Below are 222,584 nucleotides of genomic sequence, written 5' to 3' on the forward strand. Positions count from 1 at the left end.
TGGGGGGCACTGGGGAGGCAGGAGCCCTATAGCGCCATAGGGGCCTATAGGGGCTGGGAGGGGCACTCCCGGGGGGGGTGTATGGACCTTATGGGGTGCAGCCTTTTTTGGGGGGGTACAGGGGTCCCTATGGGGTGCAGCCCAGTTTGGGGGGCTCCAGGGCCCCTCCAGACCCTCTCCATGGGGTGCAATTCCCTTTTGGGGGGTCCAGGGCCCCTGTTAAGCGTGGGACCCCTATGGGGTGCAGCCCCTTTTTTGGGGGGGTACAGGGGTCCCTATGGGGTGCAGCCCCTTTTGGGGGGCTCCAGGGCCCCTCCAGACCCTCTCCATGGGGTTCAACTCCCTTTGGGGGTGTCCAGGACCCCCCTATCCCCCTCCATTCCCCCCAAATCCCCCAGAGGGTCGGTGGATTTTTAGGGGGGGGGGGTCTCCGGGGGTCCCCGGTTCGAGTCCCGACGCCGCTGGAGGACCCAGCGTCTCTATGGTCGGGGGGGGCCGGAGCGGCCGGAGCGGTCCCGCGGGCGCCGCTCTGGCACCACTTCCGGCGCCACTTCCGGCGTCTCTGTGGCGGCGGCGGCGGCGGTGGCGGGAGCGGGTCGGGCGCGTGTGGGAGCGGTGAGGAGGTGGCGCGAATTTGGGGGATTTTTGGGGGGTTTTGAGGGGTTTTTGGGGGTTTTGGAGGGTGGGGGAGGAATGAAGGAGGAGATTTGAGGGGTCTGTAGGGATGGAGCGGGCGGCGGGGGGAGGTGGGGGAGTTGAGGGGAGTGAGGGGAAATTTGAGGGGTCTGTGAGGGGGAGATGGGGAGGACTGAGGGGGGAGGTTTGGGGGGTCCGTTTGGGTTGTTCTGAGGGGGGATTTGGGGGGAATTGAGGGGAAAATGGGGGGAGCTGAGGGGGGAGGTTTGGGGGGTCCCTTTGGGGTGCTCTGAGGGGGGATTTGGGGGGAATTGAGGGGAAAATGGGAGTGAGCTGAGGGGGGAGGTTTGGGGGGTCCCTTTGGGGTGCTCTGAGGGGGGATTTGGGGGGAATTGAGGGGAAAATGGGGGGAGTGAGGGGGGAGGTTTGGGGGGTCCCTTTGGGGTGTTCTGAGGGGAGATTTTGGGGGGAATTGAGGGGAAAATGGGGGGAGGTTTGGGGGGTCCCTTTGGGGTGTTCTGAGGGGGGATTTTGGGGGGAATTGAGGGGAAAATGGGGGGAGGTTTGGGGGGTCCCTTTGGGGTGTTCTGAGGGGGGATTTGGGGGGAATTGAGGGGAAAATGGGGGGAGTGAGGGGGGAGGTTTGGGGGGTCCCTTTGGGGTGTTCTGAGGGGGGATTTGGGGGGAATTGAGGGGAAAATGGGGGGAGGTTTGGGGGGTCCATTTGGGGTGTTCTGAGGGGGGATTTTGGGGGGAATTGAGGGGAAAATGGGGTGTTCAGAGGGGGGAGGTTTGGGGGGTCCCTTTGGGGTGTTCTGAGGGGAGATTTTGGGGGGAATTGAGGGGAAAATGGGGGGAGCTGAGGGGGGAGGTTTGGGGGGTCCCTTTGGGGTGTTCTGAGGGGGGATTTGGGGGGAATTGAGGGGAAAATGGGGGGAGTTTTGGGGGGTCCCTTTGGGGTGTTCTGAGGGGGGATTTGGGGGGAATTGAGGTGGGGAAGTTTGGGGGGTCCTGTGAGAGGCTCAGGGGGTCCTTTGGGGGCTCCATGAGGAGGAGAACGTGAGCTTGGGGGAGGTTTTGGGGGGGATTTTTGTGCGGCTTCCGTTGCGTTCCCCCATTTTTTGGGCTGATTCCTCCTTTTTTTTTTTTAACGCCCGTCTCTCCCTTCTTCCTTTTTTTTCCCCCTTTTTCTTCGTCTTTTAATTCTCTCTTTTCTTATTTCTTTTTCCCTCGCAGCCCCGCCCTGCCCACCCACCCACCCCCTCCACCCAGGAGGGATTTTGGGGTGTTTATTTAGGGTTTTTTTGAGGTCGAGGGGGGGCCATGTACGCCGTGTACAAGCAAACCCACCCTCCCACGGGGCTGGAATTTTCCCTTTATTGCCACTTTTTCTCGGCGGCCGAGCGGAACCTGGTGGTGGCCGGCACCTCCCAGCTCTTCGTCTACCGCCTCAACCACGACACCGAGGTGACCCCCCAAAAAAAAACCCCAAAAACACCCCCCAATCCCCCCAATCCTCGGGGTTTTGGGGCGGCTTCCAGCGATTGCATCGGTTTCTCTTGCAGGCGGCGGGGAAAGGCGACAGGAATGGGGGTGAGTGAGCTCTTTTTTGGGGGGGTTCAGTCATTTTGGGGTGATTGGGATTTCTTCTCTTTTTGGGGGGGGGGGTTCTTCAGTTTCTGGTGTGGTTTTGGGGGTGATTTTCCATTTTTAGGGTGATTTTTTTCTGCTTTTGGGGTGATTTTTTCTCCTTTTTGGGGTGATTTTCCATTTTTTGGGGTGATTTTTTTTCTCCTTTTTGGGGTGATTTTCCGTTTTTGGGGTGATTTTTTCTCCCTTTTTGGGGTGATTTTCCATGTTGGGGGTGATTTTTTTCTCCTTTTTGGGGTGATTTTCCATTTTTGGGGTGATTTTTTTCTCCCTTTTTGGGGTGATATTTTTTCCTTTTTGGGGTGATTTTCCATTTTCTGGGGTGATTTTCCATGTTGGAGGTGATTTTTTCTCCTTTTTGGGGTGATTTTCCATGTTGGGGGTGATTTTTTCTCCTTTTTGGGGTGATTTTCCATGTTGGGGGTGATTTTTTTCTCCCTTTTTGGGGTGATTTTCCATTTTCTGGGGTGATTTTCCATGTTGGGGGTGATTTTTTCTCCTTTTTGGGGTGATTTTCCATTTTTGGGGTGATTTTTTCTCCCTTTTTGGGGTGATTTTCCATGTTGGGGGTGATTTTTTCTCCTTTTTGGGGTGATTTTCCATTTTTGGGGTGATTTTTTTCTCCCTTTTTGGGGTGATTTTCCATGTTGGGGGTGATTTTTTCTCCTTTTTGGGGTGATTTTCGATTTTTTGGGGTGATTTTTTCTCCCTTTTTGGGGTGATTTTCCATTTTCTGGGGTGATTTTCCATGTTGGGGGTGATTTTTTCTCCTTTTTGGGGTGATTTTCCATTTTTTGGGGTGATTTTTTTCTCCTTTTTGGGGTGATTTTCCATTTTTTGGGGTGATTTTTTTCTCCCTTTTCAGGGTGATTTTCTCCCTTTTTGGGGTGATTTTTTTCTCCTTTTTGGGGTGATTTTCCATTTTTTGGGGTGATTTTTTTTCTCCTTTTTGGGGTGATTTTCCATTTTTGGGGTGATTTTTTCTCCCTTTTTGGGGTGATTTTCCATGTTGGGGGTGATTTTTTCTCCTTTTTGGGGTGATTTTCCATTTTTGGGGTGATTTTTTCTCCCTTTTTGGGGTGATTTTCCATGTTGGGGGTGATTTTTTCTCCTTTTTGGGGTGATTTTCGATTTTTTGGGGTGATTTTTTCTCCCTTTTTGGGGTGATTTTCCATTTTCTGGGGTGATTTTCCATGTTGGGGGTGATTTTTTCTCCTTTTTGGGGTGATTTTCCATTTTTTGGGGTGATTTTTTTCTCCTTTTTGGGGTGATTTTCGATTTTTTGGGTGATTTTTTTCTCCCTTTTCAGGGTGATTTTCTCCCTTTTTGGGGTGATTTTCCATTTTTTGGGTGATTTTTTGTCCCTTTTTGGGGTGATTTTCCATTTTCTGGGGTGATTTTCCATGTTGGGGGTGATTTTTTCTCCCTTTTTGGGGTGATTTTCCATTTTTGGGGTGATTTTTTCTCCCTTTTTGGGGTGATTTTCCATTTTCTGGGGTGATTTTCCATTTTGGGGGTGATTTTTTCTCCTTTTTGGGGTGATTTTCCATTTTTGGGGTGATTTTTTCTCCCTTTTTGGGGGTGATTTTTTCTCCCTTTTTGGGGTGATTTTCCATTTTGGGGGTGATTTTTTCTCCCTTTTTGGGGTGATTTTCTCCTTTTTGGGGTGATTTTCTCCCTTTTTGGGTGATTTTCTCCTTTTTGGGGTGATTTTCTCCCTTTTTGGGGTGATTTTCTCCCTTTTTGGGGTGATTTTCTCCCTTTTTGGGGTGACTTTCTCCTTTTTGGGGTGACTTTCTCCTTTTTGGGGTGATTTTCTCCCTTTTTGTGGTGATTTTCTCCCCTTTTTGGGGTGATTTTCTCCCTTTTTGGGGTGATTTTCTCCCTTTTTGGGGTGATTTTTTTCTTTTTGGGGTGATTTTCTCCCATTTTTGGGGTGATTTTCTCCTTTTTGTGGTGATTCCCTCCATTTTTGGGGTGATTTTCTCTTTTTGGTGATTTTCTCCCTTTTTTGGGGCAGTTCTTTGCTGTTTGGGGTGGTTTTCCCCCATTTTTTGGGCTGGTTTTCTCCTTTTCTTGGCAATTCCCTCCCTTTTTGGGGTGCTTTTTTCTCTTTTTGGTGATTTCCCCCCTTTTTTGGGGCGATTCTCCATTTTTTGTGGCGATTTCCTCCCTTTTTATGGTGCTTTTTTTCCTTTGTGTGGTAATTCCCTCCCTTTTTGGGTTGACTTTCTCTTTTTTGTGATTTTCTCCCTTTTTTGCGGTGATTCTCTGTTTATTGGGGTGATTTCATCCCTTTTTGGGGTGATTTTCTCTCATTCTTTTGTGATTTTCCTCCTTTTTTTGGGGGTGCTTCTCTGGTTTTTGGGGTGATTTTTTCTCTTTTTTGTGATTTCCCCCCTTTTTTGGGGCGATTCTCCATTTTCTGGGGTGATTTTCTCCCTTTTTCGGGGGATTTTTTTCTCCTTTTTGGGGTGATTTTCCATTTTTGGGGTGATTTTTTCTCCCTTTTCAGGGTGATTTTCTCCCTTTTTGGGGTGATATTTTTCTCCTTTTTGGGGTGATTTTCCATTTTTGGGGTGATTTTTTCTCCTTTTTGGGGTGATTTTCTCCCTTTTTCGGGTGATTTTTTTCTCCCTTTTTGGGGGTGATTTTTTCTCCCTTTTTGGGGTGATTTTGTCCCTTTTTCGGGTGATTTTCTCCCATTTTTGGGGTGATTTTGTCCTTTTTTGGGGTGATTTTCTCCTTTTTGTGGTGGTTTCCTCCATTTTTGGGGTGATTTTGTCTTTTTGGTGATTTTCTCCCTTTTTTGGGGCAGTTCTTTGCTGTTTGGGGTGGTTTTCCCCCATTTTTTGGGCTGGTTTTCTCCTTTTTTTGGCAATTCCCTCCCTTTTTGGGGTGCTTTTTTCTCTTTTTGGTGATTTCCCCCCTTTTTTGGGGCGATTCTCCATTTTTTGTGGCGATTTCCTCCCTTTTTATGGTGCTTTTTTTCCTTTGTGTGGTAATTTCCTCCCTTTTTGGGTTGACTTTCTCTTTTTTGTGATTTTCTCCCTTTTTTGCGGTGATTCTCTGTTTATTGGGGTGATTTCATCCCTTTCTGGGGTGATTTTCTCTCATTCTTTTGTGATTTTCCTCCTTTTTTTGGGGGTGCTTCTCTGGTTTTTGGGGTGATTTTTTTCTCTTTTTTGTGATTTCCCCCCTTTTTTGGGGCGATTCTCCATTTTCTGGGGTGATTTCTCCCCTTTTTCTGGTATTTTCCCCCCTTTTTGGGCTGATCCCCCTTTTCCCACTTCCCCCCTCATTCCCACCCTTTGCGTGGGGGGGGTCCCCACCTTATCCATGTCCCCCCCAAACCCCTCAGGGGGGGTCTCAACCCCAATTTTGGGGTCACACTGAATGATACCAGGGTGGGACCCCCCCCAAGTAATTTGGGGTGGGTTGAGGGGGGGGGGGGGCAGGACAAGGATCAGGAACGAGCAGGAAAATCCAAATCCACGGAATCCCCCCCGATTCGGGGCCTTCCCAATCTCAAGGTGGGGGTTGGGGGGGGTTCCCACTTTTACAGGGCTCTGGGAACGCCCCTCCCCCTAAAAAAAAAAACCCCAAAACCCCCCAAATTTTCTCCTGCAGAGGGCAAAGGGCAGCGGGAGAAGCTGGAGCTGGTGGCCTCGTTCTCGTTTTTTGGGAATGTCATGTCCATGGCCAGCGTGCAGCTGGCCGGAGCCAAGAGGGACGCGCTGCTGCTCAGCTTCAAGGATGCCAAGGTGGGGCTAAAAAACCCCAAAATCCCAAAAAAAACCCCAAAATCCCACCTTTGGGGAAGGGAGGGACACCTCAAAAAACACAAAAAACCCAAAAATCCTGAATTTGGGGGTGGGAGGGCACCTCAAAAAACACAAAAAACCCAAAAATCCTGAATTTGGGGGTGGGAGGGCACCCCAAAAAACCCCCCAAAAAAGCCCAAAAACCCCACATTTGGGGGTGGGGGACACCCCAAAAAATCCCCAAAAACCCCGAATTTGGGGGTGGGAGGGGGCACCCCAAAAAAGCCCAAAAACCCCCAAATTTGGGGGTGGGGAGGGCACCCCAAAAAAGCCCAAAAACCCCCAAATTTGGGGGTGGGGGACACCCCAAAAAAGCCCAAAAACCCCCAAATTTGGGGGTGGGGGACACCCCAAAAAAACCCCAAAAACCCCGAATTTGGGGGTGGGGGACACCCCAAAAAAGCCCCAAAACCCCAAATTTGGGGGTGGGAGGGGGCACCCCAGAAAAACCCCAAAAACCCCGAATTTGGGGGTGGGGGGGCACCCCAAGAAAAAACCCCAAAACCCCGAATTTGGGGGTGGGGGGGATACCCCAAAAAACCCAAAACCCCCAAATTTGGGGCTTGGGGGGGCACCCCAAAAACCCCGAATTTGGGGGTGGGGGGGACACCCCAAAAACCCCCCAAAAAAGCCCAAAACCCCACATTTGGAGGTTGGGGGGGCACCCCAAAAAAGCCCAAAAACCCCCAAATTTGGGGGTGGGGGGATACCCCAAAAATCCCAAAAAACCCAAAACCCCCAAATTTGGGGCTTGGGGGGGGCACCCCAAAAACCCCGAATTTGGGGGTGGGGGGGACACCCCAAAAAACCCCCAAGAAAGCCCAAAACCCCCTGAATTTGGGGTTGGGGGGGGCACCCCAAAAAAGCCCCAAACCCCCAAATTTGGGGGTGGGGGACACCCCAAAAAATCCCCCAAAAACTCCACATTTGGGGGTGGGAGGGGGCCCCCCAAAAAAACCCAAAAAACCCCACATTTGGGGGTGGGGGACACCCCAAAAAATCCCCCAAAAACTCCACATTTGGGGGTGGGAGGGGGCACCCCAAAAAAACCCCAAAAACCCCGAATTTGGGGGTGGGGGACACCCCAAAAAATCCCCCAAAAACTCCACATTTGGGGGTGGGAGGGGGCACCCCAAAAAAACCCCAAAAACCCCGAATTTGAGGGTAGGGGGGCACCCCAAAAAAAAACCCCAAAAACCCCGAATTTGGGGGTGGGGGGGATACCCCAAAAAACCCAAAACCCCCAAATTTGGGGCTTGGGGGGGCACCCCAAAAACCCCGAATTTGGGGGTAGGGGGGGACACCCCAAAAACCCCCCAAAAAAGCCCAAAAACCCCACATTTGGAGGTTGGGGGGGCACCCCAAAAAAGCCCAAAAACCCCCAAATTTGGGGGTGGGGGGATACCCCAAAAATCCCAAAAAACCCAATACCCCCAAATTTGGGGGTGGGAGGGGGCACCCCAGAAAAACCCCAAAAACCTCGAATTTGAGGGTGGGGGGGCACCCCAAGAAAAAACCCCAAAACCCCGAATTTGGGGGTGGGGGGGACACCCCAAAAAACCCCCAAAAAAGCCCAAAACCCCCTGAATTTGGGGGTGGGGGGGGACACCCCAAAAACCCCCCAAAAAAGCCCAAAAACCCCACATTTGGAGGTGGGGAGGGCACCCCAAAAAAGCCGAAAAACCCCCAAATTTGGGGGTGGGGGGACACCCCAAAAAATCCCCAAAACCCCCAAATTTGGGGGTGGGAGGGGGCACCCCAGAAAAACCCCAAAAACCCCGAATTTGAGGGTGGGGGGGCACCCCAAGAAAAAACCCCAAAACCCCGAATTTGGGGGTGGGGGACACCCCAAAAAATCCCCAAAACCCCCAAATTTGGGGGTGGGAGGGGGCACCCCAGAAAAACCCCAAAAACCCCGAATTTGAGGGTGGGGGGGCACCCCAAGAAAAAACCCCAAAACCCCGGATTTGGGGGTGGGGGGGATACCCCAAAAAACCCAAAACCCCCAAATTTGGGGCTTGGGGGGGCACCCCAAAAACCCCGAATTTGGGGGTGGGGGGGACACCCCAAAAAAACCCCAAAAAAGCCCAAAAACCCCACATTTGGAGGTAGGGGGGGGCACCTCAAAAAAGCCCAAAAACCCCCAAATTTGGGGGTGGGGGGATACCCCAAAAATCCCAAAAAACCCAAAACCCCCAAATTTGGGGCTTGGGGGGGCGCACCCCAAAAACCCCGAATTTGGGGGTGGGGGGGACACCCCAAAAAACCCCCAAAAAAGCCCAAAACCCCCTGAATTTGGGGGTGGGGGGGACACCCCAAATCCCCCCAAAAAAGCCCAAAAACCCCACATTTGGAGGTGGGGAGGGCACCCCAAAAAAGCCGAAAAACCCCCAAATTTGGGGGTGGGGGGCACCCCAAAAAATCCCCCAAAAACTCCACATTTGGGGGTGGGAGGGGGCACCCCAAAAAAACCCCAAAAACCTCGCATTTGGGGGTGGGGGACACCCCAAAAAATCCCCCAAAAACTCCACATTTGGGGGTGGGAGGGGGCACCCCAAAAAAACCCCAAAAACCCCGAATTTGAGGGTAGGGGGGCACCCCAAAAAAAAACCCCAAAAACCCCGAATTTGGGGGTGGGGGGGATACCCCAAAAAACCCAAAACCCCCAAATTTGGGGCTTGGGGGGGCACCCCAAAAACCCCGAATTTGGGGGTAGGGGGGGACACCCCAAAAACCCCCCAAAAAAGCCCAAAACCCCAAATTTGGAGGTGGGGGGGGCACCCCAAAAAAGCCCCAAACCCCCAAATTTGGGGGTGGGGGACACCCCAAAAAATTCCCCAAAACCCCACATTTGAGGCTTGGGGGGGGCACCCCAAAAACCCCCCAAAAAAGCCCAAAAACCCCACATTTGGAGGTAGGGGGGGCACCCCAAAAAAGCCCAAAAAACCCCAAATTTGGAGGTAGGGGGGGCACCCCAAAAAAGCCCAAAAACCCCCAAATTTGGGGGTGGGGGACACCCCAAAAAAGCCCAAAAACCCCCAAATTTGGGGGTGGGGGACACCCCAAAAAATCCCCCAAAACCCCACATTTGGGGGTGGGAGGGGGCACCCCAAAAAAAACCCCAAAAACCCCGAATTTGGGGGTGGGAGGGGACACCTCAAAAACCCCAAAAACCCCCAAATTTGGGGGTGGGGGGGGCACCCTAAAAACCCCGAATTTGGGGGTGGGGGGGACACCCCAAAAAACCCCCAAAAAAGCCCAAAAACCCCACATTTGGAGGTGGGGAGGGCACCCCAAAAAAGCCCAAAAACCCCCAAATTTGGGGGTGGGGGACACCCCAAAAAAACCCCAAAAACCCCGAATTTGGGGCTTGGGGGGCACCCCAAGAAAAAACCCCAAAACCCCGAATTTGGGGGTGGGGGGGATACCCCAAAAAACCCAAAACCCCCAAATTTGGGGCTTGGGGGGGCACCCCAAAAACCCCGAATTTGGGGGTGGGGGGGACACCCCAAAAAACCCCCCAAAAAAGCCCAAAAACCCCCAAATTTGGGGGTGGGGGACACCCCAAAAAAGCCCAAAAACCCCCAAATTTGGGGGTGGGGGACACCCCAAAAAAACCCCAAAACCCCCAAATTTGGGGGTAGGAGGGAGGAGGGGCAGCTCCCGTGGGAGCTTTGGGGGGGCTCACCCCAAAACCCTCTTGGGGGTGTCCTTAATTACTTTGGGGTGTCCTTAATTACTTTGGGGTGTCATTAATGATTTTGGGGCGTCATTAATGATTTTTGGGGTGTTGTTAATGATTTTGGGGGGGGAGGGTAATGATTTTTGGGGGGTTTTTAATGATTTTGGGGGGGTGTCACTCATTTTTGGGGTCCCTGGTCCCTTTGGGATCTGCTGCTCCTTGGATTTGGGGGGGGGCTCAGGTGGGGTTGGGGCACCCCAAAACCCCCCCTGGGGGGTGTCGTTAATTATTTAGGGTGTCATTAATTATTTGGGGGTGTTGTTCATGATTTTTGGGTGCTGTTGATAATTTTGGGGTGCCATTGTTAATTCTGGAGTCCCATTGATAATTCTGGAGTCCCATTGATAATTTTGGGGTCCCGTTGATAATTCTGGGGTCCCGTTGATAATTTTGGGGTCGTGTTGTTAATTTTGGGGTCCCATTGATAATTTTGGGGTCCCGTTGATAATTTTGGGGTCCTGTTGTTAATTCTGGAGTCCCATTGATAAATTTCGAGTCCCGTTGATAATTTTGGGGTCCCGTTGTTAATTTTGGGGTTCTGTTGATAATTTTGGGGTGCCATTGATAACTTTGGGGTCTTATTGATAATTTTGGGGTCCTGTTGAAAATTTCGAGGTCCCGTTGATAATTTTGGGGTCCCATTGATAATTTCGGGATGCTGTTGACAATTTTGGGGTGCCATTGATAACTTTGGGGTTCTGTTGATAATTTCAGGATGCTGTTGATAATTTTGGGGTGCCATTGCTAATTCTGGGGTCCCGTTGATAATTCTGGGGTCCAGTTGATAATTTTGGGGTCTTATTGATAATTTTGGGGTCCCATTGGTAATTTCGGGATGCTGTTGATAATTTTGGGGTGCCATTGATAACTTTGGGGTTCTGTTGATAATTTTGGGGTGCCGTTGATAATTTTGGGGTGCCATTGATAATTTTGGGGTGCCATTGATAATTTTGGGGTCTTATTGATAACTTCGGGGTGCCTTTGATAATTTTGGGGTCCCATTGATAATTTCGGGGTCCCATTGATAATTTTGGGGTCCCATTGTTAATTCCGGAGTCCCGTTGATAATTTTGGGGTCCCGTTGATAATTTTGGGGTCCCGTTGTTAATTCTGGAGTCCCATTGATAATTTTGGGGTCCCATTGATAATTTTGGGGTTCTGTTGATAATTTTGGGGTCCCATTGCTAATTCTGGGGTCCCGTTGATAATTTTGGGGTCCCGTTGATAATTTTGGGGTCTCATTGGTAATTTCAGGATGCTGTTGATAATTTTGGTGTGCCATTGATAACTTTGGGGTGCCGTTGATAATTTCGGGGTGCCGTTGATAATTTCGGGGTGCCATTGATAATTTTGGGGTCCCATTGATAATTTCGGGGTGCTGTTGATAACTTTGGGGTGCCATTGATAATTTTGGAGTCACTTGGATGATTTTGGGGTCTTATTGATAATTTTGGGGTCCCATTGATAATTTCGGGGTCCCGTTGTTAATTTCGGGGTTCTGTTGGTAACTTTGGGATCCCATTGATAATTTTGGGGTCCCATTGATATTCTTGGGGTCCTGTTGGTAATTCCGGCGTCCCGTTGCTAATTTTGGGGTGCCATTGGTAATTTTGGGATGCCGTTGATAATTTTGGGGTCCCATTGGTACCTCCGGGGTCCCGTTGCTGATTTTGGGGTCCCGTTGCTGATTCCGGGGTCCCCTTGCTGATTTTGGGGTCCCGTTGATAATTCCGGGGTCCCCTTGCTGATTTTGGGGTCCCCTTGCTGATTTTGGGGTCCCCTTGCTGATTTTGGGGTGTCCTTGTCCCCCCAGCTCTCGGTGGTGGAGTACGACCCTGGCACCCACGACCTCAAGACGCTCTCCCTGCACTACTTCGAGGAGCCGGAGCTGCGGGTGAGGCTCTGCCGGCACCCCAAATCCTCTGGGATCCCCTGGGATGGATTTTGGGGTTCCCTCTGATCCCAGGATCACCCCAAATCCCCTGTTTTTCAACCAGGATGGATTTTGGGGTTCCTAGGATGGATTTTGGGGTTTCCCAGCCCCCAGGATCACCCCAAATCCCCGTTTTTTCCCTCAGGATGATTTTAGGGGTTCCCCAGGATGGATTTTGGGGTTCCCCTGTCCCCAGAATTACCCCAAATTCCCATGTTTTTCCCCCAGGATGGATTTTGGGGTTCCCTCAGCTCTGGGGTCTCTCCCTGCACCCCAAATCCCCGTTTTTTCCCTCAGGGTGGATTTAGGGGTTCCCAGGATGGATTTTGGGGTTCCCAGGATGGATTTTGGGGTTCCCAGGATGGATTTCAGGATTCCCCTGGGATGGATTTTGGGGTTCCCTCAGCTCTGGGGTCTCTCCCAACACCCCAAATCCCCGTTTTTTCCCCCAGGATGAATTTTGGGGTTCCCCAGGATGGATTTAGGGGTTCCCCAGCCCCCAGGATCACCCCAAATCCCCATTTTTTCCCTCAGGATGAATTTAGGGGTTCCCAGGATGGATTTTGGGGTTCCCAGGATGGATTTCAGGATTCCCCTGGGATGGATTTTGGGGTTCCCTCAGCTCTGGGCTCTCTCTCTGCACCCCAAATCCCCGTTTTTCCCCCCAGGATGGATTTTGGGGTTTCCCAGGATGAATTTTGGGGTTCCCAGGATGGATTTTGGGGTTTCCCAGCCCCCAGGATCACCCCAAATCCCCGTTTTTTCCCTCAGGATGAATTTAGGCGTTCCCAGGATGGATTTTGGGGTTCCCAGGATGGATTTTGGGGTTCCCCAGCCCCCAGGATCACCCCAAATCCCCGTTTTTTCCCTCAGGATGAATTTAGGGTTCCCCAGGATGGATTTTGGGGTTCCCAGGATGGATTTCAGGATTCCCCTGGGATGGATTTTGGGGTTCCCTCAGCTCTGGGCTCTCTCCCTGCACCCCAAATCCCCGTTTTTTCCCCCAGGATGAATTTAGGGGTTTCCCAGGATGGATTTTGGGGTTTCCCAGGATGGATTTTGGGGTTCCCAGGATGGATTTTGGGGTTCCCAGGATGGATTTCAGGATTCCCCTGGGATGAATTTTGGGGTTCCCTCAGCTCTGGGGTCTCTCCCAACACCCCAAATCCCCGTTTTTTCCCCCAGGATGGATTTTAGGGTTCCCAGGATGAATTTAGGGGTTCCCAGGATGAATTTTGGGGATCCCCGGGATGGATTTTGGGGTTCCCCAGGATGGATTTAGGGGTTCCCAGGATGGATTTTGGGGTTCCCCAGCCCCCAGGATCACCCCAAATCCCCGTTTTTTCCCCCAGGATGAATTTAGGGGTTCCCAGGATGAATTTTGGGGATCCCCGGGATGGATTTTGGGGATCCCCGGGATGGATTTTGGGGTTCCCCAGGATGGATTTAGGGGTTCCCAGGATGGATTTTGGGGCTCCCCAGCCCCCAGGATCACCCCAAATCCCCGTTTTTTCCCTCAGGATGGATTTAGGCGTTCCCAGGATGGATTTTGGGGTTCCCCAGCCCCCAGGATCACCCCAAATCCCCGTTTTTTCCCTCAGGATGAATTTTGGGGTTCCCAGGATGGATTTTGGGGTTTCCCAGGATGGGTTTAGGGGTTCCCCAGGATGAATTTAGGGGGTCCTCAGGATGGATTTTGGGGTCCCCAGGATGAATTTTGGGGCTCCCCAGCCCCCAGGATCACCCCAAATCCCCGTTTTTTCCCTCAGGATGGATTTTAGGCGTTCCCAGGATGAATTTCGGGGTTCCCCAGCCCCCAGGATCACCCCAAATCCCCGTTTTTTTCCCTCAGGATGGATTTTAGGCATTCCCAGGATGGATTTCGGGGCTCCCCAGCCCCCAGGATCACCCCAAATCCCCGTTTTTTCTCTCAGGATGGATTTTAGGCATTCCCAGGATGGATTTTAGGGTTCCCCAGCCCCCAGAATCACCCCAAATCCCCGTTTTTTTCCCTCAGGATGGATTTTAGGCATTCCCAGGATGGATTTCGGGGTTCCCCATCCCCCAGAATCACCCCAAATCCCCGTTTTTTCCCCCAAGATGAATTTAGGGGTTCCCAGGATGGATTTCGGGGCTCCCCAGCCCTCAGAATCACCCCAAATCCCCGTTTTTTTCCCCCAGGATGAATTTAGGCATTCCCAGGATGGATTTTAGGGTTCCCCATCCCCCAGGATCACCCCAAATCCCCGTTTTTTCCCTCAGGATGGATTTTAGGCGTTCCCAGGATGGATTTTAGGGTTCCCCATCCCTCAGAATCACCCCAAATCCCCGTTTTTTCCCTCAGGATGGATTTTAGGCTTTCCCAGGATGAATTTTGGGGTTCCCCATCCCCCAGAATCACCCCAAATCCCCGTTTTTTTCCCTCAGGATGGATTTTAGGCATTCCCAGGATGGATTTCGGGGTTCCCCATCCCCCAGAATCACCCCAAATCCCCGTTTTTTCCCCCAGGATGGATTTAGGGGTTCCCCAGGATGGATTTTGGGGTTCCCCATCCCCCAGGATCACCCCAAATCCCCGTTTTTTCCCCCAAGATGAATTTAGGGGTTCCCAGGATGAATTTCGGGGTTCCCCAGCCCTCAGAATCACCCCAAATCCCCGTTTTTTCCCTCAGGATGGATTTAGGGGTTCCCAGGATGGATTTTGGGGTTCCCAGGATGGATTTCAGGATTCCCCTGGGATGGATTTTGGGGTTCCCTCAGCTCTGGGCTCTCTCTCTGCACCCCAAATCCCCGTTTTTCCCCCCAGGATGGATTTTGGGGTTCCCCAGGATGGATTTTGGGGTTCCCAGGATGGATTTCAGGATTCCCCTGGGATGGATTTAGGGGTTCCCTCAGCTCTGGGCTCTCTCCCTGCACCCCAAATCCCCGTTTTTCCCCCCAGGATGGATTTTGGGGTTCCCCAGGATGGATTTTGGGGTTCCCCAGCCCCCAGGATCACCCCAAATCCCCGTTTTTTCCCCCAGGATGGATTTTGGGGTTCCCAGGATGGATTTTGGGGTTCCCAGGATGGATTTCAGGATTCTCCTGGGATGGATTTTGGGGTTCCCTCAGCTCTGGGCTCTCTCCCTGCACCCCAAATCCCCGTTTTTTCCCCCAGGATGAATTTAGGGGTTTCCCAGGATGGATTTTGGGGTTCCCAGGATGGATTTCAGGATTCCCCTGGGATGGATTTTGGGGTTCCCTCAGCTCTGGGCTCTCTCTCTGCACCCCAAATCCCCGTTTTTCCCCCCAGGATGGATTTTGGGGTTCCCCAGGATGGATTTTGGGGTTCCCAGGATGGATTTTGGGGTTCCCCAGCCCCCAGGATCACCCCAAATCCCCGTTTTTTCCCCCAGGATGAATTTAGGGTTCCCCAGGATGGATTTAGGGGTTCCCAGGATGAATTTAGGGGGTCCTCAGGATGGATTTTGGGGTCCCCAGGATGAATTTTGGGGCTCCCCAGCCCCCATGATCACCCCAAATCCCCGTTTTTTCCCCCAGGATGAATTTAGGCATTCCCAGGATGGATTTTAGGGTTCCCCAGCCCCCATGATCACCCCAAATCCCCGTTTTTTCCCCCAAGATGAATTTAGGGGTTCCCAGGATGAATTTCGGGGTTCCCCAGCCCTCAGAATCACCCCAAATCCCCGTTTTTTCCCTCAGGATGAATTTAGGGGTTCCCAGGATGGATTTAGGGGTTCCCAGGATGGATTTTGGGGTTCCCCAGGATGGATTTTGGGGTTCCCAGGATGGATTTCAGGATTCCCCCAGGATGGATTTTGGGGTTCCCTCAGCTCTGGGCTCTCTCCCAACACCCCAAATCCCCGTTTTTCCCCCAGGATGGATTTTAGGGTTCCCCAGGAGGGATTTAGGGGTTCCCAGGATGAATTTTGGGGATCCCCAGGATGGATTTAGGGGTTCCCAGGATGGATTTCGGGGTTCCCCAGCCCCCCGGATCACCCCAAATCCCCGTTTTTTCCCTCAGGATGAATTTAGGGGTTCCCAGGATGGATTTTGGGGTTCCCAGGATGGATTTCAGGATTCCCCAGGATGGATTTTGGGGTTCCCCTGTCCCCAGAATTACCCCAAATTCCCGTGTTTTTCCCCCAGGATGGATTTTGGGGTTCCCCAGCCCCCAGGATCACCCCAAATCCCCGTTTTTTCCCTCAGGATGAATTTAGGGGTTCCCAGGATGGATTTTGGGGTTCCCAGGATGGATTTCAGGATTCCCCTGGGATGGATTTTGGGGTTCCCTCAGCTCTGGGCTCTCTCCCAACACCCCAAATCCCCGTTTTTTCCCCCAGGATGAATTTAGGGGTTTCCCAGGATGGATTTTGGGGTTCCCAGGATGGATTTCAGGATTCCCCTGGGATGGATTTTGGGGTTCCCTCAGCTCTGGGCTCTCTCCCAACACCCCAAATCCCCGTTTTTTCCCTCAGGATGGATTTAGGGGTTCCCAGGATGAATTTTGGGGTTCCCCAGCCCCCAGGATCACCCCAAATCCCCGTTTTTTCCCCCAGGATGGATTTTGGGGTTCCCAGGATGGATTTTGGGGTTTCCCAGGATGGATTTTGGGGTTCCCAGGATGAATTTAGGCATTCCCAGGATGAATTTTAGGGTTCCCCATCCCTCAGAATCACCCCAAATCCCCGTTTTTTCCCTCAGGATGGATTTTAGGCGTTCCCAGGATGAATTTCGGAGTTCCCCAGCCCTCAGAATCACCCCAAATCCCCGTTTTTTCCCCCAGGATGGCTTTGTTCAGAACGTGCACACGCCGCGGGTGCGGGTGGACCCCGACGGGCGCTGCGCGGTGATGCTGATCTACGGCACGCGCCTGGTGGTGCTGCCCTTCCGCCGCGACTCGCTGGCCGACGAGCACGAGGGGCTGGTGGGAGAGGGGTGAGACACCCCGAAAACCCCTCTGCAGGGCTGGGGAACCCCCCTGAGCCCCCCTGAGCCCCCCCAAATCCGCCCTGAACCACCCCTGAACCCCCTGAGACCCCCCAAATCTGCCCTGAACCCCCCCTGATCCCCCCTGAACCCCCCAAACCCCCCCCGAACCCCCCTGAGCCCCCCCAAATCCGCCCTGAACCACCCCCCAAACCCCCCTGAACCCCCCAACCCCCCCTGAGACCCCCCCTGAGCCCCCCTGAGCCCCCCCAAATCTGCCCTGAACCACCCCTGATCCCCCCTGAACCCCCCAAACCCCCCCCGAACCCCCCTGAGCCCCCCCAAATCCGCCCTGAACCACCCCCCAAACCCCCCTGAACCCCCCAACCCCCCCTGAGCCCCCCCCAGACCCCCCCTGAGCCCCCCTGAGCCCCCCCTGAACCCCCCTTGAGCCCCCCCTGAGCCCCCCTGAGCCCCCCCTGAGCCCCCCTGAGCCCCCCTGAACCTCCCAAACCCCCCTTGAGCCCCCCCTGAGCTCCCCCTGAGCCCCCCCTGAACCTCTCTGAGACCTCCCCGACCCCCCCAAACCACCCCTGAACCCCCCAAATCCCGCCCCGACCCCCCCAAAACCCCCCCTGAGACCCCCCTGAACCCCCCAAACCCCCCCTGACCCTCCCCAAACCCCCCTTGAGCCCCCCCCTGAGCCCCCCCTGAGCCCCCCCCGAACCCCCCCGAACCCCCCCGAGCCCCCCCGAGCCCGCCAAACCCCCCCTGAGCCCCCCTTGAGCCCCCTGAGCCCCCCCTGAACCCCCCAAACCCCCCCCGACCCCCCCAAAACCCCCCTTGAGCCCCCCCCGACCCCCCCAAACCCCCCCTGAACCCCCCAAACCCCGCCCCGACCCCCCCAAAACCCCCCCTGAGACCCCCCCGAGCCCCCCAAACCCCGCCCCGACCTCCCCTGAGCCCCCCCTGAACCCCCCAAACCCCCCCGACCCCCCCAAAACCCCCCTGAGCCCCCCCTGCGCCCCCCCAGAGCCCCCCTGAACCCCTCTGAGACCTCCCCGACCCCCCCAAACCACCCCTGAACCCCCCAAACCCCCCTTGAGCCCCCCCTGAACCCCTCCTGAACCCCCCCTGAACCCCCCTGAGCCCCCCCCGACCCGCCCCGAGCCCCCCAAACCCCGCCCCGACCCCCCCTGAGCCCCCCCTGAACCCCCCAAACCCCCCCCGAACCCCCCAAACCCCCCTTGACCCCCCCAAAACCCCCCCTGAGACCCCCCCTGAACCCCCCAAACCCCCCCGACCCCCCCCAAACCCCCCTTGAGCCCCCCTGAGCCCCACCAGACCCCCCCTGAGCCCCCCAAACCCCCCCCGACCCCCCCCAAACCCCCCTTGAGCCCCCCCCTGAACCCCCCCTGAGCCCCCCCCGACCCCCCCCAGACCCCCCCAAACCCCGCCCCAACCCCCCCTGAGCCCCCCCTGAACCCCCCAAACCCCCCCTGAGCCCCCCAAACCCCCCCTGAGCCCCCCCAATTCCCGCAGGCAGAAGTCGAGTTTCCTGCCCAGCTACATCATCGACGTGCGGGAGCTGGACGAGAAACTGCTCAACATCATCGACATGCAGTTCCTGCATGGCTACTACGAGCCCACGCTGCTCATCCTCTTCGAGCCCAACCAGACCTGGCCCGGGTCCGTTTGGGGTTTTGAGGGGTTTTTGGGGAGTTTTTGGGGCATTTTAGGGAGTTTTGTGGAGTTTTTGGGGCGTTTTAGGGAGTTTTTGTTGGGTTTTGGGGCTCCCAGCCCCTGTAGTTCCTGCATGGCTACTACGAGCCCACGCTGCTCATCCTCTTGGAGCCCAACCAGACCTGGCCCGGGTCCGTTTGGGGTTTTGAGGGGTTTTTGGGGAGTTTTTGGGGCATTTTAGGGAGTTTTGTGGAGTTTTTGGGGCGTTTTAGGGAGTTTTTGTTGGGTTTTGGGGCTCCCAGCCCCTGCAGTTCCTGCATGGCTACTACGAGCCCACGCTGCTCATCCTCTTGGAGCCCAACCAGACCTGGCCCGGGTCCGTTTGGGGTTTTGAGGGGTTTTTGGGGAGTTTTTGGGGCATTTTAGGGAGTTTTGTGGAGTTTTTGGGGCGTTTTAGGGAGTTTTTGTTGGGTTTTGGGGCTCCCAGCCCCTGCAGTTCCTGCATGGCTACTACGAGCCCACGCTGCTCATCCTCTTGGAGCCCAACCAGACCTGGCCCGGGTCCGTTTGGGGTTTTGAGGGGTTTTTGGGGAGTTTTTGGGGCATTTTAGGGAGTTTTGTGGAGTTTTTGGGGCGTTTTAGGGAGTTTTTGTTGGGTTTTGGGGCTCCCAGCCCCTGCAGTTCCTGCATGGCTACTACGAGCCCACGCTGCTCATCCTCTTGGAGCCCAACCAGACCTGGCCCGGGTCCGTTTGGGGTTTTGAGGGGTTTTTGGGGAGTTTTTGGGGCGTTTTAGGGAGTTTTGTGGAGTTTTTGGGGCGTTTTAGGGAGTTTTTGTTGGGTTTTGGGGCTCCCAGCCCCTGCAGTTCCTGCATGGCTACTACGAGCCCACGCTGCTCATCCTCTTGGAGCCCAACCAGACCTGGCCCGGGTCCGTTTGGGGTTTTGAGGGGTTTTTGGGGAGTTTTTGGGGCATTTTAGGGAGTTTTGTGGAGTTTTTGGGGCGTTTTAGGGAGTTTTTGTTGGGTTTTGGGGCTCCCAGCCCCTGCAGTTCCTGCATGGCTACTACGAGCCCACGCTGCTCATCCTCTTGGAGCCCAACCAGACCTGGCCCGGGTCCGTTTGGGGTTTTGAGGGGTTTTTGGGGAGTTTTTGGGGCATTTTAGGGAGTTTTGTGGAGTTTTTGGGGCGTTTTAGGGAGTTTTTGTTGGGTTTTGGGGCTCCCAGCCCCTGCAGTTCCTGCATGGCTACTACGAGCCCACGCTGCTCATCCTCTTGGAGCCCAACCAGACCTGGCCCGGGTCCGTTTGGGGTTTTGAGGGGTTTTTGGGGAGTTTTTGGGGCATTTTAGGGAGTTTTGTGGAGTTTTTGGGGCGTTTTAGGGAGTTTTTGTTGGGTTTTGGGGCTCCCAGCCCCTGCAGTTCCTGCATGGCTACTACGAGCCCACGCTGCTCATCCTCTTGGAGCCCAACCAGACCTGGCCCGGGTCCGTTTGGGGTTTTGAGGGGTTTTTGGGGAGTTTTTGGGGCATTTTAGGGAGTTTTGTGGAGTTTTTGGGGCGTTTTAGGGAGTTTTTGTTGGGTTTTGGGGCTCCCAGCCCCTGCAGTTCCTGCATGGCTACTACGAGCCCACGCTGCTCATCCTCTTGGAGCCCAACCAGACCTGGCCCGGGTCCGTTTGGGGTTTTGAGGGGTTTTTGGGGAGTTTTTGGGGCATTTTAGGGAGTTTTGTGGAGTTTTTGGGGCGTTTTAGGGAGTTTTTGTTGGGTTTTGGGGCTCCCAGCCCCTGCAGTTCCTGCATGGCTACTACGAGCCCACGCTGCTCATCCTCTTGGAGCCCAACCAGACCTGGCCCGGGTCCGTTTGGGGTTTTGAGGGGTTTTTGGGGAGTTTTTGGGGCATTTTAGGGAGTTTTGTGGAGTTTTTGGGGCGTTTTAGGGAGTTTTTGTTGGGTTTTGGGGCTCCCAGCCCCTGCAGTTCCTGCATGGCTACTACGAGCCCACGCTGCTCATCCTCTTGGAGCCCAACCAGACCTGGCCCGGGTCCGTTTGGGGTTTTGAGGGGTTTTTGGGGAGTTTTTGGGGCATTTTAGGGAGTTTTGTGGAGTTTTTGGGGCGTTTTAGGGAGTTTTTGTTGGGTTTTGGGGCTCCCAGCCCCTGCAGTTCCTGCATGGCTACTACGAGCCCACGCTGCTCATCCTCTTCGAGCCCAACCAGACCTGGCCCGGGTCCGTTTGGGGTTTTGAGGGGTTTTTGGGGAGTTTTTGGGGCATTTTAGGGAGTTTTGTGGAGTTTTTGGGGCGTTTCAGGGAGTTTTTGTTGGGTTTTGGGGCTCCCAGCCCCTGCAGTTCCTGCATGGCTACTACGAGCCCACGCTGCTCATCCTCTTCGAGCCCAACCAGACCTGGCCCGGGTCCGTTTGGGGTTTTGAGGGGTTTTTGGGGAGTTTTTGGGGCATTTTAGGGAGTTTTGTGGAGTTTTTGGGGCGTTTTAGGGAGTTTTTGTTGGGTTTTGGGGCTCCCAGCCCCTGCAGTTCCTGCATGGCTACTACGAGCCCACGCTGCTCATCCTCTTCGAGCCCAACCAGACCTGGCCCGGGTCCGTTTGGGGTTTTGAGGGGTTTTTGGGGAGTTTTTGGGGCATTTTAGGGAGTTTTGTGGAGTTTTTGGGGCGTTTTAGGGAGTTTTTGTTGGGTTTTGGGGCTCCCAGCCCCTGCAGTTCCTGCATGGCTACTACGAGCCCACGCTGCTCATCCTCTTCGAGCCCAACCAGACCTGGCCCGGGTCCATTTTGGGGGTTCCCAGCAGGGACTGGAGGCTCCCAGTCCATCGGGGTCACTGCTGGGTTTGGGGGTTCCAATGACCTTGGGGGGGACACAAGGGACAGGCCAGGGGGTCACTGCTGGGTTTGGGGGTGGCACTGCCTGGGCAGGGGGTGGCACTGGGGACACCTCGCCTTGGAGACCCCCAATGCCAAGAGATGAGCCCTGGGGGGGTCAGTTGGTCACCTCGGGGGACATTGGGGTGGCCCCAAAGGGGTGACAGGGCTGGGGGGGGTCAGGGTCAGTCGGTCACCCCAGGTGACACTGGGGTGACATTGGGGTGTCCCCACAGGCGGGTGGCAGTGCCACAGGACACGTGTGGGGGTCAGGGTCACTCTGTGCCCCCCAGGTGACATTGGGGTGACCCTGGGGTGTCCCCACAGGCGGGTGGCAGTGCCACAGGACACGTGTGGGGGTCAGGGTCACTCTGTGCCCCCCAGGTGACACTGGGGTGACATTGGGGTGTCCCCACAGGCGGGTGGCAGTGCCACAGGACACGTGTGGGGGTCAGGGTCACTCTGTGCCCCCCAGGTGACATTGGGGTGACATTGGGGTGTCCCCACAGGCGGGTGGCAGTGCCACAGGACACGTGTGTGGGTCAGGGTCACTCTGTGCCCCCCAGGTGACATTGGGGTGACATTGGGGTGTCCCCACAGGCGGGTGGCAGTGCCACAGGATACGTGTGGGGGTCAGGGTCAGTCGGTCACCCCAGGTGACATTGGGGTGACATTGGGGTGTCCCCACAGGCGGGTGGCAGTGCCACAGGACACGTGTGGGGGTCAGGGTCACTCTGTGCCCCCCAGGTGACACTGGGGTGACATTGGGGTGTCCCCACAGGCGGGTGGCAGTGCCACAGGACACGTGTGGGGGTCAGGGTCACTCTGTGCCCCCCAGGTGACACTGGGGTGTCCCCACAGGCGGGTGGCAGTGCGACAGGACACGTGTGGGGGTCAGGGTCACTCTGTGCCCCCCAGGTGACATTGGGGTGTCCCCACAGGCGGGTGGCAGTGCGACAGGACACGTGCAGCATCGTGGCCATCTCGCTGAACATCCTGCAGCGCGTCCACCCGGTCATCTGGTCACTGAGCTCGCTGCCCTTCGACTGCACCCAGGCCCTGCCCGTCCCCAAACCCATCGGTCAGTGACGGGGACAGGGGGGACACAGGGGTGGGGACAATGGCACAGGGACGCTGATGGGGACAGGGACACAGGGACAGGGACACAGGGACAGTGACAATGGCACAGTGACACTGGTGAGGGCAGGGACACGGTGACAGGGACAGGGACAGGGACATAGTGACAGGGTCCCTGCCTGTCCCCAAACCCATCAGTCAGTGACGGTGGCAGGGACACAGGGACAGGGACACAGGGACAGTGATAATGGCACAGTGACAGGGACGGGGACACAGTGACAGTGGCACAGTGACACTGACACAGTGACAATGGCACAGTGACACAGGGACAGGGACACAGGGACAGTGGCACAGTGACACTGACGGGGACAGGGACACAGGGACAGTGACAATGGCACAGTGGCATTGATAGGGACACAGGGGCAGGGACACAGGGACAATGAGAGTGGCACAGTGACACTGGCGGGGATAGGGACACAGGGACAGTGACAATGGCACAGTGACAATGGCACAATGACAGTGACAGGGACAGGGACACAGGGACAATGGCACAGTGACACTGGCGGGGATAGGGACACAGGGACAGTGACAATGGCACAGTGACAATGGCACAGTGGCACAGTGACACTGGTGGGGACAGGGACACAGGGACAGTGACAATGGCACAGTGACAATGGCACAGTGACACTGACGGGGACAGGGACACAGGGACAGGGACACAGGGACAGTGACACTGATGGGGACAGGGACACAGGGACAGGGACACAGTGACACTGACAGGGACACAATGACAATGTCACAGTGACAGTGACACGGTGACACAGGGACAGGGACACAGGGACAGGGACAATGGCACAGTGACACTGACAGGGACAGGGACAATGGTACAGTGACAGTGACACGGTGACACTGACAGGGACACAGGGACAGGGACACACTGACAGGGACAATGGCACAGTGGCACTGATGGGGACAGGGACACAGGGACAGTGACAATGGCACAGTGACAGTGACATGGTGACACTGACAGGGACAGTGACAATGGCACAGTGACAGTGACACAGTGACACTGACAGGGACAATGGCACAGTGCCAGTGACACGGTGACACTGACAGGGACACGGGGACAGGGACACACTGACAGGGACAATGGCACAGTGGCACTGACGGGGACAGGGACACAGGGACAGTGACAATGGCACAGTGACAGTGACACTGACAGGGACAGGGACACAGGGACAGGGACACAGTGACAGGGACACAGGGACAGTGACAATGGCACAGTGCCAGTGACACGGTGACACTGACAGGGACACACTGACAGGGACACACTGACAGGGACAATGGCACAGTGGCACTGACGGGGACAGGGACACAGGGACAGGGACAGGGACAATGGCACAGTGGCACTGACGGGGACAGGGACACAGGGACAGTGACACAGGGACAGTGACAATGGCACAGTGACAGTGACATGGTGACACTGACAGGGACAGTGACAATGGCACAGTGACAGTGATACAGTGACACTGACAGGGACAATGGCACAGGGACAGTGACACGGTGACACTGACAGGGACACGGGGACAGGGACACACTGACAGGGACAATGGCACAGTGGCACTGACGGGGACAGGGACACAGGGACAGGGACACAGGGACAGTGACAATAGCACAGTGACACAGTGACACTGACAGGGACAATGGCACAGTGGCACTGACGGGGACAGGGACACAGGGACAGGGACACACAGGGACAATGGCACAGTGACAGTGACACGGTGACACTGACAGGGACACAGGGACAGGGACACACAGGGACAATGGCACAGGGACACTGGTGGGGACAGGGACACAGGGACAGCGACAATAGCACAGTGACAGTGACATGGTGACACTGACAGGGACAGTGACAATGGCACAGTGACACGGTGACACTGACAGGGACACAGGGACAGGGACACACAGGGACAATGGCACAGTGACACTGGTGGGGACAGGGACACAGGGACAGTGACAATGGCACAGTGACAGTGACACGGTGACACTGACAGGGACACAGGGACAGGGACACACAGGGACAATGGCACAGTGACACTGGTGGGGACAGGGACACAGGGACAGTGACAATGGCACAGTGACAGTGACACGGTGACACTGACAGGGACACAGGGACAGGGACACACAGGGACAATGGCACAGTGACACTGGTGGGGACAGGGACACAGGGACAGTGACAATGGCACAGTGACAGTGACATGGTGACACTGACAGGGACAGTGACAATGGCACAGTGACACGGTGACACTGACAGGGATAATGGCACAGTGGCACTGACGGGGACAGGGACAGGGACACAGACAGGGGTCCCTGGTGGGTGACAGGGGCAGGGTAGGGACAGCGGTGGTGACAGTGAGGTGATGATGGTGGTGGTGGTGGTGATGGTGACAATGACAGTGACATTTTCTTTGTGCCGGGGGTGTGGTGGTGGTGACAATGACGCTGTTCTTATCCCGGGGGGTGGTGGCAGTACGGTGACAATGACAATGTCCCCATGGCCCCAGTGTTCCCAGGAGGCGTAGTGATGGTGACAGGGTGATGGTGGCAGTGACACTGTCCCCTGTCTGCAGGCGGTGTGGTGATGGTGACGGGGTGATGGTGACAGGGTGATGGTGACGGGGTGGTGGTGATGGTGACGGTGTGATGGTGATGGTGTGATGGTGACAGTGTGATGGTGACGGTGACAGTGTCCCCTGTCTGCAGGCGGTGTGGTGATGGTGACAGTGTGATGGTGATGGTGTGATGGTGACATTGTGATGGTGACGGTGACGGTGTGATGGTGGGATGGTGACAGTGTGATGGTGACGGTGGTGGTGTGATGATGTGATGGTGACAGTGTGATGGTGACGGTGACACTGTGATGGTGACGGTGACACTGCTGGTGACGGTGTGATGGTGATGGTGTGTTGATGACACTGTGATGGTAACGGTGACACTGCTGGTGACGGTGACGCTGTCCCCTGTCCGCAGGCGGCGTGGTGATGGTGATGGTGTGTTGATGACAGTGTGATGGTGATGGTGACGGTGTGGTGGTGACGGTGACACTGATGGTGACGGTGTGATGGTGACGGTGACACTGTGATGGTGACGGTGACGCTGTCCCCTGTCCGCAGGCAGCGTGGTGATGGTGTGTTGATGACAGGGTGATGGTGATGGTGACGGTGTGATGGTGACGGTGACACTGTGATGGTGACAGTGACAGTGTGATGGTGGGATGGTGACGGTGTGACGGTGTGATGGTGACAGTGTGATGGTGACGGTGACACTGCTGGTGATGGTGTGATGGTGATGGTGTGTTGATGACACTGTGATGGTGACGGTGACACTGATGGTGACAGTGTGATGGTGACGGTGACAGTGTGATGGTGGGATGGTGACAGTGTGATGGTGACGGTGACACTGTGATGGTGACGGTGACAGTGTGATGGTGGGATGGTGACGGTGTGACGGTGTGATGGTGACAGTGTGATGGTGACGGTGACACTGCTGGTGACAGTGTGATGGTGATGGTGTGTTGATGACACTGATGGTGACGGTGACACTGATGGTGACGGTGTGATGGTGACGGTGACGGTGTGATGGTGACGGTGACGCTGTCCCCTGTCCGCAGGCAGCGTGGTGATGGTGTGTTGATGACAGTGTGATGGTGATGGTGACGGTGTGATGGTGACGGTGATACTGATGGTGACGGTGTGATGGTGACGGTGTGATGGTGACGGTGACACTGTGATGGTGACAGTGACAGTGTGATGGTGGGATGGTGATGGTGTGACGGTGTGATGGTGACAGTGTGATGGTGACGGTGACACTGCTGGTGACGGTGTGATGGTGACGGTGACCCTGTGATGGTGACGGTGACACTGATGGTGACGGTGTGATGGTGACGGTGACACTGGGATGGTGACGGTGACACTGCTGGTGACGGTGTGATGGTGATGGTGTGTTGATGACACTGTGATGGTGACGGTGACACTGATGGTGACGGTGTGATGGTGACGGTGACCCTGTGATGGTGACGGTGACACTGCTGGTGACGGTGACGCTGTCCCCTGTCCGCAGGCGGCGTGGTGATGGTGTGTTGATGACAGTGTGATGGTGACGGTGACACTGTGATGGTGACGGTGACGGTGTGATGGTGACAGTGTGATGGTGACGGTGACACTGATGTGACGGTGTGATGGTGATGGTGTGTTGATGACACTGCGATGGTGACGGTGACACTGTGATGGTGACAGTGACAGTGTGATGGTGGGATGGTGACGGTGTGACGGTGTGATGGTGACAGTGTGATGGTGACGGTGACACTGCTGGTGATGGTGTGATGGTGACGGTGACACTGCTGGTGACATTGTGATGGTGCTGGTGACAGTGTGATGGTGACGGTGACCCTGTGATGGTGACGGTGACACTGCTGGTGACGGTGTGATGGTGATGGTGTGTTGATGACACTGTGATGGTGACGGTGACACTGCTGGTGACGGTGTGATGGTGATGGTGTGTTGATGACCCTGTGATGGTGACGGTGACACTGCTGGTGACGGTGTGATGGTGACGGTGACCCTGTGATGGTGACGGTGACACTGCTGGTGACGGTGTGATGGTGACGGTGACACTGCTGGTGACATTGTGATGGTGCTGGTGACAGTGTGATGGTGACGGTGACCCTGTGATGGTGACGGTGACACTGCTGGTGACGGTGTGATGGTGATGGTGTGTTGATGACACTGTGATGGTGACGGTGACACTGCTGGTGACGGTGTGATGGTGATGGTGTGTTGATGACCCTGTGATGGTGACGGTGACACTGCTGGTGACGGTGTGATGGTGACGGTGACCCTGTGATGGTGACGGTGACACTGCTGGTGACGGTGACGCTGTCCCCTGTCCGCAGGCGGCGTGGTGATCTTCGCCGTGAACTCGCTGCTGTACCTGAACCAGAGCGTGCCCCCGTACGGGGTGGCCCTCAACAGCCTCACCTGCGGCACCACCGTCTTCCCGCTGCGTGAGGGACCGCGGCCTTCCTCCCCCTCCTCCTCCTCGTCCTGGTCTTCATCTTCCTCCTCTTCGTCCCACTTCATCCTCCTGTCCTTGTCAGCCACGTCTTCGGCCTCACCCTCGTCGTCCTCGTCGTCGTCTTCCTCACCATCCCCGTCTGCGTCCCCCATCATCGCCCTTGTCTTCACCTTCGTCATCCTCATCTTCCTCCTCCTCATTCTCGTCCTCGTCTTCCTCCTCCTCGTTCTCATCCTCGTCTTCCTCCTCCTCGTTCTCATCCTCGTCTTCCTCCTCGTTCTCATCCTCGTCTTCCTCCTCCTCGTTCTCATCCTCGTCTTCCTCCTCCTCGTTCTCATCCTCGTCTTCCTCCTCCTTGTTCTCATCCTCCTCCTCCTCCTCACCTTTCTCATCGTCTTCCTCGTCTTCTTTTTCTTCCTCCGTCCTCCGTCGCCCTCATCTCCGTGCCCTCCTCCTGCTCTTCCTCCTCCTCTTCCTCCTCTTCATCCTCCTTCTTCTCCTTCTCTTCCTCCTCCTCCGTCCTCTTCGCTCTCATCTTTCTCATCCCTCTCTGTGCCCTCCTCCTCTTCCTCCTCCTCTTCCTCATTCTGTTTCCTTCTCTTTTTCATTTTTGTTTTTCTTTTCTCCTCCTCCATTTCCTCCTTCTCTTCTTCCTTCTCCTTCACTCCCTCCTCTTCCTCTTCTTCCTCCTCCTCCTTTCCTCTCTTTTTCCTCCTCTTCATCCTCCTCCTCTTCCTCCTTTTCTTCCTCCTCCTCTTTTTCTTCCTCTGTCTTCCTCCTCCTCTTTTGCTCTCCTTGTCCTTTGTTATCCTGTCTCGTCCCTGCCATGTCCCCATCCCTGTCCCTGTCCCCATCCCCATATCTGTCCCTGCCCTGTCCTCTGTCCCCATCCCTGTCCCCTGTCCCTGTCCCTGTTTCCGGCTCTGACCTGTCCCCATCCCCAGCTGTGACTGTCCCTGTCCCCTGTCCCCATCCCCGTCCCTGTCCCTGTCCCCATCCCCATCTCTGACCCCATCCCCATCCCTGTCCCCTGTCCCCTGTCCCTGCCCTGTCCCCAACCTCGACTGTGACCATCCCCATCCCTGTCCCCCGTCTCTGCCTTGTCCTTTGTCCCCATCCCTGTCCCCATCCCTATCTCTGACCGTCCCCGTCCCCGTCCCTGTCCCTGTCTCCATCCCCATCTCGGACCATCCCCGTCCCCTGTCCCCATCCCTGTCCCCTGTCCCCTGTCCCCATCCCTGTCCCCGTCCCCATCCCCGTCCCTGTCCCTGTCCCCATCCCCATCTCTGACCCCATCCCCATCCCTGTCCCTGTCCCCTGTCCCTGCCCTGTCCCCAACATCGACTGTGACCATCCCCATCCCTGTCCCCCGTCTCTGCCTTGTCCTTTGTCCCCATCCCTGTCCCCGTCCCCATCTCTGACCGTCCCCGTCCCTGTCCCCTGTCCCGATCTCTGACCATCCCCCTCCCTGTCCCTGTCCCCATCCCTGTCCCTGTCCCTGTCCCCATCCCCATCTCTGACCGTCCCTGTCCCCCTGTCCTCGTCTCTGTCCTTGTCTCTGTCCCCGTCCCTGTCCCCTGTCCCCATCCCTGTCCCCATCCCTGTCCCCTGTCCCCTGTCCCCATCCCTGTCCCCTGTCCCCATCCCTGTCCCCATCCCTGTCCCCATCCCTGTCCCCATCCCTGTCCCCTGTCCCCTGTCCCCATCCCTGTCCCCTGTCCCCATCCCTGTCCCCATCCCTGTCCCCGTCCCCATCCCCGTCCCTGTTCCTGTCCCCATCCCCATCTCTGACCGTCCCCATCCCTGTCCCCATCCCCGTCCCCTGTCCCCATCCCTGTCCCCGTCCCTATCTCTGACCGTCCCCGTCCCCGTCCCTGTCCCTGTCCCCATCCCTATCTCTGACCCCATCCCCATCCCTGTCCCTGTCCCCTGTCCCTGCCCTGTCCCCAACCTCGACTGTGACCATCCCCATCCCTGTCCCCCGTCTCTGCCTTGTCCTTTGTCCCCATCCCTGTCCCCGTCCCCATCTCTGACCGTCCCCGTCCCTGTCCCCATCCCCGTCCCTGTCCCTGTCCCGATCTCTGACCATCCCCCTCCCTGTCCCTGTCCCCATCCCTGTCCCCTGTCCCCATCCCCATCTCTGACCATCCCCGTCCCCCTGTCCTCGTCTCTGTCCTCGTCTCTGTCCCCGTCCCTGTCCCCTGTCCCCATCCCTGTCCCCATCCCTGTCCCCTGTCCCCATCCCTGTCCCCATCCCTGTCCCCGTCCCCATCCCCGTCCCTGTTCCTGTCCCCATCCCCATCTCTGACCCCATCCCCATCCCTGTCCCCTGTCCCCATCCCCGTCCCCATCCCTGTCCCCTGTCCCCATCCCCATCCCCGTCCCCATCCCCATCCCTGTCCCCATCCCCATCCCCATCCCCATCCCTGTCCCCGTCCCTGTCCCCTGTCCCTGTCCTGATCTCTGACCATCCCCGTCCCCTGTCCCCATCCCCGTCCCCTGTCCCCATCCCTGTCCCCGTCCCCATCTCTGACCATCCCCGTCCCCCTGTCCTCGTCTCTGTCCCCGTCTCTGTCCCCGTCCCTGTCCCCCGTCCCCATCCCCGTCCCCATCCCCGTCCCCATCCCTGTCCCCATCCCTGTCCCCATCCCCATCCCCGTCCCTGTTCCTGTCCCCATCCCCATCTCTGACCGTCCCCATCCCCATCCCTGTCCCCTGTCCCCATCCCCGTCCCTGTTCCTGTCCCCATCCCCATCTCTGACCGTCCCCATCCCCATCCCTGTCCCCTGTCCCCATCCCCGTCCCTGTTCCTGTCCCCATCCCCATCTCTGACCGTCCCCATCCCCATCCCTGTCCCCATCCCCATCCCCATCCCCATCCCTGTCCCCATCCCTGTCCCCATCCCCGTCCCCATCTCTGACCGTCCCCGTCCCTGTCCCCAGGGATCCAGGAGGGCGTGAGGATGACCTTGGACTGTGCCCAGGCCACCTTCATCTCCTACGACAAGATGGTCATCTCGCTCAAGGGGGGTGAGATGTGAGTCCGGGGGGGTCTGGGAGGGGTCTCCAGGGATTTTGGGGGGCTCCCCAAGGATTTTGGGGTGTCCTGTCACCCCCCCCGAGGTGCCACCCCCCTGTCCCAGCCGTGTCCTGGTGCTGATCAGGGACGGGATGAGCTCTGTCCCCTCCTTCCACTGGGACAAGGGGGTGTTCCCATGGATTTTGGGGTGTTCCCATGGATTTTGGGGCGGTTCCCAGGGATTTTGGGGGTATTCCCAGGGATTTTGGGGGTCTCCATGGATTTTGGGGTGGTTCCCAGGGATTTTGGGGTGGTTCCCAGGGATTTTGGGGCAGTTCCCAGGGATTTTTGGGGTGTTCTGAGGGTCCCGTGTCCCCCTTTGTGCCCCAGCCGTGTCCTGGTGCCGATCAGGGACGGGATGAGCTCTGTCCCCTCCTTCCACTGGGACAAGGGGGGATTCCCATGGATTTTGGGGTGGTTCCCATGGATTTTGGGGGTCTCCATGGATTTTGGGGTGTTCCCATGGATTTTGGGGGTATTCCCAGGGATTTTGGGGTGTTCTGAGGGTCCCTTGCCCCCTTTGTGCCCCAGCCGTGTCCTGGTGCCGATCAGGGACGGGATGAGCTCTGTCCCCTCCTTCCACTGGGACAAGGGGGGGTTCCCATGGATTTTGGGGGTCTCCATGGATTTTGGGGCAGTTCCCATGGATTTTGGGGGTGTTTCCATGGATTTTGGGGGTATTCCCAGGGATTTTGGGGTGTTCTGAGGGTCCCTTGCCCCCTTTGTGCCCCAGCCGTGTCCTGGTGCCGATCAGGGACGGGATGAGCTCTGTCCCCTCCTTCCACTGGACAAGGGGTTCTCCATGGATTTTGGGGTGGTTCCCATGGATTTTGGGGTGGTTCCCATGGATTTTGGGGATGTTCCCAGGGATTTTGAGGTATTCCCAGGGATTTTGGGGTGTTCTGAGTGTCCCTTGCCCCCTTTGTGCCCCAGCCGTGTCCTGGTGCTGATCAGGGACGGGATGAGCTCTGTCCCCTCCTTCCACTGGGACAAGGGGGGATTCCCATGGATTTTGGGGGTCTCCAGGGATTTTGGGGTGTTCCCATGGATTTTGGGGTGGTTCCCATGGATTTTGGGGTGTTCCCATGGATTTTGGGGTGGTTCCCAGGGATTTTGGGGCAGTTCCCAGGGTTTTTTGGGGTGTTCTGAGGGTCCCGTGTCCCCCTTTGTGCCCCAGCCGTGTCCTGGTGCCGATCAGGGACGGGATGAGCTCTGTGCCCTCCTTCCACTGGGACAAGGGGGGGTTCCCATGGATTTTGGGGGGCTCCATGGATTTTGGGGCAGTTCCCAGGGATTTTGGGGGTATTCCCAGGGATTTTGGGGCAGTTCCCATGGATTTTGGGGTGTTCTGAGGGTCCCTTGCCCCCTTTGTGCCCCAGCCGTGTCCTGGTGCTGATCAGGGACGGGATGAGCTCTGTCCCCTCCTTCCACTGGACAAGGGGGGGTTCCCATGGATTTTGGGGGTCTCCATGGATTTTGGGGTGGTTCCCATGGATTTTGGGGTGTTCCCATGGATTTTGGGGCGGTTCCCAGGGATTTTGGGGTGTTCTGAGGGTCCCTTGCCCCCTTTGTGCCCCAGCCGTGTCCTGGTGCCGATCAGGGACGGGATGAGCTCTGTCCCCTCCTTCCACTGGGACAAGGGGGGGTTCCCATGGATTTTGGGGTGTTCCCATGGATTTTGGGGGTGTTCCCATGGATTTTGGGGCGGTTCCCATGGATTTTGGGGGTATTCCCATTGATTTTGGGGTGTCCTGAGGGTCCCTTGCCTCCTTTGTGTCCCAGCTACGTGCTGACGCTGATCACGGACGGGATGCGCTCCGTGCGCTCCTTCCACTTCGACAAAGCGGCCGCCTCCGTGCTCACCACCTGCGTAAGGATCTGGGGCACCTTGGGGACACCCTGGGGCACCCTGGGGACACCCTGGGGACACCTTGGGACACCCTGGGGCCACCCTGGGGACATCCTGGGGCACCCTGGGACACCCTGGGGCACCCTGGGACACCCTGGGACACCTTGGGGACACCCTGGGGCACCCTGGGGACATCCTGGGGCACCCTGGGACACCCTGGGGCACCCTGGGACACCCTGGGACATCCTGGGGCACCCTGGGGACACCTTGGGGACACCCTGGGACACCTTGGGGACACCCTGGGGCACCCTGGGACACCCTGGGGACACCCTGGGACATCCTGGGGCACCCTGGGGACACCCTGGGACACCTTGGGGACACCCTGGGACACCCTGGGGACACCCTGGGACACCTTGGGGACACCCTGGGGCACCCTGGGGACATCCTGGGGCACCCTGGGACACCTTGGGACACCCTGGGACAGCCTGGGGGCACCCTGGGGACACCTTGGGGACACCCTGGGACACCCTGGGACATCCTGGGACACCTTGGGACACCCTGGGACAGCCTGGGACACCCTGGGGCACCCTGGGGACACCTTGGGGACACCTTGGGACACCCTGGGACACCTTGGGGACACCCTGGGACACCCTGGGGAAACCCTGGGGACACCCTGGGACACCTTGGGGACACCCTGGGACACCCTGGGGCACCCTGGGGACACCTTGGGACACCCTGGGGCACCCTGGGACACCCTGGGGACACCCTGGGACATCCTGGGGACACCTTGGGGACACCTTGGGGACACCTGTGCCCCCCTGTGCCCAGATGGTGCCCCTGGAGCCGGGCTATCTCTTCCTGGGGTCCCGCCTGGGCAACTCGCTGCTGCTCAGGTACACGGAGAAGCTGCAGGAGCCCCCGGCCGGGGGGGCCAAGGAGGGGCCTGACAGGCAGGTGAGCCCCAAAATCATCCTGAGGGAGCCCAAAAATCACCTGGGGGAGCCTGAAATCCACCTGGGGGAGCCCGAAATCCACCTGGGGGAGCCTGAAATGAACCTGGGGGAGCCCGAAATGAACCTGGGGGAGCCCGAAATGAACCTGGGGAGCCCAAAATGAACGTGGGGAGCCCAAAATCCACCTGGGGGAGCCTGAAATGAACCTGGGGAGCCCGAAATGAACCTGGGAAGCCCAAAATCCACCTGAGGGAGCCCAAAATCCACCTGGGGGAGCCTGAAATGAACCTGGGGAGCCTGAAATGAACCTGGGGGAGCCTGAAATGAACCTGGGGAACCCGAAATGAACCTGGGGGAGCCTGAAATGAACCTGGGGAGCCCAAAATCCACCTGGGGGAGCCCAAAATGAACCTGGGGGAGCCCAAAATGAACCTGGGGAGCCTGAAATGAACCTGGGGAGCCCAAAATCCACCTGGGGGAGCCGAAATGAACCTGGGGTGCCCGAAATCCACCTGGGGGAGCCTGAAATGAACCTGGGGAGCCCAAAATCCACCTGGGGGAGCCTGAAATGAACCTGGGGAACCCGAAATGAACCTGGGGGAGCCTGAAATGAACCTGGGGGAGCCCAAAATTCACCTGGGGAACCCCGAAATGAAGCTGGGGAGCCCAAAATTCACCTGGGGAACCCCGAAATGAACCTGGGGAGCCCAAAATCCACCTGGGGGAGCCCAAAATCCACCTGGGGGAGCCCGAAATGAACCTGGGGAGCCCCAAAATTCACCTGGGGAGCCCCAAAATGAACCTGGGGAGCCCAAAATTCACCTGGGGAGCCCAAAATCCACCTGGGGGAGCCCAAAATGAACGTGGGGAGCCCCAAAATGAACCTGGGGAGCCCCAAATCCACCTGGGGGAGCCCGAAATTCACCTGGGGAGCCCAAAATCCACCTGGGGAGCCTGAAATGAACCTGGGGAGCCCAAAATGAACCTGGGGTGCCCAAAATCCACCTGGGGAGCCCAAAATCCACCTGGGGGAGCCCAAAATGAACTTGGGGAGCCCAAAATCCACCTGGGGAGCCCAAAATCCACCTGGGGGAGCCCAAAATGAACGTGGGGGAGCCTGAAATGAACCTGGGGAGCCCAAAATCCACCTGGGGGAGCCCAAAATCCACCTGGGGGAGCCCAAAATGAACCTGGGGGAGCCTGAAATGAACCTGGGGAGCCCAAAATGAACCTGGGGGAGCCCAAAATCCACCTGGGGGAGCCCGAAATGAACTTGGGGAGCCCAAAATCCACCTGGGGAACCTGAAATTCACCTGGGGAGCCCCGAAATGAACCTGGGGAGCCCCAAATCCCCTCTCAGGGACCCCAAATCCTCTTGAGGACCCTCAATCCTCTCACAGGGACCCCTAAATCCACCTGGGGAGCCCCAAAACGAACCTGGGGGGCCCAAAATCCACCTGGGGACCCCAAATCCCCTCCCAGGGATCCCAAACCCTCCTGGGGACCCAAAATCCCACCCTGGGGACCCCAAAATCCTCTCCCAGGGACCCCAAAATCCCTCCCCAGGACCCCCAAATCCCACCCTGGGGACCCCAAATTCCTCCCAGGGACCCCCAACCCTCCCAGGGACCCCAAAATCCCCTCCAGGGGACCCCAAACCCTTGAGGGGACCCCAAAATTTCTCCCCGGGACCCCAAATCCTCCTGGGACCCCAAATCCCCTCCCAGGGACCCCAAATCCCCTCCAGGGGACCCCAAATCCCTCCCGGGGACCCCAAAATTCCACCCTGGGGACCCCAAAATCCTTTACCAGGGACCCCAAACCCTTCCTGGGACCCCAAATCCCCTCCTGGAGACCCCAAAATCCCCTCCAGGGGACCCCAAATCCTCTCCCAGGGACCCCAAACCCTCCTGGGGACCCCAAAATCCCTCCCAGGGATCTCCAAATCCCCTCCAGGGGACCCCAAATCCCCTCCCGGGGACCCCAAACCCTTGAGGGGACCCCAAAATTTCTACCCGGGACCCCAAACCCTCCTGGGACCCCAAATACTCTCCCAGGGACCCCAAATCCTCCTGGGGACCCCAAATCCCCTCCCAGGGACCTCAAAATCCCCTCCTGGGGACCCCAAATCCCTCCCTGGGACCCCAAACCCTTCCTGGGACCCCAAACCCTCCTGGGGACCCCAAATCCCCTCCCGGGGACCCCAAACCTTTCGGGGCACCCCAAACCCTCCCTGTGCCCCCCAGGAGGAGCCGCCGGTGAAGAAGAAGCGCTCGGAGCCCTCGGGGCCGTGGGCAGGTGGGTGACAGTGGGTGACAGTGGGTGACAGTGGGTGACAGTGGGTGACAGTGGGTGTCAGTGTCAGTGGGTGTCAGTGGGTGTCAGTGGGTGACAGTGGGTGACAGTGGGTGTCAGTGGGTGTCAGTGTCAGTGGGTGTCAGTGGGTGTCAGTGGGTGACAGTGGGTGACAGTGGGTGTCAGTGTCAGTGGGTGTCAGTGGGTGTCAGTGGGTGTCAGTGGGTGACAGTGTCAGTGGGTGTCAGTGGGTGTCAGTGGGTGACAGTGGGTGACAGTGGGTGTCAGTGGGTGTCAGTGGGTGACAGTGGGTGACAGTGTCAGTGTCAGTGGGTGACAGTGTCAGTGGGTGTCAGTGGGTGACAGTGTTAGTGGGTGTCAGTGGGTGTCAGTGGGTGTCAGTGTCAGTGTCAGTGGGTGACAGTGGGTGACAGTGGGTGACAGTGGGTGACAGTGGGTGACAGTGACAGTGTCAGTGGGTGTCAGTGGGTGACAGTGGGTGACAGTGTCAGTGGGTGTCAGTGGGTGTCAGTGGGTGACAGTGGGTGACAGTGGGTGTCAGTGGGTGTCAGTGGGTGACAGTGGGTGACAGTGACAGTGTCAGTGGGTGTCAGTGGGTGTCAGTGGGTGACAGTGGGTGACAGTGACAGTGTCAGTGGGTGTCAGTGGGTGACAGTGGGTGACAGTGTCAGTGGGTGTCAGTGGGTGTCAGTGTCAGTGTCAGTGGGTGACAGTGTCAGTGGGTGTCAGTGGGTGTCAGTGTCAGTGTCAGTGGGTGTCAGTGGGTGTCAGTGGGTGACAGTGTCAGTGTCAGTGGGTGTCAGTGGGTGTCAGTGGGTGACAGTGGGTGACAGTGTCAGTGTCAGTGGGTGTCAGTGGGTGACAGTGGGTGTCAGTGGGTGTCAGTGGGTGACAGTGGGTGTCAGTGTCAGTGGGTGTCAGTGGGTGTCAGTGTCAGTGGGTGTCAGTGGGTGACAGTGGGTGTCAGTGGGTGACAGTGTCAGTGGGTGTCAGTGGGTGTCAGTGGGTGTCAGTGGGTGACAGTGGGTGTCAGTGGGTGTCCGTGTCAGTGGGTGTCAGTGGGTGTCAGTGTCAGTGTCAGTGTCAGTGGGTGACAGTGGGTGTCAGTGTCAGTGGGTGTCAGTGGGTGTCAGTGGGTGACAGTGGGTGTCAGTGGGTGTCAGTGTCAGTGTCAGTGGGTGACAGTGGGTGTCAGTGGGTGTCAGTGGGTGTCAGTGTCAGTGGGTGTCAGTGGGTGTCAGTGGGTGTCAGTGTCAGTGTCAGTGGGTGTCAGTGGGTGTCAGTGGGTGTCAGTGTCAGTGGGTGACAGTGGGTGTCAGTGGGTGACAGTGTCAGTGTCAGTGGGTGTCAGTGGGTGTCAGTGGGTGACAGTGTCAGTGGGTGACAGTGGGTGACAGTGGGTGTCAGTGTCAGTGGGTGACAGTGACAGTGTCAGTGGGTGTCAGTGGGTGTCAGTGTCAGTGGGTGTCAGTGGGTGTCAGTGGGTGTCAGTGGGTGTCAGTGTCAGTGTCAGTGGGTGTCAGTGGGTGACAGTGGGTGTCAGTGGGTGACAGTGGGTGTCAGTGGGTGTCAGTGGGTGTCAGTGTCAGTGTCAGTGGGTGTCAGTGGGTGACAGTGGGTGTCAGTGGGTGACAGTGGGTGACAGTGGGTGTCAGTGGGTGTCAGTGTCAGTGGGTGTCAGTGGGTGTCAGTGTCAGTGGGTGTCAGTGGGTGACAGTGGGTGACAGTGGGTGTCAGTGGGTGTCAGTGGGTGACAGTGGGTGTCAGTGGGTGTCAGTGGGTGTCAGTGGGTGACAGTGGGTGACAGTGGGTGACAGTGTCAGTGTCAGTGGGTGTCAGTGTCAGTGGGTGTCAGTGGGTGTCAGTGTCAGTGTCAGTGTCAGTGGGTGACAGTGGGTGACAGTGGGTGACAGTGGGTGTCAGTGTCAGTGTCAGTGGGTGTCAGTGGGTGTCAGTGGGTGTCAGTGGGTGTCAGTGTCAGTGGGTGTCAGTGGGTGTCAGTGTCAGTGACAGTGGGTGTCAGTGGGTGACAGTGGGTGTCAGTGGGTGTCAGTGGGTGTCAGTGGGTGTCAGTGTCAGTGGGTGTCAGTGGGTGACAGTGGGTGACAGTGGGTGTCAGTGTCAGTGGGTGTCAGTGGGTGTCAGTGGGTGTCAGTGGGTGACAGTGGGTGTCAGTGGGTGACAGTGTCAGTGGGTGTCAGTGGGTGTCAGTGGGTGTCAGTGGGTGACAGTGTCAGTGGGTGTCAGTGGGTGTCAGTGGGTGACAGTGGGTGTCAGTGGGTGACAGTGGGTGTCAGTGGGTGACAGTGGGTGTCAGTGGGTGTCCGTGTCAGTGGGTGTCAGTGGGTGTCAGTGTCAGTGTCAGTGTCAGTGGGTGTCAGTGTCAGTGGGTGTCAGTGGGTGACAGTGGGTGTCAGTGTCAGTGTCAGTGGGTGTCAGTGGGTGTCAGTGGGTGACAGTGGGTGACAGTGGGTGTCAGTGGGTGTCAGTGTCAGTGGGTGACAGTGGGTGACAGTGGGTGACAGTGGGTGACAGTGGGTGACAGTGTCAGTGTCAGTGTCAGTGTCAGTGGGTGTCAGTGGGTGACAGTGGGTGACAGTGGGTGACAGTGTCAGTGTCAGTGTCAGTGTCAGTGGGTGTCAGTGGGTGTCAGTGGGTGTCAGTGGGTGTCAGTGTCAGTGGGTGTCAGTGTCAGTGGGTTTCAGTGGGTGTCAGTGTCAGTGTCAGTGTCAGTGGGTGACAGTGGGTGACAGTGGGTGACAGTGGGTGTCAGTGTCAGTGTCAGTGTCAGTGGGTGTCAGTGGGTGTCAGTGGGTGACAGTGGGTGTCAGTGGGTGTCAGTGGGTGACAGTGGGTGTCAGTGGGTGACAGTGGGTGTCAGTGTCAGTGTCAGTGTCAGTGGGTGACAGTGGGTGTCAGTGTCAGTGGGTGTCAGTGGGTGTCAGTGGGTGTCAGTGTCAGTGGGTGTCAGTGGGTGTCAGTGGGTGTCAGTGGGTGACAGTGTCAGTGGGTGTCAGTGGGTGACAGTGGGTGTCAGTGTCAGTGTCAGTGTCAGTGGGTGTCAGTGGGTGTCAGTGGGTGACAGTGGGTGTCAGTGGGTGACAGTGTCAGTGGGTGTCAGTGGGTGACAGTGGGTGTCAGTGTCAGTGTCAGTGGGTGTCAGTGGGTGTCAGTGGGTGTCAGTGGGTGACAGTGTCAGTGTCAGTGGGTGTCAGTGGGTGACAGTGGGTGTCAGTGTCAGTGTCAGTGTCAGTGTCAGTGGGTGACAGTGGGTGTCAGTGGGTGACAGTGGGTGACAGTGGGTGTCAGTGTCAGTGTCAGTGGGTGTCAGTGTCAGTGTCAGTGGGTGACAGTGGGTGACAGTGTCAGTGGGTGTCAGTGGGTGTCAGTGGGTGACAGTGGGTGTCAGTGGGTGACAGTGGGTGACAGCGTCAGTGGGTGTCAGTGGGTGACAGTGGGTGACAGTGGGTGACAGTGGGTGTCAGTGGGTGACAGTGGGTGACAGTGGGTGTCAGTGGGTGACAGTGGGTGACAGTGTCAGTGTCAGTGGGTGTCAGTGTCAGTGTCAGTGTCAGTGGGTGTCAGTGTCAGTGACAGTGTCAGTGGGTGACAGTGGGTGACAGTGGGTGACAGTGGGTGTCAGTGGGTGACAGTGGGTGTCAGTGGGTGACTGTGGGTGACAGTGGGTGACAGTGGGTGTCAGTGGGTGACAGTGGGTGACAGTGTCAGTGTCAGTGGGTGTCAGTGTCAGTGTCAGTGGGTGTCAGTGGGTGACAGTGGGTGACAGTGTCAGTGTCAGTGTCAGTGGGTGTCAGTGGGTGTCAGTGGGTGACAGTGGGTGACAGTGGGTGACAGTGGGTGACAGTGGGTGTCAGTGGGTGACAGTGGGTGTCAGTGGGTGTCAGTGGGTGTCAGTGTCAGTGTCAGTGGGTGACAGTGGGTGACAGTGGGTGTCAGTGTCAGTGTCAGTGGGTGACAGTGGGTGACAGTGGGTGACAGTGGGTGACAGTGGGTGTCAGTGGGTGACAGTGGGTGTCAGTGGGTGTCAGTGGGTGTCAGTGTCAGTGGGTGACAGTGGGTGACAGTGGGTGTCAGTGGGTGACAGTGGGTGTCAGTGGGTGTCAGTGGGTGTCAGTGTCAGTGTCAGTGGGTGACAGTGGGTGACAGTGGGTGTCAGTGGGTGACAGTGGGTGTCAGTGGGTGTCAGTGGGTGTCAGTGTCAGTGTCAGTGGGTGACAGTGGGTGACAGTGGGTGTCAGTGTCAGTGGGTGTCAGTGGGTGTCAGTGTCAGTGGGTGTCAGTGTCAGTGGGTGTCAGTGTCAGTGTCAGTGTCAGTGTCAGTGGGTGTCAGTGGGTGTCAGTGGGTGTCAGTGTCAGTGTCAGTGGGTGACAGTGGGTGACAGTGGGTGTCAGTGTCAGTGGGTGACAGTGGGTGTCAGTGTCAGTGGGTGTCAGTGGGTGTCAGTGTCAGTGGGTGTCAGTGTCAGTGGGTGTCAGTGGGTGTCAGTGGGTGTCAGTGTCAGTGTCAGTGTCAGTGGGTGTCAGTGGGTGACAGTGGGTGTCAGTGGGTGTCAGTGGGTGTCAGTGTCAGTGTCAGTGGGTGACAGTGGGTGACAGTGGGTGTCAGTGGGTGTCAGTGTCAGTGTCAGTGGGTGACAGTGGGTGACAGTGGGTGTCAGTGGGTGTCAGTGTCAGTGTCAGTGTCAGTGGGTGACAGTGGGTGACAGTGGGTGACAGTGTCAGTGTCAGTGTCAGTGGGTGTCAGTGTCAGTGGGTGACAGTGGGTGACAGTGTCAGTGACAGTGTCAGTGGGTGTCAGTGGGTGTCAGTGGGTGTCAGTGGGTGACAGTGGGTGTCAGTGTCAGTGTCAGTGTCAGTGGGTGTCAGTGGGTGTCAGTGGGTGACAGTGGGTGACAGTGTCAGTGGGTGTCAGTGGGTGTCAGTGGGTGACAGTGGGTGACAGTGGGTGTCAGTGTCAGTGACAGTGTCAGTGGGTGACAGTGGGTGTCCCTTGGTGTCCCTGGGGTGTCCCTGAGTGTCCCTGGGGTGTCCCTGGGCTGTCCCTGGGGTGTCCCTGGGTGTCCCTGGGTGTCACTGGGGTGTCCCTGGGTGTCCCTGGGTGTCTCTGGGTGTCCCTGGGGTGTCCCTGGGGTGTCCCTGGGTGTCCCTGGGTGTCACTGGCTGTCCCTGGGGTGTCCCTGGGTGTCCCTGGGTGTCACTGGGTGTCACTGGGTGTCACTGGGTGTCCCTGGGGTGTCCCTGGGGTGTCCCTGGGTGTCCCTGGGTGTCCCTGGGCTGTCCCTGGGTGTCACTGGGTGTCACTGGGTGACAGGAGCGCCCCTGTCCCGCAGGGGGGAAGCCGCAGGCTCAGGACGAGGTGGACGAGATCGAGGTGTACGGGAGCGAGGCCGCCTCGGGCACCCAGCTGGCCACCTACTCCTTCGAGGTACGGTCCCATGGGTGTCCCCTGGGTGTCCCTGGCTGTCCCTGGGTGTCCCCTGGGTGTCACCTCTGGGTCCCCGTCCGTGTCCCCAGGTGTGCGACAGCATCCTCAACATCGGGCCCTGCGCCAACGCCGCCATGGGGGAGCCGGCCTTCCTGTCTGAGGAGGTGAGGGACCCCAAAAACCCCCAAATCCACCCCAAAACCCACCCCAAACACGGCCTTCCTGTCTGAGGACGTGAGGGACCCCAAAAACCCCCAAATCCACCTCAAAAACCCCCAGATCCACCCCAAAACCCACCCCAAACACGGCCTTCCTGTCCGAGGAGGTGAGGGACCCCAAAAACCCCAAAATCCACCCCAAAATCCACCCCAAAACCCACCCCAAACACGGCCTTCCTGTCTGAGGAGGTGAGGGACCCCAAAAACCCCCAAATCCACCCCAAAAACCCCCAAATCCACCCCAAACACGGCCTTCCTGTTTGAGGAGGTGAGGGACCCCAAAAACCCCCAAATCCACCCCAAAAACCCCCAAATCCATCCCAAAATCCACCCCAAAACCCACCCCGAACACGGCCTTCCTGTCTGAGGACGTGAGGGACCCCAAAAACCCCCAAATCCACCTCAAAAACCCCCAAATCCACCCCAAAACCCACCCCAAACACGGCCTTTCTGTCCGAGGAGGTGAGGGACCCCAAAAACCCCCAAATCCACCCCAAAATCCACCCCAAAACCCACCCCAAACAAGGCCTTCCTGTCCGAGGAGGTGAGGGACCCCAAAAACCCCCAAATCCACCCCAAAACCCCCCAAATCCACCCCAAAACCCCCCAAATCCACCCCAAAAACCCCCGTGTCTCCCACAGTTCCAGAACAGCCCCGAGCCCGACCTGGAGATCGTCCTGTGCTCGGGGTACGGCAAGAACGGGGCGCTCACCGTGCTGCAGGTACCCCAAAAACACCCCAAAATACCCCAAAAACCCCAAAAACACCCCAAAATACCCCAAAAACACCCCAAAATATCCCAAAAACACCCCAAACACACCCCAAACACCCCAAAACCACCCCAAACCCTCCCTGTGCTCGGGGTACGGCAAGAACGGGGCGCTCACCGTGCTGCAGGTACCCCAAAAACACCCCAAAATACCCCAAAAACCCCAAAAACACCCCAAAATACCCCAAAAACACCCCAAAATATCCCAAAAACACCCCAAACACACCCCAAACACCCCAAAACCACCCCAAACCCTCCCTGTGCTCGGGGTACGGCAAGAACGGGGCGCTCACCGTGCTGCAGGTACCCCAAAAACACCCCAAAATACCCCAAAAACCCCAAAACCACCCCAAAATACCCCAAAAACACCCCAAAATATCCCAAAAACACCCCAAACACACCCCAAACACCCCAAAACCACCCCAAACCCTCCCTGTGCTCGGGGTACGGCAAGAACGGGGCGCTCACCGTGCTGCAGGTACCCCAAAAACACCCCAAAATACCCCAAAATCACCCCAAAATACCCCAAAATACCCCAAATACCCCAAACACACCCCAAAATACCCCAAAACCACCCCAAACCCTCCCTGTGCTTGGGGTACGGCAAGAACGGGGCGCTCACCGTGCTGCAGGTACCCCAAAAACACCCCAAACACCCCAAACACCCCAAAAACACCCCAAAATACCCCAAAACCACCCCAAAACCACCCCAAACCCCCCAAAAACACCCCAGAACACCCCAAAATCACCCCAAAACCACCCCAAAATACCCCAAAACCACCCCAAAATACCCCAAAAACACCCCAAACACACCCCTAATACACCCCAAAATCACCCCAAACACCCCAAAAACACCCCAAAACCACCCCAAACACACCCCAAAATACCCCAAATACCCCAAATGCCTCAAAACCACCCCAAAACCACCCCAAACCCTCCCTGTGCTCGGGGTACGGCAAGAACGAGGCGCTCACCGTGCTGCAGGTACCCCAAAAACACCCCAAACACCCCAAACACCCCAAAAACACCCCAAAATACCCCAAAACCACCCCAAAACCACCCCAAACCCCCCAAAAACACCCCAGAACACCCCAAAATCACCCCAAAACCACCCCAAAATACCCCAAAACCACCCCAAAATACCCCAAAAACACCCCAAACACACCCCTAATACACCCCAAAATCACCCCAAAATACCCCAAAAACACCCCAAAACCACCCCAAAAACCCCAAAAACACCCCAAACACACCCCAAAATACCCCAAATACCCCAAAATACCCCAAAACCACCCCAAACCCTCCCTGTGCTCGGGGTACGGCAAGAACGGGGCGCTCACCGTGCTGCAGGTACCCCAAAAACACCCCAAAATACCCCAAAATCACCCCAAAACACCCCAAAACCACCCCAAAATACCCCAAAACCACCCCAAATACCCCAAACACACCCCAAAATATCCCAAAAACACCCCAAACACCCCAAAATCACCCCAAATACCCCAAACACACCCCAAACATGCCAAAACCACCCTAAAACCATCCCAAAATCACCCCAAAAACACCCTAAACACCCCAAAAATCCCCCCAAATCCCCCCCCCCCAACATCCCAAAACCACCCTGGAGCACCCCAAACACCCCAAAACCACCCCAAACACCCAAAACCACCGCAAAATACCCCAAAACCACCCCAAACACCCAAAACCACCCCAAAATACCCCAAAACCACTGCAAACACCCCAAAACCACCCCAAAGCCACATCAAACACCCCAAAATACCCCCCAAAACCATCCCGGAACACCCCAAAGACCCCCTGAACCCCAAACCCCCTGAACCCCAAACTCCCTGAATCCCAAATGCTCCCAAAACCCCAAACTCCCGGAACCCCAAAACCTCTCTGAACCCCAAACCCCGGAATCCAAAACCTCCTGAACCCCAAACTCCCCTGAACCCCAAATGTTCCCAAACCCCCCTAAACCCCCTGAACCCCAAATTCCCCTGAACCCCAAATTCCCCTGAACCCCAAACCCCTGAACCCCAAAAGCCCCCAAACCCCCCTGAACCCCAAATTCTCCTGAACCCCAAACCCCCCCCGAACCCCAAAGCCCCCCGAACCCCAAACTCCCTGAACCCCAAATTCCCCTGAACCCCAAACCCCTGAACCCCAAATTCCCCTGAACCCCAAATGCTCCCTGAACCCCAAACCCCGGAATCCAAAACCTCCTGAACCCCAAACCACCCTGAACCCCAAATGCTCCCAAACCCCCCTAAACCCCCTGAACCCCAAATTCCCCTGAACCCCAAATTCCCCTGAACCCAAATTCTCCCAAACCCCAAATCCCCCTGGACCCCAAAACACCCCCTGAACCCCAAACACCCTGAACCCCAAACACCTCTGAACCCAAATTCTCCCAAACCCCAAATCCTCTGAACCCCAAAACTCCCCGAACCCCAAATTCCCCTGAACCCCAAACCCCTGAACCCCAAACCTCTCTGAACCCCAAACCCCTGAACCCCAAAAGCCCCCAAACCCCCCTGAACCCCAAATTCTCCTGAACCCCAAACCCCCCCTGAACCCCAAAGCCCCCCAAACCCCAAACTCCCTGAACCCCAAACCCCTGAACCCCAAACCCCTGAACCCCAAACCCCGGAATCCAAAACCTCCTGAACCCCAAACCACCCTGAATCCCAAACCACCCTGAACCCCAAATTCTCCCGAACCCCAAACCCCCTGAACCCACCTGGACCCCAAACACCGTGAACCCCAAACCCTTTGAACCCCAAACTCCCCTGAACCCCAAACCCCTGAACCCCAAAACCTCCTGAACCCCAAATTGCCCTGAACCCCAAATGCTCCCAAACCCCCCTAAACCCCCTGAACCCCAAATTCCCCTGAACCCAAATTCTCCCAAACCCCAAATCCCCCTGGACCCCAAAACACCCCCTGAACCCCAAACCCCCTGAACCCCAAACCTCTCTGAACCCAAATTCTCCCAAACCCCAAACCCCCTGAACCCCAAACTCCCTGAATCCCAAATGCTCCCAAAACCCCAAACCCTCTGAACCCCAAACCCTCTGAACCCCAAAACTCCCCAAACCCCAAATTCCCCCGAACCCCAAACCCCTGAACCCCAAAAGCCCCCAAACCCCCCTGAACCCCAAATTCTCCTGAACCCCAAACCCCCCCCGAACCCCAAAGCCCCCCAAACCCCAAACTCCCTGAACCCCAAATTCCCCTGAACCCCAAACACCTCTGAACCCAAATTCTCCCAAACCCCCTGGACCCCAAAACCCCCCTGAATCCCAAATTCCCCTGAACCCCAAACCCCGGAATCCAAAACCTCCTGAACCCCAAACTCCCCTGAACCCCAAATGCTCCCAAACCCCCCTAAACCCCCTGAACCCCAAATTCCCCTGAACCCAAATTCTCCCAAACCCCAAATCCCCCTGGACCCCAAAACACCCCCTGAACCCCAAACACCCTGAACCCCAAACACCTCTGAACCCAAATTCTCCCAAACCCCAAATCCTCTGAACCCCAAAACTCCCCTGAACCCCAAAACTCCCCGAACCCCAAATTCCCCTGAACCCCAAAACTCCCTGAACCCCAAATTCCCCTGAACCCCAAACACCTCTGAACCCCAAACACCTCTGAACCCCAAATTCCCCTGAACCCCAAACCCCTGAACCCCAAACCCCTCTGAACCCAAATTCTCCCAAACCCCAAACCTCTCTGAACCCCAAAACTCCCCTGAACCCCAAAAGCCCCCAAACCCCCTGAACCCCAAATTCCCCTTAACCCCAAACCCCCCCCGAACCCCAAAGCCCCCCGAACCCCAAAGCCCCCCAAACCCCAAACTCCCTGAACCCCAAATTCCCCTGAACCCCAAACCCCTCTGAACCCAAATTCTCCCAAACCCCCTGGACCCCAAAACCCCCCTGAATCCCAAATTCCCCTGAACCCCAAATGCTCCCAAACCCCCCTAAACCCCCTGAACCCCAAATTCCCCTGAACCCCAAAGCCCCCCAAACCCCAAACTCCCTGAACCCCAAATTCCCCTGAACCCCAACCCCCCTGAACCCAAATTCTCCCAAATCCCAAATCCCCCTGGACCCCAAAACACCCCCTGAACCCCAAACACCCTGAACCCCAAACACCTCTGAACCCCAAATGCTCCCAAACCCCAAACCCCTGAACCCAAATTCTCCCAAACCCCTGAACCCCAAATTCCCCTGAACCCCAAACCCCTGAACCCCAAACCCCCCTGAACCCCAAAATCCCCTGAACCCCAAACACCTCTGAACCCCAAATTCCCCTGAACCCCAAACCCCTGAACCCCAAACCCCTCTGAACCCAAATTCTCCCAAACCCCAAACCTCTCTGAACCCCAAATTCCCCTGAACCCCAAACCCCTCTGAACCCAAATTCTCCCTAACCCCCTGGACCCCAAAACCCCCCTGAATCCCAAATTCCCCTGAACCCCAAACCCCCCGAACCCCAAACCCCTGAACCCCAAATTCCCCTGAACCCCAAATTCCCCTGAACCCCAAACCCCTGAACCCCAAACACCCCTGAACCCCAAACCCCTGAACCCCAAACCCCAAATGCCGTGAACCCTAAAACCTCCCGAACCCAAATTCTCCCAAACCCCTCTGACCCCCAAATCCCCCTGAACCCCAAACCCCCCCCCCTCGAACCCCAAAGCCCCCCAAACCCCCCCAAACCCCTCTGCCCGTACCCCAAAAACCCCAAAATGCCCCGAAGGCCCCGCACCGCCCCAAACCCCCCGCGGGAGCTTCCCGGGGGGTCGATCCCGGTGCCAGAGCAGGGCTGGGAACGAACCAGGGCGGCCCCAAAGGCTGGGCCCCGCCTGTACCCCCCAGGGACACCCCAAAATCTATGGGGCACCCCAAAATCTATGGGGCAGCACCCCAAAATCTATGGGGCACCCCAAAATCTATGGGGCAGCACCCCACAGACCTGCTTGTACCCCCCAGGGACACCCCAAAATCTATGGGGCACCCCAAAATCTATGGGGCAGCACCCCAAAATCTATGGGGCACCCCAAAATCTATGGGGCAGCACCCCACAGACCCGCCTGTACCCCCCCAGGGACACCCCAAAATCTATGGGGCACCCTAAAATCTATGGGGCAGCACCCCAAAATCTATGGGGCAGCACCCCACAGACCAGCCTGTACCCCCCAGGGACACCCCAAAATCTATGGGGCAGCACCCCACAGACTGGCCTGTACCCCCCAGGGACACCCCAAAATCTATGGGGCAGCACCCCAAAATCTATGGGGCACCCCAAAATCTATGGGGCAGCACCCCACAGACCCGCCTGTACCCCCCAGGGACACCCCAAAATCTATGGGGCACCCCAAAATCTATGGGGCAGCACCCCACAGACCGGCCTGTACCCCCCAGGGACACCCCAAAATCTATGGGGCACCCCAAAATCTATGGGGCAGCACCCCACAGACCCGCCTGTACCCCCCCAGGGACACCCCAAAATCTATGGGGCAGCACCCCAAAATCTATGGGGCAGCACCCCACAGACCTGCTTGTACCCCCCAGGGACACCCCAAAATCTATGGGGCAGCACCCCACAGACCCGCCTGTACCCCCCCAGGGACACCCCAAAATCTATGGGGCAGCACCCCAAAATCTATGGGGCACCCCAAAATCTATGGGGCAGCACCCCAAAATCTATGGGGCGGCAACCCACAGACCCGCCTGTACCCCCCAGGGACACCCCAAAATCTATGGGGCACCCCAAAATCTATGGGGCAGCACCCCAAAATCTATGGGGCGGCACCCCAAAATCTATGGGGCGGCACCCCACAGACCCGCCTGTACCCCCCAGGGACATCCCAAAATCTATGGGGCACCCCAAAATCTATGGGGCAGCACCCCAAAATCTATGGGGCAGCACCCCACAGACCCACCTGTGCCCCCCACGGACACCCCAAAATCTATGGGGCACCCCAAAATCTATGGGGCAGCACCCCAAAATCTATGGGGCACCCCAAAATCTATGGGGCAGCACCCCACAGACCCGCCTGTGCCCCCCAGGGACACCCCAAAATCTATGGGGCAGCACCCCACAGACCGGCCTGTACCCCCCAGGGACACCCCAAAATCTATGGGGCACCCCAAAATCTATGGGGCAGCACCCCACAGACCCGCCTGTACCCCCCAGGGACACCCCAAAATCTATGGGGCACCCCAAAATCTATGGGGCAGCACCCCAAAATCTATGGGGCAGCACCCCACAGACCCGCCTGTACCCCCCAGGGACACCCCAAAATCTATGGGGCAGCACCCCAAAATCTATGGGGCAGCACCCCAAAATCTATGGGGCAGCACCCCACAGACCCGCCTGTACCCCCCCAGGGACACCCCAAAATCTATGGGGCAGCACCCCACAGACCGGCCTGTACCCCCCAGGGACACCCCAAAATCTATGGGGCACCCCAAAATCTATGGGGCAGCACCCCACAGACCCGCCTGTACCCCCCAGGGACACCCCAAAATCTATGGGGCACCCCAAAATCTATGGGGCAGCACCCCACAGACCCGCCTGTACCCCCCCAGGGACACCCCAAAATCTATGGGGCACCCCAAAATCTATGGGGCAGCACCCCAAAATCTATGGGGCAGCACCCCACAGACCCGCCTGTACCCCCCCAGGGACACCCCAAAATCTATGGGACACCCCAAAATCTATGGGGCAGCACCCCACAGACCGGCCTGTACCCCCCACGGACACCCCAAAATCTATGGGGCAGCACCCCACAGACTGGCCTGTACCCCCCAGGGACACCCCAAAATCTATGGGGCAGCACCCCAAAATCTATGGGGCACCCCAAAATCTATGGGGCAGCACCCCACAGACCCGCCTGTACCCCCCAGGGACACCCCAAAATCTATGGGGCACCCCAAAATCTATGGGGCAGCACCCCAAAATCTATGGGGCAGCACCCCACAGACCCGCCTGTACCCCCCAGGGGCACCCCAAAATCTATGGGGTAGCACCCCAAAATCTATGGGGCAGCACCCCACAGACCCGCATGTACCCCCCAGGGGCACCCCAAAATCTATGGGGCACCCCAAAATCTATGGGGCAGCACCCCACAGACCGGCCTGTACCCCCCAGGGACACCCCAAAATCTATGGGGCAGCACCCCAAAATCTATGGGGCAGCACCCCACAGACCCGCCTGTACCCCCCAGGGACACCCCAAAATCTATGGGGCAGCACCCCGCAGACCCGCCTGTGCCCCCCACGGACACCCCAAAATCTATGGGGCACCCCAAAATCTATGGGGCAGCACCCCACAGACCCGCCTGTACCCCCCACGGACACCCCAAAATCTATGGGGCAGCACCCCAAAATCTATGGGGCAGCACCCCACAGACCCGCCTGTACCCCCCAGGGACACCCCAAAATCTATGGGGCAGCACCCCGCAGACCCGCCTGTGCCCCCCACGGACACCCCAAAATCTATGGGGCACCCCAAAATCTATGGGGCAGCACCCCGCAGACCCGCCTGTGCCCCCCACGGACACCCCAAAATCTATGGGGCACCCCAAAATCTATGGGGCAGCACCCCAAAATCTATGGGGCAGCACCCCACAGACCCGCCTGTACCCCCCAGGGACACCCCAAAATCTACAGAGCACCCCAAAATCTATGGGGCAGCACCCCAAAATCTATGGGGCACCCCAAAATCTATGGGGCAGCACCCCACAGACTGGCCTGTACCCCCCAGGGACACCCCAAAATCTATGGGGCAGCACCCCAAAATCTATGGGGCAGCACCCCACAGATCCATCTGTAAACTGTCCCCTGTTGTCTTTCCCTGTTCCTTGTCCCTGACCCCTGACCCCATCCCTGACCACTGACCGCTGTCCCTGGCCACTGTCCCCATCTCTCTGGCCACTGTCCCCTGTCCCCATCCCTGTGCCCCCCCTGTGACCGCTGTCCCCTGTCCCCATCCCCCCCTGTGACCACTGACCCCGTCCCTGTTCCCCCCTCTGACCACTGACCCCGTCCGTGTCCCCATCCCTGTCCCCTGACCACTGACCGCTGTCCCCGTCCCTGTCCCCATCCCTGACCACTGACCACTGACCACTGTCCCCATCCCCATCCCTGTCCCCATCCCTGTCCCCTGACCACTGTCCCCATCCCTGTCCCTGTCCCCATCCCTGTCCCCTGACCACTGACTGCTGTCCCCATCCCTGTCCCCGTCCCTGTCCCCTGACCGCTGACCGCTGTCCCCGTCCCTGTCCCCAGCGCAGCATCCGGCCGCAGGTGGTCACCACGTTCGAGCTGCCCGGCTGTTACGACATGTGGACGGTCACCGCGCCCCCCCCGCGGGAGCAGGTGTGTCCCCCGTGTCCCCCCGTGGTGCCGTGTCCCCTTCCCTGTGTCACCCTCCCTGTGTCCCCTGTGTCCCCGTGTCACCCTCCCTGTGTCCCCGTGTCCCCGTGTCACCTTCCCTGTGTCCCCCTCCCTGTGTCCCCCTGTGTCCCCGTGTCACCCTCCCTGTGTCCCCTTCCCTGTGTCCCCTGTGTCCCTTGTGTCCCCTGTGTCCCCATGTCACCCTCCCTGTGTCCCCCTGTGTCCCCATGTCACCCTCCCTGTGTCCCCTGTGTCCCCGTGTCCCCCTCCCTGTGTCCCCGTGTCCCCGTGTCACCTTCCCTGTGTCCCCTGTGTCCCTGTGTCACCCTCCCTGTGTCCCCGTGTCACCCTCCCTGTGTCCCCTGTGTCCCCGTGTCACCTTCCCTGTGTCCCCTGTGTCCCCGTGTTACCCTCCCTGTGTCCCCTGTGTCCCCGTGTCACCTTCCCCGTGTCCCTGTGTCCCCCTGTGTCCCCGTATCACCCTCCCTGTGTCCCCGTGTCACCCTTCCTGTGTCCCCGTGTCACCTTCCCTGTGTCCCCGTGTCACCCTCCCTGTGTCCCCTGTGTCCCCCTGTGTCCCCCTGTGTCCCCGTGTCACCCTCCCTGTGTCCCCCTGTGTCCCCCCATCCTCCTGTCCCCATGTCCCCCTATGTCCCCCTGTCCCCCTGTCCTTGTGTCCCCATGTCCCCCCACCCCCGTGTCCCCTATTCCTGTGTCCCTGTCTCCCCTCCCCCTACCCCCCCATGTCCTCCTGTCCTCGTGTCCCCACCGAGGCTCTGTCCCCACAGCCGGAGGTGGCCCCGGGGGCCAGCGCGGAGCCCGAGGCGGCCGCGGCTCCGGAAGGTTCCGAGGAGGACGGGGAACGTCACGGCTTCCTCATCCTGAGCAGGGAGGACTCCACCATGGTGAGGGACAGTGGGGACATCATGGGGACATCACAGGGACATCATGGGGACATCATGGGGACAGGGGTTCCTCATCCTGAGCAGGGAGGACTCCACCATGGTGAGGGACAGTGGGGACATCACGGGGACATCACGGGGACATCATGGGGACAGGGGTTCCTCATCCTGAGCAGGGAGGACTCCACCATGGTGAGGGGACATTGGGGACATCATGGGGACATCATGGGGACATCATGGGGACATCCCAGGGACAGGGGTTCCTCATCCTGAGCCGGGGGGGTTTCACCATGGTGAGGGACATTGGGGACATCATGGGGACATTGGGACATCCCAGGGACAGGGGTTCCTCATCCTGAGCAGGCTGGGTTTCACCATGGTGAGGGGACAGTGGGGACATCATGGGGACATCACAGGGACATCCCAGGGACAGGTGGATGACATGGGGACATCATGGGGACGTGGGGACATCACGGGGACAGGGGTTCCTCATCCTGAGCAGGGTGGGTTTCACCATGGTGAGGGGACAGTGGGGACATCACGGGGACATCATGGGGACATCACGGGGACATCACGGGGACATCACGGGGACAGGGGTTCCTCATCCTGAGCAGGGAGGACTCCACCATGGTGAGGGGACATTGGGGACATCATGGGGACATCACTAGGACATCATGGGGACAGGGGTTCCTCATCCTGAGCAGGGAGGGTTTCACCATGGTGAGGGGACATGGGGACATCCCAGGGACATCATGAGGACATCCCAGGGACATCCTGGGGACACGGGGACATCCCAGGGACAGATGGATGACATGGGGACATCATGGGGACGTGGGGACATCCCAGGGACAGGGGTTCCTCATCCTGAGCAGGGTGGGTTTCACCATGGTGAGGGGACGTGGGGACATCCCAGGGACATCACAGGGACATCATGGGGACATCACGGGGACATCCCAGGGACAGGGGTTCCTCATCCTGAGCCGGGAGGACTCCACCATGGTGAGGGACATTGGGGACATCACGGGGACATCATGGGGACATCATGGGGACATCACGGGGACAGGGGTTCCTCATCCTGAGCAGGGAGGACTCCACCATGGTGGGGGACATTGGGGACATCATGGGGACATCACGGGGACATCCCAGGGACAGGTGGATGTCATGGGGACATCATGGGGACGTGGGGACATCCCAGGGACAGGGGTTCCTCATCCTGAGCAGGGAGGGTTTCACCATGGTGAGGGGACGTGGGGACATCCTGGGGACATCACAGGGACATCATGGGGACATCACGGGGACAGGGGTTCCTCATCCTGAGCAGGGAGGACTCCACCATGGTGAGGGACAGTGGGGACATCATGGGGACATCACAGGGACATCATGGGGACATCATGGGGACAGGGGTTCCTCATCCTGAGCAGGGAGGACTCCACCATGGTGAGGGGACATTGGGGACATCATGGGGACATCATGGGGACATCACGGGGACAGGGGTTCCTCATCCTGAGCAGGGAGGACTCCACCATGGTGAGGCACAGTGGGGACATCATGGGGACATCACGGGGACATGGGGACATCACGGGGACATCATGGGGACAGGGGTTCCTCATCCTGAGCAGGGTGGGTTTCACCATGGTGAGGGGACATGGGGACATCCCAGGGACATCATGAGGACATCCCAGGGACATCCTGGGGACACGGGGACATCGTAGGGTCATCATGGGGACATCCCAGGGACATCCCAGGGACATCCTGGGGACACGGGGACATCGTAGGGTCATCATGGGGACATCATGGGGACATCCCGGGGACGGTGACACGGCCGTGGGGGCTCCCCTGGGTGCCACATCCGGGCTCAATCCCACGTCCCCACGTCCCTCTGCGGGGACAGCGCCCGCGTTCCGGGGGCTCCCCGTGGGGTGCCACGTCCTGGTGACGTCCCCCGATGTCCCCCGATGTCCCCTGATGTCCCCTGATGTCCCCTGATGTCCCCAGATCCTGCAGACGGGGCAGGAGATCCTGGAGCTGGACACGAGCGGCTTCGCCACGCAGGGCCCGACCGTGTTCGCCGGCAACCTGGGCCAGGGCCAGTTCATCGTGCAGGTGTCCCCGCTGGGGCTGCGGCTGCTGCAGGGCGGTGAGTGGCACTGGGGGCACACCTGGGCACACCTGGGCACACCTGGGACACACCTGGGCACACCTGGGGCACACCTGGGGCACACCTGGGGCACACCTGGGGACAGGGACACACCTGGGGCACACCTGGGACACACCTGGGGCACACCTGGGACACACCTGGGCACACCTGGGCACACCTGGGGCACACCTGGAGCACACCTGGGGACACACCTGGGCACACCTGGGCCAGGGCCAGTTCATCGTGCAGGTGTCCCCGCTGGGGCTGCGGCTGCTGCAGGGCGGTGAGTGGCACTGGGGGCACACCTGGGACACACCTGGGACACACCTGGGGCACACCTGGGGCACACCTGGGGACACCTGGGCACACCTGGGCACACCTGGGGCACACCTGGGGCACACCTGGGCCAGGGCCAGTTCATCGTGCAGGTGTCCCCGCTGGGGCTGCAGCTGCTGCAGGGCGGTGAGTGGCACTGGGGGCACACCTGGGCACACCTGGGACACACCTGGGACACACCTGGGGCACACCTGGGCCAGGGCCAGTTCATCGTGCAGGTGTCCCCGCTGGGGCTGCGGCTGCTGCAGGGCGGTGAGTGGCACTGGGGGCACACCTGGGCACACCTGGGCACACCTGGGACACACCTGGGCACACCTGGGCACACCTGGGGCACCCTTGGGCACAGGGACACCTGGGGACACAGCTGGGGACACACCTCGGGGCTGGGGCACACCTGGGCGCACCTGGGACAGGGACACCCCTGGGGACACACCTGGGCACACCTGGGGCACACCTGGGCACACCTGGGGCACCCTTGGGCACAGGGACACCTGGGGACACAGCTGGGGACACACCTCGGGGCTGGGGCACACCTGGGCGCACCTGGGACAGGGACACCCCTGGGGACACACCTGGGCACACCTGGGCACACCTGGGCACACCTGGGGCACCCTTGGGCACAGGGACACCTGGGGACACAGCTGGGGACACACCTCGGGGCTGGGGCACACCTGGGCGCACCTGGGACAGGGACACCCCTGGGGACACACCTGGGCACACCTGGGGCACACCTGGGCACACCTGGGGCACCCTTGGGCACAGGGACACCTGGGGACACAGCTGGGGACACACCTCGGGGCTGGGGCACACCTGGGCGCACCTGGGACAGGGACACCCCTGGGGACACACCTGGGCACACCTGGGGCACACCTGGGCACACCTGGGGCACCCTTGGGCACAGGGACACCTGGGGACACAGCTGGGGACACACCTCGGGGCTGGGGCACACCTGGGCGCACCTGGGACAGGGACACCCCTGGGGACACACCTGGGCACACCTGGGCACACCTGGGGCACCCCTGGGACAGGGACACCCCTGGGGCACCCCGGGGCCAGCTGGGGTGACATCAAGGGGTCACACTGGGGCCCAGGTGTGTCCCAGGTGTGACATGAAGGGGGTGGCACTGTCAGGTGACGCCGACGGGTGACACTGACGGGTGACACCGCTGGGTGACACTGACGGGTGACACTGGCGGGTGACACTGGCGGGTGACACTGGCGGGTGACACTGACGGGTGACACTGACAGGTGACACGGGTGACACCGACGGGTGACACCGACGGGTGACACTGGCGGGTGACACTGATGGGTGACACCGATGGGTGACACTGACGGGTGACACTGACGGGTGACACTGACAGGTGACGCCGACGGGTGACACTGACGGGTGACACTGACAGGTGACACTGACGGGTGACACTGACGGGTGACACCGCTGGGTGGTTCTGGGGGCAGGGAGTGACAGTGAGGTGACATCAGCGGGTGACACTGGGGGGGGGGGTGACACAGGGGGGTGCCCAGCGGTGAAGGGACAGTGAGGTGACACTGGGGGTCACACAGGGGTCACAGAGGTGACACGGAGGTGACACAGGGGTGACAGAGGTGACACGGGGGTGACACGGGGGTGACACAGGGGTGACAGAGGTGACACGGAGGTGGCACCGGGGTGGCACGGGGGTCACAGAGGTGACACGGGGGTGACACAGGGGTGACAGAGGTGACACGGGGTGGCACGGGGGTGACATGGGGGGGGCACGGGGGTCACAGAGGTGACACGGGGGTGGGACGGGGGTGACACAGGGGTGACAGAGGTGACACGGAGGTGGCACCGGGGTGGCACGGGGGTCACAGAGGTGACACGGGGTGGCACGGGGGTGACACAAGGGTGGCACAGGGGTCACAGGGGTGACACAGGGGTGACACAGGGGTGGCACGGGGGTGACACAGGGGGGGCACGGGGGTGACACAGGGGTCACAGAGGTGACACAGGGGTGGCATGGGGGTGACACAGGGGTCACAGAGGGGTGACACGGGGGTGGCACCGGAGTGACACAGGGGTGACACGGGGGTCACAGAGGTAACACGGGGGGGCACGGGGGTGACACAGGGTCACAGAGGTGACACGGGGGTGGCATGGGGGTGACACAGGGGTGACACAGGGGTGACACATGGGTGGCACGGGGGTGACACAGGGTCACAGAAGTGGCACGGGGGTGACACAGGGGTGACACGGGGGGGCACGGGGTGATACTGGGGGTCACGCAGGGGTCACAGGGGTGACACGGGGGTGGCACGGGGGTGTCCCAGGGGTGACACAGGGGTGCGACACCGCTGTCCCCCCCCAGTGACGCAGCTGCACTTTGTCCCCTGGAGCTGGGGTGACACCGGGTGACACAGGGTGACACAGGGGTGTGACAGTGCCGTTTGTCCCCATGGACCTGGGGTGGCACAGGGGTGACACACGGGGTCACACAGGGGTCACACACGGGTCACACAGGGGTCACACGGGGTGACACAGGGGTCACACAGGGGTCACACAGGGGTCACACGGGTGAAACGGGTCACACAGGTGACACAGGGGGTCACACAGGGGTCACACAGGTGACACAGGGGGTCACACAGGGGGTCACACAGGTGACACAGGGGTCACACAGGGGTGACACACGGGGTCACACAGGGGTCACACAGGGGGTCACACAGGTGACACAGGGGTCACACAGGGGTGACACACGGGGTCACACAGGGGTCACACAGGGGGTCACACAGGTGACACAGGGGTCACACAGGGGTCACACAGGGGTCACACAGGGGTCACATAGGTGAAACAGGGGTCACACAGGGGTGACACACGGGGTCACACACGGGGTCACACAGGGGTCACACAGGGGTGACACAGGGGTCACACAGGGGTGACACACGGGGTGACACAGGGGTGGCACAGGGGTCACACAGGGGTGGCACAGGGGTCACACACGGGGTCACACAGGGGTGGCACAGGGGTCACACACGGGGTCACACAGGGGTGGCACAGGGGTCACACAGGGGTGGCACAGGGGTCACACAGGGGTCACACGGGTCACACAGGGGTGACACAGGGGGTGACACAGGGGTGACACAGGAGTCACACGGGTGACACAGCAGGGTGACACAGGGGTCACACGGGGGTGACACAGCGGGGTGACAGGTCACACAGGGGTCACACAGGGGTCACACAGGGGTCACACAGGGGTCACACGGGTGAAACAGGGGTCACCCAGGGGTGGCACAGGGGTCACCCAGGGGTCACACAGGGGTGACAGGTCACACAGGGGTCACACAGGGGTTACATGGGTGAAACAGGGGTCACACAGGGGTGGCACAGGGGTCACACAGGGGTCACACAGGGGGTGGCACAGGGGTCACCCAGGGGTCACACAGGTGAAACAGGGGTCACACAGGGGTCACACAGGGGTCACACACAGGGTCACACAGGGGTCACACAGGGATGACACAAGGGTCACACAGGGGTCACAGGGGTCACACAGGGGTCACACGGGTGACACAGGGGTCACACAGGGGTGGCACAGGGGTCACACAGGGGTGACACAGGGGGTCACACAGGGATGACACAAGGGTCACACAGGGGTCACAGGGGTGACACAGGGGGTCACACAGGGGTGACACAGGGGTCACACACGGGGTCACACGGGTGGCACAGGGGTCACACAGGGGTCACACAGGGGGTCACACAGGGGTCACACAGGGGTCACACGGGTGGCACAGGGGTCACCCAGGGGTGGCACAGGGGTCACCCAGGGGTCACCCAGGGGTGTGACACCGCTGTCCCCCCGCAGTGACGCAGCTGCACTTCGTGCCCGTGGACCTGGGCTCGCCCATCGTGCACTGCGCCGTGGCCGATCCCTTCGGGGTCCTGCTCAGCGCCGACGGCCACCTGGCCACCTTCACCCTCAAGGGGGACACCTACGGCGGCCGCGCCCCGCGCCTGGCGCTGCTGCGGCCCCCCGTGTCACACGTGAGTGTCACCCGTGTCCCCAAACCCCCCCAGTGTCCCCAAACCATCCCTGACCCCGCCTGGCGCCATCATTGTCACCTCCAGTGTCACCTGTCAGTGTCACCCGTGTCCCCAAACCGTCCCCAGTGTCCCCAAACCGTCCCTGACCCCGCCTGGCGCCATCATTGTCACCTCCAGTGTCACCCGTCAGTGTCACCCGTCAGTGTCACCCGTGTCCCCAACCCCGCCTGGCGCCATCATTGTCACCTCCAGTGTCACCCGTCAGTGTCACCCGTGTCCCCAAACCCCCCCAGTGTCCCCAAACCGTCCCCAGTGTCCCCAAACCATCCCTGACCCCGCCTGGCGCCATCATTGTCACCTTCAGTGTCACCCGTCAGTGTCACCCGTGTCCCCAAACCCCCCCCAGTGTCCCCAAACCGTCCCTGACCCCACCTGGCGCCATCATTGTCACCTCCAGTGTCACCTGTCAGTGTCACCCGTGTCCCCAAACCGTCCCCAGTGTCCCCAAACCGTCCCTGACCCCGCCTGGCGCCATCATTGTCACCTCCAGTGTCACCCGTCAGTGTCACCCGTCAGTGTCACCCGTGTCCCCAAACCGTCCCCAGTGTCCCCAAACCGTCCCTGACCCCGCCTGGCGCCATCATTGTCACCTCCAGTGTCACCCGTCAGTGTCACCCGTGTCCCCAAACCCCCCCAGTGTCCCCAAACCGTCCCCAGTGTCCCCAAACCGTCCCTGACCCCGCCTGGTGCCATCATTGTCACCTTCAGTGTCACCCGTCAGTGTCACCCGTGTCCCCAAACCCCCCCAGTGTCCCCAAACCGTCCCCAGTGTCCCCAAACCGTCCCCGACCCCGCCTGGCGCCATCATTGTCACCTTCAGTGTCACCCGTCAGTGTCACCCGTGTCCCCAAACCCCCCCCAGTGTCCCCAAACCGTCCCTGACCCCGCGTGGCGCCATCATTGTCACCTCCAGTGTCACCCGTCAGTGTCACCCGTCAGTGTCACCCGTCAGTGTCACCCGTGTCCCCAAACCGTCCCCAGTGTCCCCAAACCGTCCCTGACCCCGCCTGGCGCCATCATTGTCACCTCCAGTGTCACCCGTCAGTGTCACCCGTCAGTGTCACCCGTCAGTGTCACCCGTGTCCCCAAACCGTCCCCAGTGTCCCCAAACCATCCCCGACCCCGCCTGGCGCCATCATTGTCACCTCCAGTGTCACCCGTCAGTGTCACCCGTCAGTGTCACCCGTGTCCCCAAACCGTCCCCAGTGTCCCCAAACCATCCCTGACCCCGCCTGGCGCCATCATTGTCACCTCCAGTGTCACCTGTCAGTGTCACCCGTGTCCCCAAACCATCCCCGACCCCGCCTGGCGCCATCATTGTCACCTCCAGTGTCACCCGTCAGTGTCACCCGTGTCCCCAAACCCCCCCCAGTGTCCCCAAACCATCCCCGACCCTGCCTGGCGCTGCCGTGGCCACCTGTGTCACATGTCAATGTCCCCAATGTCCCCAAATGTCCCCAATGTCCCAAAATGTCCCCAAAATGTCCCCAAAATGTCCCAAATGTCCCCAATGTTCCCAATGTCCCCAAATGTCCCCAATGTCCCCAAAATGTCCCCAAAATGTCCCCCAATGTCCCCAGTGTCCCCAAATGTCCCCAAATGTCCCCAATGTTCCCAAATGTCTCCGATGTCCCCAAATGTTCCCAGTGTCCCCAAATGTCCCCAAATGTCCCCAAATGTCCCCAATGTCCCCAATGTCCCCCTGGCCCCAATCCCGGGTGATGGCGCTGTGCCTGTGCCGGGACATTTCCGGAATGTCCCCAAATGTCCCCAAATGTCCCCAATGTCCCCCCGGCAGCAATCCCGGGTGACGGCGCTGTGCCTGTACCGGGACGTGTCCCCAAATGTCCCCAAATGTCCCCAAATGTCCCCAAAATGTCCCCAAATGTCCCCAAAAGTCCCCAAAATGTCCTCCCGGCAGCAATCCCGGGTGACGGCGCTGTGCCTGTACCGGGACGTGTCCCCAAATGTCCCCAAATGTTCCCAATGTCCCCAAAATGTCCCCAAAAATGTCCCCAATGTCCCAAATGTCCCCAATGTCCCCAATGTCCCCAAATGTCCCCAAATGTCCCCAATGTCCCCAATGTCCCCAATGTCCCCAAATGTCCCCAAATGTCCCCAGTGTCCCCAAATGTCCCCAAATGTTCCCAATGTCCCCAATGTCCCCAAATGTCCCCGATGTCCCCAAATGTCCCCAAATGTCCCCAAATACCCCCAATGTCCCCAAATGTCCCCAAATACCCCCAATGTCCCCAAATGTCCCCAATGTCCTCCCAGCACCAATCCCGGGTGACGGCGCTGTGCCTGTACCGGGACGTTTCCGGAATGTCCCCAAATGTCCCCAAATGTTCCCAAATGTCCCCAATGTCCCCCCGGCAGCAATCCCGGGTGACGGCGCTGTGCCTGTACCGGGACGTGTCCCCAAATGTCCCCAAATGTCCCCAAATGTCCCCAGTGTCCCCAAATGTCCCCAATGTCCCCAAAATGTCCCCAAATGTCCCCAAATGTCCCAAATGTCCCCAATGTCCCCAGTGTCCCCAAATGTCCCCAATGTCCCCAAATGTCCCCAAATGTCCCAAATGTCCCCAATGTCCCCAGTGTCCCCAAATGTCCCCAATGTCCCCCTGGCAGCAATCCCGGGTGACGGCGCTGTGCCTGTACCGGGACGTGTCCCCAAATGTCCCCAAATGTCCCCAAATGTCCCCAAATGTCCCCAATGTCCCCAGTGTCCCCAATGTCCCCAATGTCCCAAATGTCCCCAAATGTCCCCAAAATGTCCCCAATGTCCCCAAAATGTCCCCAAATGTCCCCAATGTCCCCATGGCAGCAATCCCGGGTGACGGCGCTGTGCCTGTACCGGGACGTGTCCCCAAATGTCCCCAAATGTTCCCAAATGTCCCCAAATGTCCCCAATGTCCCCAAATGTCCCCAAAATGTCCCCAATGTCCCCAAATGTTCCCAATGTCCCCAATGTCCCCAAAATGTCCCCAAAATGTCCCCAATGTTCCCAAATGTTCCCAATGTCCCCAATGTCCCCAAATGTCCCCAAATGTCCCCAAAATGTCCCCAAATGTCCCCAAAATGTCCCCAAAATGTCCCCCAATGTCCCCGGTGTCCCCAAATGTCCCCAAATGTCCCCAAATGTCCCCAGTGTCCCCAAATGTTCCCAATCTCCCCAAATGTCCCCAGTGTCCCCAAATGTCCCCAAAATGTCCCCAAATGTCCCCAAATGTCCCCAAATGTCCCCAATGTCCCCCCGGCAGCAATCCCGGGTGACGGTGCTGTGCCTGTACCGGGACGTTTCCGGAATGTCCCCAAATGTCCCCAATGTCCCCAAATGTCCCCAAAATGTCCTCCCGGCAGCAATCCCGGGTGACGGCGCTGTGCCTGTACCGGGACGTGTCCCCAAATGTCCCCAAATGTCCCCAAATGTTCCCAATGTCCCCAAAATGTCCCCAAAAATGTCCCCAATGTCCCAAATGTCCCCAATGTCCCCAAATGTCCCCAATGCCCCCAAATGTCCCCAAATGTCCCCAATGTCCCCAAAATGTCCCCAAAATGTCCCCAAATGTCCCCATGGCAGCAATCCCGGGTGACGGCGCTGTGCCTGTACCGGGACGTTTCCGGAATGTCCCCAAATGTCCCCAAATGTCCCCAATGTCCCCAGTGTCCCCAAATGTCCCCAAATGTCCCCAAATGTCCCCAATGTCCCCACGGCAGCAATCCCGGGTGACGGCGCTGTGCCTGTACCGGGACATTTCCGGAATGTCCCCAAATGTCCCCAATGTCCCCAAATGTCCCCAAATGTCCCCAATGTCCCCATGGCAGCAATCCCGGGTGACGGCGCTGTGCCTGTACCGGGACATTTCCGGAATGTCCCCAAATGTCCCCAAAATGTCCCCAATGTCCCCAAATGTCCCCAATGTCCCCAAATGTCCCCAAATGTCCCCAGTGTCCCCCTGGCACCAATCCCGGGTGACGGCGCTGTGCCTGTGCCGGGACATTTCCGGAATGTCCCCAAATGTCCCCAAAATGTCCCCAATGTCCCCAAATGTCCCCAATGTCCCCAAATGTCCCCAAATGTCCCCAATGTCCCCATGGCAGCAATCCCGGGTGACGGCGCTGTGCCTGTACCGGGACGTTTCCGGAATGTCCCCAAATGTCCCCAAATGTCCCCAAATGTCCCCATGGCAGCAATCCCGGGTGACGGCGCTGTGCCTGTACCGGGACGTTTCCGGAATGTCCCCAAATGTCCCCAAATGTCCCCAATGTCCCCAAATGTCCCCAAAATGTCCTCCCGGCAGCAATCCCGGGTGACGGCGCTGTGCCTGTACCGGGACGTGTCCCCAAATGTCCCCAATGTCCCCAAATGTCCCCAAAATGTCCCCAAATGTCCCCAAATGTCCCCAAAATGTCCCCAAATGTCCCCAATGTCCCCAAATGTCCCCAAAATGTCCCCAAAATGTCCCCAAAATGTCCCCAATGTCCCCAAATGTTCCCAATGTCCCCAATGTCCCCAATGTCCCCAAATGTCCCCAGTGTCCCCAAATGTCCCCAAATGTCCCCAATGTCTCCAAATGTCCCCAAAATGTCCCCAAATGTCCCCAAAATGTCCCTAAATGTCCCCAAATGTCCCCAATGTCCCCCTGGCAGCAATCCCGGGTGACGGCGCTGTGCCTGTACCGGGACGTTTCCGGAATGTCCCCAAATGTCCCCAAATGTCCCCAAAAGTCCCCAATGTCCCCAGTGTCCCCAAAATGTCCCCAATGTCCCAAATGTCCCCAAATGTCCCCAAAATGTCCCCAATGTCCCCAAAATGTCCCCAAAATGTCCCCAAATGTCCCCATGGCAGCAATCCCGGGTGACGGCGCTGTGCCTGTACCGGGACGTTTCCGGAATGTCCCCAAATGTCCCCAAATGTCCCCAAATGTCCCTAAATGTCCCCAAAATGTCCCCCAATGTCCCCAGTGTCCCCAAATGTCCCCAAATGTCCCCAAATGTCCCCAAATGTCCTCCCGGCAGCAATCCCGGGTGACAGCGCTGTGCCTGTACCGGGACGTGTCCCCAAATGTCCCCAAATGTCCCCAATGTCCCAGATGTCCCCAATGTCCTCAGTGTCCCCAAAATGTCCCCAATGTCCCCAATGTCCCCAGTTTCCCCAATGTCCCCAATGTCCCCGATGTCCCCAAATGTCCCCAGTGTCCCCAAATGTCCCCAAAATGTCCCCAATGTCCCCAAATGTCCCCAAAATGTCCCTAAATGTCCCCAATGTCCCCATGGCAGCAATCCCGGGTGACAGCGCTGTGCCTGTACCGGGACGTGTCCCCAAATGTCCCCAGTGTCCCCAAATGTCCCCAAATGTCCCCAAATGTCCCCAATGCCCCCAAATGTCCCCAAAATGTCCCCAAATGTCCCCATATGTCCCCAAATGTCCCCAAATGTCCCCAATGTCCCCATGGCAGCAATCCCGGGTGACAGCGCTGTGCCTGTACCGGGACGTTTCCGGAATGTCCCCAAATGTCCCCAATGTCCCCAAATGTCCCCAAATGTCCCCATGGCAGCAATCCCGGGTGACAGCGCTGTGCCTGTACCGGGACGTTTCCGGAATGTCCCCAAATGTCCCCAAATGTCCCCAATGTCCCCAAATGTCCCCAATGTCCCCCTGGCAGCAATCCCGGGTGACAGCGCTGTGCCTGTACCGGGACGTTTCCGGAATGTCCCCAAATGTCCCCAATGTCCCCAAATGTCCCCAATGTCCCCCTGGCAGCAATCCCGGGTGACAGCGCTGTGCCTGTACCGGGACGTTTCCGGAATGTCCCCAAATGTCCCCAAATGTCCCCAATGTCCCCAAATGTCCCCAATGTCCCCATGGCAGCAATCCCGGGTGACAGCGCTGTGCCTGTACCGGGACGTTTCCGGAATGTCCCCAAATGTCCCCAATGTCCCCAAATGTCCCCAAATGTCCCCATGGCAGCAATCCCGGGTGACAGCGCTGTGCCTGTACCGGGACGTTTCCGGAATGTCCCCAAATGTCCCCAATGTCCCCAAATGTCCCCAAATGTCCCCATGGCAGCAATCCCGGGTGACAGCGCTGTGCCTGTACCGGGACGTTTCCGGAATGTCCCCAAATGTCCCCAAATGTCCCCAATGTCCCCAAATGTCCCCAATGTCCCCCTGGCAGCAATCCCGGGTGACAGCGCTGTGCCTGTACCGGGACGTTTCCGGAATGTCCCCAAATGTCCCCAAATGTCCCCAATGTCCCCAAATGTCCCCAATGTCCCCCTGGCAGCAATCCCGGGTGACAGCGCTGTGCCTGTACCGGGACGTTTCCGGAATGTCCCCAAATGTCCCCAATGTCCCCAAATGTCCCCAAATGTCCCCATGGCAGCAATCCCGGGTGACAGCGCTGTGCCTGTACCGGGACGTTTCCGGAATGTCCCCAAATGTCCCCAATGTCCCCAAATGTCCCCAAATGTCCCCATGGCAGCAATCCCGGGTGACGGCGCTGTGCCTGTACCGGGACGTTTCCGGAATGTTCACCACCGAGAGCCGCGTCCCCCGCGAGGAGCCCCCGCCCCGCCCCCACGCCGAGGCCGAGACCCTCATCCAGGACCTCAGGTGGGTGACAAAAGTGTCCCCAAATTGTCCCCAAACGGCCCCAGATTGTCCCCAAGGTGGCCCCAATCTCCAGCTGCTCCCTGGAGTGTCCCCCAGCTGTTTCCCACCCTCCCAGATTGGCCCTGGGGTGTCCCCAAGGTGTCCCCAGGGTGTCCTTGAGGTATCCCCAAGGTGTCCCCAGGGTGTCCCCAGGGTGTCCTCGAGGTGTCCCCAAGGTGTCCCCAGGGTGTCCTCAAGGTGTCCCCAGGGTGTCCCTGAGGTGTCCCCAGCCCCCTAAAGGTGTCACCCACCTCTCCAGGGTGTCCCCAAGGTGTCCCCAGGGTGTCCTTGAGGTATCCCCAGGGTGTCCCCAAGGTGTCCTCAAGGTGTCCCCAGGGTGTCCTTGAGGTATCCCCAGGGTGTCCTCAAGGTGTCCCCAGCCCCCTAAAGGTGTCACCCACCTCTCCAAGGTGTCCCCAAGGTGTCCTCAAGGTGTCCCCAAGGTGTCCCCAGGGTGTCCCTGAGGTGTCCCCAGCCCCCTAAAGGTGTCACCCACCTCTCCAGGGTGTCCCCAAGGTGTCCCCAGGGTGTCCCCAGGGTGTCCTCAAGGTGTCCCCAGGGTGTCCCCAGGGTGTCCCCAAGGTGTCCCCAGGGTGTCCCCAAGGTGTCCCCAGCCCCCTAAAGGTGTCACCCACCTCTCCAGGGTGTCCCCAAGGTGTCCCCAGGGTGTCCCCAGGGTGTCCTCAAGGTGTCCCCAGGGTGTCCCCAGGGTGTCCCCAAGGTGTCCCCAGCCCCCTAAAGGTGTCACCCACCTCTCCAGGTGTGTCCCCAGGGTGTCCTCAAGGTGTCCCCAGGGTGTCCCCAAGGTGTCCCCAGGGTGTCCCTGAGGTGTCCCCAGCCCCCTAAAGGTGTCACCCACCTCTCCAGGGTGTCCCCAAGGTGTCCCCAGGGTGTCCCCAGGGTGTCCCCAAGGTGTCCCCAGGGTGTCCCCAGGGTGTCCCCAAGGTGTCCCCAGCCCCCTAAAGGTGTCACCCACCTCTCCAGGGTGTCCCCAGGGTGTCCCCAAGGTGTCCCCAGGGTGTCCCTGAGGTGTCCCCAGGGTGTCCCCAAGGTGTCCCCAGGGTGTCCCTGAGGTGTCCCCAGCCCCCTAAAGGTGTCACCCACCTCTCCAGGGTGTCCCCAAGGTGTCCCCAGGGTGTCCTTGAGGTATCCCCAGGGTGTCCCCAAGGTATCCCCAGGGTGTCCCCAAGGTGTCCCCAGGGTGTCCCCAGGGTGTCCTCAAGGTGTCCCCAGCCCCCTAAAGGTGTCACCCACCTCTCCAAGGTGTCCTCAAGGTGTCCCTAGGGTGTCCCCAAGGTGTCCCCAGGGTGTCCCTGAGGTGTCCCCAGCCCCCTAAAGGTGTCACCCACCTCTCCAGGGTGTCCCCACGGTGTCCCCAGGGTGTCCCCAGGGTGTCCCCAAGGTGTCCCCAGCCCCCTAAAGGTGTCACCCACCTCTCCAGGTGTGTCCCCAGGGTGTCCTCAAGGTGTCCCCAGGAGTGTCCCCAGGTGTGTCCCTGTCCCAGGTGTGTCCCCAGGTGTCCTCAGGATGCCCCAGAGGTGTCCTAGGGGTGTCCCAGATGCATCCCAGGTGTATCCCATGGGTGTCCCAGGTGTCTCCCATGGGTGCCCCAGGTGTGTCCCAGGTGTCTCATGGGTGTCCCAGGTGTGTCCCAGGTGTCCCATGGGTGCCCCAGGTGTCCCATTCCCGCTATTCCCGCAGCGATTCCGTGGATGACGAGGAGGAGCTGCTCTCTGGGGGGTGGGGGTGTTCCAGGGGTGCCCCAGGTGTGTCCCAGGTGTCCCATGGGTGTCCCAGGTGTCCCAGGGGTGCCCCAGGTGTATCCCAGGTGTCTCCCATAGGTGCCCCAGGTGTCCCAGGGGTGCCCCAGGTGTATCCCATGGGTGCCCCAGGTGTCCCAGGTGTGTCCCAGGGGTGCCCCAGGTGTGTCCCAGGTGTCCCAGGTGTATCCCAGGTGTCCCAGGTGTCCCAGGTGTATCCCAGGTGTCTCCTATAGGTGCCCCAGGTGTCCCAGGTGTCCCAGGTGTATCCCAGGTGTATCCCAGGTGTCCCATGGGTGCCCCAGGTGTATCCCAGGTGTCCCAGGTGTCCCAGGTGTATCCCAGGTGTCTCCTATAGGTGCCCCAGGTGTCCCAGGTGCCCCAGGTGTATCCCATGGGTGTCCCAGGTGTCCCAGGTGTCCCAGGTGTATCCCATGGGTGTCCCAGGTGTCCCAGGTGTCCCAGGTGTATCCCATGGGTGTCCCAGGTGTCCCAGGTGTATCCCAGGTGTATCCCATGGGTGCCCCAGGTGTCCCAGGTGTATCCCATGGGTGCCCCAGGTGTATCCCAGGTGTATCCCATGGGTGCCCCAGGTGTCCCAGGTGTCTCCCATGGGTGCCCCAGGTGTCCCATGGGTGCCCCAGGTGTCCCATTCCCGCTATTCCCGCAGCGATTCCGTGGATGATGAGGAGGAGCTGCTCTCTGGGGGGTGGGGGTGTCCCATGGGTGCCCCAGGTGTGTCCCAGGTGTCCCATGGGTGCCCCAGGTGTGTCCCATGGGTGTCCCAGGTGCCCCAGGGGTGCCCCAGGTGTATCCCATGGGTGCCCCAGGTGTGTCCCAGGTGTCTCCCATAGGTGCCCCAGGTGCCCCAGGGGTGCCCCAGGTGTATCCCATGGGTGCCCCAGGTGTCCCAGGTGTGTCCCAGGTGTATCCCATGGGTGCCCCAGGTGTATCCCAGGTGTATCCCATGGGTGCCCCAGGTGTCCCAGGTATGTCCCAGGTGTCTCCCAGGGGTGTCCCAGGTGTATCCCATGGGTGCCCCAGGTGTCCCAGGTGTATCCCAGGTGTCTCATGGGTGCCCCAGGTGTGTCCCATGGGTGTCCCAGGTGTCCCATGGGTGCCCCAGGTGTCCCATTCCCGCTATTCCCGCAGCGATTCCGTGGATGATGAGGAGGAGATGCTCTACGGGGGGTGGGGGTGTCCCATGGGTGCCCCAGGTGTGTCCCAGGTGTATCCCATGGGTGCCCCAGGTGTCCCAGGTGTATCCCAGGTGTCCCATGGGTGCCCCAGGTGTCCCAGGTGTATCCCAGGTGTATCCCATGGGTGCCCCAGGTGTGTCCCATGGGTGTCCCAGGTGTCCCAGGGGTGCCCCAGGTGTATCCCAGGTGTATCCCAGGTGTATCCCAGGTGTATCCCATGGGTGCCCCAGGTGTCCCAGGTGTATCCCAGGTGTATCCCATGGGTGCCCCAGGTGTCCCAGGTGTATCCCAGGTGTATCCCAGGTGCCCCAGGTGTCCCAGGTGTATCCCAGGTGTATCCCATGGGTGCCCCAGGTGTATCCCAGGTGTATCCCATGGGTGCCCCAGGTGTCCCAGGTATGTCCCAGGTGTCTCCCAGGGGTGTCCCAGGTGTCCCAGGTGTATCCCAGGTGTCTCATGGGTGTCCCAGGTGTCTCATGGGTGCCCCAGGTGTCCCATGGGTGCCCCAGGTGTCCCAGGTGTCCCATGGGTGTCCCAGGTGTCCCATGGGTGCCCCAGGTGTCCCATTCCCGCTGTTCCCGCAGCGATTCCGTGGATGATGAGGAGGAGCTGCTCTCTGGGGGGTGGGGGTGTCCCATGGGTGCCCCAGGTGTATCCCATGGGTGCCCCAGGTGTGCCCCAGGTGTGCCCCAGGTGTGCCCCAGGTGTCCCAGGTGTGTCCCATGGGTGTCCCAGGTGTATCCCAGGTGTGCCCCAGGTGTGCCCCAGGTGCCCCAGGTGTGCCCCAGGTGTGTCCCATGGGTGCCCCAGGTGTATCCCAGGTGTATCCCATGGGTGCCCCAGGTGTCCCAGGTGTATCCCAGGTGTATCCCATGGGTGCCCCAGGTGTCCCAGGTATGTCCCAGGTGTCTCCCAGGGGTGCCCCAGGTGTCCCAGGTGTATCCCAGGTGTCTCATGGGTGCCCCAGGTGTCCCAGGTGTATCCCAGGTGTCCCATGGGTGCCCCAGGTGTCCCATTCCCGCTATTCCCGCAGCGATTCCGTGGATGATGAGGAGGAGCTGCTCTGTGGGGGGTGGGGGTGTCCCATGGGTGCCCCAGGTGTGCCCCAGGTGTATCCCATGGGTGCCCCAGGTGTCCCGTGGGTGCCCCAGGTGTCCCATGGGTGCCCCAGGTGTCCCAGGGGTGCCCCAGGTGTCTCCCATGGGTGTCCCAGGTGTATCCCATGGGTGCCCCAGGTGTCCCATGGGTGCCCCAGGTGTATCCCATGGGTGCCCCAGGTGTCCCATTCCCGCTCTTCCCGCAGCGATTCCGTGGATGATGAGGAGGAGATGCTCTACGGGGACTCGGGGGGCTCGGGCCGCTCCCCCCCCAAGGAGGAGCCGCGGCGCCCGGGACCCCCCGAGCGGGAGCCGCCCCCGCACAGCCCCGAGCCCTCGCACTGGTGCGTGCTGGCCCGCGAGAACGGCAACATGGAGGTACTGGGAGCACTGGGAGGGCGCTGGGAGCGCTGGGAGGGCGCTGGGAGGGGACTGGGAGGGTACTGGGAGCGCTGGGAGGGGGCTGGGAGCGCTGGGAGGGCGCTGGGAGCACTGGGAGGGGGCTGGGAGCGCTGGGAGGGGACTGGGAGGGTGCTGGGAGGGCACTGGGAGCACTGGGAGGGTGCTGGGAGGGGACTGGGAGCACTGGGAGGGGGCTGGGAGCGCTGGGAGGGGACTGGGAGCACTGGGAGGGCGCTGGGAGTGCTGGGAGGGCGCTGGGAGGGGACTGGGAGGGTACTGGGAGCGCTGGGAGGGGGCTGGGAGCGCTGGCAGGGGGCTGGGAGCACTGGGAGGGGACTGGGAGGGTACTGGGAGCGCTGGGAGGGCACTGGGAGCACTGGGAGGGTGCTGGGAGGGGACTGGGAGCGCTGGGAGGGTGCTGGGATGGTACTGGGAGCGCTGGGAGGGTGCTGGGAGGGGACTGGGAGCGCTGGGAGGGTACTGGGAGCGCTGGGAGGGGACTGGGAGGGTACTGGGAGCGCTGGGAGGGCGCTGGGAGGGGACTGGGAGGGTACTGGGAGCACTGGGAGGGCGCTGGGAGCGCTGGGAGGGCGCTGGGAGCACTGGGAGGGGACTGGGAGGGACTGGGAGCGCTGGGAGGGTGCTGGGAGGGTACTGGGAGCGCTGGGAGGGTGCTGGGAGCACTGGGAGGGGACTGGGAGGGACTGGGAGCGCTGGGAGGGCGCTGGGAGCACTGGGAGGGGACTGGGAGGGACTGGGAGCGCTGGGAGGGTGCTGGGAGGGGACTGGGAGCACTGGGAGGGTACTGGGAGCGCTGGGAGGGGACTGGGAGGGTACTGGGAGCGCTGGGAGGGCGTTGGGAGCACTGGGAGGGTACTGGGAGCACTGGTAGCACTGGGAGGGTACTGGGAGCACTGGGATGGCACTGGGAGCACTGGGATGGCGCTGGGAGCACTGGGAGGGCACTGGGAGCACTGGGATGGCGCTGGGAGCACTGGGAGGGCACTGGGAGGGCATTGGGAGGGTACTGGGAGCACTGGGAGGGCACTGGGATGGCACTGGGAGCACTGAGATGGTGCTGGGAATACTGGGAGGGTACTGGGAGCACTGGGATGGCACTGGGGGCACTGGGAGGGGGCACTGGGCGGGGCAGTGGGAGCACTGAGAGGGCACTGGGATGGTACTGGGAGCACTGGGAGGGTACTGGGATGGCACTGGGAGCACTGGGAGCACTGGGAGGGTACTGGGAGCACTGGGATGGTGCTGGGAGCACTGGGAGGGTACTGGGATGGCACTGGGAGCACTGGGAGGGTACTGGGAGCACTGGGAGGGTGCTCGGTTCCCGGTTTTCCGCAGGAATTCCCATTCCCCGATTTTCCATTCCCCATTCCCATTTTTCCACGGAAATCCCCAGCCCCACTCTCATTTTTCCATGGGAATTCCCACGTTTCCCATTTTTCCCATTCTTCCCATTTTTCCCATTTTCCCCATTTTTCCCATTTTCCCTGTTTTTCCCGTTCCCATTCCCCTTTTCCCATGGAAATTCCCATTCCCACCTTCCCCACGTTTCCCATTTTTCCCATTCCCACTCCCATTTTTCCATGGAAATTCCCACATTTCCCGTTCCCATTTCTCATTCCCCGTTCCCATTTTTCCCACAGGAATTCCCATTTTCCCACTCCCATTTTTCCCATTCCCATTCCCATTTTTCCGTGGCAATTCCCACGTTTCCCATTCCCATTTTTCCCATTTTTCCCATTCCCATTCTTGTTTTCCCATGGGAAATTCCCTCATTTTCTGCTCCCATTTTTCCATGGGAATTCCCACGTTTCCTATTCCCATTTTTCCCATTTTTTCCCATTTTTCCCATTTTTCCCATTTTTCCCGTTCCTGCTCCTATTTTTCCATGGGAATTCCCACGTTTCTTATTCCCATTTTTCCCTTTTTCCCTGTTTTTCCCATTCCCATTTTTCCCACGTTTCCCATGTTTCCCATTTTTCCCATGTTTCCCATTCCCATTTTTCCCGTTCCTGCTCCTATTTTTCCATGGGAATTCCCACGTTTCCCATTTTTCCCATTTTTCCCATGTTTCCCATTTTTCCCTTTTTCCCTGTTTTTCCCGTTCCCATTCCCCTTTTTCCATGGAAATTCCCATTTTTCCCATTTTTCCCGTGTTTCCCATTCCCATTTTTCCCATTCCCGCTCCTATTTTTCCATGGGAATTCCTACGTTTCCTGTTCCCATTTTTCCCATGTTTCCCATTTTTCCCTTTTTCCCATTTTTCCCTTTTTCCCATTTTTCCCATTTTTCCCATTTTCCCCATTTTTCCCATTCCCCTTTTTCCATGGAAATTCCCATTTCCACGTTTCCCTTTTTTCCCATTCATTCCCATTTTTCCATGGAAATTCCCATTCCCATTTTTCCCATTTTTCCCTTTTTCCCATTTTTCCCATTTTTCCCATTCCCCTTTTTCCATGGAAATTCCCATTCCCACGTTTCCCACGTTTCCCATTTTTCCCATTCCCATTTTTCCATGGAAATTCCCACGTTTCCCATTCCCATTTTTCCCATGTTTCCCATGTTTCCCATTTTTCCCTTTTTCCCATTTTTCCCATTTTTCCCATTTTTCCCATTCCCCTTTTTCCATGGAAATTCCCATTCCCACCTTCCCCACGTTTCCCATTTTTCCCATTCCCACTCCCATTTTTCCATGGGAATTCCCACGTTTCCCATTTTTCCCATTTTTCCCATGTTTCCCATGTTTCCCATTCCCATTTTTCCTGTTCCCGCTCCTATTTTTCCATGGGAATTCCCATTTTTCCCATTTTTCCCATGTTTCCCGTTTTTCATTTTTTCCCTGATTTTCCCGTTCCCATTCCCCTTTTTCCATGGAAATTCCCATTTCCACGTTTCCCATTTTTCCCATTCATTCCCATTTTTCCATGGAAATTCCCATTCCCATTTTTCCCATGTTTCCCATTTTTCCCTTTTTCCCATTTTTCCCATTTTTCCCATTCCCATTTTTCCCGTTCCCGCTCCTATTTTTCCATGGAAATTCCCCCGTTTCCCATTCCCATTTTTCCCATTTTTCCCATTTTCCCTGTTTTTCCCGTTCCCATTCCCCTTTTTCCATGGGAATTCCCATTTTTCCCTTTTTTCCCATTTTTCCCATGTTTCCCATTCCCATTTTTCCTGTTCCCGCTCCTATTTTTCCATGGGAATTCCCATTTTTCCCATTTTTCCCATTTTTCCCATGTTTCCCGTTTTTCCCTTTTTCCCTGTTTTTCCCGTTCCCATTCCCCTTTTTCCATGGAAATTCCCATTTTTCCCATTTTCCCCATTTTTCCCATGTTTCCCATTTTTCCCATTTTTCCCATTTTTCCCATTTTCCCTGTTTTTCCCCTTCCCATTCCCCTTTTTCTATGGAAATTCCCATTTCCACGTTTCCCATTTTTCCCATTTTTCCCATTCCCCTCTCCCCATTCCCCATGGGAATTCCCATTTCCCCATTCCCATTCTTCCCATTTCCCCATTTCCGTTTTTCCCATTTTTCCCATTTTTCCCCTTTCCCATCCCCATTCCCATTTCTCCCATTTCTCCCATTTTTCCCGTTCCCATTCCCCTTTTCCCATGGGAATTCCCATTCCCCATTCCCATTTTTCCCATTTCCCCATTCCCCACTTCCCATTCCCCATTGGAAATTCCCATTTTTCCCATTTCCCATTTCCCATTCTCATTTCCCCATTCCCATTTTTCCCACTTTTCCCATTTCTCCCATGTTTCCCATTTTTCCCGTTCCCATTCCCCTTTTCCCATGGGAATTCCCATTTCCCATCCCCGTTTTTCCCATTTCCCATTTTCCCACTCCCAATTCCACATGGAAATTCCCATTTTTCCCGTTTTTCCCATTCCCCATTCCCATTTCTCCCATTCCCGTTTTTCCCATTCCCGTTTTTCCCATTTCCCCATTTCCCCATTTTCCCCATTTTCGCATTCCCCACTCCCCATTCCCTTTCCCATTTTTCCCATTTTTCCCATTTTTCCCATTTTTCCCATTTCCTATTTCCCATTCCCGTTTTTCCTATTTCCCATTTTCCCCATTTCTCCCTTTTTTCTCATCTTTCCCATTTCCCATTTCTCCCATGTTTCCCATTTTTCCCGTTCCCATTCCCCTTTCCACATTCCCATTCTCATTTTTCCCGTTTTTCCCCCATTTCCCCATTTTCTCCCATTTTCCCCATTTCTCCCATTTATCCCATCTTTCCCATTTTCCCCATTTTTCCCATTTCTCATTCCCCATTTCCCCATTTCTCCCATTTTCCCCATTTCTCCCATTTTCCCCATTTCTCCCATTTCCCATTTCCCCATTTCCCCATTTTCCCCATTTTTCCCATTTCTCCCATTTCTCATTCCCAATTTCCCCATTTCTCCAATTTCTCCCATTTTCCCCATTTCTCCCATCTTTCCCATTTTCCCCATTTTCTCCATTTCTCCCATTTCTCATTCCCCATTCCCCATTCTTCATTTCCCCATTCCCCATTTCACCCATTTCTCCCGTTTTCCCATTTCTCCCATTTTCCCCATTTCCCCATTTCCCCATTTTCCCCATTTTCCCATTTCCCATTTCTCCCATTTCCCCCATCTTTCCCATTTTCCCCATTTCTCCCATTTCTCCCATCTTTCCCAATTTCCCCATTTCTCCAATTTCTCCCATTTTCCCCATTTCTCCCATCTTTCCCATCTTTCCCATTTTTCTCATTTCTCCCATTTTCCCCATTTTTCCCATTTCTCATTCCCCATTTCTCCCATTTCTCCCATTTTCCCCATTTCTCCCATCTTTCCCATCTTTCCCATTTCTCCCATTTCTCCCATTTCTCCCATCTTTCCCATTTTCCCCATTTTCCCCATTTTTCCCATTTCTCATTCCCCATTTCCCCATTTCTCCCATTTTCCCCATTTCTCCCATTTTCCCCATTTCTCCCATCTTTCCCATCTTTCCCATTTCTCCCATTTCTCCCATTTCCCCATTTCCCCATTTTCCCCATTCCCCCATTTCTCCCATCTTTCCCATTTTCCCCATTTTCCCCATTTTCCCCATTTCTCCCATTTCTCATTCCCAATTTCCCCATTTCTCCCATTTTCCCCATTTTCCCCATCTTTCCCATCTTTCCCATCTTTCCCATCTTTCCCATCTTTCCCAGCTTTCCCGTTTTTCTCATTTTCCCCATTTTCTCCATTTCTCCCATTTCTCATTCCCCATTCCCCATTTCCCCATTTTCCCCATTCCCCATTCCCCATTTCCCATTTTCCCCATTTTTCCCATTTCCCCGTTCTTTCTCCCCAGATCTACGCCGTTCCCGAGTGGCGCCGGGTGTTCCTGGTGAAGAATTTCTCGGTGGGCCAGCGGGTGCTGGTGGATTCCTCCTTCGGGCAGCCGCCGGCGGAGCCGCGCAAGGACGAGCGCGGCGAGCGCGAGCAGCCGCCGGTGCGGGAGCTGCTGCTGGTGGGGCTGGGCCGGCGCCAGAGCCGCCCGCTGCTGCTGGTGAGAGCCAAACTGGGAGCACTGGGATGGACTGGGAGCAGTGGGAGCGGGGCTGGGCCGGCGCCAGAGCCGCCCGCTGCTGCTGGTGAGAGCCAAACTGGGAGCACTGGGATGGACTGGGAGCAGTGGGAGCGGGGCTGGGCCGGCGCCAGAGCCGCCCGCTGCTGCTGGTGAGAGTTAAACTGGGAGCACTGGGATGGACTGGGAGCAGTGGGAGCGGGGCTGGGCCGGCGCCAGAGCCGCCCGCTGCTGCTGGTGAGAGCCAAACTGGGAGCACTGGGATGGACTGGGAGCAGTGGGAGCGGGGCTGGGCCGGCGCCAGAGCCGCCCGCTGCTGCTGGTGAGAGCCAAACTGGGAGCACTGGGATGGACTGGGAGCAGTGGGAGCGGGGCTGGGCCGGCGCCAGAGCCGCCCGCTGCTGCTGGTGAGAGCCAAACTGGGAGCACTGGGATGGACTGGGAGCAGTGGGAGCGGGGCTGGGCCGGCGCCAGAGCCGCCCGCTGCTGCTGGTGAGAGTTAAACTGGGAGCACTGGGATGGACTGGGAGCAGTGGGAGCGGGGCTGGGCCGGCGCCAGAGCCGCCCGCTGCTGCTGGTGAGAGCCAAACTGGGAGCACTGGGATGGACTGGGAGCAGTGGGAGCGGGGCTGGGCCGGCGCCAGAGCCGCCCGCTGCTGCTGGTGAGAGCCAAACTGGGAGCACTGGGATGGACTGGGAGCAGTGGGAGTGGGGCTGGGCCGGCGCCAGAGCCGCCCGCTGCTGCTGGTGAGAGTCAAACTGGGAGCACTGGGATGGACTGGGAGCAGTGGGAGTGGGGCTGGGAGCACTGGGATGGACTGGGAGCAGTGGGAGTGGGGCTGGGAGCACTGGGATGGACTGGGAGCAGTGGGAGCGGGGCTGGGCCGGCGCCAGAGCCGCCCGCTGCTGCTGGTGAGAGTTAAACTGGGAGCACTGGGATGGACTGGGAGCAGTGGGATGGACTGGGAGCAGTGGGAGCGGGGCTGGGCCGGCGCCAGAGCCGCCCGCTGCTGCTGGTGAGAGTCAAACTGGGAGCACTGGGATGGACTGGGAGCAGTGGGAGTGGGGCTGGGCCGGCGCCAGAGCCGCCCGCTGCTGCTGGTGAGAGTCAAACTGGGAGCACTGGGATGGACTGGGAGCAGTGGGAGCGGGACTGGGCCGGCGCCAGAGCCGCCTGCTGCTGCTGGTGAGAGTTAAACTGGGAGCACTGGGATGGACTGGGAGCAGTGGGATGGACTGGGAGCACTGGGATGGAATGGGAGCAGTGGGAGTGGGACTGGGAGCACTGGGATGGACTGGGAGCAGTGGGAGCGGGGCTGGGCCGGCGCCAGAGCCGCCTGCTGCTGCTGGTGAGAGTCAAACTGGGAGCACTGGGATGGACTGGGAGCAGTGGGAGCGGGGCTGGGCCGGCGCCAGAGCCGCCCGCTGCTGCTGGTGAGAGTTAAACTGGGAGCACTGGGATGGACTGGGAGCAGTGGGAGCGGGGCTGGGCCGGCGCCAGAGCCGCCCGCTGCTGCTGGTGAGAGCCAAACTGGGAGCACTGGGATGGACTGGGAGCAGTGGGATGGACTGGGAGCAGTGGGAGCGGGGCTGGGCCGGCGCCAGAGCCGCCCGCTGCTGCTGGTGAGAGTTAAACTGGGAGCACTGGGATGGACTGGGAGCAGTGGGAGCGGGGCTGGGCCGGCGCCAGAGCCGCCTGCTGCTGCTGGTGAGAGCCAAACTGGGGGCACTGGGATGGACTGGGAGCAGTGGGAGCGGGGCTGGGCCGGCGCCAGAGCCGCCCGCTGCTGCTGGTGAGGGTTAAACTGGGAGCACTGGGATGGACTGGGAGCAGTGGGAGTGGGGCTGGGCCGGCGCCAGAGCCGCCCGCTGCTGCTGGTGAGAGTTAAACTGGGAGCACTGGGATGGACTGGGAGCAGTGGGATGGACTGGGAGCAGTGGGAGCGGGGCTGGGCCGGCGCCAGAGCCGCCCGCTGCTGCTGGTGAGGGTTAAACTGGGAGCACTGGGATGGACTGGGAGCAGTGGGAGTGGGGCTGGGCCGGCGCCAGAGCCGCCCGCTGCTGCTGGTGAGAGCCAAACTGGGAGCACTGGGATGGACTGGGAGCAGTGGGATGGACTGGGAGCAGTGGGATGGACTGGGAGCAGTGGGAGTGGGACTGGGAGCACTGGGATGGACTGGGAGCAGTGGGAGCGGGGCTGGGCCGGCGCCAGAGCCGCCCGCTGCTGCTGGTGAGGGTTAAACTGGGAGCACTGGGATGGACTGGGAGCAGTGGGAGCGGGGCTGGGCCGGCGCCAGAGCCGCCCGCTGCTGCTGGTGAGAGCCAAACTGGGAGCACTGGGATGGACTGGGAGCAGTGGGAGCGGGGCTGGGCCGGCGCCAGAGCCGCCCGCTGCTGCTGGTGAGAGTCAAACTGGGAGCACTGGGATGGACTGGGAGCAGTGGGAGCGGGGCTGGGCCGGCGCCAGAGCCGCCCGGTGCTGCTGGTGAGAGTCAAACTGGGAGCACTGGGATGGACTGGGAGCAGTGGGAGTGGGGCTGGGCCGGCGCCAGAGCCGCCTGCTGCTGCTGGTGAGGGTTAAACTGGGAGCACTGGGATGGACTGGGAGCAGTGGGAGCGGGGCTGGGCCGGCGCCAGAGCCGCCCGCTGCTGCTGGTGAGAGTTAAACTGGGAGCACTGGGATGGACTGGGAGCAGTGGGATGGACTGGGAGCAGTGGGAGTGGGGCTGGGCCGGCGCCAGAGCCGCCCGCTGCTGCTGGTGAGAGCCAAACTGGGAGCACTGGGATGGACTGGGAGCACTGGGATGGACTGGGAGCAGTGGGATGGAATGGGAGCAGTGGGAGTGGGACTGGGAGCACTGGGATGGACTGGGAGCAGTGGGAGCGGGGCTGGGCCGGCGCCAGAGCCGCCCGCTGCTGCTGGTGAGAGTCAAACTGGGAGCACTGGGATGGACTGGGAGCAGTGGGAGCGGGGCTGGGCCGGCGCCAGAGCCGCCCGCTGCTGCTGGTGAGAGTTAAACTGGGGGCACTGGGATGGACTGGGAGCACTGGGATGGACTGGGAGCAGTGGGAGCGGGGCTGGGCCGGCGCCAGAGCCTCCCGCTGCTGCTGGTGAGAGTCAAACTGGGAGCACTGGGATGGACTGGGAGCAGTGGGAGCGGGGCTGGGCCGGCGCCAGAGCCGTCCGCTGCTGCTGGTGAGAGTTAAACTGGGAGCACTGGGATGGACTGGGAGCACTGGGATGGACTGGGAGCAGTGGGAGAGGGGCTGGGCCGGCGCCAGAGCCGCCCGCTGCTGCTGGTGAGAGTCAAACTGGGAGCAGTGGGATGGACTGGGAGCAGTGGGAGCGGGGCTGGGCCGGCGCCAGAGCCGCCCGCTGCTGCTGGTGAGAGTCGAACTGGGAGCACTGGGATGGACTGGGAGCAGTGGGAGAGGGGCTGGGCCGGCGCCAGAGCCGCCTGCTGCTGCTGGTGAGAGTCAAACTGGGAGCACTGGGATGGACTGGGAGCACTGGGATGGACTGGGAGCAGTGGGAGCGGGGCTGGGCCGGCGCCAGAGCCGCCCGCTGCTGCTGGTGAGAGCCAAACTGGGAGCACTGGGATGGACTGGGAGCAGTGGGAGCGGGGCTGGGCCGGCGCCAGAGCCGCCCGCTGCTGCTGGAGAGAGTTAAACTGGGAGCAGTGGGATGGACTGGGAGCACTGGGATGGACTGGGAGCAGTGGGAGCGGGGCTGGGCCGGCGCCAGAGCCGCCCGCTGCTGCTGGTGAGAGCCAAACTGGGAGCACTGGGATGGACTGGGAGCAGTGGGAGTGGGACTGGGAGCACTGGGATGGACTGGGACCACTGGGATGGACTGGGAGCACTGGGATGGACTGGGAGCAGTGGGATGGACTGGGAGCAGTGGGAGCGGGGCTGGGCCGGCGCCAGAGCCGCCCGCTGCTGCTGGTGAGAGTCAAACTGGGAGCACTGGGATGGACTGGGAGCACTGGGATGGACTGGGAGCAGTGGGAGCGGGGCTGGGCCGGCGCCAGAGCCGCCCGCTGCTGCTGGTGAGAGTTAAACTGGGAGCACTGGGATGGACTGGGAGCAGTGGGAGCGGGGCTGGGCCGGCGCCAGAGCCGCCCGCTGCTGCTGGTGAGAGTCAAACTGGGAGCACTGGGATGGACTGGGAGCACTGGGATGGACTGGGAGCAGTGGGATGGACTGGGAGCACTGGTACATACTGGGAGCACTGGGATGGACTGGGAGCACTGGTACATACTGGGAGCACTGGGATGGACTGGGAGCACTGGGACGGACTGGGAGCACTGGGATGGACTGGGAGCACTGGGATGGACTGGGAGCAGTGGGAGCGGGGCTGGGCCGGCACCAGAGCCGCCTGCTGCTGCTGGTGAGAGTTAAACTGGGAGCACTGGGATGGACTGGGAGCACTGGGATGGACTGGGAGCAGTGGGAGTGGGGCTGGGCCGGCGCCAGAGCCACCCGCTGCTGCTGGTGAGAGTCAAACTGGGAGCACTGGGATGGACTGGGAGCAGTGGGAGCGGGGCTGGGCCGGCGCCAGAGCCGCCCGGTGCTGCTGGTGAGAGTCAAACTGGGAGCACTGGGATGGACTGGGAGCACTGGGATGGACTGGGAGCAGTGGGAGCGGGGCTGGGCCGGCGCCAGAGCCGCCCGGTGCTGCTGGTGAGAGTTAAACTGGGAGCACTGGGATGGACTGGGAGCAGTGGGATGGACTGGGAGCACTGGGATGGACTGGGAGCACTGGGATGGACTGGGAGCAGTGGGAGCGGGGCTGGGCCGGCGCCAGAGCCGCCCGCTGCTGCTGGTGAGAGTCAAACTGGGAGCACTGGGATGGACTGGGAGCAGTGGGAGCGGGGCTGGGCCGGCGCCAGAGCCGCCCGCTGCTGCTGGTGAGAGTCAAACTGGGAGCACTGGGATGGACTGGGAGCAGTGGGAGCGGGGCTGGGCCGGCGCCAGAGCCGCCCGCTGCTGCTGGTGAGGGTTAAACTGGGAGCACTGGGATGGACTGGGAGCACTGGGATGGACTGGGAGCAGTGGGAGCGGGGCTGGGCCGGCGCCAGAGCCGCCCGCTGCTGCTGGTGAGAGTTAAACTGGGAGCACTGGGATGGACTGGGAGCAGTGGGAGTGGGGCTGGGCCGGCGCCAGAGCCGCCCGCTGCTGCTGGTGAGAGTTAAACTGGGAGCACTGGGATGGACTGGGAGCACTGGGATGGACTGGGAGCAGTGGGAGCGGGGCTGGGCCGGCGCCAGAGCCGCCCGCTGCTGCTGGTGAGAGCCAAACTGGGAGCACTGGGATGGACTGGGAGCAGTGGGAGTGGGACTGGGAGCACTGGGATGGACTGGGACCACTGGGATGGACTGGGAGCAGTGGGATGGACTGGGAGCAGTGGGAGCGGGGCTGGGCCGGCGCCAGAGCCGCCCGCTGCTGCTGGTGAGAGTCAAACTGGGAGCACTGGGATGGACTGGGAGCACTGGGATGGACTGGGAGCAGTGGGATGGAATGGGAGCAGTGGGAGTGGGACTGGGAGCACTGGGATGGACTGGGAGCAGTGGGAGCGGGGCTGGGCCGGCGCCAGAGCCGCCCGCTGCTGCTGGTGAGAGTCAAACTGGGAGCACTGGGATGGACTGGGAGCAGTGGGAGCGGGGCTGGGCCGGCGCCAGAGCCGCCCGCTGCTGCTGGTGAGAGTTAAACTGGGAGCACTGGGATGGACTGGGAGCACTGGGATGGACTGGGAGCAGTGGGAGCGGGGCTGGGCCGGCGCCAGAGCCTCCCGCTGCTGCTGGTGAGAGTCAAACTGGGAGCACTGGGATGGACTGGGAGCAGTGGGAGCGGGGCTGGGCCGGCGCCAGAGCCGCCCGCTGCTGCTGGTGAGAGTTAAACTGGGAGCACTGGGATGGACTGGGAGCACTGGGATGGACTGGGAGCAGTGGGAGCGGGGCTGGGCCGGCGCCAGAGCCGCCCGCTGCTGCTGGTGAGAGTCAAACTGGGAGCACTGGGATGGACTGGGAGCAGTGGGAGCGGGACTGGGAGCACTGGGATGGACTGGGAGCAGTGGGAGCGGGGCTGGGCCGGCGCCAGAGCCGCCCGCTGCTGCTGGTGAGAGCCAAACTGGGAGCACTGGGATGGACTGGGAGCAGTGGGAGCGGGGCTGGGCCGGCGCCAGAGCCGCCCGCTGCTGCTGGTGAGAGTTAAACTGGGAGCACTGGGATGGACTGGGAGCAGTGGGAGCGGGGCTGGGCCGGCGCCAGAGCCGCCCGCTGCTGCTGGTGAGAGTTAAACTGGGAGCACTGGGATGGACTGGGAGCAGTGGGAGAGGGGCTGGGCCGGCGCCAGAGCCGCCCGCTGCTGCTGGTGAGAGTCAAACTGGGAGCACTGGGATGGACTGGGAGCAGTGGGAGCGGGGCTGGGCCGGCGCCAGAGCCGCCCGCTGCTGCTGGTGAGAGTTAAACTGGGAGCACTGGGATGGACTGGGAGCAGTGGGAGCGGGGCTGGGCCGGCGCCAGAGCCGCCCGCTGCTGTTGGTGAGAGTCAAACTGGGAGCACTGGGATGGACTGGGAGCACTGGGATGGACTGGGAGCACTGGGATGGACTGGGAGCAGTGGGAGCGGGGCTGGGCCGGCGCCAGAGCCGCCCGCTGCTGCTGGTGAGAGCCAAACTGGGAGCACTGGGATGGACTGGGAGCAGTGGGAGCGGGGCTGGGCCGGCACCAGAGCCGCCCGCTGCTGCTGGTGAGGGTTAAACTGGGAGCACTGGGATGGACTGGGAGCAGTGGGAGCGGGGCTGGCCCAGCGCCAGAGCCGCCCGCTGCTGCTGGTATGAGTTAAACTGGGAGCACTGGGATGGACTGGGAGCAGTGGGAGCGGGGCTGGGCCGGCGCCAGAGCCGCCCGCTGCTGCTGGTGAGAGTTAAACTGGGAGCACTGGGATGGACTGGGAGCAGTGGGAGCGGGGCTGGGCCGGCGCCAGAGCCGCCCGCTGCTGCTGGTGAGAGTTAAACTGGGAGCACTGGGATGGACTGGGAGCAGTGGGATGGACTGGGAGCAGTGGGAGTGGGGCTGGGCCGGCGCCAGAGCCGCCCGCTGCTGCTGGTGAGAGCCAAACTGGGAGCACTGGGATGGACTGGGAGCAGTGGGAGTGGGGCTGGGCCGGCGCCAGAGCCGCCCGCTGCTGCTGGTGAGAGTTAAACTGGGAGCACTGGGATGGACTGGGAGCACTGGGATGGACTGGGAGCAGTGGGAGAGGGGCTGGGCCGGCGCCAGAGCCGCCCGCTGCTGCTGGTGAGAGCCAAACTGGGAGCACTGGGATGGACTGGGAGCAGTGGGAGTGGGGCTGGGCCGGCGCCAGAGCCGCCCGCTGCTGCTGGTGAGAGTTAAACTGGGAGCACTGGGATGGACTGGGAGCACTGGGATGGACTGGGAGCAGTGGGAGTGGGGCTGGGCCGGCGCCAGAGCCGCCCGCTGCTGCTGGTGAGAGCCAAACTGGGAGCACTGGGATGGACTGGGAGCACTGGGATGGACTGGGAGCAGTGGGAGCGGGGCTGGGCCGGCGCCAGAGCCGCCCGCTGCTGCTGGTGAGAGTCAAACTGGGAGCACTGGGATGGACTGGGAGCAGTGGGAGCGGGGCTGGGCTGGTGCCAGAGCCGCCCGCTGCTGCTGGTGAGAGTCAAACTGGGAGCACTGGGATGGACTGGGAGCACTGGGATGGACTGGGAGCAGTGGGAGCGGGGCTGGGCCGGCGCCAGAGCCGCCCGCTGCTGCTGGTGAGAGTCAAACTGGGAGCACTGGGATGGACTGGGATGGACTGGGAGCAGTGGGAGCGGGGCTGGGCCGGCGCCAGAGCCGCCTGCTGCTGCTGGTGAGAGTTAAACTGGGAGCACTGGGATGGACTGGGAGCAGTGGGAGCGGGGCTGGGCCGGCGCCAGAGCCGCCCGCTGCTGCTGGTGAGAGCCAAACTGGGAGCACTGGGATGGACTGGGAGCACTGGGATGGATTGGGAGCACTGGTACATACTGGGAGCAGTGGGAGTGGTACTTGGAGCGTACTGGGAGCACTGGGAGTTTACTGGTGGATTTTGGGGTTCCCCGGTGGATTTTTGGGGTTCCCCGGTGGATTTTGGGGTGCCCTGACCCATTTTCGGGGCTCCCAGGTGCACGTGGAGCAGGAGCTGCTCCTCTACGAGGGGCTTGGATGGGTTTGGGGGTTCCCAGGTGGATTTTTGGGGTTCCCCGGTGGATTTTGGGGTGCCCTGACCCCATTTTTGGGGTTCCCCGGTGGATTTTGGGGTGCCCTGACCCCATTTTTGGGGTTCCCCGGTGGATTTTGGGGTGCCCTGACCCATTTTCGGGGCTCCCAGGTGCACGTGGAGCAGGAGCTGCTCCTCCACGAGGGGCTTGGATGGGTTTGGGGGTTCCCAGGTGGATTTTGGGGTTCCCAGGTGGATTTTGGGGTGCCCTGACCCCGTTTTTGGGGTTCCCCAGTGGATTTTGGGGTGCCCTGACCCCGTTTTTGGGGTTCCCCGGTGGATTTTGGGGTGCCCTGACTCCATTTTTGGGGTTCCCTGGTGGATTTTGGGGTGCCCTGACCCCGTTTTTGGGGTTCCCCGGTGGATTTTGGGGTGCCCTGACCCATTTTCGGGGCTCCCAGGTGCACGTGGAGCAGGAGCTGCTCCTCTACGAGGGGCTTGGATGGGTTTGGGGGTTCCCCGGTGGATTTTGGGGTTCCCCGGTGGATTTTTGGGGTTCCACGGTGGATTTTGGGGTGCCCTGACCCCGTTTTTGGGGTTCCCCGGTGGATTTTGGGGTGCCCTGACCCCGTTTTTGGGGTTCCCCGGTGGATTTTGGGGTGCCCTGACCCATTTTCGGGGGGCTCCCAGGTGCACGTGGAGCAGGAGCTGCTCCTCTACGAGGGGCTTGGATGGGTTTGGGGGTTCCCAGGTGGATTTTGGGGTTCCCAGGTGGATTTTGGGGTGCCCTGACCCCGTTTTTGGGGTTCCCCGGTGGATTTTGGGGTGCCCTGACCCCGTTTTTGGGGTTCCCCGGTGGATTTTGGGGTGCCCTGACCCATTTTCGGGGCTCCCAGGTGCACGTGGAGCAGGAGCTGCTCCTCTACGAGGGGCTTGGATGGGTTTGGGGGTTCCAGGGAGTCCCAGGTGGATTTTGGGGCTCCCCGGTGGATTTTGGGGTGCCCTGACCCCGTTTTTGGGGTTCCCCGGTGGATTTTGGGGTGCCCTGACCCATTTTCGGGGCTCCCAGGTGCACGTGGAGCAGGAGCTGCTCCTCTATGAGGGGCTTGGATGGGTTTGGGGGTTCCCAGGTGGATTTTGGGGTTCCCAGGTGGATTTTGGGGTGCCCTGACCCCATTTTTGGGGTTCCCCGGTGGATTTTGGGGTGCCCTGACCCATTTTCGGGGCTCCCAGGTGCACGTGGAGCAGGAGCTGCTCCTCTATGAGGGGCTTGGATGGGTTTGGGGGTTCCCAGGTGGATTTTGGGGTTCCCCGGTGGATTTTTGGGGTTCCCCGGTGGATTTTGGGGTGCCCTGACCCCGTTTTTGGGGTTCCCCGGTGGATTTTGGGGTGCCCTGACCCCATTTTTGGGGTTCCCCGGTGGATTTTGGGGTGCCCTGACCCATTTTCGGGGCTCCCAGGTGCACGTGGAGCAGGAGCTGCTCCTCTACGAGGCCTTCGCCCACGACTCCCAGCTGGGCCAGAGCAACCTCAAGGTCCGGTTCCGCAAGGTGAGGAAGGCTCCGGGTGGGGGGGTCCTGGGGAAGGGGTGGGGGGGGTCCCGCACCCCCAAACCCCATTTTTGGGGTTCCCCCCCTGACCCCCTTTGGCCTTTCCCCCCCCAGGTGCCCCACGGCATCAATTTCCGCGAGAAGAAGCCGAAGCCGTCGCGGAAGAAGCCGGAGGGGCCGGGGGGGGCAGCCCCGGGTGGGACCCCCGGGGGGGCCGCGGGTGGGACCCCCGAGGAGCCGGGGGGGCCCCGGGGTCGCGTGGCCCGGTTCCGGCCCTTCCAGGACATCTACGGCTACTCCGGGGTGAGCCGGGACCCCCACGCTGGGCAGGGGAGGGGACCCCGAATCTGGGGGGGGGGGGACCCCGAATTTGGGCGGGGGGGGCCCCGAATTTGGGGGGGTCCAAAATCTGGACAGGGGACCCCAAATCGGGGCAGGGGGGGTGCCCAAATCTGGGGGGGGGGACCCCGAGTCTGGGCAGGGGGGACCCCGAATTTGTGGGGAGGGGGGACCCCGAATCTGGGGGGGGGGACCCCGAATTTGGGCAGGGGGGACCCCGAATTTGGGCAGGGGGACCCCGAATTTGTGGGGAGGGGGGACCCCGAATTTGGGCAGGGGGGACCCTGAATAGGGGCAGGGGGGACCCCGAATTTGTGGGCAGGGGGGACCCTGAATCTGGGGGGCGGGGACCCCGAATTTGTGGGGAGGGGGGACCCCGAATTTGTGGGGGGGACCCCGAATTTGGGCAGGGGGGACCCCGAATTTGTGGGGAGGGGGGACCCCGAATTTGAGCAGGGGGACCCCGAATTTGTGGGGAGGGGGGACCCCGAATCTGGGCAGGGGGGACCCCGAATTTGTGGGGAGGGGGGACCCCGAATCTGGGGGGGGGGGGACCCCGAATTTGGGCAGGGGGGACCCCGAATCTGGGGGGGGGGACCCCGAATTTGGGCAGGGGGGACCCCGAATTTGGGCAGGGGGACCGTGAATCTGGGCGGGGGGGGCCCCGAATTTGGGGGGGTCCAAAATCTGGACAGGGGACCCCAAATCGGGGCAGGGGGGGTGCCCAAATCTGGGGGGGGGGACCCTGAATCTCGGGGCAGGGGGGACCCCGAATTTGTGGGGAGGGGGGACCCCGAATCTGGGGGGGGGGACCCCGAATTTGGGCGGGGGGGACCCCGAATTTGGGCAGGGGGACCGTGAATCTGGGCAGGGAGGGACCCCGAATTTGGGCAGGGGGGACCCCAAATCGGGGGGGGGGACCCCGAATTTGGGCAGGGGGGACCCCGAATTTGGGCAGGGGGACCGTGAATCTGGGCAGGGGGGACCCCGAATTTGTGGGGAGGGGGGACCCCGAATTTGGGCAGCGGGGGGGACCCCGAATTTGGGCAGGGGGGACCCCGAATTTGTGGGGAGGGGGGACCCTGAATCTGGGCAGGGGGGACCCCGAATTTGGGCAGGGAGGGACCCCGAATTTGGGCAGGGGGGACCCCGAATCTGCGGGGGGGGACCCCGAATTTGGGCAGGGGGGACCCCGAATTTGGGCAGGGAGGGACCCCGAATCTGGGCAGGGGGGACCCCGAATTTGGGCAGGGGGACCGTGAATCTGGGCAGGGGGGACCCCGAATTTGTGGGGAGGGGGACCCCGAATCTGGGGGGGGGGGGACCCCGAATTTGGGCAGGGGGGACCCCAAATCTGGGGGGGGTGACCTCTGTCACTGGGGGGGCACTGGGGGAGCAGGAGGGGCCCCAATTTGGGGAGGGGGAGGGACTGGGAGAGCAGGGGGTGCCCCAATTTGGGGGGGGGGGAGCACTGGGGGACACCCCAAATCCAGGGGGGGTCCTGGGGGGGTCTCGAGTTGGTGCCCACCCCCCCCTTCCCCCCAATTTCTGGGTGTCCCTCACCTGTCCCAGGTGTTCACCTGCGGCCCCTCCCCGCACTGGGTGCTGCTCACGGGGTCTCTGGGTGCCCCTGTCCCCATTCCTGGGTGCCCCATTCCCGGGGCTCTCTGGGTGTCCCCAGGTGTCCCTCACCTGTCCCTCACCTGTCCCAGGTGTTCACCTGCGGCCTCTCCCCGCACTGGGTGCTGCTCACGGGGTCTCTGGGTGCCCCTGTCCCCATTCCTGGGTGCCCCATTCCCGGGGGTCTCTGGGTGCCCCTCACCTGTCCCTCACCTGTCCCCATTCCTGGGTGTCCCCAGGTGTCCCTCACCTGTCCCAGGTGTTCACCTGTGGCCCCTCCCCGCACTGGGTGCTGCTCACCGGCCGGGGGGCCCTGGGTGTCCCTGTCCCGGGGGTCTCTGGGTGCCCCATTCCCGGGGGTCTCTGGGTGTCCCTCACCTGTCCCTCACCTGTCCCAGGTGTTCACCTGCGGCCCCTCCCCGCACTGGGTGCTGCTCACGGGGTCTCTGGGTGCCCCTGTCCCCATTCCTGGGTGCCCCATTCCCGGGGGTCTCTGGGTGTCCCCAGGTGTCCCTCACCTGTCCCTCACCTGTCCCAGGTGTTCACCTGTGGCCCCTCCCCGCACTGGGTGCTGCTGACCGGCCGGGGGGCGCTGGGTGTCCCTGTCCCAGGGGTCTCTGGGTGCCCCATTCCCGGGGGTCTCTGGGTGCCCCTCACCTGTCCCTCACCTGTCCCTCACCTGTCCCAGGTGTTCACCTGCGGCCTCTCCCCGCACTGGGTGCTGCTCACGGGGTCTTTGGGTGCCCCTGTCCCCATTCCTGGGTGCCCCATTCCCGGGGGTCTCTGGGTGTCCCCAGGTGTCCCTCACCTGTCCCTCACCTGTCCCAGGTGTTCACCTGCGGCCCCTCCCCGCACTGGGTGCTGCTCACGGGGTCTCTGGGTGCCCCTGTCCCCATTCCTGGGTGTCCCATTCCCAGGGGTCTCTGGGTGTCCCTCACCTGTCCCAGGTGTTCACCTGCGGCCTCTCCCCGCACTGGGTGCTGCTCACGGGGTCTCTGGGTGCCCCTGTCCCCATTCCTGGGTGTCCCATTCCCGGGGGTCTCTGGGTGCCCTGTCCTGGGTGTCCCCGGGTGTCCCTCACCTGTCCCTCACCTGTCCCCATTCCCGGGGGTCTCTGGGTGTCCCTCACCTGTCCCAGGTGTTCACCTGTGGCCCCTCCCCGCACTGGGTGCTGCTGACGGGCCGGGGGGCGCTGGGTGCCCCATTCCCGGGGGTCTCTGGGTGTCCCATTCCTGGGTGTCCCCAGGTGTCCCTCACCTGTCCCTCACCTGTCCCAGGTGTTCATCTGCGGCCTCTCCCCGCACTGGGTGCTGCTCACGGGGTCTCTGGGTGCCCCTGTCCCCATTCCTGGGTGCCCCATTCCCGGGGGTCTCTGGGTGCCCCTCACCTGTCCCTCACCTGTCCCTCACCTGTCCCAGGTGTTCATCTGCGGCCCCTCCCCGCACTGGGTGCTGCTCACGGGCCGGGGGGCGCTGCGGCTGCACCCGATGGGCATCGACGGCCCCGTGGAGTCCTTCGCGCCCTTCCACAACGTCAACTGCCCCAAGGGCTTCCTGTACTTCAACCGCCAGGTGAGCGCACCTGGGCACACCTGGGCACACCTGGGGGGGCACCTGAACTGCCCCAAGGGCTTCCTGTACTTCAACCGCCAGGTGAGCGCACCTGGGCACACCTGGGCACAGCTGGGGGGGCACCTGAACTGCCCCAAGGGCTTCCTGTACTTCAACCGCCAGGTGAGCACACCTGGGCACACCTGGGCACACCTGGGGGGGCACCTGAACTGCCCCAAGGGCTTTCCATACTTCAACCGCCAGGTGAGCACACCTGGGCACAGCTGGGCACAGCTGGGGGCACCTGAACTGCCCCAAGGGCTTCCTGTACTTCAACCGCCAGGTGAGCACACCTGGGCACACCTGGGCACACCTGGGGGCACCTGGGCACAGCTGGGGGGGCACCTGAACCGCCCCAAGGGCTTTCCGTACTTCAACCAACAGGTGAGCGCACCTGGGCACACCTGGGGGCACCTGGGCACACCTGGGCACACCTGGGGGGGCACCTGAACTGCCCCAAGGGCTTTCCATACTTCAACCGCCAGGTGAGCGCACCTGGGCACACCTGGGCACACCTGGGCACACCTGGGGGGGCACCTGAACTGCCCCAAGGGCTTCCTGTACTTCAGCTGCCAGGTGAGCGCACCTGGGCACACCTGGGCACACCTGGGGGGGCACCTGGGCACACCTGGGGGGCACCTGAACCGCCCCAAGGGCTTCCTGTACTTTAACCGCCAGGTGAGTGCACCTGGGCACACCTGGGCACACCTGGGGGGCACCTGGGCACAGCTGGGGGGGCACCTGAACCACCCCAAGGGCTTCCTGTACTTCAGCTGCCAGGTGAGCACACCTGGGCACACCTGGGCACACCTGGGGGCACCTGGGCACAGCTGGGGGGCACCTGAACCGCCCCAAGGGCTTTCCGTACTTCAGCTGCCAGGTGAGCGCACCTGGGCACACCTGGGGGCACCTGGGGGCACCTGGGCACACCTGGGGGGGCACCTGAACCGCCCCAAGGGCTTCCTGTACTTCAGCTGCCAGGTGAGCGCACCTGGGCACACCTGGGCACACCTGGGGGCACCTGGGCACAGCTGGGGGGGCACCTGAACTGCCCCAAGGGCTTTCCGTACTTCAACCACCAGGTGAGCGCACCTGGGCACACCTGGGGGCACCTGGGCACACCTGGGCACAGCTGGGGGGGCACCTGAACTGCCCCAAGGGCTTCCTGTACTTCAACCGCCAGGTGAGTGTACCTGGGCACACCTGGGCACACCTGGGGGGGCACCTGAACTGCCCCAAGGGCTTTCCATACTTCAACCGCCAGGTGAGCGCACCTGGGCACACCTGGGCACACCTGGGCACACCTGGGGGGGCACCTGAACTGCCCCAAGGGCTTCCTGTACTTCAACCGCCAGGTGAGCGCACCTGGGCACACCTGGGCACACCTGGGGGCACCTGGGCACACCTGGGGGGGCACCTGAACCGCCCCAAGGGCTTCCTGTACTTCAGCTGCCAGGTGAGCACACCTGGGCACACCTGGGCACACCTGGGGGGGCACCTGAACCGCCCCAAGGGCTTCCTGTACTTTAACCGCCAGGTGAGCGCACCTGGGCACACCTGGGCACAGCTGGGGGCACCTGGGCACACCTGGGGGGCACCTGAACCGCCCCAAGGGCTTCCTGTACTTCAACCGCCAGGTGAGCGCACCTGGGCACACCTGGGCACACCTGGGGGGCACCTGAACCGCCCCAAGGGCTTCCTGTACTTCAACCGTCAGGTGAGCGCACCTGGGCACACCTGGGCACACCTGGGCACACCTGGGGGGGCACCTGAACCACCCCAAGGGCTTTCCGTACTTCAACCGCCAGGTGAGCGCACCTGGGCACACCTGGGCACACCTGGGGGGGCACCTGAACTGCCCCAAGGGCTTTCCATACTTCAACCGCCAGGTGAGCGCACCTGGGCACACCTGGGCACACCTGGGGGGGCACCTGAACCGCCCCAAGGGCTTCCTGTCCTTCAGCTGCCAGGTGAGCGCACCTGGGCACACCTGGGCACAGCTGGGGGGGCACCTGAACCACCCCAAGGGCTTTCCGTACTTCAACCGCCAGGTGAGCGCACCTGGGCACACCTGGGCACACCTGGGGGCACCTGGGCACACCTGGGGGCACCTGGGCACACCTGGGGGGCACCTGAACCGCCCCAAGGGCTTCCTGTACTTCAACCGCCAGGTGAGCGCACCTGGGCACACCTGGGCACACCTGGGCACAGCTGGGGGGCACCTGGGCACACCTGCGGGGTCCCTGACCCATTTTTGGGGTATTTTGGGGGTCCCCGAAGTGTTTTTGGGGGTCCCTGACCCATTTTTGGGGTCCCTGACCCATTTTTGGGGAATTTGGGGGTAATTTGAGGGAGTTTCAGGTGATGCTGAGCATCATGGAGGGGGTCCGAGATTTTTGGGGGTCCCTGACCCAGTTTTGGTTCATTTTGGGGTCCCTGACCCAGTTTTGGTTCATTTTGGGGTCCCTGACCTTGTTTTTGGGGTTTCTCTCCTGTTTTGGGGGATCTCGGAGCCATTTTGGGACATTTCGGAGGATTTTGGGGATTTTTGGGGTGTTTCAGGCAGAGCTCAGGCTCAGGGTGTTTTGGGGATCCCTGACCCATTTTGGGGTAATTTTGGGGGCATTCGGGGGGATTTTGGGGTAATTTTGGGACTTTTTGGGGTCATTTTGGGGTGCTAAGGGGTAATTTTGGGACATTTTGCTGTGTTTTGGGGTCATTTGGGGGTGATTTTGGGACATTTTGGGGGATTTTCAGGGTGTTTCATGGGGAGCTGAGGCTCAGGGAGTTTTGGGGGATCCTTGAGGCATTTTGGGGTAATTTTGGGACATTTTGGGACTTTTTGGGGGGGTTCAGAGCGAGCCAAGTCTCAGGGGGTTTTTGGGGGGTCCATGACTCATTTTTGGGGTCATTTCGGGCTGTTTTGGGGTCAGGGCGAGCTCAGGATCAGCGTGCTGCCCGCGTACCTGTCCTGCAACGATCCTGACTCATTTTTGGGGTCATTTTGGGCTGTTTTGGGGTCAGGGCGAGCTCAGGATCAGCGTGCTGCCCGCGTACCTGTCCCGCAACGATCCTGACTCATTTTTGGGGTCATTTTGGGCTGTTTTGGGGTCAGGGCGAGCTCAGGATCAGCGTGCTGCCCGCGTACCTGTCCTCTGACGATCCTGACTCATTTTTGGGGTCATTTTGGGCTGTTTTGGGGTCAGGGCGAGCTCAGGATCAGCGTGCTGCCCGCGTACCTGTCCTCCAACGATCCTGACTCATTTTTGGGGTCATTTTGGGCTGTTTTGGGGTCAGGGCGAGCTCAGGATCAGCGTGCTGCCCGCGTACCTGTCCCGCAACGATCCTGACTCATTTTTGGGGTCATTTTGGGCTGTTTTGGGGTCAGGGCGAGCTCAGGATCAGCGTGCTGCCCGCGTACCTGTCCTCTGACGATCCTGACTCATTTTTGGGGTCATTTTGGGCTGTTTTGGGGTCAGGGCGAGCTCAGGATCAGCGTGCTGCCCGCGTACCTGTCCTCTGACGATCCTGACTCATTTTTGGGGTCATTTTGGGCTGTTTTGGGGTCAGGGCGAGCTCAGGATCAGCGTGCTGCCCGCGTACCTGTCCTGCAACGATCCTGACTCATTTTTGGGGTCATTTTGGGCTGTTTTGGGGTCAGGGCGAGCTCAGGATCAGCGTGCTGCCCGCGTACCTGTCCTCTGACGATCCTGACTCATTTTTGGGGTCATTTTGGGCTGTTTTGGGGTCAGGGCGAGCTCAGGATCAGCGTGCTGCCCGCGTACCTGTCCTGCAACGATCCTGACTCATTTTTGGGGTCATTTTGGGCTGTTTTGGGGTCAGGGCGAGCTCAGGATCAGCGTGCTGCCCCCGTACCTGTCCCACAACGATCCTGACTCATTTTTGGGGTCATTTTGGGCTGTTTTGGGGTCAGGGCGAGCTCAGGATCAGCGTGCTGCCCGCGTACCTGTCCTCTGACGATCCTGACTCATTTTTGGGGTCATTTTGGGCTGTTTTGGGGTCAGGGCGAGCTCAGGATCAGCGTGCTGCCCGCGTACCTGTCCCGCAACGATCCTGACTCATTTTTGGGGTCATTTTGGGCTGTTTTGGGGTCAGGGCGAGCTCAGGATCAGCGTGCTGCCCGCGTACCTGTCCTCCAACGATCCTGACTCATTTTTGGGGTCATTTTGGGCTGTTTTGGGGTCAGGGCGAGCTCAGGATCAGCGTGCTGCCCGCGTACCTGTCCTCTGACGATCCTGACTCATTTTTGGGGTCATTTTGGGCTGTTTTGGGGTCAGGGCGAGCTCAGGATCAGCGTGCTGCCCGCGTACCTGTCGTACGACGCGCCCTGGCCGGTGCGGAAGATCCCCCTGCGCTGCACCGCCCACTACGTGGCCTACCACGTGGAGTCCAAGGTGGGCACACCTGGGGGCACCTGGGCACACCTGAGAGCATGTGGGCGCACCTGGGCACACCTGGGGATACCCAGGACACACCTGGGGACACCCAGGACACACCTGGGCACACCTGGGGGCACCTGGGGATACCTGGGGACACACCTGGGCACACCTGGGATACACCTGGGCACACCTGAGAGCATGTGGGCACACCTGGGGACACACCTGGGGATACCTGGGCACACCTGGGCACACCTGGGGACACACCTGGGGATACCTGGGATACACCTGGGGATATATGGGGCACACCTGGGCACACCTGGGGATACACCTGGGCACACCTGAGAGCATGTGGGCACACCTGGGGACACACCTGGGGATACCTGGGGCACACCTGGGCACACCCAGAACACACCTGGGCACACCCAGGACACACCAGAGCACACCTGGGGTTACCTGGGATACACCTGGGGGCACCTGGGCACACCTGGGGATATCTGGGGCACACCTGGGCACACCTGGGATACACCTGGGCACACCTGAGAGCATGTGGGCACACCTGGGGACACACCTGGGGATACCTGGGCACACCTGGGGATATCTGGGCACACCTGGGGATATCTGGGGCACACCTGGGGGTACACCTGGGCACACCTGGGAGCATGTGGGCACACCTGGGGATATCTGGGGCACACCTGGGCACACCCAGAACACACCTGGGGACACCTTGAGGACACCTGGAACACACCTGGGCACACCCAGGACACACCAGAGCACACCTGGGGATACCTGGGATACACCTGGGGGCACCTGGGCACACCTGGGGATATCTGGGGCACACCTGGGATACACCTGGGCACACCTGAGAGCATGTGGGCACACCTGGGGACACACCTGGGGTTACCTGGGCACATCTGGGCACACCTGGGGATATCTGGGCACACCTGGGGATATCTGGGGCACACCTGGGGGTACACCTGGGCACACCTGGGAGCATGTGGGCACACCTGGGGATATCTGGGGCACACCTGGGCACACCCAGAACACACCTGGGGACACCTTGAGGACACCTGGAACACACCTGGGCACACCCAGGACACACCAGAGCACACCTGGGGATACCTGGGATACACCTGGGGGCACCTGGGCACACCTGGGGATATCTGGGGCACACCTGGGATACACCTGGGATACACCTGGGCACACCTGAGAGCATGTGGGCACACCTGGGGACACACCTGGGGATACCTGGGCACATCTGGGCACACCTGGGGATATCTGGGGCTACCTGGGGGCACCTGGGCACACCTGGGGATATCTGGGGCACACCTGGGCACACCCAGAACATACCCAGGGCACACCTGGGCACACCCCGGGGCCCCTCCTGCTCTTCCTCACCTTCCTCGTTCCTTCCTCTTCCTCCTCTTCCTCCTCCTTTTCCTCTTCTCCTTCCTCTTCTCCTTTCCCTCCTTCCTCTTCTTCCTCTTCCTCCTTCTCCTCTTCCTCCCTCTCCTTCCTCCTCCTCCTCCTCCCCCTCCTGTTTTTCCTCCTTTTCTCCTGATTTTCTCTTTTTTCTTCCTCCTTCCTCTTCTTCCTTCTCTTCCTCCTTCCTCCTCTTCTTCCTTTTTTCCTCCTCCTCCTCTTTTTCTTCCTCTTCTTCCTCTGCCCCTTTGTCCTCCTCCTCCTTCCTCTTCCTCCTCCTTTTTCTCCTCCTCTTTCTCCTCTTCTTTCTGTTTCCTCCTCTTCCTCCTCTTCTTCCTCCTCGCTCTCCTCCCTTTTGTTTCTCTCCTTCCTCTTCTCCTTTTCCTCCTTCCTCTTCCTCCTCTTCCTCCTTCTCCTTCCTCCTCCTCCTCCTCCCCCTTTCCTCCTTTTCTCCTGATTTTCCTTCCTCCTCTTCCTCCTCTTCCTCCTCTTCCTCCTCTTCCTCCTCTTCCTCTTCCTCCCCTCCTTTTTCTCTTCTTCCTTCTCCTTTTTTCCTCTTCCTCGTCTTCCTCGCTTTTCCTCTGCTCCTTTTTCCTTCTCCTCCATCGTTTTCCTTTTTCTTCGTCCTGTTCTTCTTTTTTTCCTTTTTTTTTTTGAGTTTTTCTCACTTTATTCCCCTCTTTTTCCCTCTCAGTTCCTCCTTCCTCTTCCTCCTTTCCATTCTTCCTCTTCCTTCCTCCTCCTCCTTTCTCTTCCTCCTCCTCCTCCTTCCTCTTCCTCCTCTTTCTCACCGGGGGGACCCTGGGTGGGATCTGGGGGGGCTCCAGGGGCGTCCCAGGGGGTGTTGGGGGTCCTGGGGGGGTCCCAGGGGATCTTGGGGATCCTGAGGGGGGTCCTGGGGGGTCCCAGAGGATGTTGGGGGTCCTGGGGGGGTCCCAGGGGATCTTGGGGATCCTGAGGGGGGTCCTGGGGGGTCCCAGAGGATGTTGGGGGTCCTGGGGGGGTCCCAGGGGATCTTGGGGATCCTGAGGGGGGTCCTGGGGGGGTCCCAGGGGATGTTGGGGGTTCTGGGGGGATCCTGAGGGTGGTCCTGGGGGGGTCCCAGAGGATGTTGGGGGTTCTGGGGGTTCCTGGGGGGGTCCCAGGGGATGTTGGGGGTCCCTGGGGGGGTCCCAGGGGATGTTGGGAGGTCCTGGGGGATATTGGGGGTCCTGGGGGGGTCCCAGGGGATGTTGGGGGTCCTGGGGGGGTCCCAGGGGATGGTGGGGGGTCCCTGGGGGGGTCCCAGGGGATGTTGGGAGGTCCTGGGGGGGTCTGTGTGGTGTCACCCCCCCCCCAATCCCGTGTTGCCCCCCAGGTGTACGCGGTGGCCACGAGCTCCCCCCACCCCTGCACGCGCATCCCCCGCATGACGGGCGAGGAGAAGGAGTTCGAGAGCATCGAGCGCGGTGAGGGGGGGGACACCCCAGGGACACCCCAGGGACACCCCAGGGACACCCAGGGACACCCCAGGGACACCCAGGGACACCCAGGGACACCCAGGGACACCCCAGGGACACCCAGGGACACCCCAGGGACACCCAGGGACACCCAGGGACACCCAGGGACACCCCAGGAACACCCAGGGACAGCCAGGGACACCCCTGGGACACCCCAGGGACACCCAGGGACAGCCAGGGACACCCCAGGGACACCCCAGGGACACCCAGGGACACCCCAGGGACACCCAGGGACACCCAGGGACACCCCAGGGACACCCAGGGACAGCCAGGGACACCCCTGGGACACCCCAGGGACAGCCCAGGGACACCCAGGGACACCCAGGGACACCCCTGGGACACCCAGGGACACCAAGGGACACTCAGGGACACCCCAGGGACACCCAGGGACACCCCAGGGACACTCAGGGACACCCCAGGGACACCCCAGGGACGGCCAGGGACACCCAGGGACACCCCAGGGACACCCCAGGGACGGCCAGGGACACCCAGGGACACCCCAGGGACAGCCAGGGACACCCCAGGGACACCCCAGGGACACCCCTGGGACACCCAGGGACACCAAGGGACACCCAGGGACACCCCAGGGACAGCCAGGGACACCCAGGGACACTCAGGGACACCCAGGGACAGCCCAGGGACAGCCAGGGACACCCCAGGGACACCCAGGGACACCCCAGGGACACCCCAGGGACACCCAGGGACACCCAGGGACACCCCAGGGACACCCAGGGACACCCCAGGGACACCCAGGGACACCCAGGGACACCCCAGGGACAGCCAGGGACACCCAGGGACACTCAGGGACACCCAGGGACAGCCCAGGGACACCCAGGGACACCCCAGGGACACCCCAGGGACACCCAGGGACACCCAGGGACACCCCAGGGACACCCAGGGACACCCAGGGACACCCCAGGGACACCCCAGGAACACCCAGGGACACCCAGGGACACCCAGGGACACCCCAGGGACACCCCAGGGACACCCAGGGACAGCCAGGGACACCCCTGGGACACCCCAGGGACACCCAGGGACAGCCAGGGACACCCCAGGGACACCCAGGGACACCCAGGGACACCCCAGGGACACCCAGGGACAGCCAGGGACACCCCTGGGACACCCCAGGGACAGCCCAGGGACACCCAGGGACACCCAGGGACACCCCTGGGACACCCAGGGACACCAAGGGACACTCAGGGACACCCCAGGGACACCCAGGGACACCCCAGGGACACCCCAGGGACACCCCAGGAACACCCAGGGACACCCAGGGACACCCCAGGGACGGCCAGGGACACCCAGGGACACCCCAGGGACAGCCAGGGACACCCCAGGGACACCCCAGGGACACCCCTGGGACACCCAGGGACACCAAGGGACACCCAGGGACACCCCAGGGACAGCCAGGGACACCCAGGGACACTCAGGGACACCCAGGGACAGCCCAGGGACAGCCAGGGACACCCCAGGGACACCCAGGGACACCCCAGGGACACCCCAGGGACACCCAGGGACACCCAGGGACAGCCCAGGGACACCCAGGGACACCCCAGGGACACCAAGGGACACCAAGGGACACCCAGGGACACCCCAGGGACACTCAGGGACACCCCAGGGACACCCAGGGACACTCAGGGACAGCCAGGGACACCCAGGGACACCAAGGGACACCCCATTCCCAGTGCCCCCCCAGTGCCCCCCATTCCCGGTGCCCCCCCAGTGCCCCCCATTCCCAGTGCCCCCCATTCCCAGTGCTCCCCATTCCCAGTGCCCCCCCAGTGCCCCCCATTCCCGGTGCCCCCCCCATTCCCACTGCCCCCCCAGTGCCCCCCATTCCCAGTGCCCCCCATTCCCAGTGCCCCCCCAGTGCCCCCCATTCCTGGTGCCCCCCTGACCCTGTGCCCCCCATCCCTGGTGCCCCCCTGACCCTGTGCCCCCCGTGTGCCCCCCCAGACGAGCGCTACGTCCCCCCCCAGCAGGAGGCCTTCAGCATCCAGCTCATCTCCCCGGTCAGCTGGGAGGCCATTCCCAACACCAGGTGAGACCCCAAAAACATCCCCGGGAACCCCAAAATATCCCCGGGAACCTCGAAATATCCCCGGGAAACCCCAAAATATCCCTGGGAACCCCAAAATATCCCTGGGAACCCAAAATATCCCTGGGAACCCCAAAATATCCCTGGGAACCCAAAATATCCCCGGGAAACCCCAAAATATCCCCAGGAACCTCGAAATATCCCTGGGGAACCCCAAAATATCACTGGGAACCCCAAAATATCCCTGGGAACCCAAAATATCGCTGGGAGCCCAAAATATCCCCAGGAAACCCCAAAATATCCCTGGGGAACCCAAAATATCAGTGGGGACCCGAGAATATTTCCAGGAATCCCAAATAACTCGGGAACCCCAAATTCCTTCTGGGAAACCCAAAATATCCCCGGGAACCTCGAAATATCCCTGAGGACCCCCAAAATATCCCTGGGACCCCAAAATATCCGTGGGAACCCCAAAATATCCCTGGGAACCCCAAAATGTAAGTGGGGACCCCAAAATATCCCTGGGGAACCCAGAATATCCCTGGGGACCCCAAAATATCCCTGGGGACCCCAAAATATCCCGGGAACCCCCAAAATCCTCCTGGGAACCCCAAAATATCCCCAGGAACCCTAAAATTTCCCCGGGAACCCCAAATCCCAAACCCCCTGACCACACTTGTGCCCACCTGAGCTCACCTGTGCCCACCTGTGCCCCCCATGCCCACCTGTGCCCACCTGTGCCCCGTTCTCACCTGTGCCCCCCATGCCCACCTGTGCCCACCTGTGCCCCTCTCAGGATGGCGCTGGAGCAGTGGGCACACGTCACCTGCATGAAGGGACGTGTCCTTGGGGCATCACCTATGCCCCCCATGCCCACCTGTGCCCCCCATGCCCACCTGAGCTCACCTGTGCCCCCCATGCCCACCTGTGCCCACCTGTGCCCCTCTCAGGATCGCGCTGGAGGAATGGGAGCACGTCACCTGCATGAAGGGACGTGTCCTTGGGGCATCACCTGTGCCCCCCATGCCCACCTGAGCTCACCTGTGCCCCCCATGCCCACCTGTGCCCACCTGTGCCCCTCTCAGGATCGCGCTGGAGGAGTGGGAGCACGTCACCTGCATGAAGGGACGTGTCCTTGGGGCATCACCTGTGCCCACCTGAGCTCACCTGTGCCCCCCATGCCCACCTGTGCCCACCTGTGCCCCTCTCAGGATCGCGCTGGAGCAGCGGGCACACGTCACCTGCATGAAGGGACGTGTCCTTGGGGCATCACCTGTGCCCCCCATGCCCACCTGTGCCCCCCATGCCCACCTGAGCTCACCTGTGCCCCCCATGCCCACCTGTGCCCCTTTGAGCTCACCTGTGCCCACCTGTGCCCCTCTCAAGATGGCGCTGGAGCAGTGGGCACACGTCACCTGCATGAAGGGACGTGTCCTTGGGGCATCACCTATGCCCCCATGCTCACCTGTGCCCACCTGAGCTCACCTGTGCCCACCTGTGCCCCCCATGCCCACCTGTGCCCACCTGTGCCCCTCTCAGGATCGCGCTGGAGGAGTGGGAGCACGTCACCTGCATGAAGACGGTGTCGCTGCGCTCCGAGGAGACGGTGTCGGGCCTCAAGGGCTACGTGGCCGTGGGCACCTGCCTGATGCAGGGCGAGGAGGTCACCTGCCGGGGCCGGGTATGGCACACCTGGGCACACCTGGGGTACCTGGGCACACCTGGGGGTACCTGGGTACACCTAGGGATACCTTGGGGGGGACCTGGGCACACCTGGGGGTACCTGGGAACACCTGGGGATACCTGGGGGGGACACCTGGGGGCACATGGGCACACCTGGGGATACCTGGAGGATACCTGGGCACACCTGGGGGTACCTAGGCACGGCTAGGGGGCACCTGGGCACAGCTGGGGGTACCTGGGGGTTCTGAAGGTGCTCAGGGGATGCTGGGGACAGCACGGGGGGGTCTGGGGTGACACCTGGGGGATGCCAGGACACACCTGGGGGGTGCCAGGACTCACCTGGATGGTGCCAGGACTCACCTGGAGGGTGCCAGGGCACACCTGGAGGGTGCCAGGACACACCTGGGCTCTCTCAGGGCACACCTGGATGGTGCCAGGACTCACCTGGGCAGTGCCAGGGCACACCTGGAGGGTACCAGGACTCACCTGGGGGGTGCCAGGGCACACCTGGAGGGTACCAGGACTCACCTGGATGGTGCCAGGACTCACCTGGAGGGTGCCAGGACACACCTGGGGGGTGCCAGGACACACCTGGGGGGTGCCAGGACACACCTGGGCTCTCTCAGGGCACACCTGGATGGTGCCAGGACTCACCTGGGCAGTGCCAGGGCACACCTGGAGGGTACCAGGACTCACCTGGGGGGTGCCAGGACTCACCTGGAGGGTACCAGGACTCACCTGGGGGGTGCCAGGGCACACCTGGAGGGTACCAGGACTCACCTGGATGGTGCCAGGACTCACCTGGAGGGTACCAGGACTCACCTGGGGGGTGCCAGGACACACCTGGGGGGTGCCAGGACACACCTGGGCTCTCTCAGGACACACCTGGATGGTGCCAGGACTCACCTGGAGGGTACCAGGACTCACCTGGGGGGTGCCAGGACACACCTGGATGGTGCCAGGACACACCTGGGCTCTCTCAGGGCACACTTGGGGGGTGCCCGGGCACACCTGTGGGCATGACCCCCTGACCCCCGTGCCCAGATCCTGATCCTGGACGTGATCGAGGTGGTGCCCGAGCCGGGGCAGCCGCTGACCAAGAACAAGTTCAAGGTGCTCTACGAGAAGGAGCAGAAGGGACCCGTGACCGCCCTGTGCCACTGCCACGGCTACCTGGTGTCTGCCATCGGCCAGAAGGTACTGCGGGCACCTGGGGGGCACCTGGGCACACCTGGGTACACCTGGGCACACCTGGGTACACACCTGAGTACACCTGGGTACACCTGGGCACACCTGGGCACACACCTGAGTACACCTGGGTACACACCAGTGACCGCCCTGTGCCACTGCCACGGCTACCTGGTGTCTGCCATCGGCCAGAAGGTACTGCGGGCACCTGGGGGGCACCTGGGTACACCTGGGTACACCTGGGCACACCTGGGTACACCTGGGTACACACCTGAGTACACCTGGGTACACCGGGGCACACCTGGGTACACACCTGGGTACACCTGGGTACACACCAGTGACCGCCCTGTGCCACTGCCACGGCTACCTGGTGTCTGCCATCGGCCAGAAGGTACTGCGGGCACCTGGGGGGCACCTCCACGGTGACCTCGGGGTGTCCCTGTCCCTGCTCAGATCTTCCTGTGGAGCCTGGTGGTCAATGAGTCAACGTTGGTGGCCACCCAACGTTGGTTGGGTTGGGTTTGATGACTCATGGGGCCACCAAGGGGGTGTCCAGGGCCACCATGGTGACCTCGAGGTGTCCTTGTCCCCATGAGATCCTCCTGGGGATCCTGAGGGTCAATGAGTCAATGTTGGTGGCCACTCAACCTTGGTTGAGTTCAATTTGGTGGCCCAAGGAGCCACCAAGGGGGTGTCAGGAGCCACCACGGTGACCTCGAGGTGTCCCTGTCCCTGCTCAGATCTTCCTGTGGAGCCTGGTGGTCAATGAGTCAACATTGGTGGCCACTCAGTGTTGGTTGTGTTGGGTTTGATGACCCATGGGGCCACCAAGGGGGTGTCCAGGGCCACCATGGTGACCTCGAGGTGTCCTTGTCCCCATGAGATCCTCCTGGGGATCCTGAGGGTCAATGAGTCAATGTTGGTGGCCACCCAACGTTGGTTGAGTTCAATTTGGTGGCCCAAGGAGCCACCAAGGGGGTGTCAGGAGCCACCACGGTGACCTCGAGGTGTCCCTGTCCCTGCTCAGATCTTCCTGTGGAGCCTGAAGGACAACGAGTCAACGTTGGTGGCCACTCAATGTTGGTTGGGTTCGGTTCCATGACCCAAGGGGCCACCAAGGGTGTGTCCAGGGCCACCATGGTGACCTCGGGGTGTCCCTGTCCCTGCTCAGATCTTCCTGTGGAGCCTGAGGGTCAATGAGTCAACGTTGGTGGCCACCCAACGTTGGTTGTGTTGGGTTTGATGACTCATGGGGCCACCAAGGGTGTGTCCAGGGCCACCACGGTGACCTCGGGGTGTCCCTGTCCCTGCTCAGATCTTCCTGTGGAGCCTGAGGGTCAATGAGTCAACATTGGTGGCCACCCAACTTTGGTTGGGTTGGGTTTGATGACCCATGGGGCCACCAAGGGTGTGTCCAGGGCCACCACGGTGACCTCGAGGTGTCCCTGTCCCTGCTCAGATCTTCCTGTGGAGCCTGAAGGACAACGAGTCAATGTTGGTGGCCACCCAATGTTGGTTGGGTTTGATGACCCATGGGGCCACCAAGGGTGTGTCAAGGGCCACCATGGTGACCTCGGGGTGTCCCTGTCCCTGCTCAGATCTTCCTGTGGAGCCTGCTGGTCAATGAGTCAACATTGGTGGCCACTCAACATTGGTTGGGTTTGATGACCCATGGGGCCACCAAGGGTGTGTCCAGGGCCACCATGGTGACCTCGAGGTGTCCTTGTCCCCATGAGATCCTCCTGGGGATCCTGAGGGTCAATGAGTCAACGTTGGTGGCCACTCAACCTTGGTTGAGTTCAATTTGGTGACCCAAGGAGCCACCAAGGGTGTGTCAGGAGCCACCACGGTGACCTCGAGGTGTCCCTGTCCCTGCTCAGATCTTCCTGTGGAGCCTGGTGGTCAATGAGTCAACGTTGGTGGCCACTCAACGTTGGTTGTGTTGGGTTTGATGACCCATGGGGCCACCAAGGGGGTGTCCAGGGCCACCATGGTGACCTCGAGGTGTCCTTGTCCCCATGAGATCCTCCTGGGGATCCTGAGGGTCAATGAGTCAATGTTGGTGGCCACCCAACGTTGGTTGTGTTGGGTTTGATGACCCATGGGGCCACCAAGGGGGTGTCCAGGGCCACCATGGTGACCTTGGGGTGTCCCTGTCCCTGCTCAGATCTTCTTGTGGAGCCTGGTGGTCAATGAGTCAACGTTGGTGGCCACTCAATGTTGGTTGGGTTTGATGACCCATGGGGCCACCAAGGGTGTGTCCAGGGCCACCATGGTGACCTCGGGGTGTCCCTGTCCCTGCTCAGATCTTCCTGTGGAGCCTGGTGGTCAATGAGTCAATGTTGGTGGCCACTCAGTGTTGGTTGGGTTCGGTTCTATGACCCAAGGGGCCACCAAGGGTGTGTCAAGGGCCACCATGGTGACCTCGAGGTGTCCTTGTGCCCATGAGATCCTCCTGGGGATCCTGAGGGTCAATGAGTCAATGTTGGTGGCCACTCAACCTTGGTTGAGTTCAATTTGGTGGCCCAAGGAGCCACCAAGGGGGTGTCAGGAGCCACCACGGTGACCTCGAGGTGTCCCTGTCCCTGCTCAGATCTTCCTGTGGAGCCTGGTGGTCAATGAGTCAACGTTGGTGGCCACTCAGTGTTGGTTGGGTTCGGTTCCATGACCCAATGGGCCACCAAGGGTGTGTCCAGGGCCACCACGGTGACCTCGGGGTGTCCCTGTCCCTGCTCAGATCTTCCTGTGGAGCCTGAAGGACAACGTGTCAACGTTGGTGGCCACCCAACGTTGGTTGGGTTTGATGACCCAAGGGGCCACCAAGGGTGTGTCCAGGGCCACCACGGTGACCTCGAGGTGTCCCTGTCCCCGCTCAGATCTTCCTGTGGAGCCTGGTGGTCAATGAGTCAACATTGGTGGCCACTCAATGTTGGTTGTGTTGGGTTTGATGACCCAAGGGGCCACCAAGGGGGTGTCCAGGGCCACCATGGTGACCTCGGGGTGTCCCTGTCCTCGCTCAGATCTTCCTGTGGAGCCTGAAGGACAACGAGTCAACATTGGTGGCCACCCAATGTTGGTTGGGTTTGATGACCCATGGGGCCACCAAGGGTGTGTCAAGGGCCACCATGGTGACCTCGGGGTGTCCCTGTCCCTGCTCAGATCTTCCTGTGGAGCCTGAAGGACAACGAGCTGACGGGCATGGCCTTCATCGACACGCAGCTCTACATCCACCAGATGATCAGCGTCAAGAGCTTCATCCTGGCCGCCGACCTCATGAAGAGCATCTCGCTGCTGCGCTACCAGGAGGAGAGCAAGACCCTGTCCCTCGTCAGCCGGGTGAGCCACCGGGCCACCTAACCGGCCACTGGGGCCACCAAACCTCTCCTATAGGGTTACTGGGCTGCCAAAGCGCCCATGGGGCCACCAAACCTCTCCCATGGGGTTACTGGGCCACCAAGCTGCCCACAGGGCCACCAAACCTCTCCTGTGGGGTTACTGGGCCACCAAACTGGCGACTGGGCCACCAAACCGCTCCCATGGGGTTACTGGGCCACTGAACTGCCCACAGGGCCACCAAACCGCTCCCATGGGGTTACTGGGCCACCGAACTGCCCACAGGGCCACCAAACCACTCCTGTGGGGTTATCGGGCCACTGAACTGCCCACGGGGCCACCAAACCCCTCCCATGGGGTTACCGGGCCACTGAACTGCCCACAGGGCCACCAAACCGCTCCCATGGGGTTACTGGGCCACCGAACCGCCCACAGGGCCACCAAACCGCTCCCATGGGGTTACTGGGCCACCGAACCGCCCACAGGGCCACCAAACCCCTCCCATGGGGTTACTGGGCCACCGAACTGCCCACAGGGCCACCAAACCTCTCCTGTGGGGTTACTGGGCCACCAAACTGGCGACTGGGCCACCAAACCTCTCCTATAGGGTTACTGGGCCACCAAGCTGCCCACAGGGCCACCAAACCGCTCCCATGGGGTTACTGGGCCACTGAACTGCCCACAGGGCCACCAAACCGCTCCCATGGGGTTACTGGGCCACCGAACCGCCCCCAGGGCCACCAAACCGCTCCCATGGGGTTACTGGGCCACTGAACTGCCCACAGGGCCACCAAACCTCTCCTATGGGGTTACTGGGCCACCGAACCGCCCACGGGGCCACCAAACCCCTCCCATGGGGCTACCAGGCCACCAAACGACCCATGGGACCATTGGGCCACAAGACCCCTCCCATGGGGCCACCAGGCCACTAAACCCCCCCCCAGGGCCACCAAACCCCTCCCATGGGGCCACCTGGGGTTCACAGGGGACACCTGAAGGTCCTGAGGGTCACAGGGGACACCCAGGGATCCCGAGGGACTCGCAGGTGACACCTGAGGGTCTTGGGGGACATCCAAGGGTTGGGGTCTTGGGGGTCTTGGGGAGCTCCAAGGGGGTCTGAGGGGACACCTGAGGGACACCTGAGGGTCCTGGAGGACACCTGAGGGTCTTTGGAGACACCTGAAGGTCCTGGAGGACACCCAGGGGTGTTTGGGGACATTTGGGGGGGTCTTTGAGGGACACCTGAGGGTCCTGAGGAACACCTGAAGGTCTTGGGGACACTCAAGGGTCACAGGAGACACCTGAAGGTCCTGGAGGACACCCAGGGGTGTTTGGGGACATTTGGGGGGTCTTTGAGGGACACCTGAGGGTCCTGAGGGACACCTGAGGGTCCTGAGGGACACCTGAAGGTCTTGGGGACACTCAAGGGTCACAGGAGACACCTGAAGGTCCTGGAGGACACCCAGGGGTGTTTGGGGACATTTGGGGGTCTTTGAGGGACACCTGAGGGTCCTGAGGGACACCTGAAGGTCCTGGAGGACACCCAGGGGTGTTTGGGGACATTTGGGGGGTCTTTGAGGGACACCTGAGGGTCCTGAGGAACACCTGAAGGTCCTGGAGGACACCCAGGGGTCACAGGAGACACCTGAAGCTCCTGAGGGACACCTGAGAGTCTTGGGGACACCCAGGGGTGTTTGGGGACATTTGGGGGGGTCTTTGGGGGACACCTGAGGGTCCTGAGGGACATCTGAAGGTCCCGGAGAACACTTGAGGGTCACAGGAGACACCTGAGCAACACCTGAAGGTCCTGGAGAACCTTCACAGCTCACAGGAGACACCTGAAGGTCTTGGGGACACCCAGGGGTCTTTGGGGACATTTGGGGGGTCTTTGAGGGACACCTGAGGGTCCTGAGGGACACCTGAAGGTCTTGGGGACACCCAGGGCTCCCAGGAGACACCTGAGGGACACCTGAAGGTCCTGGAGGACACCCAGGGGTCACAGGAGACACCTGAGGGTCTTGGGGACACCCAGGGGTGTTTGGGGACATTTGGGGGGTATTCGGGAGACACCTGAGGGTCCTGAGGGACACCTGAAGGTCTTGGGGACACTCAAGGGTCACAGGAGACACCTGAAGGTCCTGGAGGACACCCAGGGGTGTTTGGGGAAATTTGGGGGTCTTCAAGGGACACCTGAGGGACACCTGAAGGTCTTGGGGACACCCAGGGCTCCCAGGAGACACCTGAGGGACACCTGAAGGTCCTGGAGGACACCCAGGGGTCACAGGAGACACCTGAGGGTCTTGGGGACACCCAGGGGTGTTTGGGGACATTTGGGGGGTCTTTGGGGGACACCTGAGGGTCCTGAGGAACACCTGAAGGTCTTGGGGACACTCAAGGGTCACAGGAGACACCTGAAGGTCCAGGAGGACACCCAGGGGTGTTTGGGGACATTTGGGGGTCTTCGAGGGACACCTGAGGGACACCTGAAGGTCTTGGGGACACCCAGGGGTCTTTGGAGACACCCGAGGGTCTTGGGGACACCCAGGGGTCTTGGGGGACATTTGGGGGTCTTTAGAGGACACCTGAGGGTCTTGGGGACATTTGGGGGGGTCTTTGAGGGACACCTGAGGGTCCTGGAGGACACCCAAGGGTCACAGGGGACCCCTGAGGGTCACAGGAGACACCTGAAGGTCTTGGGGACACCCAGGGATCTTTGGGAACATTTGGGGGGTCTTTGAGGGTCACCTGAAGGTCCTGAGGGACATCTGAAGGTCCTGGAGGACACCCAGGGATCTTTGGGAACATTTGGGGGGTCTTTGAGGGACACCTGAAGGTCCTGAGGGACACCTGAAGGTCCTGGAGGACACCCAGGGGGTCTTCAGGGACATTTGGGGGAGGTCTTCGAGGGACACCTGAGGGACACTCGGAGGGTTTTGGGGGGCACTCGGGGTTCACTTGGGGGGGGGTCGGGGCACGGCCGGGTGCCACCCGCAGCACTGGGACGGTGCCCGTGACAGGAGTGTCCCCGGCAGGACGCGAAGCCGCTGGAGGTTTACAGCGTGGACTTCATGGTGGACGGCACCCAGCTCGGCTTCCTGGGTACGGACGGGGCCCGCGGCGGCGGCGGCGCGGGACGGGGAACGTTTGGGTTGGGTCGGGTCGAAATTTGGGGAGTTTGGGTTGAGTTCAGGTGAGTTTTGGGTGGGTTTGGGTTGAGTTTGGATGAATCCGTTGGGTTTGGGTTGGATTTCGGTGGATTTGGGATGAATCAGTTGGGTTTGGGTTGAGTTCAGGTGAGTTTTGGGTGGCTTTGGTTGAGTTTGGGTGGGTTTGGGTTGAGTTCGGTTGAGTCAGTTGGGTTTGGGTTGAGTTCAGGTGAGTTTTGGGTGGATTTGGGATGAGTTTGGGTGGGTTTGGGTGGGTTTGGGTTGAGTTTGGTTGAGTCAGTTGGGTTTGGGTTGAGTTCAGGTGAGTTTTGGGTGGATTTGGGATGAGTTTGGGTGGGTTTGGGTGGGTTTGGGTTGAGTTTGGTTGAGTCAGTTGGGTTTGGGTTGAGTTCAGGTGAGTTTTGGGTGGATTTGGGATGAGTTTGGGTTGAGTTTGGGTGGGTTTGGGTTGAGTTTGGATGAATCAGTTGGGTTTGGGTTGAGTTCAGATGAGTTTTGGGTGGATTTGGGTTGAGTTTGGGTAGGTTTTGGATGGGTTTGGGTTGAGTTTGGTTGAGTCAGTTGGATTTGGGTTGAGTTCAGGTGAGTTTTGGGTGGCTTTGGTTGAGTTTGGGTTGAATTTGGGTGGGTTTGGATTGAGTTTGGATGAATCAGTTGGGTTTGGGTTGAGTTCAGGTGAGTTTTGGGTGGATTTGGGATGAGTTTGGGTTGAATTTGGGTGGGTTTGGGTTGAGTTCGGTTGAATCAGTTGGGTTTGGGTTGAGCTCAGGTGAGTTTTGGGTGGATTTGGGTTGAGTTTGGGTAGGTTTTGGATGGGTTTGGGTTGAGTTCGGTTGAGTCAGTTGGGTTTGGGTTGAGTTCAGTTGTGTCCGGTTGAAATTCCTTGACTTCGGGTTGAGTTCAGGTGAGTTTTGGGTGGATTTGGTTGAGTTTGGATGAATCAGTTGGGTTTGGGTTGAGTGCAGGTGAGTTTTGGGTGGATTTGGGATGAGTTTGGATGAATCAGTTGGGTTTGGGTTGAGTTCAGGTGAGTTTTGGGTGGATTTGGGATGAGTTTGGGTAGGTTTTGGATGGGTTTGGGTTGAGTTTGGTTGAGTCAGTTGGGTTTGGGTTGAGTTCAGGTGAGTTTTGGGTTGGATTTGGGATGAGTTTTGGTAGGTTTTGGATGGGTTTGGGTTGAGTTCGGTTGAATCAGTTGGGTTTGGGTTGAGTTCAGGTGAGATTTGGGATGAGTTTTGGTAGGTTTTGGATGGGTTTGGGTTGAGTTTGGTTGAGTCAGTTGGGTTTGGGTTGAGTTCAGGTGAGTTTTGGGTGGATTTGGGATGAGTTTGGGTAGGTTTTGGATGGGTTTGGGTTGAGTTTGGTTGAGTCAGTTGGGTTTGGGTTGAGTTCAGGTGAGTTTTGGGTGGCTTTGGTTGAGTTTGGGTTGGATTTGGATGGGTTTGGGTTGAGTTTGGTTGAGTCAGTTGGGTTTGGGTTGAGTTCAGGTGAGCTTTGGGTGGCTTTGGTTGAGTTTGGATGAATCAGTTGGGTTTGGGTTGAGTTCAGGTGAGTTTTGGGTGGATTTGGGATGAGTTTGGGTAGGTTTTGGATGGGTTTGGGTTGAGTTTGGTTGAGTCAGTTGGGTTTGGGTTGAGTTCAGTTGGGTCTGGTTGAAATTCCTTGACTTCGGGTTGAGTCCAGGTGAGTTTTGGGTGGCTTTGGTTGAGTTTGGATGAATCAGTTGGGTTTGGGTTGAGTTCAGGTGAGTTTTGGGTGGATTTGGGATGAGTTTGGGTTGAGTTTGGGTGGGTTTGGGTTGAGTTTGGTTGAGTTTGGGTTGAGTTCAGGTGAGTTTTGGGTGGGATTGGGTTGGATTTGGGTGGGTTTGGGATGAGTTTGGTTGAGTGTTGGGTTTGGGTTGAGTTCAGTTGGGTCTGGTTGAAATTCCTTGACTTCGGGTTGAGTTCAGGTGAGTTTTGGGTGGCTTTGGTTGAGTTTGGGTGGGTTTGGGTTGAGTTTGGTTGAGTCAGTTGCGTTTGGGTTGAGTTCAGGTGAGCTTTGGGTGGCTTTGGTTGAGTTTGGATGAATCAGTTGGGTTTGGGTTGAGTTCAGGTGAGTTTTGGGTGGATTTGGGATGAGTTTGGGTAGGTTTTGGATGGGTTTGGGTTGAGTTTGGTTGAGTGTTGGGTTTGGGTTGAGTTCAGGTGAGTTTTGGGTGGGATTGGGTTGGATTTGGGTGGATTTTGGATGAATCAGTTGGGTTTGGGTTGAGTCCAGGTGACTTTGGCTGAGTTTGGATGAATTCAGTTGAGTTTGGGTGAATTTGGGGTGGGTTGGGTTGAGTTTCGGTTGGATGTGGATGGGTTTGGGTTGGATTTGGGTTGAGTTTGGTTGAGTCAGTTGGGTTTGGGTTGAGTTCAGTTGGGTTTGGATGAAATTCCTTGACTTTGGGTTGGTTTGGGTTGAGTCCAGTTGAGTTTTGGGTGGGATTGGGTTGGATTTGGGTGGATTTGGGATGCATCAGTTGGCTTTGGGTTGAGTTCAGTTGGCTTTGGGTTGAGTTCAGTTGGCTTTGGGTTGAGTTCAGTCGGGTTTGGGTTGAGTCCAGGTGACTTTGGCTGAATTTCGGTTGAGTTCAGGCTGACCTTTGGGTGAATTTGGGTGGATTTGGGTTGATTTTGGTGCCTCCCCATGATTTTTCTGCCATCCCCGCAGTGTCTGACCGTGACCGGAACCTGCTGGTGTACATGTACCTGCCGGAAGGTGAGCGGGGCGGGGCCAGGTGACCCCTGCTGACCCCTGCTGACCCCAGGTGACCCCGTGGTGACCCCGTGGTGACCCCGTGGTGTCCCTCCAGCCAAGGAATCGTTCGGGGGGCTGCGGCTGCTGCGCCGCGCCGACTTCCACGTGGGCGCCCACGTCAACACCTTCTGGCGCACGCCGTGCCGGGGGCACCCCGAGGGGCCCAACCGCCGCTCCAGCACCTGGGAGAACAAGCACATCACCTGGTTCGGTGAGGAGGGGACACACCTGGACACATCTGGGGACACCTGGGGACACCTGGGGACACATCTGGGGACACCTGGGGACACACCTGGGCACACATCTGGGGACACATCTGGGGCTGGGTGGGGCCAGGAGAACAAGGGTGGGATTTGGGGTGTGGGGATTTGGGGTGTGGGGATTTGGGGTGTGGAGATTTGGGGTGTGGGGATTTGGGGTGCTGGGATTTGGGGTGCTGGGATTTGGGGTGTGGGGATTTGGGGTGTGGGGATTTGGGGGTGGGGATTTGGGGTGCTGGGATTTGGGGTGTGGGGATTTGGGGTGGAATTCGGGGTGCCAGGACTCAGGGTGGGATTTGGGGTGCGGGGATTTGGGGTGTGGAGATTTGGGGTGCTGGGATTTGGGGTGTGGAGATTTGGGATGTGGGGATTTGGGGGATGGGGATTTGGGGGATGGGGATTTGGGGGATGGGGATTTGGGGTGCTGGGATTTGGGATGTGGGGATTTGGGGTGTGGAGATTTGGGATGTGGGGATTTGGGGTGTGGGGATTTGGGTGATGGGGATTTGGGGTGTGGGGATTTGGGGTGTGGGGATTTGGGGTGTGGAGATTTGGGGTGCGGGGATTTGGGGTGCTGGGATTTGGGGTGCTGGGATTTGGGGTGTGGGGATTTGGGGTGTGGGGATTTGGGGTGTGGAGATTTGGGGTGTGGGGATTTGGGGTGTGGGGATTTGGGGTGTGGAGATTTGGGGTGTGGGGATTTGGGGTGCTGGGATTTGGGGTGCTGGGATTTGGGGTGTGGGGATTTGGGGTGTGGGGATTTGGGGTGTGGAGATTTGGGGTGCTGGGACTTGGGGTGTGGAGATTTGGGGTGTGGGGATTTGGGGTGCTGGGATTTGGGGTGCTGGGATTTGGGGTGTGGGGATTTGGGGTGTGGGGATTTGGGGTGTGGAGATTTGGGGTGTGGGGATTTGGGGTGTGGGGATTTGGGGTGTGGGGATTTGGGGTGTGGAGATTTGGGGTGCTGGGATTTGGGGTGTGGGGATTTGGGGTGTGGAGATTTGGGGTGTGGGGATTTGGGGTGTGGGGATTTGGGGGTGCTGGGATTTGGGGTGCTGGGATTTGGGGTGTGGGGATTTGGGGTGTGGGGATTTGGGGTGGAATTCGGGTGCTGGGATTTGGGGTGTGGGGATTTGGGGTGTGGGGATTTGGGGTGTGGAGATTTGGGGTGTGGGGATTTGGGGTGCTGGGATTTGGGGTGTGGAGATTTGGGGTGTGGAGATTTGGGGGGTGGGGATTTGGGGGTGCTGGGATTTGGGGTGCGGGGATTTGGGGTGTGGGGATTTGGGGTGGAATTCGGGGTGCTGGGATTTGGGGTGTGGGGATTTGGGGTGTGGGGATTTGGGGTGGAATTCGGGGTGCCAGGACTCAGGGTGGGATTTGGGGTGTGGAGATTTGGGGTGTGGGGATTTGGGGTGCGGGGATTTGGGGTGCTGGGATTTGGGGTGTGGGGATTTGGGGGTGGGGATTTGGGGGTGCTGGGATTTGGGGTGCTGGGATTTGGGGTGTGGGGATTTGGGGTGTGGAGATTTGGGGTGTGGGGATTTGGGGTGTGGAGATTTGGGGTGGAATTCGGGGTGCCAGGACTCAGGGTGGGATTTGGGGTGTGGAGATTTGGGGTGTGGAGATTTGGGGTGCTGGGCTTTGGGGTGTGGGGATTTGGGGTGCTGGGATTTGGGGTGTGGGGATTTGGGGGGTGGGGATTTGGGGTGTGGAGATTTGGGGTGTGGGGATTTGGGGTGCTGGGATTTGGGGTGGAATTCGGGGTGCCAGGACTCAGGGTGGGATTTGGGGTGTGGGGATTTGGGGTGTGGAGATTTGGGGTGTGGGGATTTGGGGTGTGGGGATTTGGGGTGTGGAGATTTGGGGTGTGGAGATTTGGGGTGCTGGGATTTGGGGTGTGGGGATTTGGGGTGCGGGGATTTGGGGGGTGGGGATTTGGGGTGTGGGGATTTGGGGGGTGGGGATTTGGGGTGTGGAGATTTGGGGGTGCTGGGATTTGGGGTGTGGGGATTTGGGGTGTGGGGATTTGGGGTGTGGGGATTTGGGGTGTGGGGATTTGGGAGATGGGGATTTGGGGTGTGGGGATTTGGGGTGTGGGGATTTGGGGTGCTGGGATTTGGGGTGTGGGGATTTGGGGTGTGGGGATTTGGGGTGTGGGGATTTGGGGTGTGGAGATTTGGGGTGGAATTCGGGGTGCCAGGACTCAGGGTGGGATTTGGGGTGCTGGGATTTGGGGTGTGGAGATTTGGGGTGTGGGGATTTGGGGTGGAATTTGGGGTGCCAGGACTCAGGGTGGAATTTGGGGTGCCAGGATTTGGGGTGGAATTTGAGGTACTGGGATTCAGGGTGGGATTTGGGGTGCCGGGATTTGGGGTGCTGGGATTCAGGGTGGGATTTGGGGTGCCGGGATTTGGGGTGCTGGGATTCAGGGTGGGATTTGGGGTGCGGGGATTTGGGGGTGGAATTCGGGGCTGGAATTAGGGTGCCGGGATTGGGGGTGGAATTTGGGGTGCTGGGATTTGGGGAGGGATTTGGGGTGCTGGGATTCAGGCTGGGATTCTGGGTGGAATTCAGGGGTGCCAGGATTTGGGGTGCCGAGATTTGGGGTGCTAGGATTTGGGCTGGGATTCGGGGTGGAATTTGGGGTGCCGGGATTTGGGGTGGAATTCAGGGTGTTGGGATTTGGGGTGCCGGGATTTGGGGTGGAATTCGGTGTGCCAGGATTTCGGGGTGCCAGGATTTCGGGGCACCAGGATTTCGGGGTGCCGGGATTTCAGGGTGGAATTTCGGGTGCCGGCATTTTGGGGTGCCGGGATTTCGGGGTGCTGGGATTTCGGGGCGCCGGGATTTCAGGGTGGAATTTGGGGTGCCGGCATTTCGGGGCGCTGGGATTTCGGGGTGCTGGGATTTCGGGGTGGAATTTGGGGTGCCGGCATTTCGGGGCGCTGGGATTTCGGGGCGCTGGCATTTCGGGGTGCTGGGATTTCGGGGTGCTGGGATTTCGGGGTGCCAGGATTTCAGGGTGGAATTTGGGGTGCCGGCATTTCGGGGTGCTGGGATTTCGGGGTGCCGGCATTTCGGGGTGCCGGCATTTCGGGGCGCCCTGACCGCGCCGTCCCCGCAGCGACGCTGGACGGGGGCCTGGGGCTGCTGCTGCCGATGCAGGAGAAAACCTACAGGAGGCTGCTGATGCTGCAGAACGCGCTCAGCTCCGCCCTGCCCCACCTGGCCGGGCTCAACCCCCGGGCGTTCAGGTAATGGCACACCTGGGCACACCTGGGCACACCTGGGCACACGTGGGATACACCTGGGCACACCTGGGCACACCCAGGACACACCTGGGATACACCTGGGATACACCTGGGCACACCTGGGCACACCCAGGACACACCTGGGCACACCTGTCACACCTGGTGGGGCTCAACCCCCAGGCATTTAGGTACCATCAGCTGTCCCTCACCTGTCCCTCACCTGTCCCACACCTGTCCCACACCTGTCCCACACCTGTCCCTCACCTGTCCCACACCTGTCCCTCACCTGTCCCTCACCTGTCCCACACCTGTCCCACACCTGTCCCACCCCTGTCCCTCACCTGTCCCACACCTGTCCCACACCTGTCCCCTCACCTGTCCCTCACCTGTCCCTCACCTGTCCCACACCTGTCCCACACCTGTCCCACACCTGTCCCCTCACCTGTCCCTCACCTGTCCCTCACCTGTCCCACACCTGTCCCTCACCTGTCCCACACCTGTCCCCTCACCTGTCCCACACCTGTCCCACACCTGTCCCACACCTGTCCCACACCTGTCCCTCACCTGTCCCACACCTGTCCCACACCTGCCCCTCACCTGTCCCACACCTGTCCCTCACCTGTCCCTCACCTGTCCCACACCTGTCCCACACCTGTCCCTCACCTGTCCCACCCCTGTCCCTCACCTGTCCCACACCTGTCCCTCACCTGTCCCTCACCTGTCCCTCACCTGTCCCCCGTCCCACCTGTGCCCGCAGGCTGCTGCAGTCGGAGCGGCGGCTGCTCCAGAACGCCGTGCGGAACGTGCTGGACGGGGAACTGCTGGGCAGGTTCCTGTACCTGAGCGCCATGGAGCGCGGCGAGCTGGCCAAGAAGATCGGCACCACGCCCGACATCGTGAGTGGCACCGCCACGGGCACGGGGGAGGGACGGGGTGGGACAGGTGAGGGACTGGGACAGGTGAGGGACAGGTGAGGGACAGGTGTGGGACAGGGGAGCTGGCCAAGATCGGCACCACGCCCGACATCGTGAGTGGCACCGCCATGGGCACGGGGGAGGGACAGGGTGGGACAGGGGTGGGACAGGTGAGGGACAGGTGTGGGACAGGGGTGGGACAGGTGAGGGACAGGGGTGGGACAGGTGAGGGGACAGGTGAGGGACAGGTGAGCTGGCCAAGAAGATCGGCACCACGCCCGACATCGTGAGTGGCACCGCCATGGGCACGGGGGAGGGACGGGGTGGGACAGGTGAGGGGACAGGTGAGGGACAGGTGAGCTGGCCAAGAAGATCGGCACCACGCCCGACATCGTGAGTGGCACCGCCACGGGCACGGGGGAGGGACGGGGTGGGACAGGTGAGGGACAGGTGTGGGACAGGTGAGGGGACAGGTGAGGGACAGGTGAGGGACAGGTGTGGGACAGGGGTGGGACAGGTGAGGGACAGGGGTGGGACAGGTGAGGGACAGGTGAGGGACAGGTGAGCTGGCCAAGAAGATCGGCACCACGCCCGACATCGTGAGTGGCACCGCCACGGGCACGGGGGAGGGACGGGGTGGGACAGGTGAGGGACAGGGGTGGGACAGGTGAGGTTGGGACAGGTGTGGGACAGGGGTGGGACAGGTGAGGTTGGGACAGGTGTGGGACAGGTGAGGGACAGGTGTGGGACAGGTGAGGGACAGGTGAGGGACAGGTGTGGGACTGGGACAGGTGTGGGACAGGTGAGGTTGGGGACAGGTGTGGGACAGGTGAGGGACAGGTGTGGGACTGGGACAGGTGTGGGACAGGTGTGGGACTGGGACAGGTGTGGGACAGGTGAGGTTGGGACAGGTGTGGGACAGGGGTGGGACAGGTGTGGGACAGGTGAGGGACAGGTGTGGGACAGGTGTGGTTGGGACAGGGGTGGGACAGGGGTGGGACAGGTGTGGTTGGGGACAGGTGTGGTTGGGACGGGTGAGGGACAGGTGAGGGACAGGTGTGGGACAGGTGTGGGACAGGTGTGGTTGGGGACGGGTGTGGGACAGGTGTGGGACAGGTGTGGGACAGGTGTGGGACAGGTGTGGTTGGGGACAGGTGAGCCCCTGACCCCCCTCCCACCCCACAGATCCTGGACGACCTCCTGGAGATCGACCGAGTCACCGCCCACTTCTGAGAGACCCCAAAACGCCCCAAAACGGCCCCAAAACGCCCCCGTTTGTAATAAAACACAACCCTCAGCTCCGCTTTTTGGGGTTTATTTGGGGGATTTTGGGGTTCACAGTGGCTTTTGCGGGGTTCACAGTGGCTTTTGGGGGGTTCACAGTGGTTTTTGGGGGGATATTGGGGCATTTTTGGTGTCTTTCAGGTGCTTTTCGGGTGCTTTTTGGTGGTTTCGGGTGTTGCCCTTTTGGGGCGGTTTGGGGTTTTTTGGTGCTTTTGGGGTTTGGTTTTCAGGTGGGTTCTGGGGTGGTTTCCAGCTGTTTCCAGCTGTTTCTCAGGTGGGTTTCGGGTATTTTGGGGCGCTTTCGGCTGTTTCCAGGTGTTCTTTCTGTGTTCCCATCCGCTCTGGGGTATCCTCCGAGCGTTTCCCGGGTGTTTCCAGCTGTGTTCCAGCTGTTTCTGCCTCTTTTTTGGGTGCTTTTCCGTGTTTCCGGCTGGGTTTTGGGGTGATTTGGGGCTGTTTTGGGGTTTCCAGCTGTTTCCAGCTGTTTCCCGGGTGTTTCCCGCTGGTTTTCAGGTGTTTTTCAGTGTTTCCAGCTGGTTTTTGGGGTCTTTTGGGACATTTTGGGGTGTTTCCTGCTGGTTTTCGGGTGGTTTTTCAGTGTTTCTGGCTGGTTTTTGGGATGTTTTGGGGCGTTTTTGGCAGTTTTGGAGTTTCCAGCTGTTTTTCAGATGTTTCTTGCTGGTTTTCAGGTGTTTTTCTGTGTTTCCGGTTGGTTTTTGGGGTATTTTGGGGCGGTTTTGGCAGTTTTGGGGTTTCCAGCTGGTTTTCAGGTGTTTTTCAGATGCTTTCAGGTGTTTTCGCTGTTTCTGGCTGATTTTTGGGGTGTTTCAGGTGTTTCCCGCTGGTTTCCGGATGTTTTCAGTGCTTTTTTAGTGTTTCTGGCTGGTTTTGGGGCGTTTTTTGCACTTTTGGGGTTTCCAGCTGTTCTCCAGCTGTTTCCCGGGTGGTTTTTCAGTGTTTCCAGCTGGGTTTTGGGGTATTTTGGGGTGGTTTTTGCGGTTTTGGGGTTTCCAGCTGTTTCCCGGGTGTTTCCTGCTGTTTTTCGGGTGTTGTTTCAGCTTGTCCAGCTGGATTTTGGGGTATTTTGAGGTGGTTTCCAGCTGTTCTCCAGCTGTTTCCCGGGTGTTTCCAGCTGTTTCCCAGGTGGTTTTTCAGTGTTTCCAGCTGGTTTTTGGGGGGTTTTGAGGCGGTTTTCAGCAGTTTTGGTGTTTCCAGCTGTTCTCCAGCTGTTTCCCGGGTGTTTCTGGCTGTTTCCCGGGTGGTTTTTCAATGTTTCCAGCTGGTTTTTGGGGGGTTTTGAGGCGGTTTTCAGCAGTTTTGGTGTTTCCAGCTGTTCTCCAGCTGTTTCCCGGGTGGTTTTTCAATGTTTCCAGCTGGTTTTTTGGGTGTTTTGAGGCGGTTTTCAGCAGTTTTGGGGTTTCCAGCTGTTTCCCGGGTGGTTTTTCAGTGTTTCTGGCTGGTTTTTTGGGTGTTTTGAGGCGGTTTTCAGCAGTTTCGGCGTTTCCAGCTGTTCTCCAGCTGTTCCCCGGGTGTTTCCGGCTGTGTCCCGGGTGTCGTTTCCGTGTTTCCGGCTGGTTTTTGGGGCTGTTTTTGGGGCGTTTCCGGCCGTTTCGGGGTGTCTGGCGCCCCCCTCAGGCGCGCAGCAGCTGCTGCAGGTGCTCCCCGAGCGGCAGCGCCCCCCAGCGGCTCAGCAGCCGCAGCGCCGCCGCCGCCAAACGGAACCGGAACCACTCGAGCCTGGGGGGGCGGGACGGGGGAGGGGTCACAGCTGGGGAGGGGGCACAGCTGGGGGAGGGGGCACAGCTGGGGGGAGGGGGCACAGCTGGGGGGAGGGGGCACAGCTGGGGAGGGGGCACAGCTGGGGGGAGGGGGCACAGCTGGGGAGGGGTCACAGCTGGGGAGGGGGCACAGCTGGGGAGGGGTCACAGCTGGGGAGGGGGCACAGCTGGGGAGGGGGCACAGCTGGGGAGGGGGCACAGCTGGGGGGAGGGGGCACAGCTGGGGAGGGGGCACAGCTGGGGGGAGGGGGCACAGCTGGGGGAGGGGGCACAGCTGGGGGGAGGGGGCACAGCTGGGGGAGGGGGCACAGCTGGGGAGGGGGCACAGCTGGGGGGAGGGGTCACAGGTGGGGAGGGGGCACAGCTGGGGAGGGGTCACAGCTGGGGGGAGGGGGCACAGCTGGGGAGGGGGCACAGATGGGGAGGGGGCACAGCTGGGGGAGGGGGCACAGCTGGGGGAGGGGGCACAGCTGGGGAGGGGGCACAGCTGGGGGGAGGGGGCACAGCTGGGGGAGGGGTCACAGCTGGGGAGGGGTCACAGCTGGGGGGAGGGGGCACAGCTGGGGGAGGGGGCACAGCTGGGGAGGGGGCACAGCTGGGGAGGGTCACAGGTGGGGAGGGGGCACAGCTGGGGGAGGGGTCACAGCTGGGGGGAGGGGTCACAGCTGGGGAGGGGTCACAGCTGGGGGGGAGGGGGGTCACACACCTAAGGGCCCCCCACCTGCGCCCCTCCCCCACCTGCGCCCCTCCCCCCCACCTGACCCCTCCCCCACCTGACCCCTCCCCCCGTGCCCCCCCGCCCCTCCCCCCGTTACCTGAGCGCCACCTCGAAGCGCAGCCGCTCCCAGCCCAGGCGCAGCCGCTGCCGCAGGGACCCCCCGGGACCCCCCCTCAGGCGGCTCCAGCTGCGCACGGCGCTGTGGGGGAGGGGCGGCTCAGCGGGGGGGCACCTGGGCACCCCCACCGGGGCCACCTGGGCACCCAAACCCCACCCAGGGCTCACCTGGGCAACCAAACCCCACCCAGGGCTCACCTGGGCACCCCCACCGGGCACCTGGGCACCCAAATCCCACCCAGGGTTCACCTGGGCACCCAAACCCCACCCAGGGCTCACCTGGGCACCCCCACCGGGCACCTGGGCACCCCCGGGGCTCACCTGGGCACCCCCACCGGGCACCTGGGCAACCCCATGGGGCACCTGGGCACCCAATCCCCCTCTCAGGGCTCACCTGGGCACCCCCACCGGGCACCTGGGCACCCCCGGGGCTCACCTGGGCACCCCCACCGGGCACCTGGGCACCCAAATCCCACCCAGGGCTCACCTGGGCACCCCCACGGGGCCACCTGGGCACCCAAACCCCACCCAGGGCTCACCTGGGCACCCCCACCGGGGCCACTTGGGCACCCAAACCCCCACCCCAGGGCTCACCTGGGATACCTGGGGCACACCTGGGGCACACGTGGTACAGCTGTGACACACACACTCACACCTGGCACACACCTGGCACACACCTGGCACACACCTGGCACACACCTGGCACAGCTGGCACCGTCTCACCTGCGTGCCATCAGCCCGTAGCGGTCAGCGGGTGCCCCCAGGGCGCCGTGGACGCTGCGCACGGTGTTGATGTTGCGGAACACCAGCAGCACGGGCACACCTGGCACACACCTGGCACACACCCGGCACACACCTGGCACAGCTGGCACCGTCTCACCTGCGTGCCATCAGCCCGTAGCGGTCAGCGGGTGCCCCCAGGGCGCCGTGGACGCTGCGCACGGTGTTGATGTTGCGGAACACCAGCAGCACGGGCACACCTGGCACACACCTGGCACACACCTGGCACACACCTGGCACAGCTGGCACCGTCTCACCTGCGTGCCATCAGCCCGTAGCGGTCAGCGGGTGCCCCCAGGGCGCCGTGGACGCTGCGCACGGTGTTGATGTTGCGGAACACCAGCAGCATGGGCCGCGGCAGCGCCCGCAGCACGCGCACGATGTGCGGGAAGCGCTGCGCCGCCATCGCCCGCATGTAGCCGCGCTCCTCCGGGCTCAGGTGCCCCTCAGGTGCCCCCTGCAGGTGCCCTCGCCGTGCCACGTTCGGGCAAGCCCCGCCAGGCTCCAGGAGCCGCGAGTCGCGGCCCAGAGGCCGCTGCATCAGCATCTCCGAGAAGAGGAAATAGTCTGAGGGGGGGGGGGGAGGGGGGTTAGGGGGTGGGGGCTTCGCGGGTGCCACCGCAGGTGCCCCCCCACCTGTACCCCAGGTACCCCCCAGGTGCCCCTCAGGTGCCCCTCAGGTACCCCCACAGGTGCCCCTCAGATACCCCCACAGGTGCCCCCACAGGTGCCCCGCAGGTGCCCCTCAGGTACCCCCACAGGTACCCCCACAGGTGCCCCACAGGTACCCCCACAGGTGCCCCCACAGGTGCCCCGCAGGTGCCCCCACACCTGTACCCCAGGTACCTCTCCAGGTGCCCCACAGGTACCGCCACACCTGTACCCCAGGTACCCCCACAGGTGCCCCTCAGGTACCCCCACAGGTGCCCCTCAGGTGCCCCTCAGGTACCCCCACAGGTGCCCCTCAGGTGCCCCCACAGGTGCCCCACAGGTGCCCCCACACCTGTGCCCCAGGTACCCCCTCAGGTGCCCCCACAGGTGCCCCCACAGGTGCCCCTCAGGTACCCCCACAGGTGCCCCACAGGTGCCCCACAGGTACCGCCACACCTGTACCCCAGGTACCCCCCAAGTACCCCTCAGATACCCCTCAGGTACCCCCACAGGTACCCCCACAGGTACCCCCCCCGGTACCCCCCCCGGTACCCCCACAGGTGCCCCCACAGGTGCCCCGCAGGTGCCCCCTCAGGTGCCCCCTTAGGTGCCCCCTCAGGTACCCCCCAGACACCCCTCAGGTACCACCACAGGAACCCCCCCAGGTGCCCCCCAGGTGCCCCCCAGGTACCCCCCCAGGTACCCCATTTTTGGGCTCCCTTTTCCCATTTTCGGGCTCCCTCCCCCCATTTTTGGGCTCCCTCTCCTCATTTTGGGCTCCCTACCCCAATTTTGGGCTCCCTCTCCCCTTTTTTGGGCTCCCTCTCCCCATTTTTGGGCTCCCTCTCCCCATTTTCGGGCTCCCTCTCCCCATTTCAGGCTCCCTCCCCCATTTTTGGGCTCCCTCTCCCCATTTTCGGGCTCCCTCTCCCCATTTTTGGGTTCCCTCTTCCATTTTTGGGCTCCCTCCCTCCATTTTTGGGGCTCCTCTCCCCATTTTGGGCTCCCTCTCCCCATTTTCGGGCTCCCTCCCCCCATTTTTGGGCTCCCTCTCCTCATTTTGGGCTCCCTACCCCAATTTTGGGCTCCCTCTCCCCATTTTTGGGCTCCTTCCCTGCATTTTTGGCTCCCTCTCCCCATTTTTTGGGCTCCCTCTCCCCATTTTCGGGCTCCTCCCCCCATTTTGGGCTCCCTCCTCCGATTTTCGGGCTCCCTTTTCCCCCATTTTTGGGCTCCTCTCCCCATTTTTGGGCTCCCTCTCCCCATTTTGGGCTCCCTCCCCCCATTTTCGGGCTCCCTCTCCCCATTTTGGGCTCCCTCCCCCCATTTTTGGGCTCCTCCCCCCATTTTCGGGCTCCCTCTCCCCATTTTGGGCTCCCTCTCCCCATTTTCGGGCTCCCTCCCCCATTTTCGGGCTCCCTCCCCCATTTTCGTGACCCCTCCCCCCATTTTGGGCTCCCTCTCCCCATTTTCGGGCTCCCTCCCCCATTTTCGGGCTCCCTCTCCCCATTTTCGGGCTCCCTCTCCCCATTTTGGGCTCCCTCTCCCCATTTTCGGGCTCCCTCTCCCCATTTCAGGCTCCCTCCCCCCATTTTTGGGCTCCCTCCCCCCATTTTCGGGCTCCCTCTCCCCATTTTGGGCTCCCTCCCCCCATTTTTGGGCTCCTCCCCCCATTTTCGGGCTCCTCTCCCCATTTTGGGCTCCCTCTCCCCATTTTTGGGGCTCCTCCCCCCATTTTCGGGCTCCCTCCCCCCATTTTTGGGCTCCCTCTCCCCATTTTTGGGGCCCCCTCTCCCCATTTTGGGCTCCCTCTCCCCATTTCAGGCTCCCTCCCCCCATTTTTGGGCTCCCTCTCCCCATTTTCGGGCTCCTGCCCCCATTTTTGGGCTCCGTCCCCCCATTTTCGTGACCCCTCTCCCCATTTTTGGGCTCCCTCCCCCCATTTTCGGGCTCCCTCCCCCCATTTTCGGGCTCCCTCTCCCCATTTTGGGCTCCCTCTCCCCATTTCAGGCTCCCTCCCCCCATTTTTGGGCTCCCTCTCCCCATTTTCGGGCTCCTGCCCCCATTTTTGGGCTCCGTCCCCCCATTTTCGTGACCCCTCTCCCCATTTTTGGGCTCCCTCCCCCCATTTTCGGCTCCCTCTCCCCATTTTTGGGCTCCCTCTCCCCATTTTTGGGCTCCCTCTTCCCATTTTGGGCTCCCTCTCCCCATTTTTGGGCTCCCTCTCCCCATTTTGGGCTCCCTCTCCCCATTTCAGGCTCCCTCCCCCCATTTTCGGCTCCCTCCCCCCATTTCCGGGCTCCCTCTCCCCATTTCCAGGCTCCCTCTCCCCATTTTTGGGCTCCCTCTCCTCACCCTGCACCCCCAGTTCCGCCGCCCGCTCCCTCATGCCCTCGTGGTCCCGCAGCACGATCGCCCTCCAGAGCCCGCACAGCGACACCCGCTCCCTGCGGGAAGGGAGGGGTTAAAACGGGGGGGCCGGGGCGGGGGTTTTGGGGTCCCCCCCCGTGTTTTGGGGTCCCCCCCCGTGTTTTGGGGTCCCTCACCTCTCGCTCAGGGTCTCGTACAGGCCGTGGTCCAGCAGCACCAGCTGCGCTCTCCCGTCGGGGCCCCGGCGCACCAGCACTGCCGCGGGGGGAGGGGGCGTTCGGGAGCCCCCCCTTTTTTTGGGGGGGGACCCCCCCCGCCCTATTTTGGGGATCCCCCCTCCTTTTTGGGGGTCCCGCTCAATTTTTGGGCCCCCCCCCCCCCTCCCCTCCATCGGTGTCCCCATTTTCCTTGGGGAACGCTTCCGTTTCTTAAGGATGCCCCTGTTTTGGGGGGACCCTTTTTTTGGGGGACCCCCCTCTTTTTTGGGGACCCCCCTCCTCCTTTTTGGGGGTCCCTCCTCTCTCGCTTTTTGGGGACACCCCGCTGGTTTGGGGGACCCTCTTTTGGGGACCCCCCTGTTTTGGGGAACCCCTTTTTTTGGGGATTCCCCCTGTTTTGGGCCCCCCCCCTTTTTTGGGGGACCCCCGTCCTATTTTGGGGACCCCCCTCCTCCTTTTTGGGGGTCCCTCCCTTCTCACTTTTTGGGGACACCCCGCTGCTTTGGGCGACTCCTTTTGGGGACCCCCGCCCTATTTTGGGGACCCCCTCCCTCTTTTTTGGGGTCCCTCCCCTCTCCCTTTTTGGGGACACCCCGCTGCTTTGGGGGACCCTCTTTTGGGGACCCCCCTCTTTTTTGGGGGACCCCCGCCCTATTTTGGGGATCCCCCCCCCACCTTTTTAGGGGTCCCTCCCCTCCTCTCTCCCTTTTTGGGGACACCCCGCTGCTTTGGGGGACCCCCCTGTTTTGGGGAGCCTCCGCTTTTTGGGGACCCCCATCCTATTTTGGGGACCCCCATCCTATTTTGGGGACCCCCGCCCTATTTTGGGGACCCCCGTCCTATTTTGGGGATCCTCCGCTCTTTTTGGGGTCCCTCCCCTCTCCCTTTTTGGGGACACCCCGCTGCTTTAGGGGACCCCTTTTCGGGGACCCCCCTGTTTTGGGGAACCCCTTTTTTTGGGGATTCCCCCTGTTTTGGGCCCCCCCCCTTTTTTGGGGGACCCCCCTCCTTTTTGGGGACCTCCTCCCTCTTTTTTGGGGTCCCTCCCCTCTCCCTTTTTGGGGACACCCCGCTGCATTGGGGGACCCTCTTTTGGGGACCCCCCTCTTTTTTGGGGGACCCCCGCCCTATTTTGGGGATCCCCCCTCCACCTTTTTTGGGGTCCCTCCCCTCCTCTCTCCCTTTTTGGGGACACCCCGCTGCTTTGGGGGACCCCCCTGTTTTGGGGAGCCTCCGCTTTTTGGGGACCCCCATCCTATTTTGGGGACCCCCATCCTATTTTGGGGACCCCCGTCCTATTTTGGGGATCCTCCGCTCTTTTTGGGGTCCCTCCCCTCTCGCTTTTTGGGGACACCCCACTGGTTTGGGCGACTCCTTTTGAGGACCCCCCTGTTTTGGGGAACCCCTTTTTTTGGGGACTCCCCCTGTTTGGGCCCCCCCCTTTTTTGGGGGACCCCCCTCCTTTTTGGGGACCTCCTCCCTCTTTTTTGGGGTCCCTCCCCTCTCCCTTTTTGGGGACACCCCGCTGCTTTGGGGGACCCTCTTTTGGGGACCCCCCTCTTTTTTGGGGGACCCCCGCCCTATTTTGGGGATCCCCCCTCCACCTTTTTAGGGGTCCCTCCCCTCTCCCTTTTTGGGGACACCCCGCTGCTTTGGGGGACCCCCCTGTTTTGGGGAGCCTCCGCTTTTTGGGGACCCCCATCCTATTTTGGGGACCCCCATCCTATTTTGGGGACCCCCGCCCTATTTTGGGGATCCTCCGCTCTTTTTGGGGTCCCTCCCCTCTCCCTTTTTGGGGACACCCCGCTGCTTTGGAGGACCCCCCTGTTTTGGGGAGCCTCCGCTTTTTGGGGACCCCCATCCTATTTTGGGGACACCTGTCCTATTTTGGGGACCCCCGCCCTATTTTGGGGACCCCCGCCCTATTTTGGGGATCCTCCGCTCTTTTTGGGGTCCCTCCCCTCTCGCTTTTTGGGGACACCCCGCTGGTTTGGGGGACCCCCTTTTGGGGACCCCCCTGTTTTGGGGAACCCCTTTTTTTGGGGACTCCCCCTGTTTTGGGCCCCCCCCTTTTTTGGGGGACCCCCGTTCTATTTTGGGGACCCCCCTCCTCCTTTTTGGGGGTCCCTCCCTTCTCACTTTTTGGGGACACCCCGCTGCTTTGGGCGACTCCTTTTGGGGACCCCCGCCCTATTTTGGGGACCCCCTCCCTCTTTTTTGGGGTCCCTCCCCTCTCCCTTTTTGGGGACACCCCGCTGCTTTGGGGGACCCTCTTTTGGGGACCCCCCTCTTTTTTGGGGGACCCCCGCCCTATTTTGGGGATCCCCCCCCCACCTTTTTAGGGGTCCCTCCCCTCCTCTCTCCCTTTTTGGGGACACCCCGCTGCTTTGGGGGACCCCCCTGTTTTGGGGAGCCTCCGCTTTTTGGGGACCCCCATCCTATTTTGGGGACCCCCATCCTATTTTGGGGACCCCCGCCCTATTTTGGGGACCCCCGTCCTATTTTGGGGATCCTCCGCTCTTTTTGGGGTCCCTCCCCTCTCCCTTTTTGGGGACACCCCGCTGCTTTAGGGGACCCCTTTTCGGGGACCCCCCTGTTTTGGGGAACCCCTTTTTTTGGGGATTCCCCCTGTTTTGGGCCCCCCCCCTTTTTTGGGGGACCCCCCTCCTTTTTGGGGACCTCCTCCCTCTTTTTTGGGGTCCCTCCCCTCTCCCTTTTTGGGGACACCCCGCTGCATTGGGGGACCCTCTTTTGGGGACCCCCCTCTTTTTTGGGGGACCCCCGCCCTATTTTGGGGATCCCCCCTCCACCTTTTTTGGGGTCCCTCCCCTCCTCTCTCCCTTTTTGGGGACACCCCGCTGCTTTGGGGGACCCCCCTGTTTTGGGGAGCCTCCGCTTTTTGGGGACCCCCATCCTATTTTGGGGACCCCCATCCTATTTTGGGGACCCCCGTCCTATTTTGGGGATCCTCCGCTCTTTTTGGGGTCCCTCCCCTCTCGCTTTTTGGGGACACCCCACTGGTTTGGGCGACTCCTTTTGAGGACCCCCCTGTTTTGGGGAACCCCTTTTTTTGGGGACTCCCCCTGTTTGGGCCCCCCCCTTTTTTGGGGGACCCCCCTCCTTTTTGGGGACCTCCTCCCTCTTTTTTGGGGTCCCTCCCCTCTCCCTTTTTGGGGACACCCCGCTGCTTTGGGGGACCCTCTTTTGGGGACCCCCCTCTTTTTTGGGGGACCCCCGCCCTATTTTGGGGATCCCCCCCCCACCTTTTTAGGGGTCCCTCCCCTCCTCTCTCCCTTTTTGGGGACACCCCGCTGCTTTGGGGGACCCCCCTGTTTTGGGGAGCCTCCGCTTTTTGGGGACCCCCGCCCTATTTTGGGGACCCCCATCCTATTTTGGGGACCCCTGTCCTATTTTGGGGATCCTCCGCTCTTTTTGGGGTCCCTCCCCTCTCGCTTTTTGGGGACACCCCGCTGCTTTGGGCGACTCCTTTTGGGGACCCCCCTGTTTTGGGGAACCCCTTTTTTTGGGGACTCCCCCTGTTTGGGCCCCCCCCCTTTTTTGGGGGACCCCCGTCCTATTTTGGGGACCCCCCTCCTCCTTTTTGGGGGTCCCTCCCTTCTCACTTTTTGGGGACACCCCGCTGCTTTGGGCGACTCCTTTTGGGGACCCCCGCCCTATTTTGGGGACCCCCTCCCTCTTTTTTGGGGTCCCTCCCCTCTCCCTTTTTGGGGACACCCCGCTGCTTTGGGGGACCCCCCTGTTTTGGGGAGCCTCCGCTTTTTGGGGACCCCCATCCTATTTTGGGGACCCCCATCCTATTTTGGGGACCCCCGCCCTATTTTGGGGACCCTCCGCTCTTTTTGGGGACCCTCCCCTCTCGCTTTTTGGGGACACCCCGCTGGTTTGGGGAACCCCCTTTTGGGGACCCCCCTGTTTTGGGGAACCCCTTTTTTTGGGGACTCCCCCTGTTTTGGCCCCCCCCTCTTTTTTGGGGGTCCCCCGCCCTATTTTGGGGACCCCCTCCCTCTTTTTTGGGGTCCCTCCCCTCTCCCTTTTTGGGGACACCCCGCTGCTTTGGGGGACCCCCCTGTTTTGGGGAGCCTCCGCTTTTTGGGGTCCCCCATCCTATTTTGGGGACCCCCGCCCTATTTTGGGGACCCCCATCCTATTTTGGGGACCCCTGTCCTATTTTGGGGACCCCCATCCTATTTTGGGGACCCCCGCCCTATTTTGGGGACCCCCGTCCTATTTTGGGGATCCTCCGCTCTTTTTGGGGTCCCTCCCCTCTCCCTTTTTGGGGACACCCCGCTGCTTTGGGGGACCCCCTTTTGAGGACCCCCCTGTTTTGGGGAACCCCTTTTTTTGGGGATTCCCCCTGTTTTGGCCCCCCCCCCCTTTTTTGGGGGACCCCCCTCCTTTTTGGGGACCCCCTCCCTCTTTTTTGGGGTCCCTCCCCTCTCCCTTTTTGGGGACACCCCGCTGCTTTGGGGGACCCCCGTGTTTTGGGGAGCCTCCGCTTTTTGGGGACCCCCATCCTATTTTGGGGACCCCCGCCCTATTTTGGGGACCCCCGCCCTATTTTGGGGACCCCCTCCCTCTTTTTTGGGGTCCCTCCCCTCGCCCTTTTTGGGGACACCCCGCTGCTTTGGGGAACCCCCTTTTGGGGACCCCCCCCTTTTTTTGGGGGAACCCCTTTTTTTAGGGACTCTCCCTGTTTTGGGCCCCCCCCCTTTTTTGGGGGACCCCCGTCCTATTTTGGGGACCCCCCTCCTCCTTTTTGGGGGTCCCTCCCTTCTCACTTTTTGGGGACACCCCGCTGCTTTGGGCGACTCCTTTTGGGGACCCCCGCCCTATTTTGGGGACCCCCTCCCTCTTTTTTGGGGTCCCTCCCCTCTCCCTTTTTGGGGACACCCCGCTGCTTTGGGGGACCCTCTTTTGGGGACCCCCCTCTTTTTTGGGGGACCCCCGCCCTATTTTGGGGATCCCCCCTCCACCTTTTTAGGGGTCCCTCCCCTCTCCCTTTTTGGGGACACCCCGCTGCTTTGGGGGACCCCCCTGTTTTGGGGAGCCTCCGCTTTTTGGGGACCCCCATTCTATTTTGGGGACCCCCATCCTATTTTGGGGACCCCCATCCTATTTTGGGGACCCCCGCCCTATTTTGGGGATCCTCCGCTCTTTTTGGGGTCCCTCCCCTCTCCCTTTTTGGGGACACCCCGCTGCTTTGGGGGACCCCCTTTTGGGGACCCCCCTGTTTTGGGGAACCCCTTTTTTTGGGGATTCCCCCTGTTTTGGGCCCCCCCCTTTTTTGGGGGACCCCCGTCCTATTTTGGGGACCCCCCTCCTCCTTTTTGGGGGTCCCTCCCTTCTCACTTTTTGGGGACACCCCACTGTTTTGGGCGACTCCTTTTGGGGACCCCCGCCCTATTTTGGGGACCTCCTCCCTCTTTTTTGGGGTCCCTCCCCTCTCCCTTTTTGGGGACACCCCGCTGCTTTGGGGGACCCTCTTTTGGGGACCCCCCTCTTTTTTGGGGGACCCCCGCCCTATTTTGGGGATCCCCCCTCCACCTTTTTAGGGGTCCCTCCCCTCCTCTCTCCCTTTTTGGGGACCCCCATCCTATTTTGGGGACCCCTGTCCTATTTTGGGGACCCCCGCCCTATTTTGGGGATCCTCTGCTCTTTTTGGGGTCCCTCCCCTCTCCCTTTTTGGGGACACCCCGCTGCTTTGGGGGACCCCCTTTTGGGGACCCCCCTGTTTTGGGGAACCCCTTTTTTTGGGGATTCCCCCTGTTTTGGGCCCCCCCCCTTTTTTTGGGGACCCCCTTTTTTTGGGGATCGCTCCCCTCCTTTTTGGGGGACCCCTCCCTTCCTGTTTTTTTGGGGACCCCCTCTCTTTAAGGACGCCCCCCCAATCCTTGGTCCCCTCTCCTTTTTTGGGGATCCCTCTGCTCCTTTTCAGGGACCCCCCCCAGTTTTGGGGACCCCTACTTTTTGAGGTCCCCCCCAGTTTTGGGGTCCTTCTCCAGGTTTTGGGGTCCCTCCCCTCGGTTTTGGAGTCCCCCCCGTTTTAGGATCGCCCTCCCCAGGTTTTGGGGTCCCCCCTCTTTTGGGATCCCCCTGGTTTTGGGGTCCCCCGTGATTTCGGGGTCCCTCCCCAGTTTTGGGCTCCCTCCTCCCACTTTTGGGGTCCCCCCCGGTTTTGCGATCCCCCTCCCCAGGTTTTGGGCTCTCCCCCAGTTTTGGGGTCCCACTCCCAGGTTTTGGGGTCCCTCCCCCAGGTTTTGGGGTCCCACTCCCAGGTTTTGGGGTGCCCCCGGTACCGTTGCCGGGGTGCGGATCCGCGTGGATGAAGCCGGTGTAGAAAATCTGCTCGGCGAACACCTGGATCAGCTTCTCTGCGGTCTGGGGGGGCACGGGGGGGTCAGGGACCCCAAAAACCGCCCCAAAAACACCCCTGGGACCCCAAAAATCCCAAAACTCACAGGGATTAACAAGGGGGGAGCAGGGACCCCAAAAACCGCCCCAAAAACACCCCTGGGACCCCAAAAATCCCAAAAATGCACACGGATTAACAAGGGGGGAGCAGGGACCCCAAAAACCGCCCCAAAAACACCCCTGGGACCCCAAAAATCCCAAAACTCACAGGGATTAACAAGGGGGGAGCAGGGACCCCAAAAAACGCCCCAAAAACACCCCTGGGACCCCAAAAATCCCAAAAACCCACACGGATTAACAAGGGGGGAGCAGGGACCCCAAAAACCGCCCCAAAAACACCCCTGGGACCCCAAAAATCCCAAAACTCACACGGATTAACAAGGGGGGAGCAGGGACCCCAAAACCACCCCAAAAACACCCCTGGGACCCCAAAAATCCCAAAAATGCACATGGATTGACAAGGGGGGGTCAGGGACCCCAAAAAACGCCCCAAAAACACCCCTGGGACCCAAAAAATCCCAAAACTCACAGGGATTAACAAGGGGGGAGCAGGGACCCCAAAAAACGCCCCAAAAACACCCCTGGGACCCCAAAAATCCCAAAAACCCACACGGATCAGCAAGGGGGGAGCAGGGACCCCAAAAAACGCCCCAAAAACACCCCTGGGACCCAAAAAATCCCAAAAATACACACGGATTGACAAGGGGGGAGCAGGGACCCCAAAAACCGCCCCAAAAACACCCCTGGGACCCCAAAAATCCCAAAACTCACAGGGATTAATCAAGGGGGGAGCAGGGACCCCAAAAACCACCCCAAAAACACCCCTGGGACCCCAAAAATCCCAAAAACCCACACGGATCAGCAAGGGGGGGTCAGGGACCCCAAAAACCACCCCAAAAACACCCCTGGGACCCCAAAAATCCCAAAACCCCACACGGATTGACAAGGGGGGAGCAGGGACCCCAAAAACCGCCCCAAAAACACCCCTGGGACCCCAAAAATCCCAAAACTCACACGGATTGACAAGGGGGGAGCAGGGACCCCAAAAACCGCCCCAAAAACACCCCTGGGACCCCAAAAATCCCAAAAACCCACACGGATCAGCAAGGGGGGGTCAGGGACCCCAAAAACCACCCCAAAAACACCCCTGGGACCCCAAAAATCCCAAAAATGCACACGGATTGACAAGGGGGGAGCAGGGACCCCAAAAACCACCCCAAAAACACCCCTGGGACCCCAAAAATCCCAAAAACCCACACGGATCAACAAGGGGGGAGCAGGGACCCCAAAAACCGCCCCAAAAACACCCCTGGGACCCCAAAAATCCCAAAACTCACACGGATTGACAAGGGGGGAGCAGGGACCCCAAAAACCGCCCCAAAAACACCCCTGGGACCCCAAAAATCCCAAAAACCCACACGGATCAGCAAGGGGGGGTCAGGGATCCCAAAAACCACCCCAAAAATACCCCTGGGACCCCAAAAATCCCAAAACCCACACGGATTAACAAGGGGGGGTCAGGGATCCCAAAAACCACCCCAAAAACACCCCTGGGACCCCAAAAATCCCAAAACCCACACGGATTAACAAGGGGGGAGCAGGGACCCCAAAAAACGCCCCAAAAACACCCCTGGGACCCCAAAAATCCCAAAACCCACACGGATTAACAAGGGGGGAGCAGGGACCCCAAAAACCGCCCCAAAAACACCCCTGGGACCCCAAAAATCCCAAAAACCCACACGGATTGACAAGGGGGGAGCAGGGACCCCAAAAACCGCCCCAAAAACACCCCTGGGACCCCAAAAATCCCAAAAATGCACACGGATTGACAAGGGGGGGCCAGGGACCCCAAAAACCACCCCAAAAACACCCCTGGGACCCCAAAAATCCCAAAAACCCACACGGATTGACAAGGGGGGAGCAGGGACCCCAAAAACCGCCCCAAAAACACCCCTGGGACCCCAAAAATCCCAAAAACCCACACGGATTGACAAGGGGGGAGCAGGGACCCCAAAAAACGCCCCAAAAACACCCCTGGGACCCCAAAAATCCCAAAACTCACACGGATTGACAAGGGGGGGCCAGGGACCCCAAAAACCACCCCAAAAACACCCCTGGGACCCCAAAAATCCCAAAAACCCACACGGATTGACAAGGGGGGGTCAGGGATCCCAAAAACCACCCCAAAAACACCCCTGGGACCCCAAAAATCCCAAAAACCCACATGGATCAGCAAGGGGGGGTCAGGGACCCCAAAAACCGCCCCAAAAACACCCCTGGGACCCCAAAAATCCCAAAAACCCACACGGATTGACAAGGGGGGAGCAGGGACCCCAAAAACCACCCCAAAAACACCCCTGGGACCCCAAAAATCCCAAAAACCCACACGGATTGACAAGGGGGGGTCAGGGACCCCAAAAACCACCCCAAAAACACCCCTGGGACCCCAAAAATCCCAAAAACGCACACGGATTAACAAGGGGGGAGCAGGGACCCCAAAAACCACCCCAAAAACGCCCCTGGGACCCCAAAAATCCCAAAACCCCACACGGATTGACAAGGGGGGAGCAAGGACCCCAAAAACCGCCCCAAAAACACCCCTGGGACCCCAAAAATCCCAAAACTCACAGGGATTAACAAGGGGGGAGCAGGGACCCCAAAAAACGCCCCAAAAACACCCCTGGGACCCCAAAAATCCCAAAACCCCACACGGATTAACAAGGGGGGAGCAGGGACCCCAAAAACCGCCCCAAAAACACCCCTGGGACCCCAAAAATCCCAAAACTCACAGGGATTAACAAGGGGGGAGCAGGGACCCCAAAAACCGCCCCAAAAACACCCCTGGGACCCCAAAAATCCCAAAAACCCACACGAATTAACAAGGGGGGAGCAGAGACCCCAAAAACCGCCCCAAAAACACCCCTGGGACCCCAAAAATCCCAAAACTCACACGGATTAACAAGGGGGGAGCAGGGACCCCAAAAACCACCCCAAAAACACCCCTGGGACCCCAAAAATCCCAAAAATGCACACGGATTAACAAGGGGGGAGCAGGGACCTCAAAAACCACCCCAAAAACACCCCTGGGACCCCAAAAATCCCAAAACTCACACGGATTAACAAGGGGGGAGCAGGGACCCCAAAAACCGCCCCAAAAACACCCCTGGGACCCCAAAAATCCCAAAAATGCACACGGATTAACAAGGGGGGAGCAGGGACCCCAAAAACCGCCCCAAAAATGCCCCTGGGACCCCCGGGACCCCTCTGGGACCCCCTCAAATCATCCAAGACCCCCCAGAACCCCCCCAGGGACCCCCGGGACCCCTCTGGGACCCCCTCAAATCATCCGAGACCCCCCAAAACCCCCCCAGGGACCCCCGGGACCCCTCTGGGACCTCCTCAAATCACCCGAGACCCCCCCAAAACCCCCCCAGGGACCCCTGGGACCCCCCTAAATCCCTCAGGGACCCCCCAGGACCCCCAAAGTGGCGTCTGGCAACCTCAGGATCCCCTCGGTGTTTGTCCCCAAGGGGGGGTGGGACAAGGACCCCTCTGGGACCCACCCCAAATCGCCCAAGACCCCCCTCAGGCCCCCCGGGACCCCCCGGGACCCCCAAACTGACGTCGCGCAGCCCCAGCCCCAGCTCCCGGATGCCCTCGACGTTGGTGATCTTGCAGCCCTCGCAGAAATCGGCCGTGAGCACCCGCTGGGGACAGCAGGGGACAGCGAGGGGACAGCGAGGGGACAGTGAGGGGACAGGGATGGGGACAGGGAGGGGACAGTGAGGGGACAGCGAGGGGACAGTGAGGGGACAGCAGGGGACAGGGATGGGACAGTGAGGGGACAGTGAGGGGACAGCGAGGGGACAGCCAGGGGACAGCCAGGGGACAGTGAGGGGACAGGGGGACACGGGGACAGTGAGGGGACATGGGGACAGCCAGGAGACAGGGATGGGGACACGGGGACAGGGGGACATGGGGACAGCGAGGGGACAGGAATGGGGACAGCCAGGGGACAGTGAGGGGACAGCCACGGGACAGTGAGACACGGGGACACAGGGACAGCCAGGGGACAGCCAGGGGACAGCGAGGGGACAGCGACGGGGACATGGAGACAGCAACAGGGGACATGGTGTCATGGGGATGGGGACAGCAACGGGGACACGGATGGGGACAGGGGACACAGGGACAGCGATGGGGATGGGACACGAGGACAGGGGACAGGGGACAGAGAAACACAAACGGGACAGGGACAGGGGGACACAGAGACACAGGCAGGGACAGGGACGGGGACAGGGGGACACAGAGGCGCGGTGTCACCTCAGGGCACGCCTGGCCCGTCTCTGTCCCCACCCGCTGCCACCGCCGGCTCCTCCTGTCCCTCGTCCCCACTGTCCCCAAAACCCCTGTCCCCGCTGTCCCCACTGTCCCCAACACCCACTGTCCCCACTGTCCCCAACACCCCCTGTCCCCTGTCCCTGCTGTCCCCACTGGGCCCTGCCCCCCCTGGCCCTTGTCCCGTGTCCCCAGGTGTCCCCCGGTGTCCCCACCTTGCTGCAGTGTCCCCAGCTGTCCCCAGATGTGTCCCTGCTGTTCCCAGGTGTGCCCAGGTGTTCCCAGGTGTGCCCCAGCTGTGTCCCAGCTGTGCCCCAGGTGCGTCCCCACCTTGCTGCAGTGTCCCCAGGTGTCCCCCAGCTGTCCCCAGGTGTGTCCCCAGGTGTCCCCAGGTGACCCCAGGTGTGTCCCAGGTGTCCCCAGGTGTGCCCAGCTGTCCCCAGATGTGTCCCCAGCTGTCCCCAGCTGTCCCCAGGTGTGCCCAGCTGTCCCCAGCTGTGTCCCAGCTGTCCCCAGATGTGTCCCTGCTGTTCCCAGGTGTGCCCAGGTGTTCCCAGGTGTGCCCCAGCTGTGTCCCAGCTGTGCCCCAGGTGTGTCCCCACCTTGCTGCAGTGTCCCCAGGTGTCCCCAGGTGTCCCCAGCTGTCCCCAGGTGTGCCCAGGTGTGTCCCAGGTGCGCCCAGGTGTGCCCAGCTGTCCCCCAGGTGTCCCCAGGTGCATCCCGACCTTGTTGCAGTGTCCCCAGCTGTCCCCAGGTGTCCCCCAGCTGTCCCCCAGCTGTCCCCAGGTGTGTCCCAGGTGCGCCCAGGTGTGCCCAGCTGTCCCCCAGGTGTGCCCAGCTGTCCCCCAGGTGTCCCCAGGTGTGTCACAGGTGTGCCCAGGTGTGCCCAGCTGTCCCCCAGGTGTGCCCAGCTGTCCCCCAGGTGTGCCCAGGTGTGTGCCCACCTTGCTGCAGTGTCCCCAGTGCACCCGTGGCACCGTCACCCCCCGCAGGTGGCCCAGGTCCCTCCCGCAGCGCTCCGAGTTCCGCGCCTCGTTCTCGAAATCCAACTCCAGCGCCAGCGTCGCCTTCAGCTCCTGGGGACACACGGGGACACTGGGTGACACAGGTGAGGGACAGTGGGTGACACAGGTGAGGGACAATGGGTGACACAGGTGAGGGACAGTGGGTGACACAGGTGAGGGACAACGGGTGACACAGGTGAGTGACAACGGGTGACACAGGTGAGTGACAATGGGTGACACAGGTGAAGGACAATGGGTGACACAGGTGAGGAACAGAGGGTGACACAGGTGAGTGACAATGGGTGACACAGGTGAGGGACACTGGGTGACACAGGTGAGGGACAGTGGGTGACACAGGTGAGGGACACTGGGTGACACAAGTGAGGGACACTGGGTGACACAGGTGAGGGACACTGGGTGACACAGGTGAGTGACACTGGGTGATACAGGTGAGGGACAGTGGGTGACACAGGTGAGTGACACTGGGTGACACAGGTGAGGGACAGTGGGTGACACAGGTGAGTGACACTGGGTGATACAGGTGAGGGACAGTGGGTGACACAGGTGAGTGACAGTGGGTGACACAGGTGAGGGACACTGGGTGCCACAGGTGAGTGACAATGGGTGACACAGGTGAGGGACACTGGGTGACACGGGTGAGTGACACTGGGTGACACAGGTGAGTGACAATGGGTGACACAGGTGAGGGACAATGGGTGACACAGGTGAGGGACACTGGGTGACACACGTGAGTGACACTGGGTGACACGGGTGAGTGACAGTGGGTGACACAGGTGAGGGACAGTGGGTGACACAGGTGAGTGACAACGGGTGACACAGGTGAGGGACAGTGGGTGACACAGGTGAGGGACAATGGGTGACACAGGTGAGGGCCAGTGGGTGACACAGGTGAGTGACACTGGGTGACACAGGTGAGGAACAGTGGGTGACACAGGTGGGTGACAGTGGGTGACACAGGTGAGTGACAGTGGGTGACACAGGTGAGGAACAGTGGGTGACACAGGTGAGTGACAACGGGTGACACAGGTGAGGGACAGTGGGTGACACAGGTGAGGGACAATGGGTGACACAGGTGAGGGCCAGTGGGTGACACAGGTGAGTGACACTGGGTGACACAGGTGAGGAACAGTGGGTGACACAGGTGGGTGACAGTGGGTGACACAGGTGAGGGACAGTGGGTGACACAGGTGAGTGACAGTGGGTGACACAGGTGAGGGACACTGGGTGACACAGGTGAGTGACACTGGGTGACACAGGTGAGTGACAGTGGGTGACACAGGTGAGGGACAATGGGTGACACAGGTGAGGGACACTGGGTGACACAGGTGAGGGACAATGGGTGACACAGGTGAGTGACAGTGGGTGACACAGGTGAGGGACAATGGGTGACACAGGTGAGTGACAGTGGGTGACACAGGTGAGGGACACTGGGTGACACAGGTGAGTGACACTGGGTGACACAGGTGAGTGACAGTGGGTGACACAGGTGAGGGACAATGGGTGACACAGGTGAGGGACACTGGGTGACACAGGTGAGGGACAATGGGTGACACAGGTGAGTGACAGTGGGTGACACAGGTGAGGGACAATGGGTGACACAGGTGAGTGACAATGGGTGACACAGGTAAGTGACAGTGGGTGACACAGGTGAGGGACACTGGGTGACACAGGTGAGTGACAATGGGTGACACAGGTGAGTGACACTGGGTGACACAGGTGAGGGACACTGGGTGACACAGGTGAGGGACAGTGGGTGACACAGGTGAGTGACACTGGGTGACACAGGTGAGGGACACTGGGTGACACAGGTGAGTGACAGTGGGTGACACAGGTGAGGGACAGGGACCCTGCAGGGGGCAGTGGGACAGTGGGGACAGGGTGATCCCTAAGAGCTGCCACTGTCCCCAGGTGTGCCCAGGTGTGCCCCAAGTGTGCCCAGGTGTGCCCAGGTGTGCCCAGGTGTGTCCCTCACCTGCAGCACCCAGGCCAGAGCACAGTCAGGGTGCATGAACTCCTCAGGGTAGAGAGACAGTGGGGGCAGGGGGTGACAGGTGTGTCCCCAGGTGTGCCCAGGTGTGCCCAGGTGTGCCCCAGGTGTGCCCAGGTGTGTCCCTCACCTGCAGCACCCAGCCCAGCGCGAAGTCGGGGTGCATGAACTCCACAGGGTAGAGAAACAGTGGGTGCAGGGGGTGACAGGTGTGTCCCCAGGTGTGCCCAGGTGTGCCCAGGTGTGTGCCCAGGTGTGCCCAGGTGTGTCCCTCACCTGCAGCACCCAGCCCAGCGCGAAGTCGGGGTGCATGAACTCCACGAGGCGCAGCAGCAGCTCCAGGGTCCTCATGTCCCCCTCGAAGCGGTCCCGCAGGTCCAGGTACTGCACCTGGGGTGGGCGGGGTCACCTGGGCGGGGCCTGGCACGGCCTCACCTGTCCCCCAGGTGTCCCTCGGGTCACACCTTGACGGCCACCGGGGTCCCGTCGGGGAGGGTGGCCCGGTGCACCTGGGCCAGGCTGGCGGCGGCCACCGGCTCGTAGTCGAAATCGCGGAACATTCCGGAAGGCGTGGTCTGGAAATCCTCCAGGAACAGCTCGTCCACCTGGGACAGGTGAGGGACAGGTGAGGGACAGGTGAGGGACACTGGGGACAGGTGAGGGACACGTGAGGGACACGTGAGGGACAGGTGAGGGACAGGTGAGGGACAGGTGAGGGACACTGGGGAGATCAGGGGATCCTCCAGGAACAGCTCGTCCACATGGGACAGGTGAGGGACAGGTGTGGGACAGGTGAGGGACACTGGGGACAGGTGAGGGACACGTGAGGGACACGTGAGGGACAGGTGAGGGACAGGTGAGGGACAGGTGAGGGACACTGGGGAGATCAGGGGATCCTCCAGGAACAGCTCGTCCACATGGGACAGGTGAGGGACAGGTGAGAGACAGGTGAGGGACAGGTGAGAGACAGGTGAGGGACACTGGGGAGATCAGGGGATCCTCCAGGAACAGCTCGTCCACATGGGACAGGTGAGGGACAGGTGTGGGACAGGTGAGGGACAGGTGAGGGACAGGTGTGGGACAGGTGAGGGACACTGGGGACAGGTGAGGGATAGGTGAGGGACAGGTGAGGGACAGGTGAGGGACATTGGGGACAGGTGAGGGACAGGTGAGGGACACTGGGGACTGGTGAGGGACAGGTGAGGGACAGGTGAGGTACAGGTGAGGGACAGGTGAGGGACAGGTGAGGGACACTGGGGACATTGGGGACACCCAGAATCCTCCAGGAACAGCTCGTCCACGTGGGACAGGTGAGGGACAGGTGAGGGACAGGTGAGGGACACTGGGGACAGGTGAGGGACACGTGAGGGACACGTGAGAGACAGGTGAGGGACACTGGGGACAGGTGAGGGACAGGTGAGAGACAGGTGAGGGACAGGTGAGGGACACTGGGGACAGGTGAGGGACAGGTGAGGGACAGGTGAGAGACAGGTGAGGTACAGGTGAGGGACACGTGAGGGACACGTGAGGGACAGGTGAGGGACACTGGGGACAGGTGAGGGACACTGGGGACAGGTGAGGGACACTGGGGGGAAGTTGGGGACATTGGGGACAGGTGAGGGACAGGTGAGGGACAGGTGAGGGACAGGTGAGGGACACTGGGGACAGGTGAGGGACACTGGGGGGAAGTTGGGGACATTGGGGACAGGTGAGGGACACGTGAGAGACAGGTGAGGGACAGGTGAGGGACACTGGGGACAGGTGAGGGACAGGTGAGGGACACTGGGGGGATGTTGGGGACACTGGGGACCCCCCCGCACCCCGCTGTGTCCCCGCCCTGGGCATCTCTGTGTCCCCACGGCCCCTGGGGGCCCACGCTGTCCTCGTGCCACCCCTCATGTCCCACAAGCCTCTCCCACCCCGTGTCCCCCCCACGTCCCCCCGGTGTCACCCCCATATCCCCCCATGTCCCCCCATATCCCCCCATATCCCCATGCCCCCCCATATCCCCCCATGTCCCCCCCATGTCCCCCCCATATCCCCCCCATATCCCCATATCCCCCCATATCCCCGTATCCCCCCCATATCCCCCCATATCCCCGTATCCCCCCATATCCCCCCATATCCCCATATCCCCCCATATCCCCATATCCCCCCATATCCCCATATCCCCCCATATCCCCATATCCCCCCATGTCCCCCCCATATCCCCGTGTCCCCCCCATATCCCTGTGCCCCCCCATATCCCCGTATCCCCCCCATATCCCCGTATCCCCCCCATATCCCCGTGCCCCCCCATATCCCCATATCCCCCCATATCCCCATGCCCCCCCATATCCCCGTGCCCCCCCATATCCCCATATCCCCCCCATATCCCCATGTCCCCCCCATATCCCCATATCCCCCCATATCCCCATGTCCCCCCCATATCCCCATATCCCCCCATATCCCCGTGCCCCCCCCATATCCCCATATCCCCCCATATCCCCATGTCCCCCCCATATCCCCATATCCCCCCATATCCCCGTGCCCCCCCCATATCCCCATATCCCCCCATATCCCCATGTCCCCCCCATATCCCCATATCCCCCCATATCCCCGTGTCCCCCCATATCCCCATATCCCCCCCATATCCCCATATCCCCCCATATCCCCGTGTCCCCCCATATCCCCATATCCCCCCCATATCCCCATATCCCCCCATATCCCCATATCCCCGTATCCCCCCCATATCCCCATATCCCCCCATATCCCCATATCCCCCCCATATCCCCATATCCCCCCCATATCCCCGTGCCCCCCCATATCTCCGTGCCCCCCCATATCCCCATATCCCCCCATATCCCTGTGCCCCCCCCATATCCCCATATCCCCCCCATATCCCCGTATCCCCCCATATCCCCATGCCCCCCCATATCCCCGTGTCCCCCCCATATCCCCCCATATCCCCATATCCCCATATCCCCATGTCCCCCCCATATCCCTGTGCCCCCCCATATCCCCATATCCCCCCCATATCCCCCCATATCCCCATATCCCCCCATATCCCCGTGCCCCCCCCATATCCCCATGCCCCCCCATATCCCCATATCCCCCCATATCCCCATATCCCCCCATATCCCCGTATCCCCCCCATATCCCCATATCCCCCCATATCCCCGTATCCCCCCCATATCCCCATATCCCCCCCATATCCCCATATCCCCCCCATATCCCCGTATCCCCCCCATATCCCCATATCCCCCCCATATCCCCGTCTCCCCCCATATCCCCCCATATCCCCGTGTCCCCCCATATCCCTGTGCCCCCCCATGTCCCTGTGTGCCCCCCGTGTCCCCCCCATGTCCCCCCTGTCACCTCCTGGTGTCCCCTGGGGCTGGCGCTGTCCTCGAGTGGCCGCAGGGTCCCGGTCACCTCGGGGGGCAGCAGGTGGTCAAAGGCACAGAGCCCCTGGCCCAGCTTCACGTAGAGCCCCCCATTGCTGAGAGCCCCCCGCAGCAGCCGCTGGCCCGCGCGCCGGTGGCACCTGGACATGCCGGACAGGTAGCCAGGGTCATCCTGGGGGCACAGGGACAGCTGTGGCACCCGGACAGGCCGGACAGGTAGCCAGGGTCATCCTGGGGGCACAGGGACAGCTGTGGCACCCGGACAGGCCGGACAGGTAGCCAGGGTCATCCTGGGGGCACAGGGACAGCTGTGGCACCCGGACAGGTAGCCAGGGTCATCCTGGGGGCACAGGGACACCTGTGGCACCCGGACAGGTAGCCAGGGTCATCCTGGGGGCACAGGGACACCTGTGGCACCCAGACAGGCCGGACAGGTAGCCAGGGTCATCCTGGGGGCACAGGGACACCTGTGGCACCCGGACAGGTAGCCAGGGTCATCCTGGGGGCACAGGGACACCTGTGGCACCCAGACAGGCCGGACAGGTAGCCAGGGTCATCCTAGGGGCACAGGGACACCTGTGGCACCCAGACAGGCCGGACAGGTAGCCAGGGTCATCCTGGGGGCACAGGGACACCTGTGGCACCCGGACAGGCCGGACAGGTAGCCAGGGTCATCCTGGGGGCACAGGGACACCTGTGGCACCCAGACAGGCCGGACAGGTAGCCAGGGTCATCCTGGGGGCACAGGGACACCTGTGGCACCCGGACAGGTAGCCAGGGTCATCCTGGGGGCACAGGGACATCTGTGGCACCCAGACAGGCCGGACAGGTAGCCAGGGTCATCCTGGGGGCACAGGGACAGCTGTGGCACCCGGACAGGCCGGACAGGTAGCCAGGGTCATCCTGGGGGCACAGGGACACCTGTGGCACCCGGACAGACCGGACAGGTAGCCAGGGTCATCCTGGGGGCACAGGGACAGCTGTGGCACCCGGACAGGTAGCCAGGGTCATCCTGGGGGCACAGGGACAGCTGTGGCACCCAGACAGGCCGGACAGGTAGCCAGGGTCATCCTGGGGGCACAGGGACAGCTGTGGCACCCAGACAGGCCGGACAGGTAGCCAGGGTCATCCTGGGGGCACCAGGACACCTGTGGCACCCGGACAGGTAGCCAGGGTCATCCTGGGGGCACAGGGACACCTGTGGCACCCGGACAGGCCGGACAGGTAGCCAGGGTCATCCTGGGGGCACAGGGACACCTGTGGCACCCAGACAGGCCGGACAGGTAGCCAGGGTCATCCTGGGGGCACAGGGACACCTGTGGCACCCGGACAGGCCGGACAGGTAGCCAGGGTCATCCTGGGGGCACAGGGACACCTGTGGCACCCAGACAGGCCGGACAGGTAGCCAGGGTCATCCTGGGGGCACAGGGACACCTGTGGCACTCGGACAGGCCGGACAGGTAGCCAGGGTCATCCTGGGGGCACAGGGACAGCTGTGGCACCCAGACAGGCCGGACAGGTAGCCAGGGTCATCCTGGGGGCACAGGGACAGCTGTGGCACCCAGACAGGCCGGACAGGTAGCCAGGGTCATCCTGGGGGCACAGGGACAGCTGTGGCACCCAGACAGGCCGGACAGGTAGCCAGGGTCATCCTGGGGGCACAGGGACACCTGTGGCACCCGGACAGGCTGGACAGGTAGCCAGGGTCATCCTGGGGGCACAGGGACACCTGTGGCACCCGGACAGGCTGGACAAGTAGCCAGGGTCATCCTGGGGGCACAGGGGTCACACAGGGGGGTCCCGAACTTCTCCCACATCCCCCCCAAACTCCTCCAAATCTCTCAAATCCCCCCCAGCCCTCTCCAACCCCCCCCACCCCGGGCTCCCCAAAATCCCCCCAAAATCCCCCCAAATCCCCCCAGAATGCCCCCGGAGCCCCTCGCCCACCTCGTGGAGGCCCCGCAGCTCCACGTTGGTGGTCCACCAATAATCCAGGGAGATCTGGAGCCCCACGGACAGCGACCTGAGGGGGTCGGGGGGGACCCCAAAAAGGGACCCCAGAGCCCCTAAATCCCCCTGGACCCCCCAAACTCACCCTGAAACTCCTCATGGCCCCCCCCAAACACCTCCTCCACCCCCCCCCCCAGGACCCCCCAAAACCCCCCCTTGAGCCCCCACAGACACCCCCCCCCCCCACCTGCAGAGCCTCCCCAGGACCCCCAGGACCCCTCCCCAAACCCCCCCTGGACCCCCCCAAACCCCACCAGGAACCCCCCAGGACCCCCCCAAGACCACCCCAGGACCCACCCCCGGTCCCCTCCCACCTCCAGAACCTCCCCACGCCCCCCCAGGACCCCTCCAGGACCCCTCCAAACCCCCAAACCACCCCAGGAAGCCCCCAGGACCCCTCCAAACCCCCCTGGGACCCCCCCCCCACCTCCAGAACCTCCCCACGCCCCCCCAGAACCCCCCCATGACCTCCCTGGAGCCCCCCAGAACCCTCCAGGACCCCCCCAGGAACCTCCCCCCACCTGCAGAACCTCCCCACGCCCCCCCCAGGACCCCCCCAAACCCCCAAACCACCCCAGGAACCCCCCAGGAACCCCCCAGGACCCCCCCAGGACCACCCCAGGACCCCCCCCCGGTCCCCTCCCACCTCCAGAACCTCCCCACGCCCCCCCAGGACCCCTCCAGGACCCCTCCAAACCCCCAAACCACCCCAGGAACCCCCCAGGACCCCTCCAAACCCCCCCGGGACCCCCCCCCCCCACCTCCAGAACCTCCCCACGCCCCCCCAGAACCCCCCCATGACCTCCCTGGAGCCCCCCAGAACCCTCCAGGACCCCCCCAGGAACCTCCTCCCACCTGCAGAACCTCCCCACGCCCCCCCCAGGACCCCCCCAAACCCCCAAACCACCCCAGGAACCCCCCAGGACCCCCCCAGGACCACCCCAGGACCCACCCCCGGCCCCCTCCCACCTGCAGAACCTCCCCACGCCCCCCCAGAACCCCCCCATGACCTCCCTGGAGCCCCCCAGAACCCTCCAGGACCCCCCCAGGACCCCCCCAAACCCCCAAACCACCCCAGGAACCCCCCAGGACCCCCCCCAAGACCACCCCAGGACCCCCCCCCGGCCCCCTCCCACCTCCAGAACCTCCCCACGCCCCCCCAGGACCCCTCCAGGACCCCCCCAAACCACCCCAGGAACCCCCCAGGACCCCTCCAAACCCCCCCGGGACCCCCTCCCCCACCTCCAGAACCTCCCCACGCCCCCCCAGAACCCCCCCATGACCTCCCTGGAGCCCCCCAGAACCCTCCAGGACCCCCCCAGGAACCTCCCCCCACCTGCAGAACCTCCCCACGCCCCCCCCAGGACCCCCCCAAACCCCCAAACCACCCCAGGAACCCCCCAGGACCCCCCCAGGACCACCCCAGGACCCACCCCCGGCCCCCTCCCACCTGCAGAACCTCCCCACGCCCCCCCAGAACCCCCCCATGACCTCCCTGGAGCCCCCCAGAACCCTCCAGGACCCCCCCAGGACCCCCCCAAACCCCCAAACCACCCCAGGAACCCCCCAGGACCCCCCCAGGACCACCCCAGGACCCCCCCAAACCCCCAAACCACCCCAGGAACCCCCCAGGACCCCCCCAGGACAACCCCAGGACCCCCCCCCCGGCCCCCTCCCACCTCCAGAACCTCCCCACGCCCCCCCAGGACCCCTCCAGGACCCCCCCAAACCCCCAAACCACCCCAGGAACCCCCAAACCCCCACCCAGGACCCCCTCCCACCAGCAGAACCTCCCCACACCCCCCCAGAACCCCCCCGGAGCCCCCCAGAACCCCCCCAGGAACCCCCCCACACCTGAAAAACCTCCCCATGCCCCCCCCAGGACCCCCCAAAGCCCCCCAGGACCCCCCCAGGACCCCCCAAAGCCCCCCTCACCTGCAGAACCTGCCCACGCCCTCGAGCAGGAGCCGCGTCCGGCGCCGCTGGGGGGGCTCGGCCACCACGTAACAGCCCAGGGCCAGTGACCCCCCCAGGGCCAGCGCGGCCACCGCGGCCACCGCCCGGCGCCGGGGCACGGACCGGGGTCTGGGGGGGACAGGACAGGGGTCAAAGGTCAAGGGTCAGGGGTCAGGGACACTGCCCAGCGCCGGGGCACGGACCGGGGTCTGGGGGGACAACGCAGGGGTCAGGGACCCTTCACAGGGCAGTGGTCAGGGGCTCTCTGTGGGTCTGGGGTCAAGGGCTGGGGTCAGGGGCCCTCTGTGGGTCTGGGGTCAAGGGCTGGGGTCAGGGGCTCTCTGTGGGTCTGGGGTCAAGGGCTGGGGTCAGGGGCCCTCTGTGGGTCTGGGGTCAAGGGCTGGGGTCAGGGGCTCTCTGTGGGTCTGGGGTCAAGGGTTGGGGTCAGGGGTCAGGGGCTCTCTGTGGGTCTGGGGTCAAGGGCTGGGGTCAGGGGCCCTCTGTGGGTCTGGGGTCAAGGGCTGGGGTCAGGGGTCAGGGGCTCTCTGTGGGTCTGGGGTCAAGGGTTGGGGTCAGGGGCTCTCTGTGGGTCTGGGGTCAAGGGTTGGGGTCAGGGGTCAGGGGCCCTCTGTGGGTCTGGGGTCAAGGGTTGGGGTCAGGGGTTAGGGGCTCTCTGTGGGTCTGGGGTCACGGGTTGGGGTCAGGGGTCAGGGGCTCTCTGTGGGTCTGGGGTCAAGGGTCAGGGGCTCTCTGTGGGTCTGGGGTCACGGGTTGGGGTCAGGGGTCAGGGGCCCTCTGTGGGTCTGGGGTCAAGGGTTGGGGTCAGGGGTCAGGGGCCCTCTGTGGGTCTGGGGTCAAGGGCTGGGGTCAGGGGCTCTCTGTGGGTCTGGGGTCAAGGGCTGGGGTCAGGGGCTCTCTGTGGGTCTGGGGTCAAGGGTTGGGGTCAGGGGTCAGGGGCTCTCTGTGGGTCTGGGGTCAAGGGTTGGGGTCAGGGACTCTCTGTGGGTCTGGGGTCAAGGGTTGGGGTCAGGGGTCAGGGGGCCTCTGTGGGTCTGGGGTCAAGGGTTGGGGTCAGGGACTCTCTGTGGGTCTGGGGTCAAGGGTTGGGGTCAGGGGCCCTCTGTGGGTCTGGGGTCACGGGTTGGGGTCAGGGGCTCTCTGTGGGTCTGGGGTCAAGGGTTGGGGTCAGGGGTCAGGGGCTCTCTGCGGGTCTGGGGTCACGGGTTGGGGTCAGGGGTCAGGGGTCCTCTGTGGGTCTGGGGTCAAGGGTTGGGGTCAGGGGCTCTCTGTGGGTCTGGGGTCAAGGGTTGGGGTCAGGGGCTCTCTGTGGGTCTGGGGTCAAGGGTTGGGGTCAGGGGTCAGGGGTCCTCTGTGGGTCTGGGGTCAAGGGTTGGGGTCAGGGGCTCTCTGTGGGTCTGGGGTCAAGGGCTGGGGTCAGGGGCTCTCTGTGGGTCTGGGGTCAAGGGTTGGGGTCAGGGGTCAGGGGTCCTCTGTGGGTCTGGGGTCAAGGGTTGGGGTCAGGGGCTCTCTGTGGGTCTGGGGTCAAGGGTTGGGGTCAGGGGTCAGGGGTCCTCTGTGGGTCTGGGGTCAAGGGTTGGGGTCAGGGGCTCTCTGCGGGTCTGGGGTCAAGGGTTGGGGTCAGGGGCTCTCTGCGGGTCTGGGGTCAAGGGTTGGGGTCAGGGGCTCTCTGTGGGTCTGGGGTCAAGGGTTGGGGTCAGGGGCTCTCTGCGGGTCTGGGGTCAAGGGTTGGGGTCAGGGGCTCTCTGTGGGTCTGGGGTCAAGGGTTGGGGTCAGGGGCTCTCTGCGGGTCTGGGGTCAAGGGTTGGGGTCAGGGGCTCTCTGCGGGTCTGGGGTCAAGGGTTGGGGTCAGGGGTCAGGGGTCCTCTGTGGGTCTGGGGTCAAGGGTTGGGGTCAGGAGTCCTCTGTGGGTCTGGGGTCAAGGGTTGGGGTCAGGGGCCAGTGACCCTTCATAGGTCAGCGGTCAGGGGTCAGAGACCCTCTGTGGGTCTGGGGTCAAGGGCTGGGGTCAGGGCTCAGGGGTCCTCTGTGGGTCTGGGGTCATGACCCAGCTGGGGGTCAGTGCTCTCAGGTCAAGGGTTGGGGTCAGGGGCCCACCGTGGGGCAGGGTCAGGGGTCAGAGGTCAAGGCCCTGCTACGGGTCAGTGCTCTGGGGTCAGCGATTGTGGTCAGGGACCCCAAGGGGCTCCTCCCCCCTAAGAACCCCCCAGGGACCCCCCCCAAAGTCACCTCCCCCCTACAGACCCCACCCCCCAGGGACCCCCCCAGAGACCCCCCAATGTGGGTCAGGGGTCCAGGACCCCCCCAGGGACCCCCCCTGATGTGGGTTAGGGGTCCGGGACCCCCCTAAACCCCCAGGGACCCCCCCTGATGTGGGTCTGGGGTCCGGGACCCCCTAAACCCCCCCAGGAACCCCCCCCCAATGTGGGTCTGGGGTCAGGGACCCTCCCCAAACCCCCCCAGGGACCCCCTCAATGTGGGTCTGGGGTCCGGGACCCCCCTAAACCCCCCCCAGGGACCCCCTCAATGTGGGTCTGGGGTCCGGGACCCCCCTAAACCCCCCCCAGGGACCCCCTCAATGTGGGTCTGGGGTCCAGGACCCCCCTAAGCCCCTCCCAGGGACCCCCCCAATGTGGGTCTGGGGTCCAGGACCCCCCAAACCCACCCAATGTTGGTCGGGGGTCTAGGACCCTCCCCCTAAAGCCCCCTAGGGACCCCCCCTGATGTGGGTCTGGGGTCCGGGACCCTCCCCAAACCCCCCCAAGGACCCCCCCAATGAGGGTCTGGGGTCCAGGACCCCCCCAAGGACCCCCCCCCCAATGTGGGTCTGGGGTCCGGGACCCCCCTAAACCCCCCCAGGGACCCCCCCCCCCAAAGTGGGTCTGGGGTCCGGGACCCCCCCGCGCCCCCCCCTCACCGCGGGGTCTCTCCGGGGCCGCTCCGGGGCCGCTGTTGGGGGAGGGGCAGGAGCCGCACCTGGGGGGGAGGGGAGGGGTCAGGGGGACCCCCGGGGTCACCCCAAATTCCAACCCCCCCCCTCCCCCACCCCACGGCGTGAGGGGACATTTGGGGGGGACATGGGGGGTCCCGGGGGGGGGAGGGGCAGGTGAAATTTGGGGGGGGTCCATGAGGGGTCACCGGGAGAGCCCATTGGGAATTCTTGGGGGGGGGGAGGTGAAATTTGGGGGGGTCCATGAGGGGTCACCGGGAGAACCCATTGGGAATTCCGGGGGGGGGGAGGTGAAATTTGGGGGGGTCCATGAGGGGTCACCGGGAGAGCCCATTGGAAATTCCTGGGGGGGGGAGGTGAAATTTGGGGGGGTCCATGAGGGGTCCCCGGGAGAGCCCATTGGGAATTCCGAGGGGGGGAGGTGAAATTTGGGGGGGTCCATGAGGGGTCACCGGGAGAGCCCATTGGGAATTCCGGGGGGGGGGAGGTGGCATTGGGGGGGGTCCATGAGGGGTCACCGGGAGAGCCCATTGGGAATTCCGGGGGGGGGAGGAGGTGACATTTGGGGGGGTCCATGAGGGGTCACCGGGAGAGCCCATTGGGAATTCCGGGGGGGGGGAGGTGACAATGGGGGAGGGGCGGTCCCAGGGGGGAACCTGAGGGGGGGTCCCGGAGTGGGGGGGAGGGGGTGACATTGGGAGGTCCCGGGGAGGATCCTGAGGGGGGAGGTGCCACGGGGGGGTCCCGGATGGGGGGGGGGTGACAATGGGGGGGGTCCCAGAGCGGGTCCCGACGTGAGGGGAGGGGGGGGGGCTCCGTGAGGGGATCCCGAGGGGGTCCCGGCTCGGGCCGGCGGAAGTTCCGGGAAGTTGCGGGGGGGGATCCCTGAGGTGGGAGGGGACCCGGGGAGGGGGGGGGGGTCCCGGGCAGGAGTGGGGGGGGGTCCCAAGGGGGGGTCCCAAGGGGGGGTCCCGGTGCCCCCCCCCCGCCCCCCCCTCACCGCCCGCCGCAGCCCCATCGCCGCCGCCGCCGCCGCGCGCGCCAGGCCCCGCCCCCCGCGCCTCCCCATTGGCTGCGAGGCCGCCGGGCCCCGCCCTCCCCGCCTCCCCATTGGCGGAGCCTCATGCGCGGGCTCGCCCCCTCTCGCGTTCTCATTGGTCAGGCGGAGGAAGCCCCGCCCCTCGCGCACCGCCCCGAGCGCTGATTGGCCGGCGGGAGGTGCGAGCGGGAATGGGCAGACGGGGCGGGGCCAAGGGAGGAGGGGGCGGGGTCAGGGAGGGGGAGGGGCGGGGGCGGGAGGGGGGTCCCCGTTTGGGGAGGGGGAGGGGCCGGGGGGGTTCCTGGGGTGGGGGAGGGGACCCGGGGACACCCCGGGACGGCCCCGCCCCCGGCGCCAGCCCCGCCCCCTTTCCAAGATGGCGGCGGTCGGTGAGCGCCGGGACGGGGGTCCCGGGACCCTTCCCCTCCCCCACCCCCACCCCCACCCGGCACCGCCCCCGGAAGTGAGGGGGGAGGGGCGGGGGGAGGAGCGGGGAGGGGCTCCCCTCCCCCCACACCCCGCGGGGTCACCGGGTCCGGAGGGGGAGGGGGGAGGGGGAAGGGGGAGGGAACCACCCCAAAATCTGCCCCGCCCCCACCTGCCCCAAACCACCCTCCCAAAATAGCCCCTAACCCTAACCCGAAACCCCCCCGAAACAGCCCAAAAACAGCCCTCAAACAGCCCCAGAACCCCCCCAAAACAGCCCGAAAGCAGCCCCAAAACAGCCCCAAAGCAGCCCCAAACCGCCCCAAAACAGCCCCAAAGAGCCCCAAAACCGCCCCAAAACAGCCCCAAAATAGCCCCAAAACTGCCCTGAAACAGCCCCAAAACTGCCCCAAAACGGCCCCAAAACTGCCCAAAAGCAGCCCCAAAACCGCCCCAAACAGCCCCAAAACCGCCCCAAAACGGCCCCAAACAGCCCCAAACCGCCCCAAAACCGCCCCAAACAGCCCCAGCCCCAAACAGCCCCAAACCAGCCCCAAACCGCCCCAAACCGCCCCAGCCCCAAACAGCCCCAAAACAGCCCCAACCCCCCCCCAAACAGCCCCAAAAGCACCCCCAAAACAGCCCCAAAACGGCCCCAAACCGCCCCAAAACCGCCCCAAACAGCCCCAAACAGCCCCAAAACGGCCCCAAAACGGCCCCAAAACGGCCCCAAACCGCCCCAAACCGCCCCAAAACAGCCCCAAAACAGCCCCAAAACCGCCCCAAAACAGCCCCAAAACAGCCCCAAAACAGCCCCAAAACCGCCCCAAACAGCCCCAAAACCGCCCCAAACAGCCCCAAACAGCCCCAAAACAGCCCCAAACCACCTCAAAACAGGCCCAAAACAGCCCCAAAGAGCCCCAAACAGCCCCAACCCCCCCCAAACAGCCCCAAAAGCGCCCCCAAACAGCCCCAAAACAGGCCCAAAACGGCCCCAAACAGCCCCAAACCAGGCCCAAAACAGGCCCAAAACTGCCCCGAACCCCCCCAAAACAGCCCCAAAACCGCCCCAAAACAGCCCCAAAACTGCCCCAAACCGCCCCAAAACCGCCCCAACCCCCCCCGAAACAGCCCCAAACAGCCCCAAAACTGCCCCAAAACAGCCCAAAACAGCCCCAAACCGCCCCAAAACAGCCCCAGAACAGCCCCAAACAGCCCCAAAACCAGCCCCAAAACGGCCCCAAAACAGCCCCAAACCGCCCCAAAACGGCCCCAAAACGGCCCCAAACAGCCCCAAACAGCCCCAAACCGCCCCAAAACCGCCCCAAACAGCCCCAAACAGCCCCAAACCGCCCCAAAACAGCCCCAAAACCGCCCCAAAACGGCCCCAAAACCGCCCCAAAACGGCCCCAAAACCGCCCCAAAACCGCCCCAAAACCGCCCCAAACAGCCCCAAACAGCCCCGAAACAGCCCCAAAACCGCCCCAAAACGGTCCCAAAACGGCCCCAAAACCGCCCCAAAACCGCCCCAAAACAGCCCCAAAAAAGCCCCAAAAAAGCCCCAAACAGCCCCGAAACAGCCCCAAAACCGCCCCAAAACCGCCCCAAAACCGCCCCAAAACTGCCCCAAACAGCCCCGAAACAGCCCCAAAACCGCCCCAAAACCGCCCCAAAACGGTCCCAAAACGGCCCCAAAACCGCCCCAAAACCGCCCCAAAACAGCCCCAAAAAAGCCCCAAAACCGCCCCAAAACAGCCCCAAAAAAGCCCCAAACAGCCCCAAACAGCCCCAAAACCGCCCCAAAATCGCCCCAAAACGGCCCCAAAACCGCCCCAAAACAGCCCCAAAAAAGCCCCAAACAGCCCCAAAACGGCCCCAAAACGGCCCCAAAACAGCCCCAAAACAGCCCCAAACAGCCCCAAACCAGTCCCAAAACAGCCCCAAAACCGCCCCAAAACGGCCCCAAAACGGCCCCAAAACAGCCCCAAAACGCCCCAAAACAGCCCCAGAACAGCCCCAACCAGCCCCAAAACAGCCCCAAAAGGAGCCCCAAACCCGCCCCCAAACAGCCCCAAACAGCCCCAAACCACCCCAAAACAGCCCCAAAAAAGCCCCAAAATGAGCCCCAAAACTGCCCCAAACCGCCTCGAACCCCCCCAAAACAGCCCCAAAACAGCCCCAAACCAGCCCCAAAACAGCCCCAAAAGGAGCCCCAAACCCGCCCCCAAACAGCCCCAAACAGCCCCAAACCGCCCCAAAAAAGCTCCAAAACAGCCCCAAACATCCCCAAAAAAGCCCCAAAACCACCCCAAAACAGCCCCAAAACCGCCCCAACCCCCCACCCAAAAAGGCCCCCAACCCCCCCCAAAACAGCCCCACCCCTCACCTGACCCTGCCCTGACCCCTCCCCCCACCCTGACCCCACCCTGACCCCGCCCTGACCCCACCCTGACCCCACCCTGACCCCACCCTTCCCCCACCCTGACCCCGCCCTGACCCCACCCTGACCCCGCCCTGACCCCGCCCTCCCCCCCCCCAGCGCAGCCGCAGGGCGCCCCCCGCAGGAAGCGGCCCCGGGCCCAGGTGAGGCCTCAGGTGAGGAGGGGGGAGGGGCCCCCGCTGCCCCCCGAGATCGTCCTGAGGATCTTCCAGGCTGCCGTGGAGGGGGAGGGGGCCGTGCCCTTCCTGTGCAGGTGAGGGGCACCTGGAGGGCACCTGGAGGGCACCTGCGGGCAGCCAGGGGTGTCACTGGCACACCTGGGCACACCTGGGCACACCTGGGGGCACCTGGGGGCAGCCGGGAGTGTCACTGGCACACCTGGGCACACCTGGGCACACCTGGGGGCACCTGGGGGTACCTGGGGGCAGCTGGGGGTGTCACTGGCACACCTGGGCACACCTGGGGGCACCTGGAGGGCACCTGGGGGCACCTGGGGGTGTCACTGGCACACCTGGGCACACCTGGGGGCACCTGGGTACACCTGGGGGCACCCGGGGGTGTCACTGGCACACCTGGGCACACCTGGGGGCACCTGGGGGTACCTGGGTGCAGCCGGGGGTGTCACTGGCACACCTGGGCACACCTGGGCACACCTGGGGGCAGCTGGGGGCGGCCGGGGGTGTCACTGGCACACCTGGGGGTCACCTGGGCACACCTGGGGGCAGCTGGGTGCAGCTGGGGGTGTCACTGGCACACCTGGGCACACCTGGGGGTCACCTGGGCACACCTGGGCGCATCTGGGGGTGTCACTGGCACACCTGGGCACACCTGGGCACACCTGGGGGTGTCACTGTCACACCTGGGCACACCTGGGCACACCTGGGGGTGTCACTGTGACACCTGGGCACACCTGAGGGTCACCTGGGCACACCTGGGGAGGGTCGCTGTCATAGCTGGGCACACCTGGGCATATGTGGGCGGTGTCACTGGCACACCTGGGCGCACCTGGGGGTACCTGGGGACACGTGGGGGAGACCTGGGGGCACCTGAGGGGGTCCCTGTGACACCTGGGCACACCTAGGGGGGCCTCAATGCCACACCTGGGGCGGGGGGGGGGGGTGTCGCTGCCACACCTGGGCACACCTGGGCACGCCTGGGGGCACCTGGGCACACCTGGGGGCACCTGGGCACACCTGGGGGGCACCTGGCGGGGGTCAGCGCCCCTCACCTGCCCCTCACCTGTCCCAGGGCGTCCCTCGTGTGCCGCCTGTGGCGTGACCTGGCCGCCGACCCCCGGCTGTGGCGGCGGGTGCACCTGCGGGGGCACCTGAGGGGGCACCTGCGGGGGCACCTGCGGGGGCACCTGCGGGGGCACCTGGGCGGCCCCGCCCGTGGCCGCGGCCCCCCCGAGCCGGTGCTGGGCCCCCTGCTCCGATTGGCCGAGACCAGGTGAGGTCTGACCCCTCCCCCCCTCAGGGGTGCGGGGACCTCCTGGGACCGGCCCCCACCTCACCTGTGCCCACCTGTGCCCACCTGTGCCCACCTATCCTCACCTGTGCCCACCTGTGCCCATCTGTGCCCACCTGTGCCCACCTATCCTCACCTGTGCCCACCTGTGCCCATCTGTGCCCACCTGTGCCCACCTATCCTCACCTGTGCCCACCTGTGCTCATCTGTACCCACCTGTGCTCACCTGTGCCCACCTGTGCTCATCTGTGCTCATCTGCGCCCACCTGTGCCCACCTATCCTCACCTGTGCCCACCTGTGCTCACCTGTGCCCATCTGTGCTCATCTGTGCCCACCTGTGCTCACCTGTGCCCATCTGCGCCCACCTGAGCTCACCTGTGCCCATCTGTGCCCACCTGTGCCCACCTGTGCTCACCTGTGCCCATCTGCGCCCACCTGAGCTCACCTGTGCCCACCTGTGCCCACCTGTGCCCACCTGTGCCCACCTGTGCTCACCTGTGCCCATCTGTGTCCATCTGTGCTCACCTGTGCTCACCTGTGCCCACCTGTGCTCACCTGTGCCCATCTGCGCCCACCTGAGCTCACCTGTGCCCACCTGTGCCCACCTGTGCCCACCTGTGCTCACCTGTGCCCATCTGTGTCCATCTGTGCTCATCTGTGCTCACCTGTGCCCACCTATCCTCACCTGTGCCCACCTGAGCTCACCTGTGCCCATCTGCGCCCACCTGTGCTCACCTGTGCCCACCTGTGCCCACCTGTGCTCATCTGTGCCCACCTGTGCCCACCTGTGCCCACCTGCCCTCACCTGTGCCCATCTGTGTCCGTGCTCACCTGTGCTCACCTGCCCTCACCTGTGCCCATCTGTGCCCACCTGTGCTCATCTGTACCCACCTGTCCTCACCTGTGCTCATCTGTGCTCACCTGTGCCCACCTGTGCTCATCTGTGCTCACCTGTGCTCATCTGTGCCCACCTGCGCTCACCTGTGCCCACCTGTGCCCACCTATCCTCACCTGTGCCCACCTGAGCTCACCTGTGCCCATCTGCGCCCACCTGTGCTCACCTGTGCCCACCTGTGCCCACCTGTGCTCATCTGTGCCCACCTGTGCCCACCTGTGCCCACCTGCCCTCACCTGTGCCCATCTGTGTCCATCTGTGCTCACCTGTGCTCATCTGTGCTCACCTGTGCCCATCTGTGCCCACCTGTGCTCACCTGTGCCCATCTGTGCTCATCTGCGCCCACCTGTGCCCACCTGTGCTCATCTGCGCCCACCTGTGCCCACCTGTGCCCACCTGCCCTCACCTGTGCCCATCTGTGTCCATCTGTGCTCACCTGCCCTCACCTGTGCCCACCTGTGCTCACCTGTGCTCACCTGTGCTCATCTGTGCCCACCTGTGCCCACCTATCCTCACCTGTGCCCACCTGTGCTCATCTGTGCCCATCTGTGCCCATCTGTGCCCACCTGTCCTCACCTGTGCTCACCTGTGCCCATCTGTGTCCATCTGTGCCCACCTGTGCCCACCTATCCTCACCTGTGCCCACCTGTGCTCACCTGTGCCCACCTGTGCCCACCTGTGCTCACCTGTGCTCACCTGTGCCCACCTGTGCCCATCTGTGCTCATCTGTGCCCACCTGTCCTCACCTGTGCTCATCTGTGCCCACCTGTGCCCATCTGTGCCCATCTGTGCCCATCTGTGCTCATCTGTGCCCACCTGTCCTCACCTGTGCTCACCTGTGCCCGCCTGTGCCCATCTGTGCCCATCTGTGCTCATCTGTGCTCATCTGTGCCCACCTGTGCCCACCTGTGCCCACCTGCCCTCACCTGTGCCCACCTGTGCCCAGGTTCTCCCTCCTGCAGGAGTTCGTGCTCTGTGATTGGAGCAGCCGCGTGGGGCCCGTGCTGCAGGTGAGCACCTGGGGGGCACCTGGAGACACCTGGGCACACCTGGGGCACACCTGGGCACACCTGGGGAGGGGTCACACCTGGGCACACCTGGGCACACCTGGGGAGGGGGCACTCGTGGGGGGAGGGGTCACACCTGGGGGGTCACACCTGGACCCCCCCCCGTGTCCCCCCCAGGCCCTGAGCGAGTTCTGCCCCCACCTGCGGCACCTGGAGCTGCGGCGCTGCCAGGTGAGACCTGGGGGGCACCTGGGGGGCTTTGGGGGCACCTGGGGGGGTTTGGGGGCACCTGGGGGGGTTTGGGGGCACCTGGGGGTCACCTGGGGGGGGGGTTGGGGGCACCTGGGGGGGTTTGGGGGCACCTGGGGGGGTTTTGGGGACACCTGGGGGGTTTTGGGGACACCTGGGGGGGTTTGGGGGGCACCTGGGGGGATTTGGGGACACCTGGGGGGCACCTGGAGGCATTTTGGGGGCACCTGGGGGGGTCCCAGTGACACCTGGGTGGGTTTGGGGACACCTGGGGGTCACCTGGGGGGGGGTTGGGGACACCTGGGGGGGTTTTGGGGACACCTGGGGGGGTTGGGGACACCTGGGGGAGTTTGGGGGCACCTGGGGAGGTTTTGGGGACACCTGGGGGACACCTGGGGGATTTTGGGGGCACCTGGGGGGGTTTGGGGACACCTGGGGGGCACCTGGAGGCATTTTGGGGGCACCTGGGGGGGTCCCAGTGACACCTGGGGGGGTTTTAGGGGCACCTGGGGGGGTTTGGGGGCACCTGGGGGGGTTTGGGGGCACCTGGGGGGGTTTTGGGGACACCTGGGGGAGTTTGGGGACACCTGGGGGGATTTTGGGGGCACCTGGGGGAGTTTGGGGACACCTGGGGGGGTTTGGGGGCACCTGGGGGGCACCTGGAGGCATTTTGGGGGCACCTGGGGGGGTCCCAGTGACACCTGGGGGGGTTTTGGGGACACCTGGGGGGGTTTGGGGGCACCTGGGGGGGTTTTAGGGGCACCTGGGGGGTTTGGGGACACCTGGGGGGGTTTTGGGGACACCTGGGGGGGTCCCAGTGACACCGGGGAGGGTCTGGGGACACCTGGGGGGGTTTTGGGGACACCTGGGGGACACCTGGGGGGGTTTGGGGACACCTGGGGGGTTTTGGGGACACCTGGGGGACACCTGGGGGGTTTTGGGGTCCGCAGGTGGAGCCGGCGGCGCTCGGGGGGTTCCTGGCGGCCCCTCCCCCCCTGCAGCACCTGCACCTCACCTGTCCCCGCCTGCGGCCGGTGCTGCCCGCGCTGGCCGTGAGTGGGGGGCGGCGACCCCAAATCCCCCAAATCCACCCCAAAATCCCCCAAATCCGCCCCGAAATCCCCCAAATCCGCCCCAAAATCCCCCAAATCCACCCCAAAATCACCCAAATCCTCCCCGAAATCCCCCAAATCCACCCCGAAATCCCCCAAATCCGCCCCAAAATCACCCAAATCCACCCCAAAATTACCCCAAATCCACCCCAAATCACCCAAATCCACCCCAAAATCCCCCAAATCCTCCCCGAAATCCCCCAAATCCACCCTGAAATACCCCAAATCCACCCCGAAATCCCCCAAATCCACCCCGAAATCACCCAAATCCGCCCCGAAATCACCAAAATCCACCCCAAATCCCCCAAATCCACCCCGAAATCCCCCAAATCCACCCCAAATTCCCCAAATCCACCCCAAAACCCCCTGAACCACCCCGAAATCACCCAAATCCTCCCCGAAATCCCCCAAATCCGCCCCAAAATCACCCAAACCCTCCCCGAAATCCCCCAAATCCACCCCAAAATCCCCAGAACCGCCCCAAATTCCCCAAATCCACCCCGAAATCACCCAAATCCCCCCGAAATCCCCCAAATCCACCCCAAAACCCCCCAAATCCACCCCAAATTCCCCCAAATCCACCCCAAAATCCCCCAAATCCGCCCCAAAATCACCCGAATCCACCCCAAAATCCCCCAAATCCACCCCGAAATCCCCCAAATCCACCCCAAAATCCCCAGAACCGCCCCAAATCCCTCAAATCCACCGCGAAATCACCAAAATCCTACCCAAAATCCCCAAACCCTCCCCGAAATCCCCCAAATCCACCCCAAATTCCCCCAAATCCACCCCAAAATCCACCCCAAAACCCCCAAATCCACTCCAAAATTACCCCAAATCCACCCCAAAATACCCCAAATCCACCCTAAAATCCCCAGAACCGCCCCAAATCCCCCAAATCCACCCCAAAATCCCCCAAATCCACCCCGAAATCACCCAAATCCTCCCCAAAATCCCCCAAATCCGCCCCAAAATCCCCCAAATCCTCCCCGAAATCCCCCAAACCCTCCCCGAAATCCCCCAAATCCGCCCCAAAATCCCCCAAATCCTCCCCGAAATCCCCCAAACCCTCCCCGAAATCCCCCAAATCCGCCCCAAAATCCCCGAATCCTCCCCGAAATCCCCCAAATCCACCCCGAAATCCCCCAAATCCACCCCAAAACCCGCCAAATCCACCCCAAAATCCCCCAAATCCACCCCAAAAATCCCCCAAATCCCCCCAAAATCCCCCAAATCCACCCCAAAATACCCCAAATCCACCCCAAAATCCCCCAAATCCGCCCTGAAATACCCCAAATCCACCCCGAAATCCCCCAAATCCGCCCCAAAATCACCCAAATCCACCCCAAATCACCCAAACCCTCCCCGAAATCCCCCAAATCCACCCCAAATTCCCCAAATCCACCCCAAAACCCCCTGAACCACCCCAAAACCCCCCAAATCCACCCCAAAATCCACCCCAAAACCCCCAAATCCACTCCAAAATTACCCCAAATCCACCCCAAACCCCCCAAATCCACCCCAAAACCCCCAAATCCACCCCAAAATCCCCCAAATCCACCCCAAAATCACCCAAATCCACCCCAAAATCCCCCAAATCCACCCTAAAATCCCCAGAACCGCCTCATATCCACCCCGAAATCCCCCAAATCCACCCCAAAATAGCCAAATCCACCCCAAAACCCCCTGAACCACCCCAAAACCCCCCAAATCCACCCCAAAATCCCCAAACCCTCCCCGAAATCCCCCAAATCCACCCCAAAATCCCCGAATCCTCCCCGAAATCCCCCAAATCCACCCCAAAATCCCCCAAACCCTCCCCGAAATCCCCCAAATCCACCCCAAAACCCCCCAAATCCACCCCAAAACCCCCCAAATCCACCCCAAAATCCACCCCAAAACCCCCAAATCCACTCCAAAATTACCCCAAATCCACCCCGAAATCCCCCAAATCCACCCCAAATTCCCCAGAACCGCCCCAAATTCCCCAAATCCACCCCAAAATTTCCCAAACCCACCCCAAAATCCCCCAAATTTGCCCCAAAACCCCCGGAACCAGCCCAAAATCCCCCAAATCCCCCCCCTCAAAAAAGCCCAGGACCTCCCCAAAATTCCTTCCAACCCCTCCCCAAAAAAACCCAAAACACCCCAAAAAATTCCCCAAAACCCCTGAGCCCCCAATTTTCCCCCCAGGACCCCCCCAGACCCCCCCAATTCCCCCCCAGACCCCCCCAGACCCCCCCAATTTCCCCAGGACCCCCCCAGACCCCCTGAATTCCCCCTCAGGACCCCCCCAGACTCCCCCAATTCCCCCCCAGACCCCCCCAGGACCCCCCCCCATTTCCCCAAGACCCCCCCAGACCCCCCCAAATCCCCCAGGACCCCCCCAGACCCCCCCAATTCCCCCCCAGACCCCCCCAGGACCCCCCCCCCCCATTTCCCCAGGACCCCCCCAGACCCCCCCAAATCCCCCAGGACCCCCCCAGACCCCCCCAATTCCCCCCCAGCCCCCCCCAGGACCCCCCCCCATTTCCCCAGGACCCCCCCAGACCCCCCCAATTCCCCCCCAGGACCCCCCCCCAGTTTCTCCCAGGACCCCCCCAGTTCTCCCCAATTTCCTCCCAGACCCCCCCAATTTCCCCAGGACCCCCCCAGACCCCCCCAATTCTCCCCAATTCCCCCCAGGACCCCCCAATTTGCCCCCCAGATTCCCCCAGACCCCCCCAGTTCCCTCAGGACCCCCCCAGACCCCCCCAATTTCCCCCCCAGACCCCCCCAGACCCCCCCCAGTTCCCCCTCAGGGCCCCCCCAGACCCCCCCAATTTCCCCCCAGACCCCCCCTGACCCCCCCAATTCCCTCCCAGACCCCCCCAATTCCCACAGGACCCCCCCAACCCCCCCAATTCCCCCAGACCCCCCCTGACCCCCCCAATTTCCCCCCTGACCCCCCCAATTGTCCCGGGACCCCCCCAAACCCCCCCAATTCCCCCAGACCCCCCCTGACCCCCCCAATTCCCCCAGACCCCCCCAGACCCCCCCGAATCCCCCAGGACCCCCCCAGACCCCCCCAATTCCCCCAGACCCCCCCAGACCCCCCCCAATTTCCCTCAGGACCCCCCCAGACCCCCTCAATTCCCCCCCAGACCCCCCCAGACCCCCCCAATTCCTGCCCAACGCCCCTCAATTTCCTCCCAGACCCCCCCAGTTCTCCCCAATTCCCCCCAGGGCCCCCCAATTTGCCCCCCAGATTCCCCCAGACCCCCCCAGTTCCCTCAGGACCCCCCCTGACCCCCCCAATTCCCTCAGGACCCCCCCAGACCCCCCCCAATTCCTGCCTAACCCCCCCAATTCCCCCCCAGACCCCCCCAATTTCCCCAGGACCCCCTCAGACCCCCCCAATTCCCTCCCAGACCCCCCCCAATTCCCCCCGGGACCCCCCCTGACCCCCCCGTGTCCCCCCCCAGGCCGGGGTCTGTCCCCAGCTCCGGGTGCTGGAGCTGGATCAGAGTTTGGGGGGGCCCGGCCCCCCCCTCCCGCTGCCCCTGGAGCGGCTGCAGGCGGCCTGTCCCCTGCTGCAGGTACCCCAAAACCCCCCGGGACCCCCAAAACCCCCCGGGGACCCCCAAAACACCCCGGGGATCCCCAAAACACTCCCGGGGACCCCCAAAACACCCCCCGAGGACCCCCAAAACCCCCTGGGACCCCCAAAACACTCCCGGGGACCCCCCAAAACCCCCCGGGGACCCCCCAAAACACTCCCGGGGACCCCCAAAACACCCCCCGGGGACCCCCAAAACACCACGGGGACCCCCAAAACCCCCTGGGACCCCCGAAACCCCCCGGGGACCCCCAAAACACTCCCAGGGACCCCCAAAACACCCCCCGGGGACCCCCAAAACACTCCCGGGGACCCCCAAAACCCCCTGGGACCCCCGAAACCCCAAAACCCCCCGGGGACCCCCGAAACCCCCCGGGGACCCCCCAAAACACCCCCTGAGACCCCTCTGGGACACCCCAAAACCCCCTGGGACCCCCAAAACACCCCGGGGACCCCCAAAACACTCCCGGGGACCCCCAAAACCCCCCGGGGACCCCCCAAACACCACGGGGACCCCCGAAACACCCCGGGGACCCCCCAAACACTCCCGGGGACCCCCAAAACACCCCGGGGACCCCCAAAACCCCCTGGGACCCCCAAAACACTCCCGGGGACCCCCGAAACACCGCGGGGACCCCCAAAACACCCCGGGGACCCCCGAAACACCCCGGGGACCCCCCTGGAACACCCCAAAACCCCCCGGGACCCCAAAACACCCCGGGGACCTCCCTGGGACACCCCAAAACCCCCCTGGGACCCCAAAACACCCCGGGACCCCTCTGGGACACCCCAAAACCCCCGGGACCCCCCAAAACACCCCCGGGGACCCCCCTGGGACCCCCAAAACACCCCGGGACCCCCCAAAACCCCCCGGGACCCCCAAAACACCCCTGGGACCCCCAAAACACCCCCGAGACCCCCCTGGAACACCCCAAAACACCCCGGGACTCCTCTGGGACACCCCAAAACCCCCGGGACCCCCCAAAACACCCCCGGGGACCCCCCTGGGACCCCCAAAACACCCCGGGACCCCCCTGGGACACCCCCGAGACCCCCCTGGGACACCCTGAAACCCCCGGGACCCCCAAAACACTCCCGGGGACCCCCCAAACACCCCGGGGACCCCCCTGGGACCCCCAAAACACCCCGGGGACCCCCAAAACCCCCTGGGACCCCCAAAACACTCCCGGGGACCCCCGAAACACCGCGGGGACCCCCAAAACACCCCGGGGACCCCCGAAACACCCCGGGGACCCCCCTGGAACACCCCAAAACCCCCCGGGACCCCAAAACACCCCGGGGACCTCCCTGGGACACCCCAAAACCCCCCTGGGACCCCAAAACACCCCGGGACCCCTCTGGGACACCCCAAAACCCCCGGGACCCCCCAAAACACCCCCGGGGACCCCCCTGGGACCCCCAAAACACCCCGGGACCCCCCAAAACCCCCCGGGACCCCCAAAACACCCCTGGGACCCCCAAAACACCCCCGAGACCCCCCTGGAACACCCCAAAACACCCCGGGACTCCTCTGGGACACCCCAAAACCCCCGGGACCCCCCAAAACACCCCCGGGGACCCCCCTGGGACCCCCAAAACACCCCGGGACCCCCCTGGGACACCCCCGAGACCCCCCTGGGACACCCTGAAACCCCCGGGACCCCCCAAAACACCCCCTGGGACCCCCAAACACCCCCGGGACCCCCAAAACACCCCCGGGACCCCCAAAACACCCCGGGACCCCTCTGGGACACCCCAAAACCCCCTGGGACCCCCAAAACACCCCCGGGACCCCAAAACACCCCGGGACCCCCCTGGGACACCCCAAAACCCCCCGGGACCCCAAAACACCCCGGGGACCCCAAAACACCCCCGAGACCCCCCTGGGACACCCCAAAACCCCCCGGGACCCCAAAACACCCCGGGGACCCCCCTGGAACACCCCAAAACACCCCGGGACCCCCAAAACACCCCCGGGGACCCCCCTGGGACCCCCAAAACACCCCGGGACCCCCAAAACACCCCGGGGACCCCCCTGGGACACCCCAAAACACCCCCGGGACCCCAAAACACCCCGGGACCCCCCTGGGACACCCCAAAACCCCCCGGGACCCCCAAAACACCCCGGGGACCCCCCTGGGACACCCCAAAACACCCCGGGACCCCCAAAACACCCCCGGGGACCCCCCTGGGACCCCCAAAACACCCCGGGACCCCCAAAACACCCCGGGGACCCCCCTGGGACACCCCAAAACCCCCTGGGACCCCCAAACACCCCCGGGACCCCCAAACACCCCGGGACCCCCCTGGGACACCCCAAAACCCCCCGGGACCCCAAAACACCCCGGGGACCCCAAAACACCCCTGGGACCCCCAAAACACCCCCTGGGACCCCTCTGGGACACCCCAAAATACCCTGGGACCCCCAAAACACCCCCGGGACCCCAAAACACCCCCGGGACCCCCCTGGGACACCCCAAAACCCCCCTGGGACCCCAAAACACCCCGGGACCCCTCTGGGACACCCCAAAACCCCCGGGACCCCCCAAAACACCCCCGGGGACCCCCCTGGGACCCCCAAAACACCCCGGGACCCCCCTGGGACACCCCCGAGACCCCCCTGGGACACCCTGAAACCCCCGGGACCCCCCAAAACACCCCCTGGGACCCCCAAAACACCCCGGGGACCCCCCAAAACACCCCCGGGACCCCCCAAACACCCCCGGGACCCCCAAAACACCCCGGGGACCCCCAAAACACCCCCTGAGACCCCTCTGGGACACCCCAAAACACCCCGGGACCCCCAAAACACCCTGGGAACCCCCGCGGGACCCCAAAACACCCCGGGGACACCCCAAAACCCACGGGACCCCCCCGGGACCCCCAAAACCCCCCCGGGGACCCCAAATTCCACCAGGACACCCCAAAACCCACAGGAACCCCCCCCCCAAAATCTCCCAGGGGCCCCCCCAAACTCCCCAAAATCCCACCGGGACACCCCAAAATCCCCCGGGACCCCAAAATGTCACCTGGACACCCCCCAAAATCCCCCTGGGACACCCCAAACCCCCCCCCCAAATCCACGGGAACCCCCCCAAAGCACCCGGGACCCCAAAACTCCCCCGGGACGCCCCCAAATCCCGGGGGGACCCCAAAACCCCCCCGGGACCCCCCCAAATCCTCCCCGGGACGCCGCCAAAAACTCCCAAACCCCCCCCAAATCCACAGGTGGCCCCCCCACTCCATTGAGTGACCCCTGGGTGCCCCCTGAGTGACCCCTGGGTGCCCCTTTGAGTGACCCCTGGGTGCCCCTTTGAGTGACCCCTGGGGGCTCCCTGAGTGACCCCTGGGTGCCCCCTGAGTGACCCCTGGGTGCCCCTTTGAGTGACCCCTGGGTGCCCCCTGAGTGACCCCTGGGTGCCCCTTTGAGTGACCCCTGGGTGCTCCCTGAGTGACCCCTGGGTGCCCCCTGAGTGACCCCTGGGTGCCCCTTTGAGTGACCCCTGGGGGCTCCCTGAGTGACCCCTGGGTGCCCCCTCAGTGACCGCTGGGTGCCCCCTTTGAGTGACCCCTGGGTGCCCCCTCAGTGACCCCTGGGTGCCCCCTCAGTGACCGCTGGGTGCCCCCTCAGTGACCCCTGGGTGCCCCCTCAGTGACCCCTGGGTGCCCCCCCCACTCCTTTGAGTGACCCCCCCCACCCCATGAGTGACCCCTGGGTGCCCCCCCCGCCCCATGAGTGACCCTTGGGTGCCCCCCCCCACTCCTTTGAGTGACCCCTGGGTGCCCCCCCCACCCATAAATGACCCCTGGGTGCTCCTTTGAGTGACCCCTGGGTGCCCCCCCACTCCTTTGAGTGACCCCCCACCCATGAGTGACCCCCCCCACCCCATGAGTGACCCCTGGGTGCCCCCCCCACTCCTTTGAGTGACCCCTGGGTGCCCCCCCCCACCCATAAATGACCCCTGGGTGCTCCTTTGAGTGACCCCTGGGTGCCCCCCCCACTCCTTTGAGTGACCCCCCACCCATGAGTGACCCCTGGGTGCCCCCTCAGTGACCCCTGGGTGCCCCCCCACTCCTTTGAGTGACCCCCCCCAACCCATGAGTGACCCCTGGGTGCCCCCCCACCCATAAATGACCCCTGGGTGCCCCCCCCACCCCATGAGTGACCCCTGGGTGCCCCCCCCACTCCTTTGAGTGACCCCCCACCCATGAGTGACCCCCCCCACCCCATGAGTGACCCCTGGGTGCCCCCCCCACTCCTTTGAGTGACCCCTGGGTGCCCCCCCCACCCATAAATGACCCCTGGGTGCCCCCCCCACTCCTTTGAGTGACCCCTGGGTGCCCCCCCCACTCCTTTGAGTGACCCCTGGGTGCCCCCCCCACCCCCTGAGTGACCCCCCCCGACCCCTGGCTGCCCCCCCCCAGGTGCCCCCCCCTCACTTGCTCCCCTCCCCCCCCCCATAGGTGCTGCGGCTGGGGGGGGCCCTGTGGGTGCCCCCGCGCTGCGCCCCCCCCGCGCCCCCCCCCGGCTTCCCCCGGCTGCGGGAATTGGGGCTGGGGGACCCCGGCGGGGGGGGCGGCGGCGCGGGGGGGGGCGGGGATGGGCTCCTGCGGCGCCTCCTGCGCGGGACCCCCCCCCTGAGGGCGCTGGAGCTGCGGGGGTGTCCCCGCATCACCCCCCAGGGGCTGCTGGCGCTGCCCTGCCCAGGTGAGGCACCGGGGGGGGGCACCTGGGGACACACCTGGGGACACACCTGGGGGGGTGGGGACACACCTGGGGGGATGGGGACACACCTGGGGGGGCACAGGGACACACCTGGGGGGGCACAGGGAGGGGACAGGGACACACCTGGGGGGGCACAGGGACACACCTGGGGGGCAGGGACACACCTGGGGGAGCAGGGACACACCTGGGGGGGCACAGGGACACACCTGGGGGGATGGGGACACACCTGGGGGGGCACAGGGACTCACCTGGGGGGCAGGGACACACCTGGGGGAGCAGGGACACACCTGGGGGGGCAGGGAGGGGACAGGAACACACCTGGGGGGATGGGGACACACCTGGGGGGGCACAGGGACACACCTGGGGGGTGGGGACACACCTGGGGGAGCACAGGGACACACCTGGGGGAGCACAGGGACACACCTGGGGGGGCACAGGGACACACCTGGGGGGCACAGGGACACACCTGGGGGGTGGGGACACACCTGGGGGGGCAGGGATGGGACAGGGACACACCTGGGGGGATGGGGACACACCTGGGGGGGCACAGGGACACACCTGGGGGGTGGGGACACACCTGGGGGAGCACAGGGACACACCTGGGGGAGCACAGGGACACACCTGGGGGGGCACAGGGACACACCTGGGGGGCACAGGGACACACCTGGGGGGTGGGGACACACCTGGGGGGGCAGGGATGGGACAGGGACACACCTGGGGGGATGGGGACACACCTGGGGGAGCAGGGACTCACCTGAGGGAGCAGGGACACACCTGGGGGGGCACAGGGAGGGGACAGGGACACACCTGGGGGGATGGGGACACACCTGGGGGAGCAGGGACACACCTGGGGGGATGGGGACACACCTGGGGGAGCAGGGACACACCTGGGGGGGCACAGGGAGGGGACAGGGACACACCTGGGGGGATGGGGACACACCTGGGGGGGCACAGGGACACACCTGGGGGGATGGGGACACACCTGGGGGAGCAGGGACACACCTGAGGGGCACAGGGACACACCTGGGGGAGCAGGGATGGGACAGGGACACACCTGGGGGGATGGGGACACACCTGGGGGGGCACAGGGAGGGGACAGGGACACACCTGGGGGGGGGCACAGGGACACACCTGGGGGGATGGGGACACACCTGGGGGGCACAGGGACACACCTGGGGGGATGGGGACACACCTGGGGGGCACAGGGACACACCTGGGGGGATGGGGACACACCTGGGGGGGCAGGGACACACCTGGGGGGGCACAGGGACACACCTGGGGGGAGGGGGGCGGGGCAGGGGGGCGGGGGGGGGAGGGGATGTGTCGTGACATGTCGTGACGTATCGCGCGCTGTCGCTGTCCCCGGCCCTGGGGCGCCTGTCCCTGTGCCATTGTCACACTGTCACCTGTGCCATTGTCACACTGTCACACTGTCACCTGTCCGTGTCCCTGTACCTGTCACACTGTCACCTGTGCCATTGTCACACTGTCCCACTGTCACCTGTCCGTGTCCCTGTGCCATTGTCACACTGTCACCTGTGCCATTGTCACACTGTCCCACTGTCACACTGTCACCTGTCCGTGTCCCCTGTCCTTGTGCTATTGTCACACTGTCACTTGTGCCATTGTCACACTGTCACCTGTTCGTGTCCTTGTGCCATTGTCACACTGTCACACTGTCACCTGTGCCATTGTCACACTGTCACCTGTCCGTGTCCTCTGTCCTTGTGCTATTGTCACATTGTCACCTGTGCCATTGTCACACTGTCACACTGTTACCTGTCCGTGTCCCTGTGCCATTGTCACACTGTCCCCTGTGCCATTGTCACACTGTCGCCTGTCCGTGTCCCCTGTCCCTGTGCCATTGTCACACTGTCCCATTGTCACACTGTCACCTGTGCCATTGTCACACACTGTCACACACTGTCCCACTGTCCCCAGCCCTGGAGCGCCTGTCCGTGGCGGTGCCCCCGGGCTGTCCCCTGTCCCTGTGCCATTGTCACACTGTCACCTGTCCCATTGTCACACTGTCACACACTGTCCCACTGTCGCTGTCCCCAGCCCTGGAGCGCCTGTCCGTGGCGGTGCCCCCGGGCTGTCCCCTGTCCCTGTGCCATTGTCACACTGTCCCATTGTCACACTGTCCCGTGTCCCATTGTCACACTGTCCCACTGTCCCCAGCCCTGGAGCGCCTGTCCGTGGCGGTGCCCCCGGGCTGTCCCACGCTGCCCCCCCGGCCCGGGGGGGTGTCCTGGGAGGCCGTGACCCGGCGCTGGCACCGGACCCTGCGGGAGCTGGACCTGAGCGGCCGCCGCGACCCCGACCTGGGGCGGGCCTTGGCCGCCTTCGGCCCCCGCGACCCCCTGAGGGTCCTGAACCTCGCCGGGACCCCCGTGACCGCCCAGGAGCTCAGGTGCCACACGGGGACACGGGGGGACATCGGGGACACGGGGGGGACACGGGGGGACATCGGGGACACGGGGGAACATGGGGGCATGGGGGGGACATCGGGGACATGGGGGGACATCAGGGACACGGGGGGACATCAGGGACGGGGGGGGGACATCGGGGGCATTGGGGGACACGGGGACATGGGGGGACATCAGGGACATGGGGGGACATCAGGGACACGGGGGGACATCAGGGACGGGGGGGGACATCGGGGGCATTGGGGGACACGGGGACATGGGGGGACATCAGGGACATGGGGGGACATCAGGGACACGGGGGGACATCAGGGACATGGGGACCCCCGTGACCCCTGCAGCAGCTCAGGGGTCACTCTGGGAGCTCAGGGGACACTCGGGGGTCACTCTGGGGGGTCAGGGGTCACTCTGGGAGCTCAGGGGACACTCGGGGGTCACTTTGGGGGCTCAGGGGACAATCTGGGAGCTCAGGGGTCACTCGGGGGTCACTCTGGGGGGTCAGGGGACAATCTGGGAGCTCAGGGGTCACTCGGGGGTCACTCTGGGGGGTCAGGGGACGCTCGGGGGTCACTGTGGGGGGCTCCGGGGTCACTCTGGGGGCTCAGGGAACACTCGGGGGTCACTGTGGGGGGCTCCGGGGTCACTCTGGGGGGGTCACTCAGGGGGGCTCAGGGATCACTCGGGGGTCACTCCGGGGGTCTCCGGGGTCACTCCGGGGGTCACTCCGGGGTCACTCCGGGGGGGTCACTCAGGGGGGCTCAGGGATCACTCCGGGGTCACTCCGGGGGTCTCCGGGGTCACTCCGGGGGGGTCACTCAGGGGGGCTCAGGGATCACTCGGGGTTCACTCCGGGGGTCTCCGGGGTCACTCCGGGGGTCACTCCGGGGTCACTCCGGGGGGGTCACGCTGCCGCTCCGTGTCCGTAGCCCGCTGCTGGCTTGTCCCCACCTGTGGCAACTGGACCTGTCCTCGTGTCGCCGCCTCCCCCGGGGCACCAAGAGGCCGCACCGGGGCCGGGGGGCGGTGCTGCGGCTGCTGCGGGGCCTGGCCGGGGGCGGCCCCCCCGAGAGGAGCCCCCCGGAACCTGGGACCACCCCCCCGGAACGTGCGACCACCCCCCCGGAACCTGAGACACCCCCCCCGGAACCTGGGACCACCCCCCCGGCACCTGGGACCACTCCCCCGGAACCTGAGACACCCCCCCCGGAACCTGGGACCACCCCCCCGGCACCTGGGACCACCCCCCCGGCACCTGGGACCACCCCCCCGGAACCTGAGACACCCCCCCCGGAACCTGGGACCACCCCCCCGGCACCTGCGACCACCCCCCCGGAACCTGGGACCACCCCCCCGGCACCTGGGACCACCCCCCCGGCACCTGGGACCACCCCCTCGGAACCTGGGACCACCCCCCCGGCACCTGGGACCCCCCCCTCGGAACCTGGGACCCCCCCCTCGGAACCTGAGACCACCCCCCCGGAACGTGCGACCACCCCCCCGGAACCTGGGACCCCCCCCTCGGAACCTGGGACCCCCCCCCCGGCACCTGGGACCGCCCCCCCGGCACCTGGGACCACCCCCCCGGCACCTGGGACCACCCCCCCGGAACCTGGGACCCCCCCCTCGGAACCTGGGACCACCCCCTCGGCACCTGGGACCACCCCCCCGGAACCTGGGACCACCCCCTCGGAACCTGGGACCCCCCCCTCGGAACCTGGGACCCCCCCCCGGAACGTGCGACCCCCTCCCCCGGGCACGGCCGAGATGAAGAGGAGCCCCCAGACCCGGAACCCCTCGATGCGGAGAGACCCCCCCCAAAAAAGGAGCCCCCCCCCCAGTGAGGAACCTCCCCATGAGGACCCCAATTATGAGCCCCCCCCCCAAAGAGGAGACCCCCCAAAGGGGAGCCCCCTCCCCCAAAAAGGAGGCCCCCACAATGAGGAGGACCCCAATTATGAGCCCCCCCCAAAGAGGAGACCCCCCCCAAAAGGAGACACCCCCCCCAAAATAGGAGCCCCCCCAACCAACGAGAAGCCCCCCAGTGATGCCCCCTCCCCCACAACGACCCCTCCCCAATAACACCCCCACCCCCCAAACGAGGGCCCCCCCAAAAACTTGGGAGGGCGCGACCCCCCCCCAAAATCCCCTCCCCCACCCCCCCTTTTTTGTACCCCCCCCTTTTTGTACCCCCCCCCTTTTTGTACCCCCATTTTGGGGGGGGGTCTCCCTCGGTGCTGCAATAAAAGGGCTCCCCCCCTCCCCTCCCCCTCAATCCGGAAAGGTCCCCAAATTCTGTTCCCCCCCCCCCGTGGATTTGGGGGCGGGGGGGGGGGGAGGGGCAGTGGGGGAGGGGCCGGGGGGCCGCAGCCGGGCGGGGGGAGGGGCTCGGGGGGGCTCTGATGGGCCCCTCCCCCCCCCAGCTGCGGCTCGGGGACCCCCACGGGAGGGGGAGGGGGCGTTGTGTCCCCCCCCCCCCCCCCGGGGTCGTTTGTCACCCGCCGGCGGCAGCCGCGTCATTTGCATATTAATGAGGTTTAATGAGGCAAGGCGGCCCCGCCCCCCACCCGGGACCACCCCCCCCCCACCCCCCCAGCCAGCTGCGGCCCGGGGGGGGGGGAGGGGGGAGGCACAGGGCTGGGGGGGGGCAGAGCCCAGCGGGGCAAGCTCGGAGCCCTCGTGGGCAACCTCAGCTCCCACCTGGGCAAGCTCAGCTCCCACCTGGGCAAGCTCAGAATTCACCTGGGCAAGCTCGGAGCACTCGTGGGCAACCTCAGCTCCCGCCTGGGCAAGCTCAGTTCCCCCCTGGGCAAGCTCGGAGCCCTCGTGGGCAACCTCAGCTCCCACCTGGGCAAGCTCGGAGCTCCCCTGGGCAAGCTCAGAATTCACCTGGGCAAGCTCGGAGCACTCGTGGGCAACCTCACCAGCCACCTGGGCAAGCGCAGAATTCACCTGGGCAAGCTCGGAGCACTCGTGGGCAACCTCAGCTCCCGCCTGGGCAAGCTCAGTTCCCCCCTGGGCAAGCTCGGAGCCCTCGTGGGCAACCTCAGCTCCCACCTGGGCAAGCTCGGAGCTCCCCTGGGCAAGCTCAGAATTCACCTGGGCAAGCTCGGAGCACTCGTGGGCAACCTCACCAGCCACCTGGGCAAGCGCAGAATTCACCTGGGCAAGCTCGGAGCACTCGTGGGCAACCTCAGCTCCCGCCTGGGCAAGCTCAGTTCCCCCCTGGGCAAGATCGGAGCTCCCCTGGGCAAGCTCAGTTCCCACCTGGGCAAGCTCGGAGCTCCCCTGGGCAAGCTCAGAATTCACCTGGGCAAGCTCGGAGCACTCGTGGGCAACCTCACCAGCCACCTGGGCAAGCGCAGAATTCACCTGGGCAAGCTCGGAGCACTCGTGGGCAACCTCAGCTCCCGCCTGGGCAAGCTCAGTTCCCCCCTGGGCAAGATCGGAGCCCCCCTGGGCAAGCTCAGTTCCCACCTGGGCAATCTCAGTTCCCACCTGGGCAAGCTCGGAGCCCCCCTGGGCAAGCTCAGTTCCCCCCTGGGCAAGCTCGGAGCCCCCCTGGGCAAGCTCAGTTCCCACCTGGGCAAGCTCGGAGCCCCCCTGGGCAAGCTCAGTTCCCACCTGGGCAAGGTCAGAGCCCCCCTGGGCAACCTCATCTCCTCATGGGCAACCTCAGCACCCACCTGGGCAACCTCAGTTCCCCCCTGGGCAAGCTCGGAGCCACCCCGGGCAAGCTCAGTTCCCAACTGGGCAACCTCAGTTCCTCATGGGCAACCTCAGCTCCCCCCTGGGCAACCTCAGCCTCACCTGGGCAACCCCAGCACCACCTGGGCAACCTCAAACTCCACCTGGGCAACCTGAACCCTCCCCCCCCCCCCCCACCCCGTGTCACAGCGGGCGCTGGCAGCCCCTCCCCCACCGCGCCGCTTAATCAGATGCTAATGAGATGCTAATGAGATGCTAATGAGATGCAAATGAGCCCCGCTGATTGCCCGCAGCGCGGCGGGGTGGGGGGAGGGGCGGGGAGCCCCCGGCGGGGGGAGGGGCTCACCTGGGGCCCACCTGCCCCAAGGGGGGGAGGGGCGGGGGGAACGGGCCCCTCCCCCACCCAATTCCCCAAATTTTGGGATTCTCCCGGCTCCCAACCCCCCCAAATCCCCCAAATTTTGGGATTCTCCCGGCTCCCAACGCCCCCAATTCTGCCCCCCAATTCCTCCGCCCCAATCCCCCAAATTTTGGGATTCTCCCGGCTCCTATCGCCCCCCAATCCCCCAAATTTTGGGATTCTCCCGGCTCCTATCGCCCCCAATCCCCCAAATTTTGGGATTCTCCCGGCTCCTATCGCCCCCAATCCCCCAAATTTTGGGATTCTCCCGGCTCCTATCGCCCCCAATTCTGCCCCCCAATTCCTCCGCCCCCAATTCCCCAAATTTTGGGATTCTCCCGGCTCCCAACCCCCCCCCAATTCCCCAAATTTTGGGATTCTCCCGGCTCCTATCGCCCCCCAATCCCAAATTTTGGGATTCTCCCGGCTCCTATCGCCCCCCCAAACTCCCCAAATTTTGGGATTCTCCCGGCTCCTATCGCCCCCCCAATCCCCCAAATTTTGGGATTCTCCCGGCTCCCAACGCCCCCCCAATTCCCCAAATTTTGGGATTCTCCCGGCTCCTATCGCCCCCCCCAATCCCCCAAATTTTGGGATTCTCCCGGCTCCTATCGCCCCCAATTCCCCAAATTTTGGGATTCTCCCGGCTCCCAAACCCCCCCAAATCCCCAAATTTTGGGATTCTCCCGGCTCCTATCGCCCCCCAGTTCCCAAATTTTGGGATGCTCACGGCTCCTATCGCCCCCCCAATCCCAAATTTTGGGATTCTCCCGGCTCCTATCGCCCCCAATTCTGCCCCCCAATTCCTCCGCCCCAAACTCCCCAAATTTTGGGATTCTCCCGGCTCCTATCGCCCCCCAAACTCCCCAAATTTTGGGATTCTCACGGCTCCTCCCAACCCCCCCAATTCCCCAAATTTTGGGATTCTCCCGGCTCCCATCGCCCCCAATTCCCCAAATTTTGGGATTCTCCCGGCTCCTATCGCCCCCCCAATCCCAAATTTGGGGATTCTCCCGGCTCCTATCGCCCCACCCCCCAATCCCCCAAATTTTGGGATTCTCCCGGCTCCCAACCCCCCCCCCCAACTCCCCAAATTTTGGGATTCTCCCGGCTCCCAACCCCCCCCCCCAACTCCCCAAATTTTGGGATTCTCCCGGCTCCCAACGCCCCCCAATCCCCCAAATTTTGGGATTCTCCTGGCTCCTATCGCCCCCCCAATCCCAAATTTTGGGATTCTCCCGGCTCCTCCCAACCCCCCCAATTCCCCAAATTTTGGGATTCTCCCGGCTCCCAACCCCCCCAATTCCCCAAATTTTGGGATTCTCCCGGCTCCCATCGCCCCCAATTCCCCAAATTTTGGGATTCTCCCGGCTCCTATCGCCCCCCAATTCCCCAAATTTTGGGATTCTCCCGGCTCCTATCGCCCCCCAATTCCCCAAATTTTGGGATTCTCCCGGCTCCTATCGCCCCCCCAAACTCCCCAAATTTTGGGATTCTCCCGGCTCCTATCGCCCCCAATCCCCCAAATTTTGGGATTCTCCCGGCTCCCATCGCCCCCCCCAATCCCCCAAATTTTGGGATTCTCCCGGCTCCCAACCCCCCCCAATCCCCCAAATTTTGGGATTCTCCCACCTCCTATCGCCCCCCCAAACTCCCCAAATTTTGGGATTCTCCCGGCTCCCAACCCCCCCCAATCCCCCAAATTTTGGGATTCTCCCGGCTCCTATCGCCCCACCCCCCAATCCCCCAAATTTTGGGATTCTCCCGGCTCCTATCGCCCCCCCAATCCCCCAAATTTTGGGATTCTCCCACCTCCTATCGCCCCCATCCCCCCTCCCCCCCCCAATTCCCCAACCCTTTCCCCAAATTCCCCCCCCAAATCCCGCGATCCTCCCCCCCCCCCAACCCCCCCCTCTCCCCGCGATGGGCGGGGCTCCCCCTTGCCCCTCCCCCCTCCCCGCCCCCGGGGGCGTTCCCCTCCCGCCCCCCCTCGTCCCCCCCCGTTCCCCGCGTTCCGCCGCGCCCCCCCCCCGTTCCGCCCCCCCCGTTATAAGCGCGGGGCCGCCGCTGAGCGCTCACACGCTCGGCCCGAGCTCCGCGGCCCCGCGCCCCCTCCCGCACCCCCATCCCGCAGCCCCCCCCCATCCATCCATCCACCCCCCCCCCCTCACCGACCCCCCCCCCCCCCGCCGCCCGCGGTCCCGCCCCCCCCCCGCCGCCGCCGCCGCTGTCCGCGGTGCTGAACGGGCGCTGCCCGCGGTGCTGACCCGGCCGCCTCTCGCCGCTCCCCCCGCACTCCGGGACCCTCCAACACCGGGACCCTCCCTTCTCGGGGGTTTCTCTACCCCCCCGCGCCGGTGCCGACCCCGCCGGTCCATGCCCGATCGCGGGGGGGGTCCGGGAGCCGCCGGGCGCGGCCTCAACGACACCGACACGGCGGCGGCGGCGGCGGCGGCGGCGGCGGCGGCTGCGGGCGGCCCCGGCCCGGAGCTGGGTGGCCGCGCCCGCCGCACAAAGCCGTAGCTCGGTTCAGCAACCCCCCCCCCCCCTTCCCCTCCGCCTGTGTGTGTCCCCCCCCCCCCTCTCCGCCGCCCGGGGGGGGCCCTTTGTGGCGGCGGGGCCGGGCCCGGTCCCCGGAGGAACCATGCCCAGGTCGTTCCTGGTGAAGAAGGTGAAGCTCGATGACTTCCCCGCCGGCCTCGACGCCCCGTACGGCCGCGCCCGGGCGGATTTCGGCTCCCGGCTGCACGAGAAGGGTAAATACCGAGTACCGGGCCCCGCCGGGCCCCGCGGGGCTCTTCTCCACCCCCCCACCCCCCCCAATCCCCTCCTTGGCCGGGAACCGCCGCATTCCGCCGCGCTGCCGCCGAACCGGGGCGGGACCGGGCCGGGACCGGGGCGGAACCGGGGTAGAAGCGGGAGCCGAGCGGGCGGCCGGTCCCCGGCGCTGCCCTTTGTCTGCGGGAGCCAAGTTCAAGGGCAGCGGCGGCGGCGGCGCGGAGCCCCCCGCGGCCCCCACCGCCGTTGTCCCCGTTGTCCCCGTTGTCCCCGTCCTCCCCATGCCGGCCTTTGTGCGGAGCGCGGCCCCGGCCGGGCCCGGTGCGGCGGCGGCGGCGGCGGCTGCGGCGCGTTGCGTAACCGGGACCGGCGGAACCGCCGCAGCCGCACCGGGCCCGGCCCGGCCCCGCCGTGACCTTGAGCGGGGCCGGGGCAGCGGCGGCGGCGGCGGGCGGGGAATGCGGGAATGCGGGAGCGGGGATGGCGGCGGCCCCGGGAATGCGGGCAGCGGCGGGGACGGGCAGAGGGAAGGGACGGGCGGAGAGCGGCGGCGATGCGGGCAGGGATGGGGATGCGGGAGGCAGGGACGGGGGACAGCGACAAGGGAAGGGACAGCGGGGTGAGGGCAGCGGTGGGGACAGGGAGAGCCGGGACGGGCACGGGGACAGCGACAAGGGAAGGGACAGCAGAGAACGGCAGCGGTGCGGGCAGGGATGGGGACGGAGGAAGGAGGGAGCGGGGCTGCGGGCAGGGACGGGGACAGGGGACAGCGACTGCGGGGACAGGAACTGCGGGCACGGCGGCGGGGACAGGAGCGGGGGACAAGGACAAGGGGAGGGGGAGATGCGGGGATGGGGACAGGGATGGGGACAAGGGACAGGGAGCTGAGGGCAGGGATGGGGACAGGGACGCGGGGACAGGGGACGGAGCAGAGATGCGGGCGGCGATGGGGACGGGGACTGCGGGGACGGGGACGGGGACAGCGGCCGGGACTGCGGGGACAGGGACTGCGGAGACGGGGACGGGGACAAGGGAGAGGGCAGGAGGATGCGTGCAGGGACAGGGACAGCAACGGGGACAGGGACAGGGACAAGGGAAGGGACAGGAGCCAGCGGCAGGGATGGGGACAGGAATGCGGGGACAGGGCAGAGATGGGGACAGAGACTGCGGGGACAGGGACAAGGGAAGGGACAGGAGCCAGCGGCAGGGATGGGGACAGAGACTGCGGGGACAGGGACAAGGGAAGGGACAGGAGCCAGCGGCAGGGATGGGGACAGGAATGCGGGGACAGGGACAAGGGAAGGGACAGGAGCCAGCGGCAGGGATGCAGGCGGAGATGGGGACAGGGGACAGGGACAGCGGTCGGGACTGCGGGGACAGGGACGGGGATGGAGGCAGGGATGGGGACAGCGTGAGGAGTAGGGGACAGGGACAAGGGAAGGGACAGCGAGCCAATGGCAGCGATGGGGACGGGGACACGCACAGGGATGGGGGACAGGGGGCTGCGGGAAGGGACAGGGGCGGGGACAGGGACACGGGAAGGGACAGAGACAAGGGATGAAGGGCAGGGATGGGGACAGGTGACAGGGGCAGGGGGCTGCGGGCTGGGACAGGGACAAGGGACAGCGACCGGGATGGGGACAGGGGGCTGCGGGCAGGAAAAGGGAAGGGACGGGGATGGAGAGAGAGCTGGGGGATGAGGGCAGGGACAGGACAGCGACAGGGACAGGGACAGGGGGCTACGGGCAGGGGAAGGGACAGGGACAAGGGAAGGGACCGGAACTAACGGCGGGGACAGGGACGGGGAGCTGCCGGCAGGAACAAGGACAGGGACGGGGACAAGGGAAGGGACAGGGACAGGGGGTGAGGGCAGGGTCAGGGACAGGGGACAGGGATGGGGACAGGGAGCTGCGGGCAGGGAAAGGGGCGGGACAGGATCGGGGGCAGGGACAGAGGCTGCGGGAAGGGACGGGGATGGGGAGAGGGGGCTGCGGGCAGGGGCGGGACGGGGACAGGGACGGGGACAGGTCTGGGGGGGAGGGCGGTGGGTGTGGGGGTGTGCGGGCTTTGTGGGGTGCGGGGGGTGGGTTTGGGGGGGTCCTGTGGGGTGCGGGGGGCTGGAGGGTCCTTGGGGGGGGACCGAGGGGTGCGCAGGGGCGGGGGGGGGGACGACAGGAGAGGGACGGGCAGGGCCGGGGGGGGCGGGGGGACGGGGACAGGGGACAGGGGACAGGGGACAGGGGACAGGGGACAAGGGACAGGGGACAGGGGACAAGGGACAAGGGACAGGGACAGGGGACAAGGGACAAAGGACAGGGGACAGGAGCAGGGGACAGGGGCAGGGGACAAGGGACAGGGACAGGGGACAAGGGACAGGGGACAGGGACAGGGGACAGGGGACAGGGGCAGGGGACAAGGGACAGGGGACAAGGGACAGGGGACAGGGACAGGGACAAGGGACAGGGGCAGGGGACAGGGGACGGGGGACAAGGGACAGGGGACAGGGGCAGGGACAGGGGCAGGGGACAGGGACAGGGACAAGGGACAGGGGACAGGGACAGGGGACAAGGGACAGGGGACAAGGGACAGGGGCAGGGGACAGGGGACAGGGACAGGGGCAGGGGACAGGGGACAAGGGACAAGGGACAGGGGCAGGAGTTGAGTTGGGCACAGTCTGGCAGGGGGAGGAGTAGAGGGACGGGCAAGGGGACAAGCAGGGGGACAGAGGGGGGGACAGAGAGGGACAGACAGGGGGACGGGGAGCGGGACAAGCAGGGGGACAGAGAGGGGACAGACAGAGGGACAGGCAGCAGGACGGGCAGGGGGGGACACACGGAGCACCCGGGCGAACAGGCAGCGACACGAGCGGGTCCCCCACCGCCACCCCCCCCCCGTCCCCGCGTGCCCCCAGCCCCGCCACCCCCTGTGACCGCTGTCCCCCTGTCCCCAGGGTACATCAGCGAGTACATGGCGCCGTCGGCCTTCGAGGGGGACCCCGAGGCCGCGCTCAAGGTGCCGTCCCCCGACTCGCTGTACCCCGGCGGGCGAGGGGACTTCGGCGCGGGCGACTCGGAGCCCCCCGACAGCCCCCACTCGGGCATGGCCGGCGGCTACATCAACGGCGACGCGGCCGTGAGCGAGGGCTACGCCGTGGACGCCTTCTTCATCACGGACGGGCGCTCGCGGCGCAAGGTGAGCGGCGGCGCGGCTCGGAACCTGCCCCGCCACACCTGCGGCGAGTGCGGCAAGAGCTACGCCACCTCGTCCAACCTGAGCCGCCACAAGCAGACCCACCGCAGCCTGGACAGCAAGATGGCCAAGAAGTGTCCCACTTGCGGCAAGGTGTACGTCTCCATGCCGGCCATGGCCATGCACCTGCTGACCCACGACCTGAAGCACAAGTGCCAGGTGTGCGGGAAGGCGTTCAGCCGGCCCTGGCTGCTGCAGGGCCACATGCGCTCGCACACCGGGGAGAAGCCGTTCGGCTGCGCCCACTGCGGCAAAGCCTTCGCCGACCGCTCCAACCTGCGCGCCCACATGCAGACCCACTCGGCCTTCAAGCACTTCAAGTGCAAGCGCTGCAGCAAAACCTTCGCCCTCAAGTCCTATCTCAACAAGCACTACGAGTCCGCCTGCTTCAAGGGGGCCGCGGCGCCCCTCAGCCCCCTGCACCCTTGAGGGGGGGGCCCGGGCGAGTGCCCACGCCGTGGAGTAGCCGGCGGGGAAAGCCATCCCCGCGCCGCCCTTCTCTGCCTCCTCCCGTCACCGCCCCAGCAAAGCCGCCGCCTTCCACGGAAATCCGCCCCTTCGGGATCCAGAGGGAGAGGTCATCCTCGAGTTCAGCCCCCGAAGTTCCCAACCGTGAGGATTGACCCTTGGGGATTGAAACCTTGGGGATTGACCCTTGGGGATTCAGCCGTCAAATTCCAGCCGTCGGGATTCACCCTTCGGGATTCACCCATCGGGATTCACCCCTCAAATTCCACCCGTCAGGATCCACCCGTCGGGATTCACCCCTCAAATTCCAGCCGTCAGGATCCACCCGTCGGGATTCACCCATCGGGATTCACCCATCGGGATTCACCCCTCAAATTCCACTCGTCAGGATCCACCCGTCGGGATTCACCCATCGGGATTCACCCCTCAAATTCCACTCGTCAGGATCCACCCGTCGGGATTCACCCATCGGGATTCACCCCTCAAATTCCACCCGTCAGGATCCACCCGTCCGGATCCACCCGTCGGGATTCACCCCTCAAATTCCAGCCATCGGGATCCACTCGTCAGGATCCACCCGTCGGGATTCACCCCTCAAATTCCACCCGTCGGGATTCACCCCTCAAATTCCACCCGTCAGGATCCACCCGTCGGGATTCATCCCTCAAATTCCAGCCGTCAGGATCCACCCGTCGGGATTCACCCCTCAAATTCCACTCGTCAGGATCCACCCGTCGGGATTCACCCATCGGGATTCACCCCTCAAATTCCACCCGTCAGGATCCACCCGTCGGGATTCACCCCTCAAATTCCACTCGTCAGGATCCACCCGTCGGGATTCACCCATCGGGATTCACCCCTCAAATTCCACCCGTCAGGATCCACCCGTCAGGATCCACCCGTCGGGATTCACCCATCGGGATTCACCCCTCAAATTCCACTCGTCAGGATCCACCCGTCAGGATCCACCCGTCGGGATTCACCCTTCAAATTCCAGCCACCGGGATTCACCCGTCGGGATTCACCCTTCGAGATCCTGCCCGCAAAAAAGGAAACGCCACCCGTCAAAATCCACCCTTCAAAGCTGAGCCCCCTCCAAGTTCAGCCTTAGGGATTCGCCCCACAAATTCCGGCCACGAAATTCACCCGCCCAAATTCACCCTTCCAAGTCGAGCCCCCCACCCCCGAAATTCAGCCCAGGGAATTCAATCCCACCCAAAATTCCGGCCACGAAATTCACCCGTCGAAGTCGGACCCTTCAAAAAGTTCAGCCCTGGAAATTCAGCCCCAGGAATTCACCCCACGAAATTCACCCCACAAAATTCACCCCACGAAATTCACCCCACAAAATTCACCCCTCAGGGTTCAGCCCTCGAAATTCAGCCCCACAGATTCAACCCCCCCCCCCCCCGCCCCAAAATCCGGCCCCAAAATTCACCCTTCAAAGTTCACCCTTCGAAATTCAGGCCCCCACCCCCCAAAATCCAGCTGCAAAAGTCACCCCCCCAAAAAATACCCTCCAAATCCGCCTCACAAAATCCATCCCGCCCAAAATCCATCCCCCCAAAATTCATCCCCCCAAAATTCATCCCCCCCCCGCCCCAAAATCCCCTCTGGGATCCCCCAATTCACTTGCATGACCCCCCCGCCCATCCTCCACCTCGCGCCCCCCCCCCCGCTGCCTTGAAGGGGGTCCTGGGCACCCCAAAATTGGGGGGACCCCCCCCATTCTTGCAGGGATGTCCCCACGCGGAGGTGTCCCCCAAAATCGGGGTCACCCCTTCTCTTCCATGGGCGGTGCACCCCCCCCACACTGCGGTGCCCCCCAAAAATTTGGGGTGACCCCTCCCCCCTCCCCCGCCACCCTAAATGGGTGCCCTGACCCCGCGGCGCCCCCCAAAATTGGGGTGACCCCCCCCCCCCTTTTGCATGGGTGCCTCAGCCTTGTGCCATAGCCCAGCCCTGGGGTCACCCCCCCCCCCCCCCCGCCGCGCATGTGGGGTGCCCCCCAAAATCGGGGTGAACCCCCCCTTTGCATGGGCCCCCCGGTCCTGGGGTGCAACCCCCAAAATCGGGGGGACCCCCCCCCCCTCTTTGCATGGGCGCCCCCCCCCCCCCCCCGTGCCATAGCCCAGCCCTGGGGTCACCCCCGTCCTGCGCACCCCAAAATCGGGCGGTGACCCCTCCCCTGGGGTGACCCCCAAAACCGGGGTGACCCCCCCCCCCCCCGCCATTCACGGGCGCGCCCCGGCCTCACGCCACGCCCGCCCCTCCCCCCAGGGGTGCCCCCCCCGCGCCGCACCCCAAAACCAGGGTGTCCCCCCCCCCCTTTGCATGGGTACCCCGGCCTCGCGCCGTACCCCAAGATCAGGTGAACCCCCCCCCCCCCCCCTTGCAGACCCCCCCTCCCGGGGGTCTCCCCACACCCCCCCCCCCCACGCTCGCTGCATGGGTGCCCCCCCCCCTCGCGGAGCACCCCCACCCCCAGGAGCCCCCCCCACGCGGGGCCCTGGGCCTGTGCCGCACCCCAAATCCGGGGTGCCCCCCCCCCCCCCCATGCATGGGTGCCCCCCCCTGTGCCGTACCCCAGATCAGGGTGCCCCCCCTCCCCCCTTTAGGGTGCCCCCCCCCCGCAATAAGCCCCCCCCCCCCCCCCGCACGGCACAGCGATGCCCGGGCAGCTCCTGGGGGTACCCCAAAATCTCCCCCCCACCCCCCCCCCGGGACCCCCCTGCATGGCCCTCACCCACCCCCCCCCCGGGCACCCCAACATGGCAGGGTACCCCCACCCTGGGTGCCCCCCCCTCCCCCGCCCTGGGGACCCCCATTTGGGGGAGACCCCCCCACCCGTGCATGGCCCCCCCTCCCCCCAACCCGGGTACCCCAAATTTGCACGGGTACCCCTCCCCCCCCCCCAGGGTACCCCACCTTGGGTACCCCCCCCCCCCCCTCACGGGTACCCCAATAATTTCAGGGTGCCCCCCCCCACACCTCGGGTACCCCCCCAGGTACCCTCCCCCCCCCCGCAGGGCACCGGGGGGGTCCCCAAACTCCCCTTTAAGGGGACCCCACCCCCCTCAACCCGGGGATGGGGGGGTACCCCTAAATCCCCCTCCCCCACCCCCCCCCCCGAGGGGCTGCCCCGCCTCCCCCCACTTTGGGGGCGCCCTTCCCGAGAGCACAAATCCCCCCCCCCCCAAAATAAAAATAAAAAAAAAACCCCCCCGGGATTTCGGGGCGGCCCCAGCGCCCCTCCCCCCCCCTCCTCCCCCCCCCGCGATGCCAAAGCCTGAAGGGAGGGGGGGGAGGGGGGGAAAGGGCCCCTCCCCCCGCCGCCCCTCCCCCTCCGGGGGGTCTCTGCATGCAAAAACCAGCCCCCCCCCCCTCCCCTCCCCCACCCCGATTTCCATCTATGCCAATTTTTGATGCTTTTTCGGTTTTTTTGAGGATTTTTTGTTTTGGTTTGTTTTTTTTTTTTTGTTTGTTTGTTTTTTTTGGTTTGCGTTGCCAAACTGTAGAAACGCGGGCGCCGCCCGCTCTAGAGCAATAATTACTGACCGTTAATTACCGATTAATTACCGACCGCATGGGCTCGAGCAATCAGGGACCCCCGAGCCAGCCCCTTAGAGCGACCGATATCAGGGATGACGATGCCAGAGTAGCGCTAGGACCCCTCCCCCCGCCGCCCCCCGCACCTGCCGGGCTCGGACACGCCCCGGACACGCCCCGGACACGCCCCGGACACGCCCCGGACACGCCCTGGACACCTGGACACGGCCCGGACACGCCTCGGACACGCCTCGGACACGCGAGGGGCCGCGGGAGGCGCGGGGAGGGCGTGGGGAGGGGGCGTGGGGGGGTGTGGGGGGGTGGGGGTGTGAGCACCTGTGTGCACCTGTACACACCTGGACACACCTGTGCACACCTGTACACGCTTACACACACCTGTGTGCACCTGTACACACCTGGACACACCTGTGCACACCTGTACACGCTTACACACACCTGTGTGCACCTGTGCGCACCTGTACACACCTGTACGCACCTGTACACACTTACACACGCCTATGCACACCTGTGTGCACATGCACACACCTGCACACATCTGTACACACTTACACACACCTATGTACACCTGTGTGCACGTGTACACACCTGTACACACTTACACACACCTGTGTACACCTGTGCGCACCTGTGCACACCTGTACACACCTGTACACACCTGTACACACCTGTGCACGCTTACACACACCTGTGCGCACCTGTGTGCACCTGTACACACCTGGACACACCTGTGCACACCTGTACACGCTTACACACACCTGTGTACACCTGTGTGCACATGTACACACCTGTACACACCTGTACACACCTGTACACGCTTACACACACCTGTGCGCACCTGTGTGCACCTGTACACACCTGTACACGCTTACACACACCTGTGCACACCTGTGTGCACATGTGCACACCTGTACACGCTTACACACACCTGTACACACTTACACACACCTGTGTACACCTGTGCGCACCTGTGTGCACATGTACACACCTGTACACACCTGTACTCACTTACACACACCTGTGCGCACCTGTGTGCACATGTACACACCTGCACACACCTGTACTCACTTACACACACCTGCGCACACATGTGTGCACCTGTACACACCTGTACACACTTACACACACCTGTGTACACCTGCGTGCACGTGTACACACCTGTACACACTTACACACGCCTATGCACACCTGTGTGCACATGTACACACCTGTACACACTTACACACGCCTATGCACACCTGTGTGCACATGTACACACCTGTACACACCTGTACATGCTTACACACACCTGTGTACACCTGTGTGCACACGTACACACCTGTGCACACTTACACACACATGTACACACCTGTACGGACCTGTATGCACATGTACTCACCTGTACACTCATGTGTGCACATGTACACACCTGTATACACCTGTGTGCACATGTACACACCTGTACGGACCTGTACACACCTGTGTGCACCTGTGTACCCTTATACATACATGTACACACCTGCACACACCCGTGCGCACCTGTACACACACATACATGTACACACCTGCATACAGCTGTACATGGTGCATACAGCTGTGCACACCTGTGTGCATCTGCACGCACCTGTACGCACCTGTACACGCTTATACATACAGCTGCACACCTGTGCACACCGGTGCGCACCAGTACACACCTGCACTCACAGGTACACAGCTACACGAGCGTTTACACACCTGTGCACAGCTGTACACACTGCACACACCTGCGCGCACCTGTGCACACTTGTATGCACCTGTGCACACTCATACCTACATGTACGCACCTGTACACACCTGTGCAGTGCACACCTGTACAGCCGTGCATTGACACGCGTTATACCTGTACTGCACACACCTGCACACACCTGTGCAGTGCACACCTGTACAGCCGTGCATTGACACGCGTTATACCTGTACTGCACACACCTGCACACACCTGTGCAGTGCACACCTGTACAGCCGTGCATTGACACGCGTTATACCTGTACTGCTCACACCTGCACACACCTGTGCAGTGCACACCTGTACAGCCGTGCATTGACACGCGTTATACCTGTACTGCACACCCCTGCACACACCTGTGCAGTGCACACCTGTACAGCCGTGCACTGACACGCGTTATACCTGTACTGCACACACCTGCACACACCTGTGCAGTGCACACCTGTACAGCCGTGCACTGACACGCGTTATACCTGTACTGCTCACCCCTGCACACACCTGCACACACCTGTGCAGTGCACACCTGTACAGCCGTGCATTGACACGCGTTATACCTGTACTGCTCACCTGCACACACCTGCACACACCTGCACACACCTGTACACACCTGTGCAGTGCACACCTGTACAGCCGTGCATTGACACGCGTTATACCTGTACTGCTCACCTGCACACACCTGCACACACCTGCACACACCTGTGCAGTGCACACCTGTACAGCCGTGCATTGACACGCGTTATACCTGTACTGCTCACACCTGCACACACCTGCACACACCTGCACACCTGTGCATGGCACACGCAGCACCGGCCACGCCCCACGCAGGTGCCACAGGGGCTGCGCAGGAACCGCAGCCACGGCTCTGCACACCTGGGCGGGTGCACTGGTGCTGCACACACCTGACACACCTGACACACCTGACACACCTGACACACCTGGCGCACCGCACTCGGTGCAGGTGCCACAGTCGCTGCTCTCACTGCACTTGCCAGAAACACACCTGTAAACACTTGTGCACACCTGAACACGTCTGCGCACACACCTGCACACACCTGTGAGCATCACGAGCGCTGCTCTCGGTGCATCTTCCGTGCAGGTGTAGCAGGTGCTGCACTCCCTGCACACACCTGACACAGCTGCACACACCTGACACACCTGCACACACCTGCACACACCTGACACGCTGTCAGCCCGCTGTCCCTGCAGGTGCCGCAGGTGCTGCACTCCCTGCACACACCTGACACACCTGCACACACCTGCACACACCTGACACGCTGTCAGCCCGCTGTCCCTGCAGGTGCCGCAGGTGCCGCAGGTGTTGCACTCCCTGCACACACCTGACACACCTGACACACCTGCACACACCTGACACGCTGTCAGCCCGGTGTCCCTGCAGGTGCCGCAGGTGCTGCACTCCCTGCACACACCTGACACACCTGCACACACCTGCACACACCTGACACGCTGTCAGCCCGGTGTCCCTGCAGGTGCTGCAGGTGCTGCACTCCCTGCACACACCTGACACACCTGACACACCTGCACACACCTGCACACACCTGACACGCTGTCAGCCCGGTGTCCCTGCAGGTGCCGCAGGTGCTGCACTCCCTGCACACACCTGACACACCTGACACACCTGCACACACCTGACACACCTGCACACACCTGCACACACCTGACACGCTGTCAGCCCGGTGTCCCTGCAGGTGCCGCAGGTGCCGCAGGTGCCGCAGGTGCTACACTCCCTGCACACACCTGACACACCTGACACACCTGCACACACCTGCACACACCTGACACGCTGTCAGCCCGCTGTCCCTGCAGGTGCCGCAGGTGCTGCACTCCCTGCACACACCTGACACACCTGCACACACCTGCACACACCTGACACGCTGTCAGCCCGCTGTCCCTGCAGGTGCCGCAGGTGCCGCAGGTGTTGCACTCCCTGCACACACCTGACACACCTGACACACCTGCACACACCTGACACGCTGTCAGCCCGGTGTCCCTGCAGGTGCCGCAGGTGCTGCACTCCCTGCACACACCTGACACACCTGCACACACCTGCACACACCTGACACGCTGTCAGCCCGGTGTCCCTGCAGGTGCTGCAGGTGCTGCACTCCCTGCACACACCTGACACACCTGACACACCTGCACACACCTGCACACACCTGACACGCTGTCAGCCCGGTGTCCCTGCAGGTGCCGCAGGTGCTGCACTCCCTGCACACACCTGACACACCTGACACACCTGACACACCTGCACACACCTGCACACACCTGCACACACCTGACACGCTGTCAGCCCGGTGTCCCTGCAGGTGCCGCAGGTGCTGCACTCCCTGCACACGCCACAGGCGCTGCCAATGCTGCTGATGCTGCTCTCACCTGTGCACACCTGAAGGCACCTGGGCAGCCCTGCACGCACCTGCACACACTACCCACACCTGTACACACTACCCACACCTGTACACATGCGTACACACACCTGCACACACTACCCACACCTGTACACATGCGTACACACACCTGCAGACGTCACACGCACTGCAGGTGCCACGGGTGTTGCACAGACCTCGTATAATGCAAATACTGCACTCACCTGCACACACCTGCACACACCTGCACTCACCTGCACACACCTGCACTCACCTGCACTCACCTGCACACACCTGTACCCACCCGACACACCCGCACTCACCTGTGCCCACCTGACACACCTGCACGCAGCTGCACATCTGTACACAGCCGACACATCTGTACACACCCGACACACCTGCACACACCTGCACACACCTGCACACACCTGTACATCTGTACACACCTGCACACACCCGCACACACCTGCACACACCTGCACATCTGTACACACCCGCACACACCTGCACACATCTGTACACACCCGCACACACCCGCACACACCTGCACACACCCGCACACACCTGCCCACACCTGCACACACCTGCACACCCCCGCACACACCCGCACACCTGCACACCTGCACACACCCGCACACACCCGCACACACCTGCACACACCTGCACACACCTGCACACACCCGCACACACCTGCACACACCCGCACACACCTGCCCACACCTGCACACACCCGCACACACCTGCACACACCCGCACACACCCGCACACCTGACACACCCGCACACACCCGCACACACCTGCACACCTGCACACCTGCACACCTGCACACCTGCACACACCTGCACACACCCGCACACCTGCACACACCCGCACACACCTGCACACACCTGCACACCTGCACACCTGCACACACCCGCACACATCTGTACACCCCCGCACACACCCGCACACACCTGCACACACCTGCACACACCTGCACACATCTGTACACACCCGCACACCTGCACACACCCGCACAGCCCCGCACACACCCGCACACACCTGCCCACACCCGCACACACCTGCCCACACCCGCACACACCTGCACACACCTGCACACACCTGCACACCCCCGCACACACCCGCACACACCTGCCCACACCCGCACACACCTGCCCACACCCGCACACACCCGCACACACCTGCCCACACCCGCACACACCTGCACACACCTGCACACACCTGCACACCCCCGCACACACCCGCACACACCTGCTCACACCTGCACACCCCCGCACACACCTGCACACACCCGCACACACCTGCACACACCCGCACACCTGCCCACACCTGCCCACACCTGCACACCCCCGCACGCCCCCGCACACCCCCGCACGCCCCCGCACACCCCCGCACAAGGTGCACTGTGCGGGTACCACAGGTGCCGCTGCCCCCCCCAGGTGCCCCCCAGGTGCCCCCCAGGTGTGTCCCCCCCCCCCCCGTCCCCTCACCTGGGCCCCCCCCGCGGCGGGACCGGGACCCCGCAGGGGCCGGGGCGGGGCCGGGCGGGGCCTCTGCCCCCCCTCTCCCCCCCCCCAATTCAGGTACTGCAGGCCCGGGAGCTCCGGCCCCGTTTTGTACTCGCGGGCGGGGGTCCCGCGCGGGGGTCGCACCTGGGGCCCCCCCCCGGCCCCGCCCCGGAGCCTCCCCGGGAATTTTTCGCGGATTTTGAGGGATTTCAGGACAAGCACAAACGGCCCCCGCGGCCCCCCCGGCCCCGCGGCTCCGCGGCCAATAAAGGGACGAACCTGCCCCCGCCTCCGCCTCCATGCGCCGACCCCGCCACCCCCGCGACCCCCGGCACCATCCCACGGGACCCCCGGGACCATCCCACGGGACCACCGGGACCACCCCACGGGACCACCGGGACCCCCGGACCACCCCACGGGACCCCCCGGGACCACCGGGACCACCCCACGGGACCCCCGGGAGCCCCGGACCACCCCACGGGACCCCCGGGACCCCCGGCACCACCCCACGGGACCCCCGGGACCATCCCACGGGACCACCGGGACCCCCGGACCACCCCAGGGGACCCCCGGGACCACCCCACGGGACACCCGGGAGCCCTGCACCACCCCACGGGACCCCCGCGAGCATCCCACAGGACCCCCGGGACCACCCCACGGGACCACCCCAGGGGACCCCCGGGACCACCAGCACCACCCCCAACCTGAGATACCCCCAACCCCAGCACCGCCTGGACCCCCGACCCCCGCGACCCCCGCGACCCCCGGGACCACGGACTCCCAGGACCCCCGGGACCGCCTCACGGGGCCCCCACGACCCCCGGGACCCCCACCCTCGGGAACCTCCCGGAGGGATCTCCGATCCCAGCACCCCTGGGACCCCCGACCCCCGGGATCCCCGACCCCTGGGACCCCCTACCCCGGGACCCTACAACCCACAAGACCCCCGACCCCCGGGACTCCCAACACCCACCCACGGGACCCTCCTTGCGGGACCCCCGACCCAGGGGACCCCACGAACCGCGGGACCCCCAACCGGATCCCCTGGGACCCCACGAACCGCGGGACCCCCGGCAGGAACCCCCAAATCGCGGGACCCCCAACCCCTGGAGTCCCCCGGTGCCCGGACCCGTGGGACCCCTGACCCCAGAGACCCCCAACCTGCGGGGTCCCCAAACCGCGGGGCCCCCGGGGACCCCCGAGCACAGAGGGGCTCACGGGACACCCGACCCGTGGTGGGGTTGGGGTGCAGGTGTGGGGCTGGGGTGCAGGTGTGGGGTGCAGGTGTGGGGTGCAGGTGTGGGGTTGGGGTACAGGTGTGGGGTACAGGTGTGGGGTACAGGTGTGGGGTACAGGTGTGGGGTACAGGTGTGGGGTTGGGGTGCAGGTGTGGGGTGCAGGTGTGGGGTACAGGTGTGGGGTACAGGTGTGGGGTACAGGTGTGGGGTGCAGGTGTGGGGCTGGGGTACAGGTGTGGGGTACAGGTGTGGGGTGCAGGTGTGGGGTGCAGGTGTGGGGTACAGGTGTGGGGTACAGGTGTGGGGTTGGGGTGCAGGTGTGGGGTACAGGTGTGGGGTACAGGTGTGGGGTTGGGGTGCAGGTGTGGGGTACAGGTGTGGGGTGCAGGTGTGGGGCTGGGGTACAGGTGTGGGGTACAGGTGTGGGGTTGGGTTGCAGGTGTGGGGCTGGGGTACAGGTGTGGGGTGCAGGTGTGGGGTGCAGGTGTGGGGTACAGGTGTGGGGTTGGGGTGCAGGTGTGGGGTGCAGGTGTGGGGTTGGGGTGCAGGTGTGGGGTGCAGGTGTGGGGTGCAGGTGTGGGGTTGGGGTACAGGTGTGGGGTACAGGTGTGGGGTTGGGTTGCAGGTGTGGGGCTGGGGTACAGGTGTGGGGTGCAGGTGTGGGGCTGGGGTGCAGGTGTGGGGTGCAGGTGTGGGGCTGGGGTACAGGTGTGGGGTGCAGGTGTGGGGTACAGGTGTGGGGTACAGGTGTGGGGTGCAGGTGTGGGGTTGGGGTGCAGGTGTGGGGTGCAGGTGTGGGGTTGGGGTACAGGTGTGGGGTGCAGGTGTGGGGTGCAGGTGTGGGGTTGGGGTGCAGGTGTGGGGTGCAGGTGTGGGGTGCAGGTGTGGGGTTGGGGTGCAGGTGTGGGGTTGGGGTGCAGGTGTGGGGTGCAGGTGTGGGGTACAGGTGTGGGGTTGGGGTGCAGGTGTGGGGTGCAGGTGTGGGGTTGGGGTGCAGGTGTGGGGTTGGGGTGCAGGTGTGGGGTGCAGGTGTGGGGTGCAGGTGTGGGGTTGGGGTGCAGGTGTGGGGCTGTACGCGCCCCCCTCGCCCCCCGGTGTCCCCCCCATGTCCCCCCCGGTGTCCCCCCCCCTCCAGGGCCGCCCCGCCCCCCAAGCAGCGCCGGGCCCTGACCCCGCTGCCCCCCCGGGTTATTTTTAGCTCCGGCGTCAGCGCCGGGCCCGCCCCACCCCCCCCAAACCCCCCCCCCACACCGAACCCCCCCTTCCTCGCTGTGGGGCTGCCCCATAGCAGCGTCCAGCGCGACTCTGGGGAGGGGGGGAGTTTTGGGGGGCTCTGTGGGGCTGTTGTGGGTTTTGGGGGGGCTGTGGGGCTGGCTCGGGCTGGGCGCGCTCCTTGGCCGGGGGGCTCCGGGGTGCCCCCCATATCTCTGGGGCGCCCCATATCTCCAGGGTGCCCCACAGTTGTGCCCCCCGTCCTGGGCGTGCCCCACATCTCAAGGCTGACCCACATCCCGGGGAGCCTCGGGCCCCACATTTCAGGGGTGCCCCATAGATCGGGGGTGTCACAAGTTTTCCAGGCGTGCCCCATATCCGGGGGGTGCCCCCCATATCCTGGGATCCCCTCGGACCCCACCCCACATCCCGGGCGTGCCCCACATCCCGGGAATCCTCCTCGTCCTGGGGACCCTTCCCCACCCCACAGCTCGGGGCTGCCCCACACCCTGGGCGTCCCCCCAGATCTCCGGGGGTCCCCCGTGTCCCGAGATCTCCACGGACCCCTCCCCACAGCTGCCCCCCATCTCCACGCCCCCCACCCCCTCCCGGGTGGCCACGGGCCCCTCCCCGCTCGCCTCGGCGGCCTTGGCCGGGGCCGATAAAAGGGGGGGTGGGCGGCGCGGAGGTCCCGGCAGCTCGGGGGTCTCGCAGCGCTAAAAGGGGGGCAGCTCGGGGGTCCCCGCAGCGCTAAAAGGGGAGCGGCTCGGGGGTCTCGCAGCGCTAAAAGGGGAGCGGCTCGGGGGTCCCCGCAGCGCTAAAAGGGGAGCGGCTCGGGGGTCCCGCAGCGCTAAAAGGGGGGCAGCTCGGGGGTCCCGCAGCGCTAAAAGGGGGGCAGCTCGGGGGTCCCGCAGCGCTAAAAGGGGAGCGGCTCGGGGGTCTCGCAGCGCTAAAAGGGGAGCGGCTCGGGGGTCTCGCAGCGCTAAAAGGGGAGCGGCTCGGGGGTCCCGCAGCGCTAAAAGGGGAGCGGCTCGGGGGTCCCGCAGCGCTAAAAGGGGGGCGGCTCGGGGGTCCCGCAGCGCTAAAAGGGGGGCAGCTCGGGGGTCCCGCGGCCATGAGCGCCCCGGGCTGGGTGTGGGGCCGCGGAGCGCGGCGGGCGCTGAGCTCGGGGGTCGCCCCCGGGCCGGGGGGGCCGCGGCCCTTCGAGGAGATGCCCCGCGCCGGCCCCAACCGCTGGGTGAACCTGCTGCGCCTCTGGAGCCGGGGGGGCTTCCAGGACTTCCACCGCCGCATGGAGGGGGGCTTCCAGCGCCTCGGGCCCGTCTACAGGTGGGGACCCCCCCTCGGGGAGGGAGAGGTGACCCCAAATGATCCCGGGGCTGGGGGGACACCGGGGAGGGGGGACAGAGGTGACCCCAAATGATCCCGGGGCTGGGGGGACACCGGGGAGGGGGGACAGAGGTGACCCCAAATGATCCCGGGGTTGGGGGGACACCGGGGGTGGTCGCCAGGGAGCCCCGAACCATCCTGGGGACCCCCAGGGGGGCTTCCAGCGCCTCGGGCCCATCTACAGGTGGGGACCCCCCCTCGGGGTTGGGGGGACACTGGGGAGGGGGGGAGAGGTGACCCCAAATGATCCCGGGGTTGGGGGGACATCGGGGAGGGGACAGAGGTGACCCCAAATGATCCCGGGGTTGGGGGGACATCGGGGAGGGGACAGAGGTGACCCCAAATGATCCCGGGGTTGGGGGACACTGGGGAGGGGGGACAGAGGTGACCCCAAATGATCCCGGGGTTGGGGGACACCGCGGAGGGGACAGAGGTGACCCCAAATGATCCCGGGAATGGGGGACACCGCGGAGGGGACAGAGGTGACCCCAAATGATCCCGGGGTTGGGGGGACACCGCGGAGGGGGGACAGAGGTGACCCCAAATGATCCCGGGAATGGGGGGACACCGCGGAGGGGGGACAGAGGTGACCCCAAATGATCCCGGGGCTCGGGGACACTGGGGAGGGGGGACAGAGGTGACCCCAAATGATCCCGGGAATGGGGGACACTGGGGAGGGGACAGAGGTGACCCCAAATGATCCCGGGGTTGGGGGGACACCGCGGAGGGGGGACAGAGGTGACCCCAAATGATCCCGGGAATGGGGGGACACTGGGGAGGGGACAGAGGTGACCCCAAATGATCCCGGGGTTGGGGGGACACCGCGGAGGGGGGACAGAGGTGACCCCAAATGATCCCGGGAATGGGGGGACACCGGGGAGGGGGGACAGAGGTGACCCCAAATGATCCCGGGGTTGGGGGGACACCGGGGAGGGGGGACAGAGGTGACCCCAAATGATCCCGGGAATGGGGGACACCGGGGAGGGGGGACAGAGGTGACCCCAAATGATCCCGGGGTTGGGGGACACCGGGGAGGGGGGACAGAGGTGACCCCAAATGATCCCGGGGTTGGGGGGACATCGGGGAGGGGGGACAGAGGTGACCCCAAATGATCCCGGGAATGGGGGGACACCGGGGAGGGGACAGAGGTGACCCCAAATGATCCCGGGGTTGGGGGGACACCGCGGAGGGGGGACAGAGGTGACCCCAAATGATCCCGGGGTTGGGGGGACACTGGGGAGGGGACAGAGGTGACCCCAAATGATCCCGGGGTTGGGGGACACCGGGGAGGGGACAGAGGTGACCCCAAATGATCCCGGGGTTGGGGGGACACCGCGGAGGGGACAGAGGTGACCCCAAATGATCCCGGGTCTGGGGGGACACTGGGGAGGGGGGACAGAGGTGACCCCAAATGATCCCGGGGTTGGGGGACACTGGGGAGGGGACAGAGGTGACCCCAAATGATCCCGGGTCTGGGGGGACACCGCGGAGGGGACAGAGGTGACCCCAAATGATCCCGGGAATGGGGGGACACCGGGGAGGGGACAGAGGTGACCCCAAATGATCTCGGGGCTGAGGGGACACCGGGGGTGGTCGCCAGGGAGCCCCGAACCATCCTGGGGACCCCCAGGGGGGCTTCCAGCGCCTCGGGCCCGTCTACAGGTGGGGACCCCCCCTCAGGGTTGGAGGGACACTGGGGAGGAGGGGAGAGGTGACCCCAAATGATCCCGGGAATGGGGGGACACTGGGGAGGGGACAGAGGTGACCCCAAATGATCCCGGGAATGGGGAGACACCGCAGAGGGGGGACAGAGGTGACCCCAAATGATCCCGGGAATGGGGGGACATCGGGGAGGGGACAGAGGTGACCCCAAATGATCCCGGGAATGGGGGGACATCGGGGAGGGGGGACAGAGGTGACCCCAAATGATCCCGGGGTTGGGGGGACACCGGGGAGGGGGGACAGAGGTGACCCCAAATGATCCCGGGGTTGGGGGGACACCGGGGAGGGGACAGAGGTGACCCCAAATGATCCCGGGAATGGGGGGACATCGGGGAGGGGGGACAGAGGTGACCCCAAATGATCCCGGGGTTGGGGGGACACCGCGGAGGGGGGACAGAGGTGACCCCAAATGATCCCGGGGTTGGGGGGACACCGGGGAGGGGACAGAGGTGACCCCAAATGATCCCGGGGTTGGGGGGACACCGCGGAGGGAGGACAGGTGACCCCCAAACCGTCCTGGGGACACCAGAGGTGGTCAGCAGGGACCCCAAATCATCCTGGGAACCCCCGAGGGTGATGGGTGGGGGGTCCCCACTGGCCCTGGTGCCCCCCTCCCCCTTCATTTGGGGGTCCCTGGTTTTGGGGTGCAGGGAGCGGGTGGGATCTGAGGTTGGGTGGTCCCCATTGAGCCCCGTTTGGGGGTCCCATGGGCGGGGTCTCACTGATGGGCTCCCGGTTTTTAGGGTCCCGTTTTTGGGGGGTCTCAGTGGGGGTCCTACTGATGAGGTCCCGGTTTTTAGGGTCTCATTTTGGGGGTTCCGATGGGGGTCCCACTGATGAGGTCCCGGTTTTTAGGGTCCCGTTTGGGGGATTCCGATGGGGGTCTCACTGAAGGGGTCCCGGTTTTTAGGGTCCCGGTTTTGGGGTCCCAGTGGGGGTCCCACTGATGAGGTCCCGGTTTTTAGGGTCCCGTTTTTGGGGTTCCAGTGGGGATCCCACTGAGGGGGTCACTGTTTTTGGGGTCTCGGTTTTTAGGGTCCCGTTTTTGGGGTTCCAGTGGGGGTCCCACTGATGAGATCCCTGTTTTTGGGGTCCCGGTTTTTGGGGTCCCGTTTTTGGAGTTCCAACGGGGGTCCCACTGATGAGATCCCTGTTTTTGGGGTCCCACTGACGGGGTCCCGTTTTTGGCGTTCCAGTGGGGGTCCCGCTGACGGGGTCCCGTTTTTGGGGTTCCAACGGGGGTCCCACTGACGGGATCCCCTTTTTGGGGTTCCAACGGGGGTCCCACTGAGGGGGTCGCGGTTTTTGGGGCGCAGGGACCGCGTGGGCTCCCTGGACTGCGTGAACGTGCTCCTGCCCCGGGACGCGGCGCAGCTGCTGCGGGCCGAGGGACCCTTCCCCCGCAGGATGGGCATCGCCGCCTGGAGCGCCCACCGCAGCCTGCGCGCCCACCGCTGCGGCCTCTTCCTGCTGTGAGACCCCCGGGGCACTGGGAGCACTGGGATGGGGCACTGGGAGCACTGGGAGCGCTGGGATGGGGCACTGGGAGCACTGGGATGGGGCACTGGGAGCACTGGGATGGGCATCGCCGCCTGGAGCGCCCACCGCAGCCTGCGCGCCCACCGCTGCGGCCTCTTCCTGCTGTGAGACCCCCGGGGCACTGGGAGCGCTGGGATGGGGCACTGGGAGCGCTGGGAGCACTGGGATGGAGCGCTGGGAGCGCTGGGATGGGGCACTGGGAGCGCTGGGAGCACTGGGATGGGGCACTGGGAGTGCTGGGATGGAGCACTGGGAGCACTGGGATGGGCATCGCTGCCTGGAGCGCCCACCGCAGCCTGCGCGCCCACCGCTGCGGCCTCTTCCTGCTGTGAGACCCCCGGGGCACTGGGAGCACTGGGATGGGGCACTGGGAGCACTGGGAGCGCTGGGATGGGGCACTGGGAGCGCTGGGATGGGGCACTGGGAGCACTGGGATGGGCATCGCTGCCTGGAGCGCCCACCGCAGCCTGCGCACCCACCGCTGCGGCCTCTTCCTGCTGTGAGACCCCCGGGGCACTGGGAGCGCTGGGAGCGCTGGGATGGGGCACTGGGAGCGCTGGGATGGGGCACTGGGAGCACTGGGAGCGCTGGGATGGAGCGCTGGGATGGGGCATTGGGAGCGCTGGGATGGGGCACTGGGAGCACTGGGAGCGCTGGGATGGGGCACTGGGAGCACTGGGGCAGAGCGGGAGGGGACCTGTCCTGTCCCTCCCCTGTCCCTGACCCCGTGTCCCCCCTTGACCCCCAGTGACCCCTGGCCCTGTTTTTGGGGTGATTTGGGGCAGGAACGGCCCCACATGGCCCTCGGGTGTCCTGGCCCTGTCCCTGTGTCCCTCCCGTGTCCCCCCTTGACCCCCAGTGACCCCTGGCCCTGTTTTTGGGGTGATTTGGGGCAGGAACGGCCCCGCGTGGCGCTCGGGTGTCCTGGCCCTGTCCTCGTGTCCCTCCCCTGTCCCTGTGTCCCTCCCGTGTCCCCCCTTGACCCCCAGTGACCCCCGGCCCTGTTTTTGGGGTGATTTGGGGCAGGAACGGCCCCGCGTGGCGCTCGGACCGCCTGGCCCTGTCCCTGTGTCCCTCCCGTGCCCCTTCTTGACCCCCAGTGACCCCTGACCCTGTTTTTGGGGTGATTTGGGGCAGGAATGGCCCCGCGTGGCGCTCGGACCGCCTGGCCCTGTCCCTCCCCTGTCCCTGTGTCCCTCCTGTGTCCCCCCTTGACCCCGGGTGACCCCCGACCCTGTTTTTGGGGTGATTTGGGGCAGGAATGGCCCCACATGGCCCTCGGACCGCCTGGCCCTGTCCCTGTGTCCCTCCCGTGTCCCCCCTTGACCCCGGGTGACCCCCGGCCCTGTTTTTGGGGTGATTTGGGGCAGGAACGGCCCCGCGTGGCGCTCGGACCGCCTGGCCCTGTCCTGGCCCTGTCCTGGCCCTGTCCCTGTGTCCCTCCCGTGCCCCCCCTTGACCCCGGGTGACCCCTGGCCCTGTTTTTGGGGTGATTTGGGGCAGGAACGGCCCCGCGTGGCCCTCGGACCGCCTGGCCCTGTCCCTGTGTCCCTCCCGTGTCCCCCCTTGACCCCGGGTGACCCCCGGCCCTGTTTTTGGGGTGATTTGGGGCAGGAACGGCCCCGCGTGGCGCTCGGACCGCCTGGCCCTGAACCGGGCCGTGCTGTCGCCGGCCGGGGCCCGCAAGTTCCTGCCGCTGCTGGACTCGGTGGCCCGGGACTTCGCCGAGTCCCTGCGGGGCCGCGTGCGCGGGACCCCCGGGGGGGCCCTGACCATCGACCCCCACCCGCTGCTCTTCCGCTTCACCCTCGAGGGTGCGTGGGACCCCCGGGACCCCCGGCTTGGGGGGGTGGTGGGACCCCCAGGGATTGGGGGAGGTGACACTGGGACCCCCAGGGATTGGGGGGGGTGACACTGGGACCCTCAGTTTTGGGGTGGGGAGGGGGGCTTGGAACCCTCGGGATCCCCAGGGGTGGTGGGGGGTGACACTGGGACCCCCGGGACCCCCGGCTTGGGGGGGTGGTGGGACCCCCAGGGATTGGGGGGGGTGACACTGGGACCCCCAGGGGATGGTGGGGGGTGACAGTGGGAAACCCAGGGACCACCGCCCCCCCAGGGGTTGGTGGGGGTGATATCGGAACCCCCAGGACATGGTGGGGGGTCTATAACAGCCCCCCCACCCCAAATTTCGGGGTGCCGAGGAGATTGGAGGGGGGAGGTGACTTTGGGACCCCCAGGAAATTGAGGGGGGGGGGACAACGGCGATCCCAAGAGGTGGGAGGGGAGGCTCTTTACCACTCGCGCCCCCCCCCCAAATTTCGGGGTGCTGAGGAGATTGGAGGGGGGAGGTGACTTTGGGACCCCCAGGAAATTGAGGGGGGGGGACAACGGGAATCCCAAGAGGTGGGAGGGGAGGCTCTTTACCACTCGCCCCCCCCCCCCCAAATTTCGGGGTGCTGATTTTCCCCCCCCCAGCCAGCAGCTACGCGCTGTACGGGGAGCGGCTGGGGCTGCTGGGGGGGGCGGCGGCGGGGGGGGCGCAGCGTTTTTTGGGGGCGCTGGAGGAGATGCTGCGGACCACGCTGCCCCTGCTCTTCCTGCCCCCCCCGCTGCTGCGCCTGCACCCCCCGCTCTGGCAGCGCCACCTCCGCGCCTGGGACACCATCTTCCAGCACGGTGAGGGGGGGGGCAGCCACCGGGACCACCCCCCCCAAACCACCCTGAGACCCCCCCCCCCCCCAGACTGCGGGGACAGCCCCCGTGGTGCTGCCAATCCGCCCAGGAGACCCCCGCCCTGCAGGGGCTTGTAGGAGCCCACCCCCCCCTGGGTGTTACCCGGCAAAGCCTTGGGACCCCCCCCCCGTGGGACCCCCACCGTGGGACCCCCACCGTGGGACCCCCGCCCTGCAGGGGCTTGTAGGAGCCCACCCCCCCCGGGTGTCACCCGGCAAAGCCTTGGGACCCCCCCCATGGGACCCCCACCCTCAGGGACCCCCCCGTGGGATCCCCACCCACTGGGACCTTCCCCGGGAACCCCCCCTGGGACCCCCCCCCCCGTGGGACCCCCACCCTCTGGGACCCCCCCCCTTGGGACCCCCACCCTGTGTCACCCCTCAAAGCCTTGGGACCCCCCCCCCCGTGGGACCCCCACCCTCTGGGACCCTCCCCGGGACCTCGTCGTGGGACCCCCATCCTCTGGGACCCCCACCCTTTGCGACCCCCACCCCATGGGAACCCCCCCGTGGGACCCCCCCCGTGGGACCCCCATCCTCTGGGACCCCCCCCCGTGGGACCCCCACCCTTTGGGACCCCCCCGTGGGACCCCCCCTGGGACCCCCCCCGTGGGACCCCCACCCTTTGGGACCCCCCCGTGGGACCCCCACCCTCTGGGACCCCCCCCGTGGGATCCCCACCCTGCAGGGGCTTGTAGGAGCCCACCCCCCCCGGGTGTCACCCGGCAAAGCCTTGGGACCCCCACCCTTTGGGACCCCCCCCCTTGGGACCCCCACCCTGTGTCACCCGGCAAAGCCTTGGGACCCCCCCCGTGGGATCCCCACCCACTGGGACCTTCCCCGGGAACCCCCCCTGGGACCCCCCCCCCGTGGGACCCCCACCCTGCGTCACGCCTCAAAGCCTTGGGACCCTCCCCTTGGGACCCCCCCCCCGTGGGACCCCCACCCTCTGGGACCCCCCCCCTTGGGACCCCCACCCTGTGTCACCCCTCAAAGCCTTGGGACCCCCCCCATGGGACCCCCACCCTTTGGGACCCCCCCCCTTGGGACCCCCACCCTGTGTCACCCGGCAAAGCCTTGGGACCCCCCCCGTGGGACCCCCACCCTTTGGGACCCCCCCCGTGGGATCCCCACCCACTGGGACCTTCCCCGGGAACCCCCCCTGGGACCCCCCCCCCCGTGGGACCCCCACCCTCTGGGACCCCCCCCCTTGGGACCCCCACCCTGTGTCACCCCTCAAAGCCTTGGGACCCCCCCCCCCGTGGGACCCCCACCCTCTGGGACCCTCCCCGGGACCTCGTCGTGGGACCCCCATCCTCTGGGACCCCCACCCTTTGCGACCCCCACCCCATGGGAACCCCCCTGTGGGACCCCCATCCTCTGGGACCCCGCCGTGGGACCCCCACCCTTTGGGACCCCCCCGTGGGACCCCCACCCTCAGGGACCCCCCCGTGGGATCCCCACCCACTGGGACCTTCCCCGGGAACCCCCCCTGGGACCCCCCCCCCGTGGGATCCCCACCCTTTGGGACCCCCCCCTTGGGACCCCCACCCTGTGTCACCCGGCAAAGCCTTGGGACCCCCCCCCGTGGGACCCCCACCCTCTGGGACCCTCCCCTTGGGACCCCCCCCCCCGTGGGACCCCCACCCTCTGGGACCCCCCCCCCCTCCTGGCACCCTCCCCCTCCCCACCACCATGAGACCCCCACCCCACGAGAACCCCCCGTGGGACCCCTCACCCCGTGCGACCCCCACCCTTTGCGACCCCCACCCATGGGGGGGCGGGGGGGGGATGCTCAGGGGTACCCAACCCCCCCCCCCTCCTCAGCACCGTGCCCCCCCCCCCAGCCCCGAATTGGGGCTAACCCGGGGGTCCCCGTGCTCGCCCCCCCCCCCCCTCCCGCAGCTGACGAGAACATCCAGCGGATTTACCGGGAGTTCTGCCGGGGGGGGGGGCCCGGGGGGGTCCCCGGGGGGGTCCCCGGGGGGGTCCTGGCCGAGCTGCTGCTGCAGGGGCAGCTCCCCCTCCCCTCCATCAAGGCCAACGTCACCGAGTTCACCGCGGGCGGCGTGGACACCGTGAGGGGGGGGGCACCGTGAGGGGGGGGGGCACCGGGGGGGGGGGGGCACCGTGAGGGGGGGGGGACACCCGGGGGGAATTTGGGGAGGGGGCGGGGGGGGCACCCAGAAGGGTTTTGGGGGGGTTTTGTGGGGGGTAAGGGGCAGGGGGAGGGGAGGGGGGGGGGTCACAGGGGGAATTGGGGGGGGGGGGGGACATGGGAGGTTGGGGTTTGGGGGGGGTCGGGGGGGGGGGTTAATATGGGGGGCATTGAGGGGGTCCCGGGGGGGTCAGTCGGGGTCATTGGGGGGTCAGGAGGTCAGTGGGGGGGGGTCAATATGGGGGGTCCTGGGGGGGTCTCAGGGGGGTCTCAGGGGTGTGTCCCCCCCCCCAGACGGCGATCGCGCTGCTGTTGGAATTGGGGTTCTTTTGGGGGGGGTCCCGGGAATTTCAGAGTGGGGGGGTCCCGGGGGGGTTCCAGGGGGTCCCGGGGGGGTCTCAGGGGTGTGTCCCCCCCCCCCAGACGGCGATCCCGCTGCTGTTGGAATTGGGGTTGTTTTGGGGGGGTCCCGGGTATTTCAGAGTGGGGGGGTTCCTGGGGGTCCCGGGGGGGTCTCAGGGGTGTGTCCCCCCCCCCAGACGGCGATCGCGCTGCTGTTGGAATTGGGGTTCTTTTGGGGGGGTTTTGGGGGGGGTCCCGGGTATTTCAGAGTGGGGGGGTCCCAGGGGGTCCCGGGGGGGTCTCAGGGGTGTGTCCCCCCCCCCAGACGGCGATCCCGCTGCTGTTGGAATTGGGGTTCTTTTGGGGGGGTTTTGGGGGGGGTCCCGGGTATTTCAGAGTGGGGGGGTCAATATGGGGGGTCCTGGGGGGGTCTCAGGGGGGTCTCAGGGGTGTGTCCCCCCCCCAGACGGCGATCCCGCTGCTGTTGGAATTGGGGTTCTTTTGGGGGGGGTCCCGGGTATTTCAGAGTGGGGGGCTCCCGGGGGGTCCGGGGGGGGGTCTCAGGGGTGTGTCCCCCCCCCAGACGGCGATCGCGCTGCTGTTGGAATTGGGGTTGTTTTGGGGGGGGGTCCCGGGTATTTCAGAGTGGGGGGGGTCAATACGGGGGTCCCAGGGGGTCTCAGGGGGGGTCTCAGGGGTGTGTCCCCCCCCCCCAGACGGCGATCCCGCTGCTGTTGGAATTGGGGTTGTTTTGGGGGGGTCCCGGGTATTTCAGAGTGGGGGGGTCAATATGGGGGGTCCTGGGGGGGTCTCAGGGGGGGTCTCAGGGGTGTGTCCCCCCTCCCCAGACGGCGATCCCGCTGCTGTTGGAATTGGGGTTCTTTTGGGGGGGGCCCGGGTATTTCAGAGTGGGGGGGTCAATATGGGGGGTCCTGGGGGGGTCTCAGGGGGGGTCTCAGGGGTGTGTCCCCCCCCAGACGGCGATCGCGCTGCTGTTGGAATTGGGGTTGTTTTGGGGGGGGGTCCCGGGTATTTCAGAGTGGGGGGGTCCTGGGGGTCCCGGGGGGGGTCTCAGGGGTGTGTCCCCCCCCCAGACGGCGATCCCGCTGCTGTTCACGCTGTTCGAGCTGGGCCGGAACCCGGGGGTGCAGCGGGCGCTGCGGGAGGAGCTGCGGGCGGCCGGGGGGGTCTCGGGGGGGGCCCGACCCCTGCCCGAGCTGCTCGGGGCGCTCCCGCTCCTGAAAGCGGCCATCAAAGAGACCCTGAGGTGGGTGCGGGGCACTGGGGGGACTGGGGGGACTGGGGATACTGGGGGGGACTGGGGGGATGCGGGTTGGGGGGCATTGGGGGGTTTGGAGGGGCTGGGAACTGGGGGATACTGGGGATACTGGGGGATACTGGGGGGGACTGGGGGGGACTGGGGGGATGCGGGTTGGGGGGCATTGGGGGGTTTGGAGGGGCTGGGAACTGGGGGATACTGGGGGGGACTGGGGGGACTGGGGGGATGCGGGTTGGGGGGCATTGGGGGGTTTGGAGGGGCTGGGAACTGGGGGATACTGGGGGGGACTGGGGGGACTGGGGGGATGCGGGTTGGGGGGCATTGGGGGGTTTGGAGGGGCTGGGAACTGGGGGATACTGGGGGGGACTGGGGGGACTGGGGGGATGCGGGTTGGGGGGCATTGGGGGGTTTGGAGGGGCTGGGAACTGGGGGATACTGGGGGGGACTGGGGGGGACTGGGGGGATGCGGGTTGGGGGGCATTGGGGGGTTTGGAGGGGCTGGGAACTGGGGGGACTGGGGATACTGGGGGGGACTGGGGGGACTGGGGGGATGGGGGTTGGGGGGCATTGGGGGGTTTGGAGGGGCTGGGAACTGGGGGATACTGGGGATACTGGGGGGGACTGGGGGGGACTGGGGGGATGCGGGTTGGGGGGCATTGGGGGGTTTGGCAGGGCTGGGAACTGGGGGGACTGGGGATACTGGGGGGGACTGGGGGGGACTGGGGGGATGCGGGTTCGGGGGCATTGGGGGGTTTGGCAGGGCTGGGAACTGGGGGATACTGGGGATACTGGGGGGGACTGGGGGGGACTGGGGGGATGTGGGTTCTGGGGCATTGGGGGGTTTGGAGGGGCTGGGAACTGGGGGGCACTGGGGGGGCACTGGGGGATACTGGGGGGCTGGGGTGGCATCAGGGAGCTGAATATTGGGGGAACTGGGTGGGGACACTGGGGGAACTGGGGGAGATACTGGGGGCTGAGTACTGGGGGAACTGGGGGGATACTGGAGAGGGGCACTGGGGGCTGAGTACTGGGGGGACACTGGGGGGACACTGGGAGTGGGGCACTGGGGGAACTGGGGGGATACTGGAGAGGGGTACTGGGGGAACTGGGGGGACACTAGGAGGGGGGAACTGGGGGCTGAGTACTGGGGGAACTGGGGGGACACTGGGAGAAGCACTGGGGGCTGAGTACTGGGGGAACTGGGGGGACACTGGGAGAAGCACTGGGGGTCTGAGTACTGGAGGAACTGGGGGGCACTGGAGGCTGTGGGGGGACCCTCTGGGGCTGAGTACTGGGAGAACTGGGGGGACACTGGAGGGGGGCACTGGGGGGCTGAGTATTGGGGGAACTGGGGGGAACTGGGGAAACTGGGGGTCTGAGTACTGGGGGAACTGGGGGCGATACTGGGTGCTGTGGGAGAGGCACTGGGGGTCTGAGTACTGGGGGAACTGGGGCGACACTGGGGGAACTGGGGGCAATACTGGGGGCTGTGGGGGAGGATACTGGGGGGCTGAGTACTGGGGGAACTGGGGGGCACTGGAGGGGGGCACTGGGGGGCACTGGAGAGGGGCACTGGGGGGCTGAGTACTGGGGGAACTGGGGGGAACTGGAGGGGGGCACTGGGGGGCTGAGTACTGGGGGAACTGGGGGGAACTGGAGGGGGGCACTGGGGGGCTGAGTACTGGGGGAACTGGGGGGAACTGGAGGGGGGCACTGGGGGGCTGAGTACTGGGGGAACTGGGGGGAACTGGAGGGGGGCACTGGGGGGCTGAGTACTGGGCGAACTGGGGGGCACTGGAGGGGGGCACTGGGGGGCTGAGTACTGGGAGAACTGGGGGGCACTGGAGGGGGGCACTGGGGGGCACTGGAGGAGGGCACTGGGGGGCTGAGCACTGGGGGAACTGGGGGGCACTGGGGGAACTGCGGGGATACTGGGAGAGGGGCACTGGGGGGCTGAGTACTGGGGGAACTGGGGGGACACTGGGAGGGGGGCACTGGGGGGCTGGGTACTGGGGGAACTGGGGGGCACTGGAGGGGGGCACTGGGGGGCTGAGTACTGGGGGAACTGGGGGGACTGGAGGGGGGCACTGGGGGGCACTGGAGGGGGGCACTGGGGGGCTGAGCACTGGGGGAACTGGGGGGCACTGGGGGAACTGCGGGGATACTGGGAGAGGGGCACTGGGGGGCTGAGTACTGGGGGAACTGGGGCGACACTGGAGGGGGGCACTGGGGGGCTGAGTACTGGGGGAACTGGGGGGCACTGGGGGGCACTGCGGGGATACTGGGAAGTTCACTGGGGGACTGGGTACTGGGAGAACTGGGGGCACACTGGGGGAACTGGGGGCGATACTGGGGGCTGTGGGGGGACCCTCTGGGGCTGAGTACTGGGAGAACTGGGGGGCACACTGGGAGAGGGACACCGGGAGCTGAACATTGGCGCACGCTCGGGGTTGTCCCGGTGCCGTTCGGCGGCACTGGCGGCGCAGAGCCACACCCCTGCCTGGGTGGCACTGGGGAAACTGGGCGATACTGGGAGAGCTCCCCCCGTTGCCCCCTCAGGCTGTACCCCGTGGGCATCACCGTGCAGCGCTACCCGGCCACCGACGTGGTGCTCCACAACTACCGCGTGCCGGCGGGGGTGAGCGCCAGCCCGGGGGTCCTGGGGGGTCCCGAGGGGGGTCCCTGGGGGAGGGGGGGTCCTGGCACTGAACCCCACCCCCACCCCGCAGACGCTGTGCCAGGTGGCTCTGTACGCCATGGGGCGCTGCCCCGACGTGTTCCCGCACCCCGAGCGCTACGACCCGCGGCGCTGGCTCGGCAAGGACGACACCACCTTCAAGGCCTTGGCCTTCGGCTTCGGTGCCCGCCAGTGCATCGGGCGGCGCCTGGCCGAGGCTGAGATGCTGCTGTTCCTGGCGCACGTGAGTGGGGGACCCCCAAAAGGCCACCGTGCCTGGGGTTGGGGGGGTTGGGATCGCCATGGCGGGGTTGGGTTCGCCCAATGGGGTCTTGGTTTGACTCAAAGTCTTGGGGTGATTCAAGGAGGGCTTGGCTGGAGCCAACGAGGGCTTGGTTTGACCCAAAGGCTTGGCTTGACCCAACAAGGTCTTGGCTGAACTCAACGTCTTGGCTTGACCGAGCGAGGTCTTGACTTGACCCATTGAGGTCTTGACGGAACCCAACGTCTTGGATTGACCCAACAAGGTCTTGGCTGAACTCAATGTCTTGGCTTGACCCATTGAGGTCTTGGATTGACCCAACAAGGTCTTGGCTGAACCCAATGTCTTCACTTGACCCACTGAGGTCTTGGCTTGACCCATTGAGGTCTTGGCTGAACCCAACGTCTTGGCTTGACCCAACAAGGTCTTGACTTGACCCATTGAGGCCTTGACGGAACCCAACGTCTTGGATTGACCCAACAAGGTCTTGGCTGAACTCAATGTCTTGGCTTGACCCATTGAGGTCTTGGATTGACCCAACAAGGTCTTGACTGAACCCAATGAGGTCTTAACTCGACCCAACAAGGTCTTGGCTGAACCCAATGTCTTCGCTTGACCCACTGAGGTCTTGGCTTGACCCATTGAGGTCTTGGCTTGACCCATTGAGGTCTTGACTTGACCCAACAAGGCCTTGGCTTGACCTAAAGGCTTGGCTTGACCCAACAAGGTCTTGGCTGAACCCAATGCCTCGGCTTGACCCATTGAGGTCTTGGCTTGACACAAAGACGTCTTGACTTGACCCAACACCTTGGCTTGACCCAAACAGGTCTTGGCTTGACCCAACGTCTTGGCTTGACCCAACGTCTTGGCTTGACCCAAAGAGGTCTTGGCTTGACCCAAAACCATCTTGACCCAAAGAGCTCTTGGCTTGACCCAAAGAGGTCTTGGCTTGACCTGAAACCATCTTGATCCAAAGAGGTCTTGGCTTGACCCAAAGAGGTCTTGGCTTGACCCAACATCTTGGATTGACCCAAAGAGATCTTGACTTGACCCAAAGAGGTCTTGGCTTGACCCAAAGAGGTCTTGGCTTGACCCAAAACCATCTTGACCCAAAGAGCTCTTGGCTTGACCCAAAGAGGTCTTGGCTTGACCCGAAACCATCTTGACCCAAAGAGATCTTGGCTTGACCCAAAGAGGTCTTGACTTGACCCAAAGACATCTTGACTGGACCCAAAACCATCCTGACCCATTGATGTCTTGGCTTGACCCAAAGAGGTCTTGGCTTGACCCAAAGAGGTCTTGGCTTGACCCATAGAGGTCTTGACTTGACCCAAAGGTGCCTTGGCTTGACCCAACGAGGTCTTGACCCAAGGAGCTCTTGATTTGCTCCTGATATCTGCCCTGGACCCCACATTTTGGTTTGATCCCAATTTGTTTCGACTCGCCCCAAAAATCACCTTGGCTTGACCCAACGTCTTGGATTGACCCAACAAACTCTTGACTCAGCTCAACCATGTTTTTTGACCCAACGACACGTGCCCTTGACCTGACAATTCGGCTTGACCCCAAACCTCCTTGGCTTGATCCCAAACCATCCTGGCTTGACCCCAAACCATCCTGGCTTGACCCCAAACCTCTTTGGCTTCACCCCAAACCATCTTGGCTTGACCCCAAATCTCCTTGGCTTGACCCCAAACCTCTTTGGCTTGACCCCAAATCTCCTTGGCTTGACCTCAAACCATCCTGGCTTGACCCCAAACCTCCTTGCCTTGACCCCAAACCATCCTGGCTTGACCCCAAACCTCCTTGCCTTGACCCCAAACCATCCTGGCTTGACCCCAAACCATCCTTGCCTTGACCCCAAACCATCCTGGCTTGACCCCAAATCTCCTTGGCTTGACTCCAAACCATCCTGGCTTGACCCCAAACCATCCTGGCTTGACCCCAAACCTCCTTGGCTTGACCCCAAACCATCCTGGCTTGACCCCAAACCTCTTTGGCTTGACCCCAAATCTCCTTGGCTTGACCCCAAACCATCCTGGCTTGACCCCAACCCATCCTGGCTTGACCCCAAACCTTCCTGGCTTGACCCTAAACTGTCCCTGCCCAGGTCCTGAGCAACTTCACCATCGAGGCCGTGTCCACCGAGGACGTTCCCACCGTCTTCCGCTTCATCCTGATGCCCGAGAAGTCGCCCCTGCTGACCTTCCGCACCCTCGACTGACCCAGCGGGGTCCCTGGGGGTCACCGAGGGGTCCCTGGGGGTCACCCAGGGGTCCCTGGGGGTCACCGAGGGGTCCCTGGGGGTCACCCAGGGGTCCCTGAGGAGGGTCCACCCCGTGCCACCCCCCAGGATCACCCTGTGCCGTGGGAAGAGCCGCGGGGATGGGGGTGGGGCAGGACCCCACGGCCCCCCCACCCCGAGCGGTGGAAGACGTTATGTAAATCACATGCAAATCACATGCAGATCGCACGCAAATCACATGCAAATGAGCTCCCCGAGAATCCCAATAAAGTCGTGTTGCAGGCACGATGCTGGCTCAGCTGGGGGGGGGGGGGGTGGGGACCCTCCAGTGCCCCCCCAGTCCCCCCAAATTCCCCCAAACCTTCCCAAATCTTCCCCCAAATTCCCCCTCAAATCCCCCCCAAACCTTCCCAAATCTCTCCCCAAATCTCTCCCCAAATTCCCCCCAAACCTTCCCAAATCTTCCCCCAAATCCCCCCAAATCTCCCCCCAAATCCCCCAAACCTTCCCAAATCTCCCCCCAAACCTCCCCCCAAATCCCCCCCAGACCTTCCCAAATCTCCCCAAATTCCCCCAAACCTCCCCCAAATCCCCCCCAAACCTTCCCAAATCCCCCCAAATCTCCCCCCAAACCTTCCCAAATCCCCCCAAATCCACCCAAACCTTCCCAAATCTCCCCCCAAACTTTCCCTCAAATCCCCCCAAACTCCCCCCAAATCTTCCCAAATCCCCCCAAATCCCCCCAAATCTCCCCCCAAAACCCCCCAAACCTTCCCAAATCTCCCCCCAAATTCCCCCTCAAATCCCCCCCAAACCTTCCCAAATCTCTCCCCAAATCTCTCCCCAAATTCCCCCCAAACCTTCCCAAATCTTCCCCCAAATCCCCCCAAATCTCCCCCCAAATCCCCCAAACCTTCCCAAATCTCCCCCCAAACCTTCCCAAACCTCCCCCCAAATCCCCCCCAGACCGTCCCAAATCTCCCCAAATTCCCCCAAACCTCCCCCAAATCCCCCCCAAACCTTCCCAAATCCCCCCAAATCTCCCCCCAAACCTTCCCAAATCCCCCCAAATCCACCCAAACCTTCCCAAATCTCCCCCCAAACTTTCCCTCAAATCCCCCCAAACTCCCCCCAAATCCCCCCAAACCTTCCCAAATCCCCCTCAAATTCCCCCCCAAATCCCCCCAAATCCCCCCAAACCTTCCCAAATCTCCCCCAAATCCCCCCAGATTCCCCCCCAAATCCCCCCAAACCTTCCCAAATCTCCCCAAAATCCCCCCAAATTCCCCCCCAAATCTTTCCAAATCCCCCCAAATCCCCCCAAATTCCCCCCCAAATCCCTCCAAATCCCCCCAAACCTTTCCAAATCCCCCCAAATCTTTCCAAATCCCCCCAAACCTTTCCAAATCCCCCCAAATCCCCCCAAATCCCTCCCCAAATCCCCCCAAACCTTCCCAAATCCCCCCAAATCCCCCTCAATTCCCCCAACCCCCAAAACCGCGCTCCGCTCCGCCCCCTCTGCCCTTCCCGCTCTCCCATTGGCCGCCCCTCAACCCGCCCCCCTTCCCCATTGGCTCCCCTTTCCCCGTACTCTCTTTCTATTGGTCGCTCCCCCCGCCCATCACAGCCCGCTCTGCGCCGCCATTGGTGAAGGTGTGTGGGCGGGGCGTTGCCAGGTTACAAAGGGCGGGCGCGGCCGGGCCGGGCCCAGATGGGCGAGCGCGGGGGTAGCGCGGGGGCCGCGGCCCCGGGGGGCGACGGCGGCGGAGCCCCGACCCCCGGCGGGGGCAACGGGGGGGCCCGCAGGCGTCGGGGGGGACCCTCGAAAGCTTCACCCGCCTCCGCTCACGGCGACAGCGCCGATGACCTCGCCGGAGACTTCAGGTAACGGGCCCAGCGCGGGAAACCGGACCCTCCCCTCAAGCCGGGAGCGGGACCCCTCAGGGACCCCCCTCCCCTCAGGTTGGGAGTGGACACTCAGGACCCCCCTTGCCCTGTCTGGGGACATTCGGGACCCTCCCCCCGGTTGGGCCTGGGACGCTCGGGACCCTCAGGGACCCTCGGGGAACCCCCTCATGTTGAGAGCGGGACCCTCAGGGACCCCCCTCCCCTCAGGTTGGGAGCGGGACACTCGGGACTCCCCTCCCCCCCTCACCTTGGGGACACTCGGGACCCTCAGGGACCCTCGGGGAACCCCCTCATGTTGACAGCGGGGCACTCGGAACCCCCCCTTTCCCTTTCTGGGGACATTCGGGACCCCCCTCGACTGGGCTTGGGACACTCGGGACCCTCAGGGACCCCCCCCCCCCTCAGGTTGGAACCGGATACTTGGGACTCCCCCCCCTCACTTTGGGGACACTGGGAACCCTCAGGGACCCCCCCTCAGGTTGGAACCGGATACTCGAGACCCTTCCTCCCCTTTTTAGGGACACTCGGGACCCCCCCCCCCGGCTGCGCCTGCCACACTCGGGACCCCCCCCCGGGACCAACCCCGGGACAGGGACACTGAGGATCCCCCTCCCCACCCCTGACCCTCTGTGTGTCCCCCCGGTGTCCCTTTGTCCCTGTGTCCCCTCCCTCCCCGTTTCCCTGTGCCACCCCGCCGTCCCTGGGGTCCCCGGTGCCCCCTGTCCCCGGTGCCCCCTGTCCCCGGTGCCCCCTGTCCCCGTGTCCCGGGGCGATGTCCCAACCCTGCCCCGCCACTCCCGGTTGCGACACCGCCGGGACGGGCGCGGGGCGGCCCCGACCCTTCCGTGTGCCACCCCCGTGTGCCACCCCCGTGTCCCTGTGCCAGGGGGTCCTGACCCCTCCTTGTGCCCACGGGCTTTGGGGGTGGGGGGGCTCTTTTGGGGAGGGGCGCGGGGTTGTGACCCCTCCCCCGCCCCCCAGCAGTGGCTGTCTCTGGTTTGGGGTCCCCCTGTCCCTTGGCGGGGGTGGGGTCCCACTGTCCCCTGGCCCTGTTTGGGGTCCCCAGGGGGGTCCCACTGTCCCTTGCTGGGGGTCTCAGGTGGGTCCCTTGTCCCTCCTTGGGGTCCCCCGTTCTCTGCCCCGGGGGATCCCCAGGAGGGTCTCTCTGGCCCTGTTTTTGGGGGGTCCCCCTGGCCCTGTTTGGGGTCCCCAGGAGGGTCCTACTGTCCCCTTGTCCTTGTTTTTGGGGTCCCCCTGGCTCTGTTTTTGGGGTGTCCCCCTGGCTCTGTTTTTGGGGTGTCCCTCTGGCTCTGTTTTTGGGGTGTCCCTCTGTCCCTGGTTGGGGTCCCCAGGAGGGTCCTACTGTCCCCTTGTCCTTGTTTTTGGGGTCCCCCTGGCTCTGTTTTTGGGGTGTCCCTCTGGCCCTGTTTTTGGGGGGTCCCCCTGGCCCTGTTTGGGGTCCCCAGGAGGGTCCTACTGTCCCCTTGTCCTTGTTTTTGGGGTCCCCCTGGCTCTGTTTTTGGGGTGTCCCCCTGGCCCTGTTTTTGGGGGGTCCCCCTGGCCCTGTTTGGGGTCCCCAGGAGGGTCCTACTGCCCCCTTGGCCTTGTTTTTGGGGTCCCCCTGGCTCTGTTTTTGGGGTGTCCCTGGTTGGGGTCCCCAGGAGGGTCCCACTGTCCCCCTGTCCCTGGTTGGGATCCCCCTGTCCCTTGGGGGGGGGTCCCCTTGTCCCTGTTTTTGGGGGGGGTCTCCCTGTTGCCGGTTTGGGGTCCCCTCTCCGTAGTTTTGGGGGTCCCCTTTGTCCCTGCTCCTGGTTTGGGGGTGTCCCCCTGTCTCCTGGTTGGGGTCCCGTAGAGGGGGGGTCCCGATGTCCCCTGTCCCTGGTTGGGGTCCCCAAGGGGGTCTCGCCTGGGTGCCCCAATCCAGGAGCCCCAAACTCCCCCAGGGCCACCCCAAAGACCCCCAGAGTTACCCCAGCTCCCCCCCAGGGCCACCCCAAACTCACTTAGGGCCACTCCAAACCTCCCCAAGGTCACCCCAACCCCCCCCCAGGGTCACCCAAAAACCCCCCAGGGCCACCCCAAACTCACTTAGGGCCACCCCAAACTCGCTTAGGGCCATTCCAAACCTCCCCAGGGCCACTCCAAACACCCCCAGAGTTACCCCAATTCCCCCCAGGGCCACCCCAAACCCCCCCAGGGCCACCCCAAACTAACTTAGGGCCCCCCCAGGGCCACCCCAAACCCCCCTAGGGCCACCCCAAACCTCCCTGCACCTCCCCAAACACCCCAGGACCACCCCAAACACCCCCAGAGTAACCCCAAACCCCCCTAGGGCCACCCCAAACTCCCCCAGGGCCACCCAGAGTTACCTCAAACCCCCCCCCCCCCCAGGGTCACCCCAAAACCCCCCAGGACCACCCCAAGGCCACCCCAAAACTCCCCCAGGGCCACCCCAAACTCACTTAGGGCCATTCCAAACCCCCCAAGGCCACCCCAACCCCCCCCCCAGGGCCACCCCAAACCCACTTAGGGCCACCCCAAACCCCCCCAGAGTTACCCCAATTCCCCCCCAGGGCCACCCCGAACTCGCTCAGGGCCACACCAAACCCCCCCAGGGCCACCCCAAAACCCCCCCAGGGCCACCCCAAACCCCTCCAGGACCACCCCAAACTCGCTCAAGACCACCCCAAACCCCGCCAGGACCACCCCAAAACCCCCCCAGGGCCACCCCAAACCCCCCCCAGGGCCACCCCAAACCCCCCCCAGGGCCACCCCAAACCCCCCCAGGACCACCCCAAAACCCCCCCAGGGCCACCCCAAAACCCCCCCAGGGCCACCCCAAACCCCCCCAGAGTTACCCCAATTCCCCCCCAGGGCCACCCCGAACTCGCTCAGGGCCACCCCAAACCCCACCCAGGGCCACCCCAAAACCCCCCCAGGGCCACCCCAAACCCCCCAGGGCCACCCCAAACTCGCTCAGGGCCACCCCAAAGTGGGGGGGGGTGGTCAGGGGGTGACCCTGCCCTGGTGACCCCCCCTCCCCCCCCATCCCCACCCCCCCTCGGGGCCCGTCCCTGACCCGCTGCACCCCCCCTAATCACCCCTTAATTACTCCTTAATTACCCCATATGTTATCGGGGGGGGGATGGGACGGGACTCTGGACCCGGACCTGGCCGTGCCACCGCCCTGTCCCCTCCTGGGACACCCCTGTCACCCCCCGGGGGGTGTCCCCAAGTTTTGGGGACCCCTCTGGGTGTCCCCCCCCCCCGACCCCTTGGGGGGGAGGGGGGGGGCGGGTTTGGGGCTGTTCCCGTGTGTGTCCCCCCCTCCCCCACTGACTGTCCCCAAATTGTCCCCAAATTGTCCCCCAGGTGTCACAAGGTGCAGGAGTCGCTGCTGAGCTCGGCCAGCGGCTACAGCAACTACCGGGGGGTGCTCAACTGGTGCGTCGTGATGCTGGTGAGTCGCGATAGTCGTCCCCTCCCCCCTCTTCGTGTCGCGATAGCCCCGCCCAGCTCGCCCCGCGGCCACTTCCGGGGTAATGGGAGTCGCTGGTGTGACGTCACCTCGCTGGTGTGACGTCACCACGCTGGGGAGGGAGGGGGCGGGGCGGGGCTGGGCGCTTCCTGTCGCGATAGAGCCCCGCATGTCGCGATAGTCGCGTCCGGATCGCGAGGGGGGTGGGGTGGGGGGGGGTTTGAGGTGGTTAAAAGGTGACAGGGACGTGGCTCTGGTGACACCAGGGTGACACTGGGACCCCACCCCTGTCCCCAAGAGGGTCCAGAGCCCTCTTGGTGACCCTGGGGTGACCCTGGGACCCCGTCCCTGTCCCCAAGGTGGGTCCAGAGCCCTCTTGGTGACCCTGGGGTGACCCTGGGGTGACACTGGGGTGACCCTGGGGTGACACTGGGACCCCACCCCTGTCCCCAAGGTGGGTCCAGAGCCCCCATGGTGACCCTGGGGTGACACTGGGACCCCACCCCTGTCCCCAAGGTGGGTCCAGAGCCCTCTTGGTGACCCTGGGGTGACCCTGGGGTGACCCTGGGGTGACACTGGGACCCCATCCCTGTCCCCAAGAGGGGTCCAGAGCCCCATGGTGACATTGGGGTGACCCTGGGACCCCACCCCTGTCCCCAAGAGGGGTCCAGAGCCCCCATGGTGACCCTGGGGTGACCCTGGGACCCCACCCCTGTCCCCAAGGTGGGTCCAGAGCCCCCATGGTGACCCTGGGGTGACCCTGGGGTGACACTGGGACCCCACCCCTGTCCCCAAGAGGGGTCCAGAGCCCCCGTGGTGACCCTGGGGTGACCCTGGGGTGACCCTGGGGTGACCCTGGGACCCCGTCCCTGTCCCCAAGAGGGGTCCAGAGCCCCCATGGTGACCTTGGGGTGACCCTGGGGTGACACTGGGACCCCGTCCCTGTCCCCAAGAGGGTCCAGAGCCCCCGTGGTGACACTGGGGTGACCCTGGGACCCCACTCCTGTCCCCAAGGTGGGTCCAGAGCCCTCTTGGTGACACTGGGGTGACCCTGGGGTGACCCTGGGGTGACCCTGGGACCCCACCCCTGTCCCCAAGAAGGGTCCAGAGCCCCCATGGTGACCCTGGGGTGACCCTGGGACCCCGTCCCTGTCCCCAAGGTGGGTCCAGAGCCCTCTTGGTGACCCTGGGGTGACCCTGGGGTGACCCTGGGACCCCACCCCTGTCCCCAAGGTGGGTCCAGAGCCCCCGTGGTGACCCTGGGGTGACCCTGGGACCCCGTCCCTGTCCCCAGGAGGGGTCCAGAGCCCCCATGGTGACCCTGGGGTGACCCTGGGACCCCACCCCTGTCCCCAAGAGGGGTCCAGAGCCCCCATGGTGACCCTGGGGTGACACTGGGACCCCATCCCTGTCCCCAAGGTGGGTCCAGAGCCCTCTTGGTGACCCTGGGGTGACACTGGGGTGACCCTGGGGTGACACTGGGACCCCACCCGTGTCCCCCAGGGGGTTGCACACCCCGAGGTGACTCAGCCGGTGCCACCACCCCGGCACAGCCCCGGTGACGCAACAGCCGCCCCGGGGTGACAGCGGGAGGTCCCCAAAGGGACGGGAGGGGTTGGGGACCCCTCTGTGACCCCTCTGTGACCCCTCTGTGACCCCTCTGTGACCCCCCTGTCCCCTCGGTGTCCCCTCGGTGTCCCCTGCAGGTGCTGAGCAACGCGCGGCTCTTCCTGGAGAACCTCATCAAGTGAGGGGGGACCGGGGTCTGGGGGTGTCACTGACCCCAGATGGGTCTGGGGGTGTCACTGACCCCTGGGTGGGTCTGGGGGTGTCACTGACCCCAGGGTGGGTCTGGGGGTGTCACTGTCCCCAGGTGGGTCTGGGGGTGTCACTGTCCCCAGATGGGTCTGGGGGTGTCACTGACCCCTGGGTGGGTCTGGGGGTGTCACTGACCCCAGATGGGTCTGGGGGTGTCACTGACCCCAGGTGGGTCTGGGGGTGTCACTGACCCCAGATGGGTCTGGGGGTGTCACTGTCCCCAGATGGGTCTGGGGGTGTCACTGTCCCCAGGGTGGGTCTGGGGGTGTCACTGACCCCAGATGGGTCTGGGGGTGTCACTGACCCCAGAGGGGTCTGGGGGTGTCACTGTCCCCAGATGGGTCTGGGGGTGTCACTGTCCCCAGAGGGGTCTGGGGGTGTCACTGTCCCCAGATGGGTCTGGGGGTGTCACTGTCCCCAGGTGGGTCTGGGGGTGTCACTGTCCCCAGGTGGGTCTGGGGGTGTCACTGACCCCAGATGGGTCTGGGGGTGTCACTGTCCCCAGGGTGGGTCTGGGGGTGTCACTGACCCCAGATGGGTCTGGGGGTGTCACTGTCCCCAGAGGGGTCTGGGGGTGTCACTGTCCCCAGGGTGGGTCTGGGGGTGTCACTGACCCCAGAGGGGTCTGGGGGTGTCACTGACCCCAGGTGGGTCTGGGGGTGTCACTGACCCCAGATGGGTCTGGGGGTGTCACTGACCCCAGGTGGGTCTGGGGGTGTCACTGTCCCCAGATGGGTCTGGGGGTGTCACTGTCCCCAGGGTGGGTCTGGGGGTGTCACTGACCCCAGAGGGGTCTGGGGGTGTCACTGACCCCAGAGGGGTCTGGGGGTGTCACTGTCCCCAGAGGGGTCTGGGGGTGTCACTGTCCCCAGATGGGTCTGGGGGTGTCACTGACCCCAGAGGGGTCTGGGGGTGTCACTGTCCCCAGGGTGGGTCTGGGGGTGTCACTGTCCCCTGGGTGGGTCTGGGGGTGTCACTGACCCCCAGATGGGTCTGGGGGTGTCACTGACCCCCAGAGGGGTCTGGGGGTGTCACTGTCCCCAGGTGGGTCTGGGGGTGTCACTGACCCCAGAGGGGTCTGGGGGTGTCACTGTCCCCAGAGGGGTCTGGGGGTGTCACTGTCCCCAGATGGGTCTGGGGGTGTCACTGACCCCAGAGGGGTCTGGGGGTGTCACTGTCCCCAGGGTGGGTCTGGGGGTGTCACTGTCCCCTGGGTGGGTCTGGGGGTGTCACTGACCCCAGATGGGTCTGGGGGTGTCACTGACCCCAGGGTGGGTCTGGGGGTGTCACTGTCCCCAGATGGGTCTGGGGGTGTCACTGTCCCCAGATGGGTCTGGGGGTGTCACTGTCCCCTGAGGGGTCTGGGGGTGTCACTGTCCCCAGATGGGTCTGGGGGTGTCACTGACCCCAGGGTGGGTCTGGGGGTGTCACTGACCCCAGATGGGTCTGGGGGTGTCACTGACCCCTGGGTGGGTCTGGGGGTGTCACTGTCCCCAGGGTGGGTCTGGGGGTGTCACTGACCCCAGGGTGGGTCTGGGGGTGTCACTGTCCCCAGGGGGGGTCTGGGGGTGTCACTGACCCCAGGTGGGTCTGGGGGTGTCACTGTCCCCAGAGGGGTCTGGGGGTGTCACTGTCCCCAGAGGGGTCTGGGGGTGTCACTGACCCCAGATGGGTCTGGGGGTGTCACTGTCCCCAGAGGGGTCTGGGGGTGTCACTGTCCCCAGGTGGGTCTGGGGGTGTCACTGTCCCCAGATGGGTCTGGGGGTGTCACTGTCCCCAGGTGGGTCTGGGGGTGTCACTGTCCCCAGATGGGTCTGGGGGTGTCACTGACCCCAGGGTGGGTCTGGGGGTGTCACTGACCCCAGGTGGGTCTGGGGGTGTCACTGTCCCCAGATGGGTCTGGGGGTGTCACTGACCCCTGCGGGGTCTGGGGGTGTCACTGACCCCAGGTGGGTCTGGGGGTGTCACTGACCCCAGGTGGGTCTGGGGGTGTCACTGTCCCCTGGGTGGGTCTGGGGGTGTCACTGACCCCAGATGGGTCTGGGGGTGTCACTGACCCCTGGGTGGGTCTGGGGGTGTCACTGTCCCCAGGGTGGGTCTGGGGGTGTCACTGACCCCAGGGTGGGTCTGGGGGTGTCACTGTCCCCAGGGGGGGTCTGGGGGTGTCACTGACCCCAGGTGGGTCTGGGGGTGTCACTGTCCCCAGAGGGGTCTGGGGGTGTCACTGTCCCCAGAGGGGTCTGGGGGTGTCACTGACCCCAGATGGGTCTGGGGGTGTCACTGTCCCCAGAGGGGTCTGGGGGTGTCACTGTCCCCAGGTGGGTCTGGGGGTGTCACTGTCCCCAGATGGGTCTGGGGGTGTCACTGTCCCCAGGTGGGTCTGGGGGTGTCACTGTCCCCAGATGGGTCTGGGGGTGTCACTGACCCCTGCGGGGTCTGGGGGTGTCACTGACCCCAGGTGGGTCTGGGGGTGTCACTGACCCCAGGTGGGTCTGGGGGTGTCACTGACCCCTGCGGGGTCTGGGGGTGTCACTGACCCCAGATGGGTCTGGGGGTGTCACTGTCCCCAGGTGGGTCTGGGGGTGTCACTGTCCCCAGGTGGGTCTGGGGGTGTCACTGACCCCTGGGTGGGTCTGGGGGTGTCACTGTCCCCTGGGTGGGTCTGGGGGTGTCACTGACCCCAGGGTGGGTCTGGGGGTGTCACTGTCCCCAGGGTGGGTCTGGGGGTGTCACTGACCCCAGAGGGGTCTGGGGGTGTCACTGACCCCAGAGGGGTCTGGGGGTGTCACTGTCCCCAGAGGGGTCTGGGGGTGTCACTGTCCCCAGGGTGGGTCTGGGGGTGTCACTGACCCCAGAGGGGTCTGGGGGTGTCACTGACCCCAGAGGGGTCTGGGGGTGTCACTGACCCCAGGGTGGGTCTGGGGGTGTCACTGACCCCAGAGGGGTCTGGGGGTGTCACTGACCCCAGGGTGGGTCTGGGGGTGTCACTGACCCCAGATGGGTCTGGGGGTTTTAGGGGTGTCCTAAGGGATGTTTTGGGGTGTCCCAGGGTTATTTTTGGGGTGTTTTGGGGTTTTTGTGGAGTGTTTTGGGGTTTTTTTGTTGTTTTTTTTTTTTTTTTTTTTTTTTTTTTGGGTGTCCAGGCAGTATTTTTGGGGTGTTTTGGGGTTTTTTTTTGGTTGTGTTTTTTTTTTTTTTTTTTTTTTGGGGGTGTCCCGGGGGTGTTTTTGGGGTGTTTTGGGTTTTTTTGTTGGTTTTTTTTTTTGGCTTTTTTTTGGTTTTTTTTTTTTTTGGGGTGTCCCGGGGGTGTTTTTGGGGTGTTTTGGGTTTTTTTTTTTTTTTTGGGGTTTTTTTTTGGCTTTTTTGGGGTTTTTCTTTGGGGTGTCCCGGGGGTGTTTTTGGGGTGTTTTGGGTTTTTTTTTTTTTGTTTTTTTTTGGCTTTTTTGGGGGTTTTTCTTTGGGGTGTCCCGGGGGTGTTTTTGTGGTGTTTTGGGGTTTTTTTGTTTTGTTTTTTTTTTTTTGATTTTTTGGGGTTTTTTTTTGGGGTGTTTTGGGGTATTTTTGGGGTGTTTTGGGTTTTTTTTTTTTTTGGGGTTTTTTTTTGGATTTTTTGGGGGTTTTTTTTGGGGTGTCCCGGGGGTGTTTTTGGGGTGTTTTGGGGTTTTTTTTGGTTTTTTTTTTGTTTTTTTTTTTTTTTTTTGAGGTGTTTTGGTGTATTTTTGGGGTGTTTTGGGGTTTTTTTTTGTTTTGTTTTGGTTTTTTTTGGTTTTTTTTTTTTTGGGGGGGGTCTTTTTGGGGTGTTTTGGGTTTTTTTTTGGGGGGTTTTTTTTTGGATTTTTTGGGGGTTTTTTTTGGGGTGTCCCGGGGGTGTTTTTGGGGTGTGTTGGGGTTTTTTTTTTTGGTTTTTTTTTGGCTTTTTTGGGGTGTCCCGGGGGTGTTTTTGGGGTGTTTTGGGTTTTTTTTTTTGGGTTTTTTTTTTGTTTTTTTTGTGGGGTTTTTTTGGGGTGTCCCGGGGGTGTTTTTGGGGTGTTTTGGGTTTTTTTTTTTGGGTTTTTTTTTTGTTTTTTTTGTGGGGTTTTTTTGGGGTGTCCCGGGGGTGTTTTTGGGGTGTTTTGGGTTTTTTTTTTTGGGTTTTTTTTTTGTTTTTTTGTGGGGTTTTTTTGGGGTGTCCCGGGGGTGTTTTTGGGGTGTTTTGGGGTGGGTTTTTTTTGGGTTTTTTTTTTGGCTTTTTTGGGGTTTTTCTTTGGGGTTTCCCGGGGGTGTTTTTGGGGTGTTTTGGGTTTTTTTTTTTGGGGTCTTTTTTGAATTTTTTGGGGTTTTTTTTTTGGGGTGTCCCGGCGGTATTTTTGGGGTGTTTTGGGGTTTTTTTTTGGGGTTTTTTTTTGATTTTTTGGGGTTTTTTTTTGGGGTGTCCCGGGGGTGTTTTTGGGGTGCTTTGGGGTTTTTTTTTTTGGGGTCTTTTTTGGATTTTTTGGTTTTTTTTTTTTGGGGTGTCCCGGGGGTGTTTTTGGGGTGTTTTGGGGTGGTTTTTTTTTTGGGTTTTTTTTGGCTTTTTTGGGGTTTTTCTTTGGGGTGTCCCGGGGGTATTTTTGGGGTGTTTTGAGGGTTATTTTTGGGGTGTTTGGGGTTTTTTTGGTTTTTTTTTGGGTTTTTTTTTGGGGTTTTTTTTTGGTCTGTTTTTTTGGGTTTTTTGGGTTTTTTTTTGGGGTATCCGAGGGTTATTTTTGGGATGTTTTGGGGGTTATTTTTGGGATGTTTTGGGGGTTAATTTTGGGGTGTTTTGGGGGTTATTTTTGGGGTGTTTGGGGGGTTTTTTTGGGATTTTTTTGGGGGGGGTTTTTTTGGGGTTTGTTTTTTTGGTCTTTTTGGGGTTTTTTTGGGGTATCCGAGGGTTATTTTTGGGATGTTTTGGGGGTTATTTTTGGGATGTTTTTGGGTTATTTTTGGGGTATCCCGGGGTTATTTTTGGGATATTTTGGGGGTTATTTTTGGGATGTTTTGGGGGTTTTTTTTGGGATGTTTTTGGGTTATTTTTGGGGTGTCCTGTGGTTATTTTTGGGATGTTTTGGGGGTTTTTTTTGGGATGTTTTGGGGGTTACTTTTGGGGTGTTTTGGGGGTTATTTTTGGGGTGTTTTGGGGGTTACTTTTGGGGTGTTTTGGGGGTTATTTTTGGGATGTTTTGGGGGTTTTTTTTTGGGGTATTTTGGGGTATCCCAGGGTTAGTTTTGAGATATTTTGGGGGTTATTTTTGGGATGTTTTTTTGGTTATTTTGGGCTATCCCACAGTTATCTTCGGTCTTTTTTTTTCGGGGTGCCCCGCAGGTTATTTTGGGTCATTCTGGGGTGTGTTCCTTTATTTTTGGGGGGTGTCCCACCTCCGTCCCCCCCTCTCTTCCCCTCCCAGGTACGGCATCCTGGTGGACCCCATCCAGGTGGTCTCACTGTTCCTCAAAGACCCCTACAGCTGGCCCGCCCCTTGCCTCATCATCAGTGAGTTCCATCCCCAAATCCCCCCCCAGGACCCCCAATTCCACCCCTAAATCCCCCCCCCAGACCCCAGAGGGCACCTCCACGAACGTCAGAGACCCCCCCAAAAAACCCCAAAACCTCCCCAAATCCCCTCCCTTTTTTTCTTCCCTCGCAGTCGCCAACGCCTTCGCCGCCGTCGCCCTGGCGCTGGAGCGGCGCCTGGCAGCGGTGAGGGGGGGGGGGGTCTGGGGGTGGGATTTGGGGGGTCCTGGGGGGGGTCTGGGGGGATTTGGGGGTGGGATTTGGGGGGCCTGGGGGGGTCTGGGGGTGGGATTTGGGGGGCCTGGGGGGGGATTTGGGGTCCTGGGGGGGTCTGGGGGTGGGATTTGGGGGGTCTGGGGGGGGAATTTGGGGTCCTGGGGGGGCCTGGGGGGGGATTTGGGGTCCTGGGGGGGTCCTGAGGGTGGAATTGGGGGTCCTGGGGGGGTCTGGGGGTGGGATTTGGGGGGTCTGGGGGGGGAATTTGGGGTCCTGGGGGGGTCTGGGGGTGGGATTTGGGGGGCCTGGGGGGGTCCTGGGGGGGGAATTTGGGGTCCTGGGGGGGTCTGGGGGGATTTGGGGATGGGATTGGGGGGTCCTGGGGGGGGATTTGAGGTCCTGGGGGGGTCCTGAGGGGGGAATTGGGGGTCCTGGGGGGGTCTGGGGGTGGGATTTGGGGGGCCTGGGGGGGTCTGGGGGGATTTAGGGGTGGAATTGGGGGGTCCTGGGGGGGGATTTGAGGTCCTGGGGGGGTCTGGGGGGATTTGGGGATGGGATTTGGGGTCCTGGGGGGGTCTGGGGGATTTGGGGATGGGATTTGGGGTCCTGGGGGGGTCTGGGGGATTTGGGGATGGGATTGGGGGGTCCTGGGAGGGTTTGGGGGGATTTGGGGATGGGATTTGGGGGGCCTGGGGGGGTCCTGAGGGTGGAATTTGGGGTCCTGGGTGGGTCTGGGGGGATTTAGGGGTGGGATTGGGGGGTCTGGGGGGGATTTGAGGTCCTGGGGGGGTCTGGGGGGGTCCTGAGGGGGGAATTTGGGGTCCTGGAGGGGTCTGGGGGGATTTGGGGGTGGGATTGGGGGGTCTTGGGGGGGGAATTTGGGGTCCTGGGGGAGTCTGGGGGGATTTGGGGGTGGAATCTGGGGGTCCTGGGGGGGGTCTGGGGGGGGAATTTGAGGTCCTGGGGGGGTCTGGGGGGATTTGGGGATGGAATTGGGGGGTCCTGGGGGGGTCTGGGGGGATTTAGGGGTGGAATTGGGGGGGCCTGGGGGGGGCTGGGGGGGAATGGGGGGTCTGGGGGATTTAGGGGTGGAATTGGGGGGTCCTGGGGGGGAATTTGGGGTCCTGGGGGGGTCTGGGGGGATTTGGGGATGGGATTTGGGGGTCCTGGGGGGGGGATTTGAGGTCCTTGGGGAGTCTGGGGGGGTCCTGAGGGGGGAATTTGGGGTCCTGGGGGGGTCTGGGTGGATTTGGGGGTGGAATTGGGGGGTCTTGGGGGGGGATTTGGGGTCCTGGGGGGGTCTGGGGGGATTTGGGGTTGGGATTTGGGGGGCCTGGGGGGATCTGGGGGGGGAATTGGGGGTCCTGGGGGGGTCTGGGTGGATTTGGGGGTGGAATTGGGGGGTCTTGGGGGGGGATTTGGGGTCCTGGGGGGGTCTGGGGGGATTTGGGGATGGGATTTGGGGGGCCTGGGGGGATCTGGGGGGGGAATTGGGGGTCCTGGGGGGGTCTGGGGGGATTTGGGGGTGGAATTGGGGGGTCCTGGGGGGATTTAGGGTTGAGATTTGGGGGTCCTGGGGGGGGGATTTGAGGTCCTGGGGGGGTCTGGGGGGATTTAGGGGTGGAATTGGGGGGTCTTGGGGGGGGATTTGAGGTCCTGGGGGGGTCTGGGGGGGTCCTGAGGGGGGAATTTGGGGTCCTGGAGGGGTCTGGGGGGATTTGGGGGTGGGATTGGGGGGTCTTGGGGGGGGATTTGGGGTCCTGGGGGGGTCCTGAGGGTGGGATTTGGGGGGGGATTTGGGGTCCTGGGGGGGTCCTGAGGGTGGAATTTGGGGTCCTGGGGGGGTCTGGGGGTATTTAGGGGTGGAATTGGGGGGGCCTGGGGGGGGATTTGAGGTCCTGGGGGGGTCTGGGGGGGGGATTTGGGGTCCTGGGGGGTCCTGGGGGGGGGATTTGGGGGGGGATTTGGGGTCCTGGGGGGGTCCTGAGGGGGGAATTTGGGGTCCTGGGGGGTCCTGGGGGGGGGATTTGGGGGTCCTGGGGGTGTCTGGGGGGATTTAGGGGTGGAATTGGGGGGTCTTGGGGGGGGATTTGAGGTCCTGGGGGGTTCTGGGGGGATTTGGGGGTGGGATTGGGGGTCCTGGGGAGGGGATTTGAGGTCCTTGGGGAGTCTGGGGGGGTCCTGAGGGGGGAATTTGGGGTCCTGGGGGGGTCTGGGGGGATTTGGGGATGGAATTGGGGGGTCCTGGGGGGTTCTGGGGGGGGAATTTGGGGTCCTGGGGGGATTTAGGGGTGGAATTGGGGGGTTCTGGGGGGGGATTTGGGGTCCTGGGGGGGTCTGGGGGGATTTGGGGATGGAATTGGGGGGTCCTGGGGGGTTCTGGGGGGATTTGGGGATGGGAATTGGGGGGTCCTGGGGGGTTCTGGGGGGATTTGGGGATGGGAATTGGGGGGTCCTGGGGGGGTCCTGAGGGTGGAATTTGGGGTCCTGGGGGAGTCTGGGGGGATTTGGGGGTGGAATTTGGGGTCCTGGGGGGGACCAGCCCCCCTGACCCCTCCCCACCCCAGGGGGATTTTTGGGGGTCCCCCTGACCCCTCCCCACCCCAGGGGGATTTTTGGGGTTCCCTCTGACCCCTCCCCACCCCAGGGGGATTTTTGGGGTTCCCCCAACCCCTCCCCACCCCAGGGGGGGATTTTTGGGGTTCCCTCTGACCCCTCCCCACCCCAGGGGGATTTTTGGGGTTCCCCCAACCCCTCCCCACCCCAGGGGGGGATTTTTGGGGTTCCCTCTGACCCCTCCCCACCCCAGGGGGATTTTTGGGGTTCCCTCTGACCCCTCCCCACCCCAGGGGGATTTTTGGGGTTCCCCCTGACCCCTCCCCACCCCAGGGGGATTTTTGGGGTTCCCCCCAGCCCCTCTGACCCCTCCCCACCCCAGGGGGGGATTTTTGGGGTTCCCTCTGACCCCTCCCCACCCCAGGAGGATTTTTGGGGTTCCCTCTGACCCCTCCCCACCCCAGGGGGATTTTTGGGGTTCCCTCTGACCCCTCCCCACCCCAGGCTGATTTTTGGGGTGTCCCCCAGCTCCCCTAACCCCTCCCCACCCCAGGGGGATTTTTGGGGTTCCCTCTGACCTCTCCCCACCCCAGGGGGATTTTTGGGGTTCCCTCTGACCCCTCCCCACCCCGGGAGGATTTTTGGGGTTCCCCCTGACCCCTCCCCACCCCAGGAGGATTTTTGGGGTGCCCCCTGACCCCTCCCCACCCCAGGGGGATTTTTGGGGTTCCCTCTGACCCCTCCCCACCCCAGGGGGATTTTTGGGGTCCCCCCTGACCCCTCCCCACCCCAGGGGGATTTTTGGGGTTCCCTCTGACCCCTCCTCACCCCAGGGGGATTTTTGGGGTGCCCCCCAGCCCCCCTAACCCCTCCCCACCCCAGGGGGATTTTTGGGGTTCCCCCTGACCCCTCCCCACCCCAGGAGGATTTTTGGGGTTCCCCCTGACCCCTCCCCACCCCAGGGGGATTTTTGGGGTTCCCCCCAGCCCCTCTGACCCCTCCCCACCCCAGGGGGATTTTTGGGGTTCCCCCTGACCCCTCCCCACCCCAGGGGGATTTTTGGGGTTCCCCCCAGCCCCTCTGACCCCTCCCCACCCCAGGGGGATTTTTGGGGTGCCCCCCAGCCCCTCTGACCCCTCCCCACCCCAGGGGGATTTTTGGGGTTCCCCCTGACCCCTCCCCACCCCAGGGGGATTTTTGGGGTTCCCCCTGACCCCTCCCCACCCCGGGGGGATTTTTGGGGTGTCCCCCAGCTCCCCTGACCTCTCCCCACCCCAGGGGGATTTTTGGGGTTCCCCCTGACCCCTCCCCACCCCAGGGGGATTTTTGGGGTTCCCCCTGACCCCTCCCCACCCCAGGAGGATTTTTGGGGTTCCCTCTGACCCCTCCCCTCCCCAGGGGGATTTTTGGGGTTCCCCCTGACCCCTCCCCACCCCAGGGGGATTTTTGGGGTTCCCCCTGACCCCTCCCCTCCCCAGGGGGATTTTTGGGGTTTCCCCTGACCCCTCCCCTCCCCAGGGGGATTTTTGGGGTTCCCCCCAGCCCCTCTGACCCCTCCCCACCCCAGGGGGATTTTTGGGGTTCCCTCTGACCCCTCCCCACCCCAGGGGGATTTTTGGGGTTCCCCCCAGCCCCTCTGACCCCTCCCCACTCCGGTTCCCCCTCAGGGGACGCTGTCGGAGGCGGCGGGGGCGGCGCTGCACGGGCTGAACCTGCTGAGCATCCTCTGCTTCCCCGCGGCCGTGGTGCTGCTGCTGCCCTCGGTCACCCCCGGTGAGGCGGCCCGAGGGGAGGGGGCTTCCATCAGAGGGCAAGGGGGGGGTCCCACCCTCTTCAGGACCCCCCCTCACCCTCTTCAGGACCCCCCCTCTGAAGCCCATCCCTCACCCCCTTGGACCCCGCAGTGGGCGCTGTTTTTGCGCTGGCCATCTACACCATCCTCTTCCTCAAGCTCTTCTCCTTCCGAGACGTCAACAAATGGTGCCGGGAGGACCCCAAAAAAGGCCTGAGAAGCTCTGAGGGAGGGGCTGGAGGTAGCGGAGAAGGGGGGGTTTGGGATCTTGGATTTTGTTGGGATAGCGGGGAAAAAAAGGGTTGGGAATCGTTTTGAGGGGTTGGAAATGGAAAGCAGCGTTTTTTGGGGAGGTTGAATGATTGTGGGGAGTTTTTATGGAGTTTTAGCGGAGGGATGGAGATGCTGATGTGGGAGTGAGGGAGGGGAAAAGTGGGAGTGAGGAAGGGGAAAAGTGGGAATGAGGAAAAGTGGGAATGAGGAGGAGGAAAAGTGGGAATGAGGAGGAGGAAAAGTGGGAATGAGGAAGAGGAAAAGTGGGAGAGAGGAAAAGAGGAAAAGTGGGAATGAGGAAAAGAGGAAAAGTGGGAATGAGGAAGGGGAAAAGTGGGAATGAGGAGGAGGAAAAGTGGGAGTGAGGAAAAGGAAAAGTGGGAATGAGGAAAAGAGGAAAAGTGGGAATGAGGAAGGGGAAAAGTGGGAATGAGGAAAAGAGGGAGTGAGGAAGGGGAAAAGTGGGAATGAGGAAAAGTGGGAAAAGTGGGAATGAGGAAGGGGAAAAGTGGGAATGAGGAAAAGAGGGAGTGAGGAAGGGGAAAAGTGGGAGTGAGGAGAAGTGGGAAAAGTGGGAATGAGGAAGGGGAAAAGTGGGAATGAGGAAGGGGAAAAGTGGGAATGAGGAAGAGGAAAAGTGGGAATGAGGAAGGGGAAAAGTGGGAGTGAGGAAAAGTGGGAAAAGTGGGAATGAGGAAGGGGAAAAGTGGGAATGAGGAGGAGGAAAAGTGGGAATAAGGAAAAGTGGGAATGAGGAGGAGGAAAAGTGGGAATGAGGAAAAGTGGAAAAGTGGGAATGAGGAAGGGGAAAAGTGGGAAAAGTGGGAATGAGGAGGAGGAAAAGTGGGAATGAGGAAAAGAGGAAAAGTGGGAATGAGGAAGGGGAAAAGTGGGAATGAGGAGGAGGAAAAGTGGGAATGAGGAGGAGGAAAAGTGGGAATGAGGAAGAGGAAAAGTGGGAATGAGGAGGAGGAAAAGTGGGAATGAGGAAAAGAGGAAAAGTGGGAATGAGGAAGGGGAAAAGTGGGAATGAGGAAGAGGAAAAGTGGGAATGAGGAAAAGTGGGAATGAGGAAGGGGAAAAGTGGGAATGAGGAAGGGAAAAGTGGGAATGAGGAGGAGGAAAAGTGGGAATGAGGAGGAGGAAAAGTGGGAATGAGGAGGAGGAAAAGTGGGAATGAGGAAGAGGAATAGTGGAAAA

General features: G+C 62.7%; 6 protein-coding genes and 1 long non-coding RNA gene across 7 annotated transcripts in view; 4 read left to right on the forward strand and 3 right to left on the reverse strand.

Annotated features, from left to right (window-relative positions):
* Window positions 1-567: 567 nt before the first annotated feature.
* CPSF1 (cleavage and polyadenylation specific factor 1) lies at window positions 568-115,133 on the forward strand. The gene is made up of 40 exons (XM_082290193.1): window positions 568-615; window positions 1,873-2,103; window positions 2,202-2,229; window positions 5,917-6,050; window positions 11,666-11,746; window positions 16,572-16,723; window positions 18,257-18,403; window positions 22,214-22,353; window positions 27,301-27,411; window positions 30,365-30,458; window positions 32,283-32,370; window positions 33,178-33,303; window positions 35,549-35,600; window positions 40,970-41,064; window positions 41,154-41,228; window positions 41,925-42,005; window positions 50,350-50,439; window positions 51,246-51,362; window positions 52,761-52,886; window positions 53,355-53,496; window positions 57,666-57,844; window positions 64,392-64,522; window positions 68,824-68,995; window positions 74,364-74,561; window positions 84,242-84,331; window positions 84,446-84,634; window positions 87,709-87,861; window positions 90,834-90,862; window positions 92,216-92,315; window positions 95,077-95,167; window positions 97,175-97,259; window positions 98,796-98,937; window positions 99,984-100,136; window positions 103,287-103,463; window positions 106,493-106,559; window positions 109,325-109,372; window positions 109,467-109,622; window positions 112,799-112,928; window positions 113,683-113,821; window positions 115,025-115,133. Exons 2-40 carry the CDS (start codon window positions 1,960-1,962, stop codon window positions 115,070-115,072), a joined length of 4,500 nt encoding a protein of 1,499 aa, XP_082146319.1. The 5' UTR covers window positions 568-615; window positions 1,873-1,959; the 3' UTR covers window positions 115,073-115,133.
* Window positions 115,134-116,248: 1,115 nt separating this feature from the next.
* On the reverse strand, window positions 116,249-118,555 carry LOC309574860. Its single transcript, XR_014226560.1, has 3 exons — window positions 118,460-118,555; window positions 117,717-117,818; window positions 116,249-116,860 (listed from the first exon to the last, which is right to left on the reverse strand). It is a non-coding gene; the product is annotated as an uncharacterized lncRNA (long non-coding RNA).
* Window positions 118,556-118,612: 57 nt separating this feature from the next.
* On the reverse strand, window positions 118,613-146,886 carry ADCK5 (aarF domain containing kinase 5; the record flags this gene model as incomplete). The annotated part of the gene is made up of 14 exons (XM_082290315.1): window positions 146,855-146,886; window positions 145,822-145,880; window positions 142,866-143,015; window positions 140,868-140,943; window positions 138,892-139,092; window positions 135,999-136,139; window positions 135,811-135,924; window positions 133,467-133,598; window positions 131,811-131,894; window positions 128,073-128,154; window positions 121,714-121,792; window positions 121,523-121,614; window positions 118,774-119,083; window positions 118,613-118,727 (listed from the first exon to the last, which is right to left on the reverse strand). Exons 1-14 carry the CDS (start codon window positions 146,870-146,872, stop codon window positions 118,613-118,615), a joined length of 1,653 nt encoding a protein of 550 aa, XP_082146441.1. The 5' UTR covers window positions 146,873-146,886.
* Window positions 146,887-171,989: 25,103 nt separating this feature from the next.
* On the forward strand, window positions 171,990-175,801 carry SCRT1 (scratch family transcriptional repressor 1; the record flags this gene model as incomplete). The annotated part of the gene is made up of 2 exons (XM_082290438.1): window positions 171,990-172,101; window positions 175,074-175,801. The coding sequence occupies 2 exons, from the start codon at window positions 171,990-171,992 to the stop codon at window positions 175,799-175,801; spliced, it is 840 nt and encodes a 279-aa protein (XP_082146564.1).
* Window positions 175,802-188,600: 12,799 nt separating this feature from the next.
* Window positions 188,601-203,810, forward strand: LOC309578150 (cytochrome P450 11B, mitochondrial-like; the record flags this gene model as incomplete). Its single annotated transcript, XM_082290564.1, has 10 exons — window positions 188,601-188,815; window positions 191,914-192,069; window positions 193,751-193,950; window positions 194,612-194,812; window positions 196,111-196,232; window positions 196,869-196,946; window positions 198,463-198,635; window positions 201,207-201,285; window positions 201,377-201,568; window positions 203,697-203,810. The coding sequence occupies 10 exons, from the start codon at window positions 188,601-188,603 to the stop codon at window positions 203,808-203,810; spliced, it is 1,530 nt and encodes a 509-aa protein (XP_082146690.1).
* Window positions 203,811-205,542: 1,732 nt separating this feature from the next.
* On the forward strand, window positions 205,543-221,429 carry LOC309578245 (diacylglycerol O-acyltransferase 1-like; the record flags this gene model as incomplete). Its single annotated transcript, XM_082290679.1, has 7 exons — window positions 205,543-205,715; window positions 209,112-209,199; window positions 210,924-210,964; window positions 216,441-216,526; window positions 216,681-216,733; window positions 220,987-221,092; window positions 221,224-221,429. The coding sequence occupies 7 exons, from the start codon at window positions 205,543-205,545 to the stop codon at window positions 221,427-221,429; spliced, it is 753 nt and encodes a 250-aa protein (XP_082146805.1).
* Window positions 221,430-221,496: 67 nt separating this feature from the next.
* Window positions 221,497-222,584, reverse strand: part of LOC309578297 (maestro heat-like repeat-containing protein family member 1) — a gene marked incomplete at its 3' end in the record, with an annotated part of 38,852 nt that continues 37,764 nt past the window's right edge. Inside the window, exon 14 of the mRNA XM_082290823.1 lies at window positions 221,497-221,516. Coding sequence (XP_082146949.1) covers window positions 221,497-221,516 — 20 coding nt within the window. The remainder of the gene's footprint in view (window positions 221,517-222,584) is intronic.

This window comes from Coloeus monedula, assembly GCF_965178545.1.
Source record: "Coloeus monedula genome assembly, chromosome: 1".
Lineage (NCBI taxonomy): Eukaryota > Metazoa > Chordata > Aves > Passeriformes > Corvidae > Coloeus > Coloeus monedula.

Bases quoted from the DNA above. Each gene is read 5' to 3' on its own strand.
- CPSF1 (XM_082290193.1), top strand. From the start codon at position 1,960: ATGTACGCCGTGTACAAGCAAACCCACCCTCCCACGGGGCTGGAATTT. The intron at 53,497-57,665 runs GTGAGTGGCACT...GTCCCCCCGCAG, and splicing joins GCTGCGGCTGCTGCAGGGCG to TGACGCAGCTGCACTTCGTG. The intron at 92,316-95,076 runs GTGGGCACACCT...GTTGCCCCCCAG, and splicing joins CCTACCACGTGGAGTCCAAG to GTGTACGCGGTGGCCACGAG.